This window comes from Lissotriton vulgaris, chromosome 12 (assembly GCF_964263255.1).
Source record: "Lissotriton vulgaris chromosome 12, aLisVul1.2, whole genome shotgun sequence".
NCBI lineage: Eukaryota > Metazoa > Chordata > Amphibia > Caudata > Salamandridae > Lissotriton > Lissotriton vulgaris.
Genome location: NC_141700.1, coordinates 732,740,624 through 733,028,981, shown reverse-complemented (window position 1 = coordinate 733,028,981; position 288,358 = coordinate 732,740,624). Strand labels below are relative to the sequence as shown.

Here is a 288,358-nt window from a genome sequence, read left to right as displayed (position 1 = left end):
AAGCAGAACACTTAAATTACATTCAGAACAGGTGACAGCTATGCCACATTGTTCGCACATCCAAAAAGTTGTTAGTCACGTAAATAATGTATAACATTAAAAAAAGGGTTTTTAGAGTTGGTGCTTTCTGGTAGGCACACCCTGCCACATAGGGTGAGGTGGTCATCCCGAAGGAGGCTCCAGGCCGACAAATTTGCAAACAAAAGGCCCAAACGCACTCAAGAAACTTTAAAGGTATACTGTATAGTTAAAAAAATAAGATACTTCAAAGTCCAGGTATATGTTGTTGTTTTTATTCCTCTCAGTATTTTTCATTGCCCATGTGGAGCAAGGTGTGACATCACAGACAAAGCGTCAGCCAACAAGTGTTTTGTCATACAGAATTTTTCAAGGCTGAATCAAGGTTATCGAAATGTCAGGCTCAAAGTGGTGCCAAATTGGATTGTATTCCATCACAATCTGCCTCCCCAGGAGGCCACTTTGTGACTGAAATTTTGATAAGATAAGGTATGTTATATTCTAAGTGTGATATCAGTACACATGTAAGCAAAAAGGCATTAGCCATATCTAACTCAGTCATGGGTAAATATTAACATCATCCTTTTAATGGTCTTTGAGACTGCTTTGACAAAATGCACACAAACACTAACCATCTGTTATAATGGCATTCAGTCGTTTTTTAAAGAAATTATGAGACAGCCCACAATGAAGCAATACTAATAATCTGACCAGGAAACATATATTCTTTAAAATATAATATTGTATAATCAAAAAAGTAAATGGCTACTTTTTTTACAAAAGAGGGCAAACATAAGAATGTCAGACTTCCTGCACTAATGGAATGTCCAGAAAAAAGAAATCAATATCCACCTATGTGCGAGACAGAAACGTAAGTCCCTATTACAGCTACAAAGCAATACTTCTTTCAGGTAAATAAGTACTTAAATAATAATCGGGGTATCAATGTGAATTTGGTAAGCTAGAGCAGTTTTTCATATAAATGACAGAGTAAGACCCACAAGAGTCAGACAATGCATCGAGCAATACATCATGTGTACTACAGAATATGCTTTTACACAAAGCTATCCAAGATACAGGAAGAAAGATTAATATATTAGCAAAAGGTTGACCCCCATATATAATGATCACAAAGTCCGTTTATATTATGTGTAGGATAAGGCAAGAGAAACATTATTCTCAAACCGAAATTTCTCTGGATGTTTCTGAACAAATCTGACAATTAATAACAAGTACGTAATGCAGTGAATGGAGTATGTTGTAAACACAACAAGAGAAGTACTTACATAAGTTACAAACCTTCCTGTGATTATAAGTACTCTTTTATAGGAGTACTACTGGAATAATGCAAATACAAATAAGCAATGCTCATATTGTTAACAAACAAATGTTTTACACTGATACATCTATGACCAGAGACAGACATGCAGATGTGCACACTGTGTGTCAAAAAAGCATGGTGAACACTTGCAACATTAAATAATATAACCTATTTGATCTTAGATGTATCTACTAGTTAAAGTTTGTTGCCCATTGTAGGCAATCTGCCTTTTCTAGTTAGTCACCCCAATTTTTTGCATTTTTGCTAATCTTGAATTTTTACTTGTGCCTTATTCTGTGTACTTTATCCCTGCTAACCAGTACTAAAGTGCCTGTGCTCCCCTTTTTACATGGATAAAATAATATGCTCTTAATCTGTATATTTAACTTGTCTATAAGTCACTGGTATATGATACAAAATATACCCAGGGCCTGGAAGTTGCATGCCACCTATCGTGCACTTCACTAACGTGGCAGTGCAGCCATAGCTTCAGGCCTACCACTGTGGTCTAACTGTAACAGTGTAAAAACTGCAATTCAACGTTTCAAAATAAACCTCATTTACAGGTAATACCCTCCCATTTAAATACAAGTAAGCAGGGCAAGGTGTATTGTATTTAAAAGTAGGACATGTAGACATTTAATATTAATATATCTTTATAATGAATAGCACCAAGAAGCTATTTTCATTTTGGCAGGCAAATGCCAATATTGTATCTTAGCAATGGGACCAGTTAGAAAAATAATTATAAAACTATTTTAATAGTTATTTAAAATCCAGTTCAATGGTGAAGTTGGACTTTTAATAAATATTAAGGAAGGGTAACTTTCAGAAGATTATGCTTTCCCTTTCTGAAAATTCCTGGTGGATAGTTTGTAGTGGCTCTCTAGCTTTTTCCAGCCAGTAATTAGCCTTGAATATGTATGGATAGTTGTTAAATGCCTCTTAGTAGCAAACAATAGGCTGGCCTGAATGGGAAGAGATGACTTCTCTACAGGGCCGGAGTGGGGACTGTGGGTTTGCTTTTTGATACCACAGTGTCAAAATCTACTTGACAGATCTGCTGGGTTTACATATAATCCTTAGGGCACACTTGAAAAGGGAGAATACAGAATAGCAAGGTTTTTTGTGATCCACTGTCTGGTTGCTCCAACTCTCTTCTTTTGCCCTACCAGACTTATATCTGTGGGCTTATTGTGGGTACAGTGGCTGACTCAAACTGCATTTTAGTGTTAGATGTGGGAGGCCACTAGGATTATCATAGTACATTCACCACACACACACATTCTGCTCTGGACCTACGGAAGATTAGAAAAGACTGGACTTGCTGTTAGTGACCTGAGTGGAGCCCTTAATGGCTGGACCTGTTCCCCTTGTTCCCAGGACAAAGTGGTGGACTTCAAGGATAAGTTGGCTGAACTTTTTTGTAAGCTACAGTGAGGAAGACACCAAGCTGGAAGAGACCTTTTCCTGGAAGTAAAAAGTTGACCACTGGCAACTGGACCTGGACCTGGACTGGATCATCCTATTGTCCTCTGCATAGCACCCTGAGCCTCTAAGTGCCTCCCCTGAGGTGCCAGGGAAGTGTGCTACTTCGGTGGATGGCACGTAAAAAGACTTTTCACTTAAAAGATTAAGGGTCTTATTATGACTTTGGCAGTCATACAGCGGACAGTGTAGCGTGCCATACACTTTAGGACCGCCAAAGCTGTGGTGCAGCTGCCCACCAGATTATGGACTTCAATGCTGGTCTGGCCGGCCATCCTGCGGGGCTCTATTAGGCTCATAGAAGGGCCTAGCATGCAGGCCGACATTCTCAGAGCGCTGACTGCACCTTCCTGCACGGTGTGGCATACAAGCCACACCATTAATTTCCTGATGGTGCAAAACCAGGGGGGGCACTACATGTGCTCCCCAGGATGCACCCCCAGGCACAGAGGTGGCAGGGGGCCTTGTTAGGGCCCCCATTAGTTGCCTCTCTGACACGCTTTTCACTGTGGGCACATCGCCATGAAAAGGGCGGGGGAAAGGCAACTCGAAATATACTCAGCGGTAACACTGCAGCACCGTCAGCATATATCAGCCTTTGACCACTGCGCTACCTCCACAGCATCTTGGATCCCGGCATTCGCAGCGGTCCTGTGGCAGTCCGACCGCCACACATGTAATACTGCTGGTAAATTTGCAGTGTGGCGGTGGTCGGACCACCCCTGCGCGTTCGGTGGTCCTATGGACCGTCCAGCTCGTAATAAGGCCCTTAGTCAAAAGGTAAAACCTTTCACAAGAACAAACCCGGTGAATAATATAAAAAATAACATAAAAAGGTTTCAAAAACAAAAAACACTGACATTCACAATTCACCAGTCTTATTACTGGCCTAACTATAGCCTGCACCCCCACCATGCACAGCTTAAGACCTCACATATTACATCACTCATGACATGTGAAATGACATCATGAATGACTACTGATGACATCTTAAATGACATATTTGATGACATCACTGATCACATTACTGAAACTCCCACTACGCAAGCAGAAACATTCCTGGAGACATACCTCATTCAGTATGGTATAAGTTATAAGGTGCACTCTTCATCTACCAATGAAGTTTCAAGTGCAAGCAGTACTTTATTAAAGCAAGATAGAGACTGAGCGCAACCCGTGTGAGTTGCAGAGGTATGTTTCAAATAGATTTTGACTTAATTACAAGACCTGTTACTAGTAATATGTGACCAAAAGTGGCCATTTTTGTGGGGTGGAGGGGTTTAGAGTTTAAAGCGTTATATTGTTACTCAACATTTCACCTAACTATAAGGATACTTTTTTTAAAATAATTTTTTGGGTTTTTGAACATAAAGTAATATTTATTTACGACATGTAAATCTAACCCCGGGCTGTGCGTGGCAGGGGATTGGCTGCACACTCTGCCCTGCCGCCAACCCCGCTCATGCAGCGGACCCCATGCTGTGCTCAGCCTTCAGTCGTGTGCAGTTGGGGACTGCTTCTTCTCCAGGAAAATGTATTTCTACATTCCAGAATAAGATCTGAAAACTCTTGTTCAATCACCGGTGCTATCCAGAATGGACTACTCTAACTCTCTTTTGTCAATTTTTCACAAGTTTCATCTCACCCCTCTTGAACCAATCCTTCATTTGGCCGCACCCTTCATCTACAGAGCCAAAAGAAATGGCCATGTCTCACCACTACTTGGTAAACTTCACCGGCTGCCCATCAAAGCCAGGGCCATATACAAGACATCCTGTATCTCTAATAAATCCCTACGCACATCCTCTCCACATTACTTGGCTGCCACACTCAAACTACCTGGAGCCACTGTATGATCACAGAATGCTGAAGCACTGCTACTAGAACCCCCTACAGTAAGCACAGATTATGGATCGCCTTACATCTCAACCTACGCACCACCACCTGGAAAATTGTCTTTCACTGTGATCTGAAAGACTTTCTCTTTCAAAAACATCTTAGCTAACCTATTATCCCCAACTGTGTCCTCACTGGTTTAGCCCCCAGGCTTATCAGTACCTTCAGATTTACCACACTACTTCATCTTCGTGCTACTCTGTCTCGCCTTTGGCACCAGTTGATATCTTGTTACTTAACCCCTTCGCTACTGATGACGAGCTCAGCTCGTCATCAGCCACGGTGGTCGTGTGCGGATGACAAGCTGAGCTTGTCATGTAACGCGGCTTTTTAAAAATTGCTGCACACAGCGGGAAAAGCCGCCGCAGGGATGCAGTTAACTTCTATGGCTGCTGTAACTAATCCTTTACTCCAATGTGTTTGGCTTTAAATGTCCCTACATCTTCAGATAATGTAATTCTGTGCCATATGTCATGATTTACTCCTCTACTCTTATGTTCTTTGCTTACTTAAATGTATCCACATCCTCGGATAGTGTTATTTTGCACTTTAAGTAATGATTCACTTCTATTGCAAAGTGCTCGCTGCTGGTAATGGTGCATGGATTTGTATTGACTTAATTCAAGGCATCTGATGACATCACTGAAGCCATATATGGTCCACTTTGGCACAACAACTTGTTTCCATCCATTTTTTCCAAGTTTTTGAGTCGAGTGGACGGACGGCCTCCAACAGAGTAATGGAGTACCAAAACATATTTTGGGATCTTATTAACCTTCTCCATACCAATTCATTAAAAGAGGAGGTGGGTGGGTGATTGAAGAATCTACAGGTATATAGAGTATCCTCCAGAAACAGCGACGGCTCGTGGAGGGAGTTACGGTGGGGCAGGAGGGTGGGGAGGGGGAGGGGCAGGGTGGAGATTGCTAAAAACCGGCATATGGATAATTGCAGGTAAGTAAACAATTTAATTAATAAAACGAATTTCGTAGCTCGCACTGCATTGCCAGGCGCACTACGAAATTCGTTTTATTAATTAAATTGTTTACTTACCTGCAATTATCCATATGCCGGTTTTTAGCAATCTCCACCCTGCCCCTCCCCCTCCCCACCCTCCTGCCCCACCGTAACTCCCTCCACGAGCCGTCGCTGTCCAGAAACATTGTTACTGCAGATAAGTAACTTTGTTCTGATGGATACTTCTACCTGCAGATTCCTCATCTGTAGAATAGATTACATAGTAATAGCCTGCCAATGACGAGAGCTGATGGATGCTCATACCAGGAAAATCTGCAAGGTAGATCTGGTGAAGTGACCGTCGCTGTGAGCTTCGGAGTCCAGGAAGTAATGCTTGGCAAAGGTGTGCTGAGATGTCCACGTAGCTGCCCCACATATCTCTGCAATTGGGACCCCCTTGTGCAAGAGCAGAAGTAATGGATTTGGCTCTGGTGGAATGGGCCATGATCCCTTATGGAGGCTGCTCTGTGGCATGAGCATAGCAGGTCTTGATGCAGAGGATGATCCACCTCGAAAGAGACTGTTTCTGCACCACTTTGCCTTTGTTGACACCACAATATCCCAGGAAGCGCTGGTAATGTAGACGTATGTCCCTGGTGCAGTCCAGGTAGTAATTGACTGCCTGCCTGGGGTGCAACTTGTGCAACTGTTCCTCCTCCTTACTGGGATGAGGCAGGTAATAAACAGTCTGGAGGGTGATGGACTGGCTCAGATGGAAGACCGTCATGAAAGGCTTGATTGGCAACACCAACGTATATGGATAAAAAGAATTTAAAGGGAGGATGGGAGCAAAGAGCTTGTAGCTCACTCACCCTTCTGGCTGAAGAATAAGCCACAAAACACAGGTTTTTGAGTCAACTCCTTCAGGGACAACTATGGAAATGTGAAGGTTGAATGGATACTAAGAGCTTGGAACTCGCTCACACCTCTGGCTGCAGCAATAGCTACTAAAAACAAAGGTTTTAGAGTCAAACTCCTTTCGTGACAACTATGGAGGGGCTCTAGTGGAGTCCACACACGAAAAATTAAAATCAAGTTAAGTTCCCACTGGGGCATCACAAATGGGGCTGGAGGATACAGGCTATTGATCTCCTACAGAAAACACATCACAATCGGGGACTTGATAAGGGACGGTTGGTCTGGCAGACAGAGGAATGCTGACAACGCTGCTAAATACTCCTTGACAATCCCAGTCGCACAGCCCGCTGGGCATGGGAAAATACAAATTGCAGAATCTGGGATAGGTTGGCCTGCAAGGGATCCATGTTGTTGCCCACGCACCATTCAACAAAGTTGGTCCATCTGCCAGAGTAAGCCGATTTTGTGGAGGAGCGACATGGCAAAGTCAACCATCTCCTGTTACAGTCAAAAGGAACTCAGATGTCAAAGCTCAGACTCCAGGCATGTAGGTGGAGGCCTCGAGCCATAGTACATTCCCCAGAGTCCCTGGTCGGTACAGTAGTACAATATGAAGACTTTTACCGTGGTAGCCTGTTTCCTAGGCTGCATATTATGTTCCCTCTTAAGTGCATCTTCAGGCCTTCCTGAAGAAAGGCAAACGTCTACACTTAGGAAGATATTTTATGAAGAAGTGCTCCGGGATACCTGTACGTCTGCGGAACTTTTCAAATGCTTATGACTATCAATGGAGATCCCCAAGAGAAAACAAATCTTCTGGAGTACTGCCAGCACTCAGAGGATTTGCCAGGTACTCGAACTATCTCTTTGAGCATCTGATGGGAGTAGGAAAATGCCATGGAGGCCAAGATCCCAGGGTGTACATCTGCACTGTCCATGCTCGGATTAACTTCAAAAGAACGGGGGACCCCACATCGAATAGAGGGCAGGTAGATGGGAAAAAGTTACGTATCAAAACAGGACAGAAACCTGCCCAGAAGTTTAAGAGATTGGCCTATAATAGGTCCACATTAAATGGCACTCTGAACCCTATGTGGATATCTCATAAATGCATCACAAATAGAATTGTATCACAAAAGTTTATTATGGGTTATTATAATTCCTTTTTTCCCCCTTTTTTTAAAGTATTTTTTTAAAAATACAGGTACACATATGTAACAATGGCAACTATAGATATACAATAAAATATTAGGATTATTTCCTAAACAGGGCCCATATTTCCACAAAAACTATCACCAGGCATACAAACAGTCGTTCTCAATCATTCACACTTTGCTTCACACAATTGCCGTGGATGAGTGTGGGACAGATGGCATAACGTCCCAAACAGGTTATTAAGTGGCTTCCAAGAGTGAAACAAACGCCACCCTTGGAACCCACTTAATAACCTTTTTGGGACGTTATGCCATCTGTCCCACACGCATTCACGGCAATTGTGTGAAGTAAAGTGTGAATGATTGAGAACGACTGTTTGTATGCCTGGTGATAGTTTTTGTGGAAATATGAGCCCTGTTTAGGAAATATTTTATTCCGCTTTGTGATTTCCGTGTATCTACAGCGTTCGAGTAGGAGCTCCGTTGTTTCTCCGCTCTGCCGCCTGTGTTTGGAAGACCACTAACCTCCGCTCTGCTGCCGCTGGTCCTGCTCCGTAGTCTCCCCGCCGCCGCTACCACAATCAAGCGGCCGCCGAGTGGGGGACTACCTTCCCCAGCAGGCAGTGCGGCAGTGACATCAGGCACGCGCCAGGAGGCGCCATAAATCACTGTCATTACCCGCGTCGCGGGAGCGCACGGGAGTGCGCGGGCTAATCCCGGGCAAAGGGCGGGCCCTCTGTGGCCCTCGGTGACTGAGGTAAGCTGGGCTGGGCCACGTTATTGACATTTTCTATTCAAACAATTGCAAAGATATGTTTTGAAGCTGCACTCTGTGTGGTAAAAATCGACGGATTGAACATTTGACTCTGGCAGGATTGCTTCTCCAGATACACCTTCATTGTTTCATTTTTTCTTATGGACTAATCTTATTCTTAATTACATTCTTTGTGGTTTTTAAGTTTTAAATCGCTTATTTTTGTAAATTGTAAGGATGATGACAAAGAAACTCCGCTCTGGAAGAATATTGGGGGGGAAGGTCTTGCGTAAAAACAAGATCCAACCCCCTGAGAAATAAGTCTGCTAATAACTTTCTATTGAAGGGTCAAAGCCAGCTTTTGAAATTGTGGGAAAAACCCATTGATAAGGTTTTGCCAGCTGACGCAACTGTAGGCTCTGATACAGTTCCACCTGTGGGTCCTGCAATGGTGATAGATAATATGGATTCCTCTCTGATTGTGAAGGATTCCTCCCATGCAGGGTCTGTTGTGAAGACTTGCCTTGTGCACTCTGAAATTCATAGTGATATTAAGCACTCTGCGCCAAATTCTGAGGGAGAACAATATAATAATACATCAGCTCTTAAAGTTACTGTGCCTAATGTTCCGACTGGAGGTGACTCTTTATTGTCAAGTATTGACCTAGAGCTCTGTGGTCGTTACTTGGATGGTGGTAGCCTGAAACTACCAGAGGCTATCAAGTCTCCAGCGGGCGCTACTCCCTCTGGACTATTGTTGTACAGTAGTACTCCCTCTATAAATGCGCAAGACATGTCTTCACTGCTTAATGTCTCTAGGAGCCCTGTGCTTAATTTGTCAGGCATTTGTCCTCTTGTTCCTTCGGGTGAAAAACCTATTTCTGAATCCTTGATTGCTCTGGAACACTTATTGGCTTCTATACTATTACTATTGGGCAAATTCATAGGAAGCTCTGATTGTATTCTGGATTCAGTTACACAAATATTAAATGCTATGTTGCTAAAAGCCCCGGAAAAGATTTCTGATCCTGCTTCTGAGGCGGGCTCGCAGAGGGCAACGGTGTGTGGTAAAGCTTCTGCGGGAAATCTAGGCATAAATATTCCAGTGGTAGTCCAAGAAAATGATTCCACTGGAATTCCTATTTCTGCCGCAGCTAATTGTGTAAAGGTTTCTGACCTCGAAATAGAGGAAGAAAGTATGATTGTTCCAGATTCAAAAGCTGGAAATGAGTTATTCCCAATTTTTGTGCCAGAAAGAAAGGGCATTAGGATGAAGAAAAAGAAAAAGAAAAAAGTGGTAGACAAAGAAATAACAAAGGAAAAAAAGGAAACCAGTGCGTAAATACAGGAAGAAAAGACAGAGGCAAATAATCTTTCAAGATCCTAATGCTTTAACTGGTAACGATGATATTGTTAGTGAGTCTATAACTGGGTCCCTGAGTCCAGATGTTGATACCCTCGCCTCTGCTTTTGGAGAAAAAGTTCTTTCTAATGCTCCTCTCGCTTCTGTGGGAGTCCTTCCCCCTGACGGTGGAGGAAGGTTGATTTTTCCTCCAATGGCAGAGGTGATAAGACCTATCCCGGTTGTATCAGGGGCTCTTAACCCTCTAGCTCCTCCTTATTTGTTACCAGAAGATGTTGATGTACGTTCCCAACACTCTCTGACAAAAGTATCAAAGACTTATGTTGACACTCTGATTGTGGACTTTTTGCCATTGTTTGATTCTGACCTGCATTTAAATAGGACATGGTTGCTCAATTGTTTCAAAGATCTAGAGAGTTTAAAACTTATTCAATCGAGTGATATTGAGTTGGTTACTTTGTTAGGTGGAGACAGCGTGTCACGTATAAGGGTAAAATGTTACTCCAAAATGATTGTAAACCTTATACTACAACAGGCTGGGAATATCCAATGTAGAGGAATTGATGTCTTACCTATCTTCTCTTTAGGAAAGGTTAATTTACCCCAAAATGGGTTTGCTCAAAGGGGCAATGGGCAAGATGGGACCCTTCCTTCTTTCACTGACTGAAAGATTTGGGTTTCAAAAGGCAAACGTTTGGTTTCCCAGGTCTTGCCTCCTCCGTTAAATCAGAATTCTCTTCCTTTAGAGGACAATCAACGGTGGAATTGGCTTCCTGGTGCCTTGTCAAATAAAATCACAGACAACCCCAAATTGTTTCAACATCTTTAACAATAAATTGAAAATTATATCTTGGAATGCAGCCAGGATACATAATAGCCCAGAGAAACTAGAGTTTTTGTTTTCTCTGGAGGCTAACGTGATTTGCATCCAAGAAACATGGTGCGTTAATTATTTATGTGCAGGGAAAGACTACTTTGTGCTTGAGGCTGCAGCCTCCCCCTCAAAGAAAGGGCACGCTAAAGGGGGAATTGCTTGTCTTTTGTCTAATAGGTTGCAGTGGAGATTTTCTCATTATGTTGATTCAAGTAATCTCTTCCAAGCAATAACAATAGGTAGTCTTGCTAGCACTAGTAATAAGCATTCTGTTGTAATTATTAATGCTTACATTCCCCCCGAAGAATGTTTTAATATTTTACTGAAGCAAGTGTTTCTTTATATTAAGCAGATTAAAGAGGTATATCCACCACCCGAAGTAATATTAGTTGGGGATTTGAACTGTAAAGTTTCTAATTCAAGTATAGATTTATTTAGAAATAGATCTAAAGAAGAGGCCTACCTCATTCCACAATCACTCTTCCCAGATAAAATAAAAACTAACAAAAGAGGGAAGATATTGCTGGAAGAACTGTCTGTGGTTGAGGGGCTTATTTTAAACGGGAGGCTCCCCCCTGATATCCCTGCTAAATTTACCCATAGGTCCGCTCATAGCGAGTCAACTCTAGATTCCGTGATTTCTGATTATGGTATCTTCTCGCTTGTCCAGGATCTAATGGTATCCCCAACAGCATTGAGTGACCACAATGTGATTAGTATAAGCATCTCTTTACAACCTCCTCCCTCTGATACTTGGTCATTTAATAACAAAGGTGTTAATTTCCATAAAGTCTCGGGTAGATGTTTTTGGAATCCAAGTGCCAAGAAGGGTGTGCAGGATATTCTTTGTAAAACCATACTAGAATTAAGTTATTGGCTGGGTTCTGAAATCATGTACTTTGAAAAATGTATGAAGGAGATCACCTCGGTTGCAAAAAAGTCTAGTTTTCCTAGGAAAAAGTTCCCATATCCTAGTGCAATGCTCCCCCTAAATAAGGAAATAAATAAATTAGTGCGGGAGCAATTTCTATGTAGATCTAGTGAATTAGCAAATAAAATATCTCTGCTAAAAAGAAGGAGAAGTAGATTGAGAATGAAACTTAAAAAAGAAAAAGAAGACTCACTGTGGATAAGTTTAAGGGAAGCCGTTGTGCATGGTAAGGCTAGAGAATTTTGGTCTATAGTTGGCAAGGGATGTGGAGTGAGAGCTAGCCCTCTTCCTATCCCCATTTCTGAAGAGGTATGGACCTCTTTTATCTCAAAGCTATATGCTGGGAATGGCACAATGGTAGAGGATAGTGGGTTTGTTCAAGCAGCTGAGTTTCCTATTGACTCCCCTTCGGAGAAAACTATCGCAATGGCTATTAAGAACATGCGCTCCTCGGGAGCAATGGGACCTGATGAGTTACCCATATCGGTTTTGAAGCAGGATCCGATTCTATGGAGCAAGATACTTTTCCCATTGTTTAGATCTTGCTTCATCTCTAAAATGGTGCCTGCTTCTTGGAGGGGAAGCATATTGGTCCCACTATTTAAGAAGGGAGATAGGGACAAGCCTATGAATTACCGTTTGATAGCCCTCCTTGATTCAATCGGAAAAGTTTTTGCAAAGTGTCTTTTAATATTAATTAATGATTGGGTTGAAGTAAATAACATTTTACCATTGGAACAGACTGGTTTCCGCAAGGGGCACGGTACACTAGATAATCTCACCGCCCTTCAGGTGATTTCGGACAAATACATACATGTTCGAGGGGGGGTGTTTGCTGCTTTTATTGATTTCTCCACAGCGTTCGACAAAGTAGATCGTCGTACGTTGTGGAGAAAATTAGCAGCACTGGGTATGCCATCTCATCTATTGGCTCTTGTACGGTCTCTTCATACGGATACCTGGTGTCGTGTGCTTCAAGGTGGAGAAAGGGGTCTCTCACAACTAATTCCATCGTTGAATGGACTTAAACAGGGTTGCCTTTTGGCCCCACTATTGTTCTCCCTGTACATTGCTGATCTCCCAGCTTCCCTGTCTGCTTGTGCGGGCATTGCCCCGGTTGTGGGGGGTTCTCCTATCTCCTGTCTGCTGTATGCAGACGATATCCTCATCCTAGACCTAACACCTAAGGGCTTGGCTAATCGTCTGCAGGCTCTACATTTATTTGCTGAGTCCCATTTTATGAGGATAAATGCTTCTAAAAGCTAAATTATGTGCATTTCAGGAAAAAAGAAATCCAGGTCAGAAAATTTTGGATGGTCTATAGGTGGCCAGAAATTAGAGGTAGTTAGATCTTATACTTTTTTAGGTAAAATAATTTCGGCCAATTTGAGTGAGAAGCCCCATATCGATCATAACTCACGTAAAGCCCTTGCACATGGCAAAGGTTTGTGTTCCCTTTACTTTGCTACAGGGAAAAGACATTTTGCTTGTTTACTGGAGGTGTTTAGGGCAAAAATTCCTGCAACGCTTCTATATGGAATAGAACTTGTAGAGCTGAAGCATTGGGGTTTCTGTCACACAGTTGAAGGAAAACTATTAAGATCTTTATCTACCCTTAACACAGCTTGTTCGCTGGCCGCATGTAGGCTTGAATTCGGCCTTAGGAGTAGCTGGGTTCAGGGATTGTGTGCTTTGGTTAGATGGGTGGCAAGTTTGGCCAGAGGAGAACCGGGATCATTGAGAGCTCTTCTTAAAGGAGAATTGTTGGGCAGCTTTAAAGAGTTTTCTCAAATAGTTAGGAATTTTAGAAAAGCTGTGACACTTTTAGAGTTGGATGAAAGCACTCTTTTTACATATTCCCCGACTCAGCTAAAAACCTTGCTGAAACAGGCTTCATGGGAACTCTGTTTTAAATTGGATAAGAATGCTCTACAAGAAAAGAGGGGATGTGATCTCCTTTTTAATTCTTATTCAATAAAGCTTGCCCAACTGTATGTCACCTGGAATATTCCACATGGAGTTCGAAGACTATGGTTTCTCCTAAGATATGATTTATTACCTTTAAATCTCCTTTTATCAAAATGGTATGGATCTTCTCCGGTATGTAACCTATGCAATATGACTGTACAGGATCGAACTCATGTGTTGTTTTTATGTCCTGCATTGTGCTCTTTGCGGTTGAAATGGCTAAAGGCGATCTGTCTTCAACTTGGCATTTTTAATGCGAACATCTTTTTGCAGGCTTTGTATTCCCCCCCCAAATGAAATGTTTTGCTTCTATATTTTTAATTTTTTTTAAAGGTTTTTTAGCTATTTATTAATGAAATATGGAGGTGTTTGCTGTTGATTATTCTTCTCTGATGTTAATTGTTGTAAACTGTCTTTTGGTATTTTATGTATCCTATTCTATTTCCATTTGTGTATTTGTATTATGTATTTTATGTGGCCCTCTTTTGAGAGCCAAAACATAATAAAAAAAAGAAAATTGACGAAATATTTTATTGTATATCTATAGTTGCCATTGTTACATATGTGTACCTGTATTATTAAAAAAAACTTTAAAAAAGGGGGGGGAAATTAATTATAATAACCCATAATAAACTTTTGTGATACAATTCTATTTGTGATGCATTTATGAGATATCCACATAGGGTTGAGAGTGCCATTTAATGTGGACCTATTATAGGCCAATCTCTTAAACTTCTGGGCAGGTTTCTGTCCTGTTTTGATACATGCTCGGCTTAACGCATTGCGATGGAGCCGTGTGAAAGGTGTCTGTCTACCCAGAAGCTGAATCTCTCACACTGAGAATGCAGTTCTGCATCTTGAATGCTTTGTGCCCTGCTATGAGTAGCACCACAGCAGTCTTCCAACAAGCAATATCGCCAAGCCGAGTGCTGGTGTGTTCTCTGATGGTCAAGCATGTATTCAGAGGAAGGGCCTGGTTGAGTGGAGCCACATCTACCATGACTGCCTATTGTTCAGTGAAACACCATGGGCTGATCCCAAAGATGATGGACAGCCCTGACAGCCAATGCTTAAATCCAGATGAACCAATGTAGCAAATGGCGAAAAGCGGCTGCTCAAAAGCCTCATCCTCAATCTACATGTATGTTTGTAACCTGTTTGCTTCCTGTTTTGTAACAATATGAGCTCTTGCAACACTGTCTGTAGGCGAGACCAAAACAGGAAGAAAATGAGTTGTCTGCGAGAGAGAGATATTGCAAACTGTGTGTCAGGTGTTGCTCGTTTGCGTCCTTTATGCATATAAGGGCACTGAAGCTGACAGCTGGGGCCACTGCCAAGCTATGCAAATGGTTCTGCTAACAACCCGGAAAGCGTCAGCGTTGTTTTGTAGTAAATGCTGACCACGATTTCACGGTTGTGCCCGAAATATATTTTGATAAACTAATACTTTTAATAAAGCCATACTTTGTAGAGAAATGGGGTTGTCGGGCCAACCATTATTGTTGCTAGTTCAAGCTAAGTAGATAAAGTGCCGGGCCGAAGTGTTTCTTCCCCATAGAAAATTGCGAAGCACTGGAAATATGTTTGCAACCATGAAACTGTAAACAGAGGCTGTTCCAGGAAAAGATGCCAGAGACAGCATCAACATAAGATGTGCTCAAGGGCATCGAATGCTTAGGGCAGTTCACTCTTGGAAACTGAAACCGAAAGTAGCACAGGCCCTGGACTGGATCACAGCAATTTCAAGGAAGGGGTATGCAAGGACTGCATAGAGTCCATTGGCCAAGAGGACATGGATATATAAGAAATAAATGCACACCTTTCCCGTCCACCAAACACACCTTATACCCACTCCCACACCAAGCGACCTAGTTGTTCCCATCAGGCACAGGGTCAAGACTGATTTGTATATGGCTGGGTCCATACATGCGTACTTGCCCTCGTGGAGCAGAAAGACCAAGGAGTTTTAAGCCTGCTTTGTATGAAGAGGCCTGGAGGTCTTTGCATACAGGTGGGCTGTGCTCAAGATGAGGCAGTTTCAGCATTTATAGCACCTTTGTAGCATTATGGTATTGGTCCCAAGTGATGCCGCAGCGCACTCTGGTGCTTCTAGTCATTCACATCTCATCGAGTTTAATATTCAAGTGTTGGACGTAGTGAGACTCGAATGTGTTCTTTCCACTCAATCTTTCACATGTTTCCTTCCTTTGAAGTTAGGATCAACTTGCATGTAAGCCATCTCCTTGCCATCACCAATAATCAAAGGAGCTTACTTTTTCAGCTGTGACTTTGGCTTCAATTCTTCAAACAGTGAGCTCAAATACCTTAATTCTGACCCAGAAGGGCTCAATCTCTGTTCGCAGGCCAGAGACACTCCCTCCTCTTCTGAGGTGCCTCAGGGTGGGGGTGATGTTCATCCCTCTGGATGAAACAAAAACTAAGGGGTGGAGGGAACTGATAATAAGTGGCAGGGCTAACAAGACTTTACAAGGGGATTTCAGTGTCTTCCATAGGATATTTCTTTCAACAGTCTTCTTAAAAAAACTTGGGCCAGTGCTATTGGACACAACTGGATATGATTTAAAGACAATGGTGTAGAGCATTTGATATCATACCAAAAGGAATGCCCAGGTATTTTGACATTTTGACTAAACCAACAATGGTGGCTGGGCCCAATGGGAGAGAGGGTAGGCAGGGCCACACTAACGTGAATAAAAAAGATTTGCCTATGCCTCCAAGTTTGTGAATTAAGCACTGAATGTTTATGGATAAACAACACTTTTATTAGTTTACCCAGACAATAACTTTTTGTCGTTGAGTCAATACTTGGTTGAACAATTTTTCATTATACAAAAACTGACATGTTTTTATTTTTGTGAGAACCGGCGCTGCCTCGGACAACCAAATACAGAGTGTGCCGGTTGGAAGCAGGATGTACCAGCGGAGCTCTCCGCGTTCATTCATGGTAAGAATATGACCCCCGCACACTGAGACTCGCGTCTACCCTGTAGTTTTCACCGAAAGCGCAGCGAAGTAAACATCAGTGACACCTGCCTTTCTCCTTGCTCCATAGAACGGGCACCGCGCTGTTCCCAATACCGGTGAGGATCCCCCCGCCCGTGTCGAACTGTTTAAAAGTAAGTTTCCCCTGTGAGGCGCCCTTGCCTCCGTGCATGTCGTTTTAATTGAGATCGATTCCAACCCCGTGTTTCCGATCTTTCTCCTAGAAGAAAATAATGCGCCAGCATTGAAAATTAATTTCCGATACCGGCACACCAGCCTTAGGGTTGTGAAGACTGAAGGTAACTTTCAAACCCATGTTCTTCGCTACCTGTGAGTATTAACCCTGCACAATGAATTACTGATACCAATCTTGCTCTGTTGCAGCCCAGACCCGCCTGCCATAGACGATATTTTCAAACAGAAGCCACTTGGGGCAATTAACTAAAAGGTATGCCACACCATGATGCGTGTATAGCTCATGAGTAGAATTGGCTAGAGGACAAAGTTTGTTAAACAAACATTTCTCATTTCTTTTCACAAACAGTTCCCATGGACTAGAATCACACCGCCCTGATGAGAATCCTGTAAATAACGCAACAGGATTCGAAACGCGTCGGCATTTGACTTGACATTAGTGGTCCATGTCAGTTATGTATAAAATGGGCTCTTTTTCTGAATACTAGAGAACTAGAAAATTAATTCAGTTCATGAGTTGGGAGTCGATCTTTGAAAAATATTTCCTCCCTCTCCTCCTCACATTTGTGATTTTCTATTGTGAATTGTTGATTAGGTTTTCTCACTTTGTTCTTGATTTATTGTGTCCATGCATAAACTGTATATGTATGACTAAATGTTTTTTTCTTCTTTAAATGTTTTTTTACTTCAACCCTTGCACTGTATATATGCACAAATTGCTTTTTGAATCACATATGGCTAGAAATGAAGTTGATGGTTATTCATTGTCTGTTTTTGTATAATGAAAAATTGTTCAACCAAGTATTGACTCAACGACAAAAAGTTATTGTCTGGGTAAACTAATAAAAGTGTTGTTTATCCATAAACATTCAGTGCTTAATTCACAAACTTGGAGGCATAGGCAAATCTTTTTTATTCAGGTACATTTTGAAGCACACTGAAATGCTGCAAAAATGCACCTGAAAGCACACAGGATCTGAAACAGTGGTGACAACTGATAGATATTAAAGATGTTCACATGGGGGCCTACGGGTTCAGCCAAAGGGATATTTTAAGGTAATTTAGGGGAAGTGGTAGATTGCAAACCACATTAAAGCTGGAGCAAAGGCTAAAACTGGATGAAAATTAGGGTGCTATATCTATCTCAAGCCAGGCTATTTGAGTAATGTTAGAGGTGACCATGAGGATTCAAAAAACATACTGGTAGGGCAGCACTGGTCAGAATTGGGGGTCTGGAAGATCCCACTCTTTGAGCATTGTCCACGTGAGAGCTACTTTTGAATAATCTTTTGCTCTGCCTCAGACCACAAATCTGTGCAGCTCCCTACCAAGTCTTAAAAGTTTTTTTCTTTAGCAACACTATGCAAATATTGATGTTTGCTTCCCTAAACCATCTGCTATTTGCGTGATTAAAATAAGCCAAATATCACAACGGTACCATGTGCTCAATAGGCATGAAGCAAATGATCACCACCTAGACAGTTTATTTAACCCACACCTAGGGCCCTGCTGTTAATAATAAATAATAAGTACCCATATAACACACTTCCCACTTTGTCTCTTCTCTTACTCACTTATGCTACTACCCCGAAACCAGTCGTAGGATGCTTGTTTCCGGTCCAGGGAGGACCTGGCTTGGCAGTTGGGTCTGGACAGATCCCATGAGGCACAGGGTCAAGACTGATTTGCATATGGCTGGGTCCAAACTGGGGTGGTGTGGTGAGCAAAAGAATGATGAATTTAACCCAGATCTCTTGACTGGGATGAATATTTTGATTTGTTCTGCATTCCGTCCATCAATTGTGTGAACAGCTGAGTGCATCAGTGTGGGAAACTCTTGTTGCTGTGAACACAAAATTAGAACTCTGGTAACCACAATATGTTGCAGGAGGTGCAATGGCACTGAAAGATGATGCTGTCAGCCGTGAATGTGTAGAAACGGAGATAGCATCAAGTAGCTGGCACAAATTACGATGAATGGATGAGCTTGAATGATGTAAAAAAATACATAAACATTGGTAACACAGCGTGTTACATATGAGGCAGCCAGCACAGATAATGATAAGTGGCTGCACTTAAAAGTGTGCGCATCACTGATGTAGAAAAGCATAAAACGTTGGTAACACTGTGCGTTACATTAAACAAATGCCACCTATAGATGCGATTCTATGTATGACAGGGGAAACCCATTAAACCAAACGGTACCTGGGTAATATAGACTCAAATAAGAAATTGGTACCTTGGTTATACGGTATGTATTATAATTTGAAATAATAAGGAATAAAAATAAAGTACTCCCTATATTAGTGTTTATATCACTGTGACCACACTAAGTATATTTATCTCTTTTATATAGTCTCCTATCTCATCATGACCCACAGACACGTTAGAGGTTATTACCAAATGATTTTTCTTTTTTCTTTTTATCAAGTAAGAAAGTTTATATATCTCTCATTTCTGATTTCCAAACACGTTTGTATATACAAATAATTTTTACATATATACAACAGAATAGAAGCCCTTCGTTTCGAGTTAGGATGTCTCACCAAAACCTAAAACAGACATTCCTATTGAGATCACGCAGACTCATATGAGGAAAACAATTAGGTGGAACTAATTTAAACCCAATGTCTTAAAGATCCCTCAACACACTATTCAAATTAATCAAAATTATTTATATGTATCTGCTGTCTCTTTATGGTCGACGCGTTTCAGCCAATCAATTCTGGCCTCTTCAGGACTAGGGCTATTCACAATCCATTGGTGAAGGGCTGGCTCTTTGGAATTTAATCCTTTTGGTTACATCTATGCACCCAATACGGACGACCCAGACTTCTTTTAGATGCGAAGCCCAAAGGAAAATGGCTGAGGCATGCGCTGTGTTTTAGTCACGTTAATTAGAAGATGCGCAGTGTGGCCTGAAGGGACAACGAGTGTGAGGGGAGAAAGCGCCGCAGAGAAACGCTCCCAGACTGCAGAGTCAATAGTCACATCAGGGCAACAGGAAACCCCCCGCCCCAACATATCCAACATCCCGCAAATAACACACAGACACAAGTGTTAGATTGGGAAAAGTTGCTGCAGGTTTATTACATACAACGTTATGTAATCACGGTGGGTTATCTTACGGACGATCCAAGGGCAGGCCGCATTCTCGCCACCTGCCCGCCTGATGAGCCAATCAGCACAGTGGCGAACCACCCAACTGCTGCACCATTACGGTAATCACACTACTCACGCCCCTTGCGGGACGTATCTAGGCAGACCCCCGGTTTCACAGGCCCACAACCGCCCGAAGGACTACTGGGGCGCCGACACGGGTTCCTGGACCTCTCCTGAGGTTCGAGGTTAGGCTCTGGCACCCCTATGTGCCCGCAGACGTACAGTGTTGCACCACTCTGCTTCCGGATCGCCCAGTAACTCCGCCTGCAATGAAAAAGGAACACATTAAAGCTCCCCCAGGAGCCCCCCCAAAGCTGACACTCTGGGTTAGAGGTAGGGAGGGAAAAGAGTGTCCTGATGTGATACGCGCGACGTCCGGAGCGGCAAAGAGGCCCCAAAATGGTGAGTGGGGGAGATATACCCCTTCTACCTGCCTGCAGCCCTGGACGCGCGTCACCGTCACACCCACCCTCCAGCCGGGCAACGCCTGCCCTGGGGAGGAGTGGCTGACCACAGCAAGGGGCGGGGGCAGCCCTCTGAGACTAAGGGCTCACCCTCCTGATGGCCACCGGGTGGCCTCGGGCAGCCGCACAAAGCGCGGATAGAGGCCAACCCCACAAACGCCAGTGCAGCAGAAGAGTAGAGGCAACTACAACGTGGGAACAGCGTTGGCAAAAAAAGTGCACGGGAGCAGGATGGCAAATCGCGCAGATCTCACTGCATCTCTGAGGAGGATGAAAGCAGGAGGAGGTTCGAGGGCACACAATGTCCACAGCAGGAACAACGAGGCAGGCTGCAGTGCACGACTGGCATCAGCGGGTCCGTCGTGGTCTCAGGACAGAATTGGTCATCGCCAAAATTGTAAAGACTCGAAGAGACGTGGTAGTTAAGTTAAGAGAGTCTTTATTAAGAAGATTGCCCTGACACCAGAAATCGTGTCCTTTCGTAGGAGAAGTCAGCCTCAACTGTCTTCCCAACCGCCATCCATGCCCAAGGTTCTATCCCAGAATGGATGGATGTCATAGAACTCTGGGCGTGTGCACGCGGCCAGAAAGATAGTGCGAAGCAAGGGTACAACACAACACTTTTGTTGGTGATTGTTAGAAAAAAGCAGGACAGGACATAGATAATTTTTTTTCTCGCTATAGTGTGTGGCCCTTTTAATGACTCATTATCTCCACGTCAACATTCTCATTTTCACTGTTTTTATTCGTCTGGGCCCTGCTAGGGACTCTGCTTTATGCTGCTAGTCACTCCTCATCGGATGGTATGACCGGGCTGGGCTCACAGACACTTGGACCAGGCCCAAAAACAGCCAGCCAGCCGAGTAAGGGTTGAGTGGGGCGGCTTGGCAGCAGTACTTTGCCTTCCTTTACGTGGTATGCGCCTGTGCCCTGACTCCAGGCGACAGGCGCCTGCAGGGGGATACCCTCCCTTCTACTGATACCTCTTTTCAGGTCTGGTAAGGACACTGAGGAAACCTCTTTCGACACCAGACGGTTCAGAACACAGGTGTGTGGCTATGGCTCCCATCACCAGCTACAGCTATTGTCCATGGCTCTCGGCCAAGTGGCCCAAGGCATGTGTTACACCCGCAGTGAGTCCACTAACTCCATTTACATGTTTGAACTTAGTTCTAGGCCTTTATTAAAGATATAATGTGGAAATTCAAGGGCTCTGAATGCAAAAGCCAAGCCAGGCTGAAGGCCTCACTGTTGACATAGGAACCTTTTCCACCTGTTGTCAATCGGATGCACAGCTGAATGTAATCTACAAAGAAAGCACAACATTCTAAATAAAAAATAAGCACACGATTTGTTTTCAGGTTAGACAGTAGAATATTTAGGAGTTTAAACTGGACTGAACTTTTGGACGCTGGGTAAGATGAATTTGCATATCGTTGGCTCCTATTTGCAATGACTTAGACAAGATAAAAAGTGCAGAAGGCTGCAGCCTACATGGAGAACAGGGAGACTGATTTGGTCAGCCCCAGAAGGCCGACCAAACAGTCAGGGCCCGCAGCAATGGGCTAGCCACTCCTACCCTGCCCTCGAGCAGACCCACCCACCGCCTGCCCCCAACCAAACCCTTCTGCTTTCTCACAGTGTGAGAAGCAGAAACATAAAATGGTATTTATAATACAATTTTATGTTTCTACTTCTCGCACTGCCCACATGAACCTCACTTACACTTCACCCACATGGAGCCTTACAGACATAAAAAGTGAACATTTTGTATCAGATTGGCTACTGCCCTCTATACCTTAACTCTGTGGTGCTGACACTGGTGACAGGATAAGTTTGATCCGGCCATTTTATATGTTCCGTGAGTGGGGTCTGACTATCAGCCCCCTCCTGTGAAGGCCTGCTCAGTCCTCCATAACTGGGGTTCTTGCCGCCATCGTGTCTGGGACAAGGAATAGGAGAGGAATAGGAGACACTATCACTGAATGTCTGCTTCACGGGGTGGGGTCCTGTAACTGACGTGATTATGTCTCAGATTCAGTGTTGTCAGCTACAGATCTACACCCACAAAGGTACTTTTGGTTTTCCAGCAGACTCCGGGGAGAGAGGAGAAAAGAACCCCCTTGTTCACTCTTGCAGTGAGTTGTGCCACAAGCGACAGCATCAAATGCAACTCCACCACACTGCTCATATAGACCGACCACTTCATCATCAACTTGGAAATCAACACAGCTCAAGTCAAAACCCCTACCAGGTTCAGCTTTCCAAGCCACAGCCGGGGGCAAAATCACAGAAGCAGACTGGCTCAGATCCCTCAGCATGGATCAACCTAGCCCCACAGGTAATCGCAAAAAGGACATCAACAACTTCAACAATGGGATCAATAATTGCATGGACTTCCTCACACCCATCAAACCCAACAAGCATAGTAGATCATAAAAGCCGACCAGCTGGTACACAGAAGGCCTCCGAGACACCAAGCAACACTGTTAACAGCTAGAAAGGAACTGGAGAGCCAGCCACAGCACCACCAACAGAACTACCTACAAGGCAGCACTCAGACGCTATCCAAGCAAAGAGACACTAAGAGAAAAGTACTAAAGGACCACATCAAAGGAAGCTCCAATAGCTGCAAGGAGATCTTCTCGATCATTAAGGATGTAACCTCAATCTCAGTCACTGTCATCAACATCACTACCTCCCAGCAACTCTGCGACAACCTATCCAACTTCTTCCAAAGCAAAATCACAAATATCTACACCAAAATCCGCACACCTACTTAACCCAAGAGACCTCATTGCTAACCTACCCACCACCAACCATGACGGCCACCTGACTGAATGGGCAACCCTCACCAGAAACTACACACTGAGAGTACTAATTCCAACCAATAAATTGGAAACGTGGTCTCTCCTGGACATGAACTCTTTTAATCAGCTTCTAGCCAGCTTAAAATCTGGCTCTCCGTGCCATTTACTCCCGATCTCTGTGCTGAAGCAACTTGAGTCTCCGTCACTTATGCTAATCATGGAGCTCCTCAACGCCTCCTTACAGGGGTAATAGTCCCACCTGAATGGAAACACGCTATGGTTCTCCCTCTCTTAAAGACGTCTAATGCTGATCCTCCGCAGCCTTCCAACTTTCAACCAATCTCACTGCTTCCGGCCTTTTCCAAGATTTAAAAAAAATATGAACTCCCAGCTATACTCATTTGTCAAGTCCCAAAACTTCCTACATCCTTCTCAATCAGGTTTTAGGGCAGGGTTTTCCACTGAAACAACTTTATTAGGAGTCACTGAAATGCTTCGCCACCACCTGGACATTGGTGACAAACTGGAGCTTATTCTACTTGGCCTTAGCGCTGCATTTGACACAGTGTCACACACTGTGTTGCTGAAAACTTTGCAATCCCTGGGCATTGAGGGACTTGCACTCCAATGGCTTAACTCCTTCCTTACCAACCGGACATTTCAGGTTTTCTCCTCCACGGCCAGTTCTAAAACTCATGTATCCCTGTATGGAGTGCCCCAGGGCTCTGTATTGAGTCCTTTGCTGTTTAATGTCTATGTTTGCCCTTTGGCAGATATTGCAGAAGAGGCAAGTCTGAACCTATTTCCCTATGCTGATGATACTCAGATAATCTTTTCCCTCTCTGCTTTGAAGGAATCTGAGTCATCAACTCTCCCGTCTGGTTTAAGGAGAGTTGCGTCTTGGATGCAAGATAATTTACTCAAACTAAACGGAGAAAAAAACGGAAGTTCTGATTTTAGGGAAAAAACAAGATCTCAGGGGTCCCCAGCACTGGCCCTTGGAAATGGGTGTTTTACCCCAGCCTGCTCATCGAGTGCGGAACCTAGGCTTTATCATTGACGATCAGTTATCGATTGAACATCAAGTCGGGAAGGTGGCTTCAATGTGTTTCACCATCCTTAAATGGCTAAAGAAGATCCTTTGGATGTTGCCCTTCTCTACTCAGAGAAGCGTGGTCCAGGCCCTTGTTACTTCTAGGATGGACTACGGCAATGTCTTATATCTGGGCTCAAACAAAAATGTGATACAAAGATTTCAGGTGCTGCAAAATGCGGCTGCCAGACTGCTCTGCAAGATTCCCAAGGCTGCCTCTATTTCAGGCTCTCTTCGCAACCTTCACTGGCTTAAGGTGGAGAATTGTATTACATTCAAAGCCTTGAGCTACATGTCAAAAATCAAAACTGGCTTAGCCCCTCCATACCTGCAATCTTTTAGTTCAACCTTATATACTTTCACTCCCCCTTCACTCCACTACTCAGGTTAAATTTACAGTTCCCACAATCAGATTGACGGCCATGCGCGGTCGATCTTTTGCTTACCTAGGTCCTTCTCTGTGGAACGCTCTTCCCATTTCATTATGAAAAGAAACAGTCTATGGGAACTTACGCAGATGCTTGAAAACTTGGTTGTTCAACCTGTAATTGCTTTGCTCCTTTTCTTCCTCCTTTCAGGCTGTTGTTCGGAAACCCCTCGGGGTAGCTGGGCGCCGTATAACCTAAAATAACATAATATAACAACTGGCAATTAGGCAGACCATCCACTCAGGCGGTCCGACAGACCATTCCTCCACCACATCTACAACGTGGAAAAATCACCAATCAGCACCACCCTGACCCACATCATCAACATTTCCATCACGTCCACCACTTTCCCAGAGGAATGGAAACTTGCAGGAATCAACACCCTCCTCAAGAAACTCACAGCTGTCCAGAATCAACTGAGCAACTTCCGTCCCATCGCCCTGCTTTCCTATCCAGCCATAGTGATTGAGAAGGCCATCAACATGCAACTCACAACCCACCTCGAGCTTCACCATCTTCTAGATGCCACTCAATCAGGACCAAAACAACACTCATTGCGCCCACCAATGACATTCAAAACATCTTGGACTGAGGCAAAACAGCAGCCCTCATCTTGCTTGACCATTCTGCGACCTTCGACACTGTCTCCCATAACACTCTCATCAGAAGATTCAATGAGATTGGCATACAAGGATCTGCTCTCAAATGGATCTGTTCCTTCCTCAAGGGAAGAACCCAAAGGGTCAGATGCCATCCTTAACATCAGAGATCAAGAAATTGCTAATCGGAGTCCCACAAGGATCGTCCCTCAGCCCCACACTTTTCAACAAATACATGACACCTCTCACCAACATCATCTAATCACGAGACATCACCATCATCTCCCACGCCAATGACACCAAACTCATCCTTTCCCTGATGGACAAAACAACCACCACCAGAACCAACTTCACCAACTGCATGACAATGGTAGCAGACTCGATGCAAACTAACTGTCTGCAGCTCACTCCGACAAGACGGAAGTACTGATCTTCAGCAACAAAACCTCCCCATGGGACTCCATCTGGTCGCTGTCGGAACTTGAACCAATACCCACATCCACAGACCACACAAGAAATCTAGGGATCATCCTAGACAAGTCCAAAATGATGGCTCTAGTCAACACAGTGTGCATCTCCTGCTTCCACATCCTGAGCATGCTGCAAAAAATCTTCAAATGGTTGGCTCAGAATACCAGATAGACCATCACACAAGCACTCATCACCAGCATACAGGACTATGGCAACATTCTCTGCATCAGAATCTCCAAACAACTCCTAAACAGACTCTAGAAGACCTAACACACTGCTGCAAAACTCATACTAGACCTACCATGCCACACCCACATCACACCGCACATCAGGAAGCTTCACTGGCACACCATTCACAAGTGCAGCCAATTCAAACTTCTCACGCATACATACAAAGCCCTACACAACTCAGGACCAGAACGCCTGAACAGCTGCATACACTTTCACCAACCCACCAGACACCTATGCGCTGCTCACTCTCACTCACACACATTCTCTGCATACGCAAAAGCAAAATTGGAAGTCGCTCTTTCTGCTTCATCGCACCAAAGACATAGAACAACCTCCTTCAACACATCAGGGCCTCCTCCTCACTTCTTGAGTTCTGCAAGAAGCTGAAGACCTGGCTCTTCGTATAAGTATCTTGGAAACCACAAACCTACACATCTGGCCAAGCACCTGGATACCCCCTCGGTGATTATTGTGCTATTCAAATCAATATAACATAACATACTTTGATGATTGAATATGATGGGTGTGCAGTCGTCTCGTTTCCTGAGTTGTGAGTGTTTTTTCAACAAAATACTACCCTTTAATTGAAATGAGATTTTTCAGGCTTTTGACCCTTTGTGCTTCTTTTTTCTTTTAGACTTCTCCTTTAGTTTTTTTTTGTATATAGTATAATGGCGTTTCAGGGGATGTCTACTGCAGAAGCATTGAAGCTTGTGATGGAATCCAGTTCTGAAATGGATCTAGAACACGACTCAGAGACCAACACACATCAGAAGCAGAGCTCGGAGAGGGCTCTGGCAGCCACATTTCTTTCAGCAATGCCCTCCACTAAGGTCTGCTTCTAGTGATGATGGAGAAACATCTCATTTGAGGAGCCAAATTGTGAATCCGGGGGATTAAGTGTGTGGTCTAATGGTAAGAGATCATCCAGTTTACCACATCCCTGTCAGGATTGTGCCCATTGGAAGAATGGCTGTGGAAAAGTTAAGCAGAGTTGCTCCAGATGGAGTCCAGCCTGTTCTTCCTCCATTCAATGGTCGGCGAGCCCAGATAATTTCACTCCAGTTGATTATTTCAATCTCTTTGTGGACGATGGGTTTCTTGCCAAAATGGCTGTTGAAACCAACTCACATGCTGAGTAGTACTTGATGCAAAAATAACAGTTGATGGACAGAATGCAGAACAATGCCATACATTCACCCAAGTACAGAGATCTGGGCCTAAATCCATCGTTTTTTTGCACTCCACACCACCCCAGTTTAGACATGGCCATATGCAAATCAGACTTGACCCTGTGCCTCATGGGAACAGTCCAGCCCGAACTGCCAAGCCATGTCTTTCCTGGACCAGAATCAAGCATCCTAGGACCGGTTTCTGGCTATCAGCCGTCTTCAGCCAGGATAGCTTGACTCCAGTGGTGTGGAGAGCATGGGACTCACGTCTGAGCATACCCAGCCCACTCGGGGTGACAAATGCAAAAATAACAGTTGATGGACAGACTGCAGAACAATGTCATACATTCACCCCAGTACAGAGATCTGAGCCTAGTACTTGAGGCAGCACAGTTGCAGGCTACTTCCCTAATCCACTGGGCAGCAAGCGATGGACTCCAATCTGTGTCCCAGAGCTGAAGAATCTTTGGGGTGTTACTCTTTGGATAGGGATTGTGTACAAGTCTACTATGTCCTCTTGTTGATCTGGTGTTTTGGCACACACCATTGGCCTCCCTTGTCATGAGTGGAGACTGGTTTCTATTGCTGCAGTGAGTACAAAATTTCAGTAACACCATACAGCCCATTCCCAGAGGTCAGTCCAACAGTGATCTACTGTTTAAAGTTTGTCCAGGGCTGGACCACTCTACTGTATTATTTACTGAAGTCTATGGTCCAGGACAGAACATAGCTGTGGATGAGTCTTTGGTGTTGTACAAGGGACAGCTGCTTTTTAGGCAGTACATAGATACCAAACATGCTCGGCATGGCATTAAGTTCTACCAGTTATATGTGGAAACTTCACTGGTTAATCTTATAGCTATTGAGTATACACTGGAAAAGTCTATAGCAGTTCACCCCCCATACTGCCCTACGTCCATAGGAACCAGTGAAAAAATTGGTTGAAATCCTGTCCATCATCTTTTGAACAAGAGCCAACACTTGCATCGGGTCAATTTCTGCACAGCAATTCCACGTTTTGAGTCTCGCCGCGGCAGCGCATGCGCAGTCGCTTGAGTCTTGATGTACCTTCTCTATGGCCTTTCAGCACGCCCATCGCTTTGATTTGTTCCTCCATGTGCCTTTTGAAATGGCTTTGTTATCTTTGGTGAATAGGTTACATTTGTCTCTCCGTTCGCTGTTTCATGCACGCCTTAGAGACTGACCCTGTTACATGGACCATTTCCCGATCGGCCATATACGTTAGGTTCGGCACACTACTTTTTCTTTGGCTTGTGGTTTAGGATTATAGTGTTGATTGGCTTTCCGCTTGCGCTTAGCTGATGGCTTTAAATCATGTCTGTAGTCAGACAAGCAGCACGATTTGCATCATGTACTAAATGCAGCAAGACACGGAGCTGGAAATATTGTAAAGGTAGGAGGCAATGGCCCTCTTTATAAAGCTCCCCTCTCTTGACCTCCCCCTTCCCTCATCAACCCCTCTCCACCCATGTCCCCTCATCCTCCCATTACCTTTGCATTCTCCAGTATCTGTCTTAAGCACTCAGACAAGGGGAATGAAATCACAGGTCTGTTGGCAGCTGCGCAGGATTCGACGCAAGTACTAATATACACTTAAACTGTCTTTGACTATAATCTTAGCCACATTTTGGCTGCTTTTCACATTTTTTGTCCGTTGGTCAATGGTCCTGCCTACAGATGCACTGGTCAGCCATATACAAATAAACCTCTTTATTTTTATATGCTTCGCAAGATGTGGCATCTGCGTACAGAATGGAAGTGGAAACAAGCCTGGTGTTTTGAAGGGCCTGAATGACTGACTCATCGTGTTTGATTTGTGGTTGGCTGCCTGCCTCAGCTTTCCTTTTGCCAACAGCGTGACATGTTGTGAAACTTGAGCTGCTGATTGCCATATGCCAGCCATGCAATCACTCACTCATCTTTCCCAGATGCGTTTTGTGATTGCATTTGATAGAGCGTCATGATATTCTGAATATTGTAGGGGTGCATCATAATCACGGATAGTCTGCACCCACATATATTCTTGTGTTGAATTAAGGATTAATCATTAGAAATGTGGACATAATAATGAATAATGTAAAAGTGATGTTACAAAAATTAGTTTGTGTTAGTTGTCTAAGTAAAATGACATATAAAAGTACCTTCTTATTGCAAATGCCTAACAAATCAGTTCACGTGTAATGTAATGCATTACATTTAAACGTGCACCATAAAAGTCTGCACATGTAGATATGACTAAAAGTGCCTTAAGGTGAAGAAATAAAATGCTTATAGATGCAATGTTTATTAATATGTGTAGTTCTGGATGTGTAAAGGCCTAAATGAATGTTCACGTTTTGCTATGAAAGGCCTATTCGTGATTTCTTATGTTGGCTGAATTGTATAGGCCGAAATGTGTTTCCCTGGAAGAGCTCTCAGTTGCAAACAGTCAGCAGATTTCTTGTCCGTGCAAGGTTGCTTCATTCACATGCTTTCCAATGCAGGTGCAAGGACATCGTTCTCGTTAGTTAGACTGATGCTCTTTGTTTTAGGAGTTAGGTATGGAGGAGACCTGAAACAGTGTATCAGGGAATGTTAATAATTAGGAGCTCTCTGAAGAAGCCTGGGACCCAAGGACATATCAACCGTTGCTGGACGGACTACAAGTTTTGGTGGATAGTTACCTACGACAGGTGCCCAGCCAGAGGAGGTGTTACAGGAGCGTGTTCTACTAAAAGATCATTTTGTATTAGGGATAGTGCCCCGAGGGAGGAGAGAGCAGAGAGCCGTTAGGAGGGTAAGAGATGGGATCGATGCTTAGAAGGAAGACTTCACTTCGGCTACTGACCCTTCCAATGTCAGTGTACTTCTTAGGAAGTCTTCACAAGCTGACACCTTTTTTCCTCGATCATCCCTGGGAAATGCTAAGTATGGATGTCTCCTAAGTGTTAGTGTAGGGACAGAATTAAGTGATTATTTTTCTTTTCTGTAACAACTGATGAAGACTGATTTGGGTATTGGAGCAGTTATCACTTGTTTAATCTTTTATAGAATTGCTTATTCTTTTTATACTGCACCAAATTAGACTGGTGCGTAGAATGAATTTTGTATTAGTGCCCATGCATTTCTTCAACGTCGTCATGAGGTGCTTGTATGTTCAGTTATTTTTGGCTTTGTAATAAAACCCCTAAATGGTAAGTCGGAGTCAGTGGTCCTTTCTGAGTCCAAATTGATTAGTCCATACTGATGGTGGTGAATGTATTGGTTTTTTCCCCTTTACAATTCTCAGCAGATAAAAAGGTTCAGTCTGCCGATTATTCTTAGGATTGGTAATATAAGATAAAATAAGATAAGAATCTGGTGCTATCACAATTCTGGATTGTGATTTTCGCACTTGATGACTTGGATTACTTGCAGCCTGACTGTCGCTGACAACAAGATTGTGCTGAGGGGACTGAATTGAGGTACACCTTCTTCGTTATGAAATTAATATTGAGCAACACAAATCAACATGGACTTTATGCACTATTTACAGTTTGAAAAGTGCTTTCCGTGTTTGAAACACTGTATGTAAACAGTCCTGCATTGGCACTGGAGGGTGATGGCGGGCTGTGGTATTTTATTGGGAAGAGCATTATGCATGAACCTTTTTTAGTGTCACATTACACCCCAACCATTAGTGCTCCGGACTATTTTTTGTGGGTTATGTGGAGCTCAAACTGTCGAACTGTCAGCCTCAAGGCGCTAACTTGCCATTTGTCAGCATTAACAACGTACAAAAAATACCCAAACAAGCGACAGTGTATAAAGCAATAAGAATATTAACAGTATTATAAAAGCAAGTTACCTACTCTTCAATCTGGCCTCTCCTAAACTGGTTGTTCAAGTGCCAGGGTTACCAGAAGTGACGTCAAAGGTCTTTGATCCCAGACAGCCTCAAAGGAAGCGCTAACCTGGTGGAATCACAGCTGAGGTGCATCCATCTTCAGACTCTAAAGGTTTACTGAGTGGAGTGGGTGAGGGCGTAAGCAACTTTGCATGTTTTGCTTCCCTGGATTGTTACATAGCAATATTTGCGCATGCGTGTTTACATGCTGCATTGTGACTGTGCTGGTAATCGCAGCGCTGCGCAAGAGACTGGTGTTTCTCCGGCACACACTGCCCCAACAAAGCCTGAGTGTGGCCGTGAGCAAACTCCGGGCAGGCCCAGCCTGGCTCCAGGATTTGTAAACAGAAACCACATTCCAGGCTGTAATCATGCAGACAGCAGCTCTCTGATCCGAGGCAGGAAGGGCAGGCTTTGTGCTGCCTGCCATCACACTGACTACACTTCAAACATGGGGATCGTGTTTACACACATACCAGGATAATGTGAAGACTACACTATGGGCATCATGGCTGGTGTAGACCAACCACACTTTGGGGAACCATTGCAAAAGTTGTGTCCTCTGAGAACTGCAGACATGTTCGAAATACTGCACTATACCATCAATTTATCTTGGCACATTGACTATAAATATTGTACTATTTGTACAATATACTTAATGCAACCAGACCCAACACTGCGCGTCTGGTATCATATACTTCCACAGCAATGACTACTGTGTAAATGTTTCCTGAGGCAAGTATGTTTTGGACGGCATGGCCGAGGGTGTAGTAACTATAGCTCTTCAGTCCCTGGCGGCACAGCACCCAGGATAATGTGCTGCATGGCTAAATACTTATAAAGGTCCAAAGGCAAGACCTATTGGCTTTGCCAATGCTTGTTAAGAAGTTGTTTACCTTGAGGTCTCCTGCTTGGGCAGAGCCAGGGTTTTTCATAAAGAGCTAATGGGAAAGAAACGTGAAACCCAGCAGTGCAGCGCCTTGCATTGCATAGGCCAGCTTGCCATCAAGATAGGGGACAGAGGGGCGTCCACCTTCTAACCACCATTCATGAGCAGACACCTCCACCAGGGTCTGTTGACTGTAAGATGTCAGAAGTGCAGAAAGAAACATGTGTTTTGGACTACAACAATCACATGGGTAGAGTCGACAGGAGCAAGCACATGCATGAGCCTTGCCATGCTCTTTTAACTCTTTCGCTGCGGCGCCTATTCTGCCGCAGCGCTAACGGTCGCGGGGGCGCGCGGGTGAGCTGCGCGGGTGACAGAACCATTCCGTCACGGCTCGCGGGTGAGCTGTGCTCATGACGAAACGGTTCCGTCACAGCCCCGCCCGCTCAATTAAACGCGCCGCGCAGGCGCAAAATCAGCGCCGCGCAGGCGCGTCGGCCGGGCCATGACGGAACCGTTCCGTCATGAGCACAGCTCACCCGCGAGCCGTGACAGAACGGTTCCGTCAATAGCCTCGAAGAGGTTAAGATGTGCATAAACAACTGTCAGTGCACTTGCTGCAAATGGTAGGGTGACTAGGTGTCCCCGTTTTGCCAGGAGGGTCCCTGTTTTTAACCAGCTGTCCCAGCAAATTTCAAGAAATGTAGCTCTTGTCCCGGTTTTTAGAGAGGGTCGACTGAAAACAGTGGGAGGTGTTTTTTATGTTTTACAAAGCAGGGAAAGTTAGCAGTTGTTTCAAGAAAGCAATTTAATTAACAGGCAGGCTACTGGGTTTTAAATTTACATTTTATGTTCTCACTGCCTGTTCTGTAATTCTCTGCTGAGGAGCGCTCTCATCGCTTGAAGTAAAATTGTAGTCCTTCTTCTATTTTTGTGAAATGTCCCCTTTTTTTGGCTTTAAAATTCTGGTCACCCTAGCAAATGGCAACATACAGTGTGTTATGTTGTGTATTACAAAACAGCTCCAAGGGGCGAGATGCATACCCTCGTCTTTGAGAACTCTGTTATCTGTAGGCTGCTTTGGAGCTGTGCACACAGAGCTGGAATGTGGGTGAGCCCTGGCAGGCGCCTTATGGCGGTTCTCAGAGGGGACGCCCTAGCCTCAAGCTAAAAAAAACGTATAGAAAAAGCATTAATATTCCATGTGGAAAGCAGACAGTAAAGGCATTCCCGGTTAGTGGCTGAATTATACAGTGAAACCAGAAAACCCGGTCTCCATTACTGCTGACTCGCTTAACCTAATTGTGTGATCTTAGGCAAATATTTTAATTGACAGAGCCTTTGCTTTCTGCATTATCACATAACAGAACGCCTTCAAAGATATGATTTCAGGTTGTGTACTGTACAAAAACCTTACGTCTGACTTAATAAAATACAATGTTGCTCCAGCTGTAATAGAAATCTAAGAATTATAATTTGTCAGAACAATATCATTGTACTGATTCATCAGATACCAAAAAACAAACACTTGCAAATCCAGTAGGTCTAACTTGTTGTATATTGGGTTGTCTGAAGATTGGGTAACATTCAGCTTCTTTTAGTCCTGCAGGTCAAGTAGGGACTCCTAGGCCTATGATTTTATGGGGACAAGTCAAAATACAAGTCTAAGAGTGCTATCTGCTGTTTGGCTACTCAATTGCTTGGTATGCTTTGTAGTAAGGCATGATGTAATAGTTTTGTTGACAGGATACCTTTCAGTTTGACACATGCCTCCATGTGGATTGGAAACACCAGGTTCCAGTCCTGGGCTCTCCTCCTATGAATCACTGATTTCAGGAATGTGAGTCCAATTGAAATGAACCATGACTACAACTCCCACAATGCCTTAGATGGTAAAAGGAACACACAAGACTTGACAATGGTGTCCATGATGAGAGCAGGAGTCACATTGTAGCTTTATCCAGGGGGAATGTCTAATGGACTATTGAGAGGGCCAAGGCTCTGGAGTGAGACTGCAGTAGGATGCGCAAGAGCCATCCTGCGTGCCTGCAGTCATAGCCGACAAGGCGTCGGCTCCCCTTGTGCTGATGGGAGTGTGGCAGTCAGCAGTTGTGATCCCAACTTAAATGTCAGCCCTACATAACCTTGCAGTAGTACCAGCTGGATGGTCATATTATGGATGGAGTACTTGCAAGCAATGCATAAAGAATACCTCTTTTGCAGTACTTAATTTGTAATTGAATATTTGCAAAGGCCAAAATATATTTCTAGGAGTGCACTGTTGAATGCTGGTGTTGCCCAATACTAAGGCGGTGATGTGGCATTCGAGCCAGAGCTGCTGCCTTAGTAACTGGGGAAGTAGGTTTGAGTCATGGCGTCTGGCCAACATCCTGTGATTTGGGGCAAAACACCTAATATTCCTGTGCCTAAGAAAATATATCTGACCTTGTGTGATGTCTTTAGTGCTCAAGTTCAGTACTTCAATGGCCTTGGTCTGAGTTTCCGCGATATAAAACTGCGGAAAAAAGTCTTGCTTCCAGCAATCTACACTTTCTGTCTCCATTTCAATCATGCAGGTTCTTTTTCATCCCCGCTTTCTCCCTGTTTCACTGTTATTGTCTTTGTCCTACTTATTTCCTCATTTTCCGCCTTTCTCTCTCTTTCCCAAGGTCAAGATTTGATTAAAGAAATCTCATCCTCAACAAGCATTTGCAATGCAATAGGTCTCGCATTAGGAAACTTTGAGCTATTGGTCTTGTAAATTAATTTTTTTTTATTTATGTGTTGGTTTTGAAAATAGCTAAATTAATAGCTTTGTCATTTACAATGCCAATAGGTATAACTTTCGCAAATGTGACACCTATAGCATTTGTAATGCAACATGTTTTGTATTTACGTGACTTAGATGTATTGATATTACAAATAACAATGGCTTTTAATTTTTTTAAATAATTAATACTTAAATAAAAGTGATTGTAATTTATAATGGCAATAGCTTAATCATTTGTGAATAACTTTTGTGAAGATGATGTTCAGTGTATTTTATTGTAACGAAAATCCAAGAACAGAAGTGATATATTAACATCTGTTTGTGACATTTGTAATAAAGCTTGAAACATTGATAGAACATATTTGAACCAGTTGTTGTTGAATGGTTGCACAGATTGATGCTGTGATGGCGCGGAGTGATGTTGTGGTGGCGACGAGTGATGCTGTGGCGTTCAGTGATGCTGTGGTATCACATAGTGATGTTGTGGTGCCCCTGAGTGATGCTGTGGTGGTGCTGAGTGGTGCTGTGGTGGTGCCGAGTGATAATGTGGTGGTGCTGAGTGGTGCTGTGTTTGTGCTGTAAGGATCTCAGTAGCTGTTGCTGCAGGAGTGCCAGGAACCGCAGACAAGCCCAACCAGTCCTCCCTACACCTCTTGTGTCTATCAAACCCTAGAACACAATGGTGAAATGGAGGGAGAGGAGGGAACAAAACAAGGGAAGTAAGGGGAAAAAGAAGGACTCCACGGACAGATCTCCCCAATGGTCGAAAACAGGTGCTAAAAGAAAGGATTATGGTTAATAGACAGCATGAGGAAACATACAATATATCTTGTCTGTTTAATGTGAGTTTACCTATGGTTATCTAGTATTCACAGGCAATACCACGGTCCAACAATATATTACAGGAATCATATGACCTCTTCTTCACAATAATGCTATGAAATAACCTATTCAACCAAGATGTCTTTAAGTCAACTGAAAATGCCCATAATCAGTAATGTATATCTGTTACTATAGGGTAAGACCTCACCAATTCAGGCGATCAGGGACACGGAGGAGGTAAGTCTGTTTCAATATAGATACTTAGATCTGTGGTACCTGCAATAGAAGATATGTCTCATGAACACATTCAATCTTTAACTAACTGGGGGAAAACAATGAATAAATAATGCGCCATGCGCGTTACCGTATCCTCTGCTCTCCAAACCGTGACGAATGCCAGTTTGCCAAAAGCCAGTGGACGTCCAAATACCAGGGAGTTACCGGGTAAGAATAAAACACAAAAAAAAAGATTCTGGGCGGACCACGACAGCCAGAATTCTCTAGGAACAACCACACACACTCTGCCCTGGTCCGGCCGGCCAATGGAACGAAAAAGCCAGCCTGCGGGCGGAACCGGGAGCAGCTGGCTGGTGTCCCGGGAGAAATACTGAAGACGATAGCCAGCACCAGAAAGCAATTCTGAAGTTTCTGAGTCCGTCGAGAGAACAAGGACGGAGGCGGAGAGGGAAGGGCAACGAGACTCTCAGCCGAGAGCAAAACTCCAGGGAACAGCAAAAGTACCGATAAGGCACCAAGAAGCAGACACTAAACCCGTAACTCTAGAGACCAAAAAGCGCTGGTTACGAGAGACAGGCGTCCACAAGTTACAAATCTTCGAAACGGGTGAAACGGCTATAGCGGAAGTAAGGCGTAGAAAACGCAAACACTAGAACGCGAAGCACTGGTGCTTTGGGGAAGTCAGGCTTTTGACTCCTGCCTGACCCCCTGGACCATGCGCGTTGCAAGGCAGCCATCTTTGTTTGCCTGCGCAAGCTGGCTGGAAAACTGGCGGGCGTGACAGGTGCTGAGTGATAATGTGGTGGTGCTGAGTGATAATGTGGTGGTGCTGAGTGATGCTGTGGTGGTGCTGAGTGGTGCGGTAGGGGTGCTGAGTGATAATGTGGTGGTGCTGAGTGATAATCTGGTGGTGCTGAGTGGTGCTGTGGTGGTGCTGAGTGGTGCTGTGGTGGTGCTGAGTGGTGCTGTGGTGGTGCTGAGTGATAATGTGGTGGTGCTGGGTGATAATGTGGTGGTGCTGAATGATAATGTGGTGGTGCTGAGTGATAATGTGGTGGTGCTGAGTGGTGCTGTGGTGGTGCTGAGTGATGCTGTGGTGGTGCTGTGTGATGCTGTGGTGGTGCTGAGTGATAATGTGGTGGTGCTGAGTGATGTGGTGGGGTGCTGAGTGATGCAGGGGTGGCGCTGAGTGATGCTGGGGTGGCGCTGAGTGATGGTGTGGTGGTGCTGAGTGGTGCTGTGGTGGTGCTGAGTGATGCTGTGGTGGTGCTGAGTGGTGGGTGGTGCTTAAAGGTGCTATGGTGATGCTGAGTGATACTGTGGTGGTGCTGAGTGATGCTGTGATGCCTAGCAGAAGATGACGGAATAAAAGAGATGCCACAGGCTGGTAAGAGAGGTGTCAAAATAGCCTGGTTACGGTAGTATAAGTGTGTGAAATATAGTCAATGGAAGGCTGTGAGAGAAACATGAAGAAAAAAAGCGCCCGCAAAAATAAATTAAAAGCCCTTCCTGGGCTCTTGATTGGCCACTGATCTGGCTTCACCTTCATCATCTATACCAGGCCTGATCACCGAATCCTTAAATATGATATATTCTCGCAGGAAAGGTAGTTTGCTAGATAACATGAAATCCTGAAAGGCAACCTTTATCATAACAGGAAGTCCATGGGCGTAGCACCGCCTTCTCTCGTCTGCGGCTTTGCTGACATGCATGATACAAACAGGGCTGTGTTTACTGGCTGTCTGGTCTCCGGTGTGCACACAATACAAATAGTGTTGTATTTACAATCTCTGTGTCTGGGGACACCAAGAACATGAAATAAATGGTGACATGTTTACAGTCTGAGCGAATGACTGAGCTTAAAAAAAACACTACCACCTCTGTCAACTGTGAGTTGCATTGGAAATCCGGAAAGAGGCTCAGGTTTGTATTTCACGTGCCTCAGTTTCCCGCTCCAATTTCTCCTTTGGCACAATCCCTTCTGCAGCCTGAAAAGTAGTTTTATTGCACACCGAGCATTGCTATATTGCGGCTTCTGTGTCAGCATTAGAGGTGCGGTCAGCCGAAATACTTAAACTGAAATAAACGTTGATAGGAAGGAAGGAAAACAAAAGCGGATATCGGTTCCAGACACACAAAGAGCGACATCTCCTAGTTTTCCGAAACGTAGAGACGTGTGGCGTTTATCGAACAGAAAGTAAGGACAGGATACAGCGTTAAAACCATTGTTTATTGTTTTTTGCATTCTGCAGTTTCTTGTGACTCGTTGTGTGTGGCACAGGACAGGACTCATTTGTCCTGTTGGCAAGCAGCGTGAGTGAGTAAACAAAGATGCAGGTGGTTGGTGTGTTAGTATAATCCGATTAACGCCCAAATCCAGTGTCGGATGAATCACGAATGGTGGATGACGCCTTCATGTGTGCAGTTGTCATCCCTTAGTCCTTGTGCACACATTCACCCCTCCCACAAGCTTTGACAGGGCCGTGTCTTTACACCTTCTGCTGATTCTACATTTGCGCAACTCTTGTGAAACTTTTTGAAGACCAGGTAACTTTAGCAGCCTGGTTGATGAGGTTGTTCTGTCATTTATGTAAACAACCTCATAGAACATAATCGATTGCCGTTTGTTAAGGAATCACAGTTCCATTTCAGCATCCGAGAGCAAATTCATATGCAGTTGAGTTCACCCAGATCTGAAGGGAGCAAAATTATATATCACGGAAAAAATGAAAAGGATGTAATGATTTTTTGATCCGACTTTTTGAACATTAAAAACTGGGGTGTGTCTAGCAGGCTCTAAGTGGGAGTCGGCTTTCTCTCAGTGCTTTACAAAATCACAGATTCCTGAAAACTTCATTTGAAGGGATTCAGTGGCTATAATACACACTCTAAAATAATTGAGCTCACAATTTATCAAAAATTCTGTACCTGTAACAATGCACCAGATAACTGCTCATGACGTCATAGATGGTGCAGCAGAAATAATTAACTAGAGACAACAATGACAGCACTAATAAAATCACATATTACATCGTCATTGACATCATCAACACTGTTACTAAGGTAATCCACTGGAGCTCGCTCGACTAGGCAAAACCTTTGGTCATACCAAGCAGTATAAAGAGGAAGTTCTGCCAGGCCCAGGGCTAAGGATAGGGTCATGTGGTCAGTCAACAGTGTCTGAAAGCCTTTATGCACAGAGAGTGGGGTTCCACTCAGACAAGTACTGCAGGGGAAATGATGCAGATGCTAGAGGCTACTTTGGTGTGTCTGCCCAGGAGCCGTATTGGAATCACTATTGTAAAAAAAAGCGGCCACAAAATGAAAGTAAAAGCGGCCGGGAAAGGGTCATGTGGTCAGACAACGGTGTCTGATAGCCTTTATGCACAGAGAGTGGGGTTCCACTCAGACATGTACTGCAGGGGAAATGATACAGATACCAGAGGCTACTTTGGTATGCCTGCCCGGGAGCTGTATTGGAATCACTGTTGTAAAAAAAAAAAAAACAGCCACGAAATGCTGTGGGGAGGGGCGGAGGAGGAATGCAAGACACGGCCTGGCGGCCGTGAAAAGTGTGAAGCATGGGGCGGGTGAGGAGAAATGCGAGACACGGCCTGGCGGCCATGAAGTGTGAAGCAATGGGCGGGGGAGCGGACCCTTTTGAAGTGAAGCTCTCGGAGGCAGGCGGGAGCAAATGGCAAGCGCGGGGATGAGAACATGCACTCGACAAAATCCGCAATGGTTTAGCCCTTATTTTGCCCCCAATACTCTCGTCTATTTATTCCTTGCGGAATATAATAGACGAGACCTAAAAATGAGTGGGGGTGTCCACAGTCCACAAACTTAAAGTACTATCTTGAGTCACAGGGATTTTCAACAATGCAATTTTACATAGCGCTTCATACCACACGTCTACCATTTTAAGTGCTTCAAAAACTATTACCCAATTCAATGAGACTCAATTGACTGAGCTTGGAAGGATGGAAGGCTGCCTCCAACTCACCCCTTGAGTCAAGGGCATGAGTCAAACTTACTCACCCATCTTGCTGCAACTATATCTAACCTATAATGCCACAGATTGATGGTCTCAAATGTGCCACTTATAGTTACTATTTTATGTGAACGTTTGTGAAGAAGGTATCTACAGCTGTTGAAATACTGACACCAGCAAAGCAAAAGAAAACACTATGTTTACCATCAAAGTAAGGGAATGAGAGACGGCATGTTAAGGGAGGTGCATTATGGAAGTAAAGGTACAAAACTATTAAAAATACAGGTAGGAGCACAATAGTGGCCAGCGAGTTCACAGAGTTCCGGCAGGTGAAGATGGGGAACGGGAACGGGAAAGGGGAGGTGGGGAATGGGAGGGTGGAGATAAAAAAACACTTACCTGCTTGCCAAATTGCGCTCCTCGCTTCTCCAGGCACAGGCTCCGAGAGAGCACTGCGGCCAATCCTGATGCTGCTTTCATGCTCCTGAAAGCAGTGTCTGGATTGGCCTGAGTGCTGATGATTTGCGCTCCCACACTGTGCCTGCTCTCGCCAAACCTAGCAATGCAGATGGGGTTGGAGAGAGCTTCACTGCGCATGTGGTATTGGCCAGCCGCAGATGTCCTGACAAACCCACATGCGCAGTGAAGGCAGTGCTTAACACTCCCCCTCCAGTTTGTCACCACCCTGGCACTACCCTCAAGCCTCGGCTCGCAAGAAAAATAAAACGATAATACCCAAGAGTTTGTTATCGTTTTACTTTTCCGGCTGCTGGCAGGTGGGGCGACTCTCCTCCGCCATAGCAGAGGAGCCGTTACTGGAAGAGCAATGTGATATACATGCAAATAGAGCATTTCTGAAAGATATGAGAGCGAGATGGGCTAAATACAAATCAGCTTTGCCAGTGGTGGTTTTGAACTGGTCCGAGGTTGGGTTGATCATGGCCTTTCCAGGCAGAGATCCATGCTATTTTCTAGACAATGTTTTAAAAGCTTTCCTAAAATGTTCAGAACTAAAGAAGGAGGCAAAGCATGCTGTTCTAAATTGTGGCACACTCTTTAGGAGTGCAGGGAGCTCCCAGGGAAATATTTCTCCTTTTGCACGAGAGAGCGAGTTATCCAGAAGTGTCCTTCTGCAGGTGTTTTTCTGTTGTTGAGGCAGTGAGCTTGGTTTCTCCATGAGGTAATCCTCATAGACTATTACCCTGTGTGTGGATAAGACAGGCAAGAAGTGTGTAGCCCTTAGGATGAACATTAATAGTGAAGTTAAAAAGTGCAATCCACTGCACACATTATTTTTTTACAAGAGAACATGACTGCAGCAGATGACATTATAAAAAGTTAGAAACAGAAAACAAATCTTCCAAGTGTTCAATATAGTTGGTGTGAAAGTAAAACATTTGCTTGCTAAAACACTGAGGATGTTTTCAACGACTTTGGTATTGCAACATGCTCACTGCTAAAGTGTTTGCCACTTGGGAGTCAAAGAAGTTTCGAAGATAGTTTGCAAGCATTTTACACAGCAATGCATGATTCATGGCAAGCTATGATGGTTTGCAATAGTCCCCTGAGCAATAGTAAAAAGAAAAGTGCTCTATCTTGACCTCCCCAGCCTAGTAAAACTAACGTGAGTACATCTTTAAAATGTTTTATTAATTGTCAAGTAGTGACTGACTGTAAAAATTGTAAACTTGAACTTTTTAAAATGATTTTATATGGTATTTTTATTTAATTAGTATATTTGATGGTAACCATATAGAGTTTAATTACATTTTAAATATTTATATAAATGTATCTTGTCATGCTATTTTATCTTGTAATTGCTGGATGTTTTATGGAATGCTTTTATGACTTAACTGTCGAATAAAGTTTATACAGAAAGGAAATAGTCCCCTGAGAATGTTCTTGACCCCTTTCGCAAAGGGGTACTTGCTTCATATTTTCAAATGCATCACTTATTTTTATTATAGTTTTGATGACCATGCTTGCATACATAGCCAGATCCATGCATATGTTGGGGAGCCTGTTCTTGAACATGCCAAGCTACAGCCATGATTATTGGCTTAGAATGCGACAGTGTTGGCCTGAGCTAGCCTGTGAGTATCCTGGCGCTGCCAGTCTTCAGCGCCAACATTGAGCGGTCCTTCTCACAGATTGAAGTGTTCATGGGAGGAAAGAAAGAGCAACTGAGTCATGATTCTCGTAGTATGTATTGCATAGCATACTGCAACATATTTGACTTGTATGTGTGTAGTATATTTCCAAGAACATTTGTGTAAACTAAATCAATGACTCAAAAATGTATCATAGAATTCCTTCTCAAAGTGTACTTAGCCAGAAGTGGCTGATATGAAACTGTATATGCCCTGCAGTGTTGGTGTGACAAGCATCCAGCGGAAGGAAAGTGCTACTTACCCTGCATACTCCTGTCATATAGTGTTGGGCTTGGAGATTTGAAACCTGTTTTTCTTCGAAGAAGTATTTTCCGTCATGAGGTATGGTGACTCCCACCTTGGTTGGCCAAGCGCCTGAGCATCATCTCCATGTTTGATTGGTTCCCCTCAGTGGGTGAGATGGCTAGAATTCTTCATCTTTTTTAGGACACTGAAAGCCCAATGGGCCTCTTTTCATCCTCCCCTAACATTCTACATTGGGAAGTTCCATATGAATCACTAATCACGTTATCATCCCTCCCTTTCAATTTCTCGATGTCCTTCCCCTATGCATTTTGTTTGGCAAAATCAAGATGACCAAGCATTTCTTCACTAATTACACACAACTCATCATCAGTTCCAATGATTATCCCACACATCTCTCGTCATGGTTGCTATATTTATCTGGGTTGGACATAGCTTCCTTAAAACTGAACCCAACAAAATCAGAAATCTTCACTTCTGTAAAAGGATGCCTCTTCATGAGCTCGCCAGTTTAGAGAATCTCCTAAGTCTTGTGACATCAGTAGAAGATCTAGAACTAATCCTTTGCTCCGACTTGAACCTCGAAAAACAGATTGCCAATATCACTAAACACTTGTTTTCACCAGATCAGCACCTTGAGATACATTATGCCACTCTTCTCCTTTACTCATAAACTTCTTTCTAGGTTAGACTAAGGCAACTCAGCATAACTGGGACGGCCCAAAACATCCATTTCTCAACTACAGAAAAATCTAAATTCTCCAGTCTGAATAATTTTCAACAGTGATGGAAAGGGAAACAATTTAGCCTGGATAGCCATAATTTGGGGGTCTAGGTGTGGCAGCAGAAAGATGTTGGTGTGACGAGGGGGAAAGTTATGAAAAGCAGAGTAATACAGTCAACTTATATATTTACTTTTTTTAAAACCCTGCCGCATAGAAATTGGCAACAAGGACTAATGTGACAGTGTATGTGTTATGGCTTACAAAATTGTTCACAAAGAGACTCCATTTTAAAATATCTTATGGGGTTAAGGCTCCTACCTGCATCAGACATCTTAGTGAGCCTAGTAATTTTCAGGGGATAATAAAAAGGGTAAGATATCTCTGGTGATTGATGCACTTTGAGAGATCTGGGTTTTGTCTAGTCATGGTTTTGACTCCTAGAGTGGCGTTGAGGGTCATTGCACCTGTTGCAAAGCATTTCATATAACATGCACATCACAGATGTTTATTTTATGTATGTAGGTAAGCGAGCTACTGCTTTTGACACAGAGATCCTTTAGTCACTTGCAGTTCATAAGTTGCAATCCTTATATACACAGAGAGATATTAAGCGGCATCAAAGAACAGCATGCAAACTGCAAGGCATGGTGTCAGAACAGTATTGTTTCTTTTGATCAATCTGTTGGTATTCTAAGGTTGATAAAAAGAGTTTGTTTGAATACTAAAAAAGACTTATTAGTACACACAACCACAAACATTGCATTACGTTTTAAATCTTGACTTTGTGTTTCTCCCGACCATGCACTCTTGACTGTGATGCATGGTCTCCACTTTTCCCAAGTGCCTTCATCTCCGTCCATTGCATTGGCCTCTAGTAAATCGGCTCCAGACAGTTTCCAGCCAGGATAATACTCAAACAAAAGTCGAGCTTTTGGCCCTTTAATTCAGCTCTTTGTTTTGGGCCCAGCTGTAAGTGAAAATAAGAACACCCCGTCACTGCCTGCAGGTTGCTGCCCCGAACAGAAAGTAGACAATTTAGGGGTACTACTGAATTTGTTCAAGTGTTGGTCAATTACTCTGGAACAAATACAGCATATTTCATTGGGTCTAGGCCAGATCCTGGTTTGGCTCAATAAAAGCTGCTGGATCTGGGACCCAGCTGGATCCCCTTTGTTTCCCACGCTGATTTTCAATCTCAAAATATTTCATTCCATCTCTAATCACCTTCTCCAAATACACTGAATACTGGTTGAGAATCATAATCTCTTCAAAGCGTCTTGCATGATGTTCAAACTTTCAGCGCCAAGTTTCCTAGTCAAGAAATTTCAAGAAATACGTTCTACTAGGAACCTTAAATCAAGAAACAAGCTAATGTTGTGGCTCCTTCCACCAAACACACTAGATGGAGAGTCACAGCTTTCAGGGATCGACATACTGCTCAGGAACTATATACGTCTTGACATCTGCACCCTTCCCCGTTACTAAAGTTCAGGAAAGCTTTAACAATCAGGTTCTTTTCTGAATAACTACCTCAGTCCCTCCTACCTAATGGATTCATGTGCTGCTTAGTCCCAAGAGACTACTCTAGAGTGAAAGTTGCGCTTTATAAAACCCCATAACTAAAAACATAAATAACTTTGAATGCATTCTGGAGGATATAGTCAACCCTTGAGATGCCTAATGCAGAAGCTTAGCTGGCCTCCTGGTGGTCACCACAGAGTTCCAATAAAACTATGACTCAAGAGGTTTTTTTTACAACAATTTGGCAACAAACGGGATGCCCAGGAGGACACAACATTGATGATGGTATTGTGAACCCTTTGCAAAGGACACTGCACCTTGTCCAGACACTTTGTGTTTGGCCATTGGGAATTGAGGAGTTAACAAGCTGAAAACACCTTCTTCACATTATCCTCTAGCAGTGGAAGAGGATGCTTGCGTCCACCATGGAGCAGCTCCTGTTTGTAGCTCCCTGGAGCACTGGAGGATGGTGCTTGCGTCCACCATGGACCAGCTCTTGTTTATGACTCCCTGGAGCAGTGGAAGGTGATGCTTGCATCCACCATGGAGCAGCTTCCGTTTGTGGCTCCTTGGAGCAGTAGAGGATGGCGCTTGAATCCACCACAGAGCAGCTCCCGCTATGGCTCCCTGAAGCAATGGAGGATGGCGCTTGCATTCACCATGGAACAGCGTTTGTGGCTCCCTGGAGCAGTGGAGGATGGTGCTTGCGTCCACCATGGAGCAGCTCCAGTTTGTGGCACCCTGGAGCAGTAAAGAATAGTCCATCCATCCACCAAGGAGCAGCTCCAGTTTATGGCTCCCCAGAGCAGTGGAGAATCGTGCTTGCTTCCAGCACAGTATTATTACAAGGAACAAGGCAACCCAAAAGTAGCAATAGGTCTGGGACCTTTGGGAATATAATGTTTCAAAAGACAGTGGCCCCAAACATATTAAACATCGTCTGTTTAAATCTAAAAGCACTTCCAGACTGCCCTGTTTATTTTGTTTGCCTTACTTGTAAGTTTTTTGTGATAGTTGGACACAGGCTGTGTCCCGCTTGGCTATTGTTATCTTATCTCTTTTGTAACATACAAATATTTATACTATTAAAGTGTGTCCGGCTGGACAGTTTAAAATATAGATTTCAATGTTGCTCTATATTTATTTTGATTGTTATTTTGTTGCTAATGTTTGGGGCCACTGTCTTTTGAAACATGCTTCCAGCACAGAGCAGCTCCTGTTTGTGGATCCCTGGACCAGTGGAGAATGGTGCTTGTGCCCATCACAGAGGAGCTCCTGTTTGCGCCTCCCCAGAGCAGTAGAGGATGGCGCTCACCTCCACCATGAAGCAGCTCCTGCTTGTGGATCCCTGGAGCAGTGGAAGATGGTGCTTGTGTCCACCATGGAGCAGCTCTTGTTTGTGGCTCCCCGGACCAGTGGAAAATGGTGCTTGTGCCCATCACAGAGGAGCTCCTGTTTGCGGCTCCGCAGAGCAGTAGAGGATGGCGCTCACCTCCACCATGAAGCAGCTCCTGCTTGTGGATCCCTGGAGCAGTGGACGATGGTGCTTGTGTCCACCATGGAGCAGCTCCTGTTTGTGGCTCCCCAGAGCAGTGTAGGATGGTGCTTGCGTCCACCATGGAGCAGCTCTTATTTGTGGCTCCCCGGACCAGTGGAGAATGGTGCTTGTGCCCATCAAAGAGGAGCTCCTGTTTGCGGCTCCCCAGAGCAGTAGAGGATGGCGCTCACCTCCACCATGAAGCAGCTCCTGCTTGTGGATCCCTGGAGCAGTGGAAGATGGTGCTTGTGTCCACCATGTAGCAGCTCCTGTTTGTGGCTCCCCCGAGCAGTGTAGGATGGTGCTTGAGTCCACCATGGAGCTGCTCCCGTTTGTGGGTCCTTGGAGCAGTAAAGGATGGTGCTTGCGTCCAACATGGAGCAGCTCCTGTTTGTAACTCCCCAGAGCAGTAAAGGATGGTGCTTGCGTCCAACATGGAGCAGCTCTTGTTTGTGGCTCCCTGGAGCAGTAGAGGATGGTGCTTGAATCCACCACAGAGCAGCTCCCACTATGTTCCCCGAAGCAATGGTGGATGGCGCTTGCATCCACCATGGAGCAGCTCCTGTTTGTGGCTTCCCAGAGCAGAGGAGGATGGCACTTGCATTGTCCACGGAGCAGAGTTTGTGGCTCCCTGGAGCAGTGAAGGATGGTGCGTGTGTCCACCACGGAGCAGCTCCAGTTTGCGGCACCCTGGAACAGTAGAGAATAGTGCTTGCATCCACCAAGGAGCAGCTGCAGTTTATGGCTCCCCAGAGCAGTGGAGAATCGTGCTTGCTTCCAGCACAGAGCAGCTCCTGTTTGTGGCTCCTTGGAACACTGGAGAATGGTGCTTGTGCCCATCACAGAGGAGCTCCTGTTTGTGGCTCCCCAGAGCAGTTGAGGATGGCACTCACCCCCGCCATGAAGCAGCTCCTGCTTGTGGATCCCTGGAGCAGTGGAAGATGGTGCTTGTGTCCACCATGGAGCAGCTCCTGTTTGTGGCTCCCCAGAGCAGTGTAGGATGGGGCTTGCGTCCACCACGAGCAGCTCCCGTTTGTGGCTCCCCCGTAGCAGTGGAAGATTGTGCTTGCATCCACCATGGAGCAGCTCCTGTTTGTAACTCCCCAGAGCAGTGGAGGATGGTGCTTGCATCTACCACGGAGAAGCTCCCTTTTGTGGCTCCTTGGAGCACTGGAGGATGGTGCTTGAGTCTACCACGAAGCAGCTCCCGTTTGTGGCACCCTGGAGCAGTGGATGATGGTGCTTTCGTCCACCATGGAGCAGCTCCTGTTTATTGCTCCTTGGAGCAGTGGAAGATGATGCTTGCGTCCATCATGGAGCAGTTCCCATTTGTGGCTCTGTCATGTGTTTTGGATTTGACTTCGCACTGTGTTATGTTAGCATAAGCCTATTGAAAGTTTAAACGCCAGTTTCCTTTTCTGCAGCCTCTGCACACAACACATTTTGTTATTAAAGCTTTACGCCTAGTAGAATATTTTGCTTCACACAAGAATAATATGTTTGCTTATAATATCAGCCTTGCTTGGTAAGCTATGTCTGTACAGTGAGTGCCGATGCCTTCAAGGTTATTTCAACACAGCACTTGTTGTTCAGTTTGATCAGTGCACTGTCTAGACATAATACATATTCAGTTGTGGCCAACTTTGGGTATTAGGCGCGATTAATAATGCACTGCACAGAGCATGACACACACTTGATGAATATTCCCATGCAGAGAGTTGGTGCAGGAGATGATGTGATCCATTTCTGCTAAGATCAAAGGTAAGGGCCCGCCCTTCTAAACCCAAAGAGACCTTCTGTAGATATAATATAATATCCTAACAAGGGAGTGTAAACTGAGGTTCTATTTAGACCTTCTCCCTTTAGCATTTTAACATGCTTTCACCCTTTGTATTTTATGGAATAGTAACCATGATGCTAACTGTATTCCTTATAATATGTGTGCTTGTATTAGCTAAGATACTGTGCTTGAGAACATTGCATTAGAAATAAACATTTCATACTTGCATGTGTCCTCATTTACTCCTCGTTCTGGATTGGTATGTTAGTATAACGAAAGAGTGTTCATGTGTTCCACGTTACCTGAGGTGTTCTAAGTCCATGTTCTGGGTTGTCTAATCATTGGGGGGTGTAATAACCAATGAGACACTGATTGCTATTCTGGTAGGGGATTTTGGATACTAAGGTGAGTTTTGGCACACCCTAATTCACTGAGGTTCCAAGTCTCTATGCACAGTTCTGTGTAAGAGCAGGATCCCTGCGACAGCTCCCTCGAGCAGAGGAGGATGGTGCTTGCATCCACCATGCAGCATCTTCTGTTTGTGGCTCCCTGGAGCAGTGAAGGATGGGCTTGCATCCACCATGGAGCAGCTCCCATTTATTGACCTGGCGTGGAACCCTACTAAACACTCTGTGGTTTCCATCATAGTGGAGTTTCCCTCTACCTAACCTTGCTATGTATAAGAGTTGGATGTTATTGGATGGTATGGACGTGTATGAATTGGTGTGAGTGTTGTATGTCAGTTATATTGGTGCTGTGTAACCAGGGTATCATACGTTTTCCCTTTTTTGTGGTTTCTTTGAAAATCAAAAAACATTTCTCTGTGCTACATAAAAAGTATTGTGGACAATCTAATGTATTGTATAGAACAGTGATAATTTAACAAGAAACTTTTTAGAAAGATTTTTTGTATGTTGTACTCATGAAAAATGATAAAAAGAGTTGAACAACTTTAAAAAAAAAAGAAAAAGATGACATATGAAAAAAGAAATAAAGAATTTAAAAATAAAACCACGTAAAGTGTAATTGTTATGATTTGAAGGACTTAGAAAATCATGAACTATGTCTCAATGTGTAAAGTATGTAGGCTGTGAGGGAATATATTAGGGTTTTGTTTTTCCTTTTCCCCTCTTTTCCCTGGCCTTAAGTATCTTGAGAGGGAGTCCCCTTCTTCATGTTATTGCAGCTCCCATTTATGCCTCCTGGAGCAGAGGAAGATGGCTCTTGAGTCCACCATGGAGCAGCTCCTGTTTGTAACTCCCCTGAGCAGTGGAGGATGGTGCTTGCGTCCACCATGGAGCAGCTCCCATTTATGCCTCCTGGAGCCGAGGAAGATGGTTCTTGCGCCAACCACGGAGCAGCTCCTGTTTGTGGCTCCCTGGAGCAGTGGAAGATGGTGCTTGCGCCCACCACGGAGCAGCTCCTGTGTGTGGCTCCCTGGAGCAGTGGAAGAGGATGCTTGCGTCCACCATGGAGCAGCTCCTGTGTGTGGCTCCCTGGAGCAGTGGAAGAGGATGCTTGCGTCCACCACGGAGCAGCTCCTGTGTGTGGCTCCCTGGAGCAGTGGAAGAGGATGCTTGCGTCCACCATGGAGCAGCTCCTGTGTGTGGCTCCCTGGAGCAGTGGAAGAGGATGCTTGCTTCCACCATGCAGCAGCTCCTGTTTGTGGCTCCCTGGAGCAGTGGAGGATGGTGCTTGCGTCTACCACGGGGCAGCTCCCGTTTGTGGCTCCTTGGAGCACTGGAGGATGGTGCTTGAGTCTACCATGGAGCAGCTCCCGTTTGTGGCTCCCTGGAGCAGTGGAAGAGGATGCTTGCGTCCACCATGGAGCAGCTCCTGTGTGTGGCTCCCTGGAGCAGTGGAAGAGGATGCTTGCGTCCACCACGGAGCAGCTCCTGTGTGTGGCTCCCTGGAGCAGTGGAAGAGGATGCTTGCTTCCACCATGCAGCAGCTCCTGTTTGTGGCTCCCTGGAGCAGTGGAGGATGGTGCTTGCGTCCACCATGCAACAGCTCCTGTTTTGGCTCCCTGGAGCAGTGAAGGATGTGCTTGCGTCCACCATGGAGCAGCTCCCATTTATGCCTCCTGGAGCCGAGGAAGATGGTTCTTGCGCCAACCATGGAGCAGCTCCTGTTTGTGGCTCCCTGGAGCAGTGGAGGATGGTGCTTGCGTCCACCATGGAGCAGCTCCCATTTATGCCTCCTGGAGCCGAGGAAGATGGTTCTTGAGTCCACCATGGAGCAGCTCCTGTTTGTAACTCCCCAGAGCAGTGGAGGATGGTGCTTGCGTCCACTATGGAGCAGCTCCCATTTCTGCCTCCTGGAGCCGAGGAAGATGGTTCTTGAGTCCACCATGGAGCAGCTCCTGTTTGTGGCTCCCAGGAGCAGTGAAGGATTGTGCTTGCGTCCACCATGGAGCAGCTCCTGTGTGTGGCTCCCTGGAGCAGTGGAGGATGGTGCTTGCGTCCACCATGGAGCAGCTCCCATTTATGCCTCCTGGAGCCGAGGAAGATGGTTCTTGAGTCCACCATGGAGCAGCTCCTGTGTGTGGCTCCCTGGAGCAGTGGAAGAGGATGCTTGCGTCCACCATGGAGCAGCTCCTGTGTGTGGCTACCTGGAGCAGTGGAAGAGGATGCTTGCGTCCACCATGCAACAGCTCCTGTTTGTAACTCCCCAGAGCAGTGGAGGATGGTGCTTGCGTCCACCATGGAGCAGCTCCCATTTATGCCTCCTGGAGCCGAGGAAGATGGTTCTTGAGTCCACCATGGAGCAGCTCCAGTTTGTGGCTCCCTGGAGCAGTGGAGGAGGATGAATGCGTCCACCATGGAGCAGCTTCTGTTTGTGGCTCCCAGGAGCAGTGGAGGATGGTGCTTGCATCCAGCTAGCTAATAAGAGGTTAAACTCACTGCATGTGATTCCTGAGGGTGCAGCAATCCAATTCAACCCGCAGCTCCAGGTAATCGTTGTAGTTTCAGGATCTGAAATTGTCTTGGGATCAACTCCATATTCAGACAGTGGGGGAGCAGCCAATCCCTTGGCTTGAATGACTGGAGCTGCACTGTAAGGCCCCCCTATCAGGTTGACAGAGACATAGTGTTCATTCTGGCACAAGTGGGAAGTTGATGTTATTCAGTTAACAATACATTGGTGCACACCCGATTTCCAGACTTTTAATAAGGTGCTTGGTGGAAATCGTCATTTGCGACCACAGCATACTTTACTGCACAATTTATTCCAACTGCATTATGTCTCTTGGCAACCCTTGTAGGTTCAGTCCCCATTAACCTTTTTAACCCATTAACTCTTTTCTGACATTCTATCAAGGCTCAAATTTAGCAATATGGTAACAAAATGGATGGTGCTCAACCAGTGATCTCACCTCCCAGTTTCCTCCTTCAAGCATGTCCACCACTCATTGTGTGGGAGGAGTGGATTGACATTTATGAGAATTATATTAATACTCTTGACACTTGAACTTTTTATCTTGTTGGAAAAAAAGCATTGCTATTGAGTGCACAGGGCAAGGAAGGACAGCCAGTGCGCATGTAAATGTCTACCTGTCTTGGAAGAATCAGTGGGTTATTGAAACTTGAGGGGGGGGCTTGAAAGCTACATGGAGGGGCCCACTCTGGATTTAATGAGGAGCTCTTGGGCCAGTGTACTGTGCTGAAGGAGAACCCTGCAGTTCGGGGGGCCCCGCACTGCAGGGGCCTGTGTTACGCCACCGGGTAGATTCCCAAGGAGTTGTGATCCCTAATGTATACAAAGAGACCAAAATGAGGCTGGGATGAGATGTGCTAAATCTGTCAAATGTTGCCAGGGCCAAATAGAAATCATGCACCCAGCAGAGAGACCTCGAGAAAAACTAGACTGATTTGTGGCCATACTGAGAACTTGCAGTAAAATACCAGTTCAGACGAATGAGCTAAGGATCAGCTTATAGTACAGTGCAGTGGCGGCTTGCACAGATAAGAGGGGTAGGTGGGCAGGGTGGTGGGTGGTGTAAGTCGACAGACGACAGGATTATAAATGTTAAATAAATAAAACCACTTACCTTGCGCTTGCCACATCGCCGACGATGCGGTGAGCGCAAGGTAAGTGGTTTTATTTATTTATTTAATATTGCTGATACTGTCATCTGTCGACTCACACTGCCCGCAACACCACCCTTACCTGTGCAAGCTGCTAATGGTACAGTGTACAAGCAAAAATAATGCAAGAACATTTTTTGGCAGCCAGCAATCCTCCCTAAAGGAAGCCATTACCAGAGGGAATGCGCTTGCAGAATTAGAAATTTCTATGAAGGAAATGCAGATGACAGAGCAAGGCAGTGTTTGGAAGTAGCAATAACCCAGGATGAACCAAGTGATTGGAATCCCACAGACAAAACAAATGACAACTTATTGCAGGGGTACATCAATTGACAGCAAAGCCAACAAAACCAGCAGCCTATCATCACGGTCTGGATTCACAGATTTGTTTTGCAATAGATATTGGTTTAGATGGTGTACATAAAAGTACATACAAGAAGTTCTGAGGTAGCGGAGATGGCGAGATGCAAGGATGAGGAGAGTAGATGCACAGTTTTCCTCAAGGTACTGATGCATGGACTAACTTAGGGGGTGAAGTGTAAATTAGGTCTCAGACTCAGGCCTCTTGCGGAGAGACAGGAGGCAACGGGCAAAAGAAGGGCGAGTCAGACAGGAAACAGGGCGTGGCCAAGACCTTAGTGAGATAGGAATTTGTTTGATAGAATATTTTTTTACTTTTTTCCTGAAGAAGGATGTGGATGGGTTCCACCTGATCTCAGTGGGGAGAGTGTTCCAGATATTTGGGGCCATGGAGCGGTAGTAGGTTTTCTTTTTCTTGAGTTTTTGTAGGTAGTTCATACGTCTGGATGATCTGTTTCCACCAGAAAGGGTCAGTTCCTGGGATCCATAGGGAGGGGTGTTGTGGTGCAGCGCGTATGAGACATGCAAGCAATTTTGAAATCGATCCTGACCTGGAATGATAGTCAATTCAGAGCTCGAAGGTCAGAGGTGATGTGATTGCTTTCTTTTTTACATCCTGTCGTGAGCCTAGCTACTGCATTAAGAGTGGCATTGAGAGAAGCAAGTGAGGGTTTCGGGAGGCCCACAAGAGTTGGGCTACCATAGTCAAGTTTAGGAAGAACAAGTGCATGAGTTGCCGTTGTATTAAATAATTTTATAGTGTTAGTGTCTCTGCGCTATAATATTGTTTGGGGTCAGAATTCTTTTGCCCAGAGAGTCATAGAGACTTCTGGTTTTCACTGAGTATCTTAGTTTTATGTATAGTGTTTTTTTGCATGTGTTTATTATGGGACTTTTGTTTTATAAATTGAAAAAGAGGCTGGACATTGAACTTATTAACTGGCATTACGGTGTAATAAACTGAGTGAGTACATCCTCCTGTGAAATTTGACACTTTCTTTTATCTTTTGTTTGATTATCTCTGCTAGGAGAAGTATGAGTAATGCTTTTCATATGCAACCTTCTTTTAATTTTTTCATTTTTCACCATCCGAGAGTTTTCTTCATTTGCAACATGTATATCGTGTATATCGGAGTAACAGGTTCTGAAAACAGCCAACTCGTGTTTCGCCCTTTAGTTGTCCAGTTTGCCCGGGGCTTTCTCAAGGCATTAGCATTCCATTGACCATCATGATTGACATAGTCCCGGCAATCAGTTTTATCACTCAAGCTAGCAAACACTGACATCGGGAATTATTCCCAGGACCTGACGAGACATGACCAGTCCATTGATATAACTTATCCTTGACCTAAAAAAACATTGCATTATATGTGACTTGAGGGATACAACTGACTGCTAGAACTGTGTCAATCATGATGTTAAATTGAATGCTAAATCCTTCAGAAAGCCCCGAGGAAACTGGCCAACTAAGGGGGCGAAACACGTATTGTCTGTTTTCAGAACCTGTTACTCTGATATACATGATATACATGTTGAAGATGAAGAACACACTCTGATTGTGAAAAATAAAAAATAAAAAGAAAGTTACATATGAAAAACATTACTCATAATTCTCCTAGCAGTGATGATCAAACGAAAGATTAAAGAAAGTGTCACATTTCACAGGAGGATGTACTTTAGTCTCTTTCACAATCCCACAAACACTGAGGTATGGAAGGTCCTAACCTCGAGTAACTCTTGTCCTACAAAAAAACTAATAGGGCATTGGCTGCCAGGTGATGAGACTTGGACCTTGCATCTGGAAACGACATTATGGTGTAAACTGTATTCTGCATGTCTAACCCATATCTTAGCTCCTTGAGTAGGTCTTGGGCAGCTCTGTCTCACTACCCCGAGAGAGTCAAGGGGTGGAGAAGAGTTCTTGGTTATCCAGTTTGGGGTCCACCTGGTCACCAGTGGTGAAAGACTTCAATTGATGCAACTAGCACCCAGTAATCTGACAGCCGACAACACAAAAAGAGTTCGAGGTAAAAAAATGTGTTTAACTTGAAAGGCTCTGTCATGTTTTCCTGTTTGCTGCATGGCTCACAGGTAGAGGTGGACAAGCCAAAAAATGAACAAGGAGGGCCGAGCCAGAGCCGAGCCAGGGGTCTGGCGTGGCTCCAAGAGCCCGTACACGAGTCTGCCCTTGAAAATGTTTGCCATATAAATTATGCAACTGACACTAGTCAGGTAATTGTATTCGGTCTTAGTAGATTTCTTCTCGCTGCTAACTTTATTAGAATAAAGTAGGGTCTACATCTCTAAACGTTAAGGTTCAATTTTTATATTTCTCATGCTCATTAAAAACGCTAAAATGCGTAGGATGGCAAGGTATCTAAACTATATTGTGAAGTACACCAACCATGTATTATTTTTTGACATTTCGCAGTGTATAAGTTTTAAAATTATGCCTTGGTGGTTACCCATTTAATTACTTTTTATCATGTAAAAAGGTTGCTCATATTTTAATAGTATATTTATTTAATGTGTGATGATTCCAAACCACAATTATAAGATTGTTATGAAATTCCACATAAACAAGATGATGTATACCGGGATGAAAAAAGCTCTAATTACCATGTGATTTTAAGTAGATTCCGTTACCTACTCTGTATTTTAGAAAATTATAAATTGTAATGAAATGTTTTTAATTGTATATCTTTTATGATGCTATTCCAACGAAATAAAGATTATTGAATTGAAAATTATGCAACAAACATCAAGTAAAAATATGATACACAGTCTTCTAAATTCAAAAACGTGAGTGTTGTTAACATGCAGAAGCAGTTCACATCAGTACATCAGATTATCACACTGTTTAGAGGCACTTATTAGAAGTTATCGTTTTCAAACATGAATTTGGAAGCATTCATGCCCTCGGCCTTGACACGATGCCATCAGTGAACCAAGAGGCAAGTCAGTTCTCGTGTGCAATCTACATGTCCTAGTTTACTAGACACGGAATCATGTTACACTCTATTAAAGAAAAGAAAGATTTTTGTACCGCACATATCCAGAATTACAAGGTGATTTCCTGAGGTTATCAAGAAAGAGGAGGCACGATGAAATAAAATAATTACCTAGGATCACACAATTTGGTCATGCTAGAGAGCTGGGACTGGTCAAATAATGCAGTTCGGCTACAGATTGCTCTGTCTTTCTCGCATTTACACCAAATGTTAATGTACTGAGTTTAATTCCTGGTGCATGAAGTTACAGCAGGGATGCAGGCAGAAGCCTCCTGAAGGCTCGGCTCGCTCTGGGCTCGAGGGTCCAAGGGGACCTCGAGTTGAGCCAGACATCTCTCCCTTTCAAATTGCTGCCTTGACCAACTCTAGTTTTGGCAGCGCCACGAGGGGCGCCAGTCTATGACATTCCGTTAGACATTCTTGGTTTTTTACCGGCTAACATCCTTGCATTCTGGGACTTGTAGTTTCCTTTTCCTGTTCACACGTCCCAGCATGCCGTTGGCTATAAATGCCGGCTGAAGTGGCAAAACGAGTCTTTTTGATGTGCGTTTTCAGTTCCACCCTCTCGTCAATGCACGCCCTGCCTTCGAGGCGCCCCGGTTCCTTCCCAAACTCCTCCTCCTTGTAGTTACTCTGTCCTTCGAGGAGCGCTCCGCCACACTCTCCTCACGATGGCGACGTACAAGGTGACGGTGACCACCGGCTCCTTCTTCCAGGCCGGGACCGTGGACCACATCTCCGTCACCCTGGTGGGGGAGCGGGGGGAGAGCCCCAAACACCCCCTCAACAACTACGGACGGGACTTCACCGCCGGCTCCGTAAGTAAGGGGGGGGGGGGAGGTTTGACTGGGAAAGTGCACCCCAACTTCCTATCCGACCGCCAACCCCAGCCGCACGCCCCTCTCTGAACTTATCCAATATCGACCGTAAACTTGCATTCTTCTCTGCTGCTCCTGCCCCACCCAGACCATGTCAGAAATGTTCGAATAAATTGCACACTTGTGGCTGCGAGCACCCCCTGCAGGTTAATGCCGCTCTGCTGTGGCAGCCCGCGGGTCTCGTGCAAAAATCACACTGTGCTAACGCTCATGAGCCGAGATTTGTGTGTACCTTTTGGGTCATGGGTTCAAACCTGGCAAGCTAGCTCAGTCGATTAGTGATGCGTCAGTCTGTGTACCAGTGCTTAATTTGTAAAATAGTAAATTCCGGTGCCTAGCGCGCTGCTCAAAATCCCCCTATTAAATCTTAGCACCTCTAATTCCAAGGCTGTGTCCTTAATCCACTTCAGGCCTCTTCAATCCACTGGCAGTCTCTCCCTGCCGCTTTATCTCACTCTTGCAGGCACCTACTCTCTTCCATGGGGACGGTTTTTCTTACTCCTTCTTTCCTGTTTGTGCGTTTTCCCTCTTTCCGTTTAGTGTTTTTCCTTCGGTTGCTTTCGGGAAAAGTCTGATTGTAAAACATAAATGCCAGTTCCCAAAAATGAGTGCTGTTGGCCCCTACCGGCTCAAATTAAGCACAGATTGTATTGCAACATTTATACAACTTATTCAATATTTATATAGTGCTTAACTATCAGTGCTTTAAATGGGCTGGTACTGTACGTTACTGAGTACCAGCACCTTTTTGTTTTGAGAGGAAGAGTACCGCAAGAGAAATGTAATACTTTTAATTGGAGAGTAGCGGCACTTTTCAAACAAGCCGGGACTCTGGTACGGAGTACCTGCACGTCTGTTTCCATTTCAAGCACTGCTTATTCCCACTATGTGGGGCTTTGAAGTAAACGTGCACATGGGTGTTATGTAACACCGTGCACGGTGTGTGGTTGCAAGCCTTTTACTTTGTTTTGATCCTGTGTGTGACATGTTTCAGTGTTGTGCGTGTTGACCACTGGGGTGTGGTTGTTGTGGGACGAGGCTTGAAGCAGTGTGGTGAATGAAGGGATGTACGACATTACATCGCATGCTTTTACATCGCATGCTTTTCCAACGCGGGTTTTACAACGCATGCCTTTACAACGCATAGTGCTTTGGGGCGTTGGATAGTGAATAGTTTAATTTACTATTCCAACTCCAGTCCCCGTGGATAGTAGGGAAGGTGTTGGATAGTACATTAAATCTATTCCCTATCCTAGAGCGCCCCCCAGCGCAATGCGTTGTAATGGTTTGCGTTGTAAAAGTTGCGTCGTAAAGGCACTGTTGTAAAAGTTGCGTTGTAAGTGATGTTTCCCGAATGAAGTGAGCGCGATAGGCCCATAGTTTAGGGTTTTCAGTAAGCTGGCAGCTTTGAAACCCCCCCCCCCCTATATGGCATGTCTTCTGCTCGCAGCGCATTGGGGTGGTGACTGTACTGGGATGTACATTCTGAGATATTTTTTCTGAAGTTTATGGTCTTGAACAGGCAGAGGTTGGAGGGAGAAGGGGTGGGGGTGATCTACTGGGGTAGAGTTTAGTAATATCATCCCATATCTAACTGTCCTTCTTAGAGGTCAAGAAGTGGTCCTCATATCCTGCTTGTTGGACATGCAGTGATGGACTACATTGAAGTCCTCCATTGGTCAGCGTCAAGTCACCGATCTAAGTTGCTTCATGTCTGTTTAGCTGGTTATAGGTGGTTTAATGCCTTGGACTGGTACAGTACTGGGTGATGGACATGACACGATTCATCGTAGGTGAATGTAAGTGTGTTAAGTATAAGGAGTTATTAATGTTTGATTTACTACAATTGTCTGCTCGACCTCTGAGTGTTATGGTATAAATGTGGACCAGGTGGGTTCTATATCTTATTGCTTTAATTGCATTTATTTAGTGCTTACTGTCCCTGATGAAACCCTGAAGCGCTTTCTCTCGGCAGCACACTGCTCCAGAACACAAGATTAGTGTATTTTTTACAGTATATTATTGGTTACTGGTGGAATTATAATTGCGCTCTTAAGAACCCAGTTCCATGCATTTGCTCCAGTTTCTATGTGGTAGATAAAATTAATATAGGTTAGGTGTGGGATATATGAATTCATGCAAATAGTTGTCTTTATTAGTAGATCGCAAAATCCAAAGGGGATGATGGACTGAGTGTTAAACAAAGCAAGCACTCACCCCCAGTCAACTGATCTGGGTTCAATCCATCACCGTTCTTTAGCTCACTCTGCCACCCCAGTTCAGACATGGCCATATGCGAATCAGTCTGACCATGTGCCTCATGGGAACAGTCCAGCCCAAACTGCCAAGCCATGTCTTCCCTGGACTGGAAACAAGCATCCTGGGACTGGTCTTTAAACAGAGGTGGTGGCTGGCTGTGAAAGGCAAAGAACTGTGATGTGGCAATGGAGATGTCATTGGTGCCAGTGGGGGAAATGTGTTATAATGGCGAACTGCTGGTACCAGTGGGAGGAATGGTGTTCCAGTGGCTTCTTAGGGCTATTACAGTTTCATTGATGGTGGGCATTTGTTTATTACATTTATAAAGCGCCTAACTCGCCCCAAATGGGGTATCTCCGCGCTAATGACAGAAATAACACACAACACAAGGGGAGAGGAAGGTTGGAAGAGCTGAGTCTTGAGTTTTTTCCTGCAAGTCAGGTAGTTGACTTCCAGACGAAAGTCTAATGGCAGTTGATTCCACGATTTAGGGGCCAGATAAGAGAAGGATTTGCCTCCTAATCTAGTCTGCTTAGTGCGAGGAATAGTGAGCACGCTTTTACCTTCAGATCCAAGTGAGCGCATACGGGAATATTTAACTCATTTTTCTGTCATATTACATAATAGGATCCTGTCTGTGCAGATTAAGTTTGGGCAGAGTGTCCACGCCGTCCTCCTCCATCTACCAAAGTTACCCAGTGTTCTTGGTGCTTCAATTATAATTCATAATATAAGGTTCAGGGTACAATTTCATGCCTATCTAATGTTAAAACTATACAGAGGTCACCCTTGTGATGTCCCTCACATTGCCATGCCCGCTACCCTCCTGTTTTGTTGACCTAGATGGCGTTGGGTAATTTTTAAGGCACACACACTGGTCAGTAAACACACATCCATATTGGGTAATATTTCTGTTAGTGCTACAGTGCCCTCCGTGAAGGGTTTGCTGTGCAACACTCTATATTAGTGCAGTTGCAGGCTGTCATCTTTCCTCCTCCGCTCTTACCTCTCGTTTCTACCCCCACCACTCGCTTTGCATTCTTTCTTCTCTCCTCATTGCTTACCAGTCCCCTAAACCCTGCTACCTTGCTGCAGTAAGTAGAAAGCTGAGCAGGGCTAGGAAGGCCGAAAAAGTGTGAGCTTGTTGGGTTGTTTAAATTATTTGCTTTGTCAATAGTAGTTGCATATAATAAATAAGCACCATATATGGCTTTCTTGTAAATTGCATTAAAAATGCTTTAGGTCTAACATGATGATACTCTAAAACAACTACAACAAGTCTCTTTAGTTCCATCAAGGGCAGGGATAGGTGGTACTTGTAAAACAGTAGATGTTTCAGCTCCAAGGCTAATATGCTGCATAGATAAATACATATAAGATCCCAAAGTCGAGACCGATTGCATAGGAAATGCTTGTTTTTTTTTTTAACCACCACTACCTTATTGCCACTCCTATCAGTATAGTCCATATGCTTTCCCTGTACCTGCTCAATCACATGGAAAGCATGAGGACTATACTGATGGGAGTGGCAATACGGTAGAGGTGGTTAAAAAAACAAGCATTTGCATTGACACTGGGATGGTAAACCAAAGTGACTGTGTTCAATTCCATTGCGACACAAGATCTGCTCCATCATCTCACTCCGAAAGCAAACCTCATTGTCTGTAATGACCATCTTTGGTAGCCCTTCTCTCTGAAGAATGTAATCTAGAAACCTAACCACATTCTCTGCATTAGTATTATTATTAAATGCTACTTCAGGCCACTTTGAAAAATAATTAATAGTTACTAAGGCATCCCCAGATTCTTCCCCTTTGCCCTCAATAGGCTCCATGATGCCTACTCAACATCTCCCAAGCCCTTTCTGGACAAGATACAGCACGCAATTGGGGTTTTAACTGCACCTGTGACTTAATCTGCATCCATGTATAAATAACAATCCCTGACAATTCTCTCGCTTTCAGCTTCAATGCCAGGCCACCAATGATTCTCTTGAATCCTCTTTTCACTTTTGACAATACCCAAATGTCCATCATGGCACAACTTTGACAGACTCCCTAATTTCCTTAAGGGGGGGACACCTTTCACATCCCTCATAACATTTAATTTAATGTATTTAATTATTAGTTCTTGTATAGCGCAGGTTCACCATCAGGTCTCTTCGCGCTTCTAGAGGAAAGAATTAGACCAGACAATGCATTTGAGCCGGAATGGACAGGCTTAATTTGCGATCAGTGCCTCCTGAAACAAGATAGTTTTAAGTTTTTTCCTAAAAGGAAGGAGACCCGGTTCTTTACGCAAATCTCCGGGAAGGTTGTTCCAAAGCTGTGGGATCAAAGTGGAAAAGGCTATCCCACCCTTGCAGGCCGAATAAAACCGTGGGATAACCAGCTGGCAAGCATTCTCTTTCATGACTGAGTTCACTCCAATCTCCCAAAAAGCCATTCAACCATCATCCAATCCTTTATTTTCTGGCCAGCCTTCAATGAAAATCTCTTCACCTTCTCCAAGGTGGCATTATGCTCCCTTGTCTTGCACCACTCTTCAGAAATGTCCATCCTTTCATCACCCATCCAATCCACGCACGTTTCTTCTTTATCATCTGTGACCCCCCTCTCTTCCAGCGGTAATCGTAACCTACTGGCAGGCAGCTGCCAGCGGTAATCGTAACCTACTGGCAGTCAGCTGCCTTGTTTCTAACACCTGGAAGATACTTCAAAGTGTATCTGTAATCCAATAAACGTACAGACATCCTCGGAGTTCTAGGTGGCGCACCAGAGGGCCACACCTTAAGTAAAGGCTAATCGTCACACTTTACCTCCACTTCATACCCTCACACAATTCCTGAAACGCTTCAAACTCCATACAATGGCCAGTGCCTCTTTCTATAACTGAATAGCAAAACATTTATATATGTTTCCCAGGGACCCTTCCAAGGGATGTATGTACATCGCAAACTAAAACAACGCATGCCTTTGCATCGCAGTTTTTAGTTTGCATGAACCGTCCCAACGCAAGTTTGTACAACACAAACAATTACTTCGCATTTCCTTTGAAATGCATACAAAATCCCTTTACAATGCACCCAAATCCCGTGCATGCTTTTACATCACAATTTGTTTTTCCAAATAACCCCCCCACACTAATACACTATCGTACATAACACACTCCACAACAGTGCCCTACAGTACAAAACAATACACTACCCTAAAGCCTAAAACAGTACCCTAACCACAAACCCCTGACACGGCTCTAAGCCCTAATCTGTTAAACAGTACCCTACACTATGACCCTTGACACTGCCCTAAACCGGTACCCTACACTACAACCCCCTGACACTACCCTAAACCCTAAAACACTACCCTACACTATGACCCTTGACACTGCCCTAAACCGGTACCCTACACTACAACCCCTTGACACTACCCTAAGCCCTAAACCACTACCCTACACTATGACCCTTGACACTGCCCTAAGCTCAAATTCCTAAAACACTACCCTACGAGCCCCTGACACTACCCTCTACCCTAAGCCCTAAAGCCTAAAACACTGTCCCTTACCTCTCTCTCTCCTGGTGGATCCTCTCTCCTGGTTCCGGTTCCAACGTAGTCTCTTCCTAGTCTGTCCCGGCACACTTCCTTCCAGCGGCCGTCCATTACATAACATGCGTTTTAAAAGCGCACGCGATATAACGTGACGCATCGTATTGTTTACTGGTGGTAACGTCGCATGTTTAACGCATGCGACATAACCGCATGCAATGTAAGAGCTGCGATGTGATGGCTGTTCGCCCTTCCAAGATAGTACAGCTCTTATCCCTTTGTAATTTGCATCAGTAGTCATAACGCTAAAACCTTGCAGACTCCCAGCCATATAATCTGTCTTTAACTTTTAGGAAATCAATCTGTTAAGTGTCTGTCTAGGCAAGTGTGACCCAGTTTTTAGAAGCTTGTGTAACGTTTAGGTTTTATCTGAAAAGATCTTCAAAAATTTAGCATAAACTTTCACTAGCCCAAGGAATGATCGTAGTTCATCTTAGTTGGCTCTGGAACTTCCTTAAGTGGGCTTTGTTTTGACTTAATTCCTTTTGATGGGACCTCTCCAAGGTAGTCTTAACACTTTCACTGCAAACTTACATTTATTAAGCTCCAACGTAAGCATATTTTCCTTCAGAACTTCCAAAACATCATGCAACCTGCAGTCCTACTGGTCCATGTATTCTCCCATAACCAAAATGTAATTCTGGAAGAATATCCTCCTTCTTCCCTTTAAACAATTTGTGCATTAACTTTTGGAAAACAGCAGCTGCAAGTCTAATCGGGCTGCAAGCAAATTGACAGCAAACTTGGAGATCTGGTGTGGGAGCGGGGTGTCATAAATATTGTTTACTTTCCTCACAAAGTTTCACCTGGTGGGAAGCAGAAGACAGATCAATCGAGGAAAACCATTCTATGCCTTTAGTCACGGTCAAGCTCGTTAATTTTGGGTAACGGAAATCCCTTAATTAGAATGTTTCTGTTAAGGTACTGGAGGTCCACACACAAGCGGATCTTCCCATTGGCACGTCTGGCCACCACCAATAGGGAGATCCACTCAGAAGCCTTCATTGTTTCCAGGACCCCTGCAAGGAGCAATTTTTAAATCTCATTGCTCACTTCTTCCTCTGAAAATCCATGGAATGCCTCTGACCTTTTGTACCTTGGGAATAGTTTTCTTCTTTGGCACAATTCTATGTAAAAAAAACTTTTAGTGTGCCTATCTTCCCCGTAAACACAATTGGTATTGCTCTTGGTAAGCTAACTCTCCATGCTTCTCATTCTCAAACACTAAAACTTGTTCATAACTATTAGGCTCCAAGATAATGTTGAGGGACCTCTGATCAAACCATCCTAGAATGGAAGATCCCTCTTCAGCCACGTAAAGTTTACACATTGTTATTTGAGTTCAAACTGAGAAAAGCAATTTCCTAAACCCAATCCTAGGAATGGGGTCCTCCATAAAGCTCTCAGGGGTTACATCTGGTACGGATAGGGAGTTCCCTAAAACTTCTACAAATTTCTCTTTCCACACCTTTTTGTCCATGATTGTGTATGGCGACCCAGTCGGCCACAATCGAAATCTTAATGTCACACACCAGTTTTGATATCGTGTTTACAACGGAGATTGACATTGCTGCCATTAACATGTTCATTGATACCCAGCACACAAAGATTTTGTCCCTGTGGTTTGACTCTGATTGAGACTATTCTGAGCCAGATTCAGATTCCTTCCCGTACTCTAGCTACAGTTTTACCTGCTTTTTCCTTCCTGCACACCTTCGAGAAATGTTCTTTGGTGCCACACTCCGCACACAATTGGTCTCTTGCAGGACTATTTTTAATTATATGTAAGTGATCTTTACTCCGACATCGGTAGCTTTATCTCGCCTTACTCTTACCGACACTCTTGGTGTCCTCCTGTACTTTGGATTTCTCTATTGACTTTGTAATTTACTTTGCACTCTTCATCCTTGGACTCTTCCTTTGAAGTTGTCCCAACTGCTTTTGCACATTTTTGAAATTTCAGCCTTCTTACCCACTGCAATCACATCTGTTAAAGATGCCTCCACATATATCCACAACCTCTCCTGAATGTGCTTGTTATTGACATATATGTTGATCTGGTCACTAATTAGCTCATCATGCAATCTCCCAAACCTACACAAGTTCAAGACTTTTTTACGGGTGAGACCTAGTTTTCCACAGGCTCTATTTGGTCTGTTTGCTCCTGAAAAAAATTACGCCTGGAAGTAGTCATATTTATCCATAACCTCTAGTACTTGTTGGTAAACCTTAGAATCACTAGAATGGTGAGGTTTTTCTTCCATGGCATTGTGCACTATGAGCCCTTGGGGACCTAATAAGGCTAAGCGTATTTTTTTTTTTTTTATTGCTGCAACTCTTTATCCTCAATGGTGTCAATATAATTAAGAAAATACTCTTTCCGCTCATGCCACTTAATGACTGGATCACCAAAGAATGTTAAAAATAGCTGTTGTAGTGCCGACTCAAATGTATGAGAAGCACGGATGACTCTGCAAGCTACTTCCTTCTACCACATCACCAGTAGACTTGTGTAGGGACTGGGTTCACCAGATCCCCGGGGGGTAGCATGGACCGAGGCGGTAGGCACCCGAAGCTTAGGTGTTAAGTGACTGCAACACACGCATCCACTGAGACAATAAGTGCACGCAGCGACAGACCACACCAGTAGGTTTGATTCAAATAAATACGTTTTATCTAAAATCAAGATCAGGGCAATCAAAAATCACAGTAGTAATGACTTATTACCTTCCCTTAGAAGCACAGGTGTTACATTATTTGGCCATAAATACTTTAAATACATAAATATTAAATATTGAATAACTGTTGGCCTGGCAACAGCCTTGCTCCTAGTCAGCACCTGCAAGGAATTCTTTATAAAGACATTTAAATAACATTTCATGAAGTAGGAGTAATCAGATCCCTACAAATCAGGCCAACTCTTATTAAGCAAGAGGAAACATTTCACAAAGTAATTCTGAACATTGCATCAGGGGTGAAGAACCTTCCATTTAGTAGAAGTAAACCGTTGCATTAGCTAAAATCAATCTGGAATAACCATTTCATCAAGCCAGAAATCGGCTCCCTATGTAGGGCAACATTTAACTATTCAGGAGAAAACCATTGCGTTGAAGGTAAACCATCTCATTAGCAGAAGTGAACCCTGGCACTAGCCAGCACTAAACATGTATAGGGCTAAGATGAGCCTTTAACTCTACCCCAGGCAGGGGTTAACTCGACTGGCCTTGGGTCTAGGGATCTTCCAGAGTCTGGGCCAATTCTTAATGTGGTATGGGGCCAACGGGGCCCAGTCAAGTCCTCCCGAGGGGAGGGGCGGTTTCGGGGCCTCCTTTTCACTCCTGGGAGGCCCTGCTCTGCTCGTGTTGTCCGCCCTCCCCCGGGACGTTACCTTCGGGCTTCAGGCCTCCTCTGGCCCCTTGCGGTGGAATCAGAAAGCAAGGGAGGTCTCCTGCTCTCAGGGGCTCACTCAGCCCCGTGCAGTCGGCAGGGGCTCCCGACTCGCTCCGAGCCCCCGCGCCAGTGTCTCGCCCGATCCCGGGCCTTTCCTCAGCCTGGCAGCACTCGGGGACAAATAGGAAGCAATGGCACTCCCGCAGCTGCCAATGGCAGCGCGGCCTGCGGGGGGCGACATCAGGACCCAATCGGAGCGCTTTGGGGCGGAGTTGATGTCGACGCCCCTGTCACGTGAGGTGAGAGGATTCCTTCAGGCCTAGTGCGGCCGGCACGCTCTGGCAGCCCTTTCCTGGCATCGAGGGGCGCCGCAACTATGCACCCCGCTGGGGACTCCTCCAGGCGCCAGCTCTGCATGAAGGCTGCCCACACCAGTGCCTGGACCAGCCTCCACTCCCTGGCTCCCCCGGGCTGCTGGGACAGAAGTAGGCCTAGTCCTCACTGCAGCCTAGCTAGCACAGCTGCATGCGAGGCATCTCCTTCTATCCACTACTGAAGGTCTTAGAAGCAGAGTTCAGAACCGAAATGTTTCTTTCACAGAGGGAAAAACCTACACTTCCTGGTCTGTAATTAGGTCGAGCCCAGAGTCAGCGAGCATGCGCTGCTCTGCGAGGCATGCTGTATTCACTCTGTGAGGTTTGAACATGCCCACTGCTTTTTCATTGGTTGCTTGGTCTGCCATGACCAATTGCATTACTTTTGTTGATGAATAGTGAACTTTTGTCCCGCCTTGTGGCTGTTATGTTACTGCCCTGGCTACTGACCCCTGCTACATGAATACTTTCACTAGTGGCAATATGTTTAGTTTCAGTGCACTTTTATTTTTTTCGCCCTCTCTTTGCAGCTAGTGTCAGTAGCTGCGTTTCATGTACAGCACAGTCATTCTCTCCTCCTAATTTCTAACCTCTACAGCTACTCTGCTTATGTGCTGGGAGACTGCATCAAGCATGGCAGAGAGCTGGTTTGTAACACTATTTGGAAAATATGCCTGAGTTTTGTTTTGCTTATTACAGGGAGGATGTCAATTGCAAACACAATGAATATGCTCCCAAAGAAAATCAATTGGCTGGAGACTTCGGTTTATGTGAAACTTTCTTCTTTCTTTATTTTGATAGATATTTTCATTTAATTAAAAAAACATGATACTTGATCAAACCTGACTCTGCCTGTTTCGTCTCCACGAGACTTCTTCAAGGCTATAAAAATATAAAACAATAAAATCAACATTATATATTTATACAAAAAGGTGGATTGATGAGACATTAAAGTGTTACATCGGTTCCAGCAACTTCATAACATGGACTGTACAGGGAGATTATCCTATATGCAAATGTTCACAGCTGGTTTATTATAAGCTAACAGATTAGGACATATTGGGAGACCTGGATATGCAGTTTTATACCCTAGCAATTATCTAGTGAATTCCACAGAATCCAATCATTAGGAAAACAGGGATTTTTCTAATTAGATTTTCATAATCAAATTAGTCAACATAGAACGCAGGGAAATAACAAAAATTGGAAGAATTACAGATATGACTGTTTGAAAAGGGAAAATTCGAGCATACAAGATTCATGACAATGTGTACATATAACATGATCATTTTTATTTATTAAACATAAAGTGTACCATTTTAAGCTCAAAATCATTCGATTTACTTAAACAAAAGACTGATAAAAAAGGGTATCATTTAAACCAGAAATAAAAAATAAAGGCAAAAAAGGCCTTGGTACCTTTTTGCATAGTCTTTTATTTGTAATTTCAGTTAAGTCCTTCTTCCATAAGTACCCAGAATTCGCTTTGCTTATTCCTATCAGTTTAAGTCTAAAACAAAATAGAGCGCCATATTGTCATTCCGCTTTGTTACTGACATTGTTCTAATGCACTTCCAATGCACTTCTGAAAAGTGACATAATATATGCACATATATTAAGTACAAACCACGTACCATGCTCGCCAAATAAACGAAAGGAGAGGGTCTCCCCAAAAGATGTAATTCTGCCTCAACCTATTATAAAGTAAAGCGATGATCAAGGGTTTGTGCCTAATTTTAGTTTTGCTGCATTTCATATATATATATATATATATATATATATTTTTTATTTTTATTTTTTTTATTCCTCATTTGCCGTCTTGCCGCCCATAACTTTGTACTAATCCACCACTGGGCTGTTATTGTCTCTTATGCTGGTTTAGAGTAATGGGGCGCAGACAACACATATTTTTGGGTCTGGTCTTCTTTCAACTATCCTTCTTGCCCACCTGACCCAAGATGTGTATCCTCCACCATCTCTATTGCTCGTCCTCGGTTGCTCCATATACCAGCGAGACAGGCACTGGCTTAATCATCGGACTTTTAACATAAATATAACTTTAACCAAAATTTAGCAGGAAGGGTATCCAAAAACCTCTATTTCTTTTAGTGATCTAACATATCAAGCTTAGCCATGTATCTCATGGCTAGGATCCAGTCCAATAAAATAGGACTAAGTGGTGAGACCCATAATTTACATATCTCTCGGCGTGCTAACAACATAGCATAAAAAATAAATCTAACATTGTTACCCAAAACTCTATTTTGTAAATCATATCTCCCAGAAATAATTAATTCAGGGCTTACCTCGATGGGTTGGTTCAATGATTTGGAAAGAGTTACTCACGTCAGTCCAGAATTGTTTGATATTCGGACACGATACAAACATATGTAAATCATCGACATTTGGAGCTTTACATTTTGGACATTCGACAATTCCTCCATCCTTAAATTTAGAGAGCCTGTACGGGGACCAGTATGCCCTGTGAATGGTAAATAAAACATTTCGCCTTAGGTTTGCAGGTTTGACAATTCTGTATAGCATGCTCATAGTTACTTGCCATTGGTCTTCTGTAGCAATCCTTGGCAAGCTTTTCTTCCACAGGGTCTCCGGTAAATCAAATATTCCGTCCTCGATTTCCAGTATTCGCCAATACCAGCAGGCAACTTCCTTCTTAAAAACCATTGACTCCAACTTTAGTTCAAAATCATTTTCCCATCCAATCTCTAATTCTGCCTGATTTGCCCAACTTTGGATCTGTAAGTATTTATATTTTGAAAAAACTGGGCCCCACTTTTGTTGGCAGGAACTCCAAGAAATTAAATTTCCATCTTGAAATAAATCCTTCCATCTTTGCAAGGCGGGCTCCTTTATCAAATTTACAGCTAACGCATCTCTTGTCCAGGTGGGAGCTCCCGGCGATTCCCATATTGGAGCCATATAACTAAGATAAGGGATCTTAGATATTTTTCTTATTTTATACCAAATCTCAGCCAGGTCCCTCAAAGTCTTAAGTTTCACCTTTTTGAAAAACTTGGGATCTCCAAACTTATATAAGTAGCCAAACTCGTGATAACCTGATATCTTCAGCATTATCCCAAAAAGTCCGCCGATCTGAGAATGAACAAGGGTACCCAATAACATCCTGCAGTTTTTTAAACAAAAAGCCCATGCATATATTTGTAGGTCTGGGGCCGCCAATCCTCCTTTATTTGTACTTCTTATTTTCTTCCACGAAATTCGAGAGGTTTTTGACGCCCAAATAAATGAAATTATCATACTTTGTATTTTCGCCAGCCATTCCTTTTTAAAGCATAACGGAATAGTCTCAAACAAAAAAGTAATTTTTGGTATAATCACCATCTTTACAAGGTTAGATCTCCCATATATTGACAAAGGTATGTTCATCCAGCTTTTTAGCGTATCACCAACCTCTTTTTTCACTCTATCAAGATTAGTTTTAGCCAAGTCCTCAATCTTCTGTGTAATCCTAACACCAAGATATCTCATTTCTGCTGTAGTTTTTACCCCTCTTGCGTTAAGATTCCAAGTCATTATCTCGGTCTTTTCTTGATTTAACTGGTAACCGGAAATCCTGCCAAAGTCTTTTGTTATCTTTACTAAGTTTTCCAAAGAGCTAACTAAATTAGTAGAATAAACTATAATATCATCCGCATATAGCCCTAACTTCTTTGACCAGTCCATCACAGCAAAAGGGGGTATCTCTTTTGAGGCTCTAATTTTACAAGCAAGAGGCTCTATATATATATTGAAAAGTAAAGGTGATAAGGGACATCCTTGCCGGGTGCCCCGCATTACCCTAATAGGAAGTGTAAGGGTTCCATTTATAAGTACTCGTGAAATCGGGGCACTATATAATGAGAAAATTGATTGCGTAAATTTATCACCTAAGTTGATATATTGCAGGAGAGTTTTCAAATATACAAAATTAATGCGGTCAAAAGCCTTGGCAGCGTCTAATGCTATCACTGCCAAGGGATACTCATACTTAGAGGCTAAATCTATCATGCCTATCAAAGAGTAAGTAAGATCTTTTAAATACCTCATCTTAATGAACCCTCTTTGATCTTCATGTATCAATTTATGGATGATTTTACCTAACCTGTCGGCCAAAATTTTAGAAAAAAATTTATAATCACAATTTAAAAGTGAAATCGGCCTGTAGGCATCCATATTTTTAGGAGATTTCCCTGGTTTGGGTATTAAAACAATATTTGCCTCATTCCAGGAACTCGGAATTTTCGCTTCCCCCCTAAAAATGTTATTATACAAATGGCACAGAGTGGGGGCCAACGTATTTCGTAGGGCTTTATAAACTTCTGCGGGTAGACCGTCTGGTCCAGGGGCTTTCCCTCTTTTGCTATCTTTGATCACTTTTATCAGTTCTTCTTGATTGATTTCCTTATTGAGCTCAAGCATATCTTCATCTGACAGTGGTTTTATTAGAGGTAGCCAGGTCTCAATCTCATCCTTATCTGGACAAAGGTCTTCTGCATACACATTCGTAAAGTATTCCTGAAATGCTTCAACAATCTGCTTGTTTTCTGTAATAGTATGACCAGTGCCCGGTTTCTTAATCTCTTTAATATGATTCCGTACGACATCTTTCTTGGCTTTCCATGCTAGTAACTTGCCACATCCCTCTCCATATGAAAAATGTGCCAACTGACTAGCTTCCCATCTCTCTTTGACTCTTTGTGTAAGTATCGCAGTAAGTTGAACCTTTAAATCTAAAAAAAAAATTCTCCCATGGGCCGTCTAAAGTAGTCACATCCTGGGAGATTCGATTAATTTCGCACTCTCGAATCTCTTTTTCTAACTTTGAGACCTGACTATAATAGTCTTCATTTCTTTGCACCCTGAGCTCCCATTCTACCTCTCGTAAACGCTTTACACGCTTCCCAGACTGTATCCTCCTTAGCTGAGCCCACATTTGCTTCTAAAAAAACTTGTATCTCTTCTTTGAGAGTTTCTAGGACTTCTGCATCAGCTAAAATTGTCCGATCTAATCTCCAGACTGAAGTAATTTCTTCTGCTTCCAAGCTCAAATTTAAACTCACCCCAGAATGATCTGATATATGCGCCCCTATGTGATCTACACCTGTAACTCTCTCTCAATCTATTATCGATCAGAAAAAAATCTATCCGTGAGTTGTTTATATTTTTTATTATAGAAAGTAAACCCTAGCTGTTGTGCAAATTTAAATCTCCAAATATCACAGTCCTAGTTGCCCCATCATTGACTTAACTTTGGCCGTCATTTTACTATTCATTATTGCTCTGGCATTACCCGCTCTATCCAGTTTACCATCTAATACTGTATTGAAGTCCCCTGCCATGATGACTTTACCTGGAAAATCCAATAACTCCACTTCAACTTTCTCTAAAACTGTGGGGTCATCTATATTCGGACCATAATAGCCTACAACTATCAGCACTTCACTAGACAATCGTAGTCTACAAATCACCCATCTTCCTCTGTTATCTACTACACTATTTTCTACTACTATATCGGATCCTTTTTTAATCAAAATAGCTACCCCCTTAGTAACCAAATCTTGAGATGTATAGATAGCATTTGCAATCCATTTTTGAGTACTAAATATCTCTTTGCTTTCCTTTTGTGTTAAATGTGTTTCTTGCAAGATGATGACCTGCGCTGGTGAATCTTCTAAATATTTCAAAATCAGCAATCTCCTAGATTTAACTCGAAGCCCATTGACATTCCAAGTAAGGAATCTTAGCTCCTTATCTTTAGCCTTGCTCATCATCCTTGTCATACTTGTCACCTACTGCCCAAATTTTCTTTCTGTTTAAGTCACAGCAAGACTGTTCATGAGGAATGTTTTTTTAATTTTCTCCCTTGCCCCTGCCCCTCCCCTCTCCCTACTCGCTTCCCTCCCTGGAAAACCCAACCATTACTCCCATGGCCTAGGCCTGTGGATGTCTCAGTGGTGGTGTCTTTTCTATTATTTTACAGAGTATTGTGGCCGATATTCTACTTCTATTTCTTTACATTATGAATTACATCCAAAAAAGCATCTACCTCGTCCACAGTACGGAATGTATACATTTTATTGTGCCACATGACTTTTAAAAAGGCAGGAAATTTTAATTGGGCCGTAGCTCCTATCTCTCTTAAGGGTGTTAATCGCTTTCCCATCTCCCATTGCCTGTTTGCTGTAGCTGGTGACAAGTCTGACCTAATGTCAACTGATACTCCATCTATCACAATAGATTTTTTCTTTAAAGCAAGTGACAGAATTTTTTCCTTTAATGAATATGTCGCAAAATTGATCAAGATTTTTCTTGGCTTAGCCCGGTCTGGATTCAACCTAAAAGGATCTCTATGTATTCTTTGAATATCACGAGCCAAATTTTCCTCAGTTTCCTCTAGTGCTAACTCTTTCTTCAGCAACTGCACTACAAAGGTCTTTATATCTGTCCCCTCTTTTCCTTCTGGAAGTTTAAGAATTTTTAGGTTATTGCGCCTTTGCATATTTTCCAACCTTTCTACCCTTTCATCTATTTGCCTATCATTAGAATATAGAGTCTCAATCTCCTTACGATTATCTAGAACTCTTCCCTGCACAGCTTTAATCGCGGATTCCATCTCTCCTGCACGTGTCGTTAATTTGTCTATCTTATCCTTTAACAGCGCACATGTAGCACTAATACGCTCTTGATTCTTTCTAGAGGCTTCAAAACCTAAATGGATATCCTGTTCCAATTCTCTTAAGAGTTCCATGACCGATTCATCCAATGGGGCAGATCTCTCCCGCTGTCCCGAACCCAACTCGACCGCGGAGAACATTACCCGCTCACCGCTGAGGGTCTCATCCCTCCTTGTAAATATATCATCTTCCGCCTTTTTTTCCAATTCAACAGAGGCAGCAAGTGAACTTTCGGATAACATATTTAATGTACCTGATGTCTTTGATTGAAATATCTGCACCATAGATGCCTCTGCATCACAACTAGCCCCCTTATCCGCCTCCATCTCTATATCCAAAACTTGAAATGGGTTTGGTGTTGAAAGAGTTGACCAGTCCTGCTCGCGTTCTTCTTCCATAAATTTTGATGTATATTCAATTTTTTCTTCAAGCTCTACTACCTCACTGGCCCTAACTTTAAGCTGAGGGGTAGAGTCAGGTTTCAACACCAGCACCTTTGGAACCGGCTTAAAATAGAGATTAAGTGAAGGAGCTATTGGGGTCTTAAACCCAGCCTTTTCTTTTTTTTTTGTTGTTTTTTTTCTTTTCTCTCTTTGAAGGTGAGGTCTTGAATTTATTTGTTGTAGGCTTAGGAAAAGCTTTCTCCTGTCTCAGCGTTTTTTTTGTCCCCTAGCGTACTGTCGCTTTTATTTAACCCCACAAGAATGTCTTTACCCAACCTCTTGCTCCTTAACTGGTATCTTGTAGTATTAGTAGTATTAGCTCCCTCATTCACCCCTTTGCTTACTTGCTCCACACAGGTCCCTTGTGATATTCCTATGGGGCTGAAAATAGTCGTGGCAGCTTCCAGCCCTCGACCCCTTCCTCCGCTTGTTGGAGTGCCGATTTTCGCGAGCACTCGGCGTCCTCTGCTGACACCCTGCGCCGCTCGCTCCCAGCTCCCAGCCGGCAAGTAGCGTGACTCCGCCCCCTCACTCTTGGTCTCGGCGGTCTGCTGGACTGGGTTCTCCGCCATCCGCCGCTGCTGCTGCTGGTCTCCTGAGCCCAGCCGGCAGACGGCCTCCAGGATCTGCCGGTAACTTGCCGTGACTTCCAGCAGTCTGCCTTACACTCGGTACGTGCAATCCAAAAAAAAGAACGCCGACAATCGACCTATCTAACAAACTGACACCACCACTCTCCCGACATCCGCGACCCGCTGCTTAGCCGGCCGCCATGTTTTCCCCGACAGGTACTTTCACAACCTTGGGCATTTCATATATATTTTTGTATTCAATTCAAATTTTATTTCGGATATATTGCAATCCATAAAAGTACAAAACATTACACATTTTTGTATTTTATTGCAGTATTTGTGTAACACTGATCTAGCCAATTAAGACAGGTGTGTATTGCACAGTGAACGTGCAATATCATGGAGTGTGCATTAAAAAAATAATGATCAAATGTTTTTATTTCAACACTATATTTTTAACCTTTTGATTTGCCGCCATCCTGTTTTAAAGAGTTTGCCAGCACCTCCGCCTACTTGCAGCTACAGAGCAGAGTGCCTTCATTGCAAGCCCGCGCCACACACTTGGTTATTGAACGATGCAAGATTGACTTTTGTATTTCAGCTTTCCTGATCTTTCTCCATTTCTCTTTGCACCCGTCTGTAAAAGTCTCATTGTCTTGGCCCTTGTCTCTCTTTTCACTTCTTTTTATTCTGTGTCTCCGTGTCTCTCCTTGCATCTCAGTCCTTAATCTCCGTGCCAGTCTTTCTCTCCCTTCCTCCCATTCTTTTTTCATCTGTTTGTCTTTATTCCTCCTGTCTCTCCCTTTCTGTGCGTTTGTCCTTTCCTTTCTTTGTCAGTCTTTTTGCCGTGTCTCTCCTCTGTTTCTCGCTGCGCCTCTCTTCCTATCTCTCCTTCTCACATTATCTTCCGTTCCTACTGACCTCCCCCTCTACTAAGCTAGCATAATAAGGAAAAGGCTCCCTAACAGCCCGAGCAGGTTTATCAATGCTCTAGTTTTGAACCGGTGCCAGAGAAACCTTGCCAAATCGTGATTTGTACGACTCTGAAATGCAATCGCCCAAGACCTGACTCGCCCACCTGCATGGCTTAATCTGCAGGATTGAACTCAACAGATGGCACCTCAGGCGCTTTGCAGTTCTTTATTGTGTGCTACCAGCTGGTAGCTCCACACCTGACTGTTATTGCAGTGAATAACCAAAGGGAGGGGGAACTGGGTAAATTTAAAGGCTATAAGTTTCAAACTACTTTCTATTAAGCTGATTTTATGCATTGGCTGCTTTCCTTACATCTTGCAAAATCTGAAGAAATGTAATGTTTTGTTGATCTGTGAAAGGGGATTTCATGGAAAATACCAACATGGGTTAACAAGCCGGGCCCTTCTGATCCATTTCACCCACCTTGCTTTTTTCTGTTTCGCTCTGCTTTCTTTGGTTATTTTCTTCTGTTTCTTGGTATCGATTTCCTGCTTTCTTTACTTTGTTGATCTTTGGGCATTTTTACTTTCTTTACTTCGCTTTTTGATCATTCTATCTTTATTGTGCCGTTTCCATTTTCCCCCTATATTTTCTTTTCACCCGAGTTGTCCCTTTTCCGCAGTCGTTCCATCTGTTTGATTTTCCTCTTTTCTCTATCATCCATTTTGTTTCCCTTCACTCCTTTGGTAGGAAAAAGACATTGTCATTTACAGCGTCAATACCTCGAACTCTCTCAAACGCGAGACCAATTTGCAATACAAATGCTTGTCTGTGCATGGAACCAGAAAGCGGGTTTTCTTTCACGTATACTGGTGGATTATGTCTGGCTAGTTAGGGGGCTAAAACCTTTCAACACCCCTCCATAACATGAACTCCCACAGACACCTAGAGGAGACTCGGCTGACAACATACACTAAACAAGAGTAGGAGACAAAAAATACAAAAATGCATCCTGGAAAACGCAAGCATTATTGGGGAATGCAAGATTAAGTAAAACCTGTCAATTATGAACAGGAATTGCATCACTTGCAAGGATTATCCGAGTGGTTTTTATAGTCGATCAAAAAGCGGTCTGTTTTTGGCTGCAGGGTTAAGGGGAATGAATATAGGACCCCATAGAGGCCAATTTCAATGTCTGTTTTTAATTGCTGCCCGGTGTGAGACTCAGAAGGCCCCGCCCCCACCGTAACCCCTGACTACAGAGAGAATGGCTAAAGCTAAATGTGAAATAAGTTTTCAGTCCACCAAGTCTTGTGATTTTGCAAAGTTGGGCATCTCTTGCATTCTCTGCAGCTCTGCTGTATTGAAAAGGACTCTCTGTCACTCAAACGTTTCTCCTCAAAGTTTAAAACTGAGCCATACTGGGCCAGCATGAGTGCCAAGGGGTAAACGGGGCACGGAGGAATGTCGTTCCAGCAGAAGGCGAGGCCTTTGTATTGTGCAACTGCACACGCTGTACTCTCGATCATGTGGAAGGTCTAGGCTCTGCCACTTAACTCCATTGCATTGCAGTTTTTCCCAACCTCTTCTCCTCCAAACCTAAAGCAATCCACCCACTAACCCTTACCCAAACCCATGCAGTCACTCAACCAACCTGTCAATCCATTATGTTAAGTATACTTGTAAAGCATCCATCTCATTGGGCGGTGCAGGTAAGTACAGTGGCCAGGAGCTTGGAGTGCATGGACAATACTAGGGGAATTTGTCTTGTTTTTATTTAATTTTCCCTCGTCGACTCAGACTCCACCCCCTCCCACCCTGCACCACCACTCTTACCTCAACCGGCCGCAGCTGCATCTCATCCTGAAGGGGTTTTTGGTGCTTAAGTGAAGGGAAGGGGTAGCTTGCTGCTTTGTATGGGTCCTTTGTGAAGCTCCAAGTTTTATTTCTTTGTGAATTCAAGGACTGAGCTGGTGGCCCTAATGTCAAGGGGAGTACATTCCAGGCTATAGGACCCAGGATTGACAAGGTGCAGCCACTGTCTCTGGCTCTTTGGCTGCATGGGATTGTACAAAGCAGGAAGTTTGCAGAGCATAGGTGTCTGGTGGGGGTGGAAGCTGATAGTTTTATTTAGAAATTCTGGGCCTAAGTTGTGTAGTGGTTTTTATGTGAGTAATTTAGAATGTGTGTGTGGGGAGACAGTGGAAATGTCTGAGGTGGTGAGGCGTGAGGTGCATGGAGGGAGGTTGAGTGAAAGTCTAGATGCTGTATTCTGAATATTATGGAGCAGCTTTTTGATTTGGGCAGAGATTTCAATGTAGTTTCCGTAGTCTAGCTTGCAGGTGATGAGTGCTTAGGTGATCGTTTGGTGGGTGTCTAGAGGAAGCAACCTGAAGGTTCTCCTAAAGATTTTGAGGATGTGTACGCAAGAGGAAGTGATAGAGGTGACTTGACTGGCCATCATAAGTCTGACAACAATTTCCAGTTTCCTGGCTTGGTTGGATGGGGTAGGAATGGGAGTAGGACCAGAGCCTGGTGTTTCCTGAAAAGTACTACCTCAGTCTTGTTGGAGTTGTGTTTAAGGCAGTTGGACTTCACCCAGAGGGTGGCTTCTGATATTCACTCTATGAAGCTTGCTTGGGTGTTGGTGGTGTCCTTGAAGAGGATGAGTTGTGTGTTGTCTGTGTATGATATATTGATTCTGAAGGTTCCCACAATGTTGGCGAGTGAGACCATGTCAAAATTGAATAGTTGGGTCTCAGTGACCAGAATAAACAATGAGGGTATTCTGCAAGGGAATACTCCTAGTCCCCTTAAATGATACCACTAAACATTCGGAGGAGTACACCCAGGAGGCACCTCGATGCCTCCGTGGTATAGAACGAGGTGCAACACAAGGACTGATTAGTGAGGGGTCTTCTAAGAAAGGACTAATCAACCTAGTTGGTGACATGCTTCATCATCGGGGTCCCACCCAGATGGCCGAGTGCCATCCGGGTGTGCTACGACACCGGATTACAGTGGAGCGGGTTTTTTTCTTTATCTGGTGCAGGTGAGTGAAAAAAATTAAAATTGGCCAGTTTTAACTCTCTATAAACTTTTTATTATGGAGCACCTGGGCAGTGTTAAAAATTCATGATAGCATGTGAGGTTAGATTGACCTAAGGTACCAAGTTGTGAAATTAAGTGAAAAAGGTGGTCTACATGTTTCAACCTGAGAGGAATTTCCAGGTTTTCGTCAGGACCAGTGACTGTGACCAGGGCAGTCTACACGCACTATGGTGTACCCTACCCTTGGTCACTCTGGGACCCCACCATGTAGTCACAGTAGGGTATTTATAAAATTCTAGAAAGGCAAAACTTGCAGCGCTACGATAGCGTGCCTCATCGGTGCCGAGGTCAGGGAGCTTGTTCCTTACACGATTGCGTGTGGAACAGAAGAATACTTCTGTACCTAATCCAAGACCTGCATCGGCGCCCCCTAGGAACGCCGAGGAGAATCTGGCGTTAGTATTTTTCTTGTGCGCTTACCAAGGGTAGGGTACACCTTAGTGCGCGTAGACCGCCCTGGTCAGTCACTGGTCCTGACAAACCTGGAAATTCCTTTCAGGTTGAAACATGTAGACCACCCGTTTGTTACCTATGAGTTTGTAATGATAAAGCTTCTTTAATGATGGAGTTGGATTTATGATTACAACTTTAAATAAGCCCCCAATGCAGAATTGGCTAAACGCTTATCATTTTTTAAATGTAGCACTTAAAATTTGCTGTGCGATGCCCTTAATACCTATGTTTTTGGCCCTTCCCAGTCACAGGCCCTTGGCCCACCCACACAAGTGAGGTAGCATTAACTTTAGCATGCCTATTCTCTGCATCCCCCACCCCTTGTATAAAACATTTTTTTAAATCCCTGGTGCCTAGTGGGATTCCCCCCCCCCTCCCGGGCAGATCAGGGGCTATTGGCCCCATCTGCCTCCTGGGGGGGAAGGGCAGAAAGACAGTGGGGTTTTTTTTGGGGGGGGGGTATTGGCATGCCCAATTTGGGCAACCCCACATACATTTTTTTGTTAATCCCTGGTGTCTAGTGTGCTTTCATGCCCATCTCAGACAGCCCCCACCCCTAAATACAATATGAAAAATAATCCCTGCCATTTAGTGGGATTTCTGCCCCAACACCCCCCCCCCCCCCCAGGTGGGGGGGGGGGCACATTGGCGGCTACTGCTAATAGACTGAATTTCCCCCTAAATTATTTAGGGGGAGCTAAGGCTTGTGCCAAAGGGGCCACTCCCCCCTCCCCCCTGTTGTCCAGTGGGTGGATCCCTGGGATCACCCTCCTGGGGTGATCCCCAAGCAGTGCTCCATTAAGGAGGAGTACCATTGTAAAGGGGAGTTTCTCCCTTTCTAATGACACCTCTCCTGTCTTTCTACGTGCTCGGGCCAGTGGCATATCTCCTCAGTTCAGTTGGTGATGGCTGGTACAGTACTGGGTGATGCACAAGACCCATAGCAAATGAGTCTTATGTACATGCAAAAGGCTTAGGAAGTATAGGGGAGTTGATGATTAAAAATGGTTTTTAATGTGTTGTAGCCACCGTCATGAAGACTACCTATTTTTTTTTTTACACAAACTTTTATTGAAGTGCCAATTATATAATCACAGGTTACATGCATTTTCTTCTTTTGAGCACTTGAGTCAATATCATTAGCATAAAGCGTTTTTACTTGTTTACGTTGATGCATACTATTCAATAAAAAACTCTTATTACATCCGAAGTGTTGCATCATTGTACTTTCAATTGTTATTCCTGATGAAGTATCACCATTTTACATATCTTATACTATTCCTGTTATTGTGATCCTGTGAAATACCGTAATTCAAAACCCATGCCTAGCAAATGAACAATATTTGACCACCTCAACTTTTTTTTTTTTTTTGGCATAACATTTTCTTTAAAAAGAACTCTTCCCTCACCCCACTGCAAGCTTACTTGGTTAGTCTTGGTGGTTTGATACATTTGAATATTATGGAGAGGGTAATTACTAAAAAGGAAGGAAGGATAGGACTGGGACAGACAACCATTCCAGTCAAGCGTCGGAAGTGGTTTCGCTTTAGAGTGTTTTCAAATCTAATAGTGAGTTTGTGTTCAGTATGTCATTAAGACTACCTTAAATACTTTTAATGTGGTCTAAAAGCATTGGCTCCTTGTAACATTGTCATGATGTGGACTGAATGATAGGCTGAAACCCGTCAACTGTCTCTGGTAGAGGTTCCATTCAGCACAAAATCAGGAATTTATTGAATTGGACAGTAAGAGACAATGCTTATAAAGGACTCGAACACTTTTTGGGTGTATCATGGACATTCAGTCGTTTGGGACACCCCAATTGAAATAATAACACAAGATCTGTGCAAGGACTACACCATTGTAATGAAATTTGTGTATGCATTATTTCATGGAACACTAAATAAATGGAGTGATCTGCATGGTACTTGTCTGTGACATGGGTTCAAAGTTAATGCATGAGAAGAGATGTATTAATTGGCAGTTGACCATATATTGGTTGCCAGTACTACCTAACCTAGTTATTGCAAAGAAGATTCAACAAGAATTCAATATCTATAGGGAGCCATTTTTTTGCGCATAAAGTTTTGATACACAGGTAAATATAGGGTCATTCAGGGAAACCCAGGTATCACTGACAAAAGGCTAGAGGCAGCCCGTAGCTGGGGCGTCTGCTATGTGGCTGGGGTGGTGAGGAGAAGAGGTGGCCACTTGAGTGCTGTGCAGTATCTTTCATTGACTGTCCATGCAGAATGGGGGAGCCATGTGAAATGGAACTGTCACTTTAGCAAGCTTTAACTTCCATTGACTAATCATGTTTTTGTAATTTTGGCCTTCTTAATCATAAAATATTTTTGGATTTTCTGAAAATGGTCTGGGAATTCTGAGTGGTTTCTTGGTACAAGTGTTGGCTAGGACTATTAACCCACATTCCCTGAAGTTGCCTTCCATCTCAGTCCTGCACTGCTACAGGGTAGAAGAGACTGTCTTAGAAAAGCAGTGTTTGCCTAACTAGGAGATAGGGCACAATCTACCACCACTGTGTAAAACTACTATATATCTTGCTTTGCTTGAAGGTCCCATATTGCTTTGTTTCGAATCCTATTTGCTACATATTGCTTTTCTGTAGTGCACTTATGCTGCTTCTAGGTGCTTTAAATAACATGAATTTACTTTTCTCAAGATAAATGCAGAGATGGCCTTGCTCAGATTTGACCTCCTGGTCATGGCATCTTTTAGCCATGACAAGAAGTCCATGCTAGCTACGCTTCAGGTATGCTTCTGACCCAAAAGGCAAGGCCCTAAAAACCAGACTGACGGGTGTGAAGATCTTTGCCCCACACGCAGGCACCCTTTGCCCAGTGCTTAATTTCAGCTGGTGCTCCGCACTGACACTAAATTGTCAACACCGGCAGGCAGTGATGACACTCTGCCACATGGTGGCACTGCTGGTCTAATTTACAGATGAGCACAACAGTTGGTTATTATTCAATATACATTAACAAGCATTTACAATGCAATAGGACTCATATTAGTAACATTTAGAGCTATTGGTATTGCAAATGGTGTGGGTTTTTTGTGTGAAATAATATCCCAGCCGTAGCATAAGCCTTGAAACACAATCCACAAAAAAGGAAAGGGTGGAGTCCAACAGGCTGTTACTAGGTGTCCCTGTGGTGTTGTAAAGGGACCTCTATTCGCCAGATAAGGTATTGCACCTGTAATTAATAAAATAAATGATTAAAAGCAGTGCTTGGGAAGTGCTGCAAAAGATAATACAGCAAAAGTTTTTTTGTTGCAGTTAAAGTGCCTTAACTTATTTCCTGTTAGGATCTTTTTAAATCTTGTCAAAATTAACAACCCTCCCGTGTTGCATGGAGTATGCGTTAGGATTGTATTTATTTTGTTTTTAAAACCCACCAGCTGCACGATGTGACCGTAAAGTACCCTGAATTGTGGGGAAGCACGACAGTGGCCATGCCCATCGCACATAGCGGTTCGGAAAACCACTCATGGTAGGTATTGGGACAGCGGCAAACGTGTATGATTTTGTGCAAGCTATTGTACCAAGAAAAGGAGGCTAGCAGGCGCTATTATTGAAGATCAAGCGCAGCATGCCTGCGCTTGTTTCAAAAACAATATTGAAAAAGACAGCTAGGCTTCCCTGCCAATATAAAAGAAAAGTGCACGGCCACCACAAATATCAAGTGTGGCATGCCGCACTGCATAAAAAAAACAATTTAGAAAAAGTATTTGAGTGAGTCACGCTATAAAGGTGCCCGACCGCCACTGGTCAAGATCAAATGCTGTATTCCAGTCTGCTTACAAAAGTTTGACGAGCCGCTCCTAAAAAACTAAAAACGTGCAGCTGCCATTGTTAAAGGTGAAGTGCGGCGTGACGCGTTGCTACACTACGATAAAGTAATTTGAGGAAATAGTGCTTACAAACTGTAAATAACAGACTGAATAACACATGTATGTGAGGGGCAGTCCTTATGGGAGGGTACAGCAGGAGCAAAGGAGGTACTAGTGAAGATATTAACCAAAGAAACAAAAGCATTTGGAAAAGACAGTCAAAGGGGCCAATAGAAAACATGGGCGGAGCTTAAAGCCCATATCTTGAATACAGCATATCTCAGACCACAAACGCGCTGCCTAGGCAAGACCTAAAAATGACTAACCCCTTCCCGTCCAAGCCATTCATATAGCTGTGGGGTCCTGGAATAGTCTGTAATGTCTCAATTGTAATAGTGTGGGGATTAGTAGTTGTGTTGGTAGTATCATTGGCAGCGCTGACTGGGGCAATGGGTGGTGCAAGCTGCAGTGGGGCATACTGAAGAGGGATCTGGCACTTGCATTTCTACAAATTAAGCACTTCCCTTGCTGCTTTATGCCTCACGCGCAGACACCCCATACCTCTTTATGGTAGAGGCCCGCTTGAGAGGAGTCCGTCACTCATCCGCAGGCACAACCCGTGCACCAGTGTAGAGCAGGTGAACCTGCAGGAGTAGCAAAAGTACTGGTGTGTCCACGCTTCGACTATTTCCAAATTACATGTATGAAATCCATAATATTTTGTATGAATTCATATATAACTAGAAAATGCCACTATTTATAAAAGTTTATAAAAAAACCAGGGAAACAGCCGGTTAATTAAAAAAAGTTCAAAACAGAATATATTATAATAAAGTTATTTTCACATTGCACAGTTTGAAAGAAATCCATAAGCATGCGGCGAAATTGCATTAGCTAAATAAATTAAATGCAGCTGTTCAGCAAGAGCGCGCGTCAGGGGCAGGGCTGACTTCCACTTCGTGGCAGGGGGAAGAGGGAGGAGAGGAATCGAAGGGCTGTGCAACGGCAGCAAAGACCAGCATCAGCTGGTTCCATCATGATGCACGCTGATGAAATAGGAAGTCGGGCAAGGAGGAAATCCGGCAAAGCTGGAGACCAGAGGCCATCATATGATAACAGAACCACGTTACTGATGTAACCAGACTTTAGTCACACAAAGAATTACAATTAAATTCACAGATTTCCAATGAGGGGCTTTGGTGGACTTAAAATGGTGACTAGGGCCGGCTTTAGCGCTGGTGGTGCCTGGTGCAACAATCCCTTTTGGCGCCCCCAAGCCCCATGACCACCTCCTCGGATTCTCTCACTACCTGAGGGCATAAGTCCCCGTCATCTCTCCTAACATAATATATTGTTAAACACAGCACCCCTCCTGTGGTCGGCATACTCCTCCACAGTGTAGTGTCTTGGAGCCAATGACGACAGACACTTTATTGATTATCTATCAGCCTTTATTTTCTATTTCTCTCGTCCCTGTCCCTACTCTAACCGCCCTCATCCTGCCTACGCTCCTCTTCCCCTCCACCCCACTAGCTCCACCCACCCAGCTACTAGACTGCTCACAATATAACATCTCCCCCTTTCTTAACAAAATGACAAAACAGTGTTCTAGTCCATTTCTTCGATGAGTCTCTTCGGCGGATGGATATCTCGCCGGGGTCGCATGGACATGGTTCCAGTAGCAGTGCCAATCAGGGGTTCACTTAGCTGACCCCTGCTCTCTCTATCACTTTGGTCACGCTCTTCCGGAGCAAGCATGTCCGTTTCACTCATCACAGGTCCTTTCAATTTGCGAGGGCACTTCTTGAAGTGCGAAACATTTCTGGTAACTCGCTGTAGCTCAGATTCAGCAGTTAACATGGTACCCTTCTGTTGGGTGACCAGCAAGGGTTCGTCTCGGAATCGACAGTCAGTTTTCCTTTGTTCTTGTTTGACAAAAACATAATCTCCTTCGTGCAAGGACGGTGACCTCGCTCTTCTTTTAGTGTCAGCATATGATTTCATTTTGTCCTTGTTGCGTTTGTCAGTCAGCATCATTTCTTGATGGTCGTGGATTGGTGAGGTAGCTTGCAAGGCCCCTTCCCAAGATGGGATGCGATTTCTCATAGGACGCCCTAACAGGAGTGTTGCAGGACACTTTCCAGTGGTCGAGTGAGGGGTTGTCCTATATGCCCTAAGAACCTCGTTGAGGGCCACTTGCAGGTCATTCTTGTCAGCTGTGGCTTGTTGGAATGTCTTTTTAATCGTGGCCATGAACCTTTCAATAGTGCCATTGGCCTGTGGCCAGAGGTGTGATTTTTCTGTGATTAAAGTCCAAGTGCTTTGCAAACTCACTGAATTCATGTCCATTAAATGGGGGACCATTGTCTGTTTTCACCTCTCTGGGGACGCCCCATGTTGCGAACACTTCATCCAGCACCTTGAGAGTGCTGGCGGCGCTTGTGGATGACACGAATTGCGCGATGGGGTATCGAGAGTATTCATCGATTATGGCTAACGCATATTTGCCAGAGGGTAATGGTCCATAGAAGTCCATGGCAAGCTCTTGCCATACTCCATTTGGTAGAGTGGTCATTTGTAGTGGGGCCGGTGGGTCACCTTTGTTGGTTAGCTGACATATATGACAATCTTTCAAGGTGGTCTCCACCATTTGATCGAGGGCAGGAAACCACACGCGTTCCCTGAGTGCTCGCTTTGTTGATACTACTCCCCGATGCCCTTCGTATGCAAGGTCAATGACACCTTGCTGCAGTTGACTGGGGGCCACGATCCGCTGACCTCGTAGTATTATGCCGTCTGTGGTAGCAGATAGTTTGTTGCAGACGTGTCGGAATGCTTGCATTTCCTGCTTGACAGCCGGGTAATCGTCTTCTTCTTGAGGATCATGTCTCCACCGGTTGGTTTGAATTTTTCGGAGTACTTTTTGTAGAATAGCATCTTGCATAGTGACTTCTCGGATGACTTCCATTGGAATGGCTGGTGGCAATGCTTGGTCGGCCACGAAGTGGATGTATTCCTCGGCGATGGACGGGTGAGAGTCTGATGATGCATGAGGATGACTGGACATATAATCAGCCGGGTTTCTCCCTTCCCGGGCTTGTGAACAATAGTGAAAGTATATTCCTGGAGTCTCAGGCCCCACCGCTTGATTTGCGGAGGCATTTTGGATCTGGGGTTGCCGTAGACGGTGACTAGCGCCTGATGGTCGGTGATCAACGTAAATTGCTTGCCGTAGACTAAAACATGAAAATGTTCACATGCCCAGACCACCGCAAGACTTTCTCAGGTTGCGAGTATGCCCTTTCAGGATCGGACAAACTGCAACTGGCATAGGCAACGATGCGCCTCTGGTCGGAGTCATTATCATATTGTGCTAGGATAGCCCCCAGCCCCACGGGGCTAGCATCTACGGTGATTTCGGTCTTCCGTTTGGAGTTAAAGTACGAGAGGTTATCAGCAGACTCCACTGCACATTTGATCTCCCTGAATGCCTGTTCACACTGTGGCATCCAGTCAAATGGTTGGCCTTGTTTGGTGAGGATGCGAAGAGGATGGCTGATGGTCGCAAAGTCTCTGATATAATGGGCACAATAGCTGGCCATCCCTAGGAACGACCACAGCTCGCTGACATCCTGAGTACTCTTGGTGTTCAGTCGCTATTTTATCCGGATCAGGCTTCATCCCTGCACCCGAGAAGATGTGGCCAAAGAACTTCAAAGTGGACTGATGGAACTCACACTTTGTTTAATGTCAGGTTCGCATCTAGCAGGGTGTGGCAGACGCGATCAAGTGCTATGTCATGTTTACGAACATCCGAGCCGTACACAAGGATGTAGTTGCTGTAATTTAAAGTATTTGGAATGTGTTGGATGATTTGCCTGATTGCCTCCTGGAAAATTTCCGCGGCTGATGAGACCCCAGAGCTCAGTCTTTTGTACCTGAAAAGGCCCAAGTGGGTCGCAAAAGTTGTGATGTAGCGGGACTTAGCATCTAATTCTAGCTGGTGATAGCTTTTATTTAAATCCAGCTTCGAGAACACCCTCGCCCCATTCAAAGCGGAGATCATATCACTCAGATGTGGCCCAGGATGGCGCTCTCTTTCAATGGCAATATTAGGCAATCGCATGTCAACACACAGTCTCACTTTGTTATTGGTGCCCTTTTTGGGTACAATAACATCTGGCGATACCCAAGGAGTCGGGCCGTCTGTCCACTCAATAATGTCTGCTGACAGGAGGTCATGAAGTTCATCCTCGACAGCTTTCTGGAGGCGGAATGGTACACGTTGAGGATGCTGTGCCATGGGCCTTATCTGTTCGTTGATGTGTAGACTTATTTGACAACCCTTTAGCTTACCAAGTCCTTGAAACAGCCTTGGAAATTTGCTGACAATGTCTTGTTCATCGTTGACCTTAAAGAGAATTTCATCAGGGCGGAGGTGTTCTGCGGTTGGTAAGCTAAGTAGACAGTCAGCCTCTGGGCCCTTGATGACGTGTATGACCGCCGGTATGGTGATGGCGTCATGTTGTAGTGTTGGGAATTTTCCCAGGCATTGAAGTGGTCTTTTGGACATTCAAGTGAAAACTCAGACTGGTGCAAAAGACAGTGGAGGCTTGGGGCTCATCCTTTCATATTCTGTGACCGGGATATAGTTCAGCGAGGCCCCACTATCTAGCACGAATTTAGTGTCATGATTCCCTACTTTTATGTCTAAACGTGGATATTTTTTGAGTTGATCAGGGTCCCCAATCATGTTCACGTATTCAACTGTATACACGGAATCTCTGGATGAGGATCTAGAGTCCCGGGATGGTGATCTACATTCCCACCAGGATCTTCGCGATTCTCGGCTTGAGTGAGATGAGCCTGAAGATACAGTGGACTTTTCTTGAACAGCCCTTATGTGGTGTTTCCTGGTGTCCAAGCGAGACGACCTGGTCGGTTCACTTCGCCTCTGTGATAGTCCCCACACATGGCTTCGAAGTGGTTCGTCCGCCCACACTTCCTACATCTCTGACCCATGGCAGGACCGGTATCCACATGAGGGTAATCAGATCCACATCTGTAGCATTTTCGTGTCTTTTCTGGTCTCCTTTCTCTCCGTCCAGGTTCTCACCTTTTATGCTCTGGGTATCTTTGATACGATGATGGTTGTGATCTCCACTGCTTATCTTTCGAGCTTCTTCGACTATTGCCTTTAGCTTGGACACGACGCACTTGTTCATGGCTCACATGGCGCCTGTTTCAATGCTGGTGGCGTGTTCCTCGGCTTGATCATATACACGCGTCATTTCTTCAATCTCGTCTATGTTGTGGGGTTTTCTTAGCAGCCGCCTTCTGAGAGTTTCTGAATGACACCCGTCTATGATTTGCGATTTTATGGCCGCATCTGTTGAAAAGGTGTCTAATTCACAATGCCTGGATAGCCGTCGCAGTCGGGTGATGAAGGCACTCATCGCCTCGTCCTTTCCTTGGCGTGCTTGGTGAAACGCATGACGTTCGTAGTCCACGTTTCTTTTGTGGAGAAATTTCTTGTTCAGCGCTTCGCGCACTTTGTCATAGGGATTGGCATCTGCAGGGGGAAGGTCCTTAATTATTTTGCATCTCTCGACCTGCCAGGTTGCGAAGGGCAATCAATTTCTCTTTATCAACAGTCACTTTAGATCCCTCAATGTAATTCTCAATCTTCAAGCCACTCTTGCCACATGGGGCCCATGCCCCTTCCTATGGTCAGTGTTAGGGGTTCCGGGGCCCGCAGGTGCGACCCTCCTGCGACGAGGGGCTTGACCTCGTTTAGCTGTGGGGATACTTTGGGTGTCACCATCTTGGAGACGCGTGCTTCCCGTCTTTTCTGCCTATAGCCAACCTGTTCAAAGATGCTGGTATCGGTTAATTACGATCGTTTCTCTTTCCACGCAGCTTTGACTTTGCTTGTTTATCTGGCCCACTTGTGTCGTTTTACCTATGTCAGATGTGGTGTTTCACTGGAAAAAAGGACTATGCCTGACTTCAAAATGGCCGCCCCATAACAACCAATGGGTCTGTCCTCAAAGCTGCCTGACTTCAAAATGGCTGCCGTTGCTGTCTGCATGCAGTATCTTCTCTCTGCTCATTCAGCCCCCAGGTCATTCAGGACTCACCAGCAGACGACTCCCGGGGACAGCAGACCTCCGGATTCAGTCTTCAACCACCGCCACAGTCAGGTGAGGTTGGGGTGGGCTCCCGCCTTGCTGCTCTAACTGCCGCGATCACGCGGATACACGATGCCAAAGCTCACGCATCGGGCGTGAGATTTCCAATGCCAGCTGCTCTGAAAGCTCCGGTTCTACCGCGCTTACAGCCGGACTTCTTTGGGGTTCACGTTCCTCACTCGAGGCAGTGGTCCTGCTCTTCTTGGGGCACTGGACAGACGGAGTGGGCTCCCGACCTCTGTTCTCTCCTCGCACGCCGAAATACACTCATCCGGCAGGGTCACGTTTCGGCGCGAACTGCTCTCCCTTCGAGCGTTCCAGCGCTTGCTGCGCCTCCCTCGCGTGTTTCAGCGCTCGTTACTGCGGCTCCCTCTTCACTGCCTGACCACTACTGGAGGGACCGTGTCACCGGCTGCTGGCCTCTCTCTTAGGCAGCAGATCCACTCGGCGGCGTTTTCTTCTCTTCGGTGCCGAACGGGACCGGGCACTCTTGTGGGGTTCTGTGGGCTGTATTTATGCCCATCCCACCCTCGTCGCCAGTTGTAGTGTCTTGGAGCCAATGACGACAGACACTTTATTGATTATCTATCAGCCTTTATTTTCTACTTCTTCTCTCGTCCCTGTCCCTACTCTAACCACCCTCATCCTGCCTACGCTCCTCCTCTTCCCCTCCACCCCACTAGCTCCACCCACCCAGCTACTAGACTGCTCACAATATAACACAGGTCGGCACCCAGTGCGGCCGCACCGGTCGCACTGCCCTAAAGCCGGCCCTGATGGTGACAGTTGTGCACCTAATATTTGTAATAAAAAGAGATGCAGAGAATCTCCTGAGTGCCGTGAGCGGAGGGAGGAGGGTGCGGCAGAGGCTGCTGGGACCAGTGTGAGCCAGAAGGGGGTGGGGCACAAAAAAGCGATAGGACTCCTGTGAGTACTAGAGAATTGCTGGGGCAGTTGAGTGAGGATATAAAACAAAATAAAAAAATATTTAGCAAAAAAACTTACTTGTGTCAAACAAGGCCTGCGTGTAAGGATGTGCAAAATGTTCACAAGAAAAATAGTTGCACTCTAACTGAAGGGAGGCAATGGCTGAAGTGGCTGACCGTTGCCTAATGCCAGTGCTTCCTAGACTTTTTAGAGCCACAACCCAATTTTTAGGACGACAAACTTTTGTGACCCAGCCAGTCGTTTGCAGACCGCACTTTTTCCACTGAGCTTGCCACTAAATTTGAACAAACATAGTTTTAATGATAAAACGATATTGCATACAAATATGTGGGAATCTGGTTTGAGTGATTTGTTCACCACCAAGTAAAGCGTTCCTAATTTTTGCTTTCGTAACTGCTGAATGTATACAGTGCATTTACAGGTACATTTTGTTGAATGACAAAAAAATACATCCTACAGCCCCAAACAAGACTGTCCCATAATTAATTTTTCTTTCTCCAACTGCAGCGAGAGTAGTTTATGAAATGCCACTTCCCATGTTAAAAGCATAAGCAGCAATTTGTCAGAAGACCTATCTTAACCTTTGACCTGTCTTTGAACTGCAGAAAATGTGACCAGATAAAAACATAATTTAAAATCCTATTTATTTATTATTTGGAGATCTGATTGAATGGGTTATGCATTGCGATCAGACATCCATTTTCATCATATCTAGGGTATCCTCTTAATTAAAAAGAGAAATCTGAGCAGGCTTACCCCAGTTATTTTTATGTTTTTCTATACCCCTGCTTCTATTTACTTGCAGGATGGGGGTTGAGAGCACACTGCCTCACAGTCCCAGCACAGTTCGCCCCTTTGTATCCTGGTAAATGCAGTACACAGTTCAAACTTACTTCAAAATTAGCTGGAGTTTTTTAACCAAAGTTGGTGCAGACATTGCTGTATATCTCTAGACCTGTGTTTCTGGGTTGAGCCAGTCTTCAGCAGAGAGCAGCAGTATTAGAGAGCAAAGAAAAATCTGGGGTTGCTGGAAATGCTGCCAAGTTTCTCTCAGGTCACAGTACCATGATTTTTCTTTGCCCCTCAAAACTGCTGCTCTACTGAAGACTGGCTCAACCCAGAAACATGTGTCTAGAGATATACAGCAATGTCTGCACCAACTTTGGTGAAAAACGTCAGCTAATTATGAAGTACATTTGAACTGTGTACTGCATTTACCAGGATGCAAAGGGGCAAACTGTGCTGGGACTGAGAGTCAGTGTGCTCCCAGCTCCTATTCTGTTTAAAAGGCTCCCTTGAGCCAGCAAGCTGACGAGCTTTGGAGATGCACCTGTGTGCCTGTGAGTGGTACTGTGACCTGAGAAACTTGGCAGCAATTCCAGCAACCCCAGATGACTTTACTTTGCTCTCCAATACTGCTGCTCTCCACTGAAGACCGGCTAAACCCAGAAACACATGTCTAGAGATATACAGCAATGTCTGCACCAAGTTTGGTGAAAAACTCCAGCTAATTTTGATGTACGTTTGAACTGTGTACTGCATTTAACAGGATGCAAAGGGCGACCTGTGCTGGGACTGTGAGGCAGTGTTCTCCCAACCCCCATTCTATTTACTTACCTTGATGTGCTCAGGTCAGTGATGAACCATGCAGGTCATGATGATCTGTGGGTCAAGTGACCTTTCCAAAACCTGTGGTGAACCTCTGCTACTCTGGTTTCTCTAAGGAGCTTCAGAACTAGCTAGTCCCTGAACTGGGTCCTAGCTCTCCTGGTTTGGATGTTTAAGAAGGCTGTGCAGTGATCCTGATTCCCTCGCTTTATTGGTGGGACTGGAATTGTGGCAAGGGAGGACCAAATTATGCATAACTTTTACTAAATGATGCGCTACATTTTCTGATAGTATTTGTTAATTATTTTAACTTCACACTGTTTGGACAAGGGTTCACTGTATTTATCACCCAAATACAGCAATTTGCAACTGAGAATTGAACAGTCCCCATCTGCGAAGTGTCTTCAGCAACATTTGTCGCATTTGCGGGGAGCATAAGGAGTAATCTTGAGGGTCTAAATTCCGGGGCTAGAATCCGGCAGTTTCACAATCTCTGCACTCTGCTCATAGTCATGGGCAGGAAAAACCAAATGGATCTTAAGTGGGCATAGATTACCAAACCAGTGCAATGCATAAGGCCTTGTGTTGATGGCCTACACAGCCCTGCTGGAAGCTGCTGGTTTCAGTGCTGGACCCAAGAGCAGACTCCCTGTGAATCACAGGCAGTAGCAAAACCCAAAGACTGAGCTCAGCTGCCTCCTGGGCTACTAGAAGTTCAGAATGGCTAGCTCCAGGCCCCTCACTAGCCTTGATGACATGCAGAGACTCATGGAGAAGTCAGTGGGGGAGATTGGTCCTCTTTATCTACCAGTGTGCCTAGACTATTTGTCTTCATGAAGACACTGGAGGCACATGAGTGATCTCTGCTGAAATCCATCAACTGACTGCAGGAGTGAGGCCTCCAGGTATGGCCCTCACAGTAGATGGAGGCCTGCAGCACCTGCTTCAGCACTGGACATTAAAAGAAGCATTGGCAAATCAAATAGGTCTGGCTTTAATGTGCCAATGCATGCAAGCACATGCTGTACGTATAGAAGTGCAGTTTATCAGATTAAAATCTGCCAACTGGCTTTGCTAATGCTAGGACAAAGAGGCTAGCTGAATAGGAGGTAAAGGTTCGACTAAGACCGTGTGTAAACCATTCCTGCAGCTGACCAAGCTCAGGTTAGTGTGCACTCTTGGCTCTCTTCAGCCACTGATGCGGTCTTATCTCTTTTTCTCTAAACCCCAGTTCAAGACACATTGCCTTGGTTTACCGATTCTCTTAAACAAGAGAAAGTGCTGTAAAGCGTTAGACAATGGAGGAAACGATATTTGTTTGTTAAATTAGAGTACTTGGGAGCTTTAAAGAAATACCACGCTCTATGTAGATCGCCATGTGCTGCCTTATTCAAAGATAAGATTTCTAGCTCCCAGCACTGCCAGAAAACTTTGTTTAAGGTGGTTCATCAACTCTCGGCTGCAAGTGCGTTTCTGCCTCCTCCTTCGCTCACTCAACCGCAATGTGAGGAGTTAGCATTTTTTTTTTTTTTTACAACAGTCTATTCACGCTCAACTCGCTGTAGATGTTGCTCAAAAAGGGAGCATAATATTCCCTACTGGTTTCTTGTCCGGTTCCCAGGAATTTCCTTCCCAGGGCTCAGTGTCGGATTTCTCTGGACAGATCAGCTTCTGGTCTCTCCTGGATTTGCTTTCCTTGAAATGGTTATATTGGACCACGGCAGCGTCCTGTATTTAGGCATTGATAACGCCTCTTTACATTGCACCCTTACTGAAAAGTGTGGGTATCCTCCCATTCAAATGAAGTGCTTCTCGAAGTGCAGGTACTCGCCCAGGTAAAAAGCATTGCAGGCCTGCTGTAAAGGGCAGGTATTCCTCCATTCAGATTAAAGAGGTGCAGGTACTCGGGACCCGACAGTGCGGCCCATTCAAAGCACAGGCTGAAGCGCATTCGATCGCTTTCTGTAGCTATGCAGCTTTGTCTGGCATAGGGCCGCGTTCTACTGAAGATTGTAGCGTTGTACAGCATGGCAGATACCACTAGAGCATGCGAGCGGGCATTGACTCCGAGTGAATCCAACTAATTTGTGACACCACTATCTACCCCACCCCTTTTGGCTTTTTGGCACATTGCATTCTGGAACTTGTAGTCCACGGTCGCTATTGGCTGGGTACCAGCGTGCCCTTGGCTTGAAGTGCTTGGCTGAAGCTGCGCTGATGCGTTCAGTCTGCAGTCCGTGGCGTAGCCTCGCGCCTGTCCACACCCTCTGTGAGAAGCAGCATTTGTCGCATCCTCGCCCTGCCTGCCGCAGGAGCCTTTCCCTCCCGAGAGCCCCATCACCTTCTCCTCGTGATGGCGACGTACAAGGTGACGGTGGCCACCGGCTGCTTCCTCCAGGCCGGGACCATGGACGCAATCTCCCTCACCCTGGTGGGGGAGCGGGGGCAGAGCCCCAAGCACCCCCTCAACAACTTCACGAGGGACTTCAGCGCGGACGCCGTGAGTAGGAGGGGCTTGGGGGGATGGGGGGGGGGGGGGGGGGGGGGTCAGGTGCACCCGAGAGCATCTCTCACACACATGGACCTCTCTAGGGGCACTAAAGTTTGCACTGACCGTAGTCCCACCACACGCAGGCGGCTCTGGAAGACGGAAAACAAATGGCAGACCACTCGCTGGTAAGTCCTGAGGGTTAATGCTCCTGCTACTGAAGTATAGATGTAGCCTGCAGGTCCCATGTAGTAATCCAACGAACAAACCTGGGTGAGCGACTGTACAATCTCTAAACTCAGTGTGTAATTTGCAAATCACACCCTCGAATTCGGGTAAGATAGCTCAGTGGGTTAATGTTGCTGCAATATTTGTATATTCAAGAGGCAACCGTTTTGAACTCTGGTCGAATACATCAGTGAGTTAATGGTTCTCCAACCAGTGTCTCCTTCTGGCCATGGTTTCAATTTTGGTTGCGTCTGTGTGCAACTGGTGCTGAAATCTTTGTATTGTACTAAATTACGGAATCCGGGGGAAACAGTGAATCTGTGCACCTATAATTTAGTATTCATGGTCTGGCAAGAGACAGGGGTTGAGTCATGCGGTGCAGAGCCTGACAGCCAACCTATACTCTGCCACAAATACATTTGCAACAAGGACAAAGGTGACCGTAAATCTGCCCTGGTTTAATTGATCACAAAGGCAGCATTTTAAAACAGCATATGGGTTAATGCACATGCTGCAGAGATCTTTGTGTGCCCAGTAAAGTCGGGGAATAATAATATAATAATGGTAAGACAAGTCTAGTGACTGCACCTTCTAGTGATCTGTGTTTGTCTAGTCTCAGTTTTGAACCATAAAGTAGCACTGAGGGTTAAATGTCGATTTCAAAATGTAGTGTAACCTGCAGATGGCAGATTGTCATCTTCATATATAAAGTAAGTGCTATACTGGTTTTTGACACAGAACCTTTTGGAACCAGCGGATCCTAAACTGCAGTCGTTCTGCTCTAGCGCAGCGAGGCATAAGCTGGCATCAAGGCGCCGTTTGCACACTGCAACGCATGGGTTCAAAACTGTATTTTTTCTCAATCCGTAGTTATTAGAAGGCTACTAAACTGTTTATTTGGGTAGTAATAAAGAATCCGTAGTACAGACTACCTCGAGCACTGAAATGTTTTAAACCCTCGCTGTTTTGGGTCGAAGGTGAAAAGAAGAATCTTCCCGCAGTTTGCCGCTCAAAGTGGAAAGCAGACCACCTGCAGGCACTGCTGAATGTGTCCTTGTGTCAGCAAGTCACACCGGGACAAATTCAGCATATTTCACTGGGACCAGGCAGATCCCCGGCTGACAAAGGCAAGACCAGACCAAGGAGACCACCGTTTCCACCTCCACACAACATCAATCCAATGGGAATGCACAGGCAGGGATGATGAGGCAGGCCGCGTTTCAAATTAATTTCTAAGGCAGCCCTATGTCCATCCTCCTACACATGAAGGCCTCGACCATCCCAAAAGACTCTGTGATGCTGCAATCCACTTGCTGATCTGGGAGGCTGACGCCCAGCAGCATCTTGTGCCATGCTACACTATCACTCATCCAAAATGCACCCTTCTGGTCTGATACCACTCACTCATTGGCCCTACCGCTCCATGTTACAGACTTTCTGCTCTCATGACTTGCATACCACGCGCAAGGGTTGTCCGTGTGAGGACCCAGTGACGGCACTGCCACCGAGCGGCACAGGGCAAAGCCCGCAAACTACCAGCTTGTTACCAGGAGCAGGGAAATGGCTTGCCACCCTTGATTTACTAAACAAAAACAATGGTGGGCTGCCCCCACTGCCAGGAATGTAGATACTGGTACAAGGACTGGGCGCCCATGTACTAGGAGGGTACTCTGTAACTGTACTCATGCCAGCTCGAAGTGTGCTCCCATCAACATGTGTGATGGGCACAAAAAAATGAGGATTACTGTGGAAATTCGCACTTTGGTTATCTATGCATGGGTACAACCTGGCAACGCCATGCTGGGGATGTGCTCCTTCCCAACAAAGGACATCCCGGCGATCATTGCTTCAAGGAAGTCTCGTGCGACAGGGGCCGAGCAACACTTATGTGTAAGCCTCTCTAGGGCCCGTTAAACTGATAGTGGCTAGACAGATTTTTTAAAAGAAAGTTGGGGACAGAGGCTTTATATCCCCGCATGTTTGACCGCTTCTCCATGAATTCAATGAAACCAGACGCTTAGGGGCTTTTCGGTGTATTCCCTTTAATGTAATATTATTAACTTCTGCCTGTCAAAGCGTGGGGCCGGCAGAACTAAAGCAGAGGTTTGAATGAACACATTGTGTAGAACCTTAAGGATTTTGGGTTCCCCGGGGCCAAACTATTTTGGATGTATGCTCCAATTTCAGCATTTTCATGGCCTCTGGCCAGGTCCCTGACAGTGCACTGCCACACTCGTGTACATTCCAAAGGCATAATTCACTAGGTTTATTTTACACTTGTCTTTAAGTGTACGTTTTTTTCCTAGTTAACCAATTAGTTTTATGAGTAGTATCTTTGACTGCAAAGATAAACAGTCGTAAAGATAAACTTACAGAAAGCAGGAGTGTTTATCTTTGTGAATTGGGCCCTAAATGCCTTTACTGACCTGCGTTTTCAATATTGTAACTCATCAGCAGCTCACTTCTATCACTGCAAATAATCCCCGTGACCGCCCACTTCTTATGTGCGGTCCTTTTTTGATCCCAAAGCGTTTTTTATGGATGATGCATGAAACCGAAATATAAAATTTTCCTTCAAAATATCTAATAGTCTCTCACGTCTGGCCCCCATTAACACATGTATTAAAAGAAAACGGTAGTGCTGAGTACCTGCAGGAGCGGTTTCTAACAATTATTCGAGGGCATCGGGGTAAGACTCTGCAGAGCTGGCTCTATCAAGGGGCCCCTGGAAGGCTGGGGGCCAGGGCCCCCTCTGCCCATGCCTTAAACGTCTCTGAATGAACGTGACCTGTGGGAGTTTTCAAACCGAATTAATGCCCAGCAGCCATTGTCAGCTTTGTTTCTACCGAGCATCTCTGGGTCTTCATTCAATTCTGTATCACTTTTATAGACGGTCCTCCTCCTCCACGTGAATGGATGAGTTAACCCATAAAGCACAGCTTTGCGAACAGCAAGACGTCGAGGCGCTTTGTCTCGTCTCGGACTTTCTTCTTCCTGTAGGTTTGTTTACGTCTTTCTTTTTGCACACTAGGCTTCCTTCAGTGGCTGGAATCTGAACTAAAGTCGGTCGGGTCATCACGGGGCAACAACACTTTCATATAGCGCCTCTGTGTTAACGCAAGTACCGCAAGGCGCTTTCTGTCTCACATCTACAGTGTTCTGTTCCTTTCGTTCTGGCTCCGTTTCACCAGAGAAAGATTAAAATGAAGCGCCGCATTATTGCGTCGCCACCGCCCCGCAGCCTCCAGTTAATCAGGTGGTGGTTCATTAGTGGAGCCGCGCGTCAGGGCCTCGGGCTTTTAGCTGATTGGCCCTCTGGCGCCCCGCCAAGAGCAGGCAAGCGCGAGACGCTCCCGCGGTTGTGTCCTCAGCCGGAGGTACTGTGGCCTTGGAGGCGGGACTCCAGAGCCTGTGTGGAGCAGTCGGGGCTTTACGTGGGCCGGGTCTCACCGGGTCTGAGCACCAGCAGTTTTTTAAGGGGGGCCTCGAAACGGGTCTCTATCGGGCTCTGTTTTGTGCCCTGGCACAGGCAGCCCGTGTTTTTATTGCGGACTGCAGTGACTGCACTGTTCACTAGTGTAGAAGTTACTGCATTATGTCATGCCAGGTGGGCGTTGTAGGGGAAGGGAAATCCTTCAAAGAGTCATTTTCTCTCTGGATTTCCTTTCTTTTTTAAACTCTGGAGCAGCAACCTTGTCGTGGTGTCACCAGGGCTTTAAGTAGGAGCGTTTTCAATAATATTCAAGCCATAGTTGCTGCTTCTTTATCTTATGCAATTAACAACCATTGACAAAGCCAATAGTCCTGACTTCTTGTAGGTATGATGTTACTAGTTGTATCCTATATCTATATGCAATGACAGAAACTGAAAAATACAAGTCAGGCGGCACACTATGCTAAACACAGATTTTTAGTTTACGTGTTTTTAAACCACGCCCTAAATTACATTGGCCATGCCCCTTTGAGAGACCTCTCCCCCCCCCCCCCCGTTTTTTCATCCCACTTAAAGCCCTGGAGGCAGTCACCACCTCGAAAATAAACTCTAAACCGTAATCCTGCGCCCTGCCCAGGACCATTTTAAGGATTTTGGGGGCCCTGTATTTTGATGGCCCCTGTTGCGAACAGATATTAGCTTATGATGCAATTTCAAGTCTTTCGTGCCCTCTTTGACCTGATTTCTGACATGCAATGGCATACTTGTCAATTTTTAATGGGTTTACATCTACTATTCAGGGACAATGACGTGTGTTTTCAATATTGTAACACAGCAGCAGCTCACTAATATTACTGGAAATAATCGGTGACACCCTTCAATTTCTCATGTGTGATGGCCTGTTTGATCTAAACTTTTTTTAATGGATGTTGCACGAAACTTAAATACGTTCTGCAAAATGTCTGATAAATTCTCTCATCACTCACATTAACAATACATTATCAGAAAATGGCATTTAAACAATCTGTGTAAGGATTATGCAAGGTCATTCGGTAAAGATTCTCTGCAGGACAGCTATCAGGCCCCCCCATGAAAGGCTGGGGCCCTGGGCCAGGGCCCACTTTGCCCATGCCTTAACACGTCTCTGGCCCCTGCCTTGTCTCTATGAACACTACACCAAGTCTCATGTAGCATACTACTACCGACATGCATGCATCCTCCGTGTAGTACTGTGCCTGTACTTACTACCTTATCTCTTCAAACACTGTACAGGCAGGTTTCCTGCCCTCTGGTCATCATGGTGTCTGTACTACCACAGTATTCGAAACACAGCACTGGCAAACCTCCCATCATGGTGTCGGTACTACCCCAGCTCTTCAAACACAGTACAATAGTACATGGAGGATTCCCATCGTCTCTCATTGTCCGTAATAGCCAAGTGTTTAAAACATAGCACAGGCAGGCTTCCCATCCCTAACCGGTCATGGCTGTAGTACGTTTCAGGGGCTCAAGTAGTACTGACACTTCACATCCTCTGTCAGTGTCGCTACTACAGCCTTGGAAACTTGGGGCCAGGTTTAGAAGTGGCTGACTTCTAGTCTGTAGCAAATATCCCGTCCACCTCATCACAAGTGCATTATACCTGGAGTTATGTGGCATGGGAGGGCTAAATTATGTGGCAGGGTTGAGTAAATTATGCGGAAAGAAAAGGCAAATTATGCGGCCCATTTTGGATAGCATTTAATTATTTTGACCTTTCTAAACTTAACCCTGTGTGCATTAGTTGCACCCCATTAGTAGCAGTTAAACACCTAAAAAGAATAAGCTACAGAAAGTGACCAGTCAACCATGGCAAAGGACCTTCCACTGTGTAGCAGCATGTGACACTGCATTCTTAGTAACTTTTGAACCGTTTAAAGTCAAAACCACATTTTAGTTTTGTTAATCCATCTGCTGCATAATCTGCAGATTATGTGACAAATGCAGGAAATGTAGAATTGTGAGAAAATCGCAGCACAATCGCGTAATTCCAGTGGTCCCAATTTATACCCCAATATAAGGGATAACTCACCCTCTGCAATACATTGTAATGATATTGTAAGACAGAGGAGTTCCATAACCATGTAGAGGATCAGTCGAAGGGCGAGTTCCTTTATAAGGTTATAGAACTCAGAGGTGACTTGCAATATCCTTATGTATGGCAGGGAGTACTTTATCCCTTATTATAGATGGTCACATCATCACCTTTCCCAGAAGCCACTTTAAACCTTGGTGCATAGGTCTTTCATTTGAAAGAGCATGTTTGCAAAAATAAAACCTCGTGCAAAATTAAAGCCATCAAAAACCTGTTGAATATTTTTTTGCAAAAAGACCTTAGAAACGGATCAACACAAGTCAGTTTAAAAAAGCTGCAGCAACTCAATGTGTAGAAAGATTCAAACTTTCCTATAATCGAAGGACTGCAAAAAATCCTGTTCTTTCTGCTCGTCATTGAAAGCTAGAAAAATGGAGCAGAAGAAAGAAAAGTAACCTTTCCTTTTCATTGCTTTAAACAGCTGCTCCGTGACTACCTGCAGTGCAGCTCTGCTGCTGGCTCTGGCAGCAGGCATTGTGATATCCGAACTCTACTGCAATAACTTGTTAGTTTCGTTTTGGAGTCTTCTTTAGAATCTGTGACTGAGTACTTCACTGGGTGTGATTATTAAGAAATTTGAACTGCATATTTTATACAGGGACTGCGGAATTCCAAGTATTAGATAGTTGGGAGAAAGTGGGCAGAATATCATTCTATTTGTGATGGATTACATGTTTGCCGAACTTTAGATCTGTTAGGATAGGCGCACTTCCTATCTCTCACGCCTGTCCTTAATAGCCTAGCTTTTAAAATCTACTAAAGGAAGGCTTTTCATCCTCTGCACATCATTAATACTACCTTGCTCTTCAGTCCTAGCACTGGCTAGTTTTTCACCCCGTCACTTGAATAAAAAAATTAATGAATACATTTATAGAATGTTACCCTGCAGTATAATGACATGGAAATTGATCAGAAATGATTGGGCGCTCAACAGAACAGTCGTAAGTTTTTTTTCTTGTGTTTTTTTTTGTCCGTTTATTGGAAATGGGGTGGGTGGTGGGAGGATCTGAGCAAGAGAATTCTGTAACTTATGGAGATGGCTAGGAAAATAATTCCTCACAAGGACCATATAGTGCTGGAGGGAGTACCTCTGCTCTGTGAAGTGTGGCTCAATGGTTAGAGCGGCAGACCCTGATGCAGAGGTCTGGCCCGGGACCAGGGTTCAATTCCCGCCTCGGCGGGTCTTGGGCTCAATTTCCTCGGACCTGATAATTCTCGCCTCGGTGCCTATTCTAATCATGGGTCCCACTCTGCAACTCTGGGCAATAGCTTGCTTAATCTCCACAACAGCCCCAACAGCGCTGGGATGCCAGGCTTCACATTGGGGGTGCTAAGGAGTGGGCTTTTCACAGGGAAAAGCCAGGAAGGGTTCCACTGCGGTATGCGTACAGCATCACGGCGCCTCGGGGTGTAAGTGGGCTATACAAGTACGAATTCATTTCATTTCTGTAACAGGTTCTGGAGGAAGATTGGGGTTGCGTTTTACAAGACTTTATGGCTGGAACACAGAGCCTTAAACTGAATACGCTTTCAGTTGGATGCAAGTGAAGCAGCGATGGCCCGCCAAGAGCCTCTCATACCTTCTTAGGTTGTGTGACCACCCAACTGCCATGTTCTGAACTCCTGGCAGTCTACGCTTTGAGCATCGAGGAAGATGGAAGGTCAAGCTAGCCGGCATGAGACTGGTCTAATTTAAAATTAATGGCAGCATTAACTACAAGGGTTTTCAGATGAGAAGAAACATGGAGTTTCTTACAAATACTAGTTTAATAAAAGCAAACCGATGACACCACACGGATTGGTGTTCAAGGAACAAATCTTTATCAATGCAAAGCTTTTGACCTTTTCGGCTGGTCCTACAAAAAGTGGACAGAAGTCCATAGAGAAATATAACTTAACCTCACTTCTGGTTTAAAACTGTTATATCTCAAACTTGTCACGCAGTCAATACAAGATGGTAGAGAGCCAGATACCTCTTACAATTTTTAGAGGAGGTTTATTAAGCCTCAGAATAAGCTGCATGTCATCTGCATAAGAGACTGAATCCAAAAGTGTTTATCCCTGCGCTAGAGGTCTAATTTGAATGGTAAAGAAAATTGGGGAATCCCACGTGGGAATGAAAATTTGGAGGTGGAAGGATATTGCAGTCTTCTGAGGGGGGATGCAAACCAAGCTCTGGCTGACACTGAAAAATCTACCTCCTTCAGCTGTTTGACTAAGATTGTGGTTAACTTCATCAAATGTGGTTGAAGTCCAGTAGTGTGGGAGAAGACGGGAGTACCTAAATCAAGGTCTATTGTATTTAGCAAGGGTCGCACATCAGTCTCTGTTCTAAGGCCAGGTCTAAAGCCAATTTGTTAGATACCCAATAGAATTTCTTCCAAATAATTGTAAAGCTAATATACAGCGATTTGTTTTTGCCAATTATTGGCTACAACAGGGAGCTGGATCTACAGTTTACTTCCAAATAAGGATTGAGATTAGATTTTCAGTAGGGCCCTGACAACTGCTTCTTCCCACCCCTGTGAAGCAACGAAAGACTGGAGTTAAAAATGGAGGTGATCATTGAGAAGTTGATACTTGGCATATTAACAAAGGAAGCAGGATTTTTCAATGAGTAAAGCACCCCAGACACTTCAGTTTCTTAGATTGCTAAGGAACTGATTATGGGTGTCCTTCTGGCAAATAGTTGGGAGGAAACTGCTCCAGCTGGCTGAGACCACTGAAGGTTGTGAGGAGTTACTCGCATAGATACTTAAGATGAAGGAAAAAGTGGCAAGGCTGGCTTAAAAGTCTGAGTGGAATGGCAGACTTCATAATATCCAGACTGGTGAGCTTGCAATGACCTTAAAAAATGCTTGAGTTACCAGCTAATTCACTGGAAAAAAACTTAATTTTAAAAAGGCACAACACAATCTCCATCTAGATTCAGAATATAAATTTTATTTGAAATCTTATCAAGAATATGTTCATATTAATCTAATTACACTTATAAAATTGTATTAGCAGGGAGCCATTCGAATGCACCGCTTCATTTAGGGGTTCTTTAAATGAAATCTATTACATATTTTTTGTCTTGTTTGTCATTTTTGTGAGCTAGTCCGCTAATTAATTTGGTCCCCTTTCAACCCTTATGTTCTTTCACTCCTTTCTTATCTTTCTCAATGCAAGGACATACAACCTCAAACTCACTTCACTGATGTTAAAAGGCTGATAGAATCAGTTAAAAGAAATAAAAATGTTTGAATGCTGAGCAAGACATAAAGCAGGTCTTTTCCAATACATCCACATTACCAATCAGATTTTCTCATCTTTTAATGGTTAGATTGGTAATTTTTTCCTCCCCTACGTTGCCATTTTTCCCTCTTTCTTCTCAGAAACATAGGGCCAGATGTATGATCTAAATTGCATGCACAAACTGGTTTGCAACCTGTTTGCGCATGCAAAATGTTACAGGGCCATATACAATTCCTAATTAGCGAGTTGCAATTGATTTCCGGCTCGCTTATTCGGAATTGCGAGCCCCTATTAGGAAGGGGCATGCCAAGAGCGTCTCTTCCTAATAGCGCTTTTCTACCCTATGTAAGAATGTTTTGTGACCGCAGGCCACCATCCCTGCGAGGGTCACCATCCCTGGGAGGGCAAACTATTCCCAATGGGTTTGCAAATTGCGAGTGGCTCATTAATAATCATGAGCCTCGCATTTTGGGACCCTATTGGGAGTTGCTAACAGTCTGACACTGTTCTAAATTTGCTTTTGTGACTCGCAAATTGCGACTCACAATTTTTCGCAATTTGCGAGTTGTAAAAGCAAATGGTCGTACATCTGGCCTCTAAACTCCAACTTCTAAGTCCGCACAAAGGCCGGATGGAAGATGTATGGATGTTATGTTGAAATTATTCAAGTGTATTATCTATTTAATACAAATGTGGCTTAGCTGCCATTGACGCTATTTTTTTATAGAGATCGCTTAAAAAAAGATTAGTCTTGGCAACATTCATTGTAAGGAATTCTAACATAACAAAGATCCATTATTAGACCGTTTTATCAACTATCATATTTCAGCCTTGAAGATCTTTTGCATTGTTTAAAGCTTGTTGAAATTAAATGGCCTGCAAATTTAGCATTTTTTAGAGTCCCCAAATTGAAATAGTCAATATTTCTGATCATACTCCTATTTCAATGTTTATGAAATGATTTTCCATTTTCAGTCCTTAGATGGAGAGCAAATTTTATTTGAAAAGATCAATGCCAAAATAGCAAACATTTTGAGTAGTCTTTTGATCGGTTCATTGCAATAATACATTTAGATGCTTGTAAATCTTGTACAAGAGGTTCAGCAATCTCAACTATGGCAAATGAAAATAGAGGGACCAATTACGATGTCTGTCGAAGCATTCTGACTGCCTCTGTCTCCGAATGGTTTCCAACCGAATCTGATTTGGTGAGTCAGACTGACTGATTACAATGTTTCTGAACACGGTTCGGTTAGACTCCTATTGACTTCAATGACAGCCTGTGTTCCGACAGACTAAACAGGCTCCCATTGAAGAAAGAAGTGGGTGGGGAAAATCGTGCCCCCTGTGGCGGGTTCCCCATGGTGCCTGCCACGCTGTGCTTGGTATTGAAGAGGGGTCCCATGGTACCCCCACAGGGCCCCATTTGAAAGGCTCTGGGTGAAGGGGGGCCCCAAAGTCTGATTTCTAAGGCTGATACTTGTTGGAACAACCGATTCAGAAAGGCTGTCCGAATCCGACATCGTAATATGTCGGTCGGAAACCCGGTCCGTAGACCTGTAGGAGTTGGTTTCGAATGACTGTTACTCTGAATGCCGTTCTGAACCAAATTGGAAAGGCCAAACGTTTTCGAACTATCGCAATTGGTCAGTCAGAAGACTTTCCGATTCAGTTGGAAAGACTGGTTCGGAATCTTATTTGGACAAAACGAATGCCATTCGGAGGTTTTCTGACCGACATCGTAATTGGCCACTAAGTGTTCATTCATGAACTGAATCAGAAAAACACGTTGCCAAATTTCAAAGATTTTTTTTAATTACCTGAATTGATAGCTCCTATTAATGTAAATTGCAAAACCATTGCTATGAATATAATTCTATGCTTGGTAAATAAGCTGGGTTTTAAATATCTAATGACCACACTAAGGGCCCATTTACGATGTCTAATGGACCGTAGTCTGTCCGACATCAGTTTGGAACTGGAATCGAATGACCTGTCGGTTCAAGTCCAGGAAGTAGGATGCGACAAAGTGGTTGCAATACTATTCTTTACAATGGGAGCATGCATTCTGAACTGAATGCATGCTCTCATTGCAAAGAGCAGAGGTGCAGTTTATCCCTCCGCCCCCTGGCAGGCCCAACAAGGTGCCTGCCACTGGGTGCCGGGATCAACAGGAGGGCACCCTAGGTGCCCCCTAGGCCACCATTTGGTGGCCTTGCACCCTTGGGGGCCCTGCTGGGGGCCCCCAAAGACAGATTCCCAATGCCTTTCTGTGTCAAAGGCCGGCACATTGTAATCCCTCAGCCAGAAAGAGCAGGTCGAGGGATTATTGCAGGCTTTCCGAATGGCAGACAGGCTCTCTGAGGCCATTCGGGAAAAAGATTTGGAGTCGTTTCTGACCGAACCCATCAAAATAGGTCTGTTGGAAAGGAATCCCAACAGGCAATTTCGATGTGGTTGGAACAGCTATGACCAACGGTCTGAGCCGTTCCCAACGGCATTAATCGGTCCCTAAATATTACTCTAATGCTAACACACCTGGAAACCTGATTTTGTCCGTATCAGAAGAGACCAGAATCCAATTCACACTGTTAGAAGTATAGTTTGCAGGTTTTTAATCTCTACTTCAGATATAATTAACAAATTTAGGGCCTGTTATCCTACTCTTCATGAAAAACCTGAAGAAACTCTGAATTAGAACATTTTGGAAGGCTTGTAAATTACTTATTATTCAACAATCTAAATGTTCGATATGCCCATCTCTTTAAATGAAGTTCACAATGCTATCAATGCAGGCAACTCAACTCTGGGAAAAGCCCTGTTTTGGAGCCATCCCAGCTGAAGTTTCTTAAGTTTCTTTATGAAAACAGAGCAGTCTACCTCCTCAATTTATCTTTTGAATTTCAGATTAATGGAACTGTTGCTGCTTCTGTCCCTGAAGTTTTTATTGTCATTTTATCCAAGCCAGATAAAGATCATACCTCCAATCCAATAAAAAAACCATATTAATAAATCAAGATTAAATTATTTATTTGCTAATATTTCTGCACGCATTTGACAATTTAATGTGCACTATTATTCATCCTTACTAAACTGCTTTTATGAAAGGCAGATTATCTTTATATAATTTACTTCTTTGTCATGTCTTATCTTAAATCAATTAACTCATTTCATTCTTCTATTGGCATACATAATGCGTGCCACAGTTAATACACAAGTTATACTTGTCAGTTACATATAACTGGTGATTTTAATTTTTTTCTAAATGGTAGTACTTTCTCAGTACATTTTAAAGTTTTTTTTTTAACGCAAGTTAAACTCACTCCCTTGTGTAGTACTCCATTCTAACCTTGTTTTTTCAGTGAAAAAATATAAAATCACTTATGTCTTTTACCAAAAATAGAAAGGGGTTTTTAGGGAGTGAGGGGGATAGAGGATTACGTTTTTTTTTTTTTTTTTTTTGGTTTAAAGGATTGGTAGGAGTAAAGGGGGATCACTGACACAATATCGTTGTGAGTAATATCGTCAAATAGCAGGAAGAAATATTGTATCCTAATGTTGTGATCCTATACTTATAATAAGTACAAAAATATTGGGGAAAAAATCGACAAACATATCTATTATATAAATAGAATTTACAAATGTTAATTTTAATGCAAATAAAATATTTAATACTATATACTTATATGAATATATGTTTATATGTATATAAATATATAGACAGTATACATCATTAAACTCTTTTTACAATATATTGTAATATTAAATTAATATGAAAATATCGATCTATATATCCATACTACCAATTTTCTTTTATTAGACTATAAATACCATACACCATAAACTTAATCACAAAAAGATATCAATGTAAGCAATAAATTACATTGAAAAATCTAAAAAAGCATTTATTAAACATACTCTAAACATTAAAATAAAAACAAATATTACATATGAAAAATGACTGTTATAAACTCTAGTTAACCAATTTATTAAAACTAATGGAGTCTAAGAATATGAAATCTACAATTCACCCACTAATTTATACAACAGTGGGGAAAGTGTTAGACTTTGGAGGAGTAAAATGAACTATTCCCACTCCAGTTCGCAACAGTAGGGAAAGCATTGATTTAGAAGCGGAGAAATGTGCTATTCTCACTCCAAACAGCACAACAGTAAGGACCTTTTTGAATTGCAAAGAGGTTAATTTTACAATGCCTATTGCAGTCTGAACAAGAGTAGGGAAAGTACTTCACTTCAAAGATATTACACATATAAGTAACACAATGAATGTATGAAAAATATTAAACTCTTGATATAAAAATTATTTAATATAAATTTATACATAATAAAACTATTTACATTCATGAAAATAATTATCAATTAATAGATAAATATTGTTCAATTAACTTCACACTATACCCCTACAAACCTAGCAGCCCGCACCTAAAATAACTTGAATAAGTATTCTATTTAAATATGTAATATCACTTAAATAATTAACCATTAAACATTTATTTACATCCCAGCCAAGACCCCTTGAAATCTAGCAGCCCACAATTAAATCAAATATTCCATAATTTAGGTATTTAAACTTCAATAAAAAAAATTAATTTACGAATAATAATTAATACTTAAATAATTAAATAACTTCCCACCCTATATCTCTACAAAACTAGGAGCCCACAACTAAAATAGAAGTAAAATAAGTATTCCATACATTACATAATTGAAATTAATGATATAACAGTTAATTGTGAATTAAAATTACAAACTATATATTTTTAAATAGATAACCTTTATATAAACAGTAAAACATAATGAATTTCCACAAAAAGGCATTCAAATAAAACTAATTTTTACCACAATATTTTTGAAAACTATATTAAAAACATCAATATTAACGATCTTACCTAAAAAATGATATTTTTGTCAATTTTTCTGCATCACGATATTTATTTTCCAATATTTCTGCCTCCCGATATTTTTAGGTTTAAAGCATTTTTATTAAGACATAAAAAAACATGGGGAAGGGGAGTGGGAGGTCAAGGTTACATACAGTACAATGAGGAGAAAAAAGAAAGGAGACATGTTGCAGCAGTTCTGTCTGAGAGGGGGGAGGTCGGTGGTCCAGGAGAAGAAAAGAAGGCATAGACTGTAAGGCAATAAGACAGTGCGCACAACCCTCCTTTAGTCCCTAACCTCCCAACCAAAGCTAAGCGAGAGTAGCGTCTTGCAACACAGCGAAACATAACACAGTCCCTCCCAGCCCCCCGTCCCCAGGAAAGGAAAGAAGAAAACAACACCCCAACATCCCCGTCCAATAGCCCGTAATAGAAACATCTACCCCAAACAACCTACCCCCATCCCCCAATCCCCCCAATCCTATCCCTCTTAATCTGCTGGGGCCGCCGGCGGCGTCAGCCTAAGAAGGCGCAGGTATCTCGGACATGTGAGCTCACGAAATTCCGTGGACAGTAGTGCTAAGAAGGGGTGCCAGAGTTCCTCGAATTGATCTATATTTCCAGCCACTGTGAGCGACATCTTCTCCATACCCAGTACCTGCCAGAGCCTATGTAGCCAGCCAGTGATAGAGGGGGCAGTGGGGGTGCGCCAGTGTAGAAGGATATTCTGAACCGCTGAGCCCAGCGCGATAGCGATCTGCCTACCCCTGCGGGACTTCAGCGGGTACATCAAGTCGTTGGGGAGGCCTAGCAGGACGTATGCCGGGAAGCGCGGGAGCTCAATCTCAAAGTGTCTGTCCACCTCATCTAAGACCTCTTTCCAATAAGCAGTCAGTACCGGGCACCCCCAAAGAATGTGTGATAGAGTACCCTCCTGTCCGCAGCCCCGCCAGCATCCTTTGTCGGCGAGTTTATGCATCTCATAGAGCCTCTCCGGGGTGTAATACCAATAGGTGGACACCTTGGTAAAGGTCTCCGTCAGCCTAGTGTGGTACGCAGAGTGCCTCGCCCGATACGCGATCCCGTTCCACTCCTTGTGGCTCAGGGTCCTGCCCAACTCTCTGTGCCAGCGCTCCCTCCCCGGATTGTGATAATGAAACGGCGGGGGTTGAAGAAATTTATACAGATCGGTAATAAGCTTGGCATCCGAAGTCCGGGTCACCAGCCACCGCTCGTAAGGTGTGATTTGACGGGCTGCGACGTCGCGCACTTGGGGTTGGAGAGCCCAGTGACGGACCTGCATGTAACGCAATCTGTCTACCTCCGTCAGGCCAAATTCCTGTCGGAGTTGTTGGAAAGGAAGCACACCCTCCGGCCCGTAAATCTGAAAAAGCACCCTGCAACCTGCACTCACCCAGTGGGAAAAAGCTCCCGGTTCTAAGCCCGGAGTAAAGTCGGGGTTACCAACTATGGGCGTAAACGGTGATGGGAAGGTAGTGAGCTCACGGAGCTCGCAAACCGCATCCCACACTCGCAGGGGAACCCGGGTGACAAAGGAGGCGTAGAGATTAGCCGGGCGATGTGCGCGCCGCAGGAACGGAACCTCTTGAAGGGTGCGTCCCGCGACCGCCTGATCTTGAAAGAGCCAGTGCTTGTCAGATTCCCACCTGCTCCATTCCACCAAATATCGGAGTTGCGCCGCTTGAAAATACTTCCGGAGATCCGGAACACCAAGACCCCCTGCCTCCGGGGCAAGCGTGGAGAGAGCCCTCTTCATCCGAGGCCTGCGGCCTTGCCACACGAAACTGGAGATGTCAGCCTGCGCTTGCTGTATCCAACCCACAGGGGGCTGGAGAGGTAGAGCGCGAAAAAGATACAAGATCTGAGGCAGCACCGTCATCTTCACCGCTGCGATACGGCCCAGCCACGAGAGCAGGCCCTTGCTCCATCGGCCGAGTTCCTCCTTAATCTTCATGCTAAGGGAAGAGTAGTTAGCTTTGACCATTTCAGGCAGCGAGGGTGCAAGCAGGATCCCCAGGTATGGCACCGTGGATGAGGACCACTGCATGGGAAAAAGACGCTGGAGGTCTCTCCTGGTGTCCGCGGAGAGCGACACATCCAGGGCAGCCGATTTAGACATGTTCATTTTAAAGCCGGCCACGCGTGCAAAGGTGTTCAGTTCCTGGACGCAAGCAGGGAGTGACCGCCTGGGGTCATCCAGGGTCAGTAGGACATCGTCCGCATACAGGCTAACCGTATGGGTATACTGGCCCATCTTAACCCCAATAGCGTGCGGATTGTCGCGGATCCTCTGGGCAAACGGCTCCATGTATAGGGCGAACAAGAGCGGCGAGAGGGGGCAGCGATGTCTCGTACCACGCTCAATGACAAAACTTCTAGAGCTGTGCCCATTGACCCGCACCGATGCTGATGGTCTCTTATAACAATTGAAGACCATAGTGCGGAACTTCTCGCCAATCCCCAGTTTCCCGAGAACCAGCTCAAGGTACGGCCAATGAACTCTATCAAAGGCCTTCTCCGCATCAACCGACAGTAACATCCGTTCCCCCGGGACGCGCGAGGCCTTCTCTAACACGTGCGTCACTCTTTTGGTGTTGTCGACTGTCTGTCTACCGGGTACCAAACCAGCCTGGTCCGCTTCCACCAGGCCCGGTAGGTGCAGTCCAAGTCTGGCCGCCAGGATCCCCGTGTAGAGCTTAAGATCGACATTCAGAAGCGAGATAGGCCTATATGATCCATACAGGGTCCGATCCTTCCCGGGTTTCGGAATAACCGACACAGTTGCGGAAAGAAGGTCCGGCGGGATAGCCCCCGGTTCGGAGAAAGAGTTGAAAAGGCGAGCCAGGATAGGCGCCACAGTGGAGCAGAAGGTCTTGTAGAACAAGGCCGTGTAGCCATCCGGGCCCGGAGCTTTACCGTGTTTCAATCGCGCTATAGCGGAGATGACTTCCTCCACATGGATGTCCCTCTCTAGGTGGTCTGCCTGGGCGGGCTCTAGAACCGGGAGGGTCACAGACTCCAGATAGTCCTCCGCGTCCCCCGGTGAGGAGGGCTCCGCGGCATATAGCGTCTCGTAAAAGCTACGAAAGGAGTCCAACATCCGCGTCTCCGGAAACCGGAACCCCGTCTGCACCCACTAGCTCCTTCACTACATTGCGTTGCTGCGCAGCCCTGAGCCGATGGGCCAGTAGCTTACCGCATCTGTCCCCGCCCGTATAAAAGGCATGCTTCAGACGCAGCGCTGCGTATTCCGCCCGGTCTAGGTCTAGCGCAGAGAGGAGTTTCCTCGCCGCCTTCAGCTGCCTCCAAACTCGAGGAGCTCCTGTTCGGCGGTGAACCTGCTCAAGTTCCCTGACTTGCGCCGTCAGTTCGTCCCTCTTACTTTGCCGCTCTCTGTTCTCTGCCGAGGAAATGGAGATAAATTCCCCCCTGAGGACCGCCTTCAAAGCTGCCCACTGTGTCGCTAGTGACGTGTCGGAGTTGCCATTGTGGGTTAGATAATCCCGAGTGACCTCCTCCACTCGCTTCACCACCAACTTCTTATGTAGAAGTGTGTCCCGAAGCCGCCACATCCCTCTGGAAGGGGAGGCCGCCGGCCATGCAAAGACTCCGGAAACCGGTGCGTGATCGGACAGGGACAAGACCCCGATGTCTGCCGCCATGGCAGCCGTGCGCAGCGGTCCGCTCACCAAGAGGTAGTCCAACCGCGAATAAGTGCGGTGCGCGTGGGAGAAATAGGAATAGTCCCTATCGTTGGGGTGCATAGCGCGCCAGAGGTCATGCAGATCCATCTCTGCAATCCGGTCTTGCACCGCTCGGGAAAGCTCCCCCATCTGCGGGAAGCGCTGGGCAGACCTATCCACAGCTGAGTCGAAGACCATATTTAGGTCTCCCCCCAAGACAATATGGCGATCGGGCGAGACAGTGACTTCCACCAACACTGATTCCAGGAAACGATCCTGGTGGTCATTCGGGCTGTAAACGGAGCCAACCGTGAAGGCGATACCCCCAAGCCGCATGCGATACACTAGGAGCCTCCCCTTTTGCTCGGCATATTTGTGCAATACCTCGCCCCTGAAAGAGCTAGCTAAAAGAATGGCTACACCTGCAGTCTTGGTCGCTGCCGAAGAGAAGAATTGGGTGGGGAACTTGGCTGAGCGCAACCTGTGACAATCTTTGGGAAGTAGATGAGTTTCCTGCAAAAGGCAAATGTCCGCCTGCGTCCCCTCTAGCAGGGAAAGGATCGCCCTACGCTTCACAGGGTTGTTCAGACCCTTAACATTAAGGGTCACTGTCTTCAAGGATGGCATCGCTCCCAGGGGATCGAAGCGCTATGCAGCAAGCAAGGGATCAGCGGAGGGGGCGCGCGGGGCAGAGGTGCAGGGAAGGCCAAAACCGGCCTCGCGTGAGTTTGGGCAATATCGGACGGGACCCCACCAACAAACCAACTCCGAAGCCCTCCCAGAACCAACCCATGGCAACTAGCCAAAACCATAAACAAAGAAAAAGACCCCATTGTCTCAGTCCAGCCCAAACGGGCGAGTCTGCAGAAATCACTCAAGTGGACGTTCAGCCACTCACCTCCAACCCCCAGCCCCAACTCCGCATCGTAGAGGCTAAGAATCTCTCCCCCCGGAGTGAAGTTAGGCCGTCATGGCCACGCCGTTGGATTCAGGCAAGTTCCTGGCCGCCGTCCTCAGGGCCTCCTCCATATCCGCCCTGATGGTAGGGTAATCAGGGCGACTTGCAGTCGCCGGCGATTGTCTCCTCCGTGATCTTCGGCGACTCCGTCTCTCCGAACGTCTCCATGCGGGCGTCGCTCCGTTTTCTTCCGTGGCTGTGAGTCCCAACACCCCGCAGATGTCTTGGAGGGAGCGCAGCTGATGTAACACCCCATTCCATCGGAAGATAAGACGGAAGGGGTGACCCCAGGAGTAGGGCGTCTCATGCTCCCGCAGAAAGTCCGTAGCGATCCGGAAGGACCTGCGCTTCTGCAGTGTGATGGCGGACAGGTCCTGGTAGAGCGCCACGGGCCGCTCTCTCAAGGTTAAAGGCTGCTTCCTGCGGGCCTCTGTCATGATGCGCTCCTTCAAGGGGAAATCAGGCAGGAACGCCAGAATATCAGGAGGGGGTGCCGATGACTGGCTTTGTCGGCCCACTCTATGCGCTCTGTCTATGCGGATCGGAAATTCCGCATCTTCTCCCAAAATCTCCCGGAACAAGTCTTGTAAATAGGCCACCAGGTCCGTTCCCTCGTCCGCGGACGGGACACCTTGCACCCGTATGTTCCGCCTGGACCTGTTCTCGAGGTCCTCAGAGTGGGCCTGGAGCTCGACACACTGCTCCCGTAGCCGGAGAACGTCCTGCTGGAGATGGACTATCTCCTCATCTCGGCGCTGGGACGCCGTCTCCACCGTGTCAACACGTTCGTGAAGGCCCTCCACCTCCCTGCGCACTTCACGGACCTCGCTGGCCACCTCGTTCTTTAGAGTCTGGAAGTCGTCTTTGAGGGAGCTGAATAAGTCTTCCATAAAGGACCTCGTGACCGGCGGCTCGCCTCCAGTTGCGTCCGTCGAGGCCCGGGAGGACCCCGGCGACGGTTGTGTCCTGTCCCGCAACTGCTGGGCCCTGCTGAGCATGTCCGGCAGAGTGCGGTCTCCCCTTCTCGCGCCTCCTCTCCCAGTCATCTTGGCCTCAGCAGTGGGCAAGGCTCAGTGCCGGCCGCCGTAGATATGTCCAGTCGCTTGTGGGCGCCAGATGTGGGGACCCTGCCGAAGACAAGGGTGATGCGACCCAGGCGACAAAATGGCGGCTCAGGCCGGGGCGAGTCAATCACAGTGCCGACCAGGGCGGCAAACGGGGGCCAAAGTCAGGGTCTTCCAGTAGCACACTCCCTGGGAAATTAGTTCAGGAGCCAGGGCGAGAGTGGGCACCCGCTCAGCAAAGGCGCGGGTGGAGGTCGCCAGCTCCAGCTCCTCAGTGACAAGATGGCGGCAGGGTGGGGCCCGGGAGAGCGGCCCAGGCCGGCAAGACCACCGGCGACTCCCGGGCCACGGTGGCCAAGGAAAGTTCAGAGCCAGTGTCTCACAGTTGCACCGGAGGATACACCCAGGTCGGCCGCCGTGCAAATGCCTCCGTCACTCACCACTGGGTCCGGGGTCCACGTCGCATCATATACCGATGTCGGTAGCGAAGGGGCAAAGCGCCAGCGAGGGCCCAGGATCCGCTGTGCATCGGTGACACCAGTCACGTAGGCTTCGGCCGGATGACTCTGTTGCTCTACGGGGCACGTCGGGTCCGATCCCTCGGGATCACCAGCTTTCAGCACCCGGCCCAGCCGAGGCGCTCGGACAGCACCGCAGTACGCTCCGCCTCCCAGGCTCTCCTCCGTGCTCCGATCTTCGAGGAAACTTTCGGGGTACTTCCTCCAGGGCGATAGGAGTCAAAGTAGCATCAGAATGTGCCCCAGGGACTCCGGCAGAGTCCCCTCACCCGCAGAGCTACTGCGGGGGGAGAGAAGCGCAGAAATCGGGGCTCGAGCTGAGCAGGGCCGGAGGAGCTACGGGAGGAAGCGTCCGCTCACCCCGCCATCTTGGCCACGCCCCCCCTCCCGATATTTTTAAACCAATATTTTGTCCAAATACCAGTAGAGGATGGTAAGGGTTTTTTGGCGTTTAAGGTTTAAAAGAGGATCTTAAAATACATATATATATATATTAAATTGGGGGCTTCTCCATTTTAACTGTGTGTATATGTAGGTTGGGGGCCCTCTCCCAATAAATATTTAGAAAACACACAAATTTAAGGTTGAATAAATGATGTGGCAAGTTAAGGCAAACTACGCAGTGTAATGCAGCATATTTTATGATCGTACTACTTTAATTTTTCAGCTTTCAACAGGTTAACATGATCTGGGTAAACGTTTCACCTCATAAGTATAAGTTTAACACCCAAATACAGCAATAAGCAAAAGAAAGGGGACCGGTCTTATTTTGTAAAAGGCCTTCCGCTGCGTTGCAACACCTGTCACTGCATTTTAGTAACTTTTGATCCATTTGTGCTAGAATTTTTTTTGGGGCTAAACCTTATGCATCAGGTGATGGGTTATCTGGCAAATGCAGCAAATTGGTAGTTCATTGAGAATAGACAAGGGGAACCCAATTAATGGCTCGGGACCATGGGTATCAAGTATTTTAAAGGGAACAAGTGGAATACAAATAGGCAAAAGATAATATATAAACCACAATGGGCTAATATATAGTTCTCATTCCCTTGTCCAGCCGGACAGGGAGTATTTATTTGTTGGATAAGTTAGTGCAGTGTAGAAATAAAACAAGTAACCTGAAACAATAGAGATTACTGAAGGGCACAGTCCTGTGCCGTACATGAAAGAAGAGTGAGGAAGACAGTGGGTGCAAGAAATATCAGGCAAACATAGGGAGCTTTCAGGTCACTGATATAACTTTAAATTAACAGTGTACCCTGGAGTGAGTCAGCCATACAGTGATATATTGAATTGATAAGTATGGGTCACTCTTAGAGGAGTCGACGTTTCGATCCCAAGCTCGGTTGTTAGGGGATCATCTTCAGGACTAACAATGTACTAGCTAAGGACCACTTGTTCCGTTTAAAATAGCAAATTGGTAGTTCAGCAGAAAATATAACTCTTGCACAGTTTCAGCTGCCATTGTTGTAACGTACTGTGGTATTGGTGTGCAGGGTATATGCATGCTAACGTCTGATATTAAACACCATAAACCAGTCCCTTATTTGAGGCACGTATGTGCTGATGAGAGACTGGGGACACGAAGAAAATGGATTGAAGTGAGGCATTGATATGCAAACTTGAAAGTAGTCCATGCCAACTTTCTGCATAGAACATTCCATGTGCAAAGGCACTTAAGAGACCGATTTGGGCCAGACCCACCACTAAACCGGAATCACCGATCCGCAAATACCTGGTCCCTTGGGAAAAGCCTATGGGCACAGTCTCGAATATCTACCAGATCTTATTAACACACTGAACTCCTGGCATACGAGGTCTGATATCCAGGCATATTGGCAAACAAGATTAGTATTGAACTACAGACTGATATTGGACAGTCCTTAAGGAACACCATGAACATACCCTGACACGAGCCAGGCTGAAATTCATACTTTTAAGGTGCTTAAAAATTAGTACATGTCTCCCTTTAAAGTTAAACATCTGCCATCTGGTCTGAGTTGGGCTTCGAGGTGTATAGACCCAGAATGGGATTTTGTTCACATCCTAGGCCCGGCACGCGACTAGACTTTGGGGTCGATTTCGGTCGGAAGGGCTCTTAGTTACTTGTAAGGTCGAGATAAACAATAAGCACAAATACGTAAGGGGAAAAGCAGGCACGGTGAGATTCAGGGGAGGGGGGTTGGAGCAGGGGAAGTAGACAGATAATGAAGGCGGGAAAGAGGAGGGTAGGGTGAGAGACACAGCATGAGGAGAGGAGAGGAGGGGAAGGGTGACTGGGACACAAACCGGTAGACGAGTCAAGGCAACATCCAAAGTCCAGTAAGCTGTGATCCCAGGGGAAGTGGTATAATTGCCCTATCTCTGTTGCGGGAGGCTCCCTTTGCGCAGTGGACTCTCTCAGAGGGGTCTCAGACTCCAAGGCCTACATACTGAATCCATTCCCCAGAAAGGGGAGAGGGAGTGCTTTGGCAAGGGGTGCCATACCATACCTCAAGTGTGAGTGGCTCCCTTGGCGCAGTGGACTTACTCAGCGGGTTCGCTGAGACTCCAGAGTATAAATATTGGATCTTTACCCAACAAGGGGAGAAGGAGTGCTTAGTCAAAGGGCACAAAGGACAGGGGGGTAGGCAGAGTAGCAGGAAAGGGGAGAGATTGGGGGGGAGAGGGAATAGGAGCTAGGGATGAGAATAAAGAGACGAAAAGAAGTCTGTCTAAAGACCGACTGGGTAGGTGACGACCAAGGAGGGAATCCACAGCCCATCTCCCCTATAGCTAAAATAAGTAGCTCCATTGGGCGCCAGACAAAATAGTTCAGTCTCCATACATTGAGAGAGGAGGGAAGGAGAGAAATAGAGGGTGGAAGCGGCGGAAGCGGTAGGAGACGGCAGGGGAGACGAAAGGAAATGCAACAATGTGGTTCAACAATATATCAGGAAAAGATCAAACAAGTAAACATTATATCAATCCGCAATACATTAGGGGAGGAGAGGAGCGAGAGAGTAGTGGGGGGAGAGGAGGGAAAGTGAGGATAAGGGAAGAGACATTTGTAGAGACAAAAGCAAGTCTGTCTAAAGACCGACTGGGTAGGTGACGACCAAGGAGGGACTCCACGGCCCATCTCCCCTATAGCTAAACAAAGTAGCTCCATCGGGCATCAGACAAAATAGTTCAGTCTCAAGTGGCGAGGGAAGAGTCATAGAAGAACAGGGTGGGGAGCAAGGGCTAGCAGGGCCGTAACTGACTACAGCAGGTCAGTCAGTTACGGCTCCTGACTGCCGGCCGACATCGGAATCGGCCCCTTAATCGAGAGGCCTGTGGCCCGCACCACATGACACCAGCTTATGTCACTTGGTGGAATTGGCCAAATTAGTTATTTTACATGACCCCTTCGACAGATGAAGCCTCCTCCCACTGGAGAAGGTGCAGCTCAACTACCCTTAGGGTGGCTAAAACGTGTCTCGGAAACTGGTGCTCCTCGAATACACCCATGCACCAGGAATGGATGGTGCAATTATTTTGGTTGGCCAGATGCAAGAGACAAATATATAAAATAAAAAACAATTATCAAAGTGTGAGGCGATCTGGGGTCCCAACACCGTGAATTCCTAAAGATGTCATCTATGGGCACAGCCCACTATGCGAATGATTAATGCTAATAAAAAATTTATCTAAAAAACTAAGTAACATTCCACTTGATGCGTGTGCAGTGGAGGAAGGATAACCCCTGCATACAATGTAAATCGCATTGTGGTGCCGAGCTCTTGGCAGTACTTCATTTGAGTCGATGCCTGCAGATGGTGGCACCAGCACTCATTTTTGGATACCGGGACTTTTATTAAATCGTTGGGCTATGCATTACAGCAAGAATTTGAGAAAAACAAAGAAAAAACAGGGGAATAGGATGATTGGGAGGGAAGGGTGAGTAACAAAAGGAGAAAGATTAAAAAGAACTTGTAACAAGCATTTACAATGCAACGGTTTCGCCTTTGCAAAAGTTAAAGCTATTGGCATTGTAAATGACAACATTATTATTTATGTGTTGGTTTTGAAAACAGATAAATAAATGGCATTGTCATTTACATTGCCAACAGCTTAATCTCTAGCAAATGTAAGACCTATTTTACCCTACTGGACGAGCTCATCAGACAGCAATTACTACCACAGACACACACCCAGAGCCAGCAACACACACACCCAGAGCCACACACACACAAACAGAGCCACACACACCCACACACCCAGAGCCACACACATACACCCACACACAGCCACACACACACCCACACACACACAGAGCCATACACACACACCCAGAGCCACACACACACCCAGAGCCACACACACACCCACACACCCAGAGCCACACACAGAGCCACACACACACCCACACCCAGAGCCACACACACCCAGAGCCACACACACCCAGAGCCACACACACCCAGAGCCACACACACCCAGAGCCACACACACCCAGAGCCACACACACCCAGAGCCACACACACACCCAGAGCCACACACACCCAGAGCCACACACACACCCAGAGCCCCACACACACCCAGAGCCCCACACACACCCAGAGCCCCACACACACCCAGAGCCCCACACACACCCAGAGCCCCACACACACCCAGAGCCCCACACACACCCAGAGCCCCACACACACCCAGAGCCCCACACACACCCAGAGCCCCACACACACCCAGAGCCCCACACACACCCAGAGCCCCACACACACCCAGAGCCCCACACACACCCAGAGCCCCACACACACCCAGAGCCCCACACACACCCAGAGCCCCACACACACCCAGAGCCCCACACACACCCAGAGCCCCACACACACCCAGAGCCCCACACACACCCAGAGCCCCACACACACCCAGAGCCCCACACACACCCAGAGCCCCACACACACCCAGAGCCCCACACACACCCAGAGCCACACACACACACACCCAGAGCCACACACACACACACACCCAGAGCCACACACACACACACCCAGAGCCACACACACACCCAGAGCCACACACACACACCTAGGAGAGCAAGCACAGCGAGGGGGCAGGGAAGCAAGCACAGCGAGGGGGCAGGGAAGCAAGCGCAGCGAGGGGGCAGGGAAGCAAGCACTGCCTTGTCTTTTCAAGAAACCAAGGTGACCTCAGGCGGCGGGAGAAGAGTTGGTTTAGTTGTGGTGAAATCCCTTCATTTTCCGATTCCTCAATTCCTTCCTCTGCCAAACAGGAAGCGCTATACGAAGGCTAATGCTTGTATCTAGTTACATATAAACAGTGAACATTAACATTTATATAGAGCTCACATGGGGGTCATCTCCTACAAACATCTTCCCTTGTAGCAGAGATTGGCTTAAGCATCCCCTGAGCTCAAGGCTACCTTTGTGAAGTGTGCGGAGCTCAGCGGGATACGAGGAGGTGGGCGTGCCCTAGTTTATTACCTGGCTCAATGTACATTGCTGTCCATTAAGCCAGTGCTACCTCTCAAGTACACACGATTTAAAATGAGTAACATCAAACGTCTAAAATGCCTACAATACAAAGTTCAACAGTCACAATCCCAAACTGCGAAGCCAAGTTTGTGTGCTACAACGTGTAACCTGGTAACACGGGGACGCTGGAGTGGTCTTTGACAAAGCCCTTGAACCGCGATTTACCACAACATTTGTGTGCATACAAAAAGCCTCGAAGATGAACTCTTGTTGAATATTAACAATCTAAAACTGAAACAAGAAACTCACTGCAGTGCATATACAGCGATCTCGGCAGTCGATGCATTAACCCACCGAGACGCGCTCCCAGCAGTCAAATAATGCATGCATACATAAATAATAAGGGACCGTGAGCAACCAAGAATTGCGAAATATCTACGACTCTGCGATGCAGTGCGTGTGCGCCAGTGTTGTAAAGAAATGCAGAGCACAGCAGCCTCCATAGTAAACCGCTACCTGAATGCACAGATAGCGGATCTGTAAAGCGGTGCAAACCCTGCACTAAGTATAGCCGAAGACTCACCTTCCTGGAGGTCACGAGACACCTTGCGCCGCTTCCCTCACTGTGTCTGGGTGGGATGCATGAGGCAAGAAGGATGCATCCGGTGATGATTGGGAAACCACCGCTTTAAGCAGCACCAAATTCAGCATCCAGCACCACACGGGGCTCTCCGGAAAGGGCCGTCTGCAGCACGGCACTGGGATGTGCGCTCACACACGGATAATTCATTAACCAAAAGCCCCCACCCTCTCTGCTAACACAAAGCCAGTCCGAGGCTGAACCTGTACTCAGCCAGGCAAATACAGTGAACAGGACCGGCGAGGACTGCCTGCAACCAGCCGAAAGACCCAACATGGTGGCTCCCTGTCTTGGACTGCCATCTGGCTGGGTGCCCTGAGAGCACAGCTGCCTCCACAGCGTGAGCCCAGCAGGGAAACCGAAAGAAAGGGGCAGAGTAGGAACTGAAAGGATAAAATATATGAAACTGAACAGCAAGGACAATATTGAGAAGGTTACACGTAGAACGATAATATCAAGTCACGTGATGAATGTTCTAGACAAAAATATAAGTGAATCGTTGTCATCAAGAAACAACGAGAGTTCTGGAAGAGCTGGAAAAGTGATCTGCGAGGGGGGGCGGGAACAAAGACAAGGATAGCGGGAGGGGGGACGGACAGCGGGAAGGTGGTCAGGATACAGCCACGCGGGACAGGGACAAAGTTAATAATGAAGACAAACATCGGTGTATAAAAAAAAGTACACGCCCACAGTGGCCACGTCTTCATGACGTTGCGGAGAGGGAAAGAATCTGCGGAACGCCCACAAATCGCCTTGGACAATGACGGACGCCTCTCTTCCAATGGCTAGCCTCCATTTATGGAGCTAGCCAATGGAACAGAGAGGCGGGACAAAGCCACATACACTGTTCTCAAAAGATTTCTCCTGCGCGAACGCTGCTGCGCAGCGGAACGCCAGGCGAAATCTAAAAAATGTGAAAACATCCCTTGTTACCAAGCCCCCAAACCATGTATAGTATGAAATTCTAAGCAGAATTGCATCTAAAAGCTGGTTGGCCTGCCATTAAAACACAAAAATGTGTAAAACGTCCCTCCTCAAATATACAGAAAGGCGGTCAAGTGCCTAATGTTCGCTCTATAGTGTCCACTACCTCTCCTTCCTCCACTAAGACCACACAAGGCATTCCTTAAAATGTGTAATGGTGTTTTGCAGTACTTTTGTTCTCCTGCTCTCCCTCGCCCACCCCTCATACCCTTTAACAGAACGCAGCATAAAAAACTAAACCTGCCTTGAAGAAATATTTGCCCTCATCACCCTCTCAAAGCCCTGTTAAACCAAGAAGTTATATAGTTTTCCATCTCATGCTGCACACAACATTCTAAAACAAGAACTTGCAGTTATCCATTAAAGGAATATCTATTAATATTTAGCGTCAAAGACTCACTATTCTATTAACACCAACCTTGTGACAAAAATACCAGAGCCACTTCCAAAAAGGCGTTCATCTCCATCCTGAAAGTTGAGTTTTGTAGGGGGTGGGTTATTGCTTATTCATTGTTTACTAAAAACCATTAATTGTCAAAACAAATATTCTGGTGTTGGGAATTGTTTGAATTCTTAAAGTGTCCTTCGTGTGGAGAAATCTGCACTGCATTTGATGGTTCTGATACTAGGCCTAGGAGAACAAGGGCGGACTACGTGTTTGTTGTTGGTTTCTGGGCAGAATTTAAATTTTCGGGGAAAAGAAATCGCCTTGCAAAGTCTCTGAAGGTTTTTAGTTTCTTTACTTCACATGATACCTTGTAGTTGTGCAAAATTTGTGAATTTGGCTTAACTATTTATTTAGTGTGAAGAAGCACTTTTTACTCTAGGTATGTTTAGAATATTATGTGCTTGCTTGCACGTTTAAGGAGGTGACTGGGTGGGTGTGTCTGTGTCTGTCTTTCTTTCTCTCGGTATTATCACCTGCGTATATAAAAAATCCTTCTATTTTCAAGTCATGTTTTACAGTTTCCACCGATATTTCTAGTCCATATTTTAATGCAGTCACCATTGTCGCCTGAGCCCTCCTGCTAATGAGTGGGTGGTGTCTTTCTCTATAGGTTTGAGAGACCAATAAGTATCTGGATGCCTGTAAACGTTATTTCATCCAGGCACGGTGATTATCAAAATATCTATCCCACCCCGCTCCGCACAGTGCTCGCTTACGTTAGACGGAAAGCTGATAAAATCAATGTTTATAAACCCACCCTGCTTCCTTATTGCCTTATATGCACGGTTGATGAATTGCAGTAAAGATGCAGTTGGGGAAGTAATTATATCGAGCATTTCGCTGATATATGTACGCAGTTCTTTTACTCCCTAAGATCCTTTCTGACAATGAAAAGACTATTTTTGTTTTTAATTAACTGTAGAAAACGGCACTATATGTTTGTAGTGTCTAGTTTCTCTTCTTACAAAATTGATTGAAATGCTAGTGGCTGTTACCAATATCTGCTCTTTGAGTATGCAAAATTGTGCTCTGCCTTTGAGAGGATATTCTTGACCGGTGCTCGCCTAGTATGCCCGGCAATGCTGCATCACAACGCCGTTAATGCTTTTTTCACATTAACACGACATGACAGCTAAAATTAGAGTGTCGGAAATCATCACAAATTCACGGCTGGGAAATTGCAGCTGCAGAAGAAAAGGAAAAAAAACGCCCTCAAGATCTTTGCTGGCTGTCTCCCCTTTAACTGCATCCGGTATGGTACAGTCCGTTGACAAAATCAGCTGTGTAACCTATAAGCGGTGACTTTTACCGGCGAGGCCATTCCTCAGAATGGAAAGCCACGCGCACGCAGCACTGATGAGCGCACCGGTGCCTGCGGCCAGGCCCAGGCTCTGGTAGAAAGTGGCCGCCTCAGCCCTGCCGCGCGCTCACATTCCAGTGCATGGGTTCTTGTGCATTTCCATAGGCGAAGAGGAGCTTCTAGAACTGTTCTGGCGCAGAGTCGTAAACCATTAACACGAGTAACTAAACGCCGAGACTTCGGGAAGGTTAGCTGCTCTCCGGGCTTCTAAGCTACAGCAGTAGGGTGGGACGAGTGGTGAACGCAGCGCATGTAGTTTCATAAGAGTGAATGGATATTTCAATGCTGGCCATTGTGCGTTTGTACTGTAACGGGCTGCCACTGTCGACTTGCAGTTTAATTCAGAAGTGCACTTATTTGCAAGTTGCGGAGTGTGAAAAGGGTGCGTCATTTCTGTCTCAACAAGCTGTTGGGTGGGGCGTTGTGTTTAATTATACCCAATGTATTTGGAACGGGGTCACTTACAAGTGCCTTCGTGTTTTGAAATATGACGTGATACGACCCGGAAAACTGGCCTCGCTGCAGTTCACATGTTGCCACAAAATTGTTCATAGTAAAAACATGCAGACGGAAGCCATAAGGCCTAACAAGTCCGTGTTTTATTTGGGGTGGGGTGGGGGTGCTACTGTCTTTAGGTGTGGTGCTCACATCATTCAAAAGGAACGTGAAACAACGGCACAAACAGGGGGGCAGAGGCTTACCTCACGGCCTCGGTAGACTCTGTTCGGAAAGCACAGCGTCCTGTAGGGATTCGGGGCGTGCTCTCCCCTTCCCATTGGCTGGAAGGTAAAATTCCAGCCAATGGGAAGAGGAGAGGGCGGGACTTAAAAAAAGACCCAGAAACGCCCCCGAATCGCGTCAAGGCGGGCCCTGAACTGAGTGACGCTCCTCTCCTCCAATGGCTGGGCAGCATTTACGAGGCCAGCCAATGAAGAAGAGGGGCGTGTTAAGGCCCCCATACTACTAACAAAAGATTTCGGCTCCGCCCACTGCTCAAGCAGTGGGACGGTAGCAAAAACCTAAATATGAGGTAAAGAGACCGGTAGCGTTCAGAGGTGAATTAAAACCTAAAAAGCCTCGCAATGCTAGCTGTATCTGCGGAAACCGAATTCGACTGATAGGAATGATTAGGGTTGTGAGGGACTGATGGTGCGAGGAAACGTGATGCAAAGCCATGGGGTGACTGACGTCACCAAGAATGGCAAGGTGACTGGAAGTGATGGTTTGTTGTATGAAAGTAGAGCAGGTGATGTTCGGGAGCAGCAACAGTCCTCAAAACTTTAAAAAAATATGGGATTCACGGCAAACTTCCTTTGGAAAGGATTAAGTAGAGGTATGACGGACACACCAGGTATAAGTTGTGCAAGACATATTACGGGCCTTGCTGAACGGAAATTCAAAATATTAGTTGGGACAATTTGGTGGATGAATATTTTAGTACCACAAACTTTGTGTTTTATTTTTTTGTCCCTCAGTTGTCTGAAACGTTTTATTTAGTTTTGATTTGTTTCACTGACAATTGAATGAGTTTCAAAAAATCTGAGAATTTGGGGAGGGTGGATAATATTGCTGTAGAATTGACACATAACTGAATACAAGAGGGCGACGAGCTGGGGCAAGAGTCTACAAAGCATCGAAGAAGGGCTCAGATGGGGCATAAACAACAATGATTTGAGCGAAATCCATATCCAACATGTTCCATTGATACCTCAATGCCAGTCAGTGTGCAATACATGGAACACTTCCAACATTGCCTCAGACTTCAGCTACCGTCCTCCCTCTCATGAGGATCAATGCACATGGGCAGTAAGTCCACACCTTGCTATCCTTGCACTGCTTTGGAAGCTCTACTTTGACAGTGTGGAGATGCAATGGAAAGTAACTTTGGAACTAATCCACTGGCTACTTTCTGCCAAGTGTACAATTTTTGAAAGACGGACTCCTTCATTTTCAAGACAAAGTTTTTCTAAAGTACTGAAATGTTATAAAAAAAATTTAAAAATGAAAATGGATATTGCACAATAGCGCTACACAAAAACCTTACTACACCCTAAATAATCCTTTATGCATTGTGATTCGCAGTGTTGATTCTCGTGGACTTTGTATTTTAGCACTGTCTTGTATGCATGTTTTGTTATATATTGGTTTTAGTTTTTCATATTTATTTTTTTGCTACCCAGGTGGACCTGTACCATGTGAAGACTGAACAGGACCTGGGCCGGATACTGTTGGTTCGCCTACATAAGGAGGCCTTCTCAATCTTCCCCGAGGACAGCTGGTACTGCAACGAAGTGACTGTCGAACCCCCTAATGGAAAGCCCTACCACTTCCCGTGCTACCGCTGGATCGAAGGCTACATAACCGTGGACCTCAGGGAAGGAACAGGTAAGACCACAGCCATGAAGACCAGGCCACGGTGCACTTGATCTTGGGGAAATTCACCAACCTGCACCTTGCCTCAGTTGGGGTGTTCTTTATTTTGTTAGTCAAGGGTGACCTTGCTTGACTTTGTTGACTCTTGAGACATCCGGGTCACAAGGAAACCCTTCATTTCATATGGTTTCCTGCTTGTATCTGAGTTTGGACAAGATCTGGTTAATTATGGTCACTAATGGTAGTAAGCACTGTGGGAATTCCCCACAGTCATGAGGTACTAGCTAAAAGCTCAAAATAAGAAATTGGTACCTTGGTTATACGGTATGTGTTCTAAATTTAAATAATAAGGAATAAAGAAAAAGTACTCCCTATTTAGTGTTTATCACTGTGACCACACTAAGTCTATTTTTATCTTTTATAGTCTCCTGTCTCATCATGACCCACAGACACGTCAAAGGTTATTACTCACTGATTTTTATTTTATCAAATACGAACGTTTATAGATCTCTCGTTTCCAATTTCAAAACACGTTTGTATATACAAGTAATTTTTACATATATACAATAGAATAGAAGCCCTTCGTTTCCAAGTTAGGATGTCTCACTGAAAAATTAAAACAGACATTCCTATCGAGATCAAGCAGACTAATGTGAGAAACAAATAGGTGAAAATTATTTATACCCAATGTCTTAAAGATCCCTCAACACATTATTTAAATTAATCCAAAATATTTATATATATCTGCTGTCTCTTTATAGTCGACGCGTTTCAGCCAATCAATTCTGGCCTCTTCAGGACTAGGGCTATTCACAATCCATCTGTACAAATAAGAATTGAAAAGAAGGGGAACAGACATCACTTATAAATTCCATAAATTAATAACAAAAATACCTATTTACATATTTACATGTGGACATTAGATTGAACATGATTCTTTGGATATTATTTCTGTGAGCAGACTGACCATTGTGACATACCATTAATTAAATTTAACTAAATTCATTGAACAAGTCAGAGCATGGTATTTTAATATGGCTGATTTTTGGACACCTTCTTTGTAAGCTAAGCTCCCCTAGTTTCCGTTTTTTTAATATTATTTTATTTTGTTAATAATCACATTTATCTTATAGAAGTATATCTAAACCAGTGAGGGTTATCGTAATGGAGTAGTATTTACCGGGTTCTAGAGTCGGAAATGCTTCTCAAATTCTTAGATGGCCTCTTTTTTATATACTGTGCTCGCTGTCAATCCAATTAATGGAACTATTGCGTGGCCGGTGATTTGTATCTCCAATCTACAGCATCTGGGGAAAGAGACCACTATCAGTGCATAATCTACGTGGCCCGAGGTTCCAAACACGCTTTCTAGGTGAATGGGGAACACACTTACTTAGCTGGCGCTTCAAGCGCTTCTTAGTTATTCCATTTACTCGGTCGAGCGTGCTGCTGACAAACGTCCCCTGTTATGCATAGAGTACTAGCTAAAAGCAGCACAAAGTGCATTAATGAGGAAATAGTCAAGTGAGTGGAGAGTATTGTTGCGTTTTTGGTGGCTACAGTTAATCAAGCCTGTGACCATTACCAATCAATATTACACCAGTATTTCATTGAGATAAAATGGGTTAACAGGAAAATGCTGGGGTGGCTCTGGGTAAATAGGACAGCACTAACTAAAACAGATAGTTGAGTGAGTAGAGTAGGTTGGCAGGGGGTAAACAGGCAAGTGCTTGGAGGGTGTAGGGTAAATGGAATATCCCAGGGATGTCACAGGGTAGACCAAATATTAGGATGTCCTGGGTATATAGGATGGCGATGGGGAATGGAATGTGTGGTAAATTTAATGGAATTTAATAAATAGGCTGGAGTTGGGATGGTAAAGGTTAAATATCACACCCTTACAGCTCATTGCAGTTGGCTCTGCTGGCCAATAAAGGCCTGCTCCAGCTAGAGCAGGCTATAAGGCTTTTGGAACATTCCACCTTATGAGAGCAAAATGTCCTGGGCACCAGCATAGCCCAATGGTGAGGGTTATACCAGTTGTAAAAGGCCATCTTCCCAGTCACAGAGCCACGCCATAGCCAAAGGCTTATAACTAGGCAGAAGGATGGTAACAACCACTGCACATCCAAGCGACCGGATTAAAGAGCCATTTGAACATTCCACCCACTACGGTAGAATTTTATGAAGTAACCAAAGAGAAACAAAGACGAACCTTAAAATGATGGAGCAGAAGATGAATATTGGCCATTATTGATCCTGCGCCCCTTAATGTTTGGCACAGGAGTGCCCACCATTCCATTGTTCTGTCTTCTCATTGAGAGATATTCAGCAGGACAGCATTGGGATGGCCTTTTGAGAAACAGGTTAGCTTTCTGGTGGTGTTGGCTAAATATGGTGAGCGTTCCATTACATTGTTAGTGCTGTGATGTCACTAGTTGAGTATGGTAAAGTTGGGTGAGCAGGGAAGCATTAGGATGGCACTGGGTTAGTGTTTCATAATTAGTATAGGAATGGGATGGTTTGGGATATAGTAGTGATGAAGTGACCCAGGGTAATGTATTGTGTTTGCTGAATGGGGAAGGAATTTGTTGAATGGGGTAGGAGTTTTTTAAATGGCGAACGCCGCTTGCTGAACGGCGAACTGACTTTATTAAATGGGTAAAGCATGAACGCATTGGGCCAAAGTGGAGGGTCTCCTAGTGAGAAGATGTCACCAATAATAATCACCGATGTGGGATTCTGTCCCTAATAATCGTGAAAGTACCTGTTGTGGACAAGCGGAGTGACCTGTAGATGTAAGTCTTGTCCTCCCAATCATCCCTTCTCTAACGCTGTGGTATACTTTCAGCCAAACTGATCCAAGAAGACGCCCAGCCCCTTCTTTTGCAACACCGGGAGGCGGAGCTGAAGAACAACCAGGCTTCCTTTGGGTAAGGCCAGGCTAACACAAGAGAGCAAACCCATGGGCATCTCTACCTTCATCGTGCTTTGCTGCTGTGGCCTATGAATGGGAATGAACTGTTTGGTATCTGCTTTACGTTTATATTTCATGCGAAAAAATCTGTCCTTTAATGCTTTTTTCCATCAATCTTTTTGCTGACAAAATACAAGCATTTGCAATACAATCTGTCTCGCATTGTGAAAGTTAAAATTACTGGCGTTGTAAATTACTTTTTAAATTGTGTTTTTTTTTTTACTTAGCACTTTACTTGCAGTAAAGGGGCTTGAGGTCTCAGTAATGCATAACAGGGCAAAGCCACACAATGAATGATTCTGAAAGGGCTGAGAGTAGTGTGTGGAATGCTAAGTAATGGCATCTGAGGGGGAGCAGAAAAATACAGGAATTCAGGGTAGGAGGAATTGGTGCATGATATTGTGGACAGGAAATGGTAAGAGGGAAAGAATATAAAATGTGGTTAGGGATAGGGAGGGGCTTTATGGTGGGCAGACAGGTATGAGATGGAGCAGGACGGATTAAACGGAGGGAATGAAAGAGGGGTGCCAAGATTAAGAAGACTAACATGAGGCAGAGCGGGAGAGACGAAAGTTTGGGTAAACTGGGGATTACGGAATCGGGCAAAAATTACTGAGTAAATATTGGCTTGGATGGGCTGAAGTAGCTAAAAATAAAGTGAACAACCCCCCGGATTGTCGGGGGGGGGGGCAAAAATGACTGAGCAGAGGTAGAAAAGACTAAGCTGTGTGACAATAAAAAACTGAGCTGAAGCCTGGGGAGAAAGGAGTGGGCAATAGTTCAAAGGGTGAGCAGCAGAAAGAACTGATGCAGTCCCTGCAAGGGCTGAGAAGACGTAGGACGATCTACTCATGGGAGCTCGAAAGGATGGCCTGAGAGGAGGCGATGTGTATTACCACCTGGTCTAGTTTAGCTGGGGCTACACTGACGTCTTGCTTGCTGGTCTGGTTAAAGGGGTGAGGCCACCATGGCATTAGGGTTCCCTGGTGTATCCAGATCTCCTTGTTTCTATCCCTTTGCCACCATAAATATTATAAATGGCTTATCCCTTACTTGCTCCTGATCTTTTCCTTCCTGCAAGGCATGCCAGTAAAATGTATTTTTTAATATTGGCAGTTATCGATGTCTGTAGTTATGAAATTGCTATAAAATCAAGCTGAATGCATTGGATTGAATGGGTCATTCTAGATAGCATACCACTTCTAACTTCAAAAAGTAAAGTCATGGTTTGTTAAAGTAATTGTATGCCATGGCCAATGAAGCTTGTTAATGCCATATGCAAGGATGTCCAACACCAATTCTTTTTAAGGCTATTTGTAGGCAATCCTTGGCAAAGCCAAGATTTGCTTTGCAGACCTTGTCTTTCTCAGTACTTTTTTCTGCTGATGCTGTTGATGCTAAATAGCACTGACAAAAGAAAGTTTTAACCTCATGCGCGCTAGCGTAATTCCGCTCGTACGCTGAGATTTTTAAAAGCGCATGTTACGTGACGAGCTGGGCTCGTCATCAGCGTGCGAGGAGGCTACGCCATGACGAGCCCAGCTCGTCATCAGCGTGGAAGGGGCTAGAGGAGAAAAGTGTAAATGAATATGCACACATTGGCTCCTATGCGTTATGATGCTCCGCAGCACTGGCGTCCTCATGCAGGAGCGTACCTGCATGCATTATTACCCGCTGGCCATTTAGTATTTTACTTTTATTCCCTGTTCTAAGCTGCCGGAGGCCCTTCTTAGATCAGTAAATAAAGGACCATGATGAGTGATCTGAAGTGTATTTTTGTACAGCATAGTGGTCCTGGGGCAATCTGCAGCTGTTTGGCCCTCTAAAAAAATTTTTTTTGTTCATTAAATAAGACTGGGAGGTGGGCGAGAGAAAGTAATGGGTTTGGTAGTAGAGAGCGGAGGTAGGAGCGGGCCTTTTGATGTTGTGGGGTTTACAATGGAAAATAAAAGCTAGAAACCTGGAGGCTGAAGGGGTGAGGAGCAACACAGAGAATGTGGGAGGTGTACAGGGAAAGTCAGAGGGGTGTGGGAAATAACAAACTAGCTGGGAGAGGAGCAATATGGAAAACGGGGGAATTTTAGAGGAAAAGCAGCACAAGAGAAAGTAAGGAAACACACACTCTCCACTTTCCTGCTACTGACCTCTGCCCGCTCCTGTCCTGGCCCTTAGTCCCCACCCTGCTTATCTATGAATTTTCCCTCTTCATTTAAGAGCTAGCATCTTTGTCTGATGCCCGATGGAGCTACCTGGTTTAGCTATAGGGAAGACAGGTCGGGGGTTCCCTCCTTGGATGTCCCCTACCCAGTCGGTCTTTAGCCAGACTTCCTTTAGTCTCTCCTGTCGTCTCCTTCTGCATCCTCCCTCTATTTAGGTGTCTCCTTCTCTCCTCTCTCAATGTATTGAGACTGAACTATTTTGTCTGATGCACAATGGAGCTACCTGGTTTAGCTATAGGAGAGATTGGCCGTGGACTCCCTTGGTCGTCACCTACAGTCAACCTTTAGACTGACTTCATTTTGTCTCTCCTTGTTGTCTCTTCCCCTATCCTCCCTTTCTCACCTTGCCTTCCCCCTTCCCTCCACGCTCCTTGTATTTTGCACTCCAAGTTCTTTAAATGTTTTCCCAGTGAGACCTAGTTATTTGGCCAATGCCCGGGTGAGCTACGAGATGGGTTGGTACTTCTCCCCCACACGTCACCTACCCAGCCGGACTTTGGGCAGACTTTCCTCCGTCTTTCTGCTGTATCTCCCTCCTACCCCTTTACCCTTACCCCCTTCCCCTCTACACTTCACTTATCTGGTCTTCTATGCACTTGTAATTGTTTGTCTAGCAACTGATATAAATTGGAACTGTTGTAATCTTGTAATTTTGTGGAACCTCATGTAAAGCGGATAACTCCGGGTCTAGCCAGCACTATATAAAACGCTTAAAATAAAAATACTCACACATTTGGCTTGCTAATACAGGTGTATGAGAGCTCGTATTGTTTGAATGTGTTTTTCATTTTATAAAGTTCCATGTCCGTGGCTGCTGGTATAAGGGGGCAGCTCCTGATTGTTTCTATTCAGCTTTGCATCTTTTGCTAGCGTGCAGTCATGGGGGTGGGCTCCTCATTCTTTGAATAAGCTACTCACTTGCCATACTCCTGGTGTGAAGGTCCTTGTTACATTGTGGAGACAGTGAGGTACTTTCTAAGCTGCTGTCTCAAACTGCCTTGAGTTGTCTCTGCTTTTTGTGAGGTGATCTTGCTAAATGGGAGCGGATCGGATTTCCCACTTGATGCTTTCTTTGTCAAGATACCGGCTGTTGCATGGTCTGACTTCCAGCTGGTGTTCAGCCGGGGGAGTGTTATCTACTATACAAGAGACCGCTCTGAGTGCTGGCTCCACATTCATGGCTACTGCTGTAAGTGGCATCTACTGGCGCGAGTCGCACAGAACAAAGGCACGTGGTCGCCATTATTAAAGTTAAAGTGCTTCATGGCGCGCTGCCCCAAAAAAATAAATCCTGGTATGAAAGTTACATTGGGCGTGCTGCGTAAAAAGAAATGAAAGGGGGCGCAGCCACCATGTTGAAGATTAAGCACAGTGTGCATCTCTACAGAATCTAGAATGTTTTGATGCAGGCACTCTTATTGAAGAGCGCACACTAACCAACTGAAAAAATAAACACAACTCAAATTACAGGAATAACTTGTCGGGTAAATGTGTAGCTGTTTTGTCTGCAATGTCAGCTACGACAAAGACAATAAAGAGTGCTTAGAATCTGTTAATAAAAGTACAGAGTAAGCTCACATGTAACAGGGGCAGTCCTCATGGGAGGTTATAACAGTAGAAAAGGAGGGACTACCAAAGAAAAAGAAGCATTTCCAAAACTTAGTCAAAGAAGCCAATTAAAACAGGAGTGGGAGATGAGTGGGGCTTAAAGCCCATATTCAGAATACATGTCTCAAAGCTCACACAAGCGCTGCCTAGGCGAGACCTAAAAGCTATATAACAGCCATGCCAGTATATTACTGGTCTGGTGGAAACTATAAATGCAAGAACTTTAGCCTCTGTCACTTTAATGCTTGGCCGTTGTGCCTAGGATCAGCTGCCTCCAGATGTGAGCTAGGCGGTCTTACTTCCTTGTTTCGATCTCCACGTTGACCCTGCTTTATGGGTTTTGGTGGCTCTGTCAAACGGCAACTTTTACCATGGTTCATAGAGCATTGCCTCCTGGTGGTAGAGAATTTGCATTGCCCAGACCTGCAGCTATGCAGGTTTGCATCCAGTGATGTATTTAAAGTCCCAGAAGTTCCTGTAATGTATACCCTGCACTTTTTAGTGGGTAATAAATGAGGCAGGCTTCCAGCAGTCCCTTTATGACCACAGAATTTCCATGCAGTTTGGTGACACTTCACTATTCGATCAAAGCAGCCACAAATCGTGCTGATGCTGGATCCTGGTTTTTCCCAATCTTTCAAACCGAGGTAGGGGTAGGGGTGGGGTGGAGACCGTCTGACGGAGCCAGTCATATTGTGCCTAATGCATTTAAATGAGGCAGTTTAGTGCTGGCCCAATTTTATGCCCAATTATGTTCAGCGGAGTGTCTATGTAGGGCTGTCATTGCACTCAGTGCGGTTCACCAGACCGTGGCAATTGTTTCTCATGTTTTATTGTGACGCAAAGGCGCATTTACAGATTGCCTCTTAATATTAATTTGCTTGGTATTAGAAATAGGGTTTCTGGTTGGCTAAAGTGTGCACCCCAGCCAGGACTCGCCACTCTGTGTATCTGACTGACCCTGAATAAGAACCTGTGCTCACCCTCTGGTAGCTTGGTGCCTAGCAGGCAGGCTTATCTACAGAGGCATTGTGTAAAGCATTTGTGCAACACCCATACAGTAACACAATGAATATACCACAAATGAATCGCACAGGATTTATAAAAATAGATTTCTATATTCTGAATCGTACAAGAACCAAAACGACATGAACTGCATATAAAGTGCATGAGATATGCATGTTTACAGGTACTTAAGTAAAACACTGTGAAACAGCACTTCAGGTCAATGGGTCACAAGAACACTGCTTACATCACAACAGCTAGAGATGAGTGGGGAGGTATTTCCCCGCAGTTTCATGGTTTAAAGACCTTGGGCCAAATGTATCAAGATACCCTTATGCGATTCTCAAATAGCGATTTTTTTTTTTTTGAGAATCGCTATTTGAGAATCGCAAAATGGTATGTATCTAGATATTCGCAATTTTTTTGCGAATTCTTAAAATTCCTTAATTGCGATTAGCAAATTGCTAATCTCAATTAAGGAATAATTTCCCATTCATTTCTATGGGCCAGGAGGCCCATAGGAATGAATGGCAAGTTATTCTCAATTTGCGATTCGCAATTTGCTAATCGCAAATTGAGAATTATTTCAAGGGTGCAAGGGTGTCTTAAGGACACCCTGCTGCGCCCCTGAAATTTACATGTGTGCGCATATGGCGCACATACATGCCCTAAGGGCATGTATGAGTGTCACATGGCACTTTAACAAATGGTAAAAAGTGCATTTGTAAAAATGTGCAAATTACCACCAACTACAAGTTGGTGGTAATTTGCGATTTCTTAGCCTCAATTCGCAAAAGTTAAATGCTTCATACATAGCATTTAAGGAATCTCAATTTGCGATTCCTTAAATGCTTACGCAAACTTAAGGATTCGCAAATTTTGCGATTCCTTACATTTGCGATGCGATTTCAATGATACATCGCAATTTCCGTTTTTTTTGGTCGCACACGCTGCTATTTTGCAATTCGCAGCTTTTGCGACAAAAAAAACATTCGATACATCTGCCCCCTTGTTTTCAAGGGAAGGAGTTTTCGCAAAAAGTAAACACTGGTGCCTATTGGGCTATGTGCTCAATGCGATAGCACAGATTTCTGCAGGTTGTTTTACATTTCATAGGGGCATGTACATTTTACTTGTAATCACATGGTAATTTTTATATCTTAAAACTACTGATACTGGGAGTGGCAATAGTATATTGTTACTGCACTTAGAAAAGAAGTTGTAAAGGGGACTACAGAAGTTGCAAAGTTTATAGAATCCTCTCTTATCCCCCAATTCATATACAGGGTGTAACATTTATATGTATTTTATATGCAATGGCAGCACCTTTTTGTTTCGAATCTGTATAAGTATTTCATTGCATAATGACTCGTATCCTAAAAGTGTAATCGCTTGTACCTCCACAGGTGGAAGGCTTACCCCGGTGCTCCATGGGGGCTGGATGTCAACAGCCCAGAAGAGCTGGACGATGACTACAAGTACTCGCTCACCAAGAAGGGTGGGCTGGGGCTGCAAGGTGGAGTGGCGTGAGTATTACTATGAGGGGAAAGGGGGGTGGGGGGGTTAGACATATACCCTGGTAGTAGATGGGTCTTTGTTGGTGGGCGGCAAAGAGGTGTGCAGTATTAGATGCTGTGAAATGTGCAACCTTTGGTGGCCACACACTTCCAAGAGTAGGGATATCAGAATCCAAATGGGCTTATTAGAGATCAGAGAGAAGAGGCTGAGCTTTAGCTCAATGTAGAAAAGAGGCAATAACGTAACCTCAATGAGATCCCTCCACTGGCTTATGTTTGACGCTAGGAACCCATGAAAGATCCTGAGAACCATGCACAATGCTTACTGCAGCAGAGGCAACGGGTGAGTAAATGTTTGATTACTCCTGCATGGGCTGGCGAACTCTGGGAGTTTCGCACTTCACGGTACAAAGGTACAAACAAAGCAAGATGGGGAGAAAGAGCGTTCTCAGTCTGTGCAGGGAAACTATGGAACTCACTGCCTGCTACTCCAAGACGCCAACCTACCCTGCTGCAATTTAGGAAGCAACTGAAGACCTGGCTTTTTACTGAAACCGTGAGTTAAACTGCTGTCGGATTAGTCGTCTCAATCTGATGGGCGGTTTCTGCTGTCCAATTGCAGCCCTAAGACACCCTCTGGTAATTGCACGCTTTATGAAACTATCATATCAAGTTCCCAGTGTTTGCCCCTGGCAGTTTGAGTTTCAAATTGCTTCCACCGATGCAGTCAGATGTGCAGCCCAGCATGGATGGGAGATTAGGCTTCAGGGATTTGTTTACCTGCTGTTACCTGACCGGCAGCAGGAAAATACAAAGGTAGCTGCTCAGTTGCATCATCTTCATTCTCCAATCCCAAAAGATAATCTCTGGTACGTCTAGGATTGCAAAAGAGTGCAGCATGTGTCATGGTAAGTAGCTGCCCTACCTGGCGCTGTGCCCTAGTTGGAAAGTTAGCGTCGACGTGCAACGCCCCTCCTAAAACCCTAATTTAGATTTATTTTAATTTGTTTTAATAACTTCACCAGCCTTGCAAGCCAAGGTTGGCGGAACTTCCTACAGAATTAGCACATCATGGAGTCCACTGCCTTTGTAACTTAGCTCATTTTTACATTCAATCCTGACCTGTCTTGAGAAACTAGCTACTCACTACACAAAATCACACAATCAACCAAACCATCAAAATATTCAGAAGTATGGAAAATCTCTTGTCTAAGGTCAAACTCTGTAACAACTTGAATTTGACCATAAGAGTTGAACCCAACATCCTTACTTATAAGAAACACTTTAAGCCAACCTTATGCAGGCAGATATTCAATTAACCAGAATGTGAGCATATGAGTAATACTCTCTACCTAGTATCTGCAAGTTTACATCAATTGGGCAGACTCATCATGCTTATTTCCACAGCAACTCGACAAGATTCAATCCTATAGGGTTCTATCATTGGGGGTATCAGATAGCTGTAAAGCAACATGACCCTTGAGCTGCATGCTTTCCTGACCCAACTAATGGTCTCTTACCTGTGTCATTGTGCCAAGGTGGGACACTACACATCTGATGAAAAGCTTTTTAAAGTGGCCTGTGAGCTGTGGTGTGGTAGGGGGTCTTGCTGGGGTGCTATTGCGGGTAGCTAGCCAGTGGTGATTGTGCTGTCAGTACCCTCAATTGGGTACTGACAATCGGCTATCTGGCAATCAGCTGGTGCTTTCCACCAGATATGTTGCCTGAGGGATCAGTGACTGAAAAGAAGCTCGACTTTGGAGGGGCCATCTGGGAGGGTATATGAGTGGAGCCTTCTGACTGTCTGCGTCGGACGGCTCCAAAGACTCCGTAGATCTGATTCTTATCCTGGACCTTATAGGTCTGTGGGCCTCAGAGGGGACCCTAATGGAGTTTGGTAGTGCTCTGGGAGCTGTTGAGGATGTGGTTCGCCGAGGCATGCAGCTGCTGTTGGGCAGGCAATCTGGCCCTACCGGCTGGAAGTGTAATTTTACATCTCTCTCCCTGTTGATCCCAGGCCTCTGGGGCAGTCCAGGTGTGGTCCTATGGTGCCCAGAGGGTGAGTGATTAGGTTGCCTCCTGCCAGGGCTTTTGACTGCCATTGGGTAAAAGATCGGGTCCTGTGGGTGCATGGGCAATTTGGAGGACCCTGGTCCAAGTTTAGCCGGGCGATTCAGGGCCAGCTGGGGCCCCTGCAACCCCGGGGCTTCACTCATGTTGGGAAGGGAGTTGCGCGCCCCCTGTCCTGGAGCCCTCCATGTGCTTATAACTTTGGCGTCGTTTGATGAATATTTACGAAATTTACCAAAAAGTTTCTCTTTTTTTGAACACCTCTTGAAAGTTTGTGTGATTGGCTGAGGGGGGGGGGAGGGGGCCGAGAAAAAAGGGAGTCCCAAAACATGTTTTTGCAATGCTTTTTCCATAGGAAACTTTAGACAAGGCTACAGGTCAAATTGCTGAACGTAATTACGCAAAATTTGGCAGGCAGACAGGTCTTGGTCCAGAAAGTAGGCTTTTGTTTAAATGGTGTAAATCCGTTCAGTAGTTTTTGAGAAATCAAATTTGACAGATTTCAATATTTGGGAATTCTGACATGTGATTGGCTGAGGGGTTACGAGCTTGCCGTTGAATGGCTGTGAACGGTTGAAACTAGGAAGTGTTGATAACCCTCTATAAGCCACCGGGCTGTGGTTCTACCTCTGTGAGGCAACACTGAAAATATTCTGCAGCTTTGTCTGTGCGAGATACCCCTTTCACGGTCCCTCTCCCCATATCACCGGCTGGCTCCCCAAGTCACAGGAAACCAGGACTTTGGTATGTTGTGGTGTACCAAAAATATGCCTCAGTACACGGAAACCCCTATACTGCTGGCTATAGTATGTCATTCATTTTCCGTACTACAGCAGAGCTACCAATGATTAGATATCCTAGAACAATGCGACTCTGGTCCTCTCAGAATTCATGGGAACAAGACACACTTTCAATTAGACACTCATAGCTGTTCAGAATGTGAGTAACCAGAGACTTTGTATAGTTTAAATGTTTATCAACTATCAAGCTCTGTAAAGTAGTACACGTGCTAAGGAGCAAAAATGCATGTGAACAATACAATCAGCATAGTTACAATTTCATAAAGTATGACTGGGGAAAGTATATAATGTCAGTGGATTAAGCCAAATAGGGCTTAACACCCTCCCTATGCTACGAGCTATGTTTATTATATCAGTGGAAGACCTTGTTCTCCGTACTACAGCAGAGCTAGCAATGATTAGCTATCCTAGAACAATGCAACTCTGGTCCTCTCAGAATTTTTGGGAACAAGACACACTTTCGCTTAACACTGATACCTGTTCACAATGTGAGTAAAAAGAGACTTTGTATAGTTTAACATTTTTAATTCAACTAACAAGCTCTATAAAAAAGAAATGCATGTAAACAATACAATTAGCATGGTTACAATTGCAGAAAGTATGAATGGGGAAAGTATATTATAATGTCAGTGGTTTAAGCCATGTAGAGGTTGCCACCCTCCTGATTCTACGAGCTATGTTTATTATATTAGTGGAAGACCTCTGGGCTTGGACAGCGTAACTCCCTACCTCAAGTCTTATGATAGGATTTACATCTCCGAACAAGCACAGGTGTTAGTCGGTAAAGATTGTTCTCAAAGTGTGTGTAATTTCCATCCTGTGCAATATTAAAAGCACTCAAAATTTTAGAAGCGGAGGTCTGTTCTATGTTATGTCTATGTGCGTGGGACGGGCCAAAGCTGAAGAACCAGCAAGGTTTTCTCTGCTCTTGAACACAGCATACAGACGAGTACTCAGTGCACAGCAGAAATAGTGAAAGGCAGACCGTTCCCATGCGAAGCAGAGAAAACAGACTAGTTTACAAGAACTAGTGCATTTAGAGTCATGTGGAAAAAGCGGCTACAATGACTGTGATGCAAGGTACAAACTCATGCTAACTTAGCAACGTTTGTTAGCATCTCCAAACCCCCATGACACCCTCCCCTTTGGGCGGGCCAACTCACAGTGAGTCCAAAAAGTCTGAGCCAAGAAGAAAAGACATCCAATATAGGAAAATGAAGTAGGCGAAGAACGTCAACCGTGTTGAAAACAAACATTTAATACCATGGTGAGAGAAAAAAAAACATGTGGCACAGCCAAATTAATCCATCAGTGTGTGAGAGCAGTAAGTTGCAACAGCTTCCAATAGGAAATCATTATTTTCGTCTGGAAAAAGTAGAAGCCATCAGATTGAGCAATTCAAAAGAGCAAATGTGCTCATTAATGATCTGTGCTTCCAGCACCATAGCAGGGCAACTTGCGTGGTACTCGATGTAACTCAGTTGCAGGAAATCATGTGCAGCCGTACATACATCTCACTGAGCTAGTATATCAAGTGCAGCAGCATATGCCATGAAACCAATACTGGAACATTTACGCTCATGATTCACCAAAGGGTTCATCAGTAAGGGAAAATCTGGATCAGGTGACGCTGTGTTTGTGAGGCATTGATCCAACGCCCATTGGAAGGGACAGGACATGCATGAGAGCACTGGCTGGATGCAAGTATACCAGGGACAGCAGAAAGACAAATTGTAAGCCACGCTCAGTGGCAAGGTACCATAATAGTCAAGCATGCAGTTGCAAAGTAGCTGTAGTAGGGCTGGGTTGTGAACGAGCACAAGTGGAGCAGCCATTTCTGAGCATGAAGATCAAGAGGAAAAGTCCGGCAGCCAAAGCAAGTCATAGTGACAACCTGCCAAACACTCGAGAAAATAGAATGAATGAAAGCAGGGATCACACCAAAAATAGTTAGAAAACACATTACAAGGACGGATCTCACAAGCTAAAAAAAATTGCTAGCCCTGTTGTATGCAAAGCATTGAAAATAGAATGAATCAGTTCAGCAAAATGTTGTACGAGATCAGAGTTTAAAAGATTATGAACTTCTGTTGTCGTGTTGGCCACCTGCAGGGCATAAGTCTCAAGGCCTGAAGTGAAAAACTTATTTCTGGGACAAAAAGGCTTATTCGGCTCAGCTTGTAGAACTCTACCTTCAAGGTCGGAATGGAAGGCCAAATCGCAGTATCGAAATGCCCCTGTGAGGGAGGAAAACGCATTTTTTTACAGCAAACTATGTTGCGACAATCGCAATGTATGGAATACCTTTTAAGATGCCGCAGCATTTTTCATTATTAAAGAGTAAATACAGGGGCATCACTAGGGGGGTGCGGACCGTGCAGTCCTGCCAAGTAAAACACATAAGGTGTGTGACATTCACGCATTTCAGAAACTCGTGCTGACTTGTGTGCCAGCTCTGCTGCTCCCGGGCGCTGCAGGCTCACTTACCAGCAGCTGGCTCAGATATTAGATTATTTTAAAGCTTTGCAAAATAAGGGCCCGAAATTTATAAGGCAGCTGATACGTAAATATATCCCTTCACGCAGCCTTCGTTAAGCCCATAAAGATTTACTTTTGGTACCCCAGTACAAGAAAAAACGTCGGAGGCAGCAGCTTTCAATACCTTGCAGCCTCCCTTTAGAACTCCTTGCGACAAACTGAAAACCTTTCTTTTAGACATGCTTTCAAGACCTGGCTTTTTAAACAGGCATACTCTAAATAGGCAGTTGTACTTTCCTTTCTCTCCATGGGCTTGTTAAGCATGTGTGAAATCTTAGCAGCGCTGGCTGCGGGTGGTCACGTGTGAGTACAAACATCACCCTCTGGTGACTGCCTCGCTCTGACATACACAGGGTCAGGTAATTGAGGCTTGGCCAGGTTTCCAAATGATGCTTGGCTTTGGCGGCAGTGTGCCAACTAGCTACCACCCCCTCCCCAGACCCGTGGTGCGATCAACGCTCGCACCTCATGTAACTGCTGGGTGCCGATAATTCACGAGTACCTTACCTACAACCAGGTTTCAATGCTTTTTTCTTGCTTGTATTCATTTTTCACATTATGACCACCAGGTTAGGGTGAGCCTTAGCGCGCTCATACCGTGGGGGTCTACACTTTGGTCCTGACGAATGCCTTGTGAATAACATACAGATGGGCAGAAACATGACATCACCAAGCAGGGCTTAGCTGACACATCGATCCAGCTTTTCAACTGCCCGCTCTATTTTTAACCGTGCCAGGTTGGCCTGTAAATAAAAGTTTTTTAGGTTACAACTTGGTCACATTTTAACTCCCTTCAATTATCACTCACAGAACTACTAACCAGCTCCGCAGTAACTCTGGCGTTGAAGCACACCGGGTTGGTTTTAGACCTTCCTGGTGGGGCCCGATGATGAAGCATGTCACCAACCAGGTTGGTGAGTGAGGGCTGTCTAAAAGAATCTAATCTGATTCTTTTTCCATTCATCGCCTCCTCTCATTGAGAGGCACACTCTTTCGTTGATTTGTTTGCTCAGACACTCCGCTGGACCAGGCATGTTCATTCAGTAAAACCCTCTGGTCAGAAGTTGAACACTGGTTCCTTGTTCATATTAATATTTCATGTTTAGTTGTTTACTTCACACAAACCTTATTCTGTGTTCTCTCATCTAAATGCCATGTAGTGTCCAATCACACATAACCCACATTATGATGTCACATCATACCTGTTCATGTGTATTAATGTGTATTACTATGATGTTATGGAATGAGGGTGCAGATTTGATTTGGACAGGAGCAGTTAGTTTTACTTTGTGTGTGAGGCTTGTTCTTGTTCTTAATTTAATAAATTACTTTACTGCACCTCGACTACGTGTTTCAACAATTTGGCGACAAGTTATTGGCAAGGTCCACAGGTCTTGGTAATCATTCCAGAGGCTCTGCGGAATTCTAGGGTCTGAATTTAGTGCTCTGTCTACTGGAGTGGTGTGATGCCATTCCAGGCGATTTAACGTTCCATTCACGTAATTGCACCCAGAATCGCTCACCTGCGGAAACTGAACCAGGTGCAGCCCCCGCAAATATCTTTCAAAAAGTAAATATGCTGTTCTACATATATTGAAAGAATATTGGGCACATTCTAGGCCAGAAGGTAGAATAACATGGTGCGGAAAATAAACATGCTAGCCTATCTGAAGAAATATGGTCATCACTTCCTTCCTAATGGACTTTATTTGGCCCCTTTGCTGGCCTAATGAAAACCAGCGGCATCATTAACAAAATCCTCACAACCAGCACCCCTGCTAATCTTGCAGACAAACTCACTATCTCTGGTGGTTCTTGGCACAGCTGCTGACCAGGACATTTAGACTGCAGTCTAAGAAGTGTAAGAAAGGAAAACAAAGCAGCAGGCCTTTTCCATCTATGCTCCCAGGTTCTGAAGCAACATCCCTATATCTATTAGGACCACTTAACGCTCCTCCAATTAAGGAAAGAGTTGAAGAATCGCTGCTTGAAATATTACATCGCAATGCTTTCTTTCCACAACCCACCTACCTCTCCTATCACATATTGACTTTATGCTTCTCTTTGAACCTGTACAGCGTTCAAGTGCCATTGGCTACGTTTAAGCTGGGGAAATACCATATACGTGCATACCCTATACATATACTGTACTGCTATACAACCCATGTAAAATAAATGTCCGAACGTAGATTTAAGTACTAAAGTCACAAATTGGCATGTACAATGGTGCTACCAATATCCAATGTGAGCCAAGGATGACCTCACAACTCTGCTGTTTGATTTGTGTTTCCAAGTCACCGAGATGGTCACACAATATCTCTTGGCTACTTCTCCAGGAAGATCACAGCTGACAAACTTCACAATATGCAGCAGAGTAAACCTGGACTAGTTGAGCAAATTGAGGGTTGGTTTCCTGGAGGCAAAGAGTACCACAAAGGGGGTGTTAGGCTAATATTCCAGTGTTAAACTCTGAGCTCTGGTTTGGTGATTCCCGCCTTGGATAGAATGTCAATTTTGAATGCCACCACAGATCTGCTTGATGTGAGGACCTCTGTCGGAGCATTAGTCTTCATCGCCAACCCAACAGTCTGCAGACTCTGTATGGGTGTAGCCTCTGATTGCTGCAGTGCCCGCAAGACCTGAAGTTACTAAGTGGGGGCTCTGAAGTGGTCCATACCTGCTACCTAACATTGTGTTCAGCAAGAGTGATCAATACTTGGTACCTGGCTTTTTGGTCTGCGGAGTGGATCGATATTGAAACCTGGTTTTAGGCAGCAGTGGTAGGAATTGATATCTAGAACTTAAAAGCAAAGATCAAATGCCAGACTACAAACAAACTGTACAAGGGTATTGGTGAAACTATATCTTGAAGGTCCGAAGCCTGAGGAAGGGATAATCTCATACCTATGCACTATATCAAGTGAACGTCATAGATTCCTTTTTAATCAGATTCCGATTAAAACTTATTCCGTGCATGCTGGCACATCCTGCAGGTATTTACTCCATAAATGACTTACCCTGCTGTCCCTGTGACAATTCATCTGTACAATCAAATTTAAGTTTTTCTTCTGTACATTTTATAGGGACCCCGTAAAAGATTAATTCTCCCCTTGATGTGCAAATTCAGTTTCAAACAATGTTGTGTAGTAATGTTCTTTTTTTAACTCAATCATGGAAGATCAGGCGGCAGTACAACATCACTAAATGAATTTAATTTTTTTTTATAATTACTACTGTTACTTTGCTGTTTCTACTCCCACTGATATGAACAGCACTCTGCTTCTGCTCTGATATTTTTTTTAAAGAAATTAATTTGTCTTTTGCTGTTTTTAAACTGTAGTCCTCTATAGTTTTATGATCTTATAGTATAAGTATTGAATAAAGTAATAACTGACTGATATCTAGCACTGCTTTCTGTTGGGGGCAGAGGGGTGGGGTTTGCATTGATGGCTGGTATCTAGTAATGGGTTCCATGTTAGATCAATGTGTAGTGCCTGGCATTGCTCTGGGGACCAGTAAGGTGATACCTGAATAACTTGTTGAATGTAGATTTTAGGCTGTTCTGTAGACACTGCGCCATGGGCCCGGCATGGTTCTCCTCCCTCACCTGCCCCACATGAAGGAACAAAGCTCCTTTGTAAAGGTGTTATATTAGTATTATGGCGGAAAACTACAGAGTTGGTGTTGATGAATGTTTAGCTCCATCAGGACCTTTGTAATCTGAATCGCTTGCCGAATTGAGCAGGATGGTCAGTATCTTGTTTTGTTTCTTCTTGTGATGCTCAGGGTCCTGGAGCTGAAGCTGAAGGGCCTGCTGAATCTGCAAGAATCTTGGAAGTCTTTTGAAGACATTGAGAGGGTTTTCTGGAAAAAGAGGACCGAAGTCTCAGGTATGAGATACCTCACTTCCATCACTTATCTGGCTTTTGCCTTTCCTCACTCTTTAAAGGATGCTTTCACTCACTAGTTTCTCTGATGTTCACTCCTCTTAGAGTATGTGTCCCAGCACTGGAAAGAAGACACTTTCTTTGGCTACCAATTAATGAATGGGGCAAACCCACTGCAGATCCAGAAATGCACTAAAATTCCACCCAACTTCCCGGTGACAGATGACCTGGTTAAACATTCTCTAGGAGACCACACCAGCCTCCACAATGAGCTGCAGGTAGGAATGTTAACATGTGCAAACGGATGAGATGGCGGTTGATGAGAGAGAATGAAGCTGGAAGACCATCTTTCCAGACAAAGGACTGAATGGTCATGTTGGAATACAACTAAAGAAGGCTGACTGTGCCTCACCACCTTTAATTATAGAGCGCAATCCAGCATTCTTGCATGCCCTTAAATATGCTTTTAAATGGTCAAGAGTGGAGGCCGTGAGCTGCCTTGCAGTGGCCAGACTTTAGTCTGTCTCCCCATGTCCAGTAGAGAACTGTTACAAGACTTGCAAATCCTAATCTTTTTTCACTTTTGTCTGTGTTTTGCAGAAAGGCAACATCTTTATTGTGGATTACAAGGCTCTTGAAGGGATTCCCCCCAATGTGATCCGAGGTCAGAAGCAACACATCGCAGCCCCAATGTGCCTCCTCTACAGAACCCCTGCCGATGATATTATTCCCATCGCCATCCAGGTACCTAGCAGGATCCCCGCCTCATCTGATAGACAGGCCTGTGCACCAGTCACTGGGGATTATCAAGCGATAGGCCCCCATTGACTAAAGTGCTTCCAACTCCCTCTTCAGGGGTCTTGAAGTACAGAAGTCCCTAAATTACTGAGTGACTTAATTGTTCCATGGTTTGATCATTTCGTGCCTGCCCTTTCTTTTTCAAATCTTATCTGGATTTGTTTTTTGATCCACCTTCAATTGATGCGAACCAAGACAACAAACTAAATGCTCTCAGATTACAACATTTGTATGGCGGAGGTCATAAAAACATTGGGATTTAGGATGAATATAAACACAGTAGACTAAGTCTCATATTTATAGAACCTTTACATGTACGCATTCTTAAATGTCAGTGAAGGTCACATACGTTTAAAACTATGTACAACAGTTGAGGACAACTGTCTTAACCTCATGACACTCAGATTTTAGTTGCTGAACAACAAATTCACGGTGTGATCTTCCACTTAAATAACAAAAGCGCATACCTGTCTTTAATATTTGATTTATTTTAAACTGCTCAGTAAAAGACCATGACATCTTGATCAAATTAAGAGCACCATAGCTAGGTTTTGAGTAACCATTGCCACCCACCTAAAAGGAACAATTAATGTTTCAATTGTTACTTTGTTGGTTCCCAGATTTCGAAATTGGAGTAGGTAGTCCCAAGCAAAGTAGTTCCCCCACCCCCTAGCAGTAGATGGTAATGCATCAGAGAGGTGGGACTTTTACTTTGTTTTATCTTACAAATCCCAGATTTTTTTTCCAGTACTATCAACCTGTTCTCTCAGCTTTTCATACGGGAGTGTAGTGTAGTTCCTATATTCCCTATAGGCTCTGCGCATTGGAATAATATACCCTATAGATCTGACATAGGACTGAGGTCAGTATGTCTCTATCGAGTATACTAAATTTAATTGTGTGCCAGCTAACTCAGTGGTCACTAGAAACTTTCTTCAGTAAATAAGGGGTTAGTCTCTAACAACCGCATGAACATGACCACTTTGTTTCCCGTAGAATCGGAACAATATCTTCGGAGTTGTGGAAACAATAGATAACTATTTCACTCACTCAATTGTGCATGCTTCGTTTCTACAGAGTTTTGCACAGAAATAGAGAGATGGGCGTTTCAATAAAAGGGGGTTATTGAACAGTCTTTCTCATGCAAGAGGTGAACTGCTACAATCGTTACAGAATGCAAAGTATAATACCTAAAGCATAAACAGTAATATAAAATACTGTAATAGCATTCTGTTCCTATGAGATCTATCTACTATCTTCTATCTACGTGTACCTAACCTAGGCCTAGTACGAGGGAAGAAGTAGGTGTTTTCTTTAGCATATGTTTAGTTTTACCAAGAATTGCCAAAGGTTTCTCTAGGTTCTAATCAGCTCCATCCCTTCGAATGAGAGAGGTTGGTATCTATGACTCGGGACTCTATTTCCCAACACCTCGCAAGGTGAGTCAAACACTGGAGTTGGATTCTCGGCAGGAGGATGAAAGCTTCTGGTCAGTGCGTCAGCTGAAGTGTTGGCTTCCTTCGGCACTTGCTGTAGCGTGCTGCATCGTGCAAGTAGGTAGCCTAACAGCACCGAACCACACAGTGCTTTGCCATAGCAAGTGAAGGTATATTTATACTATGAAGGGGTTTAGGAATGCCAGCATGGAGTAAAGTCGGGCATATGAACATCATGAAAGAACCCCTAAGGAACAGATGTTCATTGTAAAATAACTGAGTTCTTGGAGAAATCAATATGCAAGCAAGGGGGAAGTCCCTAACGGTTTAAGAGTCTGGTTTTCCAAGAAATCGTGACTTAGATGAACAGATGGAAGTAGTCATGCCTGTATTTGGGTAGCATGGACTATGCCTCAATAAGGGCTGGTTTTCAATGCCTATATAAGGGCAATGTGATTTAAACATATATAAGGACATGATTCGGGAAATTCATTCTGAATCTAAAATCGAACACCAAACCCACTCCACTTTCTTATGTACGACGTTTACTAAATTCTAAACATGATTATCATATCTAAAACCGATCTACACAGGAAGTGTTTAAAACCCACCCGAAATACATAATGTATTGGTACTGGTTGTACACATAGAAGAAGCATTGGTGCTGTATGCATTTAAAGCAATGTTTCATTCGAAGCATATTTGTTGACATTTAAATGCTAACTGAATGAATCATGAAAATATACATTTATGAAATGGCTCGTAAATACAGAAGAAAAAGTGCCGAAACCATTTTATGTCCAATTACATAAAAACTGTTTGTGGACAAGGTCATATATTGTCTTTGGAAGTTTTCAAAGGAATTTTGTTCTCTATGAATAGTTCTACTATAAGCAGATTACTTGTGCCAAAAATGAAAAAATACAAATCTGGAGAAAAAATTTTTATCATAGGAAAAAGAGTTCCAAAGTTAGAACTTTGTTTTGGAAAATAAAGGTCAAATTCATAGTCTCTTAGAACACTGTATACCAAATTCAAAAGTAGGGTTAGGGCTTGGAGAAAACATGAAATTTTCTATGTCTGTTGACAAAGTCGTCTACCATTGTAGGCGAAAGTTGGATGACCTCGTTTAGAAGATTAACAGCACATAGATGTGAAGCATCGCCGTCCGCATTGGTCGCATTAGCAATGTTCGTACTGGATGCTACCTGCATGCCTGTTTCCTCTCGTAACTCAGCAGTTGCAATTTGTGTCTGTGAGATCTCAGTGAATGCTGTAATCAGAATTGGTAGCCGCTGGGGACAACACAGAGCATGGGCAGTTACCAGTTCAAGCAAAGTATCAACATCAGTTGGCATGACTGATGGGAGTGACAGTGAGACATGTGTCTAACACGCATTCTTCTCCGCATAGCAGGCAGCGTAGAACAGGTAAGATGCAATCTTGCCAAATTGGTCTGAATGACAGAAACAATGTGGTATTTAATTCTCTTAGACGAGGTAGTCCCAAAATTTGAAAGAGGCACTCACAACACTTCATTGCCAGTAGAGCTGTCTCCATGGAGAACTGGGTGTTGCTGGTGAATTGGCTGGCCATATCGCAGCAGTAGGAGCAAAAGTAGAATCCCTGCAACGAGTCCCAAATGGAGGGGCAGTCCGCCAAACAGAGTGCACAAAGTTTGTAAATATTCCTAGGACTGCTTGGAAAGGTGCTAACAGTCCAGAAAGTACCGTCTTAAATACATGCACAATACCGCTCGTATCAGACATGTTTAAGATACGACTTAACATGTCTGAGAAATGTATAGGGAAGTTTGTTGTTAAGAGGGCATTAATCTCAGTAGAAGTCCTTGCGACTTGTAGATCATAGGTTTCTTTGGCCGAGGTCAGTGGCACAGTTTTTTGCAAAAGAATGGCTTTCATTCTGCTTAAAGTATCAATTTTATAGAAAAAATGTTCAGTGAAGGCCAAAGTGGCGACTCCCTGTCTGTCCTAGTTCTAGGAAACAATACTTGCATACAGCAAGTGACCCTGGCTGACGCAGTTACTAGATATGGTATGCCTGGCAACATGCCACAGCAGCTGTGATCATTCAACATGAGGTAACTTCCATTCGAAAGTTGTCCAAAAATTGGATCAATCACTGCAGCTGGTGACAAGGTGGCAGGATAAATTGTTAGGAACCATTGCAGGCAGGTTAGGTTTATACCCTGACAAAGAGAACCGCTTAGTGCGTTTTCAGTTTTTACCGCTAAAACACTTCACGTCCCCCACTCCAACATCTGTGTGTACGTTTGTGTATGGTAATTACCAGGATGTCTTGATGTATTCTTTCCCCAACCTTTCATATGTGCCTGCTGGTATGTATTTTAGGCAATACTGAAAATGGAAATTTTTAACTGGCAGAGCGATTGTTCCATGTATCATCCATTCAGTAGCCGGTTTCTCTGCTACTGTAAATGGCAATCTTTCCAGTTTTTCAATGCTCAGCACCGTATAGTCTGCTCCCCTTTGTGGCAGTTTGATCTATTTATCAGTGAGCTTGAATTCTGAAAACAGTGAAGTAGTATTGATTAAACGCCATGGCACATAGCCTGAACGAAGGTATTGCAACGTCCAGCCTAATAGCCATCATGGAACAGGACTTAGTCATGTTGCAACATGGTCAGTTGCAATTAAGTTCCATCCCACTATGGCAGAAGACACTGCTGTCCAATGAATATATCCTGGACGACCGTCGTTAACCCATTGTCAACCACTGAGTTTTCTCAATTAATACGATCAATTTCTCGTATTCTTTCTCCAGTCTCTGCTTGCGTTATCTTCCATGCTTCATTATAAGCAGCATAGATACCGGCATATATAATGACGCGGTGTTCTTGGACCTAGCAAGAATTCCCCAAAGGTCAGCGCCATCTTTAAGTGAAGTAAAGTTAAGTTTTGCTTTACATCCTTAAGTGTAGATTTCTGTAGCCTATCCAGCAGGCCTGGACTGGCCGTTGCAGGTACCGGGTAATCCCCTGGTGCACCGCAAGGGTGGGGGCTGGTTTTGGTTGGGGGGCCGTTTTTGTTACAGGGCCGTGTAACAGAATCTGCTGAAAAGCGACCCCTGGAGGGGTGGGGGAGAATGGGCGACTGGATGGGCGACCAGATGGGCGGCCGGATGGGCGGGCGAGTACTTTGCCAGGGACGGATTTTGTTCCCAGTCCGGCCCTGCAATCAAGGCAGAGCTTCCCTACACTGTATGTTACTATTCCAGGATGCTGTCTTTAAACATATCTCGGGTCCGGCCTATTGAATGTGAAACCCTGTGTTTTGTTCAGGAATCTATCTTGACAGTTGTGAGCTGGTAGGTCCACATTGCAGATAGGAGTATACCATATTGTACCTTGTATACATTCCAAGTAATATACTAATTTGTTAAAATCATTGGACATCTTAACTCATGTTGACATGGAGTCATCTAGTCACCATACTATGGGAGATGGATTAACCCCTTCGGCGCAGGGATAATTCCTCCACTGTGCTGGGGGGAGGAGGGTGCGCACAGCGCCCCGGTGCTAGTGACTACCTCAGCTCGTCACGCAGCACGGTGGCGCTGTGCTCATGACCAGCTGAGCTCGCCATGGCCACACACACGTTGCCTCAAATGTTCGGCACAGCAGGGGAATTATCCCCCCGTGCGAGCGTTGTGGCAGTTATGACGAGCTCAGCTCAGCTCGTCATGAGCACACTGCCACCGTGCATCATGACGAGCTGAGCTCGTCACGAGCACACGAGGTTAAGTGTGGAATTCAGAGAAATAAAACAAGCCTATAAACAGCTGTATGTCAGACACGTGTATGCTAGCAGGGTTGGCTCACTTTCCAAGAAGGTAATAAGCCAGAGCAATGCAATACCGAAGAGGTTCAGCCAAACTGTTAAAGTTAGACTATTTGACATCCACACACAAGACCAATTTTATATTGCACTACGTTCTTTCGAAGGCACGTTTAAGGTGGACAAGGATGTTGAGCTCTGGATTCACGTTGATTTTTTCTGGGAAACCATGTGAACAATTTCCATGTAGATTCATTGTGAGTTCCCTAAACTGAATATCCACATGCAGTGTATCACTGCCAAGTGTCTGGACATCTGGTTACTATTTCTTTATTCATATTGTTTCTCCTCTCCTGCAGCTCAACCAAACTCCAGGGCCAGAAAGTCCAATGTTTTTGCCTAGTGACTCGGAGTGGGACTGGAGTCTGGCCAAGATGTGGGTACGCAATGCAGACTTCCTGGTTCAAGGTGGGCATTCACACTTCCTTAGCACGCACCTCCTCACCGAGACGTTCATGGTCAGCACTCTGCGTCAGCTGCCATCCTGCCACCCTGTTTACAAGGTATGTGGTAGATTTGAGAACAGAATGTTTCTGTCACAAAAGTTGCTTTCTTTAAAAGCGCATTTTAGGATTTAGCCTGAAGTTTCCATGTGAGGTTTTGAATTTCTGTGTTAAACTAGCGTTTCTTCACCCAAAAATCTGTTTTTTCTATATATTGCACTCTGACATCCCCACTTGACATGTGTTCAAGTCCTCAAGATCTTTCTGGGATGGTCGGGCTTTCTCAATTGCTACTGCTGAACAGTCGAATTTCACACAACCTTTAATACCATCTGTTGTATGACTAAACTACACATGCCATTAAAATGCATGTCTTAACATGACCATTCCATCAATCAAGTATTTTCCACATATAGGCCTTCACCACACATTCCTTTCCTACGCCTGCCTTTACAAGAGTATTTAGCAGGTAAGTATAAAGCCTTTTAAAAGAAAAAAATATATATATATATACATATACACAAGATGCTCCTTCCGTTCTCCAGGCCCGTGAACAGGCGGTGCGCTGGCTGTGCTGGCGGATCACACTGTACATTAAAATCTTCCAGTCACGAATCAAGCGCAGACTCAGGCGAAATATGCACAGCAAGATCCAGTTTATTTTAGTTACACGTTTCGACTGCTAACAGTCTTTATCACATACTGAGTTACTGTCCTGAGTGATGAAATATGTGAAGTCATAAGCAATGCATTGCGGGGGCATACGTTGTAGTAAACTCGGGTAACTATAAATGCTGAATTTCTCTGGTTTGGTATGAGTGAAATCTAAGCCGAACTATAACATCCCTGTACCATTTGGCTTTTTCAGTAAATTTCAGAATTAAAATAGGATGGATATATTATAACTATAACCAGTAACCTTTGAGTGTGGGGATGTGAGTGGCTGTATGGGGCTGTGAATGGGTGTGTAGATAGATGTGTGGGTGCTAGGGGTTGTGTATCGGAGTGCGTGTGAGTGTGAGTGGGTCTATGAATGGGTGTTTGGGTGTGTCTTTGAGTGGTTGTGTGAATCTCTAAATGGGTGAGTGAGTGTCTGAATGCATCAGTGTGTGCATGAGCCTCATAGTGAATCTGTGAATGGGTATATCTGTCTGTGAGTGCATAAGTCAGTGAGTGAATGTGTGGGTTTCTAAGTGAGACGTTGAGTGGGTCTGGGAGTGTGTATCTGTAAGAGTGCATGAGTATCTCACTGGATCTGAGTGGGTGCATGAGTCTGGTTCTGTGAGTGTGTCTTGAGTGGGTCTGGGAGTGGATGCATAAGTATCAGTGTATCTGTAAATTGTTGCGTCATTGTCCGAATGGGTCTGAATTTTCTTTTTACATTTGTTTTGTTTGGTGATCTTCACGACCCTGACAGTTGAGATGAATACCGAATGTTTGAAAAATGACTGTTTAGTGACCTATTGTACACATGTGGAGCTCCTGAAAGATGCTTCTGACTCCCATGGGGTCAGGACACAGCCAACCTGACCCCTTATACAAAGATATGCCATTTGATTTCACCCCGAGGACTGTTCTGATGAGGTAAAATGGCAGTCGCGAGTCTCTGCTAGGTTGCAGCCAATCAATAATGGCATTCCTGTTGGCGCATGCATTCGCGATTAATTGTGACATCGTCGCGAATTAGCCATGATCCCAGATTCTCTTTTGGATTTCATTAAAATTATCAACTACTGAATGGATTTACACCCAATGGTTCGGGCTGTAGTAGTGTTCAAAGCTTCTATGGGAATTAACATGGGAAACACTTTGACACCAACCCCCGCCCCCCTTTTTCTCTAACCTCGCTTGACATATTGCCCCAAAACTTTCCATGCACAACAAAAATCACTTGTGCACCTTTTGGGGAAAAGTTTGTGAATATTTGTCCATCTTCGCTAAAGATATAGGCAAGTCAGAAAATGCTTTTCCAATGGAAACCTGGTCCTAAAATAGAACTACTACTGCCGACCGCCAGTAGGTAATGTGTATATAATACACTTGCCTTTATACATGCATTTTACGTGGCATGCATTGTAAAGGAAGGTCGTGGTAAAAAACGTCTTGGTAAAGGCATGCATATTAAAGATGCATGCATTGTTAAACTTTCATTGTAATGGCATGTGTGGCTCAGACTGAGTTCCCAACACCATCCAGTGCCTATAGCCACATTATAGTACTGCTGATGTAGTGTGATACTATTAATCTTGACCTAGCCCTTTCTCGCACTTTATGAATCCATGCCTGCAAGGGCTATATAATCTTAAGTGGATATTTAGGTCTATGAATTGCCACAGGCTAAGTTGAACTCTGAAGCCCTTTTACTTTTTGGAGAATGCTGGTGAGGTGCTGGGAAGCAAAGGCCTCTTTAAAGACCCTCATTTTCAGACTTTTTTTTTTTGTAAGGCAAACTGGTTTGGTTGCGACTGTTCTGTTTTAATTAACAAGATGGCGTTTCCTCCATGTGACATGCAGTTGAACCTTACTTGATCAGGCTGGCTTTGCTTGTTCTTACGGTGTGACTTTGTATATAGTCTAGGCAAGGGATTAGAAGTATTTTTGGCCAGAGTGCTACAAGCTTTGGATATCAACAGAAATATGAGCTTCTTTAAGGCCCCAAGAGTCAACGAAAGGCTTTTAGGGCAAGGGTGATCTACTCTGATTTTTTTTAAAGTTAATCAGAGGGTAAAACCAAAGGGGATGATGGACGGAGTGTTGAACATTGCAAGCACTCACCCCCAGTCAACTGATCTGGGTTTAATCCATCATTCTTTAGCTCACTCCACCACCCCAGTTCAGACATGGCCATATGAAAATCCTTCTGACCCGTGCTCTCCAATGCCACTGGAATCAAGCTATCCTTGCTGAAGAGGGGTGAAACCCCGAAATAGGTCCTAGGATGCTTTTTTCCAGTCCAGTGTGGATCTGGCCTGGCAGTTCAGGCTTGACTGTTCCCATAGGGCACAGGGTCAAGACTGATTTGCATATGGCTGGGTTCAAACTGGCATGGCATGGTGAGCAAAAAACGATGGATTTGGGACCAGATCTCTGAACTGGGGTGAATGTATGACATTGTTCTGCATTCTGTCCAACTATTGTTTTTGCGATAAAACATAGGGTAGCAGGCTGGTTCTCTAGTTTCTACAGTTTTAAAATATCTTCCTTTGGCACGCCAGCATAGCTAGCGATGCAGAAGTCCTGCCTTAATATCACCAAGGTCCTGATCAGTTCAGTGCTTAATCCCCCGTTACAAATCTGGTGGAATGATCTTCCTGTGGGATATAAAGACCAGCCCAATTGCACCGGGTGTAAATCCACATCTGGTGTCCATGTGCAGTTCTGCACAATTCATTCCTCTTGCTGTAAGCAGTCTGAATCTGTTCAGAAAGGATGTATGTCGTTACAACGCATACTTTTACAACGCATACCTTTACAACGCATTTTGTACACCCCAACATCCATTACAACGCATTCCATTACAATGCATGCCATCACAACGAAATCTTTGAAACTACCTTTACAACGCATTCCACTACAACACATACTACATTTGCAACGCATACCATTACAACGCATACCATTACAATGCATATATGGTAAGTATTGGATAGTGTAGGGGTTAAAATTACTAATCTATCTCCAGGGGGTGCAACAGTAGGGTAAGTGTTGGATAGTGTAGGTATGCGTTGTAGTGGTATGCGTTGTAGTGGTATGCGTTGTAGTGGTATGCGTTGTAGTGGTATGCGTTGTAGTGGTATGCGTTGTAGTGGTATGCGTTGTAGTGGTATGCGTTGTAGTGGTATGCGTTGTAGTGGTATGCGTTGTAGTGGTATGCGTTGTAATGGATGTTGCGGTGTAAAGATAGTGCGTTGTAAAAGTTGTGTTGTAAGTGTTTCCCGTTCAGAAACTCAGGCAGAACCTGAAAAACATTCAAGATTGTGCATGTTAAAGCTGTGTCTTGCAAGTTATTGCTGATTCCTGCCAGAAGGAATCCTAATAGCATGGTACAGGAGGGATATTACAGGCTGGGGACTCTGCCCCAGTACTTTAGGCACCATGCACCCCTCTACTCTAAATCTGGACCGGTTTGGTTAACTGGAGCTTCGGGTAATAAATTTCAGGAGCCTTCGACAGAATTTGGTGTTAGATCACCATTCAATTTGATGGCTAAATGAACGATTTGAGCTGAAGCACACTCCAAAGTTTTTAGCAACTTCAGAATAGCTGCTTGTGACTCCTAGTTCCCCTGGTAGGTGGATTGGCAGGCTGTTGTCAGACATTCTTCCTAATCTGAGGCTTTCAATTTTTGAGCCATTTCTGCAGAGGTAGCTTTCCTTCATCCAGAGGTGTATTTCAAGAAGCCTGTTAAGTTTTTGTGGTGGGCTTGGTGGCCGCCAACCGTATCTGAATTCATGATATCTCCAACATATGTTTAGAACTGTATGTTGTGCTGATTACCTAGGGTCATGGTCTGGTGTAAATGTCTTAGGGAAGGGACCGAGGAAATCCCAGAGGACACTACATGAAATGGGCTTTACGGATGTATGTTACAACGCATGCTTTTAGCACGCATGCTGTAACAACGCGGTTTTTATAACGCATTCTTTTACAACGCATAATACAAAGGGGTGTTAGATAGTGAATATTTTAATTTACTATTCCAACACCAGTCCCCGTTGACACTGGGGAAGGTGTTGGATAGTAAATTTAAAGTATTCCCTATCCTTGAGCGCCCCCCAGAGTCATGCGTTGTAATAGAAAGCGATTTAAAAACCGCATTGTAATAGCACTGCGTGCTGAAAGTTGCGTCGTAAATGACGTTCCCCGGGCTTTACTATCGAAGATGCAAAGACAGTCCTAATAGCGATCTCCGATGAGGCCATGGCACCATCAAATATAATTCACTGGCTTCAGTCTAATCGAAATGATTGGGAGCACCGTCCCAGGAGTTTTTTCCATATTTTCCGATCCAGTGTATCATTAGCGGCAGGCAGATCATGTAGTGGATAACATTTCCCTCATTGAGACCAAGGAGCAGATATACCATATCTGCTGTTGTCATTTATGTGCCCCTTCTCTGTCTGAAACTTGATTGTCAAGGAAACTACAGATTCTACAGACCTTTGTAGCTGCTGCATTGATTCCAGCTTCATGATTTTGCTAACAGAGGGAAAGTTGGAGAGGAGTCCATAGGGAACCAGGGAGCTAAATGTTTCTTCAGCAGGAGAGGGAATATTCTGATTTATTGCACCAGATCCTTGTTGGAGCAAAGTTGTTTAAGTCTGTCAGGACCCAACGTTATTAGAGCCCCTTGTGTTCATTCGTGAAAACCCTTCTATGCAATACGTACTCACTTTCTGAGATTTTACTGAAGGGCCATAAGGTGTGTAGTGCACACTTAGTATCAGAGATGTGATGGTCTTATTACTGGTTATGGAGAATATGAGCAAACCTGTTAACACATGTTACAGTCCTCTCCAGATCCCACCAAACAGACAGCAGTCCAGGTCAGATAGTAGATTAGGCGGCCGAACACGTGTGAAGCTACACTTGTTGTGTGAAACACAAACCAGTCTGTCTCTCATTTCCATTCCCCCCCCTTCTCTTGGTGCCATCTTGGAGAAAGTGTACACTCCTCCCTCTCTAGAGAGCACTAGGGAGCATAGACGGCAAAAAACGGTGTTGCTCCCGCTGGGCCCGTGGAACGCAGGTTGGACTTTGTTTTACATGCTTTATGTATCTCTGACACTCTTCACCAATTTGAAATTTTTTGTTTCCTAATTTCAGGGAAACTCCTCAGGTAAGCTTGCTTTAAGCACGAGAGGAGCCAGCCCAAGCTCAATCCGTCCCTCACTCATTGAATTGCTGAGTGGGATCACACACCATTCTGAAGTCATGAAGTAATCGCTTTTCCTACCCTTGACTCCCACCATTGCCTGGTGGATCCTTCACTAACCTTCCAAGGTCATGAGAGATGGTACTTTATATGCTCTGATGCTCCCTGCCTCTCAATGTGTCACTTACTTACTTTCTCAGTTCATGCAAGGGCATGCCTCCATGTTAGATCTAGAACCGGACAGGAGGCAGGTGACCATTCATGGAGGAACTGCAAAGGTGAGCATGAGCCCTGGGCACACAAGGGGCTCTGCAATGTTGGTTTAGAGAGATCAGCCCGGACTAAGAGCGCAATGCTGCTTGGGGCTCTGAGCAGCAGGAAGGGCCTCGGAAGGGAGGATAGGCCAATTTACTCCCCAGGCCTAAACTTTATCAGAACCCCATTCGAACTTTTCAAAATTATTTGATAGTTTTGGAAGCATTTATGCTCCATTTTATTATTGATGAGGCTGCTAATACTAGTAGAGGGTTCCAGATTATACAGCTGCCATGTTTTCTTCTCCACTGGATTGTTTGACACAGAACCAGCAAAAACCTGACCTGCCTGGGGCCAGAAGAGATAATGTACTCGTGAGGATCTAACAAGGCAGGGTCTCAAAACCACAAATGATGCGAGATGGCGTCCACTATAGCAGTCCACTTTGGAAGATTTTGCTCACTGTTCCTGAATGCCGATCCCTTCATGCAGATCGGAGTCTGACTGCCTTGACCGGACAGAGCAAGCATCTCTCTTGGGCCTCCGTGTCTATGAATAACTAGAAGGTGCTTTTCAACCAACTTCATGATGCGTTATTCCACCCAATAAAAAATCGCCATACTTCCCCCACTGTCGCAGTGTTTCATCCTATGTGAGTGGTTGTGTGCACCAATGGCCCAAGAGAACAAACCTGCCTTCTAAATTATTATAGGAACCGCCACAGATAAAGGAGTAATAACAGAATTAGGTATCCTAATCGAGAACTATCCAAGGAAACACTGGTCCCATTATGGAACAAGTATTGGCAAAGTCAATAGATCTCGCCTATGCACAAGCTATCAGCTTTGCCAATGTTTTTTAGCCATGTTGTATTCTAGTGTGGCTGCTGTTCAGCAGGTAGGGTGTCGTAGAGCAGAGTGGCATGAAATATTGTGGAGTTAGATAGAGTGGAATGTTGTAAAGTGGCCAAGAGTGTCCTAGATTGGCCCAAAATATTGTTGTCGTTGGGTGGAGTGGCATAAAGTGGAATCGAATGCCACAGAGTGGAGTGGCTTAGAACGGAGTACAGTGGCCTAGTAGGGTTTCGAGCAGGGTGGAGTGTTCTGGAGAGACAGAGTGGATAATGCATAGTGTGGTAATGCGCGGCTATTCCAGACAACACCATTTCAATTGTAATCACCTTTACAAAAATACAGTTTTACTGATTAAAACTATACAACACACAAAGGATAGTGTGGAAATGGCATCTCCTAGTGTATTGCTTTGTTTTGATCGTATTAAAATGTTTTCACCACACTTCAGAATTATGAACCATTTTTGTTCTTTCCTAGCTGATATATACTGAAATATTTGCACAGTAAAATTACATTTTGTGTGCTAGAAACAAGCCTTTCCTTTCACACCCCCAGTTTGTCAGATAAATCCCCCCACATTGAAGTCAGAGAAAGAAAAGGCTTACCCTCTCACAGGTGAATGTTGCCATTTTGGATGGGCCTTTCTTTTGCTTTTCCCCAGGCAGGCACCAATCCCAGTGGAAAAGAAGCTGCCCCAGGACTGGTTTAGAGTGCAACAGAGGAGGGGGTAAATATTTCCTTGTCATCTAGGCTCTTTACAAATTAGGAGTGTTTCACAATCTTAAATTTAGACAGTGAGGCACTGTGGGATTGTTTGCAGTACTGTGTTCAAAAGGGGGTAACGTTGCCCTTGGGAACTTTTACCGTATTGGTGAGAGGGGCCAGGAGTCACTCCCACCTATAGTCTAATGCCATGCATAAATGTGGCACACACAGTACCCTCCTGAATATGCTTTCTGGACCTGTGGAGGAAAGGAAGAAGACTAGACCTGCTGTCTGTGACCTGAGAAGAGCATAGAAGACTGGACCTGCTCTCCCTTTTGTACCAGGATAAAAGTGGACTCCAAGGGTCAAAAAACCTAGGCCGTAAGACTTGTTTCAGTCTTAGGGACACAAGCTACAAGAGGCCTTTTCTGCAAGTTCCCACCTAACCAGTTCCAACTGGACCTGCCTTAGACTCTGCTGCTAGCTCCTGCTGGAGTGAGTCTTGACTCCCAAGTACTGTCCCCAAGGTGTTTGACCCTTGGCTACTGTCAAAGTGTACTCCTGCTAAATGTATTTTTTTAAACCTGGGACTTCGAAACTCTTTGGTTCCAAAGACCTCTGGAGGACTAGGACCAACCTACCAAACAGATGAAGGTGCATTCACACTCTGACAAAGATTCAGGTTGCTCTCGCTCACATATTTTCTGCATCAGCAGATCTGATTTGGTGGGACACTGCAGAGACTGTATTCTGCTTTGCAGAACAGGCTTTGGCTACAGCCTGCAGCCTTTCCCTTTGAAAGAATATGAACACCAAAAAAGTGACAAGTAAAACCATAAGTGCCATAGCTCAAGGTGTTCACTGCAGGCACCTTTAATCCAACCCACTCACTGTCCCAGCCGATGCTGCCAAATGCCAGTACAACTGTTTACTAACCATCCCTCTCTAATGTGTCAATTTGGTCTATTCTTTGATACCAAAGCATCTAAATTGTTACTTTTATTTTAATGTATTTTGATATTTTAAACCCGCTGCTGCTTTGCATTGCTAAAAATAGAAAGGCCGCACCATGTGGTGGAATATCTGCAATAAGTGCTGGGCCAAGCACTGGCACAGATTAAGCACTGGATAAAAAGGCTGCAGGTTCCCACTGGTCATCTCTGAAAAGGCGATTTGCAAAGATTACCCATCCCTGAGGTATTCATCCTGCTCCAACATTTGCACAATCTTGGATGTAATAAGAACTTGTATTTGGGTATTTCCAAATATGCCTTGAAGGAACTCCAGTATGTGCAACCTGCTGCTGGTCGCTTTTGTACAGAAGTTCCACGTGAGTTCACATCCTCTGGCTGTCAGACCATGTACTGTTTCAGGGGCCACCCAATTACAAACTAAAATTCAACACAAGAGGCAGTGAGAGCAGTGGACCGGTTAGTCTCCTATTGTTAAACCCTAGACCATCTAGAGTCTGATAAGACATTGAAACAGCAACCGTAATGCCTACTATTCTGGCTTCTGAATATGGAAAAGCAGGAGTAATACACAAGTGTTAGAATTCGGGTAGAAGTTACTTATTTCCCTACTTAAGAGGCCAGTTTTCAGCGGTGCTCCCCATTCAGTGCTAGTGTATGTTTAAGGAAAACTTCCACTATAGAAAATACAAAACTACTTGCACTATTGAGTCTGGAGGCTTTTGGGAGGGGTGGCAGCAAGGGCAGTGCAGGATTCAAGTGAGGGGGTAACAGCATATGGCCAAACCTTTAGCATATGTTCAAGGGGGTAGGAACTGCATGTTTCGAAGGTGTACGAGGTAGTGTCAAGTAGCTCCTAAAAATACATAGGATCTGCATGTTTGTTGAACAACAAACTAGGGGATTGATGTCTAGACTGATTCCAGACACCCACACAGGATATGTCCGCCCTATAGGCAAGCTATATACAAGCTAACTCGCAGTGCCACTATAAGCCCCCGAACCTTACCAAGGAGCGGATAGTTTCTGGCAACCGTTGAACATGGCAACCCTTGACCCTTCCTACATCGTGGAAACAGTACAGTACTTTTCGCTCAGTCTATCGTGCTCACTTAGTCTCAGAGATACACAGAATAAATGTTGGATGTTTTCAATAAGCATTTATTGAACCTTCGTCATTCTAGTATAAAACATGTTTGCTGGGCCAATCAATAGGCAGAATCAAATGTAAAAGATTACGGGCACCAAAAGAGTAAATGCTAGATACATTTCTACCATGGTGCTAACCAACGAATATATGCAGGAATATAAAAAAGTATGTTAGCGTACTCCTACAATAAGTACCCTACCCAAGTGTACCTCAATGTACCTAGCGTGTATGTGGTTGTGAAAGAGCCAACCCCATTACCTCATGGGAGAGAATGAAGGACCCAGTCTTGCTCACGAGTTGGACACCCCACATGGGATATCAACCCGCTGTGCATTGAAGTCTCAGCGTGCCAGGACGTCTGTGTCAGTGTCGGGCAGAAGCATCTCTTGTTACCTAGTGAAAGTGCAGTTCTTTTATGCTACAAAGGTAGTCTCCAGGGTTCTACCACAATCTATATTTTGCAAGTACATTTATGTAGATAGGCCTAAATCAATAATTGTAATAATGCAAGGTAGCCCTGTTGTCAAAGGATGAAGATGGCGATTACTTTAGTGCAGAGTATGTTAATCCTGTTACATACGTCCTGTACAAAGGATTAAGATATGATGCTAAGAATCTTCTGATATAATAAATGAGGCTAATTTCAAGGAAACTAATGTACATTTATTCAGCACGTAATTGGGCAAAAGGTCATTGCTAGAACCGTTATGCAGAGCAAAGTAGGACAAATGTAAGTAAAAGGTTGTTTTGCTACTTAGGCCTAGGTTAGGAAACATAACCAAGGAAGATCATAACGGAGACCAATCTGAATGTAAACGTATAGGATGTATTCTAGCATGTTCTCTGCATTCCTGCCTCCCTTTTTATTTTCTATAATCTCCTCCTAACCCCGCAAGTCCCTCATGTTCAACTCACACATCTCATTCTCCTAGATTTATAGCCCCTAGTGTTTGAGTTTTTGAGCTCTAGATCTGGGTAGTGGGGGGTGGGGGGGGGGGGGGGGGGAGAAGAGAACCAAGAAGGAAATAAGAAGGCAAACCATACCTGCAGCCCGCTGCATCGCCGGTCTTCTGCTCCTCTCGTGGCTCCACTGCAGGCATAGACTCCCAGCCTTCCCTGTAGCCAATCCTGAAGCTGCTCTCATGCATGAGTAGCTTCAGGATTGGCCTGAGTGCACTCAAGTTGCGCTCTCATGGACTCTGCCTGCTGACCCCAACCAGACCACGCTGCTCGGATTGAAGAGAGCTCAGTGCACATGTGGGTTTAGCTAGCCTGAGTTGGCCGGCCAAACCCACATGCGCACTTTCAGCAGTGCTTACCACCACTCTTGTGACTGACCCAGTGATGGCCCCGCCCCCAGTACACAGCACTTATAAGTATGACAAATAAAATGATCTGTTTTATTTTTTAAGTTTTGAAGCTAGAGGGTGGGGGCGCAACATTCCTTTACCATAGAGTAGCCACCGCGGGTCGGAGTGAAGGAAAGTATTGAGATGCAGGTCAAGTGAGTTGCTTTGGCAGAGCTGTAGTCAAACCCTAGAGGATTTACATTAAATAGTCTCTAGGTGATGAAAGTGTGCCTATTGTCAACCTCTTCACACCCTTCCCTCTCCCACCCCTCAAAATGTGACTTGTACTTGCCATACTCACATCTTATTTGCTTTTCTTCCAGCTCCTGCTCCCCCACTTCCGCTACACACTCTACGCCAATATGACAGCTCGGGCCAAACTTGTGGGACCTGGGGGTGTTTTTGATCAGGTGAGTCATACTAGCGCTGCATGCAGATACTGAATACATACATTTTTGAGACCATGTGGCAACTGCTCTAGACGTTGGAACACTTATAGAGGTTGTAGAGGGCTTCTAAAGCCATTCTTTTGAGCAACACAATGTAAACAGCAGCATTATCTTATGCATGTGGATTAATGGAGAAACGAACACTAAATGCATTGGAGGAAATAAAATTGGAACATTTTGAAGGAAAGAATTTTAAGGAAATACAATCACATTGACAAATATATTTTAAAATAAACTGAAATAACGAAACCATATTTTACTGTACTCAAGTTCGAAAGTATATTAAATATGTAACTGAATAGTAGTTAACCGTGGGGAATGGCAATGTATCCTATCAAATCAAAGTTGGGGAATAAACGTTTAAAAATGTACCACTTTCTGCTACAATTACAAAAATGTATTGTTTCTCAGCAATACTTTTCTAAAAAGATTGTTTCTCTATGCAAAAGCAAACCTCTCCCTCTATACAACTATGTACAGTCGAAGCGGCAATCCTGGCTTCATTGGCATATATAGATGGATATAATACAGCAGTCAACACTGTACTTCTAGTTGTCAGAGCTTCTATAGGAAGAGTTGTTATTGTGTGAATAGCATTTGCGCCACTTGAATCTGCACAAAACTATCACAAAAAAATTCACTCCCTCTGCTTTTTCCTGGAACGTTTTGTGCTGATCCATCAAGCAGTGGACAAGAAAAAGGGACTGGCCTGAAAGGGGGGGGGGGGCGTCCCAAAATGTTGCATTTCTCATGCTAATTAACATAGGAAACCTTGCTCTCGACTACAGAAAAAACTGCTGAACTCCAGGACACCAAATACAGCAAAAAGTTCGAATTTAACTGTTTTTTGTGATCTAGTGTAAATCTGTTAAGCCATTTGAGGAATTTGTATTTAAAGAGGTGTGTGGATTGGACTTGTATGGGTTAAAAATTAAGGTATTTCTGGACGGCTGCTCCTGCTGGAACCTGTGCTAACTGAAAACTTTAAAAAAAAGTGGAAGGAACTGTTTCCCCGATTGGCTAGTTTAGCACCACAGGACTGAAACCAATTCTGAGGTACCAAGTAATTTCTTTGGCTTGCAGCAACCAAGAAGAAAATGTTGAGCCCTCCATTACAGGAGACGGGGACTATCTGTGTACTCAAAATGTTTCTAAAACTGGGTACAAGGGGGCGGCAGGGACACAACCCCCCCGGTACTTGTGGGGGACGACCCAATGGGACAGAGGCCGAAGGCTGTGTGCAGAAAGGACTGTGCCTGTCCAAGGTAAGGATTGGTGCAGGACCTGGTCAGAGAAATTCACTGAAAAATGGTTAATGTGGAGTTCTAGTTAGGTACGGTAATAAAAAAAATGTATTTGCGTTAAAAACAAAAAACCTTGAAATTCAGTAAAAAAAACAAAGATTAAAGGTTTTTTTGTTTTTCACTACCTGGTTTTGACCGTTAATTACACTCACATGGTAGATTCTGCGGTCTCCTAATGAGTGAGCATTCTTAGTGTAGATCTGTGGTACTTACTGAAAGTCTGGGGCAGATTTCTCCTATAATGTGCAATTTACCCACTACAAAGTAACTTTTCCTCGCGTAAGCGTACAGGGTCCAGTGCGTTATCCAGCTTAGATTGCACATGTATCCCGCGTGCAGATCCACTGTCAATGTTGTCATAACTACACTCCTTATCACATTTCAAGAATGTTTGTTTCATTGGCTCTGCCATAATCCGATTCCAGGTCTTTGTCAATAATCAGGCTCCAGGTTCCCTCTCCCCACCCCTCATGCTGGGCTAAATTCAATAATCTGCTGGCCAGCAGGAGGAGCCAATCCTCACCACACAATCGAACCAATTACCAAGTGTGAGCCGATTCAAATGAAGGGGCGGGGATGAAATCTGCAGGTGTTAACTCCCCACACTGCACCTGTGCAGGGAAAGTCCAAGCCCACAAAGGTGGAAGGTCAGACCTCTGGAGCCAAACACAAGATGAGCTTTACTTTGAAGTTTTGGTGAGAAAGCATCAGCAGCTGTCAGTCATGGGTGAGGCTGAGACTCCCAGGGAAGGTCTTTTTACATACACCACTTGAAGTCGTCATTTCTGAATGTTCAGAATACTTTGCAAGAGGGTTAGTGCAGGGGTGCAGTGATGTGGCATCCTAGGATTGGCCACGGTTTCTTGGCTTGAGGGGGGGGGGGGGTGAGGATTTGAGGGAGTCAAATTGGTCATGACTATCCTTGGGGCCTGATCCACAAAGGTCCTGCTCATTTGTCGTGGCAGGAGTCTCCACACTCTGGATGGAGTCTCCGCAATTAGAATTCTCATTGCGGAGACCCCGCCCAGAGTATGGAGGATCTGCCACGAGTGTGGAGACTCCCCTTGACTGCGGGTCCTCAGCCACGAGTAGGCGGGCCCTTTGTGAATCAGGCCCTTTGTGTTTATGTAGGGTCCTAAGGTGCAGTTCATCCCCCCTGAACCCCCCAGGCTTCTTTCAGAGGGGGATGAAGTGCGGGGGTCCATGCTTCAGAGTGCTTTCTTTGTGTCCATAGAGTGCATCAACTGGTGCAGAGCACTTCAACGACTTCATGAAGAATGGCCTTGAAATACTGACCTACAGCTCGCTGTGCATTGCCGACAACATCGTATCCCGAGGGGTGGACAAGCTCCCGAAATACTACTTCAGAGATGACAGCCTGAAGCTGTGGGCAGCAACTGAGAGGTGAGGTTATGCACAGTCTACACACCTATGCAGACAAAGCACAGCCAGTCACTGCACCAGCGATCTACTCAAATGCCACTATAGTATTGGGGGGAGGGGGGATTAGGAGAAAGTCTCATAACTTGTCGTTGGTAGATTTCATAAGACCACAGCGGCCATGGATCGGTTCAAATATGGACACAGTACAGGGAGTTGTGAGACTTGCAACTAGACAATAAGTTTTAAGGTGTAAGGTATAGGAACCATGTTGCATTTTTTTTCTTTTTGTTTTTATTTTATATATGGACAAATGATTTATATTGTAACTAAGTCAAACTATACAATGTAGTGTTTCTCAGTCCAGTATTCTATTGATGCATACAAATCAATCAGGTAAAGGCGGTCAGACCCATTAACTGTGTACATTTCACTGCCAAACTGTCACTGTGGTCTCTACATTTACACTCACTGCTCATTTGTGGGTCGCCATGGACATATCCAGAGTATTTTCAATGGGAAACAAAAACTACACGTATTATACATCCTCTTAGATTGAAAGTTAAGTCCTCTAATAAACCAATGTAAATCATCCATTAACTATGCTAGTTTCTCCATGTGGAGCTGACACGTGTGTACTAAAGCTTTGGACTTTCTTAAGCCCCCTATCTGAATTGTCTGCATGTTGGTTTGCCATTCAAAATGTCATCTTTGTTGTGCAAACCTGGAAGTAACCCCTGGAGAGTTGCACCCAAGGCTGTGGTACTCCACTAAGGAAGATGCTTGTTATCCAAACAAAGCTATAGCACTTGGAAAAGGACATCGGAAGTCATTGTATTACCGTATTTGACCGTGAATAGTCGTGCAGTGTAGTATGAGATGTATCAGTGCCATCAGATTGCCTAGTGGGGGCCTAGCTTCTGCTGCTGTCTTACTGTTTAGACCAGCTGGTTCAATGGAAGCTCACAAGCCGTGGTAGTGTGTAATTTCAAGAAAGCAAGGCAGAGTTAATAAATCCGGAAGCAAGGGCGCAGCCTTGAGCTGTCTTGAGTGGACCCGAAAGTACCTTATCTTCGCCATCCCAGGGACTCAAAGGCTGAGGGCGTTGGCAATTGCAGGAAAGACTAGATGACCACTAGGAAGACTTATTATCCTTACTAAGAATGCCCTGGTTGAACCTTCTTAAATAAGGATTCTGGACGATTGCCTCACCACTGGGACGCTGGGCCTAAATGTGGCGGTGTGGCCCAGAGCTACCATGCAACTAGTTCTGAATATCAAAATGATTCCTAATGGGGTCACAAATGACCTGCCTCATCAATATTCATGAGGCAGATCGCAATATGCGACCTATTGGGAATGGGCAATAACACAGGGATGGTGGGCTACTGGGGACAGCAGACCCCCATGTCTGCGTTTTCTTTTTAAATTAAGCAACTTTTTTTTTTTAAATGCCACCCGTTTTACTTAAAGGAACACGCGATGCATTTCAAAACCCTTTTTTTAGGAGTGCCTGCTATTGAAAAATGTTTTTAGCTGCAATCACTTTGTGAGTGGCTTACTACCTAGTTGAAGTAGGCAGTAAACTGCAATTATTTTGTGACTTCATTTTAGTCACAAAACAGTTGTACATGCCCGTGCGACTAGGTATTAGGAAGGGATGCCCTTGGCACGTCCCTTCAAAATAGTGACTCGCAAAACCCTATTTTGCGAGTAACATGTTACTGACTTGCAAAAATAATTGAAACATGCTACAACCCTTTTTAGCGGTTGCAAACGGCCTGAGTCTGACCGCTAAAAATGGTCGTAATGTGGCCCATGGTTTTTCATCTTCTGCTAAAGCTAATGAAAGTTTGATTTTTCATCACCTTTTGCTGGTTTCTCTTTTAGCTTTGTGTCTTCAATCGTTGACTGCTACTACAAGGATGACAGCTCTGTCCAGAAGGATTCGGAGCTACAGGCCTGGGTGGACGAAATCTTCTCTAAAGCCTTCCTAGCAAGAGAATCCTCTGGTAGGATCTGGATTTCTATGTTTCAGTATTGGGATGTTCAATGTTTATCCAGCTGGGTAAAAACGTCTGCATTTGGTGGATCCCTGCAAATGATAGCTAACCTGTGGCTTACATGTATAGAGTGTTAATTTTTGTAGATCTTTGCCTAGAGGTGCTTTAGTTGTCTCACCCAACCTCATGTGATTACAAAAATTCATTAATAAAGAAAACGCTAATATCCAGAGTGTGGGCTTCGGTCAGACCTCTTCAGTCATTGGTCTGATGGAAAGCCATTCAAATTTTGCTTCCACCTATAACACCATAGGCCAGGGGATCCACCCACTTCAGCCATTGGTTGTATTGCACCCTGAGTTGTGGCATTGACTAGGTGCCATGTGCACATCCACCTAAGCAAAATAGTGTGCTTCACTGACATGGCTGGTTGGCCAAACTGTTGGGCAAGATCTGCAATGGTTGGCTTTTACTTTCCTTAAAAGTATATAACCACCAATTTCTGAAAGCAGAGTATTTACTTTTAACTTCTATTGCAGATATGTGCAAATAAATGTTTAAAAGTTGCATGCCAGAGTTAATGGCTTTGCCAATACAATTGTCTCTATTTTGTTTCCATCCGCTTAGGACTGTCTGGAATGGAAGGTGACATTAAAAAGGTTTCAAAGTGCTGAGAATTACATAACTCTCAAAGTTTCTGAGGTTACTCTTTGGCATTAGATGAATAAAGAAACCACAAATGACAGAGGACCCATTTTTTAACATCTTCAGTCCCCGTCCACAATGTGAGCAATGTTCTAAAATAAATGCACCACTCAGCACCCTGCTACGACTTAATACTCTTTAGACAATAATCCTTTTGTTCTTCCCCTGAACTAACTGAATTTAGGGTAGGGGATTTACCCCTGTTTAATTCCCAGTAATGTTTAAGGTCCTTTGCTTGGCTCTTTACCCTGTCCTTTTCCGCCAGAGCATTGACAGCCAGGACTTGACTTTTCTACAGGCGTTCGTGGATCTAAATTAATTTCCAATGTATCTCTTGAACTCAGGTTGAGCCCTTTATTTACAGTGTTTATTATTTTCTGCATCCACATAAATAATGCACCTCTAAGATAATGCATTAATCTTAGTATATATATATATATATATATTACATAATTTGTAATGGGGAAAAATAGCATTATCCACATGTGGAAGAGTCCCTTACATGCACTGCTGGGGTTCCAAATGGAAATCAAAGGCAAATCAGTTTTCTGAATAACAAATGTTTTAAGTTTATTGCTTCAGTATGTTTTTTTTTTTTGTTCAAAATCAATTCTTCCAACATTGAGTTCATATTAAACTACTTATGGACACTCCACATGTGTCCATAATGTACACAATGCATTTCTACATGAGTCTCCAATGCATTTCGAGCATACCTCTGCCCTCGTCAGGGGGTGTGTTCTTAGAAACAACAAATGAAGTGAAAATTAAGTCTGCCAGGGTGTGGAACCAAACCACCACCTGAGGTTCAGTCTGAGGCTTATCATATTGGCTACTGCATGCAGGAATATATTCGCTTTCTAAATCAGCCTGTGTTAATTAAATAACATTGTGTATTGGTGTGTTACTTCAAAAATGGTAACTGGGACTTCATACTATGGTTCCAAATATAACTTATCCGTACGGGGTGATCTAGTGTTTACCGGACAGATCGCCAATATGAGGTATGCCCGAAATTCATTGGGGACACATGTAGAAACAAATTGTGTACATTATGGACACATAGTCCATAAGGAATTTAATATGAACTCAAAATAATGTTGAAAGAATTGATTTTGAACAAAATAATATACTGAAGCAATAAACTGAATACATTTGTAATTCAGAAAACTGATTCTAGGCTGGCCTTTGATTTCCATTTGGGACCCCGGCAGTGCATATAAGAAGCTTCCACATGTGGGTAGTGCTATTTTTTAAGTATTGATGCATGTCTAGGATCCGCAGACTATGCCTTTCAGCACGCCAACAAACTTATCATACTTTAACGTAACATTATAGAATTGGATATAGTTTAACCAAGTGCGTGACCCTGTGGCGCCAATTGTATAATGTGTAATGGAACATAGGAATGTTGGAGTTCTATAGAAGATAACTGAAGATCCACCTTATCTGCAAGGTCACCCCAGAGTTTTCACAATTTTCTGGACTAGATTGTTGCAGGCTCTTAGGACGGTGTGCACTTTACCACAGCTAAACCATATTTAAGTATCTATGCTTACCCACCAACATGTACTGTACTTCAGAACTCCCTCTTTAACTTTCCTACTAGTGTTGATGGTCCCTAAAGTGCCTCTATTATATGGGAAGTTGAATGCCATATATGGCTGCAGTGTTTATTTACATCACTCTTGTTTATGACAAGCGTCTGCTGAGAGCACCACTGTTTAAATGAACTGCAGTGACATCAGGCAGGTAAAAACGTCCTTGCTATGTAGAAAAAGCTTAGTATTATATATTAATAGTCTTGTAAGCCCACAGGAAAGTGAGCTCATATATAAAAAGGTTTGTATGCCCTAACAGTGAAATAAAAGCCATAAACTATTTCACTATGTAGGCCTTGTAGCTTATTCTATTAACCTTCACTTTCCTAATTCCCTATATCTATTTGGGAACCTAAAAATGCTTCAAAATTACTTCCTTCTCAGTCTGTAAAATCTGGTTTCATACCGAAATAAAAAATTGTAACTTAAGCTCAGGCTGCCCAAAATACATTTTTACCAAGATTTTTTTGCTTAAGACCAGGTCTGCCACTCAACACATGTTAAAAGCTGAGATACACATCATTGGCTTGGTGGTTAACGACTCTGGTGCAGATGACCGAGATCGGCCATTAAACCCAGGAAGGCAAATTGGTAACTGCTGCCCACTTAGCAGGGATTAGTGATCTGTGGTAGGGTAGGGACAGTTGGTAGCAAAAAACAGGATGTTTTAGAGCACTACCTTTCGACTTGGAGTCACCAAGGAGGGCTTCTCGTGTTCATTTCTGGGACAAACCCACATAGCTGGGCTCCAGTCACGGTATGAGGGTAAACCAATTTTGCCCCATGGAGTGGAAGGAGAGCTCACCTAAATGGGGAGTAGCTTATGGGATGAATACCAAACTGTCTGTAGGCGAAGGAGCTTATAAGTAATTGTACTCTAAGGTAAAGAGGAAATGTTGCTAAATGAGGTGGGGGAGCTGTGAAAATAGTTGGAATTTGGTGGTAGAATGCATGAAATCAACCGGCTAGTGGTATTCTATGTGGTAGAATGTCTGCAATCACTGGCTAATTCCCAGTACACTCCAACATAAATAGGCTCCAGTCACAGTTTGAGGGTAAACAAGTTTTGCCCCTATGGGTTGTAGGAACGGCTCACCTAAAGCCCGCAAGTACAAGGAAAACAGTTGTGTATTCCCTAATCTCCATCTGTCGACTACGGCAACGCACTGTACACAGGCACCACTATCACCTCTCATAAGGCTCTGGACGATACTGAACTATGCGGCCAGGCTGATCCTCAACCTGCCCAAACTGACCCACATCACCCAGCACCTGAGAAACCTCCACTGGCTCCCGATCCAGAAAAGATTCCAATTAAAGGTACTGACACACCTACAAATCCCTCCATGACCAAGGACCAGCATACATGAACCACCACCTGAATTTGCACCAACCATTCAAAAACCTTCACTCTGCCTCCCTCGCACAACTCAGACACCGCACATCCGCTGTATTCACTGTGGAGGACGCTCCTTCTCTCACCCTCCAAGTCTTGGAATTCCCTTCCCCGCTACATTTGAATATCACCCTCGCTAATGGAGTTCAGGAAGAAACTCAAGACCTGGTTCTGTGTCTAAGCCCAGCAACCCAAAGCCTGGATACCCTCACAGGTGATAAGCCACGATTTACAAATACTGATTAAGTGACCTAAATGGGGGAATGACTTATGAGCTGAATAGAGGCCTGCCTGATGTTGACTGGCTGTTGCCATCTTAAAACAGTGGCTCATGGGTAGAGGAAGCGGTGTGAAATGAGGTGGGGACATTGCAAGAAAATAATTGGGATTGGGTGGTAGAATGTCTGCAATCACTGGCTAGAGCGCAGTATAAATATCGCACATCCACCACCACCGCCTCAGAACATTCCTGGACCTGGGAAGACCCTATCTGAAGAAGGCCCTGCCGGAAGAAGTCTCCTGACTCCTGCTGGAAGACTAGAACTCCTCCTCCGGTCACCCAGGGAATGGGACTGCTCGCGAAGGGTCAAGCAGTTGGCCACCTGTTTTCTGCCTCAGGGACACAAAGAGCAGATGGACTTTTGAACTCAAGAAAACATAACTCGCCACTGATGAGACCACCCTGCATGAGATCTGGTTGGAGAGAGACCTGGTTTCTAGACTTGTGCCTTAATGAGCTGGGTGCTGCAGGTATGACCACTAACATGTGCAGAACATTGGAAAAGAGAGGATTTAGTGCACTCTAAACAAGGAAGAAAGTGCTGAAGAGTGTCCATGGAGGATGCACCCAGAGAGAAAGCAATCCAGGTTTGTCCCACTCTAATTTTTTTCTGTGGTAAGAACTGGTGCAGCAGGACCAGTCAACAAAGGTATCTGGGCTCATGGAACAAAAACGTGAAAAGTAAAAATTTGGAACGTGGCAAAAGGGCAAATCTACCCCACAAAGGACCTTGCCAGATAGGATGTTCAGTTTTGTTCCACTTAGGACAGGAGGTGCAAAAACCAGCAACTTCAGTGAGAGCTCAACCGGTCAGACTTCAAATGACCCTCACTGGCGGCAGCCTTGGACTTTACCACCCACCGAAGATTATGACTTCAATAAAAAAAAAACTCAAGGTAAAGTCTGACTGGGACAACCTGCTTTGTATATCTAACCTCTACTTCATCGCAGACGGCCTGAAATTAAGCCTAGGTCCAGATGAACCACGAACCGTGACTTTTGATTAATGCTTTACTTTTACTTAGTGATTTTTGCCCTAGAATTTTAAACATTTGTGTATCTGGCTCCCCTTAATCTGTTAATGAACTTAATGTATTTATGCACATTACATTTATTATCTTGTTTTTTTTATCTTGTTTGGTTATTTCTGTTTAAATTTTTTTTTATTGTTTGAACGTAGCTCGCACTTCTCTGGGGATTGCCTGCTACTTGTGTTATAGCTATCAGGGGCTGAGCAGAGATTGTTTTAAATCTAACCAGACTAGATTTACTGAGTTGACAGGTGTATCCTCCTCCTAAATTAATGTCCATATTACTGAAAACATTTTACCTGCAGGTGAAATTGCCAAAATTAAACGGGAAGAAATAGAAAAGCAATCATTAGAATGTTCTAATAGAAGGCTTATACTAACCAGTTGAGATACTAACACTTACTAATGGTTATGTTTTCTATCACTAGCGGCCGCTAGCTGGGTAAATCGGTGAGGTGAGGTGGGGGGGGGGGCAGGGGGGGGGGGGGGGGGGGGGGTGTTAAAAAAAGAAGAAAAAACGTACCTTAATCCTGATTTCCATCTCCTCGCCGACGCATCAGCTCCAGCTGCCGACATGACTATTCTCGCACAAGCTCCCAGAGTGCCCTGCACATATCCAGAAGCTACTCTTATGCTGGTATTACCCAGCATGAGAGCAGCATAGGGATTGGGTGGAGCGGCCTGGTTCCACGCTCCAGCAGGGATTTGGAGCTTGTACTCCTGAGCCCTGCGGATATCCCCAAGCAACAGCTCGGAGATATCAGAGTGCGCATCTTGCTTTGGCTGGCAGTAGACGGCTGACAAAACCAAAATGCGCACTGGTAGTGCCCTGAGCCCACAACTTCTCCTGCTGCCGGAAGACTGCGGCAGCTCCGGAGTAAAATAGAAGGATAATAAAGCAGTTTTAATAACTGCTTTATTTTATTTTACGCGCGTCTGCTGGTTCCAGCAAGGGGGGGCGGGGGCGGGGGCGACGATCCTCCGCCATAGCGGAGGAGCCGCCCCAGTTCTCTATCCCTCCAAATTGGCTTTTGAGGACAATGAACGTGTTCAGCAGTAGGCTATAATGGCGTATTAACTTGGTCGCATACACTATCTGTTTGATATACTTTTTAATAGGGAGGAATGGAAGCAAGACTATTTTCTGGAATGATTCTAAATAAACCGTTTTAGGGAAGGTTCTAACAGAAGTTTACTTTATTTGTAATTCCATATGGTATATGAAGTCTGGAAAACTGGCCCTGAAAATAAGGCGACTTGTTTTTTTAAACCTAGACATCTATGCACTTACTTATAGAAAACCTATTTCCATGCAGGTGTGCCTTCCACCTTGAAGAGTCGCGCAGAGTTGGTCAAGTATCTGACCATGATTATCTACACCTGTTCAGCCAAGCATGCTGCTGTCAACAGTCCACAGGTAGATCGGGACAAGGGTGGGGTCAACTGGGCCACTAGTTTGGGCCCATCTGATACTGTGTGCCGTGGTTAGAAAAAGTGCAATTTCCCAATTGGCCAAATTCCTGATATTCTAAGAATGGCAACTTGTTCCTGTCAGATTTAATACTGTTTGTTTTTCAGTACCACTAACCTCGTTGACACACTCTCTCTCTCTTTAAACATTAGTTTGACTTCCTCTACTGGATGCCAAATGCTCCCGCCACGATGAGGAATCCCCCTCCTAAGACCAAGGGTGCTGCGACAATGGAGAACATTCTGAAGACTCTGCCTGAAGTGGACAGTACCTGCCGTATCATGGTGCTGATGTGGGTGCTAACCAGCACGTCCTCAGATAGGGTAAACATTCAGCTGGTTGCACATGGCTCAGCGGGTTGGTACCTCTGGTGGTGGGTTGTGGCACGAAGTTGTTTAAGGCACTGCTGGAAATAAACTATCGGGCCTGATTCACAAACTGCACTTTTGAGCAAGTGTACCGCTTCACGGTATTTACAAACTGCACTTTTGCAGTAATTTCAACTTTTGTAGTTAAACACTACGGATGGCCAGCCACTGGTACTGCTGCACCCTCCCATACAAAATAATGGAGGTAGAGACTTAACATGAAACCCAACAGGAAATAATGTTCAAGTACCATTTTTGAAGTAGCTAAATGATATAAATTAATGTTAAATATATAATCTATATAGGAGTTGGCCTAACGGCTAGGGCGGTCGACCGCAAGTCTGGGGAACTGGGTTTGAGTCTCTGCAATGACGCTGAACATCCTGTGATACTGGCCGAATCCCTTAATCTCCCAGTGCCTGACAAAAATGAATGTGTCCTCATGTAAAGTAACTGGTGCTATGTAAAGTTCTGATATCTGATTCGGGTCAAGTTCACGCTATATAAAACTCTGAATAATAAATAGTTCATATCAATGTAATTATAATTTAGTTAGTAACCTATTTTGAATTTAAAAAATGTAACCAGAGATGTTACAAATAATGTAACCATCTATTTATTAACCCAGATTGTTAGATTATCTTTTACATTCAAAATAGGCTAATGAATACTTTTTAGTTAAGATGTGTACTGTTATGTTAACCTTAATTTATATTTTTAACTGTTTTGAATAATTTAATGTAACTATTTCCCTTGGGTTTTATTTTGAGTGCCTCCATTATTTTTATTTGAGGCTGTTACAGTACCCTTGTTTGGCCATGTGTACTTCTGGACTTCCTACAAATGTGTAAGTTACTACAAAAGTGTAAGTTACTACAAAAGTGCAGTTTGTGAATACCTAAAGTAGTAAACGTATTTGGAAGTGGATATCTACTCAAAACTTAAGTTACCTTTGTGAATCAGGCCCTGAATGTTGTGTTTAAGCCCTAGGAGGAGAACCAACACTTCATTCTGATCGCAGGCTTCGAGTCCCATGTGCATTGGTGTCAAAAGGATGCATTCAGGGCCCAGTTCAGAAAGTTGTGAACTTGCATCCACCGGTCCAGAGCTGCAGATGAATGCAGTTACAACTTCTAGGAAATCACAAAACATTTAAGTATACCTGGAAAGTTTCAACAATCATAGGTTTCAAAGCACACTGCTGGAAATCTTTTCTGTTTCAATTTGCTAACATATGAAAAAATGTGAAGACATTTGCCCAGTTCAGTCATGACAGATCTAGAATGTTTATAGCCTACAACGTTCGGGCCAAACCTAGGTGAGGCACAACGTGCCAGAGGGTTTTCATGGTGAGGAAAGCCCTTCTGGTAACTTGGTTCCTTTGAAATACTAGTGATACATTGAAATACTCCTAAAACCCTTCCTTCAGTAGATATTAGTGTCTATGGGATTTCAGGAGCCAGATGATCCTACAGTGATAGCTATTCCATTCACTGCAGTTGAGGAGCTCTGTTTGGGATGAGTGTGGCTTTAGGTGGTTCATCAGCATCTTTCTCGAAGGCTTGAGGCAAGGTCTAATCCAAAAGTGTGTAGGACAATCTGTCGGAGGCAGGAAGAGGTCCAGTTTGGGATGTTTCCACAGATCTTACTTTTCCGTAGCCTCGGAAGAGGGGAGGGATAATGGACTTAATCAACTTGGTGTATGTCTATAATAATCCTCTGGCCATCCCAGAAGAGAAGTGGGGATTTGACCACTTTGCTAGACCAGAAGCCAGTTTGCTGATTGGAGAGTAGATTGTTTTCTTTCATGAAATTGAAGATCTGTATCCCAGCTGCTCTTTTGATTATTGTTCTAAGAGACCATTAGAAATCAGTCTGTAGGTGGCATGTGCTGCAGGCTTCGGGGGCCCTCTTGAACCTCTTGGTGCATCCAATTTTGAGAGTACTAAGGCAGGTGTCCAAGATTACACTTGCTAAAGGTGCCTTTTGCTGGGATAGCAGTAGCTGCAGTCTGCTGCGTGTCCATGAGCGGTTGAGGTAAGCATACATCTTTGAGGAACTCCATTTCTCCAATTGAGTCCATGAGCTCCGGTCTATCTTTGAGCGGCCACTTGCTATTTGTGGCATCTCCTTTGTGCAATGCACAATTCATTTCTCTCCCACACGCACTGGAAAATCTTTGCCTTGTGGAGAAATCCTTTTCTCTTTACCCTCCCCAATATTTGATTACTTGCTCCTTCCAACAACTCAAAGCGATTTTTCATGGTGGAAAGGAATCGGGAGAGAAAAAAAGAACACCCACCAATTTGCAAGCATGTGGATGCCTCCAATCTATCCAGGGAAACCCTCCCATGGTACATTCACTCCATATCACTGGAGTGTGATTTACTCATGCTCAGTATTGCTCTATGATAGCAACCAGACTTCAGGGTCTGTTTGCCTGCGGACAGCCACACGTTTTTTGTGCCATCCTCACCAATTTACTACTGCCAGAGGTGGTAAGAAAGGCCTTGTCTTTGTGGTAAGCAGCGGGTAATGCCCACAAACTTGTGTTTAGAGGAAGGGGTTTCTCCACAGTAGAAAACTGACTAGTATGCCATGGTTCAGACTCCCTGCACCACTTGAGTGAGTTGTACTTCTGTGCAATAGTAATCTATTGTAGGCTGAGATCATGAATAAAAGGATTTGCGAGTGTAAGGTCACCATGTGTGAATACCTCACTCATAAATCAAGTCAACTGTGCAGGAAGTCTAGGCTTGGAGATGCTTCTGTGAATGGTCACTGGTCTCCTACCTTGGAGCAGTCGGTGATTGCTGTAGTTGCGTGGCACCCGCAACCAGTGTTAAATTCGGGTGGACTCCTTCACGGTCTTGATTCAAAGTAAACACTCACTGTACTGGTCCATGGGGAAAGAGGGGTGGGAGTGTCCTCAGACTGCCTTGGTAGCCAGGATGCTTTGAATAGACACAGAAGTTAATGTTTGCTGTTTCTGTCCTGAAGGTCCTGCTAGGAAATTATCCAGACCAGCTCTTCACAGAGGAAAAGGCAGCGGAGTGCATCAAAGCTTTCCAGAAAAGGCTAAGTGAGATCTCTGCTGAGATCCAGAAGAGGAACCAAGACCTGCCAGTGAAGTACACTTATCTGGACCCCCTGCTCATCGAGAACAGTATCTCGGTGTGAGAAAGAAGCCCTCTGTTGAATGGAACACCTTGTTTGCCTGTATGACTAACCTATCAAGCACTGACCCTGAAGACTTCCTTCTGTTGGCATATGACCCTGCTGTAATCTGGTCCATACTGCCCATTGCTGTGGTTCCAAAATGGCCAAGTGGGGCCTTACTTTTGTTGGCACAGCACTGCACTGGCCCCTTCTCAGCCTGTTTTGTATTGCTGCAGCACCTCATCCTTGATCCAGAGGCCATCTGCTGCCAGGGATGTCTACTGCCAAAGAACCCTTGCTGTGAAATGTTAAATGTGCCGGATTTGCTAAATTAACGTTGCCTTATTTAGCTCAGAAATGCCACCAGTTTGCCTTGCTCTTAGGTGTTTTTTCAACGATCCTTTATAAATGCTTTATAAAAGTAAACCAGTTTGGCTTGCGTCTCATTTTTTAAAAACTTGCAATAACCAAACATTATGCACCCAAGAATTGTCTAGAACGTATTTTCCAAACCTCAAGCCATGGCGGATATGTGGGCGTTCCCGTGGCACAAAGCATTGAATCGATTTACTTACCATTATAAATCCCACAGGCACAGCACAAAGTTTCCATGCACCCATTCTACCATTATAAATCTAGGCCCAAATGTTTACATAATGCAGGAGGGGTATATCAGTTCACCAAAATACAAAGGGTTGCAGAAGCCCCTTCATGGGAGATGTGTGGCACAGCGGCAGACTCCAGAGCACAGGCTCACGGTTCGATTGCCCTCCTCAGCACCGCATTCTGTGACTCTGGGCAATGGCTCACTTAATCTCCCCGATTGCCCTAAGTGCCTGGATACCCCTACGGGTGATCAGTCAGTCTTTACAAATCTGGAATTTTCTGTGGCCAACAACGACCAAGTGTTGATCCCTAATTCCCCTATTGAGCTGCCTCCTATTTATTGTACGGCGATGGCCAGAGGTGGAAACTTCAGCAGTAATGTAGGCTTGCAGATACCCTGTTACTTTTATTTCCTGCTACCGCAATCATGAGCTCTTGTCTAAGGAGGCGAATGGCAGTGCCAGGGCATGAAGGGGCAAGCCGTGGGCAGACGTTGCTACTAACTTCCTCGCCTAATGAAATCTGTCAATATGTGCTTTCTTTTAACATGGGGAGGGACAATGTCCTTGTCCCTGAAAATGTCAGGAAAGGCCAGAACCCAAGTGGAGTATCTGTGCTGGGGTGGAAGGGAATGGGGAATTTATCAAAAGATGTTCTACAACCACCATAACTGCGTAATCCCCGGTCGCAGGTCCACAGGATCTGGGACGCCTCTGGTTTCATGAAGTAGTTGTAACTAGGGCTGGTCTGGGACAAAACTTGACAATAGGAAAAAATGCCCCTGAACACGCAAATCCTAATTCAATAGGTTGGACTACCAGAACGCAGTACAGAGGATCCCATTCATAGATGTGCTCCAAACCGACGAAACATATTTGAAGACCTGAAGACGAGAAAGTGATTTCTATGGGTGACCCAGGTAAGAAGAATTTTGACCATGTTAGCCAATGGACACTAAATGAAGTGAATAATTCTCAAAGTATGGAGGAATTTTCCAAAAGGGTCTAAGGGAGCAAGCTCCAATGCAATGGATCAAGCTTTTTAGTGAAGTGTGTGGAGGTTTTTTGTTTGCTTTTAGCTTTAAGATGTTTTGTGGCAAAAGGATGAGCGACCCTATATGGGCGTCAAAGTGCTCACACTTCCCTACTTTCTTCCCGTTTGCCCCCACCCAACACACCTCCTCTACCTAGCCCCATATAGTGACTCCAAGTAAGGTGCAATGTCATTTTGTTGGTAGCTTTTAGTGACTCGCTGGTGACTCACCAGTAACTCTGGCAATGTTTGACAAATCTACAGGTAACATTCCAAATCCCATTGTTTATTCTAAAGAAGATCCACCTTGAAAAGTGTTGTGTAGACTGGATCCTTGAGAGGGGTACCAAAAGTTAATTTTCCCATTTCATAAAATGAAACCAGATGCTTTTCGTAAGGACCGGTACAAAACAGCTGAGAATTATTAACGATCAGGTTTCACACCTTATTTTTTTGTCAATCCACCACTGTCAAATAATTGGGCTCTAAATGTTTTGCAATATGGAAGTAGGTGCACAGATTGCAGACAGACATTAGAATATGTTCTGGTGATGGTATTGGTTTACAGGAGCTGAAGTCTTCTGCTCCGGTAGTCCGCATAAGATCATGAACTAGTCCCAGTGTTTTTAACCTATTGGGGGGAAATCCATTGTGGAAGCAGGGTGACCATTCCATAGCATACCCTGGCTGCGGGAGAATCCGGGCACTCTGCAGAGGAGCGTCCAAAAGGCCCTTAAAAATCTCATTTCAACCACGGGTACACAAACAATCAATATTTCGTGCAGTTTATCAAGTTTAGGTGCAAAGAAATGTTTCCAGAGACCATCATCTTTTAGTTTCCTGCACCACCATAATTTGAGTGCACATTTGTCATTGATAAATTCCTATTGCATTTACATTTTATAGATCTATACTCCTTAACATTTGGTTTATTAAACTTTAATAACCCTTTAGTTTATTTGTGTATTCACAAGATTTATAAGGGGTTATAGAGTGAAGTGGTGGTACATCACGATTAGGTTAATTCTTGCATTTGATATTGTCTTCGGGTTTTATTCATGCCTATCTACATATAATGTATTAGAACATTGGAATGTTGGGAGCTCCATTGAAAACAATGGAGTGCTCTGGGCTTATAATGGCTGGTATAAGCCTGGAGCTTCAACATTCCAATGTTTCTTTGTTCACATCTCTGGCTGTGAACAAAGGCTTCAGGGAGCCTGAGGGTATTCCAATCCCCTCACGTTCCCATAAGGCTTTGTTTTTTTTTTTTAGAACATTCTGTCCTCTAGTGACAATGTTCTAATAGCCTTATAGCCCTTCGTAGATGGGCTATACCGCAATTAAAGTCCCTCTCCCTTGTTAAAGGCCCTCGCCTTCGGCTCGGGGCCTTTAGCGCTGGAGAGGGCCTTTAATAGCCGGTATAGCCCTCTACGGCGGGCTATAAGGCTATATTTATAGCAGGAGAGCATAGACAGACCTGGAACCAAGTAGGGTATAAACTGTGCAGCTGGAAAGAGAATGGGCGAACTATATGGGAATGGCTGTCAATATATTTTTCTCCGTTTATAAATATATTGAAATTATAGTGACATCAAAGACTGTGCATTGTGCAAGAGTCCCTGGTCTTCCAACGGTCAAGAGCTAGACGTACAGAACCATTTAACTTATGATATGGTATCAGGTTTGCGAAGCGTGGCAAATACCGCCAAAGTGGTGCTAAAAGAAATAGCACAGCAGGGAGGGTCTAGCGACAGAAGAAAAAAGTTACTTATCTATAACTGAGGTTTTCCAGTATATGGTATATTTAATAGATTCACATGCTTGAATCATCCCTGCCCTAAAGCTAGGAGTCCCACAGTACACAGCGGGCCTGATTTAGAGTTCAGCGAATGTGTTACTCCATCACAAACATGGTGGCTATCCCGTCTGTCGTATTAAAAGTGCATTATATCCAATGGCTCTTGTAATATGGCGGACGGGATATCCATCATGTTTAAGGACTGGAGATCTTCAGTTTTTAGGTCGAGCTTTCAAGACCTCTTGTATATACTTTAGTATATAGTTGTGTGTATGTACTTTGTGGGCTCTGGAGATCAGCCCTAGGACTTGTCTGCTTCCGCTTAGGGACTTTTTTCAGTTCAACTGCCTCTATTTAACTGTCTTGATAGAAATCGACCAGTACATGTCAGTAAAATACCAGAATTACTTTCTGCTGAGGGACTTTTTATTTTTCTGGCAACAGCCTCTATTTAACTTTCTTGATAGAAAACGACCAGCATAGGTCAGTAAAATACCAGAATCACTTTAGCATTCTCTAGATTCCAGTCTTCAGAAATTGTCTTCCACGAGCACCGGTAGACAATATTTTTTTTAAATCTTGGATTTTCAGTGATCTGACCACCAAAGGCCCTGATTTTATATTAAAAACTGAGCTTGGACTATACAATTTCCCGTGTTATATGGCCATTAGGGTCCTTGCTACCATGATGCGGCTTTTGCGCATGTTACTACATCCTCTTTATTTTGCAAGGTGTTTGTAGCGGTGTATTCAAAGTGTTTCGGCACACCCTCAATGACCGTACTCCCTTCCATGATAAAACGTGTTCAAGATGAACACTGAGCCGAGGCAGCTCTAGAATTAGGAATGAGACTGGTGGGGGTGTTCAACGTGATGCTGAAATGATCCTTGCCAATGTCAAGGGTGATGATGTAAGCTTACAAGTGGCTAACCACTTGGACTGTCGCAGATGCAGACAAGCTGCGCGAATTACCGAAGATCATTGCAAAGGCTTATAAAACCATAGGCCGCAATAGTCTGAGATTGCGTCTGCATTTGAGTAAAAGGCTTAACTCCCAAACGCAAAAGGCCCAAGCAGATAGACGTGTGCCTGTTTTCTAAAAAGAACTGAAAAAACAGGGGCAGCAACAGCAGATGCAAGGTTCGCGTCTGGTTCACCTACACTCTAGACTTCTGAGCGTACTTATGACCTGCACGACTGCGCAAAAATTAAGACTACTGATAGATTTCAGGTCCCTGATCAGGGCTTTCCTCATTCTTTACAGGACACATCGGACTCAAGTCGGTAGAGGGGAGCGCCAGGATCAAGGTGCAGGACAGACTAAACAGGGACGAGATCAACCTCTACAGTTTGACGTTAAAGCCAAACAAGAGGACCTGCCTCATTTTCGACCTCCGTATCAGAAGAAAAGTTGCAGCTTTAACAGCAAGATATACCTCGGATGTTGAGAATGCGACTCCTGGACTGGACATGGGCAGTGACTCTGCTCCACAGTGGAGGTTACCATAGTGTGGGAGGCACTGTGTCCCTGTCTAAAGGCGACAGCAACTGATACATTCATTACAGTAGAAACAGCCGATACCCGGGTTGCCCACCCGGATAGACACTTAGATTATTTTCCCAAATTGAAGGTGATATGCAGCGTCCAATCAGAGGTTTTTGGGGAAAATATAACCTCCTCGTACGACATTTTGTTGGTGGAGGCAGATTGGCCTCCACCCTTTGTGTTAGCCGCTTCTAGAGGGAAGGACATGATACTTCAGAGTTTTTCGCAGCTGAGTGCTTTGGCCCTTGCCCCGGTGGTGTACCGTAATCAGGTAGGCTGGGATATTGATTCACCGGCGCATGAGATACCTTTACGATCTATGCCACAACCGCAATAACCAATCAGACATGAAGCTAAGGCTCAGGTTTGTGACATTCTAACAGAGTATCAAGGAGTGATTGAATCATGTACATGACCGATGGATAATCCTCTCCTTACGGTATAAAATCATGACTGTTCATATTGCATTGTATTGGATTACCGAAATTTGAATAGTCATTGCCAAACTTTTGCAGTACAAAACACACACAGCTCTGCACTGGTAAACCATGTAATTTTTAAAAATGCAAAACTACACTGGACATTTCCAATGGTTTCTACAGTCGTAGACTCCTGAGACTCTTGACTTAACAGCATTTATCGCCGTCTGGAATCGGAAAAAATGTACGCGCTTGCCTATGAGTTTTAAAAATTGCCCGGGGCATTTGCAGCACGTCTTGTCTTTGTTGCACGAAATAGATCCAGATGCGTTCTCGTTCGTTGATGACATTTATCTGATGGACGATTAACTTATGCCGCATCTCGTCTGAGTCGACCGAATCATTTCCTGACTATGGATACAAGTTCAAATTTGCTAAATCGCACATCACTCATTTGCCGGTTCTCTTTTTGGGCTCTGAGCTCAATAATGAAGGTAAGGGGTTAGCCCCCCACTTCCTTGAGAAATGTGCACAGTTGCAAACCCCTTCTACACTGAAGAAACTTAAGTCTTTGCTGGGATTTTTGAATTTCGGGAGATAATACATTTCTGATTATGTCCAGTGATTTATGCGTTGATACAACCAACATTTTTCTGCCAGCTGGCTTCTGGAACATACCTCTATCCTGCAATCTGACATGCTTGCAACTAACTACTTGTTGACGCGTGATAACACCACAAACCTGGTGATGTCTAGAGTACCGGGGAGGGTGGATTTCATTTACTTGATGTTCAATGAGGGGGACACAGTACCTATTGCTTGCAAATCACATTTGTACACTGCAGCTGAAATGTGTTTTGAAAAAGTTTTGACAGCGGTCCATATGGCGATTCTGAAAACGTTCACTGGCACAAGGTAAGCGCATTCTTATGGTCACGTCCTTCCCTGCTTTGGAGGCCGCGACTAAGGCAAGTGTACCTAACCCTAAGGCACTACATCCCCGTTGGTTACAATGGGCTTCGTCTTTGACATACTCTGTCACGTTTATCTTTGACCCTGAACTACAGACACAGGAGTTTTTACAGTATGAACATGTTCATCCTCCTCCGTTGTCATTGCTTCCTTTACATGAGTACCAATGTATCATTTATACAGATGACTCGGCTCAGCCAGCCACCAGCTCCAAACTCGCTTATTCAGTGGCTTGCGCAATTGTTGCTGGCTCAATTGTCAATGGAGCATTTAAGTCTTCCATAGTGCATACTCAAGCACTTGGGGGACTGTACGGCACAGTTGGCGGAGCTGCGTGCTCTTGCTCTAGAGTTTACTGATCCTAATGTGAATACTCCCATTGTATGCGATTCTTACTACTGTGTTCAGACATATAATGACAACTAATTCTTTTGATCTAAAAATAACTATTGAGACTCTAAAGGCAGCACAATTAAGAATAAAATGCTTTGGGTTTGAGTGGCAGACCTTAAACAAACCCATCACGCATGTTCTACATAATCTTGGCCATCAGCATGTGGGAGCATATGCTCTTGGTAATTCTTTGGCTGACCAAGCGGCCAAATCTGCAGTAGCCAAGTGTTCCGTAGCAGCAGTTACAAGGCCATGACTAAAATAATGATATTCTGGCAGCGGTAGCTGCTACGAGGGAGGGAACTGCTTATCCTCAGGGTTTCCCTTTGAAATACTCTTATCATATATCTCCCGAACAAGTTCCTTATGCTAAGATTCCTACAGTTGGGGATCAGCTGACTGGAGACTTGCTCTGATCAAAGCCGCACACGAGGGCATGGCTTCTGCTCAGTCTGGATTTTGTAGTAACGTTATTGGTTGAGTGGTTTATATTAACAGACCCAAAATTATGTGCTTTTCTGTGATATTTGTCAACAAATTAAACCGTCTACAGTCACACGTCCACCTCAAACACAAGAATGTATTTCCAATCAACCATTTGGCTGTGTATCTTGATCACTGTGGTCCATTTTCTTCTGATAATGCGTATAAAAATATATATTTGTTGCAGTGGATTAGTGCACTACATTCATTTGGGTTTGGCCACAACAGTGTTGACGCTCAATGTCCTCAGGGATTTGCGTGTCTTAGTTCGGGATGTTTGCCTGTGGCACCTTCCATTCAGTCCAAGGTCCAGCGTTCACCTCTAAAGCGTACAAGGGCGTGATGAAGTCGATGGGGGTGCTGGTGCAGTTTTCGTCTCCATATAGGCCTGAGGGCAATTCCATTGTGGAGCGAATGAACCCTGACTTAAAGCAATCCTTGACAGCTAGAGTCTTAGTTACTGGCAGGAACCGGCAATCCCATTTGTATGGTGTTTAACGTGCACTCCATAATCTCCCTAAAAGATCTCTGGGAGGGCGGACCCCATACAAAATGCTCTTTGGCATTAAAATGTTTGTGCCAGACCTTGATGGTATAGAAGTTGTGGCGGCACCTGCAACCTATGACGTAGATAATCATTCTAATGTTACAGGATCTACAAAAGACCCGTGCAGCTATGCAACGGAACATTTACCCTCTTCCAATGATGCAGCACTGCTGATTCTGGTTGCCGGCAGGCTTTCTAAGGTTGGAGATCTGGTACGAGAAAAGCTAGGGAACAAAAAAGAATTTGGTCCCTCTTATTGTGCACCACTTTTGGCCCTTGGATTGAAGGGTACTCGTACAGTCATTTTACAACCTTTACCTGGTCGCAAAGACAACAGATAAATCTCAGTGGACAATGTCGAGTTCCACCGTCTGGCCGATTCTGAATAGTGTAACACCAGCTGTTTCCTGCAATGCTATTTCTTTGAATCCGGTAACCTCAACCTCTACGACTAAAACCTGTACCGGTGAGGGAGAGATCAAAACTGCTGTTGACCTTTCTCCTGTTATGCCTCCATCCTCTCCCACCGCGGATGTCTAGTATACACATCCCACAGATGTGTCTCGAGGGAAGTCCAGAGCGGTCCTCGACAAAATTAAGCTGATCCGTCCAGCCTGCCTTAAATACCGAGGGGTGCCAACGGTTATTTTGGGGACCATGCCAGCTTCTCCTACAACTCATCGTCTCTTGGTTCAAAAAGACTTACCTGGTACCCCATGGACCTACACTTGGATGGTGCTTATCCTGATTTTCCTCTTCATGTCTATTGGATTTGTGACAGTATTCTTTTTATTCATCAATGGTCATTATTTGCCAGAACGCTCTGCTGTGAACTTGGTCAATGGAATTCTGGCCCCTCACTCATCGTCCCATATCATGAAACGTGATCAGACACTTGTGATCATTTAGGCATTCCCGGTTGCAGATGGCATCGTTTGGGACAAATTTGCTTTTGAAATTCAGGGTCCGACTGAGGTGCTCGGGGTGCCATACATGTTTTGAGTCTCACTAGATGTGGTAACACGGGACATACATTCTGACGATTGGGATGTGCAAGCAGTACATTCATTATTTTCAGATTTAAAATATGCTGCTTTTGATACTGAAGATTTGTATTTAAATGTTGCCAATTATGCTGATCACTTCTGTTGTCAACATTATGGGCATAATTTTTTGCACAAAACAAACACTTTAAGACCTGTTCTTAATTACACTCAATGGGAACATTGTCCTACTCCCATATAGGGGAGTTCTAAAACTCTTCGAGATGTCATAGTTTACCGATTATGACACATCTAATCCAGAATCCTATTTCTTTAAACTACAATTGTCATCTCAATCCAAATTTATCTTCACCCACACTAAATTGATTTACACCAACTCCTTTAGGACTAAATTAGCCACACAGGGTAATGGTCACTGGAAACAGACCATTAATTTAAAATTAATCTGGGGCACAAAGCCTTGGCAGGCTCAGGGAACTCAGGCTTTGCATCTTGCCTACCTGATCTCGACTAAAATTCTATTTTTAAATGATAGTGTACCAAACCACTTGTTTCTGCCTGGCAACTGTAATAAAAATACATATCCCATCCATTCCGTCCTTAGCGGAATGCGATAATTGGCGTGTTCAAACAAATTATACTATTTATGCATTACAGGCTTTATTTCAAAATGACACTTTCAAGGTCTCTGAAATTGATTCATTTGGATGGTTGCTGTTGCAAACAAAGTCAAACTCATGTCAATTGTGTTTTTATAATGTAACGCCTGGTTTCACACAGACTAGACTGGATCCTCGGTATCCATTTACACATTCGGTCACAACATACTCTGTGGGTAAATGATGCCAACAATGGTTGGATCATTCCACCTTATCTGTGAAACACCTCACACTTGTCGAGTGACTTCGATTTGGCTGATTTTATCTTGGGACCTAGGATCCCTAGATAAAAGTGGTTTATATATGCAGCTTATAATGAAATTTTGAAACTTTCGCAGATTGAGGCAGTGCTTCGTCTGCGCCTAATTGATCAAGCCAATTTAGAGAGTCCTTGCTGTGGTCGACAAAAGTATCAATACACTCATCACACATCTTTACATTGGATAATATTGTTTCTTCTGTTATTGATATTGTTCAGAGTGATGTTTGTTATATCATGGTCCAAATCAGTTACGATCCGTTCTGCAGTTTGCATGGACGTTACAGACCCTCAAAATGGGAAAAGTCCCTTGGTATTATTTGAATGCTTCTGGTTTGTTCCTACAATTTAATCTGACTGAGGAACCGATTTATGTCCATGAAAGATGCTGCATACACACTGTTGAATATTGAACAATTGGAGCCCTTGCCATTCTCTGTTGTGGAAACGGATCTGCTATTTGGTGAATTCATGGGTTTATCTTTCTCCCATTTTCACTGTTTCAATTTAAATCATGCATGCAGCATTTTCCGATTGGCCATTTTGAACTACTGGGTAGTGCATTTCTCCATGAATTATGGGCCCTACCTTTCACTTAACAGATGCCAGTGGGAGGATAAGGAACCTTTCCTAACAGGGGAGGACTCTGATTCCACAGTAGGACTTTCCCTGGTTTGTGAACACGTTAAATTGCACTGCGCTTGTAATGTATCTGCGCCCAAGATACAGGAAAGCACAACAGGCCCTTTCAAAATGTCTGGATCTACTCCATTTACCCCTTACCTCTGCGGTGGTCCCAAAATCACGGAAGCATGCCAAAGTGGTCCCCTCTTCTCAAAAAACCTTCATTGGACACTTCGAAGCCAGAAAACTACCGGACAATATCATTCCTCCCATTTCTGTCCAATTCTGGAAGCCTTTGTGAATTTGACATTAACTCACTTCTTGGAAGCCCATAACATACTTGATAGTTCCCAAAATTGCTTCCGACCGCGAGATAGCACTAAATTGGCACTGCTGACGGTGGTAGAGCAATTGAGATCTGCTGCGGACGCCCACAGGACCTCAGCTCTGTTCCTGCTGGATCTGAGCGCAGCATTTGACACGGTCTCACACCAAATCTTGCTCCTCCGTTTGGAGGAGATGGGGATTAGTAATACAGGTTTGTCATGGTTCTCTTTCTTGACCGACCGGACCTTTCAAGATATAGCCCCTCCCTTCACCTCCCGTGTCCATCCTCTGCGATATGGGGTCCTTCAGGGCTCCGCATTGAGCCCCATGCTCTTTAATATGTATGAGTCCTCTGGCATGGCTGACCAAAGCAAGGGGAATCTCCATGGTGTCATACGCTGACGACACCCAGCTGTGATCACCCGGTCTAACAATCCCAGCCAGGACAGAGAAAAATTCAGAGAAGACATACTGGCTATTGCAGACTGGATGACGACTAACTTCTTGCAAATGAACTTCGAAATAAGACCCCTCTGTTTGGCAAAGACTCCCATCTCTGGAATAATGAATGGTGGCCTCCAGTTCTTGGAGCCCCTCAGGCCCCCAAACCCGCAGTGAAAAACCTGGGCTTTATGCTGGATAAATATATCACCTTCTAGACATACGCCAAATCTGTGGCAGGGGAATGATTTGGGCTGCTTCGTGGCCTCAAACTGATACTTGGTCTATTTAATGCCCACACGTGGCAGCTGATCATCCAAGCCTCCATACTGGCCCGTTTGGATTACTGTAATGTGCTTCTCCTTGGGTCTAATAAATCTGTGCTAAATAGACTGCAACGGGTCCAGAACACTGCAGCAGGAGCCATTTTTTCCCCTCCCCAAGTATAGCCATGTAACTAACCGCCTTTTCCACCTCCATTGGCTGCTCCTTGCACACTGTGTACACTTCAATGCGCTCTGCACCGCGCACAAGATCCTGACACATTGGCCCACACATTCTGAGTGATATGCGCTCCCTCCCGTGTTCGCTGCGTTCGACTAATCTTATCCTCTCGTGAATCCCACACTTTCAAAGGACCAGATCTGGGGGCCGCTCCTTTAGGCGACTGGCCCCTACCTTATGGAATTCCCTTCCTCTACACATCCGCTGTATCGCTGATCACCAGGTCTTCAGACGCCATGTGAAGATTGGTTGTACTCTCAACTCTAATCTCTCCCAGTTCCCTCACTTTGCCTTGCTTCAGCGCTAGGATGCCTCTTTGTCGAGGCAGCTATGCGCTTTACAAGTATTCTAATATTGCTTGTTTTTTTAAAGTAACTCCAGTCCTATCAATAATTCCTGCTTTTACCTTGCTTACTTACGACAGTTATCTGATTTAGAACAACCAAGACTGCTGTGGTTTATGGGCAGGAATCCCATATTAGGTAATAGTTTCACAGCGCGTAACTTGTTGTAGCACTGTGCTTTTTACACCCCTGCGTGGGAGTGAAGATAGTTCCATTTGGCCTTCCATTCTGACTTTGAAAACAAATTTCAACAAATTAAGCAGGCTCAAAATGCTATTGTTCCAAGAAGTGTCTCTCACTTCGGTTTGAGAGACCTTTGATTTTACAGGTGGCTAGAACGTCTAGCGATATTGTCACTTCTGAACACTAACCTCCCACTTCACTTTGGGGACCTTATACGTCAAATATTTAATGCGCCTGACACTAAAGGCCTTGCACATTTTTCTCAAACATGTGGAATCCGGCCTTGTGACTTCCTTTCAGACGATATTTGGAGTAATATTGTCTTTTATTCATTCCTTTTTTTTCCCCAGCGTCTTCGAAGAATTTCCTTTATTACTAGCGTTAGCTGGTGGAATCCTGCTGCACAATGGCTGCTCATCTTGTGGTAATGCACAGATCAGGCCAATTGCAACTGTACTGTGATCAAATGCAACAGGTTTTTGGATGCTCGCCATTAGTAATTCTTGGCCTGAGTTATGGATTAACTTTCTGCTTTGCCTCCTTTCCTTGCGACCAACCAGTGCTCTACTGTCGACCGTGCCCCTAATACTGGGCTATGGATTTATGCCTCTCCAATATGTCATGTCCAGTCCCGGATTTTAACCAGTTAATGGGTCCTTTAGTGGCCGATGACCAGGATTGTTCTGGGGATGGCCATATGGCGTGTGCGGCGGCATTTGGAGTATTGGCTGAATGGGATATCTGTGTTGCTGTGGAGAACAACTTGCATCAGTTTCATCGAATATCATGCAAGCTGCACGGTTATGCTTTTGGAAGCATCAGATTGCAAAGAGCACGTTGTTCCATTGACCCACTGGATTGGATGGCATCCCTTTTTTCTGCTAATGATAGTGATCTTTTGCATGAAATTGCATTCTTAAGTTCACGTTCTTTGATGGATTGAACACCTCCTTCATGATAAAATTTTCATGGAGACATCACTCTTTTGCACGTCAAAACAATTAAAAAAAAAATCTCCTTTTTCTTGTTTTTTCCCAATTTGCTTTTTTCCAATGAATTCTGCTCAGCTATTGAACACTGTTTTGGTCCTTTGTCTATGTCCTATGACCTTACCAAGGGGAGGGTGTTATATGGCCATTAGGGTCATTGTCGATATTGCTTAGTTAGCACAAGCTTTGCTGTCATGATACTGCTTTTGCGCACGTTACTGTTAGAAAGTAAAGAGGTCCGCAAACAAGGTTGGTTCCAGGAACAGGATTTAATTACATATCTCAGGAACAGCTTAACAACCACGGAGAGCCAGGCTTCAACTGACTCACCGAGACCCTTAACCAAGAACCCCCACAAGGACATTCCAAGTTCTAAGATTCTCGCATGCCAAGAAGCACGCAAGTAGCATACAACACACCTCCCTCCGTTGAGAAAAAAAAACCAAAACAAAACACAAAAAAAAAACTAAAAACAAACATAATCTTTCATTTTTACAGGAGGATGTGAAACACGTGAACTTTTCCTAATTGCACAATCTGCGACCCTTTGCACAGAATCATTTTGAACAGGATAATTATCCACAACCCCATGATCGCACAAAACACCAGAAGCATCATCGGCATTGTTGACAAAATCCTGAGGATCAATAACGGAAGCAATAGGCTCATTAGAACAAACAGAATCAATAGGAATAGCACATTGAGAACCCTGCAAAGCACAAAAATCATCCAAAAAAAACTGATCGTCTTTTTCACACACGAGAACATTTTTTTTGATTAGCAAACAATTTATCAGATCTAACAATAGATACACGTCTAAAATTCCAAATTTTACCCCCTTCAATGCGTACAGCTTTGCTAAACACTTCGATCACTTTAACAGGATCAGACCATTTAGCCCAACACTTAGAAAATGAATTCCCAAATTTTACACAAACAAAATCACCAACTTTGACCTTGTGACTGGAAACTCTCTTGTTGTTATTAGAACATTTACCCATTTTTTCTCTAAGTTTTAACACGTTCTCTTATTTTTTTAATATCTGGACCAGCAGATACATCAGACTTCAACCACCAGGGCAACAGTTTAGAACCAGCTTTGCGACCCCTTAGTAATTCAAAAGGAGAACAACCAGTTACAGAATTGGGCGAGATACGATAAGCGAGTAAACTACATGCTCTTTATTTTGCTAGACTCTGTTTATGCTTTTCACATGAGAACTGTCTGATTTTCACGTTCTCTGCTGAGTTCCTGGAGTTTAGTCTGAACACCATGTACAAGGTCGATTATCAATGTCCCTTGTTGTTCTGTTCAATCCCTAGCACCAAGACATAACATGCTAAACACAGCTGCACTTCTGGATACTCGTGCTTTGATATTATTGGGGTCCATGTTTTAACACGCACTTGGAGAGAGCCCCTTCCATGGAGAAGAGCTATGCTGTTCCTATGATGTAAACCTTCCATCTAGGCTTTAAGGCAGGGGTCTCTAAACCGGTCCTGGAGGGCCGGATCCATGCCAGATTTTTAAAATTACTACATGTATCTCAACGGGGATATCCAAAAAATCTGGCATGGTTCCGGACCTCCAGGACTGGTTTGGGGACCCCTGCTTTAAGGTATAGGGTCTGCTGACAAAACCCAGAGATCTTTATATAATTACTTCCCCCTTTGTACTCTAGGGAATTGTAACAATGCTAATTGGTTTGAGTTTATGCATTTTGCTGCTGGTAGTGGCTCGTGTACTGTATTGTAGAGCACAATTAAAATAAATATTTTAAACTATTACAGTGACTCTGCCAATTCTTATTGTGGACAAGTAAGAGTGAGCGAGAGAAAGGGTATGTCTTGCTACCGCGATTCCTGAGAGAGTCGGGAGTGTTGTGTTCTGGGTTGTCTAATCATTTGTAGCTTAATGATTTTGGAGGAGAACGAAATACACTATAGCTAGTCTGTTTTGGGATTTTGGGTACTAAGGTGATAGGTTGGAACACCACTATCACTGAGGTCCAATTTTCCTGCGCATAGTTTGGTGTAGGTGCAGAATCCCTACACTGAACTAATGGCCAGGATAATGTGCTGCATATTTAAATACATAAAAGGTCCCAAAGGCGAGACAGATTACATTGCAAATGCTTGTTTTATTTTTCTGGCAACTGCCTCTATTAAACTTTCTTGATAGAAAATGACCAACAGAGGTCCGTTAAATACCAGAATCACTTTAGCATACGCTAGATTCCAGTCCATAGAAATTGTCTTCCACGAGCACCCGTAGACAATATTTATTTGAAATCTTTTGTTTTCAGTGATATGACCACCGAAGATCCTCATTTTATATAACAAACAGAGCTTTGGACTATACCATTTCCCGCTGAAAGGCAATATTTTTCTCATGTAAGCATGGGCGAATTTTGCGAATCTGGCGTTCGCGAATTTTGCGAACTCTCAATCCGCAAAATCTGCGAATTTGCGGATTTTTTTTGTGTTCGCAAGGATTTCTGCCAGTTCACGAGGATGTTGTACCAGTTCGCAATTGCGAACTTACATGTCGGCTCGCAACGGTCGCGATTATGTTGTTTCTACGTCTGGTTCATCATCACAGGTTCCCAGCACCCTCTGTTTCACCCCTGCCACCCTCTGTTTCACCCCTGCCACCCTCTGTTTCACCCCTGCCACCCTCTGTTTCACCCCTGCCACCCTCTGGTTCATCATCACTGCAGATTATGGGGGGAAAAAGCAAGCACACCTGCCCTGCTTCAACTGACCTGAATTAATTTGGGGTTCATTTATTAATGTGTCACTGTTTTAAAATTCCAGTCTGGCACCTGCTTCCTTATCTGTAATTTGCTTTCTGTTGCAGTGCAATTTTTTTTCCCAGGACCTTTGTGGCCTACTTGTAGCGATTCTATGATCCGGCTGTGAGGGTCAGAGCAGGGTCATACAATTGTTGCAACTAGCAACTGAACTCTGGAGGGGCCCCAGTCAGGAAGCACTACAGGGAATGGTTAATAATGATGAATTTGAACTTTTGCACCTGCTGAGTGCTACCGCTTTCAGTTTGCAAAACTCGTTTTTCTGCAGAACAGCATTACAGCAACTGTAATGCCCCAAACAAGCTTACTTGTGAAAGTTGATTTCTAATCCAAAAGTGATCCAAAGAAAGTCAAAAGGCCTCAAATCCAAAAAAGTGCAGGCAAATGTCAACCTGAGGAGTTATTCTCATAAAAATCATCATTTTCAGAAGGTCTATGCTGCTTGCTCGTGGATTTCTTGTGCAGAATTGCAATTTTTGTAATTTCGCGAGTGCAAGATTGTAGGTGCGGCGGGCAGCAACAATATGTTCGCAATTGCGAACTTACACTGCACGCCGCAAAATTGTATCGCCAAGAAAAAAAAAATCTGCTGCGTGCGAATTCGCGGATTTTCGGTAAATTCGCGAGCGTTCGCGGATTGCGTATTTATCGAAAATCCGCGAGCGGAACGGATTTTCCGCCCATGCTTACTCTCATGTGTTCGCATACCTGGCGTGTCACCCAGTTTGGTGCTTAGTTTCCCTCCATGTTAAAGAACAAAGATGGTTCGGCACCCAGGCTAACGTGCTGCATAGCTAAATACATCTAAGGTCCCAAAGGCAAGACCGATTGCATTGCAAATGCATGTTTACTTTTGGAAACCTAACAGTCTGGCTTCTTTGTCCTTTAGAGTTTTTGTTGAGAATGTTCTACATATATTAGTTGTTTGCCTTATGCAATACATGCATTCCTTGTGTGAATCCTCACGAAGAAGCCTCTTTTCCCCACAAGTACCTAATGGTCTAAAGGCCTTTTTTTGAAACCTCAGATATGGACTGATCTGTCTGTAGCTTAGTAAGTTATTGATTTCTGTCTAAATTTGGAAGGCCACACTGAGAAATAGTCACCTACATGACTGAATGGACCACAAGGACTCCCTTATCAAATGATGTGCGGTAGAAATCTGAACTGTGATCTAAGTGAGGAGAGGTAAATACAGTGCTTTGCTCTGATTAGCTGAGTTTCAGGGTTTTTTTTATAATGGGAATAGGTTACTGTGTGGTCATGTTAAAGCTATTCTGTATATCTTTAACATTGTACTGCTCACTATATCTACAGTAGGACTCCCAGCTTAACGACTGTATCTAGGAAAGTTCCAATACTGCTAAGAATATGAGTTACTTACCTGTAACTCTCCAGTAGTGATATCTTTAATAGATTCACATGCTTGAATCGTTACCTGTTACCAAAGTAGGAGTCCCATGGTACAATAATAAAGCAGTATGTATCATTATCAGAGGTTCCTTGGCAATGAAGAACCACTTTAATAGCCTACCTATGCCCTTTAAAAAAATAAGAAGCATTTGCAATGCAATAGGCCTCGCATTAGGAAAGTTTGAGTTATTGGTATTGTAAATTAATTTTTTTTAATTTGTTTGTTTTGAAAATAGCAAAATTAACCCTTTCCTTGCTGCTGTTGGCCGACGGCAGCACTACCACCCCAGTGCTGCTTTCGGCCAATGGCCGACGCGGTCCCGCCCGTGCACGGAAACATCCGCACTGCGGCGGAATTACCGCCGCGGTTAACGGGTTAATAGCTTTGTCATTTACAATGCCAATACTTCTAACTTTCGCAAATGTGACACCTATAGCATTTGTAATGCACATTTGGGTGCATGGGAGGACTAAACAGGCGCAAGCTGGGGAAAAATAGTGGGAACACAAGTCACTTGGGGGACATTACCTGGCCTGTAGTCACATCACACGGCTGATGTACGCCCATCCAATACCTGGCCTCTCGGAAGAGCACCCAGCGATGGTCAGCTATGTGCGAGTGTGTGAAGGGGTGCACAGTGCTGAAGGTTACACTGGGTTGAGAGGGAGTGAAGGGTGAAAACTTGCAATACCACCTACCATCGTCCTGCCCTAACAGACCCACATAACGCCTTAATTTGCTAAAATGTGAGGGACAGTACAGGGGCAAAAAGTGGATTGAAAGGATAACACCAGCAGCGTGGGTAAAGTAATAAAGGGAGTGGCTTAAATAGCGTGCAAAAAAATTAAATTTGTGCTTAGCTTAGTGTGCTGCCCCACTTGTATTTTGGCTGTTTCTTTCATTGAATCCAGATATGATACAATAAGCAGTATACTGACAATAAGTCGGGTCTATTGGCTTTGTTTAATGGTTGTTAGTTGCATAAGATAAATAAGCAGCAACGATAGCTTGGGCTATAGTATGCGGCAGGGTTGGGTATTAAAAAAAAAGGCTGAATTATGCAATATAATGCAGCACATTTGGAAGCATGAGAGGACTAAATAGCCGCAAGCTGTGGAAAGATAGTGGGAACACAAGTCACTTGGGGACATTACCTGGCCTGCAGTCACATCACACGGCTGATGTACGCCCATCCAATACCTGGCCTCTCTGAAGAGAGCACGCAGCGATGGGCAGCTATGTGTGAGTGTGTGAAGGGGTGCACAGCGCTGAAGGAGGGTACAATGGGTTGAGAGGGGGTGAAGGGTGAAATTACTTGCAATACCACCTACATCGTCCTGCCCTTACAGCCCCACAATGCCTTAATTTGCTAAAATGTGAGGGACAGTACAGCAGCTAAAAGTGGATTGAAATGATAACACCAGCAGCGTGGGTAATAAAGGGAATGGCTTAAATAACGTGCAAAAAAAACTATTTGTGCTTAGCTTAGTGGGCTGCCCCACTTGTATTTTGGCTGTTTCTGCATCCAGATATATGATATAACGAGTAGCAGCATACTGACAAGCGCGGCTGTGAAGGCGCCATGGACCAAAGCCAGAAATGGTGGGGGAGCGGATTCCTTTGAAGTCTGAGGCTCACAGGCTGCCAAATGGTGTGCGGTGTGCACGCGCCCGCCCACATGCACTGTAGGCAATCCGCCTGAAAAAGCCATTGGGAGCAGTTTTCAAAGTCACTACAAAATATCTCGCCAACAAGCATTGCTAAAGCAATGCCTTAAGCGAGACCTAAAAAGGGACCGAACTTCAGCCAATTGGGCGATGGCACCCTCTAGAATAGTTGAGGTGGAAACTGCCCTTATTAAGTGTGCCCTGGTTTTCGTTGGGAGATACCTTGCTGTGTGAGCCTCTTTGGAATATTCTAAAGTTTGACATTTGCTGAAGTTTGGTCCTTTTTTTTTATAAGGATGTAGATAGGCTATTCAGGGGATCATTGCCAATATAGCCTATGATAATGATACATCTGCTTTATTATTGAACTGGGGAGGGGAGGACTCTCACTTTGCAGGAAATGATACAAGCATGTGAATCTAGGCAAGTTTCAATACTGGAGTATTGGATTTTGAGGGGTTTTTTCTTGAACCGAGCTAGAATTAAATTTGTCTTAAGGGAAATGGGAACAAAGTTCTGTTTCGCATTTAAGTTTCTCATATCTATTACAAGGTTGGTAGAGAAAGAATAAAGTACTAGCAAGAAATCGTCTCTGCAATTGTTTCCTAAATTACACCGGTCTTGAGTTAGGAAGAGCACTGTGGGTCAAGAAGTGGGATCTCGGAGTGCTTTTTAATGCAAAGCCAATCGGACGATCCGACATGGATGTGGTAGGCAGGATATTCAAGACCAGGCAAGCAGCAGCATTTAAGACAGTCCGGGATTCCAAGATAGAGTTGCCACAGTGAAGCCATTAGATAATGTGGAAGTGGACCGCTGTTTTTTTAAGGCAAACCCTGTCCATAATACTTACTCTAGTCAAACCTACTGGTTTTGCAAATGCTTGTTTATACTTACTGGTTCACTTACCTGCCCAAGCAACGTCTCCCTCGTACCATGCCTATACAATATTGCTTCCATTCCAGTCCCAATGTCATTTGGCAGCCTACCTCCTCGTGCCCATTAACTAGAAATGGCTGTTTCATGTCCCTGCTCACAAATGGCTGTGATTGCAGTCTTGTAAAATTAAATATATCCTACAGTAAAAGACAAATAAGCTTTTCTGTAATACAGAATTGGATAAGGCTGCAGTTCTATTTTTGCATAATCCATTGTCATTCCGGAAAACAGTCAATGAAAAAGTGAAAATTGTTCATGTAAGAACCAGATTTGTGACGAGGTTACAAACTCTGAGGCAGCTGAATTTGTTTAGAGTTAATTTTGTGGAGCCGGAGATTTGCGCCATGTTGAATTTTATAACGTATTTTTCAGTTGTGGTATTTCAATTCACTCAAACAGCTTTTATCACCAGCAAATACTGCTAATACACAACTGTTTCTGTGAGCCAGCAGTGATAGGTGTATGAGAAATTAGCCGGCATGTTCTGAATTCAGGCCTAAGTGAGGAACAGAAAAGTAACACATTGTGTTCTCAACTGATTACCTAGAAGAGGATTCCACTTTTTTAGGGGGTTTTATCAAAAATCATAACTACTTAAATATATACATCTTTGTTTTCCTATAGGCCTGAAATTGCTACAACCGGTGGATCAGCGAGGCCAGTTTGTCAGAGATGCCACTAGAGCCGCTTCCTTTCGCCACCACAAACAGCCACGAGATGGTACCAAATTGCATCAAATAGCTTAAAGAAACAATGCAATGATTAAAGCGAGAACATGCGTAGCTCTGAAACTGCGGTTACTTTTTTCAAAAATGTGCATTTAACGTATAAACAAAAAAGCTTCAATATAAACATTCAGTACGAGTGTTTGGAAACAAGAGGCAAATTAAAACAAATATTGAATGCCGAAACCTACCAGCCAAAACATTGAAGTGAAATACTTTTTAGGTTTCGACTGTAAAAGAGATGCGCAAGCAGCTTTTGCACAGGAGAAATATAAGGAGTACAGTTTTTGCTCGGGAATCCGCCCTCTGTTCAATTGGCTAGCTCCATAAATGGAGGCTAGCTATTGGAACAGAGAGGCGTCCGTCATGGCCGGACCAGATTCGGGGGCGTTCCCGAGAATTTTTGGCTTTTGGCTACGTCCTGCTACGTCAGCCAAAAGCCGGGAACGCCCCCGAATCTGGTCCGGCCGGGCCGCAAGCAAGCCGGAAGTCCCGCCGCCGCTTGTTCTATGCCAGGGGAAAAGTGCCCGGGAGAAAGGAGTGCTGCCGCCAGTGAGGCCCCGGTGCAGGAGAGCCCCGCCCGCGGCACCCGAGAAGAGAGCCCAGGCCCCGGCAGAGGAAGGACACCGCAAGCGCCCCCGCCGCCTCCTGGGAGCAGTCCGGTGAGTTTTGAAGTTCTCCGTGTCCCCCCCTCCCGCTCTCCGTGTGGCGCTCCTTGTTAGAGCGGTTCAAGTGGCATAGCAGAGCCCCCGTCCCCTGAAATCTGAAGGCTGCTCCCGAGAGACGACGGGCTCTTCACACCGCACGCCACCACTGCTCTAGCAGAGGTATGTGCGTGGATTGTGGCCTCTGTCTGTGCCCCCCACGCACTTGCCTGTCTTGTCCCCTCACCATTCCAGTGCCACCCTTCTGTGACGGAGCGTGGCCGCTGTGGCGCGTGACAGGTGTGCCCCTCATGGGGCAGGGCTGGGCTCCGTGCTCCCTCACAGCTGCATACTTGGCACTGCCAGCAGACCCTGGAACTTCAGCAAGACTTCCGGCCTGCAGGTTTACACTGCCCACTTTATACAACATCGGATGCACTTCAAAACATTTTTCCAAGCAAATGTAATAAATTAGGTTGTGTTAGACTCGGTAATTAAGGCAAATATTCAGTTGGGGATGGTGTTGTGTTTTAGTAAATCCTCCCCATGGAGGCAGTTTCCGCTCAGACTCACTCCATGTTGCGGTATTACTCCTTGTGTTAGTATTGTATGTTATGAGTCTGACACCCCCCTGCACGCAGCTACCAGCAGCTTAGCCACATGCGTGTACGCTGTCTTAAAAAACGTGGGTTGGTTCCTTTGAAAGTAGTTGGGGTGTACCATGTTCGCCACGAGATGCAATCAGGACTTTTATAAACCCGTCAACCTTTGGGAACCGACGAACCAGCCATTCCAACAGCATCTAACGCATAGGTCTGCATGACTCCATTCAAACTCCCGATCCAACCGCTGGACCCAATGAACTTTTCTCGAGTGCAAACATTCAATACAAGCATGGTTTCCGAGGTTCGCAGATGCCCTGGTGTTGTCTCATTAAGTAAAAGTCAATACGGGATTTATTGCATTGCCACACTTAGGGTATCTGACAGGGACCCTGGTGGCGAATAATGACTTCTTTTTATAGTGGATGGTTGGTGCTTTTATCACTAATAAACAATTTGCATTAATTGATTGTATGTTTCAAAGGCCATCTGATTGTGTTTTTGCCTACTATGTTATCTACCCAATTAACTTCATTAAATGTTTTTTTCTGCATCCGCATAATGCATTGGCAGATAAAAGTCTGGTCATTAATTGAGCAGGACTGCAAGTAACAAGCTGTGCATGTCTGTGCCCCTACTAATTCCTGCACACTACTTCACGATAAATAGTGCTCTGGGGAGACGAGGCCTTTTTTGGAATAATCAATTTCCATTTGTGTGGTATTTGCTGCGCGGAAACAAATACACACTCTGGCAAATGTAGGAATTTGTGTACATGTACGTGCACACCCATATAAACCATATGTTTGATCATAGGCAGGTAGAACATATGAATTATGTATATATGGGTTATTAGCGCTGCTGGTGGGTGTGACTGCTACTCTCGGAGGGTTGTTAGCGCTGCTGGTAGTGTGTGGTGCTTGTCTGTGTGCTTGTGATATTGTGACTGCTACTCTGTTAGACTTTTAGTAGAGTAGGGTTGCTGGTCTTTGAGAGGTGGGAAAGTGCTATTGGTAGAGTAGCGAGTGCGGAGTAGAGCGAGTGCAGAGCAGAGCGAGTGCAGAGCAGAGCGAGTGCAGGGCAGAGCGAGTGCAGGGCAGAGCGAGTGCAGGGTAGAGCGAGTGCAGGGTAGAGCGAGTGCAGAGTAGAGCGAGTGCAGAGTGGAGCGAGTGCAGAGTGGAGCGAGTGCAGAGTGGAGCGAGTGCAGAGTGGAGCGAGTGCAGAGTGGAGCGAGTGCAGAGTGGAGCGAGTGCAGAGTGACTGCTAGAGATTAAGCTAATGGCAATGTAAATGACAATGCCATTTATTTATCTGTTTTCAAAACCAACACAAATACAAATTTTGTCATTTACAATGCCAATAGCTCTAACTTTTCCAAAGGCGAAACCATTGCATTGTAAATGCTTGTTAGGCAGATGGGCACAAGAAAAAACATGTATAACACTGAAGAGAAAAGATTTTGCCCTCGTTGTTAGCGATGATGCGGTGAAAGCAAAATGTGAATCACATTTGTAAAGAACAATGGATAAAGAGGGTTGAGCAAAGCCTTTATTTAGAATTTTTGGGAAAAGAGGAGATTGAAGTGTCTTGACCAGACCCAAACAAAAAACAAGTTGCAAGTTAAAATGTGGCATGCCCATCCTAGCCCGAAAAAAATGTTAGTTACAAAAAAGCAATCACATGTTAATAGAACAGTACAGGTACTTCCTTGCAGCAGGTGAGCGTGGAATATGTATCAAAACCTTATTTAGTTTTCATTGCATATCACAGGAAAGTGGTTTCTACAGGCAGAAAGAAAATGTACTATTAGATTGTAATCACTGTAACCTGAATAGCTACTTAAAATACACAATGATGAGTATAAAAAATAAAAGGAGCAAGAATGGAAAAAAAAAACATTAAGGTAAAATATTGGCCCACGATTCTTGGCACTGAAGTGCAGCTATTTAGTTCAAAGTATACATATAAGCAGCCAAAAACTCTATCACTGAAAGGAAGAAAGATTCATCGCCCTGTGATGGAATGAAGAGATGCAGAGAGGAATGACTAGACCATTGGATGAAAAGGTCTAACCTAACGCAAAGCCACTCCCAGAGTATGTATGTGTATAGATATGTGTATATTTTGGTATTGAATTAAAATCTTACTCTATATTTAAAAAAACAAACCTTAAAAATTACTTGGAAAAAGGTTAAAGGAGCACCCTAGCCAACACCTATCCAGGGTGCCGGTGGAAGCTGGATGTAATTTTATATTGGGTGCCACCAGAAGCCCATCTTGGGGTAATGGAGATGCCCAGCGGCCCCTGCCAGTTAACGAACCAGCACCCAATCTGGGCGCTGCCCGAAGCCAACTCTGTTGCTTTCCACTGCCGGGGCGGGAGCAGCTTTTTTTCTACTGCTCCTGCCCAGCAGGAGTAAAGCTGTTACTTCCCTGGGAGAGTGCAGGCATTTTATATTCCCTGTCTGCTCTCTCAGGACATGGAACTCCTGGGGAATGGGGTCCTCTGGACACATTCTTTGTCAGGACCTTGGGTGGGCGGGGAGGGCCTTGGCCCCCATATGGTCCAGGGAGAGGGCCCTGAAACATGCCCCCTACTCACAATTACCAAGTCAGGCCAGGGGATGGGGTCCTTAAGGCCTTCTAACCACTCGGGGAAGGAAGGTGCAGTTCAGACGTTTTTGTGCTATTGCTTTTCGGTTTTCCTATGGAAAAATGTTTGGTATGACTCCTTTTCTTGGCCTCCGCTGGATGGATCACCCCATAGCTTTCCAGGGAGAAGCTGGACTGGATGAGACTTTTTTTATGGAAAGTTTATTGAAGATTTGTCAAAAGGTGTACAAATAATTAGTAACGCAAAAAAAAAATAGGACCACTTTTCTAACTATAACTTCCCAGTAGCAGTCGCTACTGGGTAATATATAGTTTTTCTATTAGAAGAGACTGGTGAGTCAGCTAAAGCAGTCTCTATGCTACAGCATAAAAGAAAACTATGAAAAGGAAAGACAAGGCGACCAATGAGCACAGGTAGAGGCAAAGTAAGCAAGGGCATGGAGAGCAACAGCTTAGAATGACCCCGAGGACATTGTGGCATGAACATAAGTAACACTTACTGTGCTGTTTTTTTGTCCCATTACGTAATTCAGCATTAGAGAGCTGATACCCGTAGTAGACAATTAGGTTGTGCAGCCTGAGAAGACCTCACAGGTTGAACAATAAGTGTTCGCATTATGAATTGTGTAAGATTTCTGTAAGTTTTAATTAAATCTTCATGTAGTGTGTGCGTGTATCTGCTGCTGGTAATCTGTGAATGCCGGGGTAGCTAAGACCAGCCAGGTCACTCCTTGTATTCGGAGTGGACCGAGTCTTACGTTTTCTACAGTGTGGGGGGAGGGCACCTTTAAACCAATTTATATGCTCTTGGTAAGTTAACAGGACGTCTATGTCCACTTATGGAAAGTATTCTTCTGGTATCTCCTCTTTAATGTAAGTATGAAACAACTGTGTGTGTGCCTACATAGGACGTACCTACTCAGTCGAGGCGGATTCCCTTTTCCCACTACAGACTTCTCTGATTTAAAGTGAGTAGAGGGTCTATGAGAGCACGACTGAACTACTTAGATTTGTCCATTAAATAAATGTGTGCATTATTTGGACAACATAAATTAAGGTCTTGGTGCCTAGACTGGTTCCGGAAACCCCTGCAGCATGTGTTGGCCTATAGACCAGCTATCCCCCCCTCCCCCCCCCCCCCCACCACCCCATCAAATGTGAAGGAACAAAAGTTAGCAGGTAGCAAAAAAATGGAATTTCAAAACAGCTGATGATTTATAAAGAGTGTTTAGAATTTGAGAACAGGCAGTCCATAAAACTACCGGCCTACATACTTGTGTTGCTCTTTTCAGGCAGGTTTAGTCAGTAGAAAACAGAGTAACCAATATACAGAACTCGACCCAAGCCTTCACTCAGACTACAGAGTGACTTGCCCCAGGAATGGTCTTTAATATTTTGTTGTCTGAAAAAGACAACTTTTATTTATGAGAATTTCCAAAAATATGCACAAAGCAGATAAACATTAAAAAGCATATTTTTTGTTTTTATCAGTAGAAAACCTTAACTGAGAAAAAAAGTTACCCATAAAAAAAAATACACACACACACACACACGTCAACATAGTGAGATCCCAGGCAAATTACCTCATTCGACAATTCCTGCTTTCTGGTTTGCAAAGAAGCTGTGTGTTTAGAAACACTCAACTCGAACATTAAGCAATATTTAAAAAAAAGTAAAAAATTAAGTTTTTTTATCACCACTTTCTAGTAATCCACGAATAACTAACAAAACCATTTCAAGTCTTCGCTTCACATTTGATCAAAGAACGAGACCAGCACCAGCTCACAATCACAAAGTACTTTATTTTCAACACTGTACTATTAACTTAATTCCACCCAGTGTCGGTTTCAATATTTTCTCATTTACACATGTCCAACACCAAGGAGCACAAGGGGCGTGTATGTACAGGTTGGTCAGGAGAAGAAGGGAATCAAGAAAGGAAAGGGAGTCAGAACTTGGACTGAAAGCACCCTGGAGGACCTGTTATTCCAAGAAATGTATCTTAGGTTAACCAGATGCGTTTACACTTCATTAGGGCAAGAACCATGGCTGTTCTTCCATCCGATAACAACCATGCACACACACACCCTCCTTCACCATGCTAATGTGCCAGGGACACTGCACATTAGCTTCACTGTACAATTCTTAAGATTTCATTTGCAGAGTTTGGGAGAATAATCCCTTCCCAAGTGACTATGGGAGAAGTTGTACAGGGTTTCGAAGAGCACTGCTTCCCATAACTAAGACAGGCATGTCCCAAACGGAAAAACCACCCCCTTCCCACACTACCCACTCGCTTTAACAGACACAATGGCGGAAGGCGGAAATGCTTCCATTTCCTCAAGTGTCCATTGGCACGCCTGCTTTACCACAGGCATCCAGATGGGGGGGCGTGCAAAGGCCCATCAACATACATCAGATCGTAATATTACACTAGATCTTGGTCCAAGACACAAAATAAAAGCTCTTCACCTCTCATAAGATATCAGTTTCTTAAGGAATGTACATGTTTCCCTCTCAGTCCCCCATTACGTACAGGACATGGCCTAAGAGGAATGGAATATTCTGCGATGACAACACACAATGCTGAAAAAGAGACCCATACTCTCCCAACAACCAGATACACACAAATAAATACAGAGCAGTAAGTTTCTACCACTACATTAAACCAAGCCAGTGATCAGTGCATGCATGTGACCATCCAACCTATCAGCACAAAACACGCTCTATTAACACCATCCTACAGGACACCGCCTAGGCAGCAGGACAGTATTCATTAGCCAGAACGGAGAAGGGGCCCCAGCTTGCTGTAGGTGGCAAGGATGGTCAGTGGACATCAACAAAATGGATGGTTTAGAGATCACGCATTTTTTATCCAGTCACAAGAGCAGAGGTGAACTGATTTTTACTCTACAAATTGTCTGCCTGGTGGATGGAAGAGAAACAAATTAAACTAATTCAGAGATACCTACATTGGAGATGCCCCTCCCACCCCAAATAAAAGCAGACGCCAGTCAAGACAGACTAAGAGACTGTGCCTGAATTTTGGACCTTAGATCCAACACAAGGGCAATTCTTGGATGTCAATGTGCTTGGAGCAGCTCCTAGGCGAATGATAGTCAGCAGTCTGCGTCTTCTCTAGGGTTGGTTTATAATCTGATTAACAAAGGTCACCTGTAGACGAGATTACACATGTTTTGAGCAGATGCCTGTCCAGTGGCTTGGACATTAAGTACAAGATAAGCTGGATGCAGAGCACAGCCTCCGGCTTCTTGCTTGGCTCTTTGAGGGATGAGGGGACAGAGAGCTGGTTGTAGAGATTAGCACTGCGTCTTTGGTTAGCGCACCATGTATTCCTTGCGCTTGTTCAGCCGCACTTGGCAGAAAGAGAAGCCTCCGAGGGCCACGTAGATCCCAGCAGCGATGAAGCAGTTGTAGCTGACCTGTTCGTACAGCCGGTAAATCTTGTCAGGTGGGTTAATACTGTGGGAAGAAGAAAAAGAAGGCATCAGAATCAGGATAATGCACTGCTGGAGAGGTCTGGCGGGCACTCCTAGTACCACAGCATCAGCGGGCAGTGGATAGGAATGGGTCTAATGACAGAGGGCTCTGTGCATTTCAGTCCAGGATTAGCAAGAGGAGCTGTAGCTCAGAGGCAGGTCCTTTGACAGAGCAGCATGTGGAGGTCCATCCAAGTAATACAAAAGAAGGGGTGCTGTTGGCCTAAAGTGGGAGAGTGGCAGAGCAGTGTGTGCCCCACCACTGGAACAGCAAGGTATGATTTGCACAACTAAACTTCCATACCTCAAGGCATGAGCTGCATGGCTAAACTGTCAGTATGACGTGCACAGCTAATCTTGCTGTCATACCTCAAGGTTTGAAGGGCACGACTAAACTGCCATACCTCAGGGCATGTGTTGCACTGCTGAACTGTCCGATGATTCTGAAACACAATGGGCAGCAGGTTGTGGTTGAGATGCATTGACAGAGCTGTGTGTGGGAACATGTCCTGGAATATCAAGAGATGCTGCCAGAGAGGGCTGCAGTGCACTGGCAGTACTGGTGACACTTCTCAGCACAAGCCCAGCAGAGGGTGCAGCTCTTCAGGAGTGGGCTGCACCCTGGGTCTTGGAATATTAGAGTGTGCTGCAGGTCAGAAATGAGATGCAGTTGCAGAGATGTGTTAGGGATCCAGTCATGGATTACCACAGAGAGCTGCAGGTCTGCACTGCATCTCCTTCCATTCTAAGTAGTATCGCTCCCTTCCTGCAGGATCATGTACACCACAGTGCAAGTGGGAAAGAAGGTTCAGATGGTTTTGGTGAAGCCTTTGCGCAAGCACCTATCACATACTTGGCACAAACTGCACTAGCTTACATTCTACCCAGGCAGTCATCACATTTCAGCCACAGCACAATTTAATTAAAAACTGGGTATTATGCATGAAAAAGGCCACAGAAAATGTCCGCCTTATCCTCTTTTTATTTCCCATGTAAATGTTAATCATGGTAAAAAAAACATTGTTTATGCCGGTACAACGAAAAATAAGGGATATGTGAAATAGAAAATAATGTTTTACATATATTTGATCTTCAAATTAATATTGACTTCATTTTAGATTTTTAGTTCGGGCACATTCACAATTGCAGCTTTTAAAAAGCTATTCTCTTGCTAGTTTATCAAAACGTGTATGGTAACTTCATGAACTGCAATTTATTGCTTCTTCACCACACGAATAACTTCAATATTGATAATGATTGACAGCAAGTGCTTTAGCACATGGGTCGGAGACACGAGCCGTTCAATAATGATCGTATCTGAAGTCATCGTTACCGACGTTTTCCCAGTTTGAAGTGATCAGAACTGTTTCACGTTACTAAGTCCACAAGAAGTGCCTTCATTATATTCAGCAAGGGGATTTATTCAAGCCTTGCCTTTGGTGCTAATCAGCAGCATTCTCGGTGGTGCTGCGTGAATTGTGCACTCCCGGTCAACACCAGGGACTAAATGACATCTTAGCAAAGGAAGACATCTATTATTACCACCTTCGCAATTGACCCTCTGCTCAGCTATTCGCCTCATTAAGTGGGCACCCCCTACTCTTACCTCTCTACATTAGCTTCCTACTCCGACCTGCCACGAGTTTTGTTTTCTTTGAATAGATGTTAAAACACGTACATGGATTCCCCTATTTATTCCCTGTAGGCAGTCGTCACTTTTCCAGCAGGCTCAGCAGGATTACACTTCTGTCATAACAATCATTTGGCTTTAGCTCTCTCTGGGCTATCTCCAGAATGTTCCCTTTCGAATTTCTACCCCATTACCCCCACTGATTATTTTTTGCCTCTTCGAAGATTAATTAATATTTTATTTATTTATTAGAAATAAAGAATTCCGACTTTAATACTTTCTCTGCTCCAGTCTTTAAAACTAGTGTTGCCAAATGTAGATCAATTACCGATTTTATTGTATTTAGCATTATTCTTGTTTACCGCATTCTGTAATCTTTTAAATACCTTGTCAAAGGTGAAGACAGAAGCGTAGTGGTAGAGTGGTAATAGCAGGGGGTGCCGGAGGCGAAGACTGAAGCTCAGCAGCAGAGCGGTAATAGCAGGGGGTGCTGAAGGTGAAGACTGAAGTGCAGCGGCAGAGCGGTAATAGCAGGGGGTGCTGAAGGTGTAGACTGAAGTGCAGCGGCAGAGCGGTAATAGCAGGGGGTGCTGAAGGTGAAGACTGAAGTGCAGCGGTAATAGCAGAGGGTGCTGAAGGTGAAGACTGAAGTGCAGCGGCAGAGCGGTAATAGCAGGGGGTGCTGAATGCGAAGACTGAAGTGCAGCGGCAGAGCGGTAATAGCAGGGGTGCTGAAGGTGAAGACTGAAGTGCAGCGGCAGAGCGGTAATAGCAGGGGGTGCTGAAGGTGAAGACTGAAGTGCAGCGGTAATAGCAGAGGGTGCTGAAGGTGAAGACTGAAGTGCAGCGGCAGAGCGGTAATAGCAGGGGGTGCTGAATGCGAAGACTGAAGTGCAGCGGCAGAGCGGTAATAGCAGGGGTGCTGAAGGTGAAGACTGAAGTACAGCGGCAGAGCGGTAATAGCAGGGGGTGCTGAATGCGAAGACTGAAGTGCAGCAGCAGAGCGGTAATAGCAGGGGGTGCTGAATGCGAAGACTGAGGCGCAGCAGCAGAGCGGTAATAGCAGAGGGTGCTGAATGCGAAGACTGAGGCGCAGCGGCAGAGCGGGAATAGCAGTGGGTGCTGAAGGTGAAGACTGAAGCACAGCGGCAGAGCTATGCACGAGTGCGAAACTGGAATATCAGGGCCTGTGATCAGGCTGGACAGAAATATAGTGGCACACCAGTAAAAACAAAGGGCGCTGCAGAGCAGGACTGAAGTACCATGGCAGACCAGTGCACGAGTTCATTATTGCAATAGTGGGGGCTGCAAGTACCGTGGCAGACCTGTGCTTGAGTTCAATACTGAAATAGGAGGGAGGCTGCAGGTCAAGACTGAAGTAACATGGCAGACCTATGCATGAGTGCAATACTGGAATAGTGGCGGGCTGTAGGCGAGGACTGAAATACTGTGGTAGACCTCTGCATGAGTTCAATACTGGAATAGCAGGGGGCTGCAGGTGAGGACAGAAGTACCGAAACCGGTCCTAGGATGCTTGTTTCCAGTCCAGGGAGGACCTGTCCTGGCAGTTCGGGCTGGACTGTTCCCATTGGATGCAGGGTGAAGACTGATTTGCATATGGCTGGGTCCAAACTGGAATGGCATGATGAGCAAAAAAACGATGGATTTAGGCCAAGATCTCTATACTGGGGTGAATGTATGACATTGTTCTGTATTCTGTCCATTAATTGTTTTTTGTGCATTGGTCAGGACTGAAGTACCATGGCGGACCTGTGCAGGAGTTCATTATTGCAATAGCGGGGGCTGCAGGTGAGGATTGAAGTGCCGTGGCAGACCTGTGCATGAATGCAGTACTGGAATAGCAGGGAGTCTGCAGGTGAGGATTGAAGTACAGTGGCGCACCTGTGCATGAGTTCATTATTGCAATAACGGGGGCGCATGTGAGGACTGGGGTACAGTGGCAGACCTGTGCATAAGTTCAATACTGGAATAGCAGGGGCCTGCAAGTGAGGACTGAAGTACTGTATCAGGCCTGTTCATGAGTCCAGTACTGGAATCGAGGTGGTGCCAAACGTCAGAGTGTCAATAGAGACTTGTTTGGGGGTTATAGTCCATGCCCACAACGGTACAGTGAGTGTCCAGGCAGTGCCTGGGTGCAGTCATGACAGCAGGAACAAGCTCTCCGACAAGGAGTCAGCAGAATCCAGACAAACAGCCCTGTCTGCAGAGGAAGGAGCTGCACCGCTACTAGCATGCACAGGTGGTGGCAGGGGGGCTTTGGCTGGTAAGATGGGTCTTTGGTTCCATGCACTGTTGTTGGGATGGAGGGTGAAGAGCCGAGAAGCGGCCCCGGTGCAGTATCACGCACCCAGAATCATTTTCTTGTAGAAATACTGACAGTCTCCATTCAAACAGGATTTGTGCCACCAGGACACACAGCACAATGACTTCCTTGAAGCCTGTGTTTTAGGTGACACTGTTCGGCACAGCTGCCGTGGCTGCACTTAGGACACTTAAAGCATTTACAGGTGATCTTCTCTTTAACCGATTCATTAAAGTATCTAGAGTGAGTGTGAAACAAGTGGGGGGGACTCTCGCTTCTGATATTTTACAGAACGTATAAAGAATAAGAAATATCAATGTACTTTGAAAATTAAGATTATACCATAGTTTGTGGCATAAAATTTGAAATATCGGAGTACCTTAGATTATTGCAAGTGCTAAAAATAAGACGGACACAATTTCTGAGTCACTAAACTGCTCGGCTCAGACTCATGCTAGCAATGTGCGATGCTGGTGTGATCGCCATGACTCAGATATGCGGATACTGTCCATTAATGATATAACAGCCTTGAGTGGAAGTGCGGTAGTGTGTATTAACTGAGCTTGTAGGGCCCATCACAGGTATAGAAGCCCTCCTGACACTGCCCCACTACATGGATAGAAGCCCCCCTGAGAAATGTTGTTAACGCCATTAGTAGTACAGCAGCCACGGTGAGGGGAGCTGGTAATGGTAACAGTTTATTACAGTAGCCCTGCGGAAAACAGACGGGACGGTGCAGACAAAAAAAGCATCCGCGCTTAGAAGCGCTTAATAATGAATACTGCAGCAATAATAAGTAATGGTGCAGCAGCCCAGCCGAGAAGTACTAGTAATGTGCATTTCAACACTTAAGGCTAGTCAGGGCATTGGAGGAGAGGGCAAGCGGGGTGGGGACGGCACAGCGGGGTCAGAAGCCCTGAGAAGCTTGTCAAGTCCACGTGTGAGCAGCTGCCCCAGTCAGGGTTTTTTTTTTCTGTGTCTTGTAGTTTAGTTTAATCTATTATAGTCCAGGGCTAGAAAGTCCCACAATTGAAAGAACCGTGGACTGGCGAAGCACATCACGCATGGACCTGGGAGGCTTGGCGGCGGTGGTCGGGCATGGAACAAGACTTACTCTTCGAAGTCCGCCTCAGTGAAGGGCACGTCCTCGATCAGCACCGCCGAGTGGACGTTGAAGAAGATGCCCAGGAGGACCTGTGGGGAGAGAAGACAACGTCAGGGGCAGGGAGACCTGGGACGAAGAGCTGGAGGTAGTGAAACCTCTGCAGGAAAAAAAACACACACACACACGCACGCACGTGCATACGCCCCCCCCCCCAAAAAAAAACCTTCTGATAAACACCCTTCTCTCAACCTGCTTTATTTCTGGATACCTCACATTCAACCTTATAACACCCCTACCCCCATGAAAAGTGTGTGTCCTTCCAAGCAGTATGGTTAAGCTTAATATCGTAAACTGCGGGCTCGGGCGCGTCACCCACAAGAGCGCAGCAGCTGAAGCACTGTTTACACAATAAACACTTCCTGTCTCCTGCGGCCTCTTCCGGTCCGAACTGCACGCGCCCGGATACAGCAGGGCAGTGAGCAGCCAGAGCCGAGCACCGGTCCTGCCAAGGACACCAACACTCGACAAGCACGCTGTGTCCACAACAAACCTGGAGTGGTCTGGACCCGTGCAACAGGCCCAGGGCACAGAGTGCCAATGCCAGGGAGGAGGCAGACAGCAAGGTCGCTCTCTCCTTGCCGCCACCACCCATCATGGCATTTTCCCAGTTAGATGCAGTTTGTTTGCTTACATTGAACCAACTGGGCGAGTGCACCTCATAACAATGTCTTGCAAGTGACAGGCCCACGGGTGTAACTCTCCTGACACGAAGAGAGGTGGCGCCCCTACTTACTACGGAGCTTAGGCAGGGTATTAAGTGGGACGGGTACCCCCGAGTCTCAGATCCAATAGTTATTGATAACGGACCTTGAAACCAGGGTTGGATTGTGATTAGAAATCGGCATGAGTACGCAAAAAAAAAAAAAAGTGGCTTACATTTGCTATTAGCCTTTCCTCAAAACACTGCTTCGGGGAAGTTTTATAAGCACCTAAAACAAGTGAGGCCACTTCTGCTTAGGTCCCCTGCCCCCGCTCAGTATGCACACATTAATTGGCTGGCACAGTTAGAGAGAGGGAGTGACACCTCTGCCCCTTGATAAATGGGAGTCAATGAGCGCCCATCTGCCCCTAGAAAGGCCACTCAGGCATCCACTGGGCCGCTGGCCACATCTGAACACACCAGACACAACCCAAGTCGGCCCTTCAGGCTGCCAAAAAAGCAGCCCACAGCTGCAACTGCGATACCAGCCCCTCAGCCATGGCCCGAGTTCCCGCCTTACGAATCCAACCCTGCTTGAAACGGGTCACTATATTCAAGTCTTTAACAATAATGACAAAAATGCTGATCAGTTGTTGAACAATGAATGTAAAAGTTAATCCAGATCAGCTATTTTTTCTGTTCATATTGCATATGTTTTACTTAATACTGCACTCCATAAGTGTTCACTTTTTTCCAGCAGGTTGCACCTGTATAGTGCATACTTTCAACTGAGTCGCTCACATCTATTAAGGACCACGAGTGAGCGCTCTGGAGTTGGGGCTGACGGCAGCACGAGTTTCTCACGCTGCCTGTCAGTGGATCAAAAAGGTGTTCCAAATACATGGTCATCTAATCCTTGACCACTCTGCAGAGCGCACAAAGCAACGGTCACTTATTTCTGCTACAACTGTGATTAGAGAAGTGCATTCTGTAGACAGTGTAAAAAGGGTGCTAAATAGTATAGATGAGTGTGTGACATGTAGAACAGGCCCGGTTCCGGGATCTGGGAGGGACATGAAGAAGCATCAGTAGGCGATAAAGATAAATAGGGCTGTCCAGCGACTCCCAGGTGTCTGACAGCTGGGTCTAGGTATGCTGAATGGTCTTGTATGGGTGTGAGCTGCATATCATACCTATGCCGGCTTCGGTCTATTTATTTAGACTGTATATTTCTAGAGGTTAAACCTATGGGCTTGATCTTTTCTGATCTCCACCTCACCCTCCTTTGTCTCGGTCTCACATTCCTCTTTTGAGACCACCCCCCTTTCTCTCCACTTGATCTCGCTGTGCCACTCACTTCACCCTCTACTTCCTTCCACCTCATTCTACACATCATCCAACACTACTTATCCATCTGTTTCCGTGCTGTGCCCTTCTTCTCCACTTCACCCTCACATTTCTCTCACTCTCCTCTTTCCACCATATCATAGTTTCTCGCTCTCCTGACCTCACCGTCCTCTCAGTGTGCATCAACTTACTCTTGCTCAACGTCACCCTTCTATTTCCACTACATTTATTTATTTTTCTATCTCCACGACACTCTTTCTCCCTCCCCATCCTTGCTACCCCTCCTCAGTCTTTCTGACTAGCCCTTCTCTCAGCTCACCATCCTCCATTCTGCCTCAGCCTCCTCCTTATTATCCTTCTATGCCGCAGTTTCACATTCCTCTCTCTACCTCACCATCCTCTCTCTCATCAGTTTAGGTCCAGAGGGGTAATAGCTGCACTATAATCAGCGCCACTGGAATTATGTAACATGGTAGGAACAAATTATGCAGCAGACTTGACCAAATTAAACGTAATGTGACGTAGTACTACTTTTTTTGTATACTTTAACACAGTCTGTAAAAAGGTTTTGCCTCGTTAGTACTAGTTTAAAACGTCAAGTACAGCAGTGAGCAGCTGAAAGGTGACGAGTATACCTATGCGAAAAGCCTTCGAGTGGGCAGCAACACGTGACCGCGTTTGGTAACTTTTGATCTTTCAAAATAGATTTTTGGTGAACTCTGCAAATTGTGCAGCAGATGATAGATAACGTGGCATATGTGGCAGATCCATAATTACGCGTAAAACGCTGCAGCATCACCATTCCAGTCGATGTCACTATAATCCTCTTCTGTCTGTTCATGTGACAAAATGAAAGAATTGTTGGGAGAGAATAAATGCAGTCACCGGTGCCCCAAAATGGGGTGTTCTTTAATTTCCTTCTAATTATACTTAGCAGGCTCCACCTTCTGTGAGCACCTCGGGAGACTGAAAATAAACAGGACAGCAGCAGCACGTTGCCAGTGCTGCCGTGGAAATGTTGTCAGTGCTTTTCTTTGCATAAAACGCTCCGTCACATTTACATTCTATGTTGTATTAGTGAAACCTGAAAAGCAATTTTATTTAAGACTTGCAGAAACTGCCATGGTCAGTGTTTTTTTGCTTAATACATCTCAGAAGCAGGACCTCTGGAATCATGCAATTCTTCAGCTGAAAAACATTCTGCAACATTACGGATTTGCCACATAATCCATCACCTGCTGCATATTTTTCAGATTTTAACAATAAAATTATTTCTAGCTCAAACGGATAAAAAGTTCCTAAAAACACAGTGACGTGTTGCTGTACAGCATAAGGCCCTCCAAAAAGGTTGATTAATTGCCTTTCAGTTGCTTATTGCGGTATTTTGGTGTGAAACTGGCACTAACGAGGTGTAACATTTACCAAGACAGTGTTAAAAGTATAAAAATAATTAGGTAATACTATCACAAATTGTGCAGCGTTACACAGTGTGAATTTACTTTTGCCTGCCACATAATTTAGTGAATCCTGCAGCATAATTTGGTTATCCCCGGCTGCAAAATGTCAGTGGCCCCAGCTGTAGGAAGCGGGCTCTGTATGTGGTATGCCACTAGGTGGTTGTACCGTGCACAGAGTCCATGGGTTTCCCAAAAGTGAACAGGGCTCAATGTGAAACCCAAAGTGCTCTATTAGTGGTAGTGCGGCCGAGCAGCCTAGGCCTAACACAGAGTAGTACAAGACATTTATGGCACAACATTGACCAATAATGGACACACAACTCAAAAAGATGATCCACACCAATTTTAGAAAAATAAGCTTTGTTTGTACTTTAAGACCAAGATCTTCGCAATAAGGTAAGTACTTTTTAAACTAAAATTGTTTTCCCTTTAACAAGTAGACAGTGCAGTTTCTGAACAGTCAATGTTATTCTATGGAGAAAACAATAATGTAGTGTAACAGGTAAGTACAACACTTACAATTCCATTGTTTGGGCCCAAAGGTCAACAAGTGCCAAGGATCAGGCGAGTACCAAAACTGCACCACCAGCGACAAAGGAGCGGCCGGGTGCAGAGGCCAAAATCGGAGTTCGGCCTCATGCTTTTCAATGGAGACTGGGGGTGCTTGGACCCACACTGCTTGCAGGTAGGTAATCGGTTGCAGGGGCCAAGCTTTGAGGATAAGCACCAGCATGGTGGGCACAAAGCAGCACCAGACACCACCAGCGGCACAGGGGCAGCCAGGTGCAATTTCAGCGTTGGGCACCCAATGGTTTTCAGTGAGGATTCTTCTTTCGACAAACAGGCTGCAGGAGTTGCACCGAAAGTTGCAGGAGGAAGACCACTGACAGCAGAGGTAAGTAGAGATGTAGGGGCACCACCTGTTCAGCTCACCAAGGCCCAATGGCTTTGGGTGCAGGGGTGCCTTTCGACGTCGTAGTCTTCTTACCGGAGCCAGTCACGGTCAGGGAGAGCCTCTGGATTCACACTGCAGGTGCTGTGGTGGAGGCCAGGAGAGATCAGCCAATGCATTTTCGAGGTCAGAATCGCTGGGGAGACTTCACTGGATAGGCGAGCCACTCGGACTCAGGCCATGGACATTGGGTGCAGAGTGGGTAGGAGACGCGAAACAGGCTGGATCCAGAGCCCTTGTAGGTGGATTCTTCTGGACAGGGCTGCTGTCATCGGGAGATTGGAGTCTTTTTCAAAGGCTGCAGTCCTCCCAGGGTTTTCAGAGCTCGCTCTCTGCAAGACAGGTCGTATAGTCGTCAAAGCTAGAGACAGGCCGGTAGGGTTGGGGTCAAGGCAGTCATGGTCTTTAGTCTTCTCTGCAGGGAAGTCTTCTTTCTTCTTGGGTCGTCTCAGATCTAATTATCAGGTCTGGGGGAGCCACCTAAATACCACATTTAGGGGCTTTTAGAGAGAACAGCAGGTAGAGCCAATGGGCACCATACCTGGGGTAACTATACCCTCAATTATGCCACCCTCCGGTGGGAGGGGGCATAGCCCAAACCCTGATTTGAGGGTTTTCCCCATCTTCCAGATGGCAGGGACTGAAAGATGTGCTTCACCTCACCTTCACCACCTTAAGGGTGGAGTTGGCAGGGGTTGGGACACCTCACATACTTCTAGGTTTTCTCTCTCGCCCAAAGTGGGGGTGTAAACCGGGGGCTGCCATCTGCTGCTAGCAGCAGAGGTTGAGGGTCGCATAACAAAGGCGGCAGGCCTTTGAAGTTTCCCCTTCAAGCATTGGTCCATCCGGGGGAAGAGGTGTGACACCTCTGCCCAGTATGTGCATTGTTTCTGTTCCCAGAGAGCAGAGACTCTCTACCCAGGGGTCCAAAAACATGTTTGTGTGTGGCAGGCTGTCTAAAAGCCAGACAGTGACCACACCAAGGTCGATAGAAGGTTCCTCAGAGGTGCCCCCTGAAAAAGTACATGTTGTAATAAATCCCACACGGGCATCAGTGCAGAATTAATACAAGGAGTTGTTTGGTACCAAACATTCCTGTGTTCAGTGAAGCCATCATGCTGCTGCAGAACTTGGGTTGTCGAGTTCCCAGCCCATGTAATCCTCAAGGCGTCCCTGGCTCTTACAATATTTAGGAATTGACTTAAGTATTGTAGGAGCAGATCTACTCATGCAGATGTGCCCTCACTTGTGGTATAGTGCACCCTGCCTTAGGGCTGTAAGGCCTGCTAGAGGGGAGACTTAACTATACCTCCAGGTAGTGCTGGTTGGCATGGCACACAGGCAGGGTGCCATGACGACTTTGTGATTTTTCACTTCACTGGGTCATGCAAGCTGCAGGGCAGTGGCATGGTCCTAATGAGAGGGGTCCCAGGGGACCCTCTTCAGCTTCCAGGTCCTAAGTAACCAGGGAACCACTTACTAGGGACCTGCTGGGAGGCAGAAGTACCAATTGTGGATATGTTTTTAGGGAAGGTGGCTAGCACAGGGGACCTGGTTGGCAAGGACCCTGTGCACTACAATTGAAACCACATCAAAACCAGGCAAAAAGTGGGGGCTAACCATGTCAAACAAAAGAGGTACTTTCTCACACCTGCCATAAGTTAGAAATAGCGTCACAACAGAAATACAATTTTTAAAAATACTAATTCAATATATATCCTGATTGTATGCACATTTTCACTTACACTTCTTGAAATGAAAAAATCCTGTTCACACTGTTTCTGCAATAAACTATTTTCTTCTCTTAATTACTGTGTCACAGGAGCTTTTGGTCACAGTATAGTGGGGGTTTCCCACATACTACTTCTATTTACACTTGCACAGTAATAGGAAACACCCCCTGTGACCTCACCCTGTCCCTAGAAAGACCCATATGGTAGACCATAGCATTGGCATTGTGCATGAAAGCAGCACAATTAGGCTTTGATAGCAAGGCTGCAGGTCTGGGTTATATTTTTCATTAAGTAAAAGAGCAAAGGGTTTCTACTTGTGAATGGGTCTTGGGTGGGCCACAGGGCTATTTTGGAAGGGCCCGGCCCACCCTCTAGAACCTGAACTGATGCAGAAGCAGAGAGAAAACAGGCATACAGGAATAAAAAAGTGAACATTACAGGAGTGAATGAGACACTCTGAAGACCACTACCTCTTCTACAGGAATCAGTAATGTTCAATTCATAGTCTCACAATTTCTTAAATAAATCATTTTCAATATTATTATTTAAGCCAAAATCATGTTATTACTCATTTATCCTAAACAGCTAACAACCATTGACAAAGCCAATAGCCTGGCCGGTTTTAGGTGTATGTCAGCTGTTGGTTTATATAGCTGGATGCAAGAACAGAAAGCACAGCAAAAACCAAAATACTGGTTGGGTGATACAACCCCCCGCCCCCCAACCTCCAACTTTTTTTTCATGCGACTTAAAACTTTGAGCTGCAGATACAGGAAAGCCTGAACACACTGACTGCAAAGGGGCATCTTCAGAAAGTGCGGGTAAATGACAACATGAACTACGAGCTTAGCAGGCCACCCAGGGAGATGGCATATAGAGATGAACTACAGAGAGCTTAGAGGTCACCTACAGACTCTGCGTGCAGCATAGGAATTGAAACAAACAAATCAGAAGGTAATCTCGAGACCAGCTGCAGAAGAATCACAACCACCTAGCCCGCAGGAGTCATGATTAGAGACTGTTAGAAGAAGGTGGTGCCGTGGTACCCGTAGCTTAGTTCACCTCCAGAGACTGCAGCCAGAGTGGGAGGAGGATATTCCACCCATACAGCTGGAGGTCATCTCTAAAGATGGCCTGCAATGAAGGCGCTGAAACCCACATAGTGACAATGAATCAACCTCAGGGAGAAAACTAACTTCCAGAGGCTAGAAAGCTACCTCAAAAGACTGCTAGCAGAAAAGGGGCAGAACTCACCTACAGCTCAGAATATTAGCTTCAAAGGCTATCTGAGGAAGAGGTACCAATTGCTGCAAGCTGCTTGGGATCCCATCTATACATGCCCAGCACAGTAAGGAAGTAACCCTTGGGGTCACCTCTAGAGATCACAGAAAACTAAGAATGAAGTACACCTAGAGATCAGGAGGTTGTCTCAAGCGATTGCAGATAGAGGAAAGTTCAAGTTCACTAGGGGCAAACAAAGTCACAAGAAATGATACACCGCAAACCCGAGCAAAGACCATGAGGGATCAAATCTTGGGACTACAGGAAGGATGATTGTCATGGTCGTCCCTTGCCATATGTCAAAGGGATAAGGAGCACTCTCAGTGACACCACATTGAGCCCAGAGGCCAAAGATCGCCCAGGTTCGCTCGAATCTAGACGGTTCTTCACATTCTGGACAGCATTCCAAGACCCAAAGGACCAACTGCGGCCAATATCCCATAAACGTGAAGACAAGGTATGCAGATCCGAGACCCCAGGTCTGATGATGCACCTTCTCTACTCTGGAAGGCCTTTATTCCTCCGCTGATCCAGCCAGTGGTCCATTGTTCTGCCCAACAGATGTGTGTTCGACCCAGTATACATGTTTACTGTGGACAGCGTGTCTGTTATCGGTTGAAGGGACAGCTTTAATGCCTCCCTCAAGATTGCATCCTTGCTCTACAGAAGATCATCTGAGTCACCTCTACCCCCACTGGGCGGGCGTGCTCACAGGCCCAGAACGCCACCTTGTTACAGTAGCAGTCATAATTTCCAGAACTCAGAAGGGAAGTGCAGAGGAGGAATCCGAGATCAGGCACTAGTCAAAGAGGAAGTGAAAAAGTTGTACAAGAGCAGAAGTTCCAGCCAGGACCAGACATCCAAACTATTGGCCACATCCACGGGGTTCAGCGTGTACAAAAGTAATGCATGCAGACATCCAGCTCCTCCCACACCATACATTTAAAACTGGAGGGGCTCGATGTTTCATTGCTTGCCTGCAAGTTATTTAAAAGGCTACCGTCTGGATTACGAAAAAAAATACTTGGAATCGAAGTTTACATAAGAAACTTTAGTTTATTATTTGAAGTTAAAATCACAGGACACCAGGCATGAACCCACACTGAAGAGCATTTAGATGAGCAGCACCTAGAGGCCCCCATTCCTTGGTAAACACATGCAGTTTGGCAGAAACAGTAACTGGAAGCCACACCCTCCTGTGATCACATGCCCAATACTAATCAGACTTTACAGACAATCATAGGACACCAACTCCATTCATTCGTATGAGGGAACCCGACGTACTATCAGAAGTAGGGACATCAGATGTCTAGCTCATATCAAAGCCACAGGAAGGGGCCAACTGTTAATACTCACCCACTTGCCATCACCCGAGATCCAGGTTTCTAACCCTGCCCCAAGTTAGGTCTTCAGTCCACAGAGGTCATTCAAAGGTCCCTCTATATACAGCGGTCCACAACTTCGTCGCTGTTCCACTATCCACTGTATCTAATCCACAACTCCCCTCCCGTCGATTCCACGGACCTCTCACACTTCCCCTCCTCCACAACTCACCACTGGCCTTCCACTCACCCACAGGTCGCCCCACGGAGGTCATGTCACAGCTCCATCCATACAACAGGAAACAGTCCACTCCCTCGAGTTTCCTTACTTCTAATTCCAGACTTATTTGAAGCACTTACTTCAGGGCTCTCATTCCTCCGGACTTAAAGGGCGTTATCACCAGGGCTCTCAAGTTTTCCAGTTCCATGCCAGATTGTCTCTTCTACTGGAGTTTTTGCTTTGCTTTCAATGGCTTACAGCCCTAAATTCGTCATGGGCTACACCGGACTGAAAGTGCCATACAGTCTAGACTAGTGCCCTGCCAGCATATTAAAGTCTTGCTGTGCCACTTCAGGGTGGAAACCCCGAGAGCTCTGCATCTGCGCGCTGACCTCACCTCATATGCCTTTCACCCCAAGCTCCTGTACAGCACATACCTCAGCTTCAAGAAGCCTTCTTTTCAGGGTTGACAAGGTACAGCTCCCTCTGCAGTGCTCCCCAATGATGCAAATCAACAGCTCTGTCGCTGGTCTACCCCTGTGGCCCCTAACCCAAACACTCCCCGAAACAACACATCCCACAGCCTCCACACGCCCCCTTCCAGAGACACGGAGGGAAGGTCATTCCACTGCCCCCTCCCCGGCTCGTACCCCCATCCTCCCCCACTCACCAGCATGATGACCCCCCAAATACTGAGCACGATCCCGCAGGCCGCCATCTTCGGCCCGCAGCACAGGAGGGACACCATCGGGGCGCAGAGGTGAGAGCGCGGGCGCTTGTGGGGTGGATGGGCGGACAGCTGGACACCGGACAGTGGGGCGAGGAATCAGCGCCGGCACAGAAGGGATGAAAAGGCTCGCAGTGTCAGAGCTGAATCCCTTCCTTCTTGCAGCCTCTCCCCTGCCTACTTTCTGACAGCTCAACAACGTAGGTACTACCCGGAGACACCTCCCCTTTCAGTGACACGGAGAAAGGACAGCCCACAACACTCCTTCAGCCATTCAGAGAGGAGACTCGAGACGTGTTATTGACGGTCGGAATTTCAGTTTCAGCCCATTCCAAGATGGCGGACCCCGCAGCGATCTCACGGCATTCATTACTCTACCGGCTTCAAACGCGGTGAGACGTTTTACTCTACGTACTGACTAAAATCCGTTCCAAAGCAACGGGCCGTATACGAATCCCATTCCAGTAAACAAAACAATTTCCCAAGTAACATAACCGCGGTATTGTTCCATGCGAAGTATTCCGTTCCAAGATGGCGCAGCCGCGCTTTACACTACCCCACGGTAACAATTGAGTTATGATTTACCCTTTCGTGTCCACGCTCAGCGACACGTGACTGTCATGAGACTCTCATGTGACAACTCATGAAAGTCCTTTACATCTTTGCAGCTCTGTTGCAAGGGGAGACAGACGAACCGGTGCGAGCGTTTATTCACCGCAGAGGAGCGCCTACAACTGCCAGAGAGGGGGCAACTGTCATAGAACGTTCTTAACAATGACACAGCGCGTGGGGACTGGCACGCGCACTCACGCAAAAGAGGAAAGACAAAGACAGCTGCCAAGTTTTCATTGTTCTTATGCTTGACATTTTCATGTTTCCTGTCTGCTCGTGTGTGACCTTTGTGAGTGACACTTTATCTCAAAGACAATAAAGCAATTATGTCCATGTAATGAGATGCATAGCAAAATCTACTTCTTATGAAGCAAGGTTATGGCAATAATCTGAAAAGCCAAGTGAGGCCAAAGGGTAGAGTGACCGAAATTTTAAAGCCAAAAAACGAGACATTTCACTAAAATAGAAAAAAGACCACAATTTTACTTCAAGACGGCGCACAGAATGACAGCTCTCATCAGCAGAAAATTATAGAACAAGTAGTAAGAACTGTGATGTCTGTAGGGGGCCCTGTCAAAGATTACAGGCAGCCAGGTATATGGGGACCAAATATTTTTATTCTTTCAACATCAGAGGGAGAGCGCCGGGCCTCCGGCATTCTCCGATCGTTCCCGCTATTTTGCGCATTCGCAGTACCTTCGAAAATGGCGGCCATCGCGCGCTACGTCGTGACCTAGCGCGCATAAACTAGACCGCAACTCTACAAGAACATAAATAAAACGCAATTTTAAGGCTAGTAGCATGCCTGTTAATGAAATTGCCTTCTTGAAACAACTGCTAACTATCCATGCTTTGTAAAACATAAAAAACAGCTTCTGCCGTTTTCAGTCGTCCCTCTTTAAAAACTGGAACATGAGCTAAATTTCTTGAAATCTGCCTGGACAGCTGGTGAAAAACGGGGACCGTCCTGGCAAATCTGGGACGCCTCGTCACCCTACCAAAGGATGTTGTAGAGCCTCCTAGAGAGTTTTAGGCAGCAAAGTTCCTTTGATCTTACTTTGTGCATCTCTTAGAGTGAGACAGCCCAGGAGTAGTGTATGGGGTCGATTCCGATAACGTTCTTAAGGGCTCCAAATCGGATTCCGGTTTGCTGAATCCAATCTGGAGCCCTTGTTTCCAACTGAATGGGACACGCTTCTGAACGAGCAAGTACGATGCCTGGAAAGGGGTGGGCTGTCCGAATCGGTTCCAAAAGGCATTTGGACAGGTCACGTCTTTCGGAGCCGAATCATACAGCTCTATGGATTCGGTTTACGATCGAGCACGTACGGTGACTGACTTGGACAGCCATTCCGAATCGGTTTCTCTGGAACAAAACGCTGCCGCAATCTATCTTTGGGGGCCCGTAGCAGACCCCCCTTCACCCGGGGGCCTTCCGAATCTGTCCAACAGGGGTACCCAAGCGACCCCTCTTTCCAATCATACACAGTGTGGCAGGCACCATGAGGTGCACGCCACAGGGTGCATGATTTCCCCAAACACCCCTTTCTGAAATGGGAGCCTGTGTTCTCATTCCGAACACAGGTTCCCATTGAAGTCAATGGGAGCCCGACCGAATCACATCTAGATGCATCGTACTTGCTCGGTCGGACTCCCCCGATCTGAGTTGTCCGGAAAGCATTCCGGAACCGATTCAGTCAGACTGCCTTCCAAACGAGATCGAAACCTGGCCCTATTTTGGAATATCACTCTATGAAACACTCAAACGTTGATAAGAGGAATGCTTGCAATTTGTCTCACCACTGGGAATCGCTCGGGGTAGCGCTCCGACTTTTCATTCTTTTGCTCACCATGCCACCTCAGTTTGGACCCAGCCATATGCAAATCAGTCAACCTTGCTCCTCATGCGAAAAGGCCAGCCCGAACTGCCATGCCAGTTCTTTCCTCAAACGGCTGATGAGCCCATAACCAGGGCAAAACCGGTCCTGGGGTGCTTATGTTTCAGTTCAGGAAGAAGGAGCAGGGTCAAGACTGATTTGCATATGGCTGGGTCCAAACCGAGGTGGCACGGTGAAAAAAAGCACTATGGGTTTGAGTACTACCCGAGCTATTGCCAGTGCTTAGACTTATTGCAAGCAGCCTTCCATAACCTTTCTGTGTTTCACTCTGTATTTGTAACAATGGTCAGTCCTCAGGATTGGTTTGTTGCTAGGGATGGTCCACCTCTTGATCTAACCAAGCCTACAAGCCGTAATATCAAAGGTCAGCGGAAGGATCAAGTGGGGAAGGGAAAGGGAGGGAACAGCAGGGAAGGAGATCTGAAATGAGACAGACAAGAACACCTGAGTGAGATCTCCTTCTACAAATACATTATATAGACAGTAAACTGTATATACATCAGACCCCTACTCCGGGAGGGTACACCTCTTAACCTCATGCGCGCTATTGTTATTCTGCTCATATGCTGGGATTTTAAAAAACCCATGTAACATGACGAGCTGGGCTCGTCAGCGTGCGAGGAGGCTACACCATGACGAGCCCAGCTCGTCATGAGCGTGGAAGGGGTTAATACCTGAAAAGAAAATTAAAACATCCTGTTGTTTTGGGACAGAATGGAATGCCTTCAATAGGAATGGATTTGGCACGCTATAACTGCAAGAAGGAAACAAAAGAACATGTAGCTTGATATATATATCAACGCACTACTAGCTGCCAGAAAATAATTGGTCTATACGTTATTAAGGAATATGAACCTACCCTATCTAGACTCCACTGCACTTCATAGGGATAGAGCGTAGGCTCCTGCAACTCATACCAACCCCTGTTAAGGATAGAGCCAGAAGAACACATATAACGAGACCTCCTCCATAACATATAAAAAAAACAGCAATTTGTAACAATTCACACTGCAGATATAAGAACTCTGTGGATCTTAATTTCAGGAAGAGTCCATGTAAGTATACTCAATAGTACCCTTGTTGTAATGACTCTTACACCAATGAGTCTTAAGTGAAGGCAGGAAATAACCCAAAGTAACCCAATAGAAATCGCTCCATGTAATGGATGAACAAAAAAGGAAAAGTGATACTCTCAGCTCTGTAAGAAAGTATGGACTGTAGTTCTAGGACCCCCGCCGGCCGACAATGCAGGCCGAACAAATCCAAATTAACTAGTACTCCTCGCCGCTAGCCGGGGACACTAGCCAAGGAACCAATACAAAGAAGAACAACCAGGGAGTCAAGATCCTCGCTGCTAACCGAGCGCGTTAGCCGAGGAAATGAACAAACAAGGTACCAGCCTCCGCATGAGCAGCCACTCTCTAATGGAGGTTGGTTACAAAGACAGGGATATCTAGGTGGTGCAAAGCACCCTTACCGCAACTTAAGAACAAAGCAGAACCGCAGCCAGAAACGCACCCGGGACAAAGAATTTCCGACGTGGGACTCAGGACTCCATTGCATTTTATGCCGACTTCTCACGACGTATAACGTAACGCGCAAGTGCTCATGGGAACTGTAGTTCAGGATACAGGCACTACGCATACTCTCGGAACGAATCGTTCTACAGGGTGCGCTGATGGAAATACGTTCATGACAATATTGTGCCATCTCTGTGCATGTCCTAGTGAGCCATCTCTTAATCAGTTGTGATCTCATTCTGTTTCACACCATGTCATGGTAATTTCTATAAAGTAGTCTCTCCTTGTGTTGGAATTTCACTTTTTATTGTGTGGTATCTGAACCTGACCTGGTAAAACAAGACTCTCCATAAGTTATGAAGTTATGATGTTATTATATAATCCCTATCAGAAGATTTTGATGTTGTATGATGTCATTCTGTACACTTATCACCAGATTTCGAACCAGTCCCTCATGACATTCCAAACAACAAGAAAAATAGTGGCTATGCTATTTATCTGCACTTCGGTCACATGGTGTCTAGCGTTAGATCATTTGTTTCTGTCGTTAGAGCAACTTCCAAAAGGCCTAATTCACATTTAACTCAGGGTGCAGTATATGTTGGTTCTCCGCTCTTTCGGTTAGGTGAATAGCATCATCATTGGGTCTTTTATCACTTGAGTGTTCAGTTCTCCAAGTGATCTGCGTTCCTCCACCTGGAGGAAGACCATCAGGGTTTTTAGACAGTTATGATTAGAGAGTTAATAGCGTCAAAAAGAGGTGAGCAAAATTAAAATTACTTTCATTCCTTTTTTGGTCCTCTATTTTAACAAGGAAGGGGCTATATTAAAAGGGGTGAGTGGTGCTGTGGTGGGTATGTTAATGATCCACCGCACCTGGTGTTAGATCGACAAGTTTTGTCCCTCGGTAGTCCTGATGGGTCTACGGGCCTTCTTCAGGACCAAAGTGAAGCTGGCTACTTTTTAGGCAGCTTGTAGGTAGTAAGCGAATCATTTACCCCTCTTCAGAAGTGAGCTCACATGCTCAACTTCTTAAATGTGTTATAGGTACACCTTTTGCCTATAACTTTGTAAGGAGACAGGTGTTCCTCTGACAGGGATGGAAGGGGAGACTTGCCCTTTTCGGGGCACGAAGGACAGAGTCAGCACAAGCGCGGACATGACCTTATTAAAAGGACCAAACCAAATTGTAGCAATGGCACCGAATTTTCACTGAATTTTCACTGTAATCCTTGGTTAAGATAGAGTACATAGTAGTTTTTCAGTTGTATACATGTGATCGCAGGGTTGTGGCGGACCGGAATAACAGGCGTGGAGGCTGTATGTAGTGGGCAATGGTTTTCCTTGTTTTATTATTCTTATACAACAGTTCGTGTTGTGAAAAAATGAAACACAAAGATGAGCTTGAAGGGAGGGGTGTCCGGGTCTTCTCCGTGATATGGAACCGGGACGTCAGGTCTTCGGCCTGGGTTGTTCTGGATGGGGTCCTCGGAGGGTAGAGGGAAACAAGAAACAAAGGGGCTATTAGTCCACCTGGACCGGAATGATGGAGTCTTTCTACCGACACCGGGGTGTGAGGGATTGGAAATAGACCGTGAGGATGGAAGGGATTTGGATAGGTGTAGGTAGGTAGAGAGAGAGCAAAGGGGGGGGGATGGAAGTGAGGGGTAGGTGAAGGGTTTAATTACAATAGTGTCCGTGTGAGCTCCAGCGATGCTATACAGGGTTTAAATACAGTGCAGTTCTAACCCCAAGGTGATGCATTTTTATATACGCGAATATATACACAGCACCTAAGTTGCTACAGTGCTATAGACAATAGACTTGGAGATATGTTATTCACATGCCCCGCCGCAACTCTTCTGTGAGTTGCGGCCGCTCCCCAGCCACCTCCTGTGGACTTCACCAGTCCTCGCTCCAAACGTCATCCTCCTCTTCCGGGGTCGCCTTCTCTGGTTCCGTGTTTGTTCGAGCCTCCTGCCACGAGTTTGCCGTGTTGAACACTCCTCTCTCCTCGGCTCCGTCTTTTCCGTGTTCCGGCTCCAGGATTAGGGAGGGACTTCCAGGGTCACGGGATTGTGCTTCCGGTCACACTCCAGTTTCGATTGGGTCCTGTAACGAAGGACAGAGGGGTGGAGTCCAGGTTGTCAGGGACGCTTCAGGGTCGGGTTCTGAGGCAGGGGATCTTGCTGGAGGACGCCGTATGGGAGAGGTAGGGGACGACGCTGTATCACATCCCCTTCTCCTAGCTGTCCTTCTTGTACGGGATGGAGGGGCATGGTCTGTATATAGTACAAAGTCTCGTCCTTCCAGGTAATATCGGAGACTTTCAATAGCCCACTTAATGGCAAGAGCCTCTTTCTCCACAACGGCATAGTTCATTTCTCTCGGGAAGAGCTTCCTACTCAGGTAAAGGACGGGTCTTTCCTCCCCGTTCCTATCTTTTTGAGATAGGACTGCCCCTAAGCCCTGGTCTGAGGCATCAGTCTGGAGAATGAACGGTTGCGAATAGTCGGGGCTAATGAGCACAGGATGGGACATCAGGGATAGCTTGAGCTTGTTAAAAGCGTGTACTAATTGGGGTGTCGGATTTCTTAGGGCCGCTTCTGTTTTTGCGGATTTCTTTAAGAGGTCTGTTAGAGGGACAGCTGTTTGGGAAAATTTAGGGATGAATCTCCGATAGTACCCCAAAAGTCCTAAAAAAGCCCTGAGATCTTTTCGGGTCTAGGGAAAGGGGATGGACTGGGTGGTGGTGATTTTGTTGTTTTGGGGTCTGATAACGCCTTCGCCAAAGAGGAAACCCAGATATTTCACAGTTTGGGTGGCTAGGGTGGTTTTGGATGGATTGATGGTAAAACCAAAGGACCCTAGGGAAGAGACCACCTGTTGTAAGTGATGTAAGTGTTGTTCCCAGTCATCGCTATACACAATGATATCGTCTAGATACGCCCCTGCGTATCGGGAATGGGGACGCAAAACTAGGTTCATTACTCTCTGGAAAGTGACAGGGGCGCCATGAAGGCCAAAGGTTAGTACTTTAAATTGAAGCAACCCGTCGGGCGTAGAGAAAGCTGTTTTCTTCTTGTCCTCTTTTTTTAATGGTATTTGCCAATATCCCTTGCATAGGTCAAGCGTGCTAATGTATTTGGCTTTCCCTATGCTTTCTACCATCTCATCTTAGCGAGGTAGCAGTAGGTGTCAAAGCTGGAGATCCTATTTACTTCGCGGAAGTCGATACAGAATCTTATAGATGCGTCCGGTTTAGGGACCAATACAATGGGAGAATTCCAACTAGTGGTGGAAGGCTCAATGATACCCATGCGTAACATTTGGCCTGTCTCTTGTTTGATAACGGCCCTACGGGCCTCAGGGACCCGGTAGGGTCGTTGGCGTACTGTCTTCCCTGGATCGGTCTGAATAGCATGTTTAGTGATAGTGGTATGACCGGGGTTGGAGGAGAAGACCTGTTCCAGGGGTAACAAGACATCCCGAAGGTTCTGTTTCTGGGATTCTGTCAAGTCTATCTATACAGACCTCATAGGAGAGATCTGATTTGGGATTCACGCCTGATAATACTGGTCGGGGTCCCTCCCACTTTTTGAGAAGGTTTATGTGGTACATCTGGGTGGTGCCCCGAACAGGATCTAATTCTAACTCATAGGTAACCGGGGTTACTTGTCGTAGAACAGAAAAGGGGCCCTGCCATTGACCCAACAACTTTTGGTCGGAGGATGGCATGAGCAGGAGTACCAACTCTCCTGTAGCAAGGGTTCGGCTTTGGTACCCTTGTCGTATTGGTGTTTCTGGGACGACTGTGCATTCTCCATATTCTGTCTTACTATATCTCTTATTTGTCCCAGATGGGTTTTGAGGTTTTCAACGTATTCAGGGAGGGGTCTTGTCCTGTTGGGTTCGGCCTCCCAGGCTTCTTGGGCCATATCCAGAAGGGTTCGTGGAGGACGCACATAAAGGAGCTCATAGGGCGAATAACCAGTGCTGCTCGGCACTTTGCACCGGATGGCAAACAGGTCTAAGGGTAGCATTTCTTCCCACCTCTTAGTCTCAAGTGCTAACAATTTCTTTAGTGTAGTTTTTAGCGTGGCTTTATACCGCTCGACCAACCCGTCGGTCTGGGGGTGGTAAGCGGAGGTCCTGATTTGCTTGATGCCTAGTTGTGAACACACCTGTTTCATAAGGGCGGAAACAAATGGGGTTCCCTGATCCGTTAGGATCTCTCTAGGGAAACCAACCCTGGAAAAGATCGTGATCAATGCCTTAGCTATGTTTTGGGTGGTGGGTTGTCTTAGGGGTATGGCCTCTGGAAAGCGTGTGGCATAGTCAACAAGGACTAAGGCGTACCAGCAACCGCTTCGGGAGGGTAACAAGGGGCCTATAATGTCCATACCAACTCTACTGAAGGGAATGTCAATGAGGGGTAGGGGTTGAAGGGGTACCTTAGGGGGCGATACCTACTATTTCTTTGACAGACGGGGCATTCGCGGCAATACATCTTTATTTGCTGGTAAACAACCGGCCAATAGAACTTCTCCAGAATGGATTGGCCCGTTTTCTCATCACTAAAGTGGCCCCCCAACAAATGGCTGTGGGCAAGAAATAAAACCTTTTCGCGGAAGGGCGCTGGGATTATTAATTGTGGTGACTGATGGGGCCCACCTTTTCTGTATAGGAGACCATTCTTTTTAAAGAAATATGGACCTACTTGTAGGGGGTCCTCATTGTCCAATGCTTTTCCCCATGCGTCCTGTAAGACAGGATCCTCTTGTTGTGCAGTGCGGAATTCTCTATCCGTCTCCCATGGATGTTCCTCAAGGTGGACCGGATAGGCTGTAACGTGGCCTCTTTTCTCCTTCCTATTTTTGTTTTTTGTTTTCCTTTGCTTAACGGAGGACTCCGGGGAAGGCGGGACATGGGAAAAGGGGGCTTCCGACCACCATTTCTCTAAAGAGTCCGTTGTGTCCTGGAGGAGGGGTGGAAGACCAGAGTAGTCACTCCCTAGAATCACTTGTTCTGGTAGGTTAGGTATAAGCACGAATGTTAGCAGGCTTCCCGGATCTGTAGAGTGTTGCACTCGAACTTGGGTAGTGGGATAACTTTTAGTGTTGCCATGCACACACTGAATCGCCACGGTACCGGTTGCAGGCCCCACCTGCGTTGGCTACTCCTGAGGCCGGATGACGCTTTGCCTACACCCTGTATCCTCAAGTGCTAGCACTGGGTGTCCGTTGATTCTCACAGGGCAGTGAAATCGTGGAGGTGTGGTTCCAGGGGTTATACAAACAAAGTTCCTGACCAATCCCACCTCCATCGGCTCCTCCTTCTGGGGGCACACACAGGCAATGTGGTCAAAACCACCGCAGTGGTAACACTGTGGTCCGGGAGGGGGTGGTCTGGGCATGACGGGATAGGGCAAAAGAGGGACAGGCTCCGGTTTCCAGGGAAAGGGGGCCCTGTGGGGTCGAGAGCTGCCAGGGTTTTGTAATCATGTGGGGTGGTCGTCTTTTCCTTTCTGGAAGTCCTGATCGCGACTATAGGCGCTCGCGATCTCCACAGCAGTCTCCAACATTAGATGGGCATGTTGACGGACCCACTTTTGGGTGGGTGGATGCAGAGAGGCCAGAAACTGTTCTAGATATATTTTGGAGAGGATCTCTTCTTTGGTTGAGGTTGTAGGTCTCAGCCATCGGTTAGTTAGGTTTTTAATGCGAAAGGACAGAGCCCGGGCAGCCTCTTGTGGTCCTTCCCTGGCTTGACAGAGCTTCCCCCTATAGGCCTCGTCGTCGATGCCTAGTCGTTCTAGGATGCATCTTTTAATATCCTCGTAAGGGGTCCGTCCCGGGATGTTTGGCTGCTGATATGCTGACTGTAGGTCTCCTGTCAGCAGGGGTCCCAAATATTGTCCCCAACGATCAGGGGGCCAGGATGCTGCTTGGGCCAGTGGTTCGAAATTTGTAAAGAAATAATCCGGGTCTTCCCCCGGCACGTATTTCTGCAGCACAACCGAAGGGAAGGAAGCAACCGGCCTTTGTTGTCCTAGGACGTCAGTGAGTTTTCCCATTGCCTGGTCCTGAGCGACTCCTTGTCCTTTAAGAACATTGTGTAACTGCCCCCTGTCGTCTTCGGCTGTTTTGAGGAACTGCTCCATCATCTTCCCCAGCTGTTCTTGGGTCTCCGCCAGTTTCTTTACTGCAGCCTCCATACTTCCGGTGAATCCCACTTCTGACACCAACTGTGATCGTGGGGTTGTGGCGGACCGGAATAACAGGCGTGGAGGCTGTATGTAGTGGGCGATGGTTTCCCTTGTTTTATTATTTGTAGACAACAGTTCGTGTTGTGAAAAAATGAAACACAAAGATGAGCTTGAAGGGAGGGGTGTCCGGGTCTTCTCCGTGAGATGGAACCGGGGCGTCGGGTCTTCGGCCTGGGTTGTTCTGGATTGGGTCGTCGGAGGGTAGAGGGAAACAAGAAACTAAGGGGCTATTAGTCCACCTGGACCGGAATGATCGAGTCTTTCTACCGACACCGGGGTGTGAGGGATTGGAAAGAGACAGTGAGGATGGAAGGGGATTGGATAGGGGTAGGTAGGCAGAGAGAGAGCAAAGGGGGGGTGGAAGTGAGGGGTAGGTGAAGGGTTTAATTACAATAGTGTCCGTGTGAGCTCCAGCGATGCTATACAGGGTTTAAATGCAGTGCAGTTCTAACCCCAAGGTGTTGCTTTTTTATATACACGGATACATACACAGCACCTAAGTTGCTACAGTGCTATAGACAATAGACTTGGAGATATGTTACTCACATACCCCGCCACAACACTTCCGTGAGTTGCGGCCACTCCTCAGCCACCTCCTTGTGGACTCCACCAGTCCTCGCTCCAAATGTCATCCTCCTCTTCCGGGGTCGCCTTCTCTGGTTCCGTGTTCGTTCGAGCCTCCTGCCACGAGTTCGCCGCGTTGAACACTCCTCTCTCCTCGGCTCCGTCTTTTCCGTGTTCCGGCTCCAGGATTAGGGAGGGACTTCCGGGGTCACGGGATTGTGCTTCCGGTCTCACTCCAGTTTCGATTGGGTCCTGTAACGAAAGACAGAGGGGTGGAGTCCAGGTTGTCAGGGACGCTTCAGGGTCGGGTTCTGAGGCAGGGAATCTTGCTAGAGGACGCCGTATTGGGAGAGGTAGGGGACGACGCTGTATCACAATACATTATCTAGAATTAATGACTGTATAGTCTGGTATATTACAGATAATCTATTTAGCCATGAAGAAGTCCTGTGGCAAAACAGGTGTCGGCTGCTTCTGTGATCAAACTGTCCACATCATCTCATATTGAACAATAAACGGAGAGACTGTATACAACTGAAACATGACTATAATTAGCCAGATGTGATCAAACTGTCCACATCATGTCATATTGAACAATAAATGGAGAGACTGTATACAACTTAAAAATTACTATGATTAGCCAGAAACCGGTCCCAATATGCTTGTTTCCGGCTTGGCAGTTCGGGCTGGACTGTTCCCATGAGGCACAGGATCAGCCTGATTTGCATATGGCCATGTCTGAACTGGGGTGGTGGAGTGAGCTAAAGAATGATGATGGGTCAAACCCAAATCAGTTGACTGGGTCTGAGTGTTTGATTTGCTCAAACGCTCCTTCCATCATTCCCTTTGGTATCGCTTTGTTCGTCCTAAGTTGGCAGGGTATGTCCAGACGTGAGTCCCTTGCTCACTTTGCCATTGGATTCAAGCTAGCCTGGCTGATGACGGCTGATTAGCCAGAAACCGGTCCCAGGATGCTTGTTTCCGGTCTAGGGAAGACATGGCTTGGCAGTTCGGGCTGTACTTTTCCTATGAGGCACAGGGTCACACTGATTTGTATATGACCATTTCTGAACTGGGGTGGTGGAGTGAGCTAAAGAATGATGATGGATTAAACCCATATCAGTTGAGTGTTTGATTTGCTCAAACGCTCTGTCCATCATCCCCTTTGGTATCTCTTTGTTTATTTCGCACAGCATAACTAATATTGCTAAGCAGGGGGGGTTGCCGATATTGGCACTATGCGGCTGCCCATGGCACACGCAGTAGGCCCTGTAAAAGGGCGGCCCCCTTAGTGCTGCTTTGGGTACCGCCTGGTGCCTTGTTGCAGGGACCCCCTACTCTGGGAGTCCCTCCTACGACCGGTGTCTCTGTGGCATCATTTCTGGTGCACAGTGGGCTGGTGCCAGGTACTTATACCTGCCCCACCCACTGGCCACCCTCTGTGTCCCCTGCTGGACAAGCGGTCACTCTCCATTCCGCTTTTCCTGCATGCCGGTGGTAGGGCTGGCTAATGAGTTGAACATATTAATGTATACATTTGTGTTGCAGGCGGATTTACAGGGTGATCAGGAGGCTGATTGGTACGAGGGGTACCCTTTCAGGAGCACAATGGGGATCGATTATGCCAAAATCTCAGGAATCTTTACACCAGAACCCTGGTTCAAAACGGCAGCGCCCGGCTAGTACTTTGAGCAGTTATAATCCTGAGCAACAGGGGACTTGCCTGGATACGCTCCGCCACTAGAAAGGCGTGAATAAAAGTGATGGACTAGGGGTCCATGGTATGTAAAGGGGATAACCCCCACATAAATGGTAGCACCAATTGGGTTGGCCACAGTGCAGTTTGGCACATCTGGCGGGCAGGGCAGCTTAGGTTAGTCACCGCTGCCTGCCCTTGGATCGCCCATATGTTAACCCACCAAGTTGACATACTCCTTATACGTAATAAACATGCAGCAAATTGTTTTCCCAACAAAACTTGTGTGGACTGTTTATTTTGTGCATCACCACTATTATTGCTAAGCGGGGGGCGGGGTGGGGGAAGGGGGGGGATTTTGCCGATATATGCACTAGGCTACACTACAAGTCATAGCATGGACTCATGCACATTTGAAAGTAAACGTTCTGGTCTAGAGCTGATTGTGGGCGTGGTCTGTTACTACTTAAGTTTGCACATAGATAGCTCAACTTGCTACGTACTACAAACGAGACACCGCGCTCCGGGTAACCTACATCGCCGAACACGGGTAAGTCAATGTGGGCTCATGTATGCTATGTACTAAAGTCCAGGTACAAGTGGGGCAGGTAGTATTGACGTACACACAGAAATGGTTAATTACTTATTCCCATGGTGCAATATGACTGCTATCAGCTGTTGCGGCATTTCAAGTTTACATTTACTGCGGAGTTTTGGGAAGGCCGCTGGATGTTGCACCTAATGGTTGATATTATCGCACTTGCAGAAACAATAAATGGTTTTCAAAAGGCGAATTGATTCTTAGTCTATGACGTCAAATTTGATGGAAAACTACAGTGTATCATGCCTTTTTATGGACCGCATGTTCACGAGATGGCTGGAGTAACTAAACAAGTCCTTTTGGTAATTGGTGGCTTTACACCCGGTAGGGGCCTGCTGCATATGCTTTATTGTTGTAATGGTTCTATCAGTTGACTGAGTCTTCAATATGTGCCAATTGCACCTATTGTCTCAGTGAGATGTAACAATCGGCTTTTGCTTTCCTCTCGTCTAGAAATAATTGGAAACTCTCTGCTCGCAAACTCAACATTCATGGTACTCTGATACCTTACCTATTCAGTATTTCTATACCAGGATCAAATCGTTATTGAAATCTATTTTAGGGATTGTTACATTGTTTTGTTTTCATTTTGGGTGAGGTTTGAGTAACTGTCACAGTGTTTTTTTTATTTTAAAAACAAATTAACACATTTTATTGAAAGCTTTGACAAAAGTATCAAGGGTATCCTTTATTGATACGCTTGCCTAATTGGCCTTATTTGTACAAATTATTCGTCAATGCTCCCCATTTTTAATAACAATATCAATCGCATACTCATTTCCATCCAAAACTTGCCCCCTGCCCCCAACATGAGTCGATACCAGTTTACGAAGGAAGTCTAATGAGGGTTAGCTGATTGTTGTACCTATACCTCTCTCAGCCAGGAAGGAGGTGCATAATCGGCATGCATCGTCAAGCATGTGAAGGTGGACTAGGTCCTCAGGACGGGTGGGTCAGTACTAGAGAGCCCTCAGGGGTGAGGTTCCTTGTATCTGATTCCAGGTTTTTCAAGGAGTCCAACGATATCTCCCAAGCATGGGCTACATCTATGGACCATGTGCCCTGCCTAGCTATTCTAATGAGCATTTCTCCTTGTTAACCCGCCTATTTTTCTAGTTCTCTCCGCCACTCGACTATCCTGGGTCCCCTAGGGGCTTTCCTATTTCTCGTTATCGAGCGCTTTGCGAGTATAAAGGCTAAGTCCTGAAATCTACTGGTGACCTTTGTTTTGGCTGTGTGAGGGAACCAATTCAATATGCAGTGTCCCATAGTGCATGGGACCTCCCTGGAAATCGTTTCCGACACCACTGTTGTGTCCTCCTCCCAGTAATGTACTAAAGAAGGGCAATCCCAGATCATGTGTTTAAACTCCGCACCTATGGCCCCACATCTCGGGCAGGCCGCTCCCACCATGTGAAAGTACCTTGTGATTTGGTCTGGGGTCAGGTATGCCCTATGAAGGGAAAAGTAGTTATTCAACTTGACTTCAGCATTTCTGGATACATTAGATACTCTTGCCCAGATATTGCCCCAGTTTCTTTCAGGTATTGGGAATCTGGGGTTTTCAGAATCTCCAGAGGCTGTATTGTGTATCCGCGTATCGCTCTGTAGAGACAGGAGACCGCCTCAACTGTGCCTGCTGCATATAGTGACAGGTGTTGTGAAGAGGTGGTTCCGACAGGCCGGTTTTCTAATGCTCGCAGTACACCCCCGTCACCGCTCTATGTAGAAGAAAGTGCAAATTCCTCTTCAAATTCTTCAAACGGGAGGAGTACACCCTAACGGAACATGTCCCCTACTTTTTCCCCGGCCGCCTCCAACCACACGTTCAGGCCTTCCCAGTTACCACCATGCAGTACGCAGGTCAATATCTCCAGAGGTATGGCCAGGGAGTTGGGGGATTTTGGGCTTGTTTTTTTTCAAGCAACGGGTCCAGCAGGACTGTATCACCCTGAATTCTGTGGTGTTTCCTTCGGAGTGCCACAGACTTTTCAATAGTGTGCCTGTCAACTTAGGGAGGCTCAGGACAAACAGCCCCGTTGCTCATGCTGGGTTTTGTCGACTTGCCAACCACTGAGTGAACCACTGGAGTTGGGCTGCTAGTTAATAGAATTCAAACTTGGGTACTGCCAGCCCTCCATCCTCCGACGGATGTTGCTTGGCTAATGCCACTCATCTGCGTCCTGAGCCCCAGAGGAACAATGTGACCAGAGTCAAGTTCCCTGAAGACCGCTCTGGGGATCCAGAGTGGTGGCACTGTGAAGAAATAAAGCAGTCGAGGGAGGCCCACCATTTTGAGAAGGGCCACTCTGCTGTTGAGAGTGGGAACGATCGCCAGAACTCAGTCCAGACACGTAATGATCTGATGACCAGTCCCAGGTGCCCATGAGGGAATGTATTAGTGTTGTGTTTATATTTTCCCCTCTTTTCCCTGGCTTTAAGTATCCTGAGAGGGGGTCCCCTTGTTCATGTATTACAGTCCCAGGTTCCTGTCTAGTAAATTCTGCCTGTCGTGATATATTTTTACCCTTAGATATGGCAGACAGTCAGGCTCCCAGAGAAGGTCTCCCAGTTTGTGTAGCCTAGTCGCCTCAGCTTTGAAGGGAAAAAGTTGGGATTTTTGCCAATTCACCTCACAACCAGACCACACTCAAACAACTCCTAGCATAGCCCTGGCTCCCACCAGGTCCACCTCTATGTCCCGTAGGAAACTGTCACAGTGATTCTGACTGCGAATGGGACTGGACGTGTGCTTTTTAGGTTTCGCCTGGCGAACAGCTGCGCAGCAGCGTTTCGCGCAGGCGAAATCTTTTGAGAATAGTATGTGGTGGCTGTCCCGCCTCTGTCTTCCATTGGCTAGCTCCATAAATGGAGGCTAGCCATTGGAAGAGAGAGGCGTCCGTCATTGTGCCAGGCGATTCGTGGGCGTTCCGGCGATTTTTTCCCTCTCCGCCCATTTTCGTGCGTCATGCGGCAGTGGGTGTTTACTTTTTTTTTTGCCTGATGTTTGCGGCCGCCATTGGGAAGACATAAATTGTGTTTCGTGATGATGTGAAAATCACTAACAGAAAGTTCAGAAAGAAAAATTACAGAGAAAAGAAATTAATGAATAAACAAATATGGTTTGAAACTATTTTTGGATTTGGAATAAATTTATGTTTGAACAAGGATTAAGACCTCCAAGGTCTGTGTATCAAAGTGCACACCACCTTTGAAAGCGGTAGCGCCGCTTTCCTCCAGTCACAGTTTTCAGAACAGTGTGTTTAGACAGCACACTAGGTAGGATGAGCACAAAGTACTGAAAAAAACACTTAAGCATATGAAAAAAAGAGTGCCGGATGGATTATCAGTAAGTTTTTCACTATCCTAGTGATTGCCATACAAATCGCCACTCATTTCCCCACCTTCTTTTTTAACTCCTCTCTGTCGTCTTTTCTCTCTTCTTATCTCTGGGTACACATACTTTGAAGATGGATTTCCCATTAGCTATAGGCTTCTAATTCCCGGTCAGTAATCTCACTTGCATCCTTAATCCTCTATTGCTTTCTATGCGACACACTATACCTCAATTGATTATCTGTCTTTAAAGAAAATGAGGTATCTGTCCATCCCCCTCCACTTACATTTATACACGTTATTTTACCCGATCGTGGTATTTGGCCAGTGTGTTATGTGCTTGCTTTTACGTTCTGGTTTTTCTCTTTACACGCTGGTGCATTGGGTGAAGATGTGGTTTTAACTGTTTGTCAAAACAATTGTGTGTCCTTCTTTCCCTCTGTACTTGACCCTGTGGTTCTTGCTTGTAACAATAATGTGCAATCAATCAATCAGGGGAATTATAAGCGCACTACTCACCTGTGAGGGTCTCAAGGCCCATGCAATATGTTTGATATTTTCTAAAAAAAGTTCTATTCACTCTCTCTATCAAAGTTCTTTTTGAAAATATTCATTGCTATGTCGTTTTAAGTCTCAAGTCAGTTGTAACAATTTTTTTTGTTGGTTCGCTATGTACATATTCTGTATATAAATGTATACATGTGTGCATATTACTTGTGTACAGGATTACAGATATACCCATGTTCTTTTCATTTTTGCAGCCCTGAGGAAGCCTACGTTTAAGTGAAACGCATTGGCTGTGCTGTCTGTAATCCTTGAGGAGGAACTGAATAAAAAAGAAAATTACAAGCATGGACTGACTCATCCTATTTCCTTTGATACTGCGTAGAACTCTGTTTCTCACACTTTGGTTTTGTTGCCTCTCATTCTATGTTATAACATGTTCCATAGGGGAGTTTACCTTATGCAGTACACCAGTTCAAATTTATTTCCACAAAAGTGCCTCCACACTCTTATTAATGGTTCACTAAGTGTCCTTTTGCACCTACAAGTGATCTTTGCTTCTACCAGTGTTTCCACACTCCTCTCACAATTGTACTTTCAGACCGCATTCATGGGGGGAAGGAGGGTATGGGAGAGGGGCACAGAGCAGACAGGTTACTGTGCCCCAAAAGTGTTTGTGAAGGTTGTTTGCCGCCGGGGTGCCGTGGCCAGAGGCCTCACATGGCAGACATGTTCTGAAGAGGTCTGTAGCCCGCGCCGCTCAAGCCCCGCAATCCGCCTAGTATTCGTACCATACTGAGAGGAAACCCTGGTGCCTCAACCCAGTGGACCTTTCTGCACCAACTGCGATAGCGGGAGACGTGAGGGTCTGCTGTGAACGTGCAGAGCTTGGAGCGTAAGGAGCTTCCCCCTCGAGGAGGAAGCGGTCGGAGAGTGGCCTGGTTGGTGGTGGAGCCGCGGTCCAGTGAGTGCCCCAGCTGTGTCTCGGCTTCAGTGGAAGTGCTGCTTTCAACGGGGGCCATTGCTCTCAGAGTCCTGTGACAGGCTCAGGTAGGGCCAGCCACCAATATCTGGGCCCGGGACCAAACGAAGTGTGTGCCCCACCGAGTGGAGCGACTGCCCGCCAGACGACAGGGGGAGGCCGCGCTGACCAACACTAAAGTGCATGAACCTGCTCTGCCTGATGATCCGGCAGGCCAACCCACGACACAGGTGAGGAGCGGAGCGGGGAGGTGGAACAAGTGAGTCCTGCCGTTCTGGGTGGCTGGGGGTGCTCTGCCCTGACCCCGTGAAGATCCTACTACTGAGGTCTGTCTGGGTGGGTGCAGGGGCACACAGAGGCAGTAATACCAGTGGCAGCCCCCACCCCTCTCCTTCACCGCTGCTCTCTAATTGTCCCCCCGATGGTCCTGGCACGTTGAGGAGTGGTGGGCCAAGGCCAGAGGAGACACCCTGGGCTGGTTTGACGACACGTCTGGGAGTGCAGCCTGGGGGGACTGCACGCTGGCCCATCGCGCTGACAGGCTGCGGTCCGGGACCCACAGGGTAGAGACTTGCGAACCCAGACAGACCCTCCTCGCACTTGGGATCAGCGGTGGTGCAGGGTGTAGTGGAGTGGTTCCAGTCCCAACTGGTCAGGGGTACAATCCCAGTAAAAGATGTGGCAGATATGGCGGGGGCAAAGATGGAAAAAAAGCGGGGATGAGTAAGATGGAAAGATATGTTCTCCGTCCGCCAATACACATTGGCAGTGGGGCAAAGCCAGTCTCATAGAGAGAAAAGGAAGAGACAAGAACCGTCACTATGCAAGATCATGGTGGCCATACAGAGCATAAAGGGCACACTGGAACCCAAAATCTGACACTGATTAGAGCAGATTCTGGGCAAATCACTTAATCTCCCTGTACCTTACAAAAATTAATGTATGTCCTCATGTAACATAACTGGTGCTATGTAAAGCGCTCTGATACTCGATTCGGGTCGGGTCAAGTTTGCTCTATATAAAACTCTGCAAAAAAAAAAGAAAAAAGAAAAAGAATGACTCCGAAACACACATCAAATGGTCGCAGCTATCAGCGCGACCACCGAGCAGCTTCAAAAACAAGTCACCTCCCTTCTCAAAAATAACGCTACTATACAAATGTGGCTTGAAGACATAAGCCTGGTGGGGGTTCCAGAAAAAACGGACCAGGCTTGCACTGACCTCTTCGTGGAGCAATTTATCACTACTGTGCTCCAACCCAGGGGTCTTATAAAATTCTTTTCAGTTGAAAGAGCACACAGGGTACCAGCTACCCCAGCCCCCACCCTCCAGCCACCGGGCATTTCGCCCGCACTATCATTGATTGTATCTTCAACCATAGAGGCAGGGATGCTATCGTGCAGGCCACCAGGCAGCTCCAGACCTGAAATTCGAGGGTACATCGGTCTCTCTATACCCTGGCTACACTCGTAAGGTTTAACAGCTGCGGTGGAGCTTCCCTGAAGTGAAGCGAGAGCTATGAAAGCATGAGCTTAAGTACATGATGCTCTTCCCAGCGAAACTCAGGGTGGTGGCAGAAGAGAAAACATGGTTCTTCGACTCCCCCGAACTGGTTGCGGAATCACTGGAGGGATAGTGAAAAGTGAATGGTGGGAAGCAGGTGAAGGCTCCAAGACCAAAGCAGAACGTATGGGAGTAAGGCCAGCAGGCGACCACTCTCCGCGAAGAAATGCTAGTAACCCTGAAGGAGGAGAGAGGCAAGCAGCTGACTTGTCTAACACCTCAGACCCCTGGACTAGGCCGGGGTGAGCCACGCAGGCCTACTATGTAAAGTGCAATGGCCCTCGAGGGGTGGAAAGGGGGACCCCCTGCATGTCTCTAATGTGGGACTCGTCGGCTTACGGCCTGCCAACATACAGCTTGGGGCAGATGCCAGATGACTTGGTAAATTGAGGACGTTTGTTCCTCCAAAGACTAACTTAATGGGGGCGTAGGCGCGGCGCGGAGTCGCTCTGGTCATTTTACCCACCCCCAGTTATAACCTAACTAACATGTTTCTTTCCTTTTTTAGGGGTGACAGGTGCCTTGCCAGTTGGGGTTGGGTGGGCTGTTTAGTTTCCACCGGGTAGGGTAGCAGCGTGGGGGGATTTCTTAGTTTACAGGGGTTAGTTATAGCTCATTTGCCAAGGAGCAGTGAAGTGCCATTCAATGCCTTCCTCCTAGACCCCCCCGCTATCTTCGGGGGACCAGTACTGCCTTTCTCAACACACAACATGTCATCCATCCCGGTCTCGCTTGACCGTTTTATCCTGGAATGTGAATGGTCTTGGCAACAAAATCAAGCGAGGCGTGGTACACCAATACATCCGCAAACATGCACCTGATGTCATATTACTACAAGAAACACATCTGCTGGGTAACACTTGTAGAGCCATGACTCAGAGAGGCAACACGATGGTAGCACGCTCGGGCTTTACGTCTGACTCACAGGGTGTGGGTATACTCAGCAAGAACTCAACCGCCTACATTCTACAAAAGAGCTGGGTGGATCCACAGGGCACCTACATGGCACAGTCTGGACATTCGGGAGGGAACCCTGATCAATTTTTGCTTGATTCACGTTCCACCACGACTTCACTGCCTTACATTTTCAAGACTGAGTTAAATGCTGCTCCAACTAAAGGAAGTTGCTATATACTTGGGGGAATTTTAATGCACTGCTATCCCCGGTTCTAGATAAACACACCAAAGCTTAAACGACCCATTATGACCTTACTCTATCTAATTTTATTGCAGCCCTAGGCCTTGCCGATATTAGGCGATCTCGCCACCCGACGGAGCACCAATACACCTTCCTCTTAGGGCTCCATCAAAGCCTCCCCAGATTAGATGATATATTTACTCAATCTGCCCACCTGGCCAGGGTGGCTGAAGTTGGGCACCTGGCCAGGGGGATCTCAGAGCACTCCCCGGTGTGGCTGGCGATATGGGGTCATGCCCACACTCCCGCTGCCCACAACTCATAAACCCCTGGCACCTGCACAATGCCAAATTTGACAGTGACCTGACCCAAGCCACAAACTCCTACTTCAAACTTAACGAGGGATCGGTGGCCTCCTACCTCACTCTCTGGGAGGCCTACAAGACGGTCATCCGGAGCCGAGCATATTTTGCAATAGTGGGGATAAAAACGTGAACACCAAACACAACTGCACACATTGGAGAGCAAAATTAGAAAATTAGAGAGGCCGGGACACCAGGCCGTAGATGAGGACAGTCTAAACACCCTCCACCTTAAGCAAAAAGAGTACTGAGACCTACTGGAAAATAGAGCTAGAATATCCTACACCCTACCCCATCTATGCCTGTACAATGTGGGTAACAAAACAGGCAAACAACAACTTGCTTAGCTTGAAAAGAGAGATCAAACTAGGGGATGGGTTTTGCACATCACCAACAAATTGGGCGAGTCCCATTCAGACCCTGAGGGCACAGCAGGAACGTTTGCAAAATACTATGAGCAGCTCTACTCCCCCAGTACAAACTGGTCGCCCACTGAGATTAGTGACTTTTTAAGAGACATCAAAATCCCCACAGTCACGAAGGAACAACGCGGACATTGAGCTGCCCGAAGAAGAGCAGGCGTTGCGAGCATTGAGCTCTGGCAAGGCGATGGGACCCAATGGGCTCCCTGTTGAACTCTGCAAGCGCCTTTCTTCTAAACTGGCTTCCCAGATGCTCAAGATGTGGAGAGAAGCTAGGAAGAAACACGTTCTTCCCGAGAAACAATGAGTGGCAACAATTGTCATAGTACGCAAGCCAGGAAAGCTGCCAGAGCGCTGCAGCTCATACCGCCCCATTTCCCTCCTTAATGTGGAGATCAAAGTCACTGCCAAGCTCCTCGCAAATAGACTCTGACTAGTTGTCACCTCCCTAATACACCCAGACCAATCCGGCTTCATGCTGAACAGTGGAATGTGTCTTAACCAGCGCAGGCTATATGGGGTCATGGCGGGCTCCAGAAACGACAAGGTTTTCACTATGGTGGTATCCATGGATGCCTCAATGGCATTTGACACTCTAGAATGGCCCTATATGTGTGGAGTGCTTGAACACATGGAGTATGGGCCCAAGTTTCTAGGCTAGATGCACCTAGCATACAGAGACCCGATAGCCCAAGTTAAAGTCAATAGCACAGTATTCCGCAGTTTCACTCTGGGAAGAGGAATAGACAGGAGTGCCCACTCTCCCCATTGATATTTGCCCTCGCCTTGGAGCTTCTGGGGGCTTTGGTCCGTCAGGACCCGCTTATAAGGGGCATTCCCCGGGGAGAGTCTTGGGAAGAGGGCATATCCCTATATGCAGATGATATTCTCTTCTACATGACAAACCCACTGCGGCGATCACCAGCTTAACCAATATGTTATGAATATTTGGTCAGTACTCCGGTTGTACGGTAAACTGGGACAAATCCCTCATGCATTTGATAACTGGCCCCATGCCGACACTTCCTAGAGGCCTCTGTCTCCCCATATCCACAGAGCATTTCAAATATTTGGGCATCCGTGTAACTATGGACCCCCTTCTATTTCATCGATTAAATTGGGTGCCTATCCTTGAGTGATTCAAAACCGATAGTCGACGCTGGAGAGCACTCCATCTTGGGAGAGCAGCAATGGTCAAAATGATGACACTGCCCAGCATGCTCTATGCACTACAAAACACCACCCATCGAATACCCTACAAATTTTTTACACCACTGAATCCCTCCTCTGCTCGCTCCTGTGGCACTAGGCCCCACACGGATTAACCTCACCAAGACTTTATCAGTATAATGAGAGTGGAGCAAGCCATCTCGCTTCCCATCGTCATCAGTATCCTGGGCTGCACCCTGCTATGGTATAAGATTAAGGTCAGAGCCAAAAATAAAGTGAAGCCTGTGCTCATAGTAGTGGTGTCACAGTAGAGGTGAGGGGTTCAAGTTAAGTGGGATGACCAATGGTTGCGCTTTAGTTATTTTGTAGCATGACTTTGGGCAAGCTCGGGCAACATTGGTTCAGGGTCTAATAGGAGGGTCACCATTGTGTGCCGATGGTGTCAGCAATGGCTTCAGTGCAGTGGAAATCGGCAAGGTCTGTGGGAACCAGAGTGACAGGATGGTATCAAGTCCCACTTTACTTTCCTGTTCTGGCATTTTGGGCTTTGACTTACCTTACTTAGCATTTGGGTGCATTAAGGCGCACTGTAATTTGGAGTCATGACTGGAGCCCAGGCACCAAAGACACACCTCGTGGTAGTTGATGACCAACATCTGTATGAAGAAAGCTAAGCAAACCTTAAAGCCAGCAGTATTTGTAGTGGACACACACTGTAGCACACTGTTTGAAAATCTGGAAATATGGATGATTGAAAAAGATGGGAGTGATGCACCGGTTCTGCGTTATACGGGGAGGAAAGAAAGGAACTGAACTCAGTGTGCAAAGCTGAACATCTATGCAGCTCTCAGTCACTTCCAGGTCTATAAAGAGCCAATGCAGTGCCATATATCAGCATGCAAGTACACTGCAGAAAAAATCTCCAGATCCAGTTTGGTGCCTGGGGGATATTCTAACAGTGGGGAGTCTAACAGTTAGATGTACCCATCAGAACATGCATGTCTGCGGGTGTTCCCAAACTTCCAAGGTAAATCAAGCCTTGGAAAGATTACTTTCCACCCTTTTGGGTGTTCCCAGACATCCAAGGCAAACCACACTTTGCACACCCAAGTAGCACCCCATGAGAGGGATTTGAAACTGAAGTTCTTCACACTCCTGACAGAGATCTCCACCCCCACATAAGGATTAAACCTGCCAAGAATCTCTTTGGGAATTGTTGAAAAGTGTTAAAAAAAAGTCAGTTTAGCATATGTGACCCATTTTACCTTTTAGAATAGGTTGCTCTAGACTTTTCTGCTACAGTGCTCTTTTGTTATTACTGTATAAAACTGCCATTGCTCTTAAATTCTTAAAGGGTCTCGATTTTTGCTGGATAAATAACAATCTGCTTATAAAGTACAATAATAAGGTCATCACCATGTCATGTAGTACATAGTAGAGCAAATTTGCCATGTGTTGGTCAAGTAGTACATAACAAGACACTTTTGCAGCATATATACATTCATTTCGCAACTGTGAGCCATCAGAAACATACTTGATAAATTCAGTAATACAGGATCAACAAAGTGTGAAAAGTGTTCATAATGTTTATTTGGGATTCATATCTATGGCCGAGCTCCTCCTATAGCACATCCTTGGTCCATTCCTTGCTCGGGATTGACCGCAGAGTTCTCAGCACCAATACGTACGCAAAGACGGTGGTAAAGACAGTTGCATTGAAAGGGCCTGCAGTTCACTCATTTGATGGAGCTGACATAATCGCATTGAAGAAGAAAGTTTCAGGGTCAAGAGACGCAAAGAGCAACTATGCAAATCCTCGAATGGCACCCATATAACAAGTGTCAATAGCAAGTTAAGGTCCCACTGTGGCATCACGAACTGTTTGGAAGTGGACAGTTTCGTCAATCAACTCTTACAGAGAGCCTAAGTTTTAGTCACTGGTTTTCTGTCACTGCGGATTAATGTACGGATTTCTTAGACGTTTGACATATTTATTAACAATTTCACCAAAATGGAATGCCATGGAAAGCATGTTGGGGAAATATGGCATCAATATCTTATAGGCTGCCTTGACATTGACAAGACTGAGGCTGTCTACTTATTTACTCCATAACAACTCCTACCCCACATTCAATACAACAGGCAGCATAACCAGGAAAGCGAGCTTGAAATCGCTGCCCTTTATAGAAAGGTAAGTCCGCATCCCTCGCGGAGACAAATATAGGCGGCAGGAAAATCCTGTGAGTTGCTTCAGAAGAAGACTATCATTCACCATCCTCAAGTGAAGTGTTAAATTTACAAGATCTTTGAAAGGGTCCTCTGAGATCAGTGTTGCTTCTGGTGTTTGTGAATCTCCCACTAAGAGCTCCAAGGCTAGGATACATCATCCTGAATACAACGTGTTCTCCATGGTCACAAATTCAGCTGTCTGTGAGGACACCGAGGAGTGGCTGGCATGAGAGCGACCGACCCTGGCTTTGAAGAGGTTAGTGAAATAATCTAGGTTGATCATCACGTAGAAGGCTGAGAAAGGAGTGTCTGGAAGTGACCTCTTCGCAGGATGTTGTACCTCAAGAGACATCGCCGTGCCCTGAAAAAACAAATCACAAAGAATTTGTAAGTTATCAATTTTGAACTATAATAACTTGAGAAGTATAATGTCTTACTTAAGATCTTGGATTCCCTTTGAAATACTTTGCAATAGTTTTACCCCTGATGTATTTAACTACCTCTCTCCTAGACCCTTCCTTCTGCTTCTCTAGAAGTGACTTCACAGCGCACAGTGATACGTCAGCGCCACAATGGCACAAAACAAAGATGACAATGCAAGCTATTGCAGGACTTTATTATTTGCTTCAAGATGTTGTCTTGAAGAACAAGCACCAAAACCTTCTCTCTCACTTCACTTTAACACTTTATGTTGTCGTATGTGGCTTTAGTGACATTTATGAAAGTTATTCTCTACAGTCTTAGGAAGTATATGCATGTAGAGTTCCCCATAAATTGGTGGGGTTCAATATTATGACAAACCTATTCTTGATCTTTCTCCAAACGAGTTTCCACACTGGATAAATTCATTATACTTTAAACAGAATATGAGCTTCTACAGAGTCCTTACTTACAGTGATATTTTTATTAGGAGGGGATTTTTTTTAAATAAAGTTGGGTCAATAAGTGTCTTTGGTGTGTATTTCAATTAACTGTTAAACGTTAACATACACAAAACAATGTTTTGCACAACTGCAGAAGGTTTGGAAAGTTGTTTGCTCTTGAGAATACATTCACTTTGTGCACCTTATGTTCACCAGTGATGCATTTGTCCCTCTTGAGGAGAACAGACGTTAAGGGCCAGATGTAGGTCACCAAATACCGGTCGGTAACGGCCGATTTCGGCCGTTACCGACCGGTATTTGGTGATTGAGATGTAGGGGGCCTTAAATTTACCGATTCGGTATATTTACAGAGTCTGTAAATTTACCGATTCTGTAAATTACCGAATCGGTAAATTTACCGAATCTCAAATTTGTGATGTAGGTGGCACTGAAAACAGTGCCACCGGCCCTTAAGAATTTGTTATTTACCATGTCATACTATGTCATGGTAAATAACGAATTCCTGTGTACATGCACATCTGTGCATGTACACCTGTGCCATGTGGCATAGATACATGCCCTAAGGGCATGTATGTGTGCCACATGGCACACAAGCCAGAATCAGGGGTGCAACAGGGTGTCAAAGTGACACCCTGTCCCCCTTGCAAATTCGGTAATTTTACCGAATCGGTATTTACCGATTCAGTAATTGACATTGATTCCTATGGGCCTCAAGGCCCATAGGAATCAATGGCAATTACAGAATCGGTAAATACTGATTCATTAATTACCGAATCATACCGATTCAGTAATTAATTGGGTAAAATTACCTGCATCCCGATTGCCAGTTCTTAAATACCGAATCGGTATGATTCGGTATTTAAGAATCGGTAATCTGGGATTACCTACATCGGGCCCAAAATCTCTACATGAGTACTCGATAGGCAAAGTGGAGGTAGTCTTAGTATTGGATCATTGTAGCATTTCAAATAGAGTATTAGTAAATATATATAGGACACTGCGCTGCAAGGCCAAAGGGTAGAAGTGACAGGACAGGAAGTGGATCATGTTTTCCAAAGTGACTGAGGCCTCTGTGTTTCATTTATTATTTTATTCTTGGTGTTTTCAAGAAGCATAAAATGTCAATTAAAAAAATCAAGGGTGCGACTGCACAGTACCCGTTTCTGGCAGCCAGTCAAGGACCACCTCTCGTAATTACCTGTAAGGTATGGAGCCCACCATGAGGGAGACACAAGCTTCCAGGGGCGGTGAAGGCTGTCAAGGCTGAGTGATGTGGTCACAGTGCATTGCCTTTCATAATACACTTCACAGCAGTGAGGAGCTGGTGATAGTCATGCGAAGAGCATTACCATGGTTAAGAGGGACACGACCATCATAGTTGCAGGTCTCAATTAAATAAGGGAACATAAGGTCCACAGGAAGTGTCCGTGCAATTGCAATCTCATGTCTGTGTGTGGACTAGAATCGTTTTAACCTCATCCGTGCTGCCACGATTTACCGCCGGTGCTGGGGACCAATGTTAATGGGTGTGGTCATGACGGAACGGTTCCGTCATGAGCACAGCCCAACCGATGCTCATGACGGAACCGTTCCGTCATGAGCATCGAAAGGGTTAAAGTCCAGTAAATAAAAACACTATGGGTATGATTTAGAACTTGGCGGACGGGTTACTCTCTCACACCGGTGAAAGATATCCCGTCTGTCGAAATAGAAATCCCATAGGACATAATGGGATTTATACTTCAGCGGGCGGAATATCCATCATATTTGGAATATCCGTCAAATCAGGACCTTTGTTTTCTGTCAGAAAAAGCAAAAGGGGCGGTCGTAAATGAATTTGAGATTGATGAAATTCTAGGTGGAAAAATTAAAGATGCTGTGGAACAGCAAGAGGATTCCATTTGACAAGTGTGATTGCTCAAGATAGAATATGATACAAAGGGAGAAGAGAGGCTGGAAACAAGAAGAAAAAGAGCCGATGTGGAACTGCAAGGAACAGGGTCAGAGAAGGAGCGCACGGAAAGGAGTGACAGATAGAGGAGTAAGTGGAGAAAGGTAAAGAGAGAGAGAATATAAAAGGTAACATAAAGAGAAAAAAAGACTGCAAGGAATAAAGAATGAGGGTGTTGAGAGGAGCCGAGGGCTGGCAGGGGAAAGTTAGGAAGCAGAGAAGAAGAGACAAAGGGAGGGGGAAGAGGAGTGAATCAGGCACGAGAGAAGAAAAGCGAAGAGGGAGAAGAGGATGGAGGGAAAATAGAGAGAGAGAGGTTGGAGCAGAGGCGAGTAGAGAGGGGCTGTGCTCCTGTGCACAGGCAGCAGAGGGGTTAATACTGCTGGTAACAAGGACTCCTAGTTTCTTGTCCTTAGGAACAGGGCTTACCTCAGCACTTCGTCCCTCGTTGTGTGTAAACTGCACAGATTTTCTAGAGAGGAAACATAACATTGATTAGTGTTTGCTCATCCTGGTGGACAATCCCAGCAGGATACAGCTAAGGCGGATGGCGGTTTCTTCCTACCGGTGTCTCATATTGTGGATGCAACAGAGAAGGATGAATATTCCAACCAGGAGGCCAGCCACAACCAGCAGCGTCACAAGATACTTGGTCCTCAGAGAGCTGCAGCCATACCACCCATCAGCGATAGCACACTGAGCCAGGGCACTCTCTGCAGGAGACAAACCACACACGATGAGCCATAACTCCCTGCACCCTCAACACAAATTCATCTAAGGGACAGGAAGGGATGGTGCAGACCATTCTAGGAGGGAGTCGCAGCCAAGAGATCTACATCAAAACACAAGGTACATATACTGATAAACAGAACTCACAACATGATAATTTTATGTCACCCTATCCCCAACTTGCCCTTTTTCAGTTGCTCCTGCTTAAAAAAGCAACCAAGTGCTCTCGGCAGAGAGGGATGGAGTGTTCTGCCGATGAGTTTTTCTTCAGCTGTGCATGGCGGGGGAGTTGGCTTTACATATGGTAATAAAATATTACTTTACGTAAAAAAAAACTTTCAGAGTTATAGTTAGTTGTGATAAAAAATCTAGGGGCATATTATCAAGGGGGTTTATCTCCGCTTTTTTGGCTTTAAAATCCAAAAAAGCGGAGATAAAATTATCTCCCTATTACCTAGCTGCCGCTAACACCAGTTAGCGACAGCTAGTAGGAGATAGCGACCATCTTGGGCCCCACTTTGCATGTCAGTGATATTTATCACTAATGAGATGCAAAGTGGGCGTGCCAAGATGTTAGAGACTGAAAACAGTCGCTAACATCGCTATCTCCTATTACCAACTTTTGGAGATATTCGCGCTAAGCGGGAATATCTCCAAAAGCTAACACCTGCCCTGAGCAGTTCTTAGCCATGTTATCCAATGGGAGGTGGATAACATGGCTAAGAGCATTTGCTCGATGATGCATGAATATCGCAGACTTTTCAGCGATATTCATGCATTGCGGCCGTTTTTTATCGCATTTGCGATAAACCTTGCTAATAGCAAGGTTTATCTGCGATAAAAATCGCCGATGTGCGGCGATAATTTTTGTCTCTAAACAAGTTAGAGACAAAAATTATCGCTAGTTGTTGGTAATATGCTCCCTAGTTTCGTTTAAAAAACAACTTAGAAAGTCACTGAAAAAAATAAGTTGGAGTAACATTATAGTTAGGTGACTATGTAAGAGACAACATTAATGTTTTAAACTAAAAAAACACAGAAATTCAACAGTTAGCTAACTATAACTTGCGCCACCGCCATGCATTGCTTATGACCTCACATATTACATTACTCCTAACATGTTCTATGACATCATTTATGATATCACTGATGACATCTCAAATGACATCACTGATAACTTCATACAAGCTCTTTTTGTGCACATTACTCTATATACTAGAATGGCCTTAGAGGCCTAAAATGAAGTACAAAATAGCTAATAATAGTATGAAGCATCATTAATGCCATCACAGATACAACTCGCTTGTGCAGCAAGCATGTGTTACGTGCAACACTGACCCGATGTTGTACACTTGACGAGTAGCCCTGTTCATATTAACTAACAACCCCAGATAAAAGGGTAACTCCTACTGTACACAGTGTTCAATCTGTGTACAATTGTTCAGAGCAAACCGAGTTCCTCTAGATATTCAAGGCCTGTTACATAGCTAATGCCCTACTATGGACAGCTGTTAACGTACAGTGAGAAATTAAGTGGATATCAGTAGAAAAGTGGGCACTATAAACAGTGTTTACGTTATGGAGACAGTTTACTCTGTACCACACTGTTTGCAGACAGTGAAACTGTCATGAGAAATACACCACAGAGTATTAAAAAGTATCTACTCAGAGCAGAGTAAACTCTTCAAAACGTGTCCAAAGAGAGACTTTTTGCTTAAAATAATCAAGTTCTCCAGGTGCTAAAGATCATACTACTGGCAGCCGTCATACTGCGTGAAACCTTTAAAGATAACCAATTCTCTGAAGCAAAACAAGCATATCTACATAGGTTAGTACCTGATACACAGTCTTCCATGTTATGTAGCAGTTGTCATTCTAATAACTCAAGGCTGCTTACAATACTTAGTATGCTGCAAGTAGAATCTTTGCCCTGTTGGAAACATTTTCGCAGTACCAAAAAACTTGTGTGGAACGTAATGAGCACAAGTCGTCAACTGTCACTTACACATAGAGTTACTCTTCAATACAAAGTTTTATAACACGTTCAATACCTCTACAAACCTAAGATGCATTAATATACACTTACACCCATTAGCTGAACACAGGCTGCACAAAATTAGGTAGACAAGTAATATGGTCATTACCTGCAAATATGTAAACTATAAAACAAATTAACAGAGGAGAGGAGGAGAGAAGAGGAGTTGGCCTAACGGTTAGGGCGGTCGACCTCGAATCTGGGGAACTGAGTTAGAGTCTCAGCAATGACGCTGAACATCCTGTGATTCTGGCAAATCACTTAAACTCCCTGTGCGTAACAAGAATGAATATGTCCTCATGTAATGCAACAGGTGCTAAGCGCTCTGATACCCCATTCGGGTCAAGTTTGCGCTATAAACAACTCTGTTAAATAAAAAATAACATTTAAAAAACGCACTCTTTGGAGGATGTCAGCAGTGATGCCATTTGAGATGTCACCTGTGATATCATAAATGATGTCATAGAACATGTCATGAGTAATGTAATATGTGAGGTCCAAAGCAGTGCATGGCGGGGCACAAGTTACAGTTAGCTCTGCTAACTATAACTGGTAAATGTCTGTGTTTTTTTACTTCAAAACATTATTTTGTCACAGACACAATCACTTAACTATAACGTTACTTTAAACTTTTGTTTTGGGGGTAATCTACAAGTTCTCCACACCTTACTATCCCCAAACCCTTATGGGTATGATTATTGGCCTGCCAGAGTCAATGAGGGGAGTCCTCTTGCCCTGACTACTCTTTGCATACAAAGAGGTACCACCGAAAGGAGTAGGCTTCAGCCCTGTTGAACTCCTCTATGGTCCGCCGCTAAGTGAACCTCTTGGTTTGGTGAAACAGGGGTGGGAGCAAGCTCCCAGGAAGCCCCTTCGGGATGTGGTTAACTTCATGCTATTCCTCTGCAACCAAATGCAGAAGTTCTGGAAGAAGGCTTCTGAGAACTTAGAAGCTGACCAGGAAGTGATGAAGCAAAGCAATGACCAGAGGGCCACTCTGACCTAGTGTCATCCTGGCTAGGAGATGTAGGTGATGGGAGCCCGTTGAGCACAGGGCCCTTCAAGATCATTGGTCAAGGTCCTATGAGATGGTTTGAGGAAGAGGGGGCCAGCTGCAAGAAGGACTGCTACTCTGCTGTGCTGTCCTGCTGCCCTCCACGATTTATGTTACTCATGTTTAGCGGTCCTAACTGGGTCCCCTTAGCAGGCCCATGCTCCATCACAATAGGCTTGAACTTTTGCTTGTGACTTTGACCCAGTCCGGCAGGACCAGATATCAACTGTTGGTGCTTTGTGCACTATGGCACTATTTTGACTTATATCTTTTAAGTTGCAAAACTCTGGATCTACTTTATTGGATTTTGGACATTTTGGTATTAAATTATTTATGACATTTTACACCATTTTTCTAACATGGTGTGGGATTTTTGTTGTGTTGCTTTTCCTTTTATTGGAGTTTGAAGTGCTGCATATATACGTTACCCATTGCCTTCAAGTAAAGCCTGTCTGCTTTTGTGCCAAGCTACCAGAGGGTTAAGCACAGGTTGATGTGTGGTTGCTTGTGACACCTGGACAAGGATTGTGGTTGCTGCTTGAGTATTGTGTTACTCCCCTCAAACAGTAACCCCAATGTATAAATCTATATATATTCCTGTTAGGGTACAAGAAAATAGGCAGCACCCCACAGCTTGCTGTGCGAAAAATTTATTTATTTCACACTCTTAAAAGATAATTACGGTATTTCAAAACTCCAAAAGTGCATGCATAATGATATGTGTATTTTTTAAAGAAATCTAAATTTAATTTAATACATTTCTAAGCTTACTGATCAATTACGTTTTATTTATTAATATTAATTTAGTCTTAAGTTTATTTAATTTAAAATTTTACAAATAGTTAATAAATATTGAACAATAGGTATAAATAAAAATATGGGAAATATATATTCCCAATATATCCCTCCAAGGCTTCCTATGAAGGACAGGTGGTACTCACAGCAGTATAAAGTGCAAAATGATTAATTTGGTGATGTTCAAAAACAACCAAAAGGTTTGGCAAAGCTGCCTTCTACCAGGTCTCTGAATTCTGGAAATACAACCATTTCTAAAATTGCCTTAATGGCCTCCATGTTAAAAACAACTAGACCGTCAACATGCGCTCCTAATGCGGCTCAAGCTCTTTACTATCACATGCTTCTTGGTCACATTTATTGAGTTCTAATTGTACTGTTCCTATACCAGGCCAGGTATGTCTTTGAAACATAGATCCATCACTTGTATTTTAAATACATTATTTAATTCTTCTGAATCGATCAGGTTACATTATTCACAAAGATTCAATATATACTTGGGCATAAATGGTCCCTGTTATCAGCAAAGTATACAACCTATATCAATGTCAAACTCACTGTTCATCGAAGATTCTGTTTATAATACACATTATCCCCTTCCATGCTGATGACGAACCCCAGCCGTCATGCACTACGGTGCTCGTGTACTGATGACGGCTGGGGTTCGTCACGGCCCGCCCCTGTTCGTGTTGTTTACAGCACACCAGGGGAATCGCGGCCACATCGAAGGGGTTAATGCCACTACAATTTCTGATAAGGTCTTTTCGAGCAAAAACAGGATACACAACCTATTTGAATCTGTCTCAAAAAAGATTTTATTACTCAACAGTGGCTTTGCTTGCAGCCACATCACCGTAGTTTCTGCTATTAATCATCATACCACAAACAGGAAGAGTCACAGACTAGAGAAGTATAATCTTTGTGGCAGTTATTCCATCCCTCTCATATTGTTAATCTCGGCATTGCCACCGCGTAAAATTAGGTCCATCATTCATCCCAACCTCAAAGAGTTTATATATTTATATTTAATACCACACTCTTAGCATGAAATATGCAATGCAAAATGTTTTCAGTTCTCCATCACACATTCCAATATTGCTTGTCCATATTTCATCAGTGGAATCGGGTTTAGTGTCTATTTATAAATATAGGACAGCAAAACTACGGAAATTGTAGGTATTTATTTAACTAATTATAGAGATTTAAGGACAACAAATGACATTAAGGAACAGTGGTTCTGAGTACTTCCTGCCAATCACATTATGTAAAAAAATGTTTAAATTTGATTGACAATGAGGTTTCATGAATATATTCAAGGGTGTCAACCCTTTAAATCCTGCCCGGCACATATTTTAAATACAAATATATCAAAAACTACTGGACGAGTTTCTGAGCAAAGTTTTACTTTCATGCCAGGTTGGTGTAATCTGTTCTGATGTTTTTGCGATCTAATTTAGCTGATAAAATGGGAAATGTTACACTTTTTCACCCCCTGCCAAACATTAGTTGACTGAGTTGATCAATTAATAATTTTGTGCTATTCTGTACCCGAGGTCAAAAGTTATACACAAATCAAAAATGCCTTTTTAAACGAAAGTGTGGCTGAACCGTAACTAGACAGTGGCAATCACCAATGTGCTACATGCATACACACATACACACATTTTTATTTATTATAATATTGTATATGTGTATGTGTGTAGCAGGCTTTTTACGGTTTAGGGCTCCTAATGGGTGCAGGTTTAAGGGGGGAGTATAACAAGTACTTTCCTTTGTAACACTATTCCTAGTGCTGCCAATAATAATAACAAAACTACTAACCATCACACTCCTACAAGTGTGACAATGTGGACTATTTCAGGCGCCCAAAGTTATAAAAATGGCTTGGGCGGCAGGTAAAATTGATTTGTAATGCATGTTGAATTAATACATAACTGTTGTTGTGGTCATCTTTACATTAGCCAGACAGTGCCACCTTGTGGCAGAATGTTACAAGCATCAGTGTTGACAATTAAGTGCTGATGCCGAGCACCAGAAACCACCGGCTCTAATTAAGCACTGGTTTCTGGTCTCTTCACTTTTCCATGCCCACAGACAATGAGCACAAAACGACCATTTGAAACAATGTGCCAGTCTCTACCTTGATACTATTTTAGATGTTAAAGAAGCCGCTCCACTGAATGAGGAGGTGGGATGATAGTGAGGAATCAGTGGTTAGGGTATCTGCCAGATAGAGCTTTACAGAATGCCAGTGTCGTGTTCTTCTGATGGATACTTATAACTGCAGATGCCTCACCTTTCACATACATAACAGACCAGTACCTCCTAGAGGCGAAGGGTCTGGGGAGCGGGCTTAGCCTAAAATGCCCTGCAGGACTAAAAGGGTGAGAAAAGGACCTTCTCATGAGACCTACCTGTTAAGGCAGCGGTGCTTTGTGAACATCACAGTCTAGTACGTATCGAGAACACTCACTCTTAGTACCAATGCCATTGTAGCAGCCTTGCCTTGATGGAATGGGCTCTCAGTACCACGGGGTGTTTTTTTTGCCAATGCTTAGCAGATTCTAATGCAGAGAACTATCCACCTTGACAGGGTGTTCTTTTGCACTGCTCTTGCCTTTTTGCACCTGAGAAAATGACTAAAAACTGGTTGCATACCTGGGGAGCTTTCATCTGGTCGAAGTAAGAACTCAGCAAACACAAGGATATGGTGGACGGAGCATTGAAACTCTTCAGACACTCACCCGCAGTCACAGATCTGGGTTGAATCCATCATCGTTCTTTAGCTCACTTCGCCACCCCACTTCAGACCCAGCCATATGCAAATCAGTCATGACCCTGTGCCTCATGGAAACAGTCCAGCCCGAACTGCCAAGCCATGTCTTCACTAGCCTTGAAACAAGCATCCTGGGACCGGTTTCGGGCTAACAACCCTCATCAGCCAGGCTAGCTTGAATCCAGTTGCAAAGCGAAGTAAGAACTCAGCACTCTCCTGTTTCAATGTGATGCAGCCTCTCATCCTTGTTGAGACATGAAATGGAGTAGAAAGCTGACAATGTGATAGATTGGCCATCATGGAATGGCACCACAATCTTAGGGAAGAACGCAGCCTGGGTCATCAACACCAACTTGTCTAGAAAGAAGGCAGTGTTGGGACGACTGTAGCAACAGTTCCTGAAGCTCAGAGTAATTAGGAACACCAGTTTCACCATCAAGAGCATAAAGGAGCAGCTATGCATAGGCTCAAAGGGTAGGGGTTTAAGAAATGTCAAGAGCATGCTAAGGTCCCACTTGGGCATGGCAAATGGCTTGAGAGGAAGCATGTATCAAACATTTAATGAAACTCATCAACTGGTGACTCAAACAAGTAAGGCTGGGCCCATAAACAAAGAAAGACCAATGGGGATGATAGGTAACCGTTAACTGTGCTCACTGCAGGGCCTTGCTGGTCCAAGGACAAACCAATCAAAAGAACATCGGAATATATGCCTTTTAGGGATCGGTGGCTCAGGCACCACACCAGGCAATAAACGGGTCCAATCGTCCCGCGTTTATGCGCTCTGCGAAAGAGCATCTGGCTTCAAGGACAACATCCACCATCTCAGTCGGTAAGTCACATGCATTCAACTGCCCTGGCTCAACCTCCAAACATGGAGTTGTACATTGTGGAGATTTTGTTGCAGGGCTCTGCTCTGCTTGTGGACAGGAGGTCCTCCCGAAGCAGAAGCCTGGTCACTCTCTGAAGCTCTAGGAGCCACAGCTACTTGCCCACGCCAGTGCAATCATAGGACTTGGGTCTGGTCTTTATTGATCTTCTTCAGAATCATAGACAGAGAATGTATCGGCAAGAAAGCATACAGGAACCCCTCCTTCCACTCAAGCTGACACTGCACGTTCTGGACGGTGCCAACTTATCCTTGCCAGGGTTACCCCCGTGTTTGAAGATGTCCTGCAATGCCTCAGGAAGAAGAAGCCACTCATGATCAGCCAGACACCTGCTCAGTTTGTCACTCTGGCTTTCATGGACCCTGACCTGTGGTTGGCAAACAGGAAGACTTTCTGTTGCTTGAGTACCTGCAGAAGCTAGAGGATCATGGGATAGGGCCAAGAACACCACCCTACCCAGCTTGTGGCATTATCACATGGCATTAGTGTTGCTCATGAGAACCTGTACTAGCCTCCCTTGGATGGACGCAGGGAGGCTTTGAGGGTCAAGCAGATCGCCCGATGGTCCTGGTGGTTGATGTGGAGCGGCTCTTTGCTGGAAATCAGAAGCATCTAATCTCCACCTCTCCAAAGTGACCGCCCTCAACCCATTCGTGAAATATTTGTCTTTACTGTTAGTTCTGGGTTGAGAAAGGAGTGTGGCCTGCCATGGGTTAGGCTGGTATCTTGACAGCTTCCACTGCAGATCTTGAGCTGTCTCCCATAAGGCCTGAAGGGAGTTAGAGAGGCAACCCTGCTAGATTCACTATGTAGAAGATGTTAGGATTGACCTTACTAATCGAAACGTCCAAAATGAGGCTCTCTAGTGTCTGGAGCTTAGTTAGGAAGTCCAGATCACTGGACACTAGTTTATGTCATTAACATAACAAGAACAAAGCTTAGATAATGTAGCCATCATGGCCTCTGTGAAGTCAACATTAAATGGTAGCAAGGGCTCTGAGGATTTTGGCTGTGGCTAAAGCAATTATGTTTCTGTCTGTTTTCTTTTTCGTCTAAATGGAGGGCAGCTGTGATCTAGCACCCCAGCTGCTGTTCTGATCACTGCTGCAAATGATCTACTTTATTCTGCTGGTGGCCAAATCTCTCTTTTCGGGAAGGTGTCTAGCGCATCGGCATTTTATAAGGCGAAGTTTAGTGGGCCACTAGTATAGTGCGGGGGAAGAGTCCATCATTCTCCTCTTCATCATCATGGTCCTGGGGGACCCTATGTGTTTCTTGTGAAGGGTCAAAGTCAGGAACGAATGGAGCATTTGCTGACAGTTGCGTCTTGGAAAAGGAACAGGTTTAGAGCGAGGCTGCATAATGACCAGCTGTGCTTACGTTGCCTTGTAGCATAACATCAATTGAGCTCAGGCTGATGTTCGTCTGAGGTCCACATATGGACATCAGCACTAAGTTTTCCATCAGCGCCGGTGGAGTTGGTATCGCCACTGGGAATGGCAAGAACATGTATGGATCTTGGGGCCAGTGTGGAAGTCTGTGCCACAGACAATAATGGGACTGGTAACAGGTCCCAAGGAGACAGACGGTGTTAGGAGAGGACCCCCCAGTAGTAATCTGACTGTAGGTCTCAGATGCTCTGTGGGCCAAAGGCGTGTCAGAGAGAGGCAGATTCTCAGTAAAGATAAGCAGCATGGCCTCCATGAAGGCCTTTACCTGCAGCATGGTCAATGAGGACCTTGGGCAATTCGGGGCACCTCATAACTAGCTGAGGAATTGGTCTTCAAGACAGGGCTTCTAATGAGTGCAATGTTTTTTATCTTGACCCCCTCACGCCTTCTCTTGCGAGCTAGAGTGGCGGGATGGGTTTGAGTTCCAATTCCTGTTTTTGTGTTTGTGTTTCGACTTACCTGGAAACATCGAGAGGGAAGTGGATCATTCGTGAGAATGGCCTTGTGACCGGACCTGAGGCCGGACTTGTGACTTGGCTAGAGTGTTGAGCCTCGAATGTGACTTTGTCTTGTGTTCCACGATGTAGAGCTTCGCCTCTGGTACCAGATCATCTGCAGGTGCATGACAGCGCACATGTCGTACTGGAGCCCAGATACCAAAGGCACACTTTGAGTGGGCCTGTGAAAGACACCTGGTTCCTGGAGTCCTGGCATTGTTAACCCCTTCGATGCGGGTGACGGAACCATTCCGTCATCAGTCACGGTTGAGCTTCCAGGTAAGTCGAAACGCAAACACAAAAACAGGAATGGTTCCGTCACGACCACACCCGCGATTGGAATGTTCAGCACAGCGCTGAAATTCCGGCCGCAGGCAAGGTGTTAATGCCTGTAGTTTTCAGAGGGGACATGATTCCCTGGTGCACTGTCTAAATGTTTTGGAATCTTCATAAGAACAACAAAAGTTGGGAACTGAGCTCCAAATCCGTGTTGGAAGGTGCAGAAAGGAGGGAACTGTTGTCAGTGTGCAGAGGTGGTGCTTATACGTGGCTCCTCTCCATGACGTCTTGGGCAGTATGAGGTAAACATGGACACCTCCTACATGGGAGCTCTGCTGTTGAAATTTCCCAAGTCTAGTACCTGGGAATATTCTAAAAGCGAGGCATTTCAGATTAGAAGCATCCACCAAAGGTGTGTATTTTTTATGAGTTAATTACTTTTTTAGGACTACGGCATGAGTCGAGATTTTGAGGGGTAAAAGGTTTTTGGGATGGGAATGGGTTTACAGTTAAGGGGGTTTAAGTTTAGGGGAGTCAGTATAAGGTTTTAAGAGTTTTCTAGGTTCTCATGATGTTTATTTAAAATGTTACTAGGAATATTAACGTTTCAGGAAAGGGCAAAGTTTTGGAGGGTGTTTTTTTTTAAGGTTTCAGAGAGTCTTTGGGTATGCATCATTATAGAGTTTAGGAATCAGATTTTTGGGTGAATTTTGGGACTTTTAAGGTTCAGGGATGGGTCAAATTTTGGAGTAAATTAGATTTTAGGGTTCACAAACATTATTAATTAAAACTACTTTAAAATGCTCATTATGTGGCATGGCCAAGATGGCGGAGTGAGCGGACGTGCCTCGATAGTTCTCCATCCCCGCCGGGCCCATAGCATTACGACAGTACTCGATCCTCCTTAATTTTCGCACAGGAGGTTTACCCCCAAGGCGGGGCATCGGTGTCTTTCCTGGGGCCCATGAGAGCAGAGTCTGTCCCCTCCCTGTGGATGGAGATCTGAGCCCCGGCATGCTGACAGCAGTGATAACGGCCGTTGCGCCGCCCGAAGGGGTGAAGAGAGCTATGCCGAGCATGGCGAGCCAGAGACCTTGGCCTTGTCGACAGCCGATTGCTCCGAAAGAGGCGGGCGGCCGCCTGAGACTTTGCACAAATTAAAGCGGTGGCACGGGTGTGAGACGGGACCCTGTCCAGGGCTGAACGGACAGGCACTGGACTGGGAGAGGCCCAGCCTTGAGCTACGCGGCCAAGAGGATACCGGGCCTGTGACAAGAGCTCCGGAGTGCTTTCCTTGGGGCTCCTCTCCTGCATTTATGGTAATGAGTAGTCGACGACCGGAATGGGCGGGCTGGGAGCATCCATCAGTCCATGTGAAAGAAGAAGAGACTGAGCGGCAGGGCCCTCCTGAGATTTTGGCACCTGCCCGTACATTAGAAGAATCGCCTCCAAAAGGCAAAGAGTTGGCATTTGAGTTGAGGAGTTGACGGGGAGGAATACGGGCCCAAGCCATGGTGCAACATACAACCGCGGATAGTTAGGCTCCAATGAGCACTTTGTAGGCCTGGGGTGTGGGCTGAAGGCTCAAAAGGAGCAAAGACACAGAAATATGTGGGGTCCTCCCGCTGACTAGAAGAGGCAAGCATGGTGACCTAATTTGGCCTTCCTCTCAACATAACACTCTGGACTCCCTTTTGGGGGTCCTGTATAGACCTCCACCCAGAGTTGCCTAGGGCTCATCGCTGGGGGATGGTATGGTGTGAGCCGGAGGGGGTGAAACTCGGGGGCTCCATCACTGGCCGGCCTTTGCGACTGAGTGCAGAACGAGACAGTGGACCTGGAGGAGGTGCGGTCACCGGCGCAGTGGGTTGGGCGTGTATTGACCAACGCAGCAGCCCTCTGGCCTTAGGGCCCAAGTCTAAGGCACCATAGAATGGAAGAGGTCCTGCTCATACGATTGATCTGGTGGATGACATTCCGCCCTTCGGTCACACATTGACCTCATGCCAACCGTCATCCTAACCAAATTAGAGAGTGGACACAGACTGGACTGGACGAGTGCTTGATGTGGCCTTAGGCATGCTGGGCCTAGAGAAACACCCTTAGGCCTGAGATGAAGCTACCAGGGGAGCTGGTCTTGAAAACATGGCATCTGCCAAGGTGAAAATGGATCGCACAGTATGTGATTTGGCTTTGAAAAGCACTGTGGAACCCCAAGGGGACCGAGCTCCTTCGGTAGAGTTGAAACTGGCCGGCGCAGGAGCGGGAGATGAAAGTTCTATGACCGGTGAATTCCTGAAGGCGTTGTTTGCCTTTCTTTGAGAAGACATATTAGCTGTAAAGACGGTTCTCCAGAAGGAACTGAGAGAGGTGCGTTGAGACGTAAACGCCGTCGGCGAGAGAGTGGTGGCCCTGGAGGAAGGCTCCATAGCCAGAGATAAAGAAATTGCAGCCCTTTAACAGGAAGTCATTTGGCTACAGGACCAACAACTTGATCTGCAGGCGCACACAGAAGACCTGGAGAATATTTTAAGGCGGAACAATATCTGCATCCGGACAGTCCCCACAGGTGCGGAGGGTGCGGAGCTTCAGGGGTATATTCAGGCTCTGTTTGGCTTCGTCTTGGGCACATCAGCTGAGAGTGTGGTTAAAGTGGATCTGTGCCATCATGTGTGTCCTCCCTGTTGGCTCAATCATCCTCCTGCAAATATTCTGGTCTGTGTACACAACTTTACAGTAAAAGAAGCCATACTTAAGGCAGCCCAATCCACTCAGACACTACAATTTAGAGATCATGCTCAGCAGCTCTTCCAGGACCTTGCAGAAAGAACCTTACAGAGGAGAAATGATTTTCGTCCTGTAACTACCCATCTGCGTTCATTGGATATTGCCTACTCGTGAGGCCACCCCTTTTGTCTGATATTCTTACACAAAGGCAAAACCCATCAGCTTCGCTCCCTGGATGAAACGTGTAAGATCCTCAACTTGGACCTCAGCAAGCATGCCTCTCAGCTATCCTCTGCAGGAGACAAGGCCTCCGTTGGACGCAGCCGAGGACCTAATCTCTGTTCCAGACTTGACACCGTCGCCCTGACGCAGACACAATTGTTAAGGAAAGGTGTGCTGTGCATCCTCTCTGGCACAGGGGATGAAGAAGTTGATCCTACCAGCAGAGGTATTTCTTGGATGTTAAGGCGGATTGGTGTTTTGGGCCTAGTGGGGACAGGGGCTATGAATCTTCCGTGCGTCTCAGTTAATGTGGACTCCTCCCAACCATAGAGCCATGTTATCCCATAGGGGTGCGTGTGCGTGAACCTAGCAACTTGTAAGCAGAAATCAGGCACGAAGGATCATTTGAATGATAAGGTTTGTTGTGGATGCCATCGGGATGCAAATCTATAAAGCAATGGCAAGCCTCCTCCGTTCTGCACTATGGACCGTTCCAAGTGAACCCAGAAAGGAACATCGTTGGTCCTGGTCCACATGTATGACAGTTGCAAGTGTGGTAGTGTAGTGTAATAGTGTTCGACAAGCATCTGCTATGTTTCTATTGGTTATCAACTTAGAGCTTTTCATTCTGAACTTCATAGATCCACAGATTACATTTTTGATATATTTGTCTATGGAGCGATGCACTGACGTTCTTGCCAACAAGGGTAGCATACCAAGAACATATATAAAGGGTTTAGGGCCACTACCATTTTGACCACTAGGACCTTGCCCAAGAGGATGAGGTTTAGTTGATCCCATTTCGTATAGTGCAATGTGGTTTTAGCGATGAGTGGTTCTAGATTGTCAGCCACGATCCTCTCAAGCTTGTAGTTTACCAGGCTCACCAGATATTTAAGGCTCTTGCTTTTCCATTAAAAGGTGTTCCCCTCGATAGCCATGTTGGTGCTGATACGCGACGACATGGGCAACGGTCCACTTTTATCCCAGTTGATTCTATAACAATGGCAGAGAAGGCTATTATGAGGGACACCAGTGCCTAGAGGGACCTCTCTAGGTTGGTAAGGGTTAACAGACTTTCATCCACATAGAGCAGTATTTTAGTGTGGCCAAAGGGGGTATCAATCTTTTAACACCTTATGTCCCTCTGCGATCCTTGAGATCCTTGGGCCAGAACTTGGTGGTGGTTCCGCCCTTCAGGCTGAGTAGAACTGGCGGCCGCTCCTTCCGAGTGTTAGCCGCGAAGTGGTGGAACTTCCTTCCTGCTGAGATTCGGCCAATTGATGATCTACTTCAGTTTATTTACAACAAGGGGTGGTGAGGGACAGAGTCTCTGAATTAAGCAGAAAGCTCTCACCCAGTCAAGAGATCAGGGCTAGATCCAACACCGTTTTTTAGCTCACTGCACCATCCCAGTTTCAGAACCTGGCTGTATGCAAATTAGTCTGTTCCTGTCCCAGTGCATGATGGGAACAGGGCAAACCAAACTACAAAAGCCAATTCTTACACTGGGAAGGAAACAAGCTCCCGGGGACCGGTTTCTGGCATTACAGCCGTCTTCGGCCCGGTTTGCTTGAATCCTGATGGTGCAATGAGCAAGGGTCTCACATCTGAGAATACCCTTCCACGCTTAGGGTGGACAAAAATATTTACAACAAGGGGTGGTGAGGGACAGAGTCTCTGAATTAAGCAGAAAGCTCTCACCCAGTCAAGAGATCAGGGCTAGATCCAACACCGTTTTTTAGCTCACTGCACCATCCCAGTTTCAGAACCTGGCTGTATGCAAATTAGTCTGTTCCTGTCCCAGTGCATGATGGGAACAGGGCAAACCAAACTACAAAAGCCAATTCTTACACTGGGAAGGAAACAAGCTCCCGGGGACCGGTTTCTGGCATTACAGCCGTCTTCGGCCCGGTTTGCTTGAATCCTGATGGTGCAATGAGCAAGGGTCTCACATCTGAGAATACCCTTCCACGCTTAGGGTGGACAAAAATATTTACAACAAGGGGTGGTGAGGGACAGAGTCTCTGAATTAAGCAGAAAGCTCTCACCCAGTCAAGAGATCAGGGCTAGATCCAACACCGTTTTTTAGCTCACTGCACCATCCCAGTTTCAGAACCTGGCTGTATGCAAATTAGTCTGTTCCTGTCCCAGTGCATGATGGGAACAGGGTGGCAGGGTATACTCAGACATGAGTCCCTTTCTCACTGCTCCATCAGGATTCAAGCAAGCCGGGCCGAAGAAGGCTGAAATGCCAGAAACCGGTCCCCGGTAGCTTGTCTCCTTTCTGGTAAAGAATTGGCTTGGTAGTTTAGTCTGCCCTGTTCCCATGATGCACTGGGCCAGGGACAGACTGATTTGCATATAGCCAGGTTCTGAGCTGGGATGGGGCAGTGAGATAAATAACAGTGATGGATCAAGCCCTGATCTTTGGACTGGGTAAGAGTGGTCTGCTCAATTCAGACACTCTGTTCATCACCACCCCCTTTTGTAAATCGATTTTGGCCACTATAGGTGTGGCAGGGTATACTCAGACATGAGTCCCTTTCTCACTGCTCCATCAGGATTCAAGCAAGCCGGGCCGAAGACGGCTGAAATGCCAGAAACCGGTCCCCGGTAGCTTGTCTCCTTTCTGGTAAAGAATTGGCTTGGTAGTTTAGTCTGCCCTGTTCCCATGATGCACTGGGCCAGGGACAGACTGATTTGCATATAGCCAGGTTCTGAGCTGGGATGGGGCAGTGAGATAAATAACAGTGATGGATCAAGCCCTGATCTTTGGACTGGGTAAGAGTGGTCTGCTCAATTCAGACACTCTGTTCATCACCACCCCCTTTTGTAAATCTACTTCAGTTTAGGCGTGCCATTAAAACTTTTCTGTTTGTCTAATTTCAGGCTGCTTCCTTCCTCTTTTTATTGGTGTTGTGTTGTGTCTACCTTCTCAGAGCGCCAGGATGCCCCTTCGCTGGGGCAGCTGTGCGCTGTACAAATAAAAATAACATAACATAACATAACATAATCTAGGGGGAGAGTTGGATGGCCATTGTTAGGGGTTCCATCGCTAGTAGGAAGAGCAAAAGGGAGTCAAGCCTTATATTGGTGAGGCTTCAGCTTATAGTGCATGCGTAAGGCTTTAGACATGTACAGGTTGTTGACATGCATTTTCTAAAAACCTATGCTGTTCAACTGTTGGCCTTTTTGTATCCAGTCGTATGTGTGCCATAATCGCTTGTTCTAGGGAGTTCTTGCTGCTGCGTCCACTTTTTATCGGCCATTGCTGCATCTCATCATGGGATCCACAATGTGGCCTCAGCTGCACCCATAATGTGGGCCGAGTGAACTGAGCCCTTGTTATTTTGGAGGTAAGAGGTCATGTGCACCTTTAGCTGCATCTTTTCATGTAGAAGCATATAACGGGTAATGTTGAGGTGCCAGGGTTTTCTCAGGGGTTTGCTAATATTCTAGTTTACAGTTAGACTAACACCGGCATGATCACAGATGGAACTTTCCAGGATAGTACGGTCTATGGCCGATGGTGTGAAAGGGTGAGAGATGAGGAAGTAGTTGAGTTGTGTTTGTGTGCCATGAAGTACTAAGAAATAGGTAATTCCATTTCTGATGGGATAAAAGCCACCATATATCTAGCAACCCTTGGTCGCCTAGGATGTCCTTGAGGAGTGCTCTGTCTCTATTGTTGTGTGTGTCAAGGGAGCCAAGGCGTTTGATGATCGTGTTAGGGGAATCCGTTTCAATCACCTCCCAAAATGGCGTGCTGTGTGTCGAGTTCGGTCAGGATCCGATTCAGATGCATAAGAATCTGGCTTTATTCCAGTTAGGGACATAGACATATCCAACACACACTACAGGGGTACTGATCCAGAGCTTTGCAAAGATGAATGGGCACACGCCTCTCAACCAGGTCCCTGGAACTGTGCACTGGAGAGATTTATTTATCAGAATGGCTAACCCACATGTCTTGGGGCTGACGTCAAAGGAAAGGTTTTGACCGGGGGAGGGACGGGAGGGCTGCAACAGCCGCAGACGACTTAGCCCACCCAGTTCTTTTTTAGCTTATTGCTTTCCATGGGGTTAAGATGTGTCGCTTGAAGGAGGGCTACATCAGCATGCTTAGAAGTTAAGTAGGTCAAGACCTTCTTCCGTTAGACATAGTTTGTCAGACCGTCTACATTCAGGGTGAGAATGGAGAGCAGTTTGAGTGTCACAGAAGTAGCCGCAGCAAGAGTAATGAAGCCGAATGAGTCAGTCGGCTGGAGGGGCGGGTAAGGTTGAGGGCAGAGTGGATGTGGTCCATGTAGTGCTTATTTCAGTGACAACCCAGGTAGGGCAAGCAGGGAAGGCAAAGGGAGAGACGGATGGAGGCGGTGGATGAGAGAAGGGAAGGAGTTTAGGAGGGAGAGGGGAGGTGTTCAGGCAAATCGAGGTCAGAGACCTTACTGAAGGCACAGTAGAAGGTACCAGAAGGGTGACAGAGGGTAAAAGGGGGTGCATAAGGCATTTGATTACCTACCAGATGTGGGGTGTGTAGACGGAGCTGGTTTGCGCTTGCATAATGACACAGACGACTGCGTAAAATATTCTTGTTTTGTTTTGCCATGCTGCACAGCTTTAGGGATACTGTACACCAAGTCTAACAACCCTTGGCAAAGCCAATAGGTCACAAAGGAGAGATCTATTGGCATCGCCAATGCTTGCTACATGTTATCACCCTGCCCTGTGGGATTGTAAGGCATACCTTAGGGGTGACATATGAATAGATGAAATAGGGTTTTCATACATGGCACAGGCATTTTTCATTGCTGTGTCTCACTGCAATGCATTTAAACTGCACCCCAGCTAGAACACAGTGGTGTTCCTGGAAGACATATATTATTGTCTTAAATGTGGGTGGTGCAAATGCACACTTTAAACCACATACAACAGTTTACTTTCCTGGCTATATGTGCACTTTAGGCACAATTTACTGGTACAGTGCACAGAGTCCTAAAGACAGCAAAAATAATGTTCATAAAGTGAAAATAGACAATAACATAATCAATCCCAGACTAATGCCTGCTTTTGGGGCCTTGTTAGTGATGTACAGCCTGAGTCCAATGGCACAGTGAGCTCAGGGCTCATGACTGGGCATCCCAATTGCACCCATGGAGTCTACCCTAGAAATACAAAGAAGTGATGGGCAGAATGAATGAATTATTTTCAGCCACTATTAATTATTTAGGCCACATTCCAGTCTATCATTTTTCATGCACTTTACGACTTAAGACGGAAAGCAGCCGTATAGGGAATGGTCTTAGTCCTACTTCCGCAGGAACAGTCCAGTCCAGTCCACACTGCCAGACTATGTTCCATCTAGATAAGCAATGCCCGACCGGTTTCAGCCTTTTAGGCCTCATCAGTTTGTTGTAGCCTGAGCCCAAAGGCAGAATGAGCACAGGACTCTTGTGGGTCTACCTGTCACACTGACGGTGCCTCACTTAGAAAAACAAAAAGTATCCACACAACTATCAACAGACTTAGCAATAGTAACTCCACTGTCAGTTAACTCAACATTAATTGCAACCCCATAATCAAAAGAGCCATCATCAACCAATGTTATCACAAACTTTCTACCACTGAAACACCCACCAGCACTGTCAAAAAGAAGTACATGTGTTGTCTACATAACTATTGCTAATATTAAAATATGTAATTCCAACATCAGCAAAACAATCATATTTGTCAAAAAAAGCAATTTCATTATCAACACAGCTGTTCATAGAGGAATTTTTTAGCTGTGCCTGGAACCCCCAAAGATTTAACCATGCCAGGTACAACACTCTGCCGAGTGGCAGCAACTGATGTCAAATGATAGTTAAAAAAATGCGACCTGCACTCTGTCCTCATATATTAATCAGACGTACTTCCTGTTTCACTGGCAATTTTTATAATTTAAAATGTTGTTATTTATTCATCTACTCTGTGTAAGACTGCTTTTATTTTTAAGATTTGTCCTACAAACAGCATTAGGTGTCTTGACAACCTTATATAATTAAATAAAATCATAAATTCAAAATACATATGTGGAGGATGTTTGGTCTGCCAACTTCATTCATTGGTCTGTTCAAGTGCCATTTCTATTTTTTTATTTTCCCACTGACAGCATCCAGCTTAGCAGTGGGTCTGCCTACGTCAGCCACTGGCTGTATTGTATATAGATTGGTGAAATTTTGCAGAACCATAAGCGCACATCCAGCTCAAAAAAAAATAAGCGTCCTTTAATGTCAGGACTGGTGAGCTCAGCTGCTGGGTCAAACACTGTGATGGTTAAATTTGTAGTTTTTTGTTTGAATGCATATACATGCTGTCTTTAGACTCCAGCATTTTTACCTTTTTTCACGTTCAATTTCTATTGTATATGTTAAAAAAAAAAAAACACAGCATGCTTGACAAGGTCAAACCTAATGGCTTTGCCAATGGAAGTCACATTTTGTAATCCACAAAGTTACTAAGGGGGAGATTACGATGTTGGGCGGAAAGCCTCCTCCCGACAGTTGGAATCCCCTCGACGATGTCGGTTTACAATCCGCCCAACCAATTTCGATGTTCACGGTCGGAATCTAAACTGCACAGTCATTCCTAATTGGTTCTGACTGGCTCCAGAGAATTCAGTCGGAACCGCATTGTACACCACTATGGACAGCGTTTCCGAATTCGCGATTTCTACGCCGATTTCCAACAGCCTTTCCGCGTTGGCCTGTCCGACACGGAAAGGCTGTTGGAAAGTGACTTTGGGGGCCCATAGCAGGGTCCCCTTCATGCTGAGGCCTCTAGGTGGAGGCTGAGGGGGTACCCAAGGGCCCCCCCTGTAAAACCCTGCACTGTGTGGCAGTGACTGTGGGGTGCCCGCGACAGGGTGCAGGGTTTTACACACACTCCCCATTTCCACTGTCGGGCGGAACTCAGGATCCCATAGGAAACAATGGTTGCATCGTAGTCAGGCAGGCAGAACCGCTGACCGCGAGTCGGTCGGTCTCGATTCCAAGACGGTATCAGGCAGAAAGTTTCCGCACAACATGGAATTCGGCCCCATAATATGTGTTGAAACATTTGTGTGTAAGTGTAAAACAATTAACAATGTATTTATCTGTTCGTATGCTTGTGATCATCTATGCTATGTTTAACAACAGTATTATCATACAGTAGTAACAGCCATTTCTGATATATCGACACAAGTAATACAAATATCCCCATTGTTAAAACAACCACACACTGAATGCACTCACCACTAATGTAAACAGATGTAATACTTGCATTATAGTCAAACACACCAACACAGCCACCACTTCACAGGAGGCACATACGATCAGCACCGATTTTACTGTCGCAGCTGGGTTAGACCATCACTACGCCACGATCACTCATAAGAATAAAAAAAAACACAAATGCAAGATATTTCCAAAATGTACTGAACACAGTCACAACTGCACTGGGGACACACCAAGCTAAGATCAGCCCTGTCATGCCCTGTTTAGACCATCACCACTCAACCATCACCCATAAGACAAAAAAAAGCAACATATTTGCAAAACTAACTCAACCATTTATAGATTTATTACCATCACTACCCCAACTTCAATGAACAGCAGTACAAATAAGACACCATTGCCACACTGTCTGCCATTTACACCAACCACCTCACTATGATCAAATCAATTCCAATGGCAATGTCCACACATTCACCATCAGCACCAGCATAGCAATCATGTCATTAACCTTTCAAAATAAACACCAACCATAACACTATTCTCCTCTTCAATGACAACTACAACCCTAGCCTCGCCCCTACCTTCCACTGTTCACAATCAGAATCATCTGTATGTCTTTATAATCACCATGGTGAACACAGCACTTATGAGTCTTCTGAACCACCCCCACCCTTGTTTCAGCCCCTTCGCCAGCAAATTCACCTCCCACCAATTATCAAGACAAATGTGACTGCCACATTCCACCACACTGCATCAACACTACTACCGCTTTTACCATCTACAAGACAGGCGTAAGAAGATAAGTTGCACAAACTGTGCCCATACTTTGCTTGGTGAAGTCAATCTCCAGACACTCTTCAAGACTTCCAGAAGGGTACGTCACAAACTTGCAGCAGAAGCTGGTCCCATTCTCCAGGTCGTCGGTCCTCGTGAGGGTGATGGAAACATTACGGTCGGACTTAAAGTGAACCTGAAGATTTTCCCTGTATCCTGGATTGATGTAGGTTCCCAAACCTGGATTAAAGACGGCTATGATCGTCTTATTCATACTTTTTCTTACCCAGTTCACCTGTGAAACATGTTCGTTCGGCCTGGGCAAGAAACAGTTAATTTGGAGGGGGCTTCTGGAGCTAAGGGGGCCGTTGGTCCAAATATGAATGTTTTCATGGATGATTCCTAGAATATGAAAGGAAAAAGATTTTTACAAGTGGTACTGCTGATAATTAAACATGAAGTATCAAATTCTAATATGAATGGCCAAGTGTCTGTAGTCTAAGCCAATCAACAGAGTATCCCAACATATAGAGATCCAAGACTCCTAAAACTGCAGTTGCATCAGTCTAGCCCTAATCCAACAAAAGCTGATAACTACACGTTCTACAAAATAAAATAAAATGATGGACAGTGAGTTGAAACTTTTCAAACACTCACCTCCAGTCACAGATCTGGGTTTGCTCGCCTCGTTACCCTAGTATGGACCCAGCCATATGTAAATCAGTATTGACCCTGTGCCTCAGGGAGGCCAGGTCCTTCTTGAACCAGAAACAAGCATCCTGGGACCGGTTTGGGGCAACACCCCTCATCAGCCAGGCTAGCTTGAATCCGGTGGCACAGTGAGCAAGGGATCCACGTCTGGGTAAACCCATCCCAGATAGGGCGACAAATGAAAAAAGAGCAATTGATGGACAGAATACTGAACAATCTCAGCAATCAGGTCATAACTTAAATAGAAGGATTGATCACTTCCAGTCTGCTGTAGTAACATGGTATGAAACGGCGTACCAAAGGACACCATTGAGCAGCAATATACAGTGTACAGAATGTAGAAGTTGCAAGATCAACATATTAATAGAAACTCAATATGTAGGATTAAAATGTCACAGGATGCTTGTTTTTGGTTCAGGGAGGACCTAGCCTGGCAGTTCGGGCTGGACTGTTCCTATGGTAAGCAGAGTCAAAACTGATTTGCATATGGCTGGGTCTAAACTGCAATGGCGTCGAAAAAAACAATGGATTTAACACAGATCTGTGACAGGGGTGAATGTTTGATTTGTTCAGTATTCCGTCCATAGTCTGTTCTTTTTAATCCCAGTCCTAAATCTCCTATGACTAGCTTGAACCACTGGCCAATTCACCTGGCAGATTCAACAATCTTAGAAGAACTACTGCCTTAGAAGAACTACACCTTGCAGATGCAGGAATCCCCATTACAGTTTCAGTGATAGTCAAAAGCTATTTTGAGAAACCTTACTAAAAAAGACAGCAGGTAAAATGAGGTTCCTTTAAGACGTACAGAGCACAGAGAGGCTTAATTCCAGCGCAAACCAAGAGCCAACCCTGAAAAAGGTTATTTGCTGGTCAAGCACCTTCTCTCAGCAATCTCAGGAAGAGTGGGGCTTTTTTCACACTGGTTTGTGTTTCTACCAAAGACAGTAAAACCCTATTAATGATTGTGATCCCAAAACATGGGTCCGTCTCTCAGAATTCACAAGGCCCCACCTTCCCCAAAGACAATGGGAAGAATGATCCTATATTCCTGGATCTTCTGTAATTATTCTATCTATGCTCCCTTTACTGTTGCTGTTTCAGGTTCCCTCAAATGTCCCCTCTCAGGGCTGATTTATTCTGGTATTATTGGAATCGAGGGTCCTTTTCGATTCAACAAAGGAATTACTCCCCCTTCTCCCTACTGTCCTATTGTGGGTCATACTAGTTTGGCTACCTCGGTTCCATCTGATTTGGATATTCCTGGTCTTCTGGGAGTCTTCTACTTGGGGTGATTTTTATTCGGGAAACCATCGCAATGGACTGACACCGCTAGCCCCTCCTCCGGATCGCCCCTCGGGACTCTGGTACATGGAGTTCTTGAGTGGTTCACCCCAGTGGATGCAAGTAGGTACTTGATTTTTATTCTGGTACCCGGTATCCTTTCTGATTCTATCTTACACTTAATTCTCTTTTCTTAGCCAATCATGAATTTGTCTTGAGTTCCTTCTGATTCCGCTCACCCATTTAAGTTTCTGTTTGAGGTCTTCTTAACCAGCAGCTCATTTCCCTTGAATCTTCCTAATACCATTTCATTTTGATTCAGCTGTCTTGGGTCCCTTTTGGTTGACCTTTCTTTTGACCTTGCTTGTGATCCTAAGAATATATAATCTCTGGTTCCTTAACATTCTGCTTCTAGCATCCTCTTCATTTCTCTTATCTTCAGTCTCTTTAAATTCGACTACTTCTGATATTACTTGGGTCTCTTATCTCAATTCCCCTTTCATTTGCCTCCTCAAGAAGTTCTGCTTCACAGACCGAGCCCAGGTCACTAAGCCGGTGCCTAACTTGGTTTGGCTACCTCAGACCCATTTTATTTCTCTTATCAAGTTGCTTCCCGAGAGGTTTTCCAAATGTGATCTTCCTTAATTCTCCCACCTTGGTCCTCAATTAGATTTGCCATGTCTGGTCATGTTTAATTCTCCTCTGTCTGGTCCCTGCAGTACACCCCAATCCTCCCATTTTGGTTCATTCATGATTCTCTAGTCTCTTTTCAGTCTACTAGTGTTGAATGTCCTCTAGAGGGTTGTCACTTCCTGAACTGTGGTAAGATAAGGTGGGGAAAACAAGAAACAGACACACAAGGCTAGCGATGAGGAGGTTCAGGCAGCCAATTTTTCCAAGTCCTTGCTTTAGGTTAAGGTCATGCTTCCCGTTTGAATGAATCCATGATAGGTGATCATATTCTGTTTGCAAGCTTCTCCTAGGTCTGATGTCTCTTTGAACATGCCAGAAGATAAGACAGAGTTGATTTGACCTTGTTTGACTTTTATTTCTCATATCATGTATGCTTTAGGATCGTACACCCTGTGTCTCCTCCGATTCCGCTATTTGAGGTCACTTTTAATTATCCCCTATTGATCCTTTCTTGCTTAGACTCTGTTAGATACCAAAACGTTTGTCCCAAAAATCTGAAAATGTGAAAGTTTTTTCTTTCACCCTTTTGAAGTTGGACCCTCAGAACAGCCCAGACTGACTAAAAATGCTACTTTTGACATACCTTCGGTAATCGATTTTCTTATTTCCTATTATTTATCATGTCTTGCCATAAACAGTGAAAGAACATGGCATGCATGAGCTAGAGACTAATATTCACATTCCATGTTAACCACTCTCCAATTACAACTTACAACAAAATATAAATTCTGAAGACACCTAGCCAAGATTCTGAAAAAAGGAGAACACGCCTATCTAGAGTACTACTGAAATCATAGATCATGTCTAGATAAATCCCAAGATGAGTACACACCTCTATTAGTAGGATGGCAATATGGTGTGAATCCTCTGATAATAGGATAAATTCCAGCACAAAATGTATCCTTGCATCAATTTTTGAAGCAAGGGTGCATTTAGCACAAAAAAATAAGTGCAAAAATACGAAAAAACACTACGCAGAACAATCGCTCACGCTCCGTGGTTTACGTTGCTCCTGTCCATGCACGCTAAATGTTTACCATGAATGACCCATTCACAATACATTTTTACTATAAATGACGCAGAATGATGTGATGTGGCATAATATAATTTCAGGTAACAAGGTTCTTTAGAGCTCCCAGCGCCAGGAAGCCGTTTGGCCGTCGCGCGCTTTACAAATAATTTTCATTCATTCATTCATTCAAGCATAAAGCGAAATTAATGAAAAGATGCTAACACATAACACAAATTTCACCTACTGAGGGACCTCATTTAGAATTTGGGGCCATAAGAGCTCTGGTGTCCTATTAAAAGGGGTATTTTCTTCAATATAAATACCTCCAAATAACCTTTTCCAACCCAAAATTGCCTACTTTAGAGAAATTCCACGTTCCCAAACTAGACTTTCAGCAACAATCAGTGTAATGGAGATTTGGAGCTCTCAGTGAACTCCAAGGACTGGCTTACCTAGGTGGGGTAAGAAAACACCCTCTTCATTCACCGCTGGGCGGCTCCTTGTCCTCTACTGTACTTCACACACATCCAAAGGTGCAGCCCGTGGAAGGCCCTCAGTAACAAAGGTTCCCACGCAATCGGACAAGTCTCAGGTGCAGTCCAAGAGTGTTAGGAAGGGTGCCAGAAAAAGGATGGACTAGATGGCAGATGTTCCACTGGGAATGTTGATGCCCCCCCCCCCCCACCAGCCCACCTTCCCAACTACTTTGGGGGACAGAATGGTCCTGGACCCATCGGCAACGCAGAACTTTTGACTCCAAGAGGAAGGTGTCAGAGCTTTGATCTGCTGAGACATCCCAAGCGGCGACCAAACCTGTGGGTGAACCGGAGCGCTAAGATGCACTCAATTTAAGTCCTGATAAGGTGTCAGTCCCTTTCATGGTCTATACTGAAGACAGGGTCTTGGTTAAGTGTTTTCACAGCCCATTTTCAATCACAGTTTCAGGTGTGAGGAAATCAGATAGTCATCCCCTCATTGTCCATGCACAATAATGCCCTTGACGTCCCCTGGATCCAGAAAAGTGGTCCTGGAAGATGTTGAAACAGAGAAACCGTTACCAAGGGAGCCTTGTGTGAGGAACTGCCCAGAGGATCCAGTTGTCATCTGGATTCTCTGATTGAATCTTGATCCCAGCAGGGCGGTTACACGTGTTTTGCAATGAATATGTGTTTGTAGTGCGATGCCAGAGAGCGTCCAGAAGGTCTGGGTGGGCCTTATCCCAAAAGGGATCCAAGGAGTTTTCAACTAAGTGACAGTACAATGTACACCCATGTGTACCTCCTAAATAAAGGGATTTGGCACAGAGTCCTTGTCCCTCTTCTATTGGGAAAATAGTCATCAATGCATTTCCATCTCCTACAATATCAGATGGAGTCAGTACAGCTTTGCAGTGATAACTGTGCTTGACTCACTCAGCAGTGCAGATAACACAGCGATCGGCTCAACGGACCACTTCCATATCACAATCACAGTGCCAACAAGGGGTCTAGGACATGCATTCTCCAGTGTGGCCCGCAGTCATGCAGGAAGACCAAGAAGAACAATTGCTATCATAGTATTTATGGTGACATGCACTTTAAGATACATGCTATGCATTCTGTGCTTCATCGTTTGGCAACCACGTGCCTGGAAACTGCAACAGGCAGGCACGGCAGCCCATCGCATGTGCCAGAGGTTTCCATGGCAAGTCATGGAGGATGAAGCATAATGAACCCCATCACCACACTGGGAGCTCAAGCCATATACAAAGACCTTTCACACCTTGTGGAAGGTGCATGGCGTCTTTGTAGACACTAGAAGCCCTGCTCTTGACTGAGGGGTGAGTCTGTGGGATGGGCACCCCAAAATAAATGCTTTGTGCGGTGCCTGAAAAGTCTCGTTTTTGTGCACACGAGGCAGATAGGGCTTGTAGTTGGACCGTGAGGGCGCAGCCGCAATTCACCAACATCACCAAACCAGTTGGATGGAGTCAGAGCACAAGGCGTTGGGTTTAGGCCAAGCTTATGGACAGACCCCACCACTAAATCAGAGCAGCAAACTCCTGGGAGAGCCTGAGTCACAAGCCATGGCTCAGGTTCAGAGATTGGGATGACAGTGCGTGAGTGTCTGAGCTGCCACTGTTCACGGGGCCGGTCCCAGGCATGACTGTAGCACAGACACCAGTCTTCTTACTCCATGACTCCATGCCTGCTCTGATGCAGAACCCTGGATCATCAGACCTGCTGCTCTGGGCACTGCGGGGTGTACCAGGGTTGTGCTACCATTAGCTGAGACTGGCAGAAAGAGCCTGGGGTCAGAGGACCAGGAATTGGCCTGTAATGAGAAGAAGGGCCATCATCTTCAGATATGATGCAGGTGGAAGACACACATGACCTGAGGAAGAAGGGGAGAAGAGTAGCCATGTTTTGCATTCCTTCTCCTGTTATCAAGTGTGTGCAAGGCCTGCTGTCACCATAGCAGGGTTCCTTTGGTGACTGCTGGAGAGACCCAGCGATCTGTCCTGTCGGGCTGGCGTTGTTCTCTTGGGCGTTCCTTCACAATAAGTCTACTTACCTCTTTTCACATGCACTTGTGTCTGAGTCGGGTTTCTTCAAACACAACTTCTCTCGCTGATGCTCAAGGATCCACACATCAAGAACAAAATCTTCTCATGGTTCAGTCTGCGATTCCATCATCCCTGGCAGTGTAGCCCTGGACCTCGACAGCGAAGGGAAGCCAGCTCTGCTGGTGGACACACCATGGTGGACCTACCATGTGCATCCCAGGGGCAACGCAGCCTTGGAGGGGGCCTCATCACGATACCCAAGGGCCGACCCCATTGATTGCAGTGGAGACCAGGCTGTATACAGACAACAGGATCAAAGACACTGCACCCTCAGAACCACTGAGGACCTGTTGTCATGGAGACTGCACTGCTGGGGTCCAGACTGTATGGTCCAAGAACCAGTCACTCCTGGTGCCCTGGTAACGGGGCAGTCAGAAGCTTTCATCCAGAACTTTAGGAGGTGGCGCCTCCAACCCAGTGACAAAGAGGCTCCCTGGGAACACTCAGAAGCTTGCAAAGGGGAGGGGGTGGGGACCATGTAACAGAAGAAATGAAATGAAAAGGGGTTTTGTTGAGCGTTACAGCTGCCCTGAGGCGTCCAGGCGCTAGAACTAGAACAATGCCTTCCTGAGAGTCAGCCCAGAGAAGGTCTAGTTAGTTGAAAAGAAAGGTCTTAAGCTGTTTACAAAAAAACTCAACAGGTTGGAATTGGTTCTCAGATAAAGGGGGAGTGTATTCCATTATTTTGAAGCATTGTAGGTAAAAGATCGGCCTCCTGCTCTAGCTCTCTGAATCCTGGGGACTTCGGCCAGGAAGGCATGTGATGAACGGAGTTGTTTGTTAGGTTGGTAAGGTGAAATCAAGGAGTGACTGATTTCTGGGCCAGATTTCCAGTATGCTTGATGAGCAAGACACATAGATTTAAACTTGACTCTCTCCCTGATGGGAAGCCAGTGCAGAGCTCTCAGACCAGGCTTTATCGAGATTCTACGTGGAATTCAGAGCAATGTGCGGGCTGCACAATTCTGAGTCCGCTGGAGTTTTTGCAGACTGTACTCAGGCGCCCCAAGGTACAGGGCATTGCTGAAATTAAGGCGAGATTGAATTAAGCCTTTTATCACTATCTGCTAGGCCTCAAAGGGAAGAAGTGGAAGAATTCTTTTTATCATCCTAAGGAGGCCAAAGCAGGTCGCTGACACCTTGGTCGCCTGTGTGTTGAAGGTCAATGATTTGTTCAACCACACCCCAGACTTTTTATGTCATCTCTGGGAGTGGGAGGTGCGCCCATGCTCAAAGGCCATAGCAGCTCCAAGGTGGAGGGGGCTGATGGGCCAAGGAGCATAAGCTCCATTTTATCGTCATTGAGCTTCAAACAGGACTTCGTCATCCAACTCTTGACCTGTTCCAGGCATGTTGTTAAATTGGACTGTGGTAGGGGGCCGTTCTTTTGCACAAGGGGGACCACTAACTGGGTGTCATCCGCATAGGTAATGATGTTAATACCATGTGGACGAACAATCCCAGCCAGCGGTCTCATGTATGCATTGAAAAGCGTGGGGCTCAGTGAAGAGACCTGCGGCACCCCACAGCCTAAAGGCTTGCTTGAAGAAACAGATGTGCGTGAGCGCTCTTCTAGTGCTAATCACTGAATCAGCCAACTTTGGGAACAGTAAGTAGAGCTCTGGGGTCTCTGCTTTCTCTGGTCAGCCGAGCCAGCGCATGAGAACGTCGAGCGCCTCGGCGCCATGTGCAAGAAAGGCGTGAGCCCACACTGCTGGCGAGCGCATGCATGCTTTAATGAATGAATCCGTGAGTAGCGGAAGCACAGCCAGATGTGAGGTTGTGGCATCCTGTCTGCACAATTTACAAGAGTGTTTCAGAGATCCCCGTGAGGCCTCGGGCATCCAAGTGCAGCTCCCCGACAGCCCTTGGATAAGTGGCCCTAGGGGTGCCGGAGTCCAGCCATTTCTTGCCCACTCTCATAATGTCAGAAGATACATGGCTTCCATCACACCCCTGTACCAGGCCGCCAGGGCAGGGCAGAGAGCAGACAAGTGTTTACACACAATTACTAGCCCTGCAGCCATTACTGGCCACAGGTAAACCGATGTTATCAGAGGTCCAACTTCTGAGGTCTGATTTCCTGTTTTTCAGCTAAAGAAACGGTTTCCTTTTCCGGTTTTGATGGGCATTGTAAAGAAAACAGAAAGTTTGGGGGGGGGAACTCAACCGCGCTTTTTTTTATTAATTTCTAGGAAACGTTCTGCTGTGTTGTTCGCCTTCCACTCGGTGTGAGTCAGGTCGCAGCCACTTGCTCCGTTTTTGCCTCCTGGTCAGGCAGGGCGCGCGCTGACGCAACTGTGCTGTGGGGCTGACCCTAGAGGCCTGGATGCGGCCACGCACGCGGTTTCCTAGTTGCAAATACGCCCCGCCCCTCGAAGTAAGGCAAGAGAGTTAGGGCCAGATGTAGGAGCCGAAATACCGGTCGGTAACGGCCGATTTCTGCTGTTACCGACCGGTATTTAGTATTTGGTATGTAGGGGCCCTATTTTACCGATTCAGTAAATTTACCGAATCGGTAAATTTACCGAATCAGTAAAATACCGAATCGGTATTTTTACCGATTCGGTAATTTTGAGATGTAGGTGGGACTCATCTGAGTCCCACAGGCCTTACCGAATTGGTATTTTACCACCCAATCCAATTGGGTGGTAAAATACCGATTCCAGGTGTGCATGCACATGTGTGCATGCACACCTATGGCATGTGACAGACAGACATGCCCTTAGGGCATGTCTGTGTGCCACATGTCACACATGCCTGAATTCATGGTGCTAGAGGGTGTCAAAGTGACACCCCCTGCACCCTTGCAACGTTCGGTATTTACCGAATCGGTAAATACCAATTCGGTAATGCCCATTGATTCCTATGGGCTTCAATGCCCATAGGAATCAATGGGCATTACCGAATCGGTATTTACCAATTCGGTAAATACCGATTCTTACAGAATCGATAATTCAATTACCGATTCTAGGGCCAGATGTAGGTAAATGAGATTTACCGATTTTTAATTACCGAATTTTACCGATTCGGTAATTAAAAATCGGTAAATCTGAGGGGTGGATATGTAGGAACATCCAGATGTTCCTTTTACCGAATCGGTCAATATCTGTATTTACCGATTCGGTAAATACCGACCGGTAATGCCCCATTCATTCCTATGGGCTTTGAAGCCCATAGGAATGAATGGGGCATTACCGGTCGGTATTTACCGAATCGGTAAATACCGATTCTGACAAGGGTGCAGGGGGTGTCACTTTGACACCCTCTAGCACCCCCAAAAAAGGTTCGGGGGCCATGTGGCAGGCATACCTGCCCTAAGGGCAGGTCTGCCTGTCATATGGCACAGGTGTGCATGCACACATGTGCATGCACACCAGAATCGGTATTTTACCATCAAATAGTATTTGATGGTAAAATACCGATTCTCTAATGCTTGTGGGACTCAGAAGAGTCCCACCTACATATCAATTTTACCGAATCGGAAAAAATACTGATTCGGTATTTTACAGAATCGGTATACTTACCGATCGGTAAATTTACCGATTCTGTAAAATACAGGGCCCTACATCTCAAATTGCATTTACCGGTCGGTAACGGCCGAATTCGGCCGTTAACGACCGGTAAATGCCTACCTACATCTGGCCCCTAGATTCATAAATACCGAATCGGTAAAATTCGGTATTTATGAATCGGTAAAATATACTTACCTACATCTGGCCCTTAGTGACAACAGGCTCGGACTAGGATTGCAATTAGGGTTTGACAGTCCCCCAAAAATGGCCCACATTCGCGGGTCGAGCCCTTTCAAAAAGCATAATGTATTATTTGGTTAGTTTCATTGGTCTCATTTTTAGGGAAATGTTTGGTGACCCAAGCATGTTAAAGCCTATAGAATTAGTAAGATTGTTGAACACTAGAAGCACCTCATTTTGGCCAGGTGGGCGAGGTGAAATAAAATGTCCCAAGAGCCATAATACCTGATCTGGATAGGGCTGCCACCTGCCTGTGTTTTTTTTACCGACATGGCCTGAATTTTAATATCCTGCACAGTGCAAAAATTTGGAAAAATGCGAAAGTCTCTTCTTTTCCTCTGATTAGTATGTAAATGGTCAACGTACTTTAAATATGTTCTAAAGCTAATTTACCCAACCGTGACTAATAGTTAAACTAAAAAAAGACAGAAAACAAAGCCAGGTTCATGTTAAAAATGAATATGGATATTTTTATATAAAGAGTGCTCACTAATTTTATCATGCCCTGGTCCTTGATGAATCTTATAACAAATACATTTCTGTTTTATTTTCTAATTGCTTTTCTATAGTTTTACATAAAGTGAACTCGGCCATAGGGCATTGGAGCGATTTACATGAGCAACAGTTACACTACACAAGATCAAATTTTTTCTTTAAGGCACTAGTGCCCAGATGCATCAAGCATTTTTGGAGTCGCAAACGGTGCGATTCCTTAAAATCGGCTGTTTGCGACTCCAAAAATGCTTTTTGATATGAATCATTACTTTTTGTTAAAATTCGCTAATTTTGCGAATTTCTTAAATGCGATTGCATTTAAGGAATCGCAATTGTGCGATTCCTTAAATGGAATGCATCATTGTAAAAAAATTTGCGAATTTTAAAATTGCAAGTGCAAATTACCACAAGTTTGAACCTCGTGGTAATTTGCACAATTGTTTAAAAAAGCACAAAAATGCATTTTTTAAACTGTTAAGTTACAGACACACATGTCCTTAGGACATGTGTGTATGTAACTTACATGTAAAAGTGCATTTCATGGGTGCAGGGGGGGGTCCTTTGGACCCCCCTCTCCACCCTTGAAATGCTTTGTTGAATTCCGATTTTCAAATTGCGAATTCGCAATTCCCATTCATTCCTATGGGAATGAATGGGAATTGCGAATTCGCTATTTGAAACTCGCAATTTTATTGCGATTCGGTAAAAATTGCGATTTTTACCGAATCTCAATAAAATTGCGAAATAAATGATGCATTGCCATTTGCGATTCCTTATTTGCGATTCCTTATTTTTCGCAAATAAGGAATCGCAAATGACAACGTTGATGCATCTACCCAAATGAGTTTAAGTGATTTGCCCAGAATCACAGGATGTTGAGCTGACGCTGGGACTGGAACTAGGTCTCAGAATGCCAAAGTAGGCAGCTTGGCCACAACACCACATCCTCTCCAGTTTAATCTGATAAAGGTTATCTCACTGCAAGAAGGCCTATGCAAATACATACCCATCCTCAAGGTAGGCTTCTCTTAGTTCACTCCCTACCCGGCTCTCCATATTCTCCGGGTGATGGCCTTGCAGGGGAGGGGTCAAGAAAAAGGACACAGCTACTGTGGGGCCTGAGGTGTAAATGGCCCATATCCAAAGATCGTGCTTCCCCGAAATTCTTTATTTCAAAGATATCAAAAAAGTAGGCTCCAGCCAACGTGTTTCGCTCAATAGGGATTGAACTTCAACAGGGCAGTTTCTTGGAATAATGACACACTGCAGGAGATGGAAATGTTGAGTTGAATCGTGGGTGAAAGTAGATATCAGTTAGTTCTATGATGCGCCCTATCTCGGCCTCCCTGATGAGGGCCTGGTATATGTACCTCAATCGAGAGTCTGCAGCATCAAGGACCTGGATCTATGGTAAGAACCACTTCTTACCAAGAAACAGCCCTGATGAAGTTCAATCCCTATTGATCGAAACGCGTTGGCTGAGGCCTACTTTTTTTGATATCTTTGAAATAAAGAAATTCTTCATATAAAGGAACTGGTCAGTCTTTTGTTATCAGAAAAGGTGGCCTGGTGGTGCACCGCTCCACGATCATATAGTATTCAATCTGCGTTGCAGTCTGCACCCAACAGCAGCAGGTGCAGGAGTCGCATGTGCACACCTTTACCTACCATAACTCTAACTCAACAAAAGGAACTTAGCGGTGAAGTGCGGCCACTTGGGTCCGCCGTTGGTCTGTGCTTGTTTATGATGAAATACCAGTGCTGGGAGCGCGCCAGGTTAAAGTCAACTAGGCGCCATTTTGACCCAGAGATGCATGTGACGTCAAGTGCAGGTACTTGGCCTGTATGTATTTGGGGGTTTGAGTGAGTTTGCACGTCAGTGGATGGCCTCCCCCTGCTGGTGAGACTGCTAAGTAACTGCATTATATAGTGCTTACTACCCCTGCCGAGGCGTCAAAGCGCCTTTTCGGCGAGTAGCACGCTACTCCAGGACCCATAGAGGATTAGTGTTGAATTAGTATAGTGAAACATGCAAGTACATTTTAAGTGGTGGATAGGTTAGTCAGTTGCTTGGATTCGGAAGGATAGCAGAAGGATAGAGGAGGACAAAGGTTTGTATTTATATAGCGCTTGTTACCCCTGATGGGGTGTTGAAGCCCGCTACTCCAGAAATACAATACAATACAACACAACACACATCTTTGTGTGTCGGATGTATTTAGGGTGACCGGTGTGATGGTCAAAGGGCTGGAAAAGTCTGTGATGTAGAAGCCCCTTACCACAGTGTGAATGCACAAGTGCTGTGGCTGAGCAGTTAATGTGCACGATGCTCTTGGTAGAGTTGGGATGGCGCTGCTAACACTGCTTTCCCTTGCAATGGGCGGGTACATACAATTGCACTATTTTGGGAAATTGAACATTATTTTAAGTAATCGCCCAATAAAATCTTCATACTGATTCATTCATACGGGTGGGTAGGTTGGCGGGCTGCGTGAGCAGCCTGTGTGCGGTCTGCTTCATTAGCCAGTGGCCAAAGCTAGCCATGCCCAAAATCTGTCTGGGCCACAGTATTCTGTGAATCGCGCATCATCTTTTGAATAGAGTTGTGTTTGAAAGGTAAGTTATTTGCCCCTCCAGCAGTGGTAAGTGATACAGAGGAAGCACAAGCGTTGGCGAGGTGGGCTGTTTCTCTGGGGTACCTGGTCCCAGCCAAGCGCAGAGACTGTGCAGCTAAGGGCTTGTTGGCAATGTACAGTCTTGGCCTCCAGGACAAGAGAAGTAAACAGGCAGGCCTCAGGGTCAAGACACAGGGCTCTGGGCTGTCCCGTTCCTGGGTTCTGGCTGGACACTGGGGACCCTTCTGGGTCAAGCCCTCACGTCCCGGTCCAGTCTAAGGGCCGCTGAGTGCCACCGGGGTAGGGTGACCAACCGTCCGTAAATTTCACAGACAGTCCGTAAATTGGACCTCATGTCCGTGAGGATCCTTTTCAAGGACTCTTTTTGTCCGTAATTTTGGGCATTGCTGGGAACAGCACTGTTCCCTGCATGAAGCCTTAGCCCCCTGATGGAGCCGCCTCGCACTCCGCTGAGCACAAGAGCAGCCCCGCCCATTGTCATTCTGTGTGGGGCTGATTGCCACATACAGAATGACAATGGGGCAGTCTGGGCTGGTAAAGCATGTGGCGGCCTCCTCCAGCCTCCGTCTTCTGCAGGGCTTTCCATCACCTGGAAGTGCAAAAACGCCCTTGCTGCTGCTAGGTGACAATCCAGTTAACCAAAGGAAGGCGGTGACAGAAGTTCAAAGAAGGGATTATAGTTATAGTAATATAGCAGCCATGGTTGCTGCTTTTTTATTTTATGCAACTAACAACTATTGACAAAGCCAATAGTTCTGGCTCGTTGTAGGTTTAAGGTTACTTGTTCTAAGTGTAACGTTACTTGTTGTATTATATATCTGGATGCAATGACAGAAGCAACAAAAATACCAGTCTGGGTGCACGTTATATTAAGCACCAATTTTTAGCTGATGTGTTTTGAGCCACACATTTTATTACATTAAACATTCTTTTAGAGAGACTTCCCTAGTTTTCACATCCCACTTAAAGCTCTGGAAACAACACCATGTCACAGGCGCCCCACGTCCAGGCACTGTGCTTCATGCATGACTCATGCCTTCCACTTTTTCAGATTGCCTATGTGCAGGGGCAAAGTGAACCCTGCCCCACCCCACTCCTTGCTTTAGGAACTACAGCCAGGGTGGATTTCTTGATGGGCCTCATAATTAATGTGAAAAGGTGAGTAAGTAAGTGAAGGGATGGCTGGATGGATGGCTGGATAGATGAGTGAAATGATGGATGGATGAGTGAAAAGATGGATGACGGGCGAGTAAATGGGTGGATGGATGAGTGAAATGATGGATGGATTGATGAATTGATAAGTGAAAGGGTGGATTGGTGAATTGATAAGTGAAAGGGTGAATGGATGGACGTGTGAATGAAAGGGTGTATGTAAGGCTGCATGAGTGAGTGAAAGAGCGGGTAGATGGACAAAAGGATGGATAGATGAGTGAAGGAGTGAAACGGTGGATGGATGAGAGAAAGGATGGATGGATGAGTGAAAGGATGGATGAATGATAGGTTCAATGGATGGATTCATGAGTGGATTAGTAGATGAGTAGATGGATGGGCGGGTGGATGGAAGGATGGATGGCTAAGTGAAAGGGGAATTGAAAGAGAAGGGGGGATGGGTAAATGGATGACTGAATGGGTGAATGGGTGGAAGGATGAGTGACTGGATGGATGAATGAGTAAGTGAAAGGATGGCTGGAGAGGTAAATGGCTGGATGGATGAGTGAATGGATGGATGGGTGGAAGAGTGGATGGATGGGTGGAAGAGTAGATGGATGAGTGTACAGATGGATAGAGTGAAAGGGTGGATGGATGAGTGAATGGATGGATGGGTGGAAGAGTAGATGGATGAGTGTACAGATGGATAGAGTGAAAGGTGGATGGATGGATGATGAATGAGTAAAAGGGTGGATTGAGGGATGCATGAGTGAAATGATGGATGGAAGGATACGGTGATGGATAGGTTTGTAAATGGATTAATATGGACATGGTTGGCGACACAGATGGAAGGAGAGAATGAATGGTGAAAGACTGAATGATGGATGAAAGTATGATTACACATTGTAAGCCCCATTATCTTAAGCAACATTTCCTATACATTGACTTTCCCATTTATATGTGTGAATGTCTCTATATAATATGTGTGTGTTGCAACGCATTCCAACACCCTGCCCTACATACTTGGGATGAGTAGCACTATAGAAGAAAGTAAATACACATGAGAGAGGGTCTATGTGAAGATGAGGGGCGCCATTGGAGGGTGGTATCAAGGCCAGAGTGCCCGGACCGGGCATCAGGTGTTTTATCTGGGAGCTGGAAAGGTGGGGTGGTTTTATTACCACAAAAGACCTGCACATTTGCTTAAAGCTGCGCGCATACTGACAGACCATGAATTGCACAATTGTTGCAACCTAATATAAACTTATTTTCACTTGTACTTTGTAGTTGTCTATTTACTTACTTATATACTGTTGCGCAACCTTCTCTGAAGTGTCTGTAAAACTTACCTTTCGTCCTGAATTTTGACCTGCTGTCCTGAATTTTAACACTCATTGTCCTGAATTTGCACCCATGCCAGTTGGTCACCCTACACCGGGGAGCCATCCTATTATAACTCTCAGTCAACAATATTTGGAGTTCACCCACGAGCACGCCCTCCACACTTCACCTGCACCAGGGGGGGGGGGGCGGCGAGCTCCGAAGCAGGGACCCTGCGGGTCAGGCGTTGGGAGCCCCCGGAGCCAGCACGAGATATAACAGAGCCCAGCGCCACACTGACCCACTGCTTCCTGCCAAGGTCGGCAGTCCACGTGATGACCCTGCCCCAGGCTAGCCACCGACCATAAGGCAGCATGAACACGGAAGGTGCATGAACCCGTCGGGCTATCGCGGAGTCGCGCACAGCTGTACGGAGGCTCGCTCAGGGCCTAGCATCGCTCACAACATTCATTGGTCCGCCTTACCTGTGTCGGTGGAGGCCAGGAGCAGCAGCAGGGCCGCCGGCCACAGCAGCCGTGCCATGGCGAGTGAGCGCCGAGGGGCCGGAGCGGCCCCCTCAAGGTGCGCTGCGTCCGGCCCGGTGGAGGTTCGCACCCCGCTCGGGTTTCCGTTCTGCACTGAGATACAGGAAGGAGGTGGCGGCCCGGAGCCGAGGAGCGCGTGGCGCGTCTGCGTGGGTGTGTGCAGGGCAGAGCGCAAACGAGTCTGAGCTGCATAGATAGCGCTGGAAACATAGCGCTGCAAGTAGGGGCGCGGGAGCAGAGGCGCTGGAACTAGGGGCGCGGCAGGTGCAGCGGCACCCAGATAACCTAAGAGGAGTTCATAAGGGGATGAGGACTAGGTATGATTAGGTAGGTATGATGCAACATTTTTGTGCGCAAATTACTGTTTTCTTAGCACATGTATATTTATTACATGTATGTGCGTGTAAAACGAAAGCCAATGTATATCCTTTATTTAATCCACTACAGTTTGGGGGGCTCAAACATTCTCCTGCCCTGTCCCCTAAAGAAGCAAATCAAAGTTCTCCGCTTCACTTCTACAGTTTACACTTATTTTAAAATATTTCAACATTATTGGCAGCACACATGCGGAATAGTACCTAAGCATGCTTTACTGTGATGGGAAAACGACTTTGTGTGATGCACACAAAACCAGCACCTGTCCGACATATATTGTGGTTTTTCGAAACATGCCTTTATCGTCACAATTGACTCAACCGTGCACCCCAAAATGAGAATGTACAGGAGCATCGTGGCCACATTGAATGTATATTTAATAGGTCTATTAATGACCTTTAATCCTACCTACTGAGGTTCTTTTAATATGTTGATCTTGCAGCTTCTACAATCTGTGCACTGTATATTGCTGCACATGGGGGTCCTTTAGTATGCTGCTTCATACTTTATTATTCGAGAAGACTAGAAGCGAGCATTCCCTCTATTAAAGTTAGGACCTGGTTGCTGCAGCAGGCACAATAACCCACCGAGAGACCGTCCATTCTTTGGTGCTTGTTAGGGATCCACCCCTTGCTCGGCCTTCTTCCCCACACAGTCGTTGGTTGACTAACTCTATTTATATTGTGCACACTACCAAAAACGTTCCCTTTTAAGATTATTTTAATTGGTGTGAGTAGGTGTCCCACAACCAGGCAGGATCTACTTAATAAACAAGGTGCACCCTTTCAAGTTCTGTTTGGATAGTTCACCAAAAAATCATGCTTCCCAAGAGGCGAGTTGTGCATTTCTGAGCAAAAATGCTCAGGTGAATAATAATCAAGGCTACCTCCTGCTGATGCTATGAATGATGAGGATTAGACAGTCGAATTTCTTTTTGGGAATTTTGCTTTACATTTTGTTTCAAATTCAAAGTTTTTCCCCAAAACAGTTCATCCTTCCCAGACACTCTTTGCAAAATAGGGGGGCCACTGCTCAATTTCTCACAAATCAGATCCATCCATCCATCCATCCATCCATCCATCCATGTGCTGAATGTTGTTCTTGCTGCATGGGCCTGTATTTGTGTAAGACTGTGGCTGGCCGGAGGTATAATCATTTCTTGAGCAGTGAAACAGCAATAGAAATTAAGCAATAAAACAACAGCACATCCTGAGTACATAAGCACTCCATGCCAGCCTGCAGTGTTTGGTCACGTAGTCCAAGTCTATTAAGATATAATGAACAGAAGAAACTAATATCTAAATATATATATTTTTGTTCCAAACATCTTTATTGGTATTGTTCAAACGAACAAGCAAAGAAGGGCTCCCGAAGCGCAACTCAGTAAAGACAGGTTGTTATCCATTGGTCAAGCACATAGATAGGACATTTAGCAAAATGCTAATAAATGAAAATTTGTATGGTACCATCTTAGTAAACAGCTCTTAATGACTGTAAAAACAACCTATACACTACAGCGAATCTAAAGGGAAAATTTAGATTCATCTGTTTCCAGTCTTCTTATAGTCAAAACTCAGGTGAATCTTCTAAATCACCGCTCTGTGCGCTTGGAGATAAAAAAAAAATAGAGAAATATGAACAGCAAGATTCAAGGGGTGTAGGGTAGAAAGAGGAAGCGAGTCTAAATATTTTAACTCAGGGGTCTCCAAACCGGTCCTGGAGGGCCGGATCCATGCCAGATTTTTAAAATTACTACATGTATCTCAATGGGGATATCCAAAAAATCTGGCATGGATCCGGCCCTCCAGGACCGGTTTGGAGACCCCTGTAAACTGAATATCACTCTTTTCAGTATTATTCAAGATCAAGGGTGTCCAACATAGGTAAAGGAGACACTTTTCAAACACAGATTTCAGGGTAGCCACATGAGATAAATTGGCTTAAAAATAGATTAAATGCAAATCATTTGCATGGTCAGTTGTGATAGAATTCACTTTTCGATGCCCTTATTACCCTATGATGACGTGCGAGTTAGCATCATATGACTAACTAATGCAGTTCGTATATGCACTTATGCTGAATTCATATTCTTACTTATTTTCTTATATTCAAATGTATGCGTGACCATATTAGTTTCTTAGCTTAGCCTGTGTGCCACCATTTTGTGTAACTCTCTGTGCCTGCGGGCTCTGCTCGCTCATGCCCCTCCCGCAGGAATACAGAAATATACTAAGACAGCAGTTTTCGTTTCTCGGCTCACTGTGGCCGAAACTAACACTTCTCGTTATCTGTAATGTTCTCATGCCCAGAGACGCCGAAGCCTAGCTCCATGGCCTTGAGCAGAGATAATAATGTATCCCTTGCAGGTGCAGATGCCTGCTGTATGAGAGCATTGTCTACTGGTCTGAGGCTCAGTAACTTTCCACAAGGGGCGTACCCCATTTACTGTATTGCATTATAATGTATTGCTGTGATGCAGAGAGTCAGTCCTCTCGTTCGCACTCCTAGGAGTGAGGTCGGACAGGGCCCTCTCATATGAGTGTTGTTTGGCCTAATAAAGACTTTTGTTTATACTTCTCCACTGTCCGGCTGACTTCCTATAAGGTAATTATAGGTGAGTGCTGTAAGTCACTCCAGTGGATTTTGAGCCACGCTTATCAGATGGCGCCCGAATAGGGACCCCGCGATAAGGATCTTTCTCACCCGTAAGTGGGTAGCAGAAGACCGGGGACCCGCTGGTCGGCACGGTGGGCCCGGGATCCCATTTGATGCCGAGCTTGGTTCTCGCAGCGCTGCCCCACCCTGCTGATCGGGAGAGGTCCCGGTTCGGATCTTACGCCGGGGTCCAGAAGGCGGAACGCGAAGCTGACCGTGTTGGTCCTGGCAGCCGGAGGTGGAGAACGGTAGAGGTCGGTGCCGCCTACGGAAGGTGAGTGGTCCACCTGTGATTGCTGCAAGAACGGGAGTGTTCCGAGAGACTAGAGTGTCTCCGATGGTTTAAGGAGCCGGTGTGCTCCTGGGGCTAGCGTGCTCCGGGGAACTCAGAGTACGAGTTGGTGCTCTGACAGACTTGACGGGGTTGGGGACGTATTTCGAGATAATTGTTTGTAGCGATCCGACCGAATGGTACTGTGGTGAAAGCGTGGCTCATTGTGGGTAGACTCTGGTGCGCTTACCCTGACTCCTAGTGTGGTGATTCAGTGGAGGTGTGATCCGGGTTTCCCGCGGTAAAGTGCGCAGCGATCCATAGTGCCGCACGGGTGGCGGATCCGTTCCCCGTCCTCAGAACAGTTAGCGTACTGTTCGGTCTGCGGTAGAGTCCAGGTTCCCCAGGACTTGGTCGACGGGCCTTGTCCCATTTGGTAACACGTGTTTGGAGATATTGTATATGTGTATGTGGTTCTCTGATGTCCGTCTATATGTTTGTGTGTGAATGAACTCGAGTTGTGATTCAAGATAAAGTAAAGATGCCGTGTTTTAGCAAGTTACGATGTTTTGGATGCTGTTGTCGACCCTCAGATACTAGACTGGCCGAGAGCCAACCTGCACCCCCTGAAGGGACACCGAGTTTTGATATGTATGTTAAACATGGACTGGTCCCGATTTTGTTTGGTACTTTGTGGCATCGGTACACTGCTGATAATGTGGATTTACAATGGCCTTTGACGGGTTCTTTTGATGAAGCTAAATTGGATTATTTGCAAGACAAACTGTTTGCTAGGCGTAGCCGCCAGAGTATGTTCGA

The 288,358-nt window shown here is 45.1% G+C and overlaps 3 protein-coding genes across 3 annotated transcripts; 1 reads left to right on the top strand and 2 right to left on the bottom strand.

Moving 5' to 3' along the window:
• Positions 1-55,835: 55,835 nt before the first annotated feature.
• LOC147678428 (hydroperoxide isomerase ALOXE3-like) lies at positions 55,836-176,423 on the top strand. Its single transcript, XM_086946024.1, has 14 exons — positions 55,836-56,119; positions 124,323-124,527; positions 127,367-127,448; positions 133,731-133,850; positions 143,036-143,139; positions 143,242-143,414; positions 143,737-143,880; positions 149,548-149,751; positions 161,174-161,260; positions 163,838-164,007; positions 165,874-165,995; positions 172,316-172,416; positions 172,623-172,793; positions 175,839-176,423. The coding sequence occupies exons 1-14, from the start codon at positions 55,973-55,975 to the stop codon at positions 176,016-176,018; spliced, it is 2,010 nt and encodes a 669-aa protein (XP_086802150.1). The 5' UTR covers positions 55,836-55,972; the 3' UTR covers positions 176,019-176,423.
• A 25,907-nt stretch (positions 176,424-202,330) lies between these two features.
• Positions 202,331-219,084, bottom strand: LOC147678427 (ribonuclease kappa-B). The gene is made up of 3 exons (XM_086946023.1): positions 218,789-219,084; positions 209,116-209,195; positions 202,331-204,031 (listed from the first exon to the last, which is right to left on the bottom strand). The coding sequence occupies exons 1-3, from the start codon at positions 218,864-218,866 to the stop codon at positions 203,887-203,889; spliced, it is 303 nt and encodes a 100-aa protein (XP_086802149.1). The 5' UTR covers positions 218,867-219,084; the 3' UTR covers positions 202,331-203,886.
• A 23,883-nt stretch (positions 219,085-242,967) lies between these two features.
• On the bottom strand, positions 242,968-284,337 carry LOC147678426 (uncharacterized). The gene is made up of 5 exons (XM_086946577.1): positions 284,179-284,337; positions 268,085-268,435; positions 247,111-247,258; positions 246,975-247,017; positions 242,968-244,071 (listed from the first exon to the last, which is right to left on the bottom strand). The coding sequence occupies exons 1-5, from the start codon at positions 284,234-284,236 to the stop codon at positions 243,865-243,867; spliced, it is 807 nt and encodes a 268-aa protein (XP_086802703.1). The 5' UTR covers positions 284,237-284,337; the 3' UTR covers positions 242,968-243,864.
• Positions 284,338-288,358: the final 4,021 nt, after the last annotated feature.

Bases quoted from the DNA above. Each gene is read 5' to 3' on its own strand.
- LOC147678427 (XM_086946023.1), bottom strand. From the start codon at position 218,866: ATGGTGTCCCTCCTGTGCTGCGGGCCGAAGATGGCGGCCTGCGGGATC. The intron at 209,196-218,788 runs GTGAGTGGGGGA...CTCTCCCCACAG, and splicing joins TTTGGGGGGTCATCATGCTG to GTCCTCCTGGGCATCTTCTT. The intron at 204,032-209,115 runs GTAAGTCTTGTT...TTCTTCCCACAG, and splicing joins ACTGAGGCGGACTTCGAAGA to TATTAACCCACCTGACAAGA.
- LOC147678426 (XM_086946577.1), bottom strand. From the start codon at position 284,236: ATGGCACGGCTGCTGTGGCCGGCGGCCCTGCTGCTGCTCCTGGCCTCC. The intron at 268,436-284,178 runs GTAAGGCGGACC...TTCATATTCTAG, and splicing joins CCTGGCCTCCACCGACACAG to GAATCATCCATGAAAACATT. The intron at 247,018-247,110 runs GTAGGAAGAAAC...TTTCCTCTCTAG, and splicing joins ATCCACAATATGAGACACCG to AAAATCTGTGCAGTTTACAC.
- LOC147678428 (XM_086946024.1), top strand. From the start codon at position 55,973: ATGGCGACGTACAAGGTGACGGTGACCACCGGCTCCTTCTTCCAGGCC. The intron at 143,415-143,736 runs GTAGGAATGTTA...TGTGTTTTGCAG, and splicing joins GCCTCCACAATGAGCTGCAG to AAAGGCAACATCTTTATTGT. The intron at 161,261-163,837 runs GTGAGTCATACT...TTGTGTCCATAG, and splicing joins CTGGGGGTGTTTTTGATCAG to AGTGCATCAACTGGTGCAGA.